Genomic DNA, 236976 nt, shown 5'->3' with positions numbered 1-236976 from the left:
GGGACTGAGATCCCTGAAATGGTGTTAAATGCACACGCTGAGGGCTGGCTCCTGCCTCTGTCACTGCTCCTAACTCCTTTCTGAATGAAGACAACCTTGACCTGAGCAAGGAGAGCAGCTGTGGGCCCTAAACCCTGTTGCAGCAGAAGCACAGAGGATGAGGTACAGTCAGCTGAAAGCCCTGTGTGTTTTCTCCCATTCTTCAAGCCATAATTCCCACTGACAGTCCTTAAACCCACTCCCAGCCCGGGCAGTGCATGTTATCCATCACGACTCCACACGCCGGAGCCCCGGGGCTGGTTACCAGCACACAGGCTGCTCTCTCAGCCTTTCCAACTAACAGAATTTTTTCCCCATCTCCAAGAAACAAAGCAGAGGCAAAAAAAAAAACCAAAAAACCAACCAACAAAAAAAATTAATCTTCCACGGATTATAAAACCCTGAGGGTGAGGAGCATGGTGTGAGCTTGGTGCTGCTGGCAGCTTTTCCCCTGGCTCCAACAGGCTCTGGAGCAGCTGGGACTGTCCCATTCCCCTCGTCCTCCCCCAACCCAGGAGCCCAGCAGTGCAAAGCCATGGCTTTGGGGAGAATTAGTCCCAATTTCCTTTGGTAGAAACAAGATCAGAATCAAAACCAGCTGTCAACTTCCACGCCTGGAACTGCACTCGGGCAGCACAAGCCAGGCCCTGCGCTCCCTCCCGTGTTGCAGCCGTGCCTAAAAAAACCTCCTGAGAAGCTTGGGAGGTGTTAAACCTGCTCCTTTCTTCTTTTTATGACCCTCTTAAGCTTGTCTGCCTCCAAAACTTATTAGAGTGGGGGAAGCCAAGATAAATAAGGAGGTTTGCCTTTGGTTTCAGGGCTGACATGCTGCAGCCCAGGGGGCTGCCATGGATGGGGACCTGCTGCCCCCAGCCCAGCTCATTCCAGTGGCCTCTGGCCCTTGGCTTGCAATATTGAGGGTGTTCTCACTCCAGACCATTTTCCCTCACTGGTCGTTGTTGGACTGATTGATGTAAGTCTCCCAGTCACTAATAATTTTAATGGATTGCTTAATTATAAGTGGGGTGGGTGGTGCTGCTTGTTACTGGGGCTGCCGTGTGTTCCCTTTGAAACTCTGGTCTCGGTTGCTCCCAACTTTGTCAGACTTAACTTATGGAGCTGGGACATTGTCCTCACATTCTCTTCCAGTACAGGGGTTGGCATCATCTGATGAAAACAGCAGGAGCAGGAACAAGAGGAGTGGGTCTTGATGCAGTGCTGAGCAGTCTGGGCAGGGAAGTGGCATGTCCCCAAGGGGGGCTGAGAGGGGGGCTTGGAGGAGAGATCCCTGGCAGGGCTGTGCCTCCTGCAGGGGACAGCCTGTGGCACCCCCTGGGGGGGCAGAGCACCCCTCTGCCTCCCAAGCCATCAGCTGCACCGAACCAGGCAAAAAAAAATAGGTTTAACAAATGAAAAACAAGTGAACCTGCATTTTCTTCAGGACCTCCACTCCAGTGGGAGCTGCAAAACACCTTCTATAAATGAACCTACACAGAAGTAGATGAGCAAGAGCTCCTGCCTGAGATGTCTGCTGCCACTTCCTTGCCCTTGCCACCATCTCCAGGCTCTGCTTTGGGTGTGTTTCTGTGTTTCTCTCACCCCCTGGCTGCCACCAGCCACCTGCTGCTTCCAACAGTGGGTGCAGTGGGAAAACTGGAAGTACCTGGCAAGTCCCGTTCACACGGGGACAACCACTGGGAGTGGGTTATAGCTGGGTCACAGAGAACTGCTCCAGCAAAGGGCCTGGTGAGGAGCACCTGCAGGTGGAGGTGGTTACCCTGAGCTGGGTTGTACCCGTGGAGTTTTGGGGCAAGCAGGTCTGGGTGACTCCTGTTGCTGGTCTCTGCTGCATGAGGGACCTGCTAGAAACAGTAACTTCAGTAGCCTGTTCTGAGTAAGTATTGCAAAAGAGTGATGTAAACCTTGTGTTGTGTAAGGGGGGCAGGAAGGGGATGGGGACCTGGGCAGTGGTGTCGGGGTCAGCCCTGATGTGCTGGAGTGCTCCAAAAACATCTGGAATGAGCCCGTTGGCTGGAATGGGAAGGCCTGATGCCTTGGGAAGGGGAGCCTGGAGCAGTGTGCAGCGGGATGGCTGGGACACACACAGCCAGGGTGATGTTCAGGAGGAGGTTTCCCCTTAGGTGGGAGGATTTCCCTGGCTGCCAGCATCACTCCTGGAAAGTTTGGAAAGAATTACTAGACTCAGAACGGCTTGTGTTGGAGGGGACCTTAAATGTCACCCCCTGCATGGGCAGGGACACCTCCCACCAGCCCAGGCTGCTCCAAGCCCCATCCAACCTGCCCTTCAACACTGCCAGGGATGGGGCAGCCACAGCTTCCCTGGGCAGCCTGGGCCAGGGTCTCACCTCCCTCACACTGAAGAATTTCCTCTTAATGTTTATCCTACATCTCCCCTCTTCCAGTTTAATCCATTCCCCCTCATCCCATCCCTCCCTGCCCTTGTCCCAAGTCCCTCCCCAGCTTTCCTGGAGCCCCTTCAGGCACTGGAAGCTGCTCTAAGGTCTCCCTGGAGCCTTCTCTTCTCCAGGCTGAACATCCCAACTCTCCCAGCCTGTCCTTAAAGCAGAGCTGCTCCAGCCCAAGGATCATCTTTGTGGTCTCCTCTGGACTCTCTCCAGGAGCTCCATGTCCTTCTTGTGCTGGGGACCCCAGAAGTGGCCCCAGCCCTGCAGGGGGGTCTCACCAGAGTGGAGCAGAGGAGGAGAATTCCCCCCTGGCCCTGCTGGTCAGGCTGCTGGGGATGCAGCCCAGGACAGGGTTGGTTTCTGGGCTCCAGGGCACATGGACAGCTCATGCTGAGCTCCTCAGCCCCCAACACCCCCAGGTCCTTCTCCTTAGGGCTCTTCTCCAGCCAGCCTGTGTTTGCGCTCGGGATGACATGATAATAATAACAATAATAACACTAATAATATAATTAACAATGCTAAAGGCGGGGGGGGAACGAGATCCTTTGGGAGGGCTGGACCCGGCAGCTCCGGGGGCTGCGGGAAATCGGGAAGTCGGGGGGATGGAGGGGCGATCCCACCGGGGGGGGCGGGGGGCGGCCCCGCTGAATGGGGGGGGGGGGAGGAATCCCGGGAGGGGGGTGATCCCCGTGGTCCCGGGGGAGGTGCCGGTGGGGGGGGGCTGTCCCGGGGGGGGGGGGGGGCGGTCCCGGTGGAGGGGGGGGGGCGGTCCCGTTGGGGGGGGGGCCGGTCCCGGTGGAGGGGGGGCGGTCCCGGGGGGGGGGGGGGGGGGGGTCCCGGTGTGTGTGGGGGGGGGGCGGTCCCGGTGGACGGGGGGGGCGGTCCCGGTGGGAGGGTCTGGCCAGTCCCCGGCGGCGGGTCGAGAGGTCCGGCGGGTGCGCGGTGTGAGCTGTGCCCGGTGCCTTCCGTGCAGCCCCCCCCCCCCGCCCCCCGACCCGCTCGCCTCCCTTCCCCCGGTTCGGTTCGGTCCGGTCCGGTCCGAGCCGCCGGCGGGGCATGGAGGCAGCCCACAGCCTCCCGGTGCTCGACGTTCTCCGCCGGTTCGGTGTCAGCGAGAGCTGCGGGCTCAGCCCCGAGCAGGTCCGCCGGAACCGGGAGAAGTACGGACCCAATGGTGAGCGCGGCGGGACGGGAGGGAACGGGCGGGGGGTGCTGGGGGGGGGGGGGGGTTAGGAGGGGTTGGGGAACCCCGGGGGACTTGGGGGTGTCGGGATGGGGCACAGGGTCCCGGTGGGGGTGGTTGGGACCCTTCGGACAGGAACCCTCCCGACCGGGACCGGGGCAGGGTGGGGTGATGTCCTGCCCCCCCCGAACACCCCCCAGCACCCCCGGGGGTCGTGGAGGAGCCGCGGGGCTTTGCTACGGGACCCTGGTTGATTAGGGGAATATGTGCTGGCTGCGGGGAAGGGGTAATTAAGGGGGGCACTGGCAACTAGTGGGGGTGTTAATTCCTCTGGAGGAGCGTCTGGAAGCTGGGAGGGCTGTGCTGTGCCATTAGAGAGCCACAGAATGACAGGCTGGTTCGGGTTGGAAGGGACCTTAAAGACCACCTAAGTTCCAACCCCCCTGCATGGGCAGGGACACCTCCCACCAGCCCAGGCTGCTCCAGGCCCCATCCAACCTGCCCTTCAACACTGCCAGGGATGGGGCAGCCACAGCTTCTCTGGGCAACCTGTTCCACTGTCTCACCACCCTCACAGCAACAATTTCTTCCTAATATCTGATAAAAACCCTCCAGTCTTTCAGTTTGAACATGTTCCACTTTGTCACCTCGCCACAAGCCCTTGTCCCAAGTCCCTCCCCAGCTTTCCTGGAGCCCCTTCAGGCACTGGAAGGTGCTCTCAGGTCTCCCTGGAGCCTTTTCTTCTCCAGGCTGAACAACCCCAACTCAGCCTGTCTCCAGAGCAGAGGAGCTCCAGCCCTCTGAGCATCTTCATGGCCTCCTCTGTACTTGCTTCAACAGCTCCTTCTCGTGTTGGGGACCCCAGAACTGGACCCAGCACTGCAGGGGGGTGTCGCATGAGAACAGAGTAGAGAATCACTTCCCTTGGAAGAGGGGGAGAAGTGTTCCCATGGCCTGTGAGTGAAGGAAGGAAGACCCAAAACTAGGGTGTTGTGGTGGGGGCACCCCACTCCCAGCTAGCTGCAGCCCTGGATGGGCCCTGGGTGCTGCTGCAGCAGAGGAAGGGGTGGCCCAGGGAGACAGGGTGAGGTGATGTGCCCCAGCTTCACCAACCCCAGCATCCCTCTCTGAGCTGCTGGGGATCTCCTTGGGGCTGAGCAGGGGATTTTTTTAAACTCATATTTTTTGAAGTGCTCAGGGTGTGTGGGAGGGACCTGCAGGGGTGCCTGAACCTCCCCGGGTAAATAATAGGGATTCTGATTGTTGCAGCTGTGATGGTTGTTAACTCTGTGTAAGGGAAGGAGGAGGGCTTTAGGGGGAGTTTGCTCCAGTGCTTCGGGGTAGCAATTCCTTTCTTGAATCTGTGCAAGGAGATAAGCATGGAAACTCTCTCCTGGGTTGGAGCTTGTTGCATCTGCTTTTTGCTTCATCTTCACAGGTGAAGCTAAGGAAAGCTGGCGGAGATGCTGGCAGGATTGTTGTCTGCATCCCTTGGGAGGGCTGTGTGAGGTGGGGTCAGAGGGCTGTGCCTCCTCCAGACAGGCCCTGCGTGCTGGGCTGTGCTCATGGTCTCCATTCCCACCAGCATTCCCCATGCTGGGCAGCTTCTGCTCCGTTCCCTGACTCAGCATAGGCAGGGCTGGACTTGGGAGCTCGTACCAGCATGAGGCAAAAGTGCTGGAGCATCACACCTGGTTTGTGTTTGCAGGAGAGAACCCACCTAGTGAGCTGGGAGGGGAGTACTCCCTCTGCTTTTTTTTTTTGGGGGGGGGGCAAATGCAAACCCCATCCTTACAAAGCAGTGTGCCTGACTTCCAGGTGTAACAGCTCCTGAGGTTCTCTGCCATCCCTGGGCTCCTCGGGGGTGGCTGTGCCCTGCAGCAACGTGTCACCTGCAGCCATCAGGGGCTCACGGTGGCTTTGTCCTCCTGTTTGCCCAAGTGAATCACTGGTGCTGAGTCAGGCACGTTGGCTGCTCAGTGCCACTGGCCTCTGCCTCCAGAAAGGGAGCTCGTGACGTAGGTGCCAAGCTCAGGGCTAGTGGTGGCAGTTAGCTGTCTCTTTTTTTTTTTTTTCACTCTTCTTCTTCCTTCCCCTCTTGCAAGCAATAGCTCTGTGCTCACCTCCCTCTACAGTTTTGCTTCCCATGCAGTCTAGTGTTCCTTGCAGGCTGTTGTTTCTCAAGGTCTTTGGGATGTCCCATGGCTTTCACCTCCAAAGCAGAGCTCTGCATCTCCAGGACAGCCCAGCTCGCTGCCAGGTCCCTTCCAACCCCTGCCATTCTGTGCCTCTGTCTGATGTGCACAGACATCAAGAGCAGTAACGTGGGCAGTGCAACCAGCAGTGAAAACATGGTCAAGGACCTTCAAGGCTTCTGGTTTTGTTTCAATTTTTGTGAAGCATTTATATTTTTCTCATGGCAGGTGAGGCACAGGTTAGCAGAGCTCAAAATCGTGCAGAATGGGACCCTTCATGCTTTCTTGGGAGGGGGTTGTTTTGTTTAAAACTTTGATATTTAGCAAACAGCCTTTTTTCAGCATGGCAAGAACTTGCAGGTTGTGTCACAGCAGCAGGAGCTGATGTCCCTGGCTGCTCTGGGGTATCTTTAGATGCCCCGTTTGGGAGAGCTGCTGCAGGGAGCAGCGTGGGACAGGCTTGCACCAGGGCACAGGTCCTGAAGATGGTCTGTATTAAACTGCATTTTAATTTGGGCTTAAATTAAGCTCTGGCAGCTGAAGCACGGGGCAGTTTGTTGACTTGCTTGAGCTAATGCAGAAGGGGGAAGAAAATTCAAATCTTGTGTGGCTTAAAGTTCCAAGCAGACCTTCAGCTAGTTTCATTTTCGCACCCTCCTGTCTCACATTCATTCATTTCCTTCTCAACCTGAAATCAAACTGCCAGTGTGCTCGTGAATCACAATCTAAAATACATCATCCTTCTTAAAACCTGCCTCCCAACGTAGTTGAGGGAGCTGCTTTTTTTAAAAAAAACCAATATATTGTGTTGAAGCATTTAAAAAAGATGAGCTGCAACGAGCTCCAGTGTTAAGTGAGAAGCAGTGGCTGTTGGCATGTTTTATATGAACAAAATACATATTTTCTTTTTTGGAGGGGATTTTCTTTTGGAGGGGGTTTTCTTTTGGAGCCTAAAATTGCTTTTTCAGTTCCAGTACTCACAGTTATATTTGCAGGAGGAAGCAGAGAGCAATGCTGATTATTTAATATCTCTCGTTGGTGGCTTGGCAGTGAGATACAGATTACTGGACTGGAAGAAGATATTTCTCCATTTAGGAAGAGCTCTCCTTCTAGTTTCAGATCTGTCATCGGCGCCGTCAGCGTGGCTGTTTCATTTGCCAAGGAAACTGGAGAAGCCACAGAACGTTGAGATCTCACCGTGGTGATTCTCAAAAGGCTCCTGGATCTCCCAAGTCAATTTTGAACTCACAAACGCTTGGGAGGCTCCGCGGGTGCTGGGTGAGCACTTCCCAACTGAGCTCCACAGGTTGCTTTTTAGACCCCAGCACTTCAAATCAAAATACAAAAGCAAAAAAAAAAAAAAAAGGTGCATCTCATTTTATCACAGGCTGAGCAGGAGGACGTGGGTGCAAACATTTTTCTCAGTGTAAAACCAGGGGCACAACTTACCCCGACCTGATCTCAGTTTTGCCAAGGGATGGCAGGTATAAATGGGAGTTGCCCAGTGGAGAGTCAAGTGATTTTTTTTCTGCTTTAAATCTAGCTGTGATTTCTCTCTCCTAAATGCATTTCCATGTGTAAATGAGCAGCCATCTCAGGCAGGAGATTGCCAGCATTAATGCATATGCAGAATTGTATTTGCTTCATCGCTAACCTAAATGGACTGTGAATGTCAGTGGAGTCAAGCGGGGCTGTTGGCAGCATAGGGGTGTTTATCTCTCCTTGCCTTTCCTCTCTTCTCCTCTCTCTTCTTCTTTTCTGCCCCCTCAGCCCTGCCCAGGATCTCACCTGTCCTGTCCTGTCCCCTGGCTGCTCCTGGGGTTGATCCCCAATGTGGCACCTGCTGCTCTTTGAAACCTCCTGCTGCTCTTTGAAACCTCCTGCTGCAGGGTGTGATGGGACCAGACCTGATGTGGTGGCAGCTCGAAGGGTTATTCAAACCAGCTGCAGCTCTGGGTGAACTCACAGCCATCACTAAATTGGTTTTTCTTTTCTAACGCACCTCTCTACATCTCCACGAGCTTTCTAGCAGGAGAGGGGCTTTATACACAGGCAGGGAGGGAGAGGACAAGGGGAATGGATTAAAACTGGAAGAGGGGAGATTTAGGTGAGACATGAGGAGCAAACTCTTTAGTGTGAGGGTGGTGAGAGCCTGGCCCAGGTTGCCCAGGGAAGCTGTGGCTGCCCCATCCCTGGCAGTGTTGAAGGGCAGGTTGGATGGGGCTTGGAGCAACCTGAGCTGGTGGGAGGTGTCCCTGCCCATGCAGGGGGCTGGAACTGGGTGATCTTTAAGGTCCCCTCCAACCCAAACCAGTCTGTCATCTCAGAACCCCAGTGTGTATTTTTTCATGTCTGTGCCTGAGCTTCTCTGGGCAGGAGAAGGAAACATACCAGAGCCCAAATCCAGCCTGGGATGTGTTGCTGCTTTCCCAAAACCCACCAAGGCTCATTCACAAAGGACTTCTTGCTCTTCAGCCTGAGCACCCCTCCCAGCCCCTGCTTTATTTCCACCCTGTTCCCAGCCTATCCCCAGGGCCACATGTGTCCATACATCTGTTGCATGCACCCCCCCCCACCGTGTGTACCCTTAATTGCAGGGCATTAGTTAACGTCTGATTAGCTGCTGGCGGTTGCTAACCAGCCAAGGTTACCCTCCAACTCTCCCTTGACAATTCAAAAAAAAAAAAAGGAAAAGAAAAAAAAAAAAAAGGTCTATTTCATGCTGAAATCTTTGAGATGCTGGCGAGGGAAAGCAGCATTTTCTGACTCATCTCACTCTGCTCTCTGTTCCTCTGCACATCGCCCACCTTTCCCACCCCCGAAACACACGCTTCACAGCCTGATTCATAAACATGCTCTGGGGTTTGGTGGTTGGTTGGTTGTTTTGGTTTGTGTTTTTTTTCCCCCCCCTCTGCTCCAAATCCCTGAGGAGAAATGCTGAGGCATGAAAACCTCGCGAGCGCCTTCGGATCAGGGGAGAGACTCCACCAAATACTCCTAATTGGACAAGAGGAAACTCAGGATTTACATCCCTGAGGTTGCCTGCTTGTCATCCCTACCTTTACAAAACCCTGTGCAGAAAGAGTTTGGAAAAACTGGTGTCTCCTCTTAAAAGGCTTCAGGAACCAGGGAGGGAAAACATCTCCAGGGTGAGGAGGGGCTGAGCTGGTGGGGAAGGGATTTTTTGGTGCAGGTCTTGTGTGCACCCCTGGGGTTGCCCCAGGTGTGATTTCATTCATATTTGTGATTCCACCACTGGTTTTAAAGCTGGGGGTGGTGGAGCTGGTGCTACAAACTCCTGATTTCAGAGGAGCTGGATGCGTTGTGGGTGTCTGGATGCTGGTTTGGAATGTGATCTTTCCAAAATGCACCTGCAGCAGGTTCTCCGAAACCCCCATTAGCAGCAACTCACCCCTTCCCCTGGGACAATCCCCTTCCCCTGGGACAATCCCCTTCCCCAGGATTCCAGGTGCCTTTTTTGACCTCCCTCTGGCAGCCAAGCGTTTCTGCCCCACCTGATGTGCTCCTCCCCATTCCCACATGGCCCCTCACTCTTGGCTTTATTAACAACTTTGGTCTTTCTGTGTGTTTTAAGCCTTCTCCAACCACAAGATCCAATTTTAAGCTACCGAGTCAGATTTCTGTGGTCATCTCCCTTCAGGGTAAATCTCTGAAAAATACGATTGATATTGATGTTCCCACTCTGTTGTTGTTTGGGTTTTTTTAATTATTATTTTTAAAGCTTCCCCTCAAAACTGTTTTTTGGGAGTGAAAAGCATCACCCAACACCCGCTGTTGCTTTTTTGCTTCCTCCCTCCCAAGAGGAATTTTCAGTTTTGAGAAGCATCCAAGTCGCTGCCTTGTTGCTCAGCCTTTGATCTCCCCCTGCAAGAAGGGATGGTGTGAAAGCAGGAGGCTCCTGGGGAATCTCAGCCCTGTCCCACAGCTCAGATCTGGCACGTCCACAGCCCAAGTGATGCTCCTGGCACTGAGCCCCACGGGACATCCCTGCTTGGGTGCCCAAAATTGCAGGTGCTGGGGTGAGACAGGGCTGAGCGTGTCCAACTGAAAGTTGATGGTGGTTATTTTCTGGTGGTGATTAAAAAAAAAAGCAACAACCAAACAAAAAGCAATGAGAAAACCCCTTTCCTTTCCTCACCTGATAACCACAGCTTGCCTGCATCACAGCCTTTGCTGCCTGGGACAGCTCTCCAGAGCTGTGGCCAGGAGGGTTGTCCAAAACCTCCCCCAAGAGTGACTTTCCTGTTGTGATCAGCAGCTGTGATCAAGCTGGTCACTGAAAGGTGTGAGAAACCTCCTGAGGGTGGCAGGGCCACACGAAGCCCTCAGATTTCTCTTTCCTGGTCCTGAAAAGTGAGGTCATTTGACATTTTTTCATATTCTCAAACCTCTGGAGGAGCCAGCTTTGCTTTTTCTCCCGCGTGCAGCATTTGCAGTCGGGTGGGATGCTGATGTCCCTCCAAAATGTGTTGTTTCTTTAAAATATGGTTCTTCTTTGTAAGCCATGAGCCAGATGCTGAGTGTCTGCACCCTGTGCTTCTGGCCCAGCTGGTCTAGCCCTACTCCTGGGGAAGGGGTTTGTCCTTGTGAGGCATCAGGGGTCTGGACCAGCCACAAAATCCTTCTTGTGACACGTGGAGCTGGCTTGGGGGATCTCTGGATGTCCCATCTCCATTGATGGTCTGGGGGCTGTGCAAAGGAGTATTAGGAAGTTATGAGCAACCCCAAAGCCTTACTCCATGATTAAGGCAGTGAAAGCAGAACAACAAAGCTCTCCTGGCAGGTGACTCCAGGTGGTCTCAGTTGCAGGACGGAAATATCAAGGCAGGTTATGATTATCAGGAGAGGGGTGGGGTTTCCTCCTTGCTTTTTTTCCCATTTTCTTTTTTCCTTTTTTCCTTTCTTTCTGTTTTTTTTCCTTCCCCCCCTCCTTTCTCTTTCCCCTCCCCTTCCCCTGGTCCTCACATAGCTTCCATGGATGTCCTCCCATTGCATCTCAGGTGGGGTTAGGGCAGCAAAGGCAGCACTTCCTGGCTAGTGGGAGCACCTTGGGCAGGAGGAACAGCTGGTGGTGGGGAGACTGGGAGAACTGGGAACATGGGAGGGATGGAGGAGAGGGATCCATGGCCACTGGGGGTGAGCAGGCAGCAGCAGGACAGGACTGTCTGGTGCTCAGTCCAACCCAGGGCAGTATTAACACCCAACAAAACCCAGAAAGCACCAGCTCCTCATCCCGCCCCCATTTATTATTGTGCATCTGGTTATTTTTTTAACTTCTTTTCTTTTTTTTTTGTTTGTTTTGTTGGTACGATGACTCATGATCTTTGTTTACCTCTCAGTGCTGGTAGCAAAAGTATAACAGTAACCTATATTAAAGAAAGTAATAAAGAAATGAGGGGCTGCTGAGTTGAGCTGCTGTCTGTACCAATGACCGCACCGGAAAAGCAGGTAGCAGAGATCTGGGCTGGTCGTGTAGAAATGTTGAAGAACTGGAGCCAAAAAGCAATAGAGAAATTTGTGGTTACTTGAGTATTTCCATGACGTGAGCATGAACCAGAGGCTCCTCTGTGGGTGGTTAACCCCTCACGGGCAGGGCTGCAGGCAGCTGTCTGCTTTGCCAGCACTCCGAACGTAGACCGTGCTGGTGGTGAGGGGCAGTGTGGGCACAGGAGGCTTGTTATTCCCTCAGGGATTCGTGCATTTAATGCTCAGGGGTCTTTCCCAACTTGCCAGAGTCGAGCCAGGTGTCTCATGGAAGGAGGGTGGGATTTGGGTCCAACGTGTTGCTCTTTTGAAGAGACATTGGATTAATCCTTGCTGGCGATTAACCTCGTGCCTAGAAGTAGCATCTGTTGGGTTGTTTTCTTGTGGGAACCTCCCAGTTTTTGAGGTTTGGCTGCTCGTTATCACCCTATAAAAGCTTCTTCTCTTTCTCACCCACAGAGGTGGGAAGTCCAAGGTCATGATGCTGTGGTTTGGGAGCAGTCCTGTCTGTCTCCTGGGACGGGGTCCATGCTTGTGCCCTACCTGGTCCAACGTGTCCCTGGGCACACAGTGGAACCTCTTAGTGACTCGTGGGGGCTGGAAGTTGAAATTTTGTACCTATTTTTGAAGCCCAGACCCATAGCACCCCTGAATGCAGGTGTGTCTGCTCTGAACATCCAAGTCCTCCTCAAACTGAAGTGTTTAGCACCGAACACGTTTGAGAGATGTGTGTGTATATATGTATGTACATTGAAAAGATTTGGTTTGCTATACAATATGGAATATTATAATATAGGATTGCAATATATTAATATGATATATCAGTGTGTTATTATAATATAGGGATATATTATATACTTTGTATTTCTCATCCCCTACCCCCACACTGACATTTGTGGGTCACCACGGGGCACCTCGGGAGAAAAGATCCCTTTAAGAAGGGGAAACAAAAAGCAGACAGTGAAAAGGTGTGTTTTCTCTAGCAAGAGCAGGCAGGTCCCAGCCCATCTCGGGCTCAGCAGGGTGAAGGCACTCGAGGACGTGTGACAGGCCTGGCCCAGTGTCCCTGTCACCGTCGGGGGTGCGATGCTTCGGGGAGGAAATCCGCTCCGTGCTCTGGCGTGTCCCCTGTGCCCCTGGGTTCCTGGCCCGTGGTATTTTTGCTCTGGGTGTTTCCTGCTATTTAAACCACTCTGTGTATTTTAAACCAGCGCGGGGGGGGGGGGAAGACGGGGAAGGGATGTGAGTTAATTCAGACCCAAGGGCAGGGCTGTGGCGGGTGGCCTCGTCCGGGCGGGGGACGCGGGGCCAGGGCAGCCCCAGCGCCCGTGGGTTTTGCTCCATCCTGGTGGAACCACCTCCAGAGCATCCCTGTGGTCCCCCAAGCCACTGGATGTGGGTGGGCAAGCTGTTCCTTGTGTCCCTGTGTCCTTCTGTGGGGATGAATGGCCAAAGGGCTTTTTTTTTCCCCTCTTTTTATTTTTTTGCACGTCTTGCGGAACATCCCTGGAGTCCTCACAGAGCCACCCTCTGAGCAAAAGCAATGTTTGGTGTGTGATATATTTGCCTTTATTATCTGGTTTGAGTCTTTTTTTTCTTTTGTTCTTTGTCTGGTTTGAAAACACTTTTTCTTGCATTTGTCGAGGATAAAAGTTGGTTTTTTTGGGGGGGAGGGGTGTGTGGGAGGGGGAGATTCTCTCTTCTGCTTCCTTTGCTGTGAGGAGTGAAAGCTCAAGAAGATCCTTGAGGAGGAGCTCAATGAGCTGAGCAGTGACTGTTCCCAGCTCTGAAAGCTAAATCCCCAGGGATTTGCCCTGTAAAACTGGAGGCTCAGCTGGATTGTGCCGAGCAGGCAGCGCCCGTGTCCCCGGGAGCCGGGCAGCCAGGGTCAGGATAACCCTCCCTTTACCTGCCTGTTTGCACTTTTCTTTTTCCATTCTGCAACCTCCGAGTCAACAGAAGGTCTAAAATAAGGAAAAGGTGGGAAGCAAGTGGAAAAATAAAAATCCAAAAGGCCAGCTCAGCAGTGTGGGGGGGGGGGAGAGGGGAAGCGATGAAGCTGTGTCCCTGGTCCTCCTGCTCTGGCCATCCCAGAGGGTTCCCCTGGGAGCACGGCATCCTTTGGGTTTTTTCGCAGGTTTTCTGGGATTTTGCACACTTCGGAGGTCAGGGACCTTGTGCTGGTGGCAGGTAAATGGAAACCCCATCACAGAAGGGGAGGTGTTTTGATCTCCCCTCTGGAGGGGAGTCCTGTGGTGACCTGGGAGGTGAGAGGGCTGCTCTGTAGTGCTGGCTCAGACCTGCCTGGGACTCCTTTTTTGTCTATAAAAGCCTAATTCAAATTGTTCTTCCTTTTTCTTCCCCTTTTTGTCATAAATGTATATAGGAATCTATGTATATAGACATATGTATAAAAGTTTTTAGCCTTATACACAAATGTATTTAGGTATAATATATATATGCATCTAGATACAATATTTCATCCTCATACACAAATGTATTCAGGTATCTTTGTATATATCCATATATATATATAATATTTAATTCTTATGGACACCCACACAGCTATTATAGACAGTTGGAAGGAGATTATGGAAAAAGCTGTGATGAGACTCATGTTTCCAGGGATCTCTCTGTAGTTGAAGCAGTTCCGTTCCTGGAGTGAGATACTCGGAGCTGTTGGATCCCCAGAGAGTTCATCCATGAAAATCTGAATTGTCCAACTCGCCCCCTTTTTCCCATCCAGATGAGCAGATCTTTTCTCTCTTACAGAAATGTTTTTCTTCTGATCCAATCTAAATTAAGGGCAGCATAGACTTCATTTTCCATGAAAACCCATCCAAGAGGCCAGCTGAAAATAGACAGTGTTCTGAGAACAGATACCAGAAAAAGCAAATGGGGGTGGGTGGGGGGGGAGCCAGGTCAGCCAGGGCAAGGAGTTCTGCAAAAATGGATATTAATAATAATAATCTCAGTTGGAGTTAATTGAGTTGAAAAGCAGCTCATTAGCACCCGCAGGGGTCGGGGGCAGAGGATGCACCGCCCTGTGGATACACTGGCTGCAGTTTTATCAGCCTGATTTTATTTGCCAGCAGATGGGAGATGGGTTGAGATGCAATATTCAGGCTTGCAAACTTCACCGAGGTTTGCTGTGGTGGAGGCATTTCCTCCAGAAAACAAACAAATGAAAAACCCAACAAAGCCCAAACCCACTCCCTCCAGACCTCTGTGCTTTAGGCTGGAGTTGCCTCCCTGTGGCCCCGAGCTTGGGGCAAGGTTTCCTTCCCACCCAGTGTGAGAAGTTCAGGTTTGCCTGATCTGTAAAATGCACAGCCCAGCTCGAAGGTGGGTGGCAGCAAGATCCACTGAAATATCAATCAAAATAGCAGTTGAAATATCAATCAAAATAGTGATTGAAATATCAATTGAAGAACCAACTTTTGTAGCAGGGAGAGAGAGAGAGAGAGAGAACAGCTTCCTTGTCTTGTTTGGGAAGGGGAGAAAATACTGTTTGGATTTAAAAGTGATATCTTGTAATTTATTTTTTTCTTCTTTTTCTTTTAATAGAGGTTACTGGTTTGGGGATTTGCTTTATGGGGGGGTTTCATCTGGTGAACCCCCGTGGGTTGGCTCTTACAGGTGTGGGTTAGTGGTGGACCTGGGATGGATCCACACCAGTTGCAATTGGATCCAAAACCTGGCACCTGCAAGAAGTTGAGGAAAAAAATACAACAAAAGGAAAAGCAAAAGATTTGCCACGCTGTGCCAGGAGTGCTGCAGAGTGAGCCTGTGTTTGGGGGGAAGGAGGAAGTTTTGTGTTGTTTTGTGCTAGCAGGTTAACGTTGGAGATGGGCTGGGATGTCAAAGGGCTTCCCCTCCCCTTGGGGTGTGAGGGTTTGGTATTGCACCCCAAGTGGGGGAGAAGGGGAAGGTAACCCCTTCCCTGCCTGCCTTCTGCTGGACAGGTGGGTACTGAGTGTTTTAATGCTGAGAGCCCCTGGCCTGGCTGGTCCCACTGCCCCACAGTGGGAGGCAAGGTCCTCTGGGCAGGGATGCTGCCAGCAGGATGTTCTGGAGCAGCTCAGCTGCTGCTGGAAGCAGTGACCAGGAGCCACCCACACTTTCCACAGCCCTTGGCTAGTGCAAATACTTTAGTTCCATTTATATTTTTATTTTAATTTCTCTTTTTTATTGTATTTTTAAAATTAGTATTATATTATTTTTCATGCCAAGCAAGTGTCGTGTCAACAGTGGTGGCTCAGAGCCTCATCAAAGATGCTCAGCTCAGTGTAAAATGAGATCCTCAGGGTGGCAGTTTGGGGGGAGGTGGGGGTGGCTGTTCCTGCCCCAACCCTCACCCCCCCAAGCCACAGCAGCCCTTTGCTGGGTGCTGGGCAGCCTCTCTCTGTCAGCAGCAAACGCAGCATACTCTGCAAATGCATCCTGCTCTCACTTTCTTACCTGCCTTTTCAGCCCCAGCATCCCCTTGTTTTTCTTTCCCCCCTATTATTTTAAGGAAAAAAAAAAAACACCCAACAACCCAGACTCAGTCTTGCTCTTCCCCAACACCTTGCAGAGCTCAGCAAGGAGGGGCAGCCAGAGTTTTGGTGCTGAAGTTCTTCCCTGGGGATCTTTGATGCTTCCCGGGGCCGTGCGTGTTTTCCCGGTGCCAGGCAGCCGAGCTGACCCAGCAGGACAGGGCATCTCTGGGGCTCCTGGCACTGCCACCACCGTGGCTTGGGTTTCCTAAACCATTCCCCAGCTTTGCCAGGAAAATGTTATTCCATTTTCTGTCGCCGGGTGTTGGACTCGCTGTTTGTGGGGGCGTGTGATGGTCTGTTGTGCCCAGAGGGCTTTTGGAACCACTCTCGTGTTTTTATTCCCTGGTCTGACTGGTGATTTTTCTGTCACCGTGCCAGGCTGGTGTGTGTGGGGGGGAGGAATTTTGGGTCAAGGTGTCATCTGGGCATCTCACTTGTGATGCAGGGAGCAACCACGGGCTGAGCAGCTGAGGGCAGGAGGCTGCAGCGGAGCCCAAAAAAGGGTGGAAAAACATCACTGGGCTAAAAATCCCGGTTTACTTAACCCTTACCGCCGTGTTAGCAACGGGAAAACAGCTGGAAAAAGTCATTTTAGGGCAGTAAAGGAGGAAATCAAAAGAAATGTGTAGGGAGGAAGAAGGGGATGTACTGCAATTGAGGCCTGCCCCTTGGTTGGGGTGGTGGCAGCTTCTGGCAGGAGGATCCCCAAACGCAGCGGAGTCGCTCCCTCGCTGTTCCACATGGGTTTGGGAAGGATCTGCTTGGAGCAGAGATTTGGAGAAGCTTAAACAAGCCCCAACACGACCCCAAACCTAAAAAAACCCCACGACAAATCCACCGCAGCTGAAGTTTTATTTTACTCACGCTCCTGTAGGGATGGAGGGTTGTGTTGGTTTTTTTTCCTGTTTTCTCCCTTTTTTTTCTTCTCCCCCCCTCACCCTTTTTTTTTTTTTTTTTTTTTTCCAAAACCTGTTACTATTTAAACGTGGATTTTTTTTTTTTTTTGCTTTTCCACTCGGGAGCTGGAGCTGAAAATTCTTTCCACTGCGTTGGTGCAGGAGGGAACAAACCACTGCTTTTAGTTTGCTCAAATCATCCATCCCAGGCTGGAGCCGTGGGTTTCCTCCTCCCCACTCCCTCCTCCTCCCAACAGGAGCCTGGGGATCTGCTGCTGGTGACAAGAGGGACAGGAATGGAGGGACAGAAATGGGGGGACCTCTTCCAGCACTATTTCCCCAGGGTTTTTCCTCCAAATCCCCCCAAGACTTTGCTCTTGCAAACGCCACGTGGGTGCTGGAGCTGCCAGCCGGGCTGGTGGCTCATTTTTTGAGGACAAAATGAGTGAAATCTTCTCCCCTTATTTTCATAGCATGAAGAAGAGGAAGTGGGTTATTGGGGGAGCAGTTTGTTTTTTCTCTGGCACAGGTGGGGGATGCCTGGGACTGGCTGGGCTTTGTGGCCCTGCCCTGGGACACCCTACACTCTGGTGGAGGGATGCTCGTGCTATCCAACATTTTGGGGAGGAGCCATTTCCATGAATAAAGGGAGGGATGATGGGATGGGGAGGTTTTCCCTTATTTATTTCACACAGCTCCATGGACTGTTGATCCAACCAATGCCACACTCCCACCTCTCTCCCAGTTTCCCTCTACCTGGACAATGGGACGTGGTGGTGGTGATTTTCCCTGATTTCCCCCTGATTTTCCAGGGGGAAAATTACACTTCAGGAGCAGATTTGCACGGTGCTTTGCTGCTGTTGGGGAGCCCCAGCCAGGAGAGGCACTGAGCAGAGCTGAGTGCTGGGGACTTACAGAGACACCAAACCTCTGGTGTTTGCCTTGGGAGGGGGGGTTGTTTCTTGTTCCTTTGTCTTCCTGCTGCCTTCTGAAGCAGCCCCGAGTGAATGGCTGTCAGGGGCAGCCAGCAGTGACCCAAACTTGCCCAGCATGCAGGAAAAAGCAGCTTGCCAGGTGGTAAGCAAATAAGGTGCAGGGGCCAGAGGTGCTTCCCTTGCCTGTGACACACCCAGGGCTGCCGCTGCCTTTGGTGGGAGGGAAGGACACCAGAGGAATAGCACCTGTGGTTTTGGGATTGGTTCCTAAGGGATGATGGAGGACACGGGTAAGAGCTGGAGCATAGAATTACACACTAGTTTGGATTGGAAGGACCTTAAAGATCACCTAGTTCCAACCTTGAACACTTCCAGGGATGGGGCAGCCACAGCTTCTCTGGGCAACCTGGGCCAGGCTCTCACCACCCTCTTAGTGAAGAAATCCTTCCTAGTATCTAAACTAAATCTCCCCTCTTCCAGTTTAAAGCCATTTCCCCTCATCCATGCCTCCCCAGTTTTCTTGTAGGACCTCTTCAGGCACTGTAACCCTGTGGGAGCAGGTTGTGGTGCCCCTCTGGCTGTGGTCAGGGGGTGCCCCGGGGCCCCCCCACCCCGCTGTGGTTGGGACATGTGTTTGCCAGGGGTTTCATGTGTGGGGCTTTTTTGGTAAATGGCCAACTCAGCTCTGCAGCAGCCTTATCTGCCCATCTCAGTGCAGTTGTGCGTGGTGGCCGTGGGCTTGGCTTCCCTCCAGCCGGGGCAGGTAGAGGGTGAGACCTCAGCTTGTTCTGAGGAAACTGAAACGGCCTTAGAAGGTCCCTTTAGAAGCTCTCTGAAGGTCCTGCTCTTCCTGAGTGGAGCCGTGTTGTGGTCAGAGCCCAGGTGAGGCACAAGGTGTGGGACAGTGTCCAGGGATGCCACGGCCTTCAGGGAAGCTGAGCGTGAAGCTGCAGGTAAAAGCAAAGCCGTGGGGGTTGCTCTGAGTATCACACAGCTGAGGCACGTAGGTAATCCCCAGCACAAGGAGGACATGGAGCTCCTGGAGAGAGTCCAGAGGAGGCCACAAAGATGATCAGAGGGCTGGAGCAGCTCTGCTCTGGAGCCAGGCTGGGAGAGTTGGGGTGTTCAGCCTGGAGAAGAGAAGGCTCCAGGGAGACCTGAGAGCACCTTCCAGTGCCTGAAGGGGCTGCAGGAAAGCTGGGGAGGGGCTTGGGACAAGGGCAGGGAGGGATGGGATGAGAGGGAATGGATTAAACTGGAAGAGGGGAGATGTAGGATAGACATTAAGAGGAAATTCTTCAGTGTGAGGGTGGTGAGACCCTTGCCCAGGTTGCCCAGGGAAGCTGTGGCTGCCCCATCCCTGGCAGTGTTGAAGGGCAGGTTGGATGGGGCTTGGAGCAACCTGGGCTGGTGGGATTCATGCCTCCCTCCCTGGGCAGAATTTACCCCAAGCAGGTGACAGGCTGAGCTTTCCTTAGAACACCCTGGCAAAGCCTTTCCTGGCCGTGCCATCCAGCCGTGCTGTGGAGCACAGGGCTGTGTGATGGTGCCTCCTGTCAGGGGGCCTGAGGCAGAGCAGACATCCCCCCGGGACGGCGTCCTGCCAGGGCAGCCCTCCCTGGGAAAGGCAGCCAGTTAAAATAACAATTTATCCTGCCCCGTGTCGTGCGGGACAGTGGAAGGATCCCAGAGCAGCCCTGCCTGGGTTCCTGCTCTATGTCATGGGAGGGGGGCTGCTCTCCCAGCTGAAGATATTTTAGGGCTTTTCCTTGCTCTTTTCACTGCTGTTTGGGCTCTTTTTCCTGCCTGTTGTGTGGGGATCAGATGTGTCCCTTGGTTTGTCCATCCATTCCCTTCCCTGCGTACGAAAAAAGAAATTAAAGGGGGTGGGGGAATGAAAATGAGTTTAGAACATAAAAATATGGCTTGAAGGAAGTTATTTGGAGCAGAGAGCTGGGCTCATATGTGATGCCCATTGCTATTACCCACGTTGGGCACCGTGCCATTACCCTTCCCACATCCCTGGGCAGCAGAAGGGTTCCCTAAGGGCAAGTGTGAATTTTACCCCAGGGAAGCTCCTGAAACGCTGAGGAAAATGAAACTTCAGTGTTCACCTCGGGGTACGTGTGCTGTTGTGGGTTGCACACCAGGTCTGAGCACCCACCAACGTTCGCTTTGCTGTGGGGACGCGTTGCCTCCTGCCTCAGTTTCCCTCAAGGCAGAGCACGATGGAGCAACCCTGGGCCCTGTAGGGGCTGTGCTGCCCTGGGGATTTTTGATCCTGGGACAGCAGGAGAAACTCAAAACATTTCCTTGAAGCAACCCCAGTGCCACCCTGGCACATTTTATTTGTTTGCTTTGGCCCAGAAAGCAGGGCAGGGTCTCCCCGGGGACACGGAGGCTGTGGCAGAGCCCGGGGTGGCAGCTCGTGCTGCCTCTTTTGTGGGTGGCACCCGTGTTTGTTTACCTTTTCATCCCCTGATTGCCATGCCCTGCCACGGTGCAGGCGCCAGCCCACGGGCTGCCAGCCTTGTTTGAGTTGGCAGGAGCTGGAGATGAACCTTCAGCTAAAATAACCCGACGCCAGCCCCACGTCGTGCCCGGGCTCCTTGCGTGCCCTTCAGGCAGCTCAACTCAAGCTTTTTGCAGCCCAGCTTGGGCCACGCTCAGCGTGGGGGGGAGGGTGAGGATGGCACAGCGAGGAGAGGAGTCGTGATGTGACGAGCTCAGAGCAAGTTGCAAACGCTCAGCAAATCCCCTGGAGCTTGGCTGTGGTTTGTGCTCTGCCAGGCAGAGCTCTGCGGGTGGCTGCGCCTGCACCTCTCTGCTGGATGAGCCCTTGGAGAGGATGCTCATCTGCTGGTAGGAATGGTCCTGAGGCCTCCAGGCACCCACGGCCCTGTCTTGGTCTCTTTGTTTTCTTGGCTCTGCTCTCCAAAGCTGTCACACAGATGAGCAGCAGCAGAAAGTAGCAGATATAGATCTCTAAGCTGAGGTCCCGTGCTGGGACTGCTTGGCTTGGGAAGATGCAAGGTTGTGGAGCAAGTGGCTGGCCCTGTTTTGGACCACTTTGAGCAACTGTTACCGCTTTCTACCCTTGGTGGAGTTACTCCATTTGTCTGCTGGCTGTGTCAGGAGCTTGTGCTCCAAGCTGGTGACTAAAGAGGCTGCTCGGGTGTTTCTGGGAGCTCCCGTTTCAGCTTGTCTGCACGCACTGTCTTGTCCCACAGGAACTGCAGATTTGGGATTTTGCTGGTTCCCTGCCTGTGGTGGCTTTCCTGGCCAGGTGGGACATGGCACTGGTGCAGCTCAGGACTGGCTCTGCTGCCCTCCCTGCTGCCATGGCTCATGTAAAACTTCCTCAAGGAGCAAACCTCCTTATTTCTAGCAAGACTTTGAGAGGGAGAGGCTTCAGCCCTGAACATTGCTGATTTCTGGTGGGTTTTGATCAATTCAGACCCAAAAATGTGAGTTTATTGTGACTTTCTGCTCTTTTTCTTTGGGTCTTTGGTGTAAGTAGGTGCTGAGCTGCCACCTTAAGGAGACACTGATGGCAGGGGAGGTGCCTGGTTCTCAGTATGCCCAAAATTGGGGTCTTTTTGGAGGGACCCGCAGCAGCATGGCTAATGTTTGAGGTTTGGGTACGGGTTTTGGTGTCACTGTGCCACTGGTGATATCTCAGCTGGCTGCCCCAGTGCACGTGTTTCCTCTTGAGCTCACAGAAACCTGTTTTCATACTTTAATCCAGAGCTCATGCAACGTCCCTTCACGCAAACACCACGCAGGAGAAGCACGAAGATGACCACGGCTGCCTGGGGCTGGGAGGCCACCCCTGGGCACCCCAGCAGAGCAAACACCTGTGGGAACCCCAGCCACCTCCCTCAGGGCACCCTCACCTGCCCCCAGCCCTCTCACCTCACACATTCACACCCTTTGAACGGAGCCTGGTTGGAAATAGCAGCAGCAGATCTCTTCTACTTTTAATTTTGGTGGCTGAATGAAAATAGACGGTGGAAAACAGCCGAGCTGGTTTCACTTCCTGCTGGGGCTCAGGGCCCCGTGCTGGGGGTGCTCAGAGACACCCTGTGCTTGGCCCAGCCATGGGGCACAGAGCATGTCTGCTTTGGTCCAGTTCCTCTTGAGCTTTCTCCAGTCCCTCGTTTTGTCCCAGCTGGAGGAACATTTTGTTTCGTTATCACCACGCGGGGCACGGACGTCGGTGGCGGGTGGTGGAGGATTTGGGACAGCTCTTTGGGAGGTTTCTGGCTGAGTTTTTTTTTCCCAGTGAGAGGACTGGGGTGGGGGCTTTTCTGTCTGGTCCCCTCCTGCCCCAGAGCACCGAAGGATGGAGGCAGCAGGTACCTGGCTCTGGTACCGTGTCACCTGTTCTGGTACCTGCTGTTCCTTGCAGCGCTGGGCTGTGCCTTTGGGCCACCAAAACAGCCCCCTGAGGGCTTCCTGGTGCATCCCTACAGCTTTGGTTTCCCCCTCTCAGTGAATCCTGGATTTCCTTCTCCCTTAGACAGCAGCAATGTCCGTGTTTCCCCACCTTGGGACAGCTGGTGGAGGTTTTGGTCCAGCTGCCAGCTCCCCTGGGAGCCACTCTGTGGGCAACCAAAGGATCCACCCGGGATGTGAGAACAGTGGGTGCAAGTGGAGACACCCAGCCATGCCAGTACCCATCAGCAGCCAGAACCCTGGTGGGGGTCACTTTTGAGCCCTCCTGGGGTGCAGGACCTGGCAGTCCTTGGCCAGCACATCCACTATTGCATGCGAGGAGGCAGGAGCAACGCCCTTGGTGGGTGCTGGGGTTTGTGCCTTGCCCAGCAGCCGTGGGACCCTTCTGCACAGGCCACTTGTGAAGGTGACAGCCATCCTACAGGGACATGGGAATCTCAAGGAGACCATGACAGGTGTTTGGGAGCCCTTGGGGTTTTCCCAGGTTGTGCAGGTGACTGGGCTTGGGTTTGGTAGGAAGTGGTGTGGATGGAGGCTCCGTACCCACCTGGGTGGATTCAGGTTGGACCAGCTGAGCAGCAGCTTTGGATTTCTAGAGCACTGCAGGCTGTGGAGTTGCAACTGAGTAGTAGGAAAGGTGCTCTGAAAGTTACAGTCACCAGCAGGTTGGTATTTGGGTTCTGGCAGGGTGTTTTATGGGATGGTTGGACCTCTGTGTCCTGGATTTGGAGAGGTGAGCTCCTGAGGAGTGTTTTTTAGGCGTGCTGAGTGTGGGAATAAATGCTGCTGGAGCTGCTTGCAGCAGGGAAAATATGTTTCCTTGGGGTGGGGAGTGTCCAGAGCTGCTTATTTGGTGTCAGACTGAGAAGTTTGAGGACAAGCTGTCTTGAATATGTGCAGAACAAGCTGCATTTTGTGGTACTGAATGGACTGCTGGGACGTGAGGGAAGGGCTTGTCAGTCTGGGCCCAAATCAGTAATTAATCTTGTTATTTTTATCATTTTTTTCACTTTGTTACACTTGCTGGGCTGTTGATGAAAACCCACAGAGCTCCCTGCAGAAGAAGGTAAGTCGTGGACTGGTGGTGAGGGTGGGTATGTGCCTTGGGTCTGGGTGGAGGCTGCTGGGGACATGGAGGGAGGATTCTTTGGGGTCTTTTAATCTTGGTTTTAATTCCAGGGAAAGCTGGGCTGACAGCAGAGCTTTCCCCTGATGCCAAGACCAGCCATGAATAGAAACGCAGAGGATTTAGGTTTTTTGTACTTAAACCCAGGTGTAGTTAAACCAGGGCAGTGCCAGAACAGGAGGTGTTCAATATTGGAGAAAGAAACCCCCCATTGCAGTGCTGGATGCTCTTGCTGGTGCCCGTGGCTGGTGGGCCCTGGAGAGGCTCTGCTGCAAGGGGAGACAGGGTCCTGTTGGCCTTGGTGGCCCCAGTGGCCCAAATTCCATGTCTTCTGGGGCACTGAGCACTGACTGTGCTTGGCTTCATCTCCTCCTACCAGGAAAGTCCCTCTGGGAGTTGGTGCTGGAGCAGTTTGAAGATCTCCTCGTCCGCATCCTTTTGATGGCAGCTTTTTTGTCATTCGTAAGTACCCCAGGCTGGGGGGTGGCACCATCTGGGGCACGGATAGACCTGGGGGCAGCCAGAGAGCACAAGAGCTGGAAGAAGACACACGCTGGATGTCGGAGATGTGGCAGCAGTGCAGTGGTTTCCTAGGGTGTGGTGACAATATCATTGCACCTGCTTCAAAGATGAGACCGTAGCATTTTTCAGTAGTGCTGCTCCATCCACAAGTGATATCAAACAACTCCCTGGGCTGCTCTCTGTTTCCCCAAGGCTACACCAGACAAAGCCAGAAGAGGGCCGTGGAAATGGTTGGTCCTGGGCAGGTTTTGGTGGGATGGGTGTTGGCTCTGGGCACCGTGTAGGGTTTGGGTTTGGAGAGAGCAAGCACAGAGCTCCAGCAAGAGCGGGGCTGCCAGAGGCAGGGGAGGGATGCCCAGAGCTTCCACTCCTGTGCTTTTTCCTGTGGTCCACAGTTTTTGGTCGTTGTTTGCAGACCCTACCTGACATAGCACAGGTCCTTTGGACATGTCTCTATCTCACTGCAAGATTTTTATCCAGAAAGATTCCTTTGTTTTTCGTTTAGAAGGTTACCTTTGTTACTATGTCTTTTAGCTTCCCTCTTAAATCCCTTCTGTTTTCCCTCCATCATTTTTGATGCTGTCAGTTTAGAGTTAGGACCCAAACTTGCAAATGGAAGTCTCTTCTCTGATTATAATTGCTTTTCAATCCTGTCTTGTAAAACATGTCTTGTGCTCAACTTGTGTAGGTGGCAAAACAGACAGGGAAATTACCCCATTCTTCAGTTTTTCTTTGGTTGTTTTTTGAATGTATGAAGTGTCAACATGACTAGATCCATGTCAGGGTGTGCCAGAACATAGGACCACATCTCTGACTTGTGGAGATGTGTGTGTGTGTGTCCAGGGTGCAGATTCATTCCTGGTGCAATGGTCAAGCCTTGTGTGAGGTGCTGGGAGCTGGAGGGTCCCAGCACCACCTCCCTGTGTGCCTGGACATGGCACAGTTTGCTTTTTCCTGGCCAGAGTGCTGGTGATGGGGGAGGAGAGGTGAGGAGAGCACTTTGGGTGCCTGAATCCAGCTCAGAAGCTCCCTGGACCACCTTTCTCTCTATTGGGGTGCAAGCAGCAGAGCAGGCACCTGCCTAAAGTGTGAACATCTATGTAGGAAGGCAAAAGTGTGGCCAGGAGCATTTCCAAACCCCATGTGGCTGCCCTCCTCAGAGTGGTCTCCCTCCCAGAGCCCTTCTGCTTGTTTTTAAAGTAAAAATGGAAATCCAATCTGTTTCTTTTTTTTTTTTTTTTAAATGTATTTTTTTCCCCTCCCTCTGGTTGAGCTGGACTGGCAGTGTTGCAGCTGCCTGTGTGGGAAGAGCCTCCTGCCTGCTGTTCCCTGCCTTCCTGTCCAGCCCACGTGCCCGGGAGGGCTCTGAGATCCCAGGCTGGTGGTGCCCAAGGGGGTGATGCTGAGGACAGGCTCTGGGCAGAGCTGGGTGCAGTGCAGGGCACACAGCTTTCCTGGGCACCTTTGCAGGGTTAATGTGCCTCCCAGCAGGGAAACGTGACGTCAGGTCTGGGTCATGCCAGGGAGCTGCTTGGTTAGGTTCTCCTTGTGGTTAGCAGGGTGTGAAGCCCAGCCCAGGCTGCTCCTGTCCCCTGAGCTGCCCGTGTGCTGCCTTCAGGGTGGTACCATCCAGCTTCTCCTTCCCCAGAGGGTGTTACTGCTCATCTTCAAACATCTCCTTCCTCTGTGGTGTATCTCCAGTGGGGCTTTTCTCCCCCCTTTGCTGGGGGAGAGGCTGTGTCCCTAGGTGCCTTTCTCAGGAGGAGCTGTGCTTCACCCCCAGCACCTCCTGCAAGCACAGAGCAGCTTCTCCTCCCCGGGGTGCTCAGGAAAAGGCAGGAAGAGCATCACCAGCCTCAGTGAGCTGCTGCCCACCAGTGCTGCTGACCTCCTCCATGATTAATAGGGCTGAGAGGTGATGGGTGATCAGCCAAACTCAAGGTCCACGTGTTTAGCAAAGCTCCCTGATGGGCAGCACTGAGTAGTTTAGTTTAGAGTCTAGTTTAGAATGGTTTGGGTTGGAAGGGACCTCAAAGACCCCTCAGTTCCAACCCCTCTGCATGGGCAGGGACACCTTCCACTAGAGCAGGTCACTCAAGGACCCATCCAACCTGGTCTTGAAGACCTCCAAGGATGGGGCATCCAATGGCAGTATGAACCCTTTGCACTTGTCCTCCATGGTGCCTTGGAAGCACCTGTCATGAGTGGCTCCTCAGGTTCTGATCTGAGCCTTATTTGCTGTGCCATCAGCTCAGGTCTGCCCACAATCTCAGCCAGGAGCAACTCCACAGGAGGAGATGTTTCCCACCAGGCAGATGGAGAATTGATCATTTTTTGAGTATACTCCAGGCAGCGGGATGGCCAAGTGGAGTCTCCTGTCCCCTCCTTTTGGAGATAACTCCTGGGCAGATAAGGAAGGAGGCTGGTCCCTTGCAAAGTTTGATGCATCCCCAAAACAACACGCAGCAACGTGGTTGCTGGTGAGCTTGCAGAGCTGGTGCAAGCTGCTCGATGGCCAGGTCTGCTGCTGTGGCTCTGCTGGTCAGCAAGGCAGGCAGGGAGCCCCATGTCCCAGGTCCCTCGTGCTGGTGCCTCTGCCACACAGCAGCAAGGTGTTGCTGTGTTGACACAGCACAGGTGGTCAAGCAGTTAAATGGAGTGAAAAGATCTGTGTGTGTGCTGCATTTGTACGATGGGATGAGGTCTGTGTGGGATGGAGAGAGGGCTCAGGGTGGTCAGAAGGCACCAGGTCAGTCCTTGCTTGGCAGAGCTGCTCTTATGCATCAATTACTTGTGTTGCATCACTTAGCTTCTGCCCAGGAGGAGCTCCTCAGAGGCTGCCCATGCTGCAGATGGTGACCACAGTGGTTGTGCAGCTGTTGGTGGCTTTGTCTGAGAAGCAGGCAGTGCTGCCCAGTCTCCCCACTCATCTACACATGGCCTTGGTCTTTCCATGAGTGTCCTAAACAAAAATAGACAGTTTCCTGTTGCAAATACTCATCCAGGCTTTGCATGACCCTTTGCTGCAGCCCTGCCTATTGGACCCACTAGCATGTTCCAGCAGAAGATGGAGGCACCCAGGTGAAGCACTGGCAGTGGGTTATGGCAAGTCCCCACTTGAACCAAGCTGTGTGGGGCTAACCACCACTCTGGGTTGTCTTGTCTCCAGCAAACACCATATTTTGGTTGGCTCTTTTTTCTGTCTTTCTTAAAATGTTGGTGCTTGTCATGACAACCACATTGTGGTGATAGGATCATAGAATTGTTTGGGTTGGAAGGGACCTTAAAGATCATCTAGTTCCCACCCCTCTCCATGGGCACACTTCCCACTAGACCAGGTTGCTCCAAGCCTCATCCAGCTTGGTTCTTCTCTTGCCTTCCAGATCCTGGCCTGGTTTGAAGAAGGAGAGGAGACCACGACAGCATTCGTGGAGCCCATTGTCATTATCATGATCCTGATTGCCAACGCCGTGGTGGGCGTGTGGCAGGTGAGTCACAACCACCCCTTCCTGCCCTGCAGCTCTCTGCTCCACATGGCTGAGATGCTTCATTTGAAGGTCTGGTTGTTTCTTGTTGTTAGAAACTCAACTCTCAAAGGTTCAGTTTTCGTGTTGGCCATGCTGCCCTGTGCCCCAGTGCAAATGCTCAGCTGTTGGCTGCCTCTTGGCTTGTTCCTTCAATCTTTCTTTGGCAACTTTTCCAGTTTGGAGTTTAGGACCCTCTGCTTACTTGCCATCCAGGCAAACACTGCTTGTCTCCTGGCTGTGGCCAAATGCATTTTCTAAGGGAAGATTATTGTCCTGTCCACCAGCAAGCTGTGGTGCCTGCTGCCCCTCACCTTGCTGAATCCCTCCTGGGGGGAGGAGCAAGCGCCTCAGCCAGTGATGCTCCTCTTCCTGTATAGGTTTGCTTTAAAGCCATTTATTTATCTGAGGTGGAGTTGCTGGGTGGGGAAAAACATATCTGGGTGGGATGTGCTACTTCCAAAAATCAAGCCCAAAGGTCCACGAAGTGGCCTCCAGGACCTGCTGTCATTTAAGGCAGACGGGACCATTTCAGAGCAGCTGAAAAAGACGTGGCACTTGCCCCATCCGTGGTGCAAACGTGGCCAAAGCCAGGGCTGGGGTTTGGATGCTCTTTGCAGCGGATGGGGAAGGAACCTGCCAGCATGAGCAGCCCCCCTGCCAGCAGCTCTGCTCCTCCTCTGCTTGCAGGAGAGGAACGCCGAGAGCGCCATCGAAGCCCTGAAGGAGTATGAGCCTGAGATGGGGAAGGTGATCCGTGCTGACCGCAGCGGGGTGCAGCGGATCCGCGCCCGCGACATCGTCCCCGGGGACATCGTGGAGGTGGCAGGTAGGGTGCCACCCCCCCGGGGCGTGGGGGTGGGATGGGGAGGTGGTGCTGGCCCCTGGGCCTTTGGTGATGAGTACCCTGTGGCGGGAGGGCTCTGCAGTGGCAGGCAGGTGCATCTCCTCCAGAGGCACCGCCACCGAGTCACCGGGTTGTTGTACGCTTGAGGTCTTAGTTTGTCTTTTCAAAATCCAGAGAGCTGAAATTGTTTGGGCCAAAGCTGGGGCTCATCATCCTGCTGAGGCTTCACCCAGAGCATAAGGTGGTAGAGAACAGCAGAGAAGAAATATATATATTAGGACCAGGTTTTGTGTCTCAGGAGGGTTTCCTCATTTCCTAGAAGAACTGGAAGAACTTTCAGTTTTCCACCAAGATTCCCTCTCCCTGGAAGCAGCTCTCCCACACACATCCCCTAGACAAGGCAAGGGTGAAGGGCTGCTGTTGGGAGCCAGGCAAACGCTGCTGGGAGATCCCAACAGTGCAGATGTTGTCCCTAAAATAAGGATTCTTTGCCCAATGATCTTGCATCTGGCTCCAGCTCCTGCTTTAGACAATAGCTGAGCACCAAACAGAGTCCACTCTCATTGCAAAGGCTTCAAAGCAGAGATTGTCACAGTGACCCAATTTGTAGATCTTCAGCAGTGGGCACGGGTCTTGCCTGTGTGGGCAGGTGCCCTTGGGACCTGGGGTCTGCTGCCTGGGGAGGGTGAGGGGCAGAGGGGACCTGCTGTAGGTTGCTTTTGTCTCTCCCATTGGGTTGTCCCCCCCAGCCCTTCTGTGGGGCGGGCAGGGAAGGGTGCCTGGGGGGTGTATCCTCCCTGCCCTGCCAGATGCATTTCAATGATCCCATTTTGTTTGTTCCTTGAACGATCTCTTAAACCTCAAGAGCCACAAAACTAATCCTCTCCTTTCCTCCTCGTGGCCCTGCTGGTGGAAACACTCTGCAATCCCTCCCCGCCCAGCCGGCTCGCCGTTATTTATGTCTTCCAGTTGGGCTTCAGCCGGAGGATGAACAGAAAACTAATGCTGGGAGGATCAAGCAGAGGAATTCTGGCCAGATCCTCAGCTGGCCGAGCTGGCAGGGCTCCCAAACCAGCTCCAGCAGTGCACTCCAGCTGCTGACCTGGCCTTTCATTACATTAACTAATTATTAAATCATTAAATTCTGCCGCCTTTCGCCAGATCAACTCCTTGCTGCCTGCCCCTCGGTGGCCAAATGTGACGTTTGAATGGAACAATCAGCATCATGAATGGGAGGGAAAGAGTGGAGCTCCCCCCCCGCCCCCCGAGGGGTTTGCAAATTATTAGCAAATTAATTAGAAATTTGTGTGTTTAGGAGGTTACAGCAAGTGGTGAGGATGCTGTCAGGCTGCCCAATGGGAAAGTGCATCAGGAGCAATAGCTTGTGCAGTGGACAGGGAGGTGACATGCTGGGGACAGCTCGGGCAGGAGGGTCTGGCTTCCCTTTGCATGTGCAGATGCAATAAATTTGACAGCAGGGAGCAGAAAATCCCCTGCACTAAGACAAGAGGGGAACGACGGTTGGAAGTTGGCAAACCATGCAACCCAGCTGGGTTCTGCCCTTTGGTCACCAGGAGCTGGAGGTGAGACCTCGTGCAGGGCTGAGCTCCAGCTGCGGTGCCATCCTCTGCCTGCCAAAACCCACACAGGTTTTTGGACGAGGAGACTTCTGGTGCTGGGGTGATCAGCGCACGTTCAGTAGCAGCTGCCAGGTCCATCTGTCTGTCTGGTGCTGTGTGAGTTCCTGGGCTTGTCCTGGCTCTGTCTGCCCCCGAGTGGATGCTCCCCCCATGGCTCTGGGGCTAGGCAAGCTCAGCAGCCAGTTTGCAAACCCTCCCTGGCTTCCCTAGGGGAGAGAGGAGCTCCTCACTCCCTCTCCTGTGCTCCAACCTACTTGGGCAGCTCCCAAGGTCTGAGGGAAACATTCTGGGGGGGGCGATCTGTGAGTCTCTGTGCTTAGTACCCCCCAGCTCAGCACCCCCAAAAAGAACAGGTGCGACAGGGAGCGGGGCAGGTCTGGCCAGAGGGCAGATGTTGCACGCCCCATCCCGGAGCCCTGGGATCTGCAGCTGGAAGACATGGCTGGGTGGTGGAGCAGTGCCAGCCCCCCCTCCTGCTGCACTGGGGAGGGGGGGGTTTTACAAGCCCCAGGAGGAAGTGCTCGTTAAAATCTGGGACCAGAGCCGTTCGTTAGCGGCCAAGCCGGCGCGTGGTGTGAGGTGATGTAAGGCCCAGCGGGCCGAGGGCTCTTGCTGCCTCAGTGTTTCCAAAGTGAAGTTGTGTCCAGTCGATAAGGGAGCAGGAGGAATAAACCCAGTGGGAAAAACAGCTTTCAACGGGATTTTGAAGGAAGCACGTGTGCCTCGGTGGGAAGCCATCAGTGGTCAGTTGGTGGAGCTGCTTTCACTCGTAACCACAGACAGGCACAGAAGGTCTTCCAGTGTCAACAACTTTCAGAGGCCCATGGAGCTCTGGAAAAGGGTGAAGAGCAACGCTGGGAAGCTCAGGCTGCTCCAAAATGAGGATGTTTTGGGGTTTTTTGCAGGGAAGAGGCAATAGAGAAGGGTACCTGTCCTCCTGCCAGTCAGGGGACAGGAGGGCTGTGGGTGCTCGTTGCCCCTCTGCTCTGGAGACAGGCTGAGAGAGTTGGGGTTGATCAGCCTGAAGAAGAGAAGACTCTGGGCAGACCTTAGAGAACCTTCCAGTACCTGAAGGACCTCCAGGAAAATTGGAGAGGGACTTCTGACGAAGATGTGGAGTGACAGAGTGACGGGGAATGTTTTCAAACTGAAAGATGGAAGATTTAGTTGAGATCTTAGGAAGAAGTTATTTGCTGAGAGGGTGGTGAGACATTGGCTCAGGCTGCCCAGAGAAGCTGTGGCTGCTCCATCCCTGGAAGTGTTCAAGGGCAGGTTGGAGGGTGCTTGGAGCAACCTGGCCTAGTGGAAGCCACACAAGGGGCTGGTACTAGATGATCTTTAAGGTCCTTTCAACCCAACCCATTCTCATTCTATGAAAATTAAATTCCTTAAGGTCCCCTCCCTGTGCTGTGCTGCCCAGTGTCTGATTGCTACTGGTGCTGCCTCTTTCCAGCTTTCTTTTTTTGACTCGTAACATTATAGATATACAAAATCAAGCTTTAAATGCAGAAAGGAGTTGTCCTGGGGTGGGACCCTGGTTTACCATGGTCTGGACCCCTGGTTGCTGCAGGCTGGGTGCTGCCATCTGCCTACACCTCACAGGGACATAGTGACTCTCAGCAAAACCCAATCCCTGCCTGGAGACCAGGCTGCTCCAATAGAAAACGAGGGGAGGCAGCAGGCACTGAGATGCAAACTGGTGACCCCAAACCTTGGGGCAGATCCTGGCTTTGCTGGCACATTTGGGGTTTGCTGTCCCTTTCCCCGGGGGCGGTGGACACTGCTGGGCCCCCCTGATGGATCTGCTCTGCTTTTGCCCCTGTAGTTGGTGACAAGGTGCCAGCAGACATCCGGATCATCGAAATCCAGTCCACGACGCTGCGGGTCGACCAGTCCATCCTCACAGGTGTGTGTGGGCGTGACGGGGCTGAGGTGGCTGCTGGAGGCAGAGCTTTCCCTCTGCCATCTTCCCAGAGCCAAATTTTGGGGCCAAGTGCTTTGCTGGGACGAGAAATGGGTGGGAGAATGAGATTGAGGGGCCTGGGAAGGTCCCAGCGTCACGACACAGGTTATCTTTCTGCAGCCCTCATCCTCAGAGCACCTCTGCCCAGCTCTGGCATCCATGTGATGGGTGTTTGGATGCTTTGGTGGCAACGTGCTGCTTTCTAAAGCTGTGGGGGTTGCCCTGCAGGCCCATAACAGAGTTGAGTGGAGGCTGGAGAGGAAAGGCAGGTGGTTCATCTCCCCCTCTTGTCTCGGCAGGGGAGTCTGTCTCGGTGATCAAACATGCTGACCCCATCCCTGACCCCCGGGCTGTCAACCAGGACAAGAAGAACATGCTTTTCTCCGTAAGTCCCTTATGCCTGTCCTCACCTCTCCTACGTTCTTGCAAAGAGCCATCAAGTGAAGAAGCTGATGGACATGGGAGGTCTCCAAGCAGTGACAGGGAGTGCATGCATTTGAGAGACCAGAATCCATAAAAACAGCCCCAAACCCATAAAAGTGAGGACTTGCTTCCAGGAGATTTCATTTGGGCAGTGGCACATGAGGTCCTTAAATGCCTTGGGCAATCTCAGATGGTTTTCTATCAAGTACAATGTGTTACAGACAGGGAGAAGGTTTGTGGTTGAGCCTGGAGGTATTTCAGGTTTGGGTTTCCTCCTTGCTCATGCTCCTCTCAGACAGAAGTCAAGTCCTCGAGGGGCAAGAGAGCTCTCAGGAGGGATCTCCTGCTGCTTTAGGTTGGGTTTATATAAAATCCCAGGTGGTCTCATTTTCCCTTTAACCAAGATCTCATGTTCTCCTTCCACAACAAGCAACCCATATCCCCTCACAGTCTGAGAGCTTTCATGCCCGCAGACCCACTCTGGCCCCTTTCTTCCCTCCCAGGGCACCAACATCGCCGCCGGGAAGGCCGTAGGGGTGGTGATCGCGACAGGGTTGTACACCGAGATCGGGAAGATCCGCAACCAGATGGTGGAGACAGAGCCTGAGAAAACCCCCTTGCAGCAGAAGCTGGACGAGTTCAGCCAGCAGCTCTCCAAAGTCATCTTCCTGGTGTGCATCGCCGTCTGGGTCATCAACGTCAGCCACTTCAGCGACCCCGTCCACGGGGGCTCCTGGTTTCGAGGGGCCATCTACTACTTCAAGATTTCGGTGGCGCTGGCGGTGGCTGCCATTCCTGAGGGCCTCCCTGCTGTCATCACCACCTGCCTGGCCCTGGGCACGCGCCGCATGGCCAAGAAGAACGCCATCGTCCGGAGCCTGCCCTCGGTGGAGACCCTGGGCTGCACCTCCGTCATCTGCTCCGACAAGACCGGCACGCTCACCACCAACCAGATGTCTGTCTGCCGGGTGAGTGCCGGGAGTGTTTTGGGTTTTTTTGGGGTGCAGGGGGGATGCTTGGGAAGCCCCCAGCACCCTGCACTGCCCCATCCCCACCCTGGGGTGATGGGCTTTGCTGTCCTCACCAGACTTGTTTCGTATTGGCAGTTTGAAGGTGGGCATGGGAGGTGGTTTGTAGGAAGCCCTGAGCTTCCTCGCTGCCTGACCCGGGGTGAGGAGGTTTATGGCTTCTCTTGGCCTGGCTGTGATCACAAAACTCACTTCTATGAGCACAGGAGTTGGGAGGTGCCATGTTGCAGACTTACTTCAGGGCTCCCTCTCCAGAGAACGTTTGTTCCTGCTGGTACATGGCATTGAGTTCCTGGAGGTGCCAGTGCCATCAGCCTCCTCTGCTCTCTTACCCGTTGTTCCCTTGTTTTTAACCAAACCACTGAGAAATCCTGCACTATGCAAAATTACAAAGTCTGGACCTGTCAGGCCAGCACTTGAAGGTTCAGTGCAACGTGTGGGTCCAGCTGTCCTGGATGAGATCATGCAGAAATCCGGGGCTTAAGAGAAGATGTCTGTGACCTGGTGAACTTTGGTTACCCACCCTCACCCTGCTGCAAGGTCTGGCACCACAGTTGGGTGCAGCTGGGCTTGGACTGAAAAATGCTTCTGCTGGAGGGAGCCCTGGGGTGGTTTGGTGAAGAGAGGGAAAGTCTTGGTCTACCAGAGAGCTTTGCTCCTGCATGTGTGGCCGTATGGAGAGGTGACTTGTTAGGAAATCCTGGACCATCCCAGCACTTCTCAGTTTTCCCATTTATCCAAAAGTCTCAGGAAAGCTTTTTTTTTTTTCATCACTTTGGCGTGTTGGTTTTATAGGAGAACCTTGGAAAATGTGTTGCTGTAGGGGAAAAAAGGACCTGGCCACCATCCCTCCTCTCTGACACTTGGGTAGAGTGGTGGGAAGCCATGACTGTGCTGCAAGCTCGCCACGGGCTTTGGCCACTGGTTTGTTCAGCACAACCTGCAGATGACTGGAAATGTCTGACATTTCTGCCCTGTAAATGATTGAAGATGAGACACGGCTGGAGCGAGGAGGCAGCGACCAAGCTGTTCACGTCTCACATGAGGAGGAGGTTCCCACCACCCCATTTTCTGCCCTGGTGATGCAGGGTGGTGAGTGCAGGGTGACCCGAGTATCTGGGTCTCTGGAGCTCTGCAGAGTGCAGACGGAGAGGCAGGACATGAGCGTGCCTTTCCCAGATGACATTTACTGGAGGATCTGCTCCTTGAGCTTGGGCAGAAGTGCCATCACCTCCTGCAGTGGGGCGTGGTCAGAGGGGCACGATTAGTGATGCTGGGACAGGAGGAGGGCAGGAAGGGGACAGAGTGTGACAGTGGCACACGAGAGGGTTTCCCATTGACCATCACTTGCAGGCTGGACTCAACAACTTTGCGAACAAATGAAAAAAAATTCACCTCCAAATTCCACGTACCCTCCACCCCGCTTCCCAACAACCCCTTTCCTATATCCCTCTGGTTCACTTGGCTGGTTCCTGATTCCCAGGGTGTGATGCAGAGAGCCAGGCTGGCCTGGGGACATCCAGCCCTGCTGTTGGTGTGGAATGGGCAGGGATTCCCGGCGTGTCACGGATGGTGCCGGCGGCACCGGGAGCGGCACCGGGTCAATATTTGCACTGGGCGGCCGGCGGCGTGTCCAGGATCTTCCTCCTGCACCCAGCAGCCAGCTCAGCTGCTGGGGGGAAGGAAAGCCAGGAAAGCCACAAAAGCCTATTGATAACTGGGAAAAAATGTATTAATCGAGTGTGATTTAATTAGCTGGCATTTAATTTGGGGGAGCGCAGCTGCTCGGCTGCTGGTGTGGCCACGGAGGGACACCCTGCAGGGCAAGGCTTGTCCTTCCATCTGGCTGCAGGTCTCTGGAGCTGTGAAGTGGCTCTGGAGAGGCTTCCACTGGGTTTAAAACCCTCTGCTGGTTCTGAAGGGCTGCACCATCAGCTCTGGGTCCTGCTTAGTGGCCAGGAGTTGTGGCCAGGCTGCCAGCTGAGCCAGCTCAGAGGGATGTGTATGGACACTGTGGTCAGCATGGGTGAAGTGATGTCCCTCAGATGCTGGTGGCCATTAAGTGCCCACCAAAGGGTTTGGGTGGGTGTTAAGTGCCCACAGCAGGGCTCTGTGTGGGGGAGCCTTGTCCATCTGGGGCAGCCAAGGCTTTGGTGCTTTTGCTCTGGCCTCAAGTCCACCAGAGGTTACAGCTGCACAGTAAACCCACTTAGTGAATCAGATTAAAACTGGGGTTGATGTCGCTCACCATATGGTCAATTGGGGGTCTCCAAGACCACCACCTCACCCAGCCCATGGTGTGGAGTCACCAGGGACAACCTTCTCCCAACCATTAAATAACCATGCAGCCAGGAGCAATGGGGTGCTGGCAGGGGGAGAAGGGGCAGAGAGGCTTTGCAGCTCTGCTCTTGCACATTTAAATCACTCTCCTGAAACTTGCAGCAACCTTCTGTGCACCGTAACTTCATTTCCCAGGAGCAGGAGAGTGTGTTTGGAAGTCAGGCCCTGCAGTGGAGATGTGATTGTGGCCACGTGGGCTTGAAGGGGGAGCTGGAAGGGGGAGATGGTCATGCCCCGTGGCCATCGAGGTTTGGCTGTCCCTGAGATGGCTGGTTTTTTGGGAAACAAGAGCAGGAAGGGGTTTATTTTCTATAAGCCCTGTGGCAGAGCCTGGATGTGCAAACACCCATCCCTGGTGCAGCTGTTTGCTTTCCAGTCCCCGGGGTGCTGTGCCTTGCTGTGCCAGTTTGGTCTGTCTAAAGCAGTCCCTGAGCAAGGGCAGACCTTGCTGGGGCTTCCCCAGGGGCTGGGGCTGAGCTGTGCCAGCTGCCAGTGGGTGCCCCTCAGCTGGGGCTGTTTCCAGCACAGGAGGAAAATGCTGCTGATCCGTGGGCTGATGGATGGGGAAATGACTGGTGGTTACAGCCTCTTACTGTTCCAGACAGCGATTCTCTCTCGCCTGCCTTTTGATGGGTAGTTTTTTTAAAGATATGAAAAATTCAGAAATGTGGAGATGTAGCCTTCCTGTCTCTCCCCCCTGCCAGCCTGCAGCCAGGGATTGTGCGTCCATGAGTACCCTTTTGCTTTCTAAAACTACACACTGGGGTACAGTGCCAGGGTCAGGGGAGAGCCACGGGGCAGGAGGAGTGATGGTTGAAACCCTTTTGGAGCAGGGTGCACTGGTCAGAAGCACATAGTAACCTTGGCTGTTGCATTAAACCCCCCAACCACCAGCATGGTTTTAGGAGCGTTAAGGGGCAGGGGGTGAGGAGGGGGCATCTGGGGGGTGCTGGCTGGGGTCCCTCTGCTAGATTCAGGAGCTGGTGTTCCCCGTGGCCATGCAGGGGGTCAGGCAGCCCCTCTGCAACCCTCTCCCTTCAGCAGCCTCCCCACACCACCCAGCCCAGCGCTCAGCTTTGCCACCTCCTCCTGTCGCTCCTGCCATGATTTTTTCATCTTTTTTTTGAGACGGAAACCTGACTTTACCCTCTTTACAGATTAAGGCACTGCTATTTCCTCCAGACTGTTTCCACTGCCTGCAAACCTACCCCCTTTCCCAGCCTGGCAACCCGCCGAGACACCACACCAAGAAGAAACCTGCCAACACCTTTGCAATGCCCCGGCCGCCCCCTCGCAAGCTGGGAGCAGGCAGGAAATCTGATATAACCTCTGGTTGCTGTGGGTTACCCAGCACCTTTTTTTAAATAGGCATGGAAAAATAAAGAGCCTAGGGTGATTTTTTTTGCTATTTATTTTTTTTTTTCCTTGTTGTTTTTTGTTTAATAAGAAAGTTGCTGTCGTGGAAGCGGTGATTGTTTTGTAGCTGTGAGAGTGGAAAACAAACAGGCCCCTTTCAGATTTTTTAATAAGTAGGAGTTGGGTTGGCATTTCTGAGCACAGGAGCCCATTTTCTGAAGAGACTGGGAGGTTATGGCTCCCTGGAAGGAGATGAGGGATGCTCACCCTTTGATGGTCCCTTCTGGTGGCACAGGAGCCTCTGCTTTGTGACCTTTCAGCCACACTTCACCTCCATTCCTGGAGTCCATCTTCTTGGGACAATTCAGTGACTGAAGGAGACACGGTGTATTTTGGCTTTCCTAATTGAAGTCCTACATGTGTCAGTGTTTGCAGCTCCTGCCAGAGGAGTTCAGTGCCTCAAAGAGAGGCTGGGTTATCCTGAGTCTTTTCTGCAAACCTTTGGCTCGTGATTTTCTCTGAAACCCTTCAGAAATGGGCTCTGGGAAAGGAGCTGAGGGCAAATGGAATATCTGCAGTTAACTGTGAAGCTACAGGGAGGTTGCTTTGGGCTCAGAAGTATTTACACAGGAGACATACCCTTTGAACCTCCTGCTTTGATTTGCCCAAACCTGTAAAATACAGAGTTGAGAAAGCCTGCTGAGGTGTCCTGGTGCTAAACCTGCCATAAAAATGCTTACCCAAACTTGACCTTTTTTCCTTGGCATGTCCTTAAGCTTGCACACAGGGATACTGGGCTGCATGGGAAGGTCTCACACCTACCAGCCAACATGGCTGCACTGGTATCGTTAGCAATAATTAATAATAATAGTGAATTAACCTCTTGTACCAACCTCTGGATGGTACCCTGAGGTGCATCTCTGGTGTTGAGTGATGCCTCCTGATTTCTCCTGGGGAACATTTCAAACGAACAGAGGAAAATAAAGAGGGTAAACAAATCATTTGAGACAGGGTAGAGAAGGATGGTTGCTCCTGCACCCGCTTTTTGGAGCCGTCAAGCAGGTCTGTAGAGCTGAGGGCTTCTCTTCCCTGCAGCCATCCTCCCTCCTGGCTGCTCCTCGCAGGCGCCTGCAGCCAGGGAAGCTCATTCGTCAAGCCAATTGTATTTATTTATTTATTATGTTCCTTTTTGGCTTCAAGTGAGGGTCATAAATAATGATTAAGCAGAAACGAACGTCGCCAAACTGTCGCCCTGGCCCGGGCTGGGCACTGCTCTTCCTACCATGGGAGGTGCAACAAGGGGTGGGCTGTGCAAGGTTGGGGGGGAGAGCTTGGGGAAAAAAGGGGATATTTACTGTGTTTTCTTTTTTGGTTTTGTTGTTTTCACTATAGCAGCAAGAGAGAAACTGGAAGGAGTTTGAAAAGCAAAAAAATCGCTAAAAATAGAGTGTGTGGGACTTTTAAGGCTCCCCAGGGCTTTATTACTGAGCTGTCAGTGCCCAGAGCTGAGCTGTGATCCCAGTAACAGCCAAGGGGAGCTAGGGGCTGAGAGCTGGCTGGAAAAGGGTGGCCGGGGCAGCTGGGCAGATCCCACCCCATGGAGGTTTGCCAGGGCAGCCAGGGCAGGAGGGGAAACAGGGACCAGTCTCTTTCTCTGCTCCAAGAAAAACGCAGGCAGCTCCTTAGGAACTGGCTCAGCATCGCTTGTCTCCGATGGAAAAAAAGAGCTGGAGGAGGCAAACATGAAAAAGGCAGAGAGGAGCTGGAAGGATTCAGGGGCAGCCAGGAGTGATGGGCTGAGCCTGGTGCCAGCAGGGCTGTGGCTGGGATGGTCCCTGCTGGAGGGTCTCCAGCCTGGGCACGTGGGTTGTACCCAAAAGTCGCTTCCTAATGACTCTGTCTCCATCTTTTCCCCTCACAGATGTTCATTATGGAGAAGGTGGAGGGCACCCAGTGCAGCCTGCACGAGTTCAGCATCACTGGCTCCACCTATGCCCCCGAGGGACAGATGTGAGTGTGGGTCCCCTCTGCTCCCCGGGTGACACTGCAAGTGCAGGCAGGGGGAGGTGGGAGGGTTGAGCTCATGGCCACAGCTGGGGGACCCCAGGCTCACCCTGCTGGGTTTCCCACACCAGTTGGCAGCCCCTCTGTACCCAACAGAGACACCCACCAGGCACTGGTTTTTGGCCACGTTGGGCTGGTGAGCGTCGTGTGGCTGCCCTTGGCTTTCAGTGGGAGCCAGGGCAGAACGTTTCACTGTCCCTCATTGCTGGCTCCTGCCTGACACAACGTAGGGGACATGTCCCCAGCTCTGCCTGCTGCCCTCCCTCTGCTCAGCAAAGGGCTCTGACACACTTAGCTCTCCCTTCCTTTGCAATCCCAGTAAAATGAGCCCACTTTTCAACTGGAGAGGATGGCAAGTGTGGGAATGGTGATGAGCAAGACCTTCCACGCTGTGTGCTTGTTGTCTACGTCTCTGAAGCCTGCACAGTTTCACTGTTGGCCAACAACTATTGCCCCCACCAAAAGCAGGACCTGGGGGTGTGCAGAGGGACTTCCCCACGGCTGCAAACCCTGGCAGGATGTGCTCTCTGAGCCTCACGTGCTCAGCAGGGATGGCTGAGGTGGTTTCTGTGCCCAGGCCATGATGCTGACATCATGTCAGGACACATTTTGGGGGAGACATGGACTTTGCTGGGCTCAGCCCAAGGGTAGGGTGTAGGAGCCAGGGGCTTTTCCCTGCTACATTAGTATGTAGGTGGGGTTTTCTGCCTTTGTGTTTATTTACTTCCCCATCCTTCAAAGGGAGGTCATGCTCCCCAGAGTGGGGGAGGTCTGGGAAGGGGGAGGATGAGAAGCTCAGCCTCTGCTCCCCTTCTATTTGTGTGATCCTGGGCATGTTCTTCACTGTGGTCCCTTCTGCTCATCTGGGGAGTGACTATAATTAATCCCAGCCTCAGACTTAATTTCATGAATATTTATAGAGCCAATTTGATCCTTGGCTAGGAATCTCCATTAAAAAGTGAGCCAGGTCATAAACTGCTATCAATCAGTGCATTTCAATTAAATGAGCAAGACTGAGGGGCTGAACTTGTGTCTGCTAACTTTGGAAGCTGCAATGTCCCCTCTTCCCTGGGGACTGCCTGCAGAGAGGCTCCATGTTGGTCTTGCAGAAGTTCATGTTGCTCTGGAGTTTTGCTTCATCCTCATGCTCACCTTTGCCCATTGAGGGGGGTGCAAGGGCTTGCTTAGGTGTCATGGAGAGAAATCCCCCACTGCCCTGGGGATGGTGGGACTGAAGTGCTTAACCTGGCCTTGGCATGGGTGATGTTATCTGCTTGACCTTGGGTTTGCTGATGTCCCCACGCAGCACCCAGCCAGCAGAACCTTTGCTGATGGGCCTTCAAGTCTCACTTGGCTCCATGCAGGGACAGCTGACAGTGGGGATGTACCCCCATCCCTTCCCAGCTCTCTCCAGGGGCTCACATACTGCAAAAGCCACCCTTGCTGTTTCCACCATCCCAAACATCAGGCCCAGGGTGCCTGCAGCTCCATCATGTCCCCAGGGCTGGGCAGCATCCTCCAGGCAGGAGGCTGTGGCTCTCCCTCCCCAGCACAGCTTCTTGTTCCCCAGCAAACAGATTTTTCAGATTTTCTTGGCCGCTCCCTGTTTTCCGCTCCCGAGCTGTAACAAGGGCTCCAAAATGTTCTTTCCATTGGGAACCAGCAGTGGAATAAACTGATCCTAATAAATGCCTGACAAATTATTTTTCCAGCAAGCAGATGACCAGCTGGGTTTATACAGCTCTAACCTGCAGTTACCTCTCCTGGAACTGGGGTAATTTTTTATTTCCCCTGCAAACCACCTCTGCCATTTCTGCCACTGGGTGAGAAGCAGCATCCAGCTTGCCTGGAGTGTTGAGGGCTGCTCCTTGCCAGTGATGTTTGTGCTCCTTTACATAGCAAAGAGCTGCTATTTAGGAAGCAAAAGGCCCAGTTTGCTGCTTGCTTGGAAACAGCCACAGCAATGCAGTTGTTAAACTTGTCTGCTGCTCTTAAACACTCCCTTGGGTACCCTCTGGAGCACAAAGCAGCATGGCAGGGAGGAGAACTTGCTGCCAGTCCTACAGCTCCTCTGGGTCCCCAGCAGCTGGAAATTCCTGGGGGAGCTTGGATTTTTTTTTGCCTTTTGGCAGCCTCTGCTTTCAGGTCTAACACACTTTCCAGCTCCTCTGCAGCCCCTTTATTCTGGGCCATTTCCAGAGTTGATTTGCCTCCTGTGATGTTTATTTGCAGCTAGTCCTGCTCCTTTTGGTACAGCACAGAAGGCAAACCCAAGTGTGGGGTTTTTTTGCCAGTCCCGGGGCATTAACTGGGCTCTTGCTCCCTCTTTTCAGAACGCTTTGCAAGGGCTATGTAGGAGAAGCTGAGTATTATTTGAACACATAAGCTGGTGAAGTGCAAGGCTTTGTTTTCTCCTGCAGCCTGAAGGACGGGCAGCCGGTGCAGTGCGGGCAGTACGACGGGCTGGTGGAGCTGGCCACCATCTGTGCCCTCTGCAACGACTCCTCACTGGACTACAACGAGGTGCTGGGGCACCAGGGAGGGTGGGGGGACACTGGTGATGCTCTTCCCTGCACTGTGGGCCCCTTTGCAGCAGCAGTTTGACCCTTGGGATCCCCCGCCCTGGTTTCAGCCTATCCCTGGGAGCCCTGGGATGGTGGAGTGGGTGGCAGCATCTTTGATTGAAGCAGCAAGTAGGGAACATGTTTTAAAGCTTAAGCTCCTTTTTTTTTCTGGTCTGTCTTGTAGTCCAAGAAAGTCTATGAGAAAGTGGGAGAAGCCACTGAAACAGCCCTGACATGCCTCGTGGAGAAGATGAATGTCTTCAACACAGATACCAGCAAACTCTCCAAGGTGGAACGAGCCAACGCCTGCAATTCGGTGAGTGAGGGGAGCTCCTGTGAGCTCTGGGAGGAAGAGGAGGGCTTTGGAACAACTGTTATTTGAGCAAGAACCATTTGCAAAGATCTCAGGGACTGATCTGCCACCAGGATGCAATTTGCTGCCTTGCAGGGGCCGAGCTGTTTTTGAACCAGATAGTGCAATGGTCCTGGGGGACTGATGGTGAGGCCAGGGACTAACCTGCCTCCATGTGCAGCTTCAGAGCAGGTGATTCCCAAAGCTCAAACTCAGCCTGGTCCCTGCTCTGCCAGGAGAGACCCTCCTGGTGATGGCCAGAAGCTCCAGCTGCAGATAATGAGGTTTGCAGTTTTACAGCTCCCCAGCAAATCTATAGGTGCTTGGTTTGCACTGAGCTGGATCCTCTGTAGTGTGGACCAAACTCTGTTCCCTGAGCTGTACCTGCCTGAGCAATGCTCGACTTTCAGAAACATCTATTTCTGATGTGAAAACATCCTATGCTAGCTTTTCACTTCCTACTCTGGCTCTCCAGTGTCTCCTGGTAAAAACACACCTTATTCCAGGTCTAGATTTACTCAGCTTTGGTATCGTGCTGTTAGAGCTTTTAATGTTTCTGCTTGCTCGAAGGAAGGGCCCTCTGCTCTGGCATTTCTTCCCCAGATAGGTCCAGGCAGGTTGTAATAAATCCCCTGACTCCTTACTGATAAGGGAGATGGAATTTTCCAGCAGCAGCTTCCTTCTGCATGCCCGTCACTGCCCTTCCCCTCACCTGCCAGGCTGGGTTTGGTCACCAGAGCTGCTCCCCTTACTCCTGTGTTTGGGCAGGGATTAAAAAAAAAACAACCCCTTCCTTGGAGTTTCCTGGCAGTGTTGCTTTGCTGCTTCTTAATTTCCCTTCCAGTTGTTCTGTGTTTTGCAGTCTCTGGTGGGATTTGGGGGGTTCTGCAGAGCGTGGCTGCTCCCTGGTGTCTTTGCTGCTGCTCCAAGCAGTGCCCAGCAGGATGGCTCTGCTTTGTGGGCACAAAGCTGCACTCACTGCACGTGTGCCCTGTGCTGGCTTTGGGCTCTGAGAGCCCCTTGCTCTTTGCCTGGTGTATCCACAGGCAGTGCCCATGGTTTGCACAGACAGATCCCCTTTGCCTGTCTCTCCACCTCCCCAGCTCTGGCTGTTTCGCTGCAGTAGGAGCATCCTTGTGACTTGGGATGTGCAGTTTCACTCCAAAAGTTTTCTTTTCCTTTGCCCCTTTCATTGATCTTTAAGGTCCTTTTCAATCCTTCATCATTGAATTTAGATTGAAGTTGCTCTAAAAGCCCTGTGCAAAAAGCTGTTTGTGTCCCCATCACAAGTGACACCCTCTCGGTGACAAAAAAATAGTCATTTAAGTAGTTGAGCCCATCAAGTTGGCATCAATATTCCTGTTGGGAAATTCTTTGGATCGACCTTGGATGCCCTGCTCATTAAATGGGGTTTTGGGCACAAGATGTGTCCTGCCAGGAGCTGGGCTGAGCTGCCGTGCTGCCCGTGTGGCTGTGAGAGGTGGAGCAGTGTGAGGAGGACTGGCTGCTGTCCTGCTGGGTGCTTGGCTCCTTCAGTTATTAAGTAGTAGCAACAGTAGAGCCTGGTTTGTGGAGCTTGGGGTTTTTGGGGTGCAGGAGCCCACCTGTGGGCACCTCTGTGGCAGCCCCTGCTCTGTCCTCACCCTGCAAACCTGCAGGTACCATGTGGGGGAGGGACAGTTACTGCCTCGCTGGCACTCCACAGGGTAATTAGCACACCCTGAAATGAGCCTAATTAAATTCTAAGCTGCTGGTTAATTTGTTGGGAACCAGTCCAGCCTCAGGTGATGGTGCTCTGACTCCTGGTGGCCTCTGTGGGTGCAGGACCAGGGCAGACTCCTGCACTGTAATGAGTGGGATGCAATTCCCCTTCTTCCAGCATAGGTGGAGCCCAAAGAGGGGAATTTCTCCCCTCCCTTCCCTGCCAAATGGGGCTTTATCTCAGGCTACAGCAGCTGTTTGTCATCCTGGGTGGGGTCAAGAATATAAAGGTCTGGCTCAGCACATGGTGTGTGCCAGGAGCTTGGGCAGCAGTGCTGTAGCTGGGCGGGGGGACGTTGTTGAAATTCTCCCCCAAAAATACATGGGAAAAGCTCTTTTTGTGCTGTCCCATCCTCCTGGCTCCTGTGTTGGTCTTTCTCCTCTCATCAGTGGTGCTGTGCAGGCTCAGCAGGGCTGTTAGCCAAGGAGGAGAGCACTGACTGCTGTGGCCCCAGCACCTCTGTCCCCAGCACATCCCAGCTCAGCCCCAGGGCTGTCCCAGCTCAGCCCCACACTGTCCCCAGCACATCCCAGCTCAGCCCCACACTGTCCCCAGCACATCCCAGCTCAGCCCCAGGGCTGTCCCAGCTCAGCCCCACGCTGTCCCCAGCACATCCCAGCTCAGCCCCACGCTGTCCCAGCACATCCCCTCACTGTCCCCAGCACGTCCCAGCTCAGCCCCACGCTGTCCCCAGCACATCCCAGCTCAGCCCCAGGGCTGTCCCAGCTCAGCCCCACGCTGTCCCCAGCACATCCCAGCTCAGCCCCACGCTGTCCCAGCACATCCCCTCACTGTCCCCAGCACGTCCCAGCTCAGCCCCACGCTGTCCCCAGCACATCCCAGCTCAGCCCCAGGGCTGTCCCAGCTCAGCCCCACGCTGTCCCAGCACATCCCCTCACTGTCCCCAGCACGTCCCAGCTCAGCCCCACGCTGTCCCCAGCACATCCCAGCTCAGCCCCACGCTGTCCCCAGCACATCCCAGCTCAGCCCCACGCTGTCCCCACAGGTGATCAAGCAGCTGATGCAGAAGGAGTGTACCCTGGAGTTCTCCCGGGACCGCAAGTCCATGTCCGTGTACTGCACACCCACTGGCCCTGGCCACAACTCCACTGGCAGCAAGATGTTTGTCAAGGTAGGGGAGAAGGTCCTCAGGTGGGAGGTGGGTCGTTGGAGTATTGATAGGAAAAAAAACAACAACAAGGAGGTAAAATGATTTAGAGGGAGAAAAAGGCCCTGAATGTGCTGAGGCCCAAAACTTGAGCTCTTGCCTTACCCTGATTAAAGGCTTGGACCCTCCAGACACCAGTAACACCCGAAGGGCCATGTCCAGCTTTCCACTGTAGCTAGAAATGAAGCAGTTTTTAAAGGGCATTTTCTTCCCAAGAGAAGAGGTTCAGCAAGAATGTCACCCCGCTGGCTCTGAGGAGGTTCGGGTGTTGTTGCTCTCACTGGGAGATCTTCTGAGGGAGGGAGCTCTGTCCTCCAGGTCAGGTTAGGACCCTCTGGAGCCATAATGTCTGTGACCCTGTTAGTCGGGGGTGAGCTTAAGAGGAGCAATACAGGGTTTGCAAATTTGGCATTAAAGGGCAATGTTCTTCGTAAGGTCGGGATGGAGGGGTGAGATGCTGCGGTGCTGAAGGACACGTCCTCCTCAGTCACCAAGGCACCTCAAGCAGCTGCTGAGCATCCAGCAGGCAGCGCGGTTTTCCTGCAGAGCTTTACAGCCCTGATCCCCTCCGGGCCTGAGGGAGGATCCGTGGGGTGGGAGCATCTCAGGCAGACGTGTAGGTTTTGGCAGGAGTCGGAGGGATTTCCCCCCCAGGGCAGATCCTGAGGCGGGGTTGGTCCTTCCCGGCCAAGCTCTCTGTGTGCTCTGCCGGATGCTGCCATCTAGTGCGCGCCGCGACGGGACGTGCCTGCTGGAGCTTTGGGAGATGCCTTCTCCTTTGCCCAAACTCGGTGCCTTCCCTCCCTCTGGCGCTCCCCCGGGCTCTGGCAGGAGCCGCTCATCCCCCCAGGGTCACTCCAGCCCCCCTCAGCCCTCCCCGCTTCCCCCTCCCACCAGGGCGCCCCGGAAAGCGTGATCGATCGCTGCACCCACGTCCGCGTGGGCACCAGCAAGGTCCCTCTGACCTCCCCGGTGCGGGAGAAGATCCTGAGCAGGATCCGGGACTGGGGGATGGGCATGGACACGCTGCGCTGCCTGGCCCTGGCCACGCAGGACGCGCCCGCCCGCAGGGAGACCATGCAGCTGCACGACTCCACTGCCTTCGTGCACTACGAGGTAAGGGCCCCCTGCACCTTTCTCCAGCAGCTTTTTGGGTGTTTTTTTTTTTCCCCTTATTCCTGAAGTTTTCCCACCCACTTGCCAGCTGCCTCAGCAGTGTTTTCTCTCTGGTTTCCCCGCGGCCGCCAGGCACGGCAGCAGCTCAGCTCCTCTCTTGCAAGCTCTGGTGCAGAGCTGCACACAGCAGAGCCCAACAGCCCCATCCCAGCAGCCGTAGGTCCCCGTGGGGTGACCAGCAAGAAGGGAGTCCAGGGAACCACCAGGAGGGAGGGAAGCGAAGTGGAAAGGTGTGAGGAGCAGCAGAGAGTATCCCATTGCCTATAGGGTTCATCCACAGGGCTGGAAACCTCCTGAAAGCTTCTTTCCCGGGGGAAATCCCTGTGCCCAGGGCGGTGTGACAGTGGGGAGGGAAGCATCCCTGCAGTTAACACGGGTCTGGGGGTGCCTGTCCCACCCCTCCTCCCCACCACAGACCAACCTGACCTTCGTGGGCTGCGTGGGGATGTTGGACCCTCCCCGCAAGGAGGTCAGCTCCTCCATCGAGATGTGCCGCAAGGCCGGCATCCGCGTCATCATGATCACGGGGGACAACAAGGGCACGGCGGTGGCCATCTGCCGCAGGATCGGCATCTTCTCGGAGAGCGAGGACGTGACCGGCAGGGCTTACACGGGCCGGGAATTCGACGAGCTGCCCCCCGAGGCTCAGCGCCAGGCCTGCCGCCGCGCCCGCTGCTTCGCCCGCGTCGAGCCGGCGCACAAGTCCCGCATCGTCGAGTACCTCCAGTCCTTCCACGAGATCACCGCCATGGTCAGTCGGCCCGGGAGGCCCCCGACAACTCCCCCCCCCTGCCTCCCAGGTCCCTCTTCTCCAACCCCGGGCTCCCCGTTAACCCTGGCTCGATGCAGACAGGTGACGGTGTCAACGACGCCCCGGCCCTGAAGAAGGCGGAGATCGGCATCGCCATGGGGTCGGGCACGGCCGTCGCCAAGTCGGCTGCTGAGATGGTGCTCTCTGATGACAACTTCTCCACCATCGTCTCGGCTGTCGAGGAGGGCAGGGCCATTTACAACAACATGAAGCAGTTCATCCGCTATCTCATCTCCTCCAACGTTGGGGAGGTCGTTTGGTGAGTCCTCCCACGCTGCGGGGAGCAGCGGTGGGGACCTGGTGGTGTCTTCTGCCCCTGGCAGCATGTGATGTCCAAAATGGCCATCCTGGGTACCCAACCGAGCAGCTTGTTGTTCCCCAGGGATAGAAGGATGTTTCCTTTTCTGGTTTTATAAACCCCAGGACCTGTTTTTGGGCATTACCTGTTTAGGTCCGTGCCAGTGTCTAAGAGGGTCCAGGTGTTTGTGCACAGGGTGTTGTCACCAGGTCACACTGATGCACTTTGCAATAGGTCCTGGGCAACTCTCCCTGTCTTTGTCCCCTGCCCGTCCTGGACAGTAAATCAGTGCTGTCCTCAGCAACGTGGTCACAGCCTTGGGATGGTGTGGGCACCCTTTGCCCTTGCGTTTCAGCAGGGGTGTTTGTGCTGGCCATGGGAACCCACGTGGCCATGGGGACGGCAGTGGTTGGGTTTCAACCGCAAAGCAAATTGTTTAATAGCAACAGGAACAAACTGTAGCTGCAAAATTCGGCCTTGGACTTCAGGTTCCTGACTGAGGGGTTCATCTGCAGGACTTTGGGTGAATCCAGGTTGGGTGCCTGGACCTAGGGTGCATGCTTGCTCTTCCCATGCATGTCACAGACACTTCCTCTGGCTATCCCAGAGCTCATTTCAATCAGCGTCTCTGGAATGTTCCCCACAGCATCTTCCTGACAGCCATCCTGGGCTTGCCTGAGGCCCTCATTCCCGTGCAACTGCTGTGGGTGAACCTGGTGACAGATGGTCTGCCAGCCACTGCCCTGGGCTTCAACCCTCCTGACCTGGACATCATGGACAAGCTGCCCCGCAACCCCAAGAAACCCCTCATCAGTGGCTGGCTCTTCTTCCGCTACCTGGCCATCGGAGGTGAGCAGCAGTGGGTGGAGGATGAAGAGAAGCATGGGGTGCTGTGGGGCAGGGGGTCTCTTGCTGGGTGCTGGAGGTAAGGGTGTCTCTCTTGGCCGCAGTGTACGTGGGCTTGGCCACCGTGGGTGCAGCAACCTGGTGGTTCCTGTACGACGCCGATGGACCACAGGTCTCCTTCCATCAGCTGGTGAGTCAGGAGGGGAATGAGCTGATGTGTTGAGCAGGTGGGTGAGGGCATGAATGCAGGCCTTGGGGTCTCCCCTTTCTTCTGTGGTTATGGTGGTGTTCCCAAATCACTGGTGGAGAAGACGTGAATTTAAGAAAGTAAATTCTCTCCCTCAAAGCTCATGTTTCCAGCCTTGCTTCTGCCTGCAACCACCTTGGTCCAAAGAAGCTGAAAGCAGCTCCTGTACCTCACCCCACAGTGAAAGGGTTGATTTTTACATTACTGTAGGTCTGAACAAGGTGATGGGGAAGCAGGTGCCCCAAAGTGTCACCTGAGATGGAAGGTGTAGTCTTGATGGAGCCGTGTGTGCTCAAGCACCTTAGTAACTGCCCGTGCAAATCTCTAAGCCACAATCCAGCCACGACTTCCCCATCTCCAACCACGGCAGGAGCTGTTGTGTCAGTTGTGTCGATGGCTCTGACCCACGGGATGTTCAACAGCACCCCTGATAATCCAGGTTCACCACGTGTCCCCAACCACTCGACCTCTTCCTCCTCTTCCCTGCCTTTCCTGCTTTGCCGGGTACTTACCAGCGGTTTGCTGTGCTGGCAGAGGAACTTCATGAGGTGCACCAAGGACAACCCCATCTTTGAAGGGATTGACTGTGAGATCTTTGAGTCCCGATACCCAACCACGATGGCTCTGTCCGTGCTGGTGACCATCGAGATGTGCAACGCTCTGAACAGGTAGGGTGGCTGCAGGGTGGCTCTGTGTGCTCTCCATGTGACTGATTTCCTGCAGCAGCTCTTTGAGCATCCTTTGGTGGGCTGAGGGCTTTGCTTTGACTCAGCAGAGCCATTTGGAGTGTCCTCTCAGCAAATAAGCTCTTCCAAGCCAGCGTGCTCTGTCGACAGTGGTGGAGGAAGGGCTGGATCTGCATCCTTAAACAGTCTGGCCTGCTAACAACCAGCCCTAATCCACGCGTGGCTGATGGTGTTGAGATGGGTGCCTAGATCCAAATCACAGCAAAGCCAGGAGCTCAGCTGTCTGGAAGAGAAGGGCTGCAGCACCCATGGCCCTGTGCCTTGGAGAGCAGTGGGAAGGCCCAGGTCAGAGCAGGAGGTCCCTGGGGCTAAGGTTGTCCTCTTGCTTTTGCAGTCTCTCTGAGAACCAGTCGCTGCTGCGGATGCCACCATGGCTCAACATCTGGCTGCTAGGGGCCATTATCATGTCCATGGCTCTGCACTTCCTCATCCTCTACGTCAAGCCCATGCCTGTGAGTGCCTTCTGCCACCTCCAGAGACAGTCCAGGGCATTCCTCCTGTGGCTGAGGACACCCCCTGGAGCATTCTTTGGGTCTGGAACCTTCTGGGTTGGTTGTACCCAGCATGTGCCTTCAGGACCAGGTCCTGTGACTTGAGCTAACGTGGGGACTGGGAGTCACCCTGCCCCATTGAATCTTTACTTAAGTCAGAAGCTCTCATTTTAGGTGATGCAAAGGGGTGTAGATGTCTCCAGGAGGTGACTGAGTCCAATTTGGAAGCATCATCTCCCTTTGCAGTCTGAGGCTGGCATTGCCTCTGTTGATGCCAAAGGATGCTTAAGGTTGGAGGGGGCTTTGAGCAACCTGGTCTAGTGGAGGGTGTCTCTACCCATGGCAAAGGGTTGGAACTAAATGATCTTCAAGGTCCCTTCCAGCCCAGACCATCCTGTGACTCTAGGAAGTGGATCACTGTGCCCAGGAGGTTACTTGTCCCCTGCTAAGTGCCTGTCAGCATGTGAACCTACAGTCCTAGCTTGGGCCTCACTTCTCCCATCTGCAGGAGATGTGAAGGACATGATTTTTGACTCCTTTGGGCCAAGAGCCAGCTAGGCATGATGACAGACCTTGAAGAAATCCTGTTCTTTGGGCTGTCTGGATCCTCCTTCTTTGTACCTGGGCTGTCCCTTTCCCAACCTGTGCCATACAACAACTTGACCTTTGAAACAAGTGAAAAAAAAAATCCCACCTATTGACATGTCCAATCCTTTCCACCTTGCAGCTTATCTTCCAGGTCACCCCTCTGAGCTGGCCACAGTGGGTGGTTGTGATGAAAATCTCCCTGCCCGTGATCCTGCTGGATGAAGGACTCAAGTACATTTCCCGCAACCACCTGGAAGGTGAGTGTGCTCTGCACCCACTGGGTTGTGGTTGCTCTGCCACACTCTGCTTGGGGTTGCTGGTGGCTTCGTGGACGCCTCGCTCACCTCCTTGGCTCAGGGGGTTGGCAGCACCTGCATGTTCATCCACCTTCCCTGCAAAAATGGGACTTGCTCTCCTCCCCCCATCCTTCCTGGGTGCCACGACAGGCAGAGCAGCTGGTACTCACCTCTGCTTGAAATGCTCCTGTAGGAGCTGGAGCACAAGATGAACCTGCCACCTGTGTTCATCCAGCTCCTCTCAGACCTCTGGGAACTGCATCCCTTCTCTTACACAGCAAAACAAATCAAACACAGGATTCTAACAGGAATCCTGCCTTATTCCCCCTCAACCTTCCACCCCTCTACAGGCCATCCTTATCTTGTGTTCACTACCTCTATTTTAAGATCAAATGTGTTAGAAACTGTTTTTAATGGGCTTGACCTTGGCCAGCACCATTCAAGATGTGTCCCATGGCTCATGTGGAGGAGAACCAGCTCCTCTGACCCCAGGGCTGGGGTTCCTGGGTGCTCTGGGGCTGCAGGCTGTGAAGCACCACACGTGTCCAGGCAGGGCTCCAAAGAGCTGATTGCATCTTTTGTTTCTTGCAAAGATGTTGCTGTGGGTGACATCTGGGTGCTGAGTTCAACCTGCAGGTTTTTCTGGCTCGCTGGGCTGCAGCTGCCAAGTGGTGCTGGGGTTTGGCCCCTCTCCAGGAAAACAGATGGGATTCATTTTTTTCAGGGTGTCTTTGCCCCAACAGTGAGAGCAGGGGGAAGAAGGGCAGGAGGGACACTGTCCTTGCCCAGGGAAGATGTGGTGGCCCTCGGGAGGGGGTGCAGATGAGCAATTTGAGTGTGTTCTGGATGTCCTTCCACAGCATCACCCTGCTTCAACTTTTTTCCCCCCCTTAGGCAACCAACATCTTCTCAAACCCCTCCTCTTGCCTTCAGCCTTTAATTGTGACCCAGGAAAACTGCAAAGCCACACTTGCCTCTCAGGGCAGAAGGCAGGTCCCTCCAGCTCTGGCAGGGAGGGAGGTGGGGCTTCATAACACCCCTGTTTGCTTTCTCATGGAGCAGAACCATGCAAAAAGCTGGAAATACGGGATGGGAAATGATTACAAGCAGGAAACCAAGCAGCTGCACTCACCATCATGCTGGGGGTGCTCATGTCAGCTTTGCTTTCTGTGGTGAGCTGCTGCAGAACCACAGCAGCTGCTCAGTGAAGCCTCTGCTGAGAAACAGAGGTGCAAGGGCTCCTGGTTTTACAGACCAGACAGAAATAGTTTCTGCCTTATTTCATTGAATTGCAGCATCTCTCAACAGACTGGAAGGTGCTTTGCATCACCCAGGCCTGCTTTATCACATGGTGACAAGCCTGTAGCAACAGTTCTGTGGTGTGGCACTGGGCTGGGGTGTAGGAGAGCTGGTTTAATTCCTGGCTGTTGCATCCCATGCATGCCCTCAGTCTTCTCTTCAGAATGAGCTGGGAATGAGTCTTTCTTTCTCCCACACTTTGCATCTCTCTCTAAAAACTCAGTGCTGCTGGAGGAAGAGTTTTTCTTCAGCTCTGCCAGTGCAGCTCCCAGCACAGCAGGGTTTCTGGCAGGGGTACAATGCTTTCCAGTCCCATCACACCAGCTCAGAGGTTTCTCCTCCCATGGTGTGCTCCCAGCATGATGGGACCTCTGAGCCACCCTCATCCTCATGGTCACCATGGTGCTGAGGCTCATGAGTCACTTTGTGTCTCACCCAGCAAGGGTTTCCCACGCAGCTGTGGGGCAAAATCCCACTTAAATCCTCACCCTTGAAATCCTGCATCTGCCTGAATCCTCTGGGCTTTGAAAAGCAAACAAAAAACCCCCTCAAAAAGCCACTTTTCAATGTGGTATTGTGATTTTGTTGTGGTTTGTTTTTTTTTTTCACCAGGCATTCTCAGGACAGTAAACCACACGTGGAGTGGGGAGCACCAGTTGAAAACCTGCAGGACTCCAGACCAAGGGTTGGTTTTCTTATGTATCTCATCCCCAGACCTTATATTCCCATGTTTCTGCCAAAGTCTTGGCTACGTGCAGTGGGGACCTGCTTGGGCCCCCTTTGGGTGCATGTGACTTGGAAAACCAGCTGATAATTGAACCCAGGGACCTCAGAATCCCAGAATTATTGAGGCTGGAAAAGACCTCGGAAATCATCAAGTCCTGCTTCGTACCTAGACAGGTTCTCCTTTCCCACACTGGCCTCTGTGTTTTGCTTCAAAACAAGGTCTGAAAAGCCCATGGAACAGCTGTTTGTGTGGCAGCTTTGGCCAGGGGCCAGGCTACTGCTTGGCCTCTGGGAGGCAGTGCTTGGGGATGGTCTCCAGCTTGGGACCTTCTGAAGGATGGTCAAGGATGTTCGGTTGAGGGATGGAAATGTCTGGCTCCAAGTTCTGCTGATTCAGGTTTTGCATGGAAAAAATGTCTCCTTTGATCAGATTTAGATAAGTTGTGTTTCCATTACGCTGGATTTTCCTTGTCCTTGAAGCAGCAGAAAGCTGGGACACTGGTGTTTTCCCAGTGCTTTGCATTCCTCTCCCCATCACCCTCGTGGCTCCTGGCCTCTCCTCTTGCATGCCTTGCCTGTGTCACTGCCTGCCTCCATCTCAAGCCCCTCCAAGGTTTCCACTCTCTCAGTTCTGGGATGTGATGCAAGTGCTCAGCTAGTTTGGCTTGGTTGGACCTGCAGATGTTCTGCCCAGGAACATGGAGATGTTATTCAAGACCCTCTCAGATGTCCATCACACACATACACACTGGCAGACTCCAAAGGGCTGCCCACCCTTCAGGACCTCTAATAATATTTGTAATATTTACCATCCTCAATACATGGGTGTTGCTTTCTGAGCCCTGTGACCTGCAGGCAGAAGGTTTCCAGGCATCTGCACCAAGACCTTGCAGAAATCTCCTTTCTGAGGGGTTCCCAGAAGGTACAAAATCCAGACAGGACACTGAGATAACTCCAGTGCTCGTGCCCTCGTGTGCTGTCAGCCCTCTGCCATCACCTCCCTGCTCCCATCCAGCCTTCCTGCACCATGCCTGGGACTCCTGATCTTCACCACCCGGCAGGGAATCCGTAGCAAGAATTGTCTCCTCATGTTTTGTGGCAGATGAGCATTTGTGCAGCTATTGCTCCTTACTCCCAGTGAGGACAGCAGCCCCTGGGTGCATTTGCAGGAGCTGAAGGTGGTGGCCACACCTCCAGGTAGGTACCTGTCCCCAGCAGGTGCCTGTCCCCTCCCTGGCACTGTGCCTGGTGCCACCGCAGCTGCTGTGCAGGTGGGCTTGCACCCTTGGGCCACCACCTGCACCCCCAAGGGAGAGTTGGAAATTTGGCCTCTTCGCTGCAAAGTGAGCTCCAGCTTTCTGCTTGAGTCCCCTCCCAGAGGACAGAGGTGGCTGTGCAGTGACAAGTGTGTCACACCCCCTGCCAGCACCGACCCAGGCTCCACCAACCCACCCCCCGAGACAGCCCGGAATCTGCGGGGACTAAAAGCTCCGTGTCCCATCCCAAAAAAAACCCCTCCAGCACGTAGCAAAGAGAAACCACTTGCCCTCACCCTCCTGGGGTGGCAGGAGGAGGAGGAGGAGGCAGCCCCAGAGCCCCCAGAGCAGAGGGGCTGCTGCAGGCACCACGTTCCCTGCGGAGGAGCAGCTGGAGAGCTGGGAGCCAGCACCCAGGGCTGCCCTTGTAGGGAAATCTCTGCAGAGCTACCTTGGCTGGGCTGGGGAGGAATGTGTCCCCACGGGCCAAGTTGTTTGCTTGAGCTCTGGGATGCTTGGGAGGAGAGCAGCACTGCACCTTTCCTTGCTGGAATCCCTCCAGATGGGATTTTCCAGCTCTGCTGACTTGTGGGGGTTTAAAAAAAAAAATTATTTCTTTTGATTTCCTCCTCTCTTCTGGTTTGTATTTTTTTTTTTTTGCCTGCCTTTGCCCCGGGTCAGGAGTGGAAGAGGAGAAGGCAGCTGTGGGTGCTGCTGCCCTGGTATTGTGGAGGGATGGGAGGAGGGTTTCCCTTTTTTGTTTTTCTCCTGGGTTTGGGGTCTCAGCTGAAGCTGCTGCACGGGGGGAGCTGTGCAACTTTCAGAACAATGAAGGCTGCAGCATTTCCCTCAGTGGAGGGAGAGAGATCCACGCTGGCAGCTGGAGCCTCCACCCCTGCAGCATCACCTTTTAGGGGAACCCCTTAGGAGGAAAGTCAAAAGCAACGAGGATGAACCTCCCCAAAAGCATCTGCTGTCCCAGGGAGGAGCAGATCCTGCAGGAGGTGAGCTCGTGGTGTTGGGCTGCAGGTTTGCAAGAGCTGAGGGGCTGTGACAGCCCTGAGAAACGTGGGGGGAAGCAGGCCCTGTGTGGATGGTGGCTGCCCCGTCATTCGTGGAATCATGGAGCCATTCAGGTTGGAAAAGCCCCTTGGGATCACCGAGTCCAACCATCATCCCTACTCTACAAAGTTCTCCCAGGCCCCTCAGTCCCCCCTGCTCCTGTCACCCCTGTGCAGGGGGCAGAGCTGGACACCGGCGCGTCGGGACCTGCAGCCTGGTAGAGCCAAGGGGGGTTGGACCCTCTGCTGACCATGGATCTGATGGAAACACCAACCCACCCTGTGCCAGGGCGTTACTTGAGGCCTGAGAGCAACGTTTTGAAGAGCACCCACCATGGTCAAAGGCTGGTGCTGCAGCTGTGTCCCCATCCTGCCCCTGCGCAGCAGCCACCCCCGTTTGCACAATCCCTGGGTGAAGCCCTGGGGGGGAAGCTGCCAATGTCACCTGCCCAGGGCTGTTCCACTGCTGGAGAGACACCCCTGCAACTTGGAGAAGAGGACTTTTCATCCATCGTGATCACAAGAGTCCCTGCTTCTCTCCAAAGCCTGGGGTGCTGAGGTCATCCATGGCTGCCATTGCAGCAGTCACTTTTATCTCAGGACACGAGGGCTGGGCTCTCCAGCCAGCACTGGAGGGACGTGTTGGCAGAAGCTTCAAAAAAGGGTTGTTATTTTTTCCCCTCTCTCTCTCCCATCTTATTTATGAATTCCCTGGAAGCTGTCGGCACCAGGGCTGGCAGCAGGGCCTGGCTGGTCACCCCAGGCAGGACCCTTGTTTGTCAAGAGCATGAGATGTGTTTGGTGACGAAGGGTAGAGAAATATGGTCGAAAGATCCATGATAAGTGGCTTCTCTAACTCTTCTCAGGAAATGCTGCCTTCTGGGTGTTTGTTTTCTTAAGGAAAAAAAACCCAACAAAAAAAACAACTCCAAACATTTTCTGTGCAGACAGAGCTGCCAGCAGGGTCTGTCCCAGCCCTGGGGACACTGCTGGTGACTGCTTGAAAACTGAGGATCTAGTTGGTGAGAGACAAGCCCTGGCAGGGATTTCAAGTAGAAGACCACATCTGGAATGTTGTGTCCAGTTCTGGGCCCCTCGGTTGCAGAAGGACAGGGAAGTGCTTGAGAGAGTCCAGGGCAGAGCCACAAAGATGATGGAGGGAGTGGAACATCTCCCTGCTGAGGCAAGGCTGAGGGAGCTGGGTCTCTTGAGCTTGGAGGAGACTGAGGGGCAGCCTCATCAATGTTTACAAATACGGTAAGGGCAGTGTCAGGAGGACAGACCAGGCTTTGTTCAGTGATGTCCAGTGATAGGACAAGGGGCAGTGGGTGCAAACTGGAGCACAGGAGGTTCCACGTAAACATCAGGAAGAACTTCTTTCCTGTGAGAGTGACAGAGCCCTGGGACAGGCTGCCTAGAGAGGTTGTGGAGTCTCCTTGGCTGGAGACATTCAAACTCCCCTGGACACGTTCCTGTGTGATGTGCTCTGGGTGACCCTGCTCTGGCAGGGGGGTTGGACTGGGTGATCTTTCCAGGTCCCTCCCAACCCCTAAGATTCTGTGATTCTTCTTTTGGGCCATGTGATGCCTGTTACCTTCCATGTCCATGTAGAAGAAGGGAGGAGGGCAGCCCTGGGGCTGGGGTAGCAAGAGCAGTGGATGGATTGGTCCTTGCTATTTGTTCTTAGGACAAGAGGTAATGGCCTCACATTGCACCAGGAGAGGTTTAGATTGGATGTTAGGAAGAATTTCTTCACCAAAAAGGTTATCAGGCAGTGAAACAGGCTGCCCAGGGCAGTGCTGGAGTCACCATCCCTGGAGGGATTTAAGAGTTATATAAACAGAGAACTTGGGTATATGGTTTAGTTTAAGGACTGGTCAGTGCTGGGTTAAAGGTTGGACTTGACGGTTTGGAAGGTCTTCTCCAACCAAGCTCTTTGTGTGGAGAGATACCTCTTTGTCTGGAGGTATCTATGGATAAAAATATAACTACAGTGTGTGTAAGTGGTGTCAGCCCAAGGAGCAGTAGCCATCTGGCTGGCTGCAGCAGGGATGGGCCTTTGGGGTGGGCACAGGGATGTGGTGACCTTCCTCCTCTCTGTGCTGCTGCTTCCTTGCCCAGTGCCCTTCTTGGGAGCAAGGAAAAGGGATCCCTGCCTTCTTGCCTTCCCGCTGCTGCTGCCTGCTCATCCCTCCCCCCCTGCTGCACTGCTGAGCCCTTCCTCCAGCATCCTCCTCCTCAGGCAGCCTGAGCAGCTCAGTGCAAGCAGGATCCCAGGGCTCAACCCCTCTTGCTAACAAAACCAGGGAGCTGCTTTGCTTCCAGACCCTCACGGAGACTTTTTCTTCTCCTCTTTTGTTTTGCTTTGGTCGGTTTTTTCCCCCCTTCCCCGTTTTGTTTCAGAACAGAGCAAGCAATGAATGACACGAAGGAAAGGCTCCTGACCCAAGGATCCCTCACTTGTAACTCGGACTGAAGCCTTGCATGTGTGACCATCACCAGAAGCCAGCAGGACATGCATGTGTCCCACCATCAGACCAATGCGGGTGAATCGTCGAAGAGAAAAAAAAAATACTGATTTTTTTTTGTTTTGGTTTGGTTTTGTTTTGTTTTGTTTCGTAGCTTTCTTTTTTCCTGTACATAAGAGTGCAATTACTGGACAAGCTGGCAGAGGGTTTGGGGACAGAGCTGTGCGTGGCCCCCCGGGGTGGTAACGCAGTTCCCTGGGGATTTGTTCCTGCCAAATTTGAGACCCTCTTTCTGATCTTCCCCCCCACCCCCCGAGCGGGTGAGCTCGGGCAAGGTGACCTTCATGGGAGGTCGAGGAGGGGAGCTGGGTGTTTTTGGCAAGGCACGGGCAGGAGGTTGCATCCCTGAGCCGGGGGGGGGGGGGGGGGGTGTGAGGGCAGCTCGTGGGGCTGGGAAGGGCTTGGGGATGGGTGAGGGCTGGGCAAGGAGGCAAGGAGGCCGTGGGCTGGGGTTGCCAACCCTCCACCACGTCCCTGCTGGCGGTGGGTGAAGGGTTGTGGCTGCTGTGCTGAAAACAGCTCCAGAGTGTGCTCGTGGGGCTCGTGGCCCTGTGTTTGTGCACCCAAGTCGGGTGTTGGTGGCAGAAGGTGAAGTTCTCCCTATTTCTCAGGGTGTCCTGGTTGATCCCTGTGATCCCCTGCGCCTCCTCAGGCTCATCCTACACCAAAGTGAGATGTAGTCTGGTCTGTTCTCCTCCCTCTGATGTCTTGTTAGATCCCATCTGCTCTATTTAAGCCATAGCCACCTCCCTCCTGGGGGCAGCCCTTGAAAGCAAAGCATGGGGATGACCAGGTTCCACATTCCTCACAGCTCCTGGTCACGCTCTCTGTACTCGGCTGATTTTTAACCCTTTCCCTCAGAAGAGCAGAGCTGAGTCCTTAGGAGCATGTTCATGAGTTCCTGTCCTTTGCCTTGGAGGACATGGCTGTCTTGCACAGGGTGCCCTTGTCACCAGTGATCCGCCTTCCAGGTGGAATGAATGTATGCTTGTACATAACCTAGTCCTTCTGCAGGAGCAGTGTCTGGCCTGGCATTCCTTCTTGGAAGGCACCAACTTTTGTTTTATCCTCTTGGGATGTTTCTGCAGCAGGAGTGATGCAGGCTGCAGGGAGGTTGTGGATCAGGAGAGGATTTGGGGATCCAGTAAATTGATCTTTCTGCCTTGAGCTGCATCAGCTGAGGAGCTGATAGTGGGTGATTTCTTCTCCAGCTCTCCAAGTCCTCCCTCCTGTTCTCCTTATGTTCCCCTCTGATCTGTTTGGATAATACTCAGTTAGCCAGTCCCTTCATCTTTCCTTTCTCTGACATGCCAGCAGCAGCCCTGGGAGCCAGGCTTTGGGCTAGCAATTTTGCTCCTTTGCTGTTGGATTCTTTTTTGACTTTTTGCCCTTGAAAGCTCCCAGTGCTTTCCTGTTTCTCTTTCACCTGGGCAAGAGCTTCTCTTCCTCTGTACCACAGGTGCCAAGCATCATCCTTCCTTTCTTTTCTCCATCACCAGCATTGAAGAAGAGCAGAGCCCCCAGGCCAATGGGAATGTACAGAATTGTTATACTACTGAGCTGATTTAATTGTACAGAAAACCTTGCATGAAATGTTGTTACTGTATTTAATATATAATGTATTCAAGGAATTTTAATATGGAGCTCTTTAAAAAGATCTTTATAGATACTCTGTGGTTAGAAGATTGTTGCTGATTATTATTATTATTATTATTATTATTATTATTTTTTAATATTATTATCCTTTGTCTTGAAGAACTTTTGTTTTTCAAATGTGTTATGTCAATTTGCTTTCATTGCTGATCCCATAGGGCAACCAATTAATTCCTCTTTCAATATTTTCACCATGGATGAGAGTCACCCTGGCACAGAGAACCAGGGCATGTCCCAGGTACTGCTTAAGCCTTCAAAAAAAAGGCTTCAGTAAGACTGAGGCCTCAAGAGTGTGATTTGCCTTTCCCTAAAAGGCTGGAGATCACCTTCTCTTAGTACAGATCATCTCCAGCTCTCTGTGCAGAGAAAGAACCAGCAGGAGTTTAATCCAGTACCAGCTCAGTGACTTCAGAGGAAATTGCTTTTGTGTTTCCCTGAGGCTGAGAACCAGGTTGGGAGAGGCTGGATTCAGAGCATCCCAGCACCACTTGTAGGCATCTCCCTGGGACATGGTGGCCTTGGTTCCTCGTGCCTGTGGGGACCTGTTTGGTCCATCTGCTCTGTGTTGCACCACCCGAGTTAAACTGGTTTCCATGGGCTTCAGGTCTGCTGTTGGATGATTAATTTTACCCTTAAGGGCTGGTGTAGGGTTATTAATTTTACCCAAATCTGTATGTATGTGTGGGAGAGTGTCTTGGGTAAAGGTCTCTCTGCTGAGCACTGAATAATGGATGGGGGTCTCTAATGTAAGGAGACCCAAAAGGGAAAGAAAATAAATGAGAGCTCTGAGTTGGAGCAGAGGTGAAATAATGACACTTTCACTGGATGTTAAATTCCTGCTGGTAATTTTTTGCTTAGTCTCCCCTGGCAGCAGAGAGCTGGGTGTGATTGTACCAGGCATCCTTCTAGACCTGCTAACAGAAAGGCTGTTTGGAGAGGTGTCAAGTTTCTTGTTTGTTGTTGATGGAGATGCTGAGCTTGTTATTTTGGCATTGATGGAGGTGTCAGGTCTGTTGTTCTGTCCCTGCTGGAGCTGCCACCCAAGCCTGGGGCAACGTCCACCTGGTTGTGCAGTCCTTGGGTTCTTCCAGTTGTAAGTTACCAAAACTCCAGCCAGGAAGAAACCAGAGCTCTGGCCCAACCAAAGGCTTGTTCTTTCCAGCACCAGCAAATTGCATCTGCTTTTGAACTGTAAACCTCTACATCTACCTAGAAAACAGTGCAGGAAACCAGCACTGAGGAGCCTTGAGCAGGTGTCCCCCCTTGGCACATCCCCCTGTCCCCTTCTGAGCAGTTGACCACATCTCTCTCTTTCCCCCCATCCTTGAATTCCTTAGAGTGCAGGGTTTTTTTGATCACAGAGGCTTTATCGATCAAATATTTCAACAAAGTAGAAAAATCTTGGTAGATCTAATAATTTTTCCTCTGTGCTTTGGGGAAGGGTCCAGGAGAAATCCTGGCGTCGTTTTTGGTCGCGGGGATGTCACCAGCTGGGAGCTTCCAGAGGCTGGAGCATGTTCTTCTGCAGCCTTGGAGATCCCAGAGCCAAGCCCATCCCTTTGGGATCAGGTCTTGTGTCTTCTTCCTGAGGCACCCAAGGTGGGAGATGCACACTGGGTGGGCTAGATTGCCCAAGAGCTTGTTAAAAAAAGGCAGCTCAGGGGCAAAACCTTGGGGATCCTTTTTCGACAACGGAGTTTAGGGCTTCTTTCCTTTTGAGTTTTATTTGCACGGTGCCACCTGGCCTGTCTGGAGTTTTTAAATCAAATGTAGGTCTTTTCCAGCAAAACCTTTAGCAGCCATGGGCTGCTGTGGTGGATCCTCCCTGCACAGGGAAGGAGCAATGTGGGATACCTGGAGGAGGACAGGTCGGATGGCAGTGTGGGGTGTGTCCCAGCGCTTCACACTCCTTTCTCCAGGGCCAGGTGACAGCCCTGGAGGGTCCCACCTCCCTGGGGCAAGAACCTGGGGGCTCAGCTTTGGGCAGCAGCTGTGACAAGTGCCTTGTGCTGTTTTGGGATGTTGTGTTGTTGTGGCCAGTTGCTGGATTAGCTCTTTCCCCTGCGGTGCGTGATCCTATCAGGAGGCGCGTTGGAAGAGGAGGAAGAAGGATGCTCTCCAAAGCCAAGAAGTGCTGTGGCCCATGGTTTTCTCCTGTCCCGTGGCCACTGTACAGCTCAGAGTCTGGGGGAGGTTTTTTGGTTTGTGTGTTTGAGACTTTGGCACTGTGAAGATGTGGTGTGGGTGTTTCTGATGCTCTGCTCAACCAATGCTGGATGGTACCACCAGGCACTGGAGAAGCCAGGAGGAGAAGGGACAGGCTTTGCTATACGGGCTTCATTCCTCTAACAGCCTCAAATCTGGGGTTGAACCAGAGTCCCTGCTCATGGTGTGGGTGGCAGGAGTAGCCAGAGGGGCACTGGGACAAGTCAGCAGCAATTTTTGGTCCCTCTTTGTACGTCCTACCCCACAAACAGTCACCAAGTAACTGCTGGGCAGAGGCTCAGGCTGACGCTGGCCCGGTTGGTGGGAGATGCTGGTGAGGTTCAGTGACCTTGGGATCCTCTCACTCCTGAAACTTAAACACAGGAGTTCCCAACACCAGCTGTTCAGGCTGTGGGTTTTGGCCCATACCTGGCACAGCCATCACCTTGTATAAAGGCTGATGAGGTTCAGTCACCCCTGTTCAGTCCCACCTGGGCTGTTTTCCCCACCTCTGCAGTGGCACTTTCTGGCAGGGCTTGTCCCCAGTGCGGAGATGGCCCCAGGGGTCAGATTTTTAGGGTGAAGGAGAAGAGCTTCACCCCGTGCAGAGGTTGCAGGGCACGTTTTGGGTTAGGGTTTGCAGGGCTGCAGCAAGGAGGGGGGCACATAGGGTGACTTGTACTCCCTGGTCCTGTCCCTTTGGTGCTGTTCAGCTCATGGTGTGAGCAGGGCATGAAAGGAGCCTCAACCTGCCTGTGCCTGGAGTGCTGGGGAGGTGGGGGCTGTGCCCATCCAGACCCTTGGGAGCAAGAGGAGGGTGACCCCTGAGGGTGCCCTCCATGGCTTCAGTCTGGGAATACACTGATTTGATTTCTTTTTAAACATGAGGTGCCTGAACAGCCAAATCTCAGAAGAGTTTGTGCTTCATAGCGAAAGGCGAATCATTGTATCTTGGGGGAGGGTGGGAGGGTGTTCTCCGAGGGGTAGACTTGAAAGAAAGGTTTCCTATTTTATTATATGAGAGATATTTTTCCATGACCACTTCCTAAATCTGTCTTTTGTCAGGCTGTAAATAGCCAGGTGTGCTGTGAAGGTGTGGGAAGGCTCCTCGTGGTCACATCCATACGATCCACTCTGCTCACACCGTATCGGGCTGATTTGTTTTATACTTATGAAACAACAGAAATAAAAGCAATTTTACTGGACGACTCTGGAGGTTTGGGCTGGTTTGGTGGTGGTGGCTTCTCTAGGTGTATCTTTTTTTGGTTTTCTCGCCCCATTTGGGGGGACATTTGGGAGCCCCTGGAGCTGTATGGGAGAGCCTGAGGGCATTCTTCAGCCCTAAAAGGAGCTGTGCTCACCAGATCAGGATTTCTTGTGGGTTTTCAGAGCAGCCAAACTAGAAATGGAGCTGAGTTGGTCTCTGGCATGGGACGACAAAGGCAAAAATGAAAGGAGTGGCATGATGTGACTGTTGGGAATTTTTTTAACTACCAGTTAATTGGCTCTCGGGGCACAAGAATACAAATAACAGGGCTAATTTTGACTGTATCCAGAATAGTCCTCACCTTATCTCCCCCAGCTGAGAGAGGAGGTTTAAATAAGCCCTGCAATGACCTCCAAAGGAAATAATTATTAATTAAGTAGTAGTTAAATAACTTGGCCTCCTCTAGGGGATGGCACAGGGCCTTGGGGCTGTGTTTCCATCTCCACATTGCCCAGAGCTCTGCCCGTGGTCATGTCTTGAGCAGAAAAATCCTGCTGCAGCTGTGGATTGTGTTATGGAGCCAGTAGGGGTTTCTGGTAAGATCCACCCATGGTGCAGTTTTGGGGTGTGGCCCTTCTGGGTGCTACCAGCAGGAGAAAGGTGCTGGTAAAAGGGTGCTGGAAAGGGTGGCTCAAAAACCCTGGTAACCCAAGGGATGTTCCAGAGAGGGAGGTCCCAGGGAAACACTGATTTTTGGAAAGGGACATTGGTCAACTGGTCTCCGGCGTTGCCCCATGAAGGCCACCACCACCATGCTGGAGGTGACCCTCAAGCCAGTCCCTGTCCCAGCCACTCCTGAGGGTGCAGCACTGTGTCAGCACATAGTGGTGAAGGCAAACCCCACGCCAGCTTCGTGGAGTTCAACAAGGCCAAGTGCAAGGTCCTGCCCATGGGTCAGGACAATCCCAGGCACAATTACAGACTGGGTAGAAAATGAATTGAGAAGAGCCCTAAAGAGAAGGACCTGGGGGTGTTGGGGGATGAGAAGCTCGGCATGAGCTGTCAATGTGCCCTGGAGCCCAGAAACCAACCCTGTCCTGGGCTGCATCCCCAGCAGCCTGACCAGCAGGGCCAGGGGGGAATTCTCCTCCTCTGCTCCACTCTGGTGAGACCCCCCTGCAGGGCTGGGGCCACTTCTGGGGTCCCCAGCAGAAGAAGGACGTGGAGCAGTTGGAGCAAGTCCAGAGGAGGCCACAGAGATGATCCTTGGGCTGGAGCAGCTCTGCTCTGGAGACAGGCTGGGAGAGGTGGGGTGTTCAGCCTGGAGAAGAGAAGGCTCCAGGGAGACCTTAGAGCACCTTCCAGTGCCTGAAGGGGCTCCAGGAAAGCTGGGGAGGGGCTTGGGACAAGGGCAGGGAGGGAGAGGACAAAGAGGAATGGATTAAAACTGGAAGAGGGGAGATTTATGTTGGACATGAAGAGGAAATTCCTCAGTGTGAGAGTGATGAGACACTGGCACAGGTTTCCCAGAGAAGCTGTGGCTGCCCCATCCCTGGCAGTGTTGAAGGGCAGGTTGGATGGGGCTTGGAGCAACCTGAGCTGGTGGGAGGTGTCCCTGCCCATGCAGGGGTTGGAACAGCATGACTTTTAATGTCCTCCCAACCCAAGCCACTCCATCATTCTATGATGCTATGATTCAGAAAGCAGATGTTACCCCCCACAAAAAAAAAACCCAACCAACAATCCAAGGGTCCCTGTGCCCCATGACAAGTGTCCAGGGGTCTATGGGATGTGCCTGCCATGTTCCCAGCAGCCGTGATGGTCAGGGGGACAAGGGGACCCTTCAATGCCCTCAGCATCTTGGGCTCGTGTGTTTCCTTTGGTGTCGGCTGAACCACCGCCGAGGAATCCCCAGGGAGATGAGGTATTCCCAGGAAGATGAGGTATTCCCAGGGACACACGTTATTCCCAAGGAGACGTGTTGCCAAAGCAACCAGGGATGGAGACACCACTTCCATGCAGTGAGTCCCACCAACCCAACCCATCTGCCTGGGCCGGGCACGGAGCGGAGCCAGCCCTGCTGGGAGGGAGCGAAGAGAGGTCAAGGACAAGTTAAAATTGGAAAGAAAACTGAACATGCTGTTTCCTAGGACCTTGCTCTGCCAATTTTTTTCCACACACGCCCCCCACCCCCCCCTTCCTATGGCCAGCAGGGCAGTGTGAGCATCTCCTCTAGCTGGTGAGGGCAGAGAGGGTTGTGGTGGCCAACATTTCTGGGAAGAGGCACAGACTTCCAGGGGCTCTTCCTGGGAACCACAGCCACTGGAAGTCCCCTTTGCACCCACCATCGTATTTCAAATCTCCTGGTCACTGTGTTATTCCTCCCCAGCCCCAGATTTGCAGCGTGCTGCACATTTTTGTGCTGAAATTCAGAGCTGCACTCTGGGAGCTGCCAAGCGAGAGTCTGGATTGTGTAATGAGCCTCATCTATAATTTTTATTTTTATTTTTTCCTCCCTCAAGAAGCTTTTGGAAGAGCAACGTCTGAGAGCCTGGAAAGACCTGGTAGCTCTTCTACCCACCATGCCTTTGCTTTCCTGGGTGTGGGTGGCCTTGAGCCTTGTGCAGAGACCTTCAGATCCTCCTCTTTGTGCCCCAGCAGCTCCTCCATCCTCTGAGTCCCTGTCCCAGCTCAACACAAGGATGAGCTCATGGTTCCAAATGTCTCCCTTAAAATTACCATGTGTTGTTTTTTTTTTCTGTTTGGTTTGGGGATTTTTTGCATTTTTCTCTCCACAGCTCCCAGCAGAGGGTGGGTTTGTTGAGTGGGTAGGAACAAGGAGCTGCTTTTGCAGCTGAGTCCCATGCTAAGTGCTGCTGGGGCTGCCCTCGGAAGGTTCCTCAACCCTCTGTGCCCTGGGTGTCTGACCTGGCTGGTGCTGAAGGAGATGCTGGATGAGTCCAAGAGTCCAAGAGCCAATGCTGGCTGGCCCAGGAGAGCACTTGGACAAACTGGTCCTGGTGTTTGCAACCCCGGACACCAAACCAGGGGCTTTAGTGCCTCATTGGCTGTTGCTGCTTCATTTTCCCCTCCTGTGGGCAGTGGAGCTAGATGGGCTCATTCTCCTTAGCACTATCCAGTTTTGTCCTTTGTGTCCCCCATGTTGTTCCATCCAACCCCATGTGGTCCCACATTCAGATGGTGCTGGGGGGTCAAGCCCCTTCTGTGCCCAGGGCAAACCCAGCCTTGGTGCCCAGGACCTGCTGCAGCCCAGCTCATGATGCCACTGCTCCTCAGGCTTTGCACCTCAGCAGCCCCAGGGCTTCCCACCTGCTGGGAAGATACAAAGGTTGTTCAGAGGAAATGCCTGTGAGGGTATCAGTCCAAGTTTCTGCCTGCAGGAAACCAAGGTAAGAACATCCCTGAGGTCCCAGCTGCTCTGCCCTCTGGGCTGCACCGAACACAGGACACTTGGAAAACCCTCTTCCCAGTAATTTTGTTATTATGGTGATTTTTATGTTAGGTATTAGAGTGATGTGTTTCCTGTCACAGCAGGTTGTTGGCAGGGGAAAGCAAGCTGGGAGCAACCACCAGGACAGCCCAACAATGGAGCTGCAGGAGAAAGCAGCACAGCCCCAGGAACTCAGCATCTCCTGGCAAGCAGCCACCCTGTCTGAGCAGGTAATTTAACAAGTGAGCAGCCCAGGCAGAGCACTTCCCCATGACAACCCCCTGGCAGAGGCAGGGAGGGGGATAAGGGGTCTGCAGGCCACAGCCCCAGGCACACCAGCTAGCCAGCGTGGCTCCACACCCATGGGCTGCTGTGGGACCAGGTGGCTGAGCAGTGTCAGCCCCAAGCCATGAATTGCCCTGTTATAAAGTCATTTAAGGAGTGGCAAACCCAACCTTGGCTGGTGAGCCCGAGAGGGCTGTGATAGTTCTCAAACCCGTGGCCAGGTGGGTGCCCAGCAGCCCTGGAGAAGACCCAGGCCCATGGTGCTCCTATGCAGGGATCCCCTGCTCCCCACATCTCCCAACCACGTCCACGGGGTCCAGCCCCACTCACCAGCTACAAGATGGCTCCAAGAGATACTAAAATGGGAGATGCATAGTGTCTCCCAATGGAAAATATTTCAGCTAAATCCACGCTACAACCATTTTATTGACTCCAACTACCAGAGAGAAGGTTAGAAGTGACTCTTTTACAAGTCATTTTGCTGTTAAATTTAGCTGTCCTATTTTCATTATCCCCATGGCTTTGGCAAGGGTGAGCCGCCTTCCCTAAAAGGCCTCGTTTCATACAGTAAGTTATTTGCTTCTCTCCTGACAGATAGCTAAGCTTATAAGGTTTGTCTGCTCTGCTCAATAGCAGTATCAGCCCTCAATCTTAGATGATTAGCATCAGCATTTCGTTTTTGCTCGTGGGTCCCCATCTAGGAGCTTCCCTTGTGGCTGGGGATTGGGGCAGTGGGACGGTGTCACGTCGCTTGTGATGTGGGATCATCTCATTTGGATGCCCAAGCTTGATGGCATGCCCAAGAGTTTTGGATAAATGGTTGGTCTGCTTCCCCCCCCCCCACCCCCCTGACCCTGTTTTCCCTGTTGCCCAGCAAAGAGAATGGATTCGTTCCATTCGTTTCATGGTTGTCAGGTCTGCAAAATGTTGATAGGTCAACGTGATGCAAAAGCGATGGGCAACTGAAGATGAAAGGTGATGATATGAAAAGAAGTGTCCAGGAAAGGAAAGGATTTATCCCAGCAGGTTTAACTTTTCCATCTTTCCAAAACTATTTCCCCCTGTAGAGAAGGACCTTGTCCCAGCTTCAATGGCCACAGAGGGTCACCACCTCCTCCCAGGCGTGGGAGGCAGCGGATGCACCAGGAATGCTCCTGGGATGGATCCTGTCCTTGTGGGGAGGGCTGACCCTGCTTGGGCTTTAGGCTTTTTGGGGGAAACATCCTCTGTTTTCCTCAAAAACAGCCTCAGGGCTCCCCAGCCAAGAGCTCACCCCGTGGGGCTGTGGCCTCCAGGCTCCCTGGTGGGACACACAGGGTCCCCATCCGCACCCTTGGCCAAAAAAAAACCCAAACAACCCCCCTCCCAAAGCCTCCCGTGGCACTGCTGCTGGCCCCCAACTTCCATGCACAGACTCAGAGATGTTCCCTATGCTCACAGCACCCCTTGCCATGACCCAGCCTTTCAGGAAATGCTGGAAATGCTGGAAATGCTTCCACACGTGCCCAGCCCAGCCCATGTGAGCACTGGGAACCAGCCAAGCCCCGGCTGGCTGGCCTGGCTGCTGGAGGGGGACAAGCCAGAGCCCCCCTCCCTGGGCTGGCTCCAAATTGCTGGGATGGGGTTTCTGAGCCCCCACCTTCCCCTTTCCTGACCCTTTTTCCCTGGGGCAGCTTTTTGAGGGACAGGGCAGGAAAGTGAGGGAAAGGACAAGGCTTGGGACAGGGTGACGCAGCCATCCCCCCGCAGCCTGAAGTAGCAGCAGGAGAGATGATACCCCAGCCCCACTGCCTCAAATCTTCTCCTGGGACCCCCACCACCTCCTCCCACCCCCCCCCCCCCCGTTGCCTTCAGGGATGCTGGCTGGTCCCTGCCCACGGGCTCTTCTGTCCCCACAGCAACAGTGTCCTCGGTGCTCCGTCCTGCCCTGCTGGCATGTGGGCTTGGCAGTGGGGTGGCCCTGCAGCCTCCACACCCCGTCCCACCCCCGGGCCATGTAGGGCACCAGCTGCTCCCAGCCCAGAGCTTATAGGAAGAGGAAACCCCGTCTTTGCCCAGAAGAGGAAACCAGACAGCCCAGATGTGCACGAAGCAACGCCGATAGCGTTTCTAGCTTCTTCTATCTTCTTTTGGGTTTGGTTTTTTTTTTTTCATTAGTATTTGTCTGTGTGTTGGGTTTTTTTTTCCCCCCCCTCCTCCTCTCTGCAAACAGAGGAGTTGCTGGAGCAGGAGGCACGGCCCAGCCCAGGGGACAGTGAGCAGTGGGGGCTGTGGCACAGCTCCAGAGCAGCCATGGGGCAGAAGTTCATGGATAAGGTGTCTGCCTTCCTCTTCGAGTATGACACCCCCAGGATGGTGCTGGTGAGGAACAAGAAGGTGGGACTGACCTTCCGGCTGATCCAGCTCATCGTCCTGGCGTACATCATCGGGTAAGGCTCCCCAGGCCCTGCTCTCTCCCCCAGCTTCATGCTTTGCCACCAGCTTAAAAAGCCACAGAGTTGGAGGGGCTCATGTATCCCCTACATCCTGATCCAGGGGGAGGTTTCTTGCTGATAGCATCTCATCCCTCTGGCTGTGGCCATTCCTGGGCAGCCTGGTGTCCTACCGTGGGTCTTCCAGCATTCCTGGGCAGCCTGGTGTCCTACCGTGGGTCTTCCAGCATTCCTGGGCAGCCTGGTGTCCTACCGTGGGTCTTCCAACATTCCTGGGCAGCCTGGTGTCCTACTGTGGGTCTTCCAGCATTCCTGGGCAGCCTGGTGTCCTACCGTGGGTCTTCCAACATTCCTGGGCAGCCTGGTGTCCTACTGTGGGTCTTCCAGCATTCCTGGGCAGCCTGGTGTCCTACCGTGGGTCTTCCAGAGGGTCTCCCAGTCCCCACAGGGTGTCCAGGAGTGGTTCCTGTGCGGGCTGGAAGCTGCTCCCTGCCCAGCCCTGCCGCGTGTGCCGGGGCCCCGGCTCCTCGCTGAGCCACGTCCAAATACCTCTCGAGCTGCTGGACGGTGGCCTGAGAATCTGTTGTTATTTTTATTTTCATTTATATTAAAGAAGAGGCAGCTGGGGCCAGCGCGATGATTTGTGAGCCCCGAGCGGCCGGAGGCAGGACCATAAATCCTCCCCCAGCCCGTCCCTGGGGCTGGGATGGAGCTGCTCTCCAAAGCCCCGGGCTGTGTGGCCCGTGGGAGGCAGCACCAGGAGGAGCTGCTTGGAGAAGGCAGCAGGAGGGTGCATGTCCTTGGGTGCCCCAGGGCTGGGGCCGCTCCTGCCTCACAAATTCGGTCACAGAATGACAGAATTTTTGGAGTTGGAAGGGACCTTCAAGATCATCCAGTTCCAACCCCCCTGCACAGGCAGGGACACCTCCCACCAGCCCAGGCTGCTCCAAGCCCCATCCAACCTGCCCTTCAACACTGCCAGGGATGGGGCAGCCACAGCTTCTCTGGGCAACCTGTTCCAGGGTCTTACCACCCTCACATTGAAGAATCCCCTTGTGCCTCAGGGTGTGATGGGTGGGATCAGTGCAAACATCTTTGCTGTGCCCCCCTGGCTGCTGGGAGCTCAGCCCTGGAGAGAAGGACCAGCTCCCTCCCAGTGGGAAGAGTCCCATGGCACGAGGTTTGCAGGGAGAAGGGGGGTGGGTCTGGCCATGAACTGGAGAAAATGGGTGTTTTGGGGGTGCCAGGGGACAAGTGCAGCCCAAAGGAGAGGCTCCCAGGGGTCAGTGCAAGTGAGGAGCTGTGCCCATCTGGCTTTTAGCCCAGATCCCCTGGAAAGGGGGAAAAGCTCCCCAGGGGGGTCATCACGGGACCCCATCAGTGATCCCACCCTGCTCACCAGCAGGTTGGGTGATCCTCATCCCTTGAGCTGGGGCCTCAAGGATGTTCAATTGCAAAGGGTTCTGCACTGGCTCCAGACTGGTGTTACTGGGAGCAATGCTGGCTCTCCCAAGGGCTGATCCCTGGAAAACCCCACTTCCAGCACACCCAGCCAGGGGCAGCAGCTCCTGCCAGGAGGAACCAGCAGAGACGGTTGGTGTGAGGGGGACTTCCTAAGGAAACCAGGCTTAAGCAACCCAGCTAAATGGAGACAGGAGGGAGCAAAAAGAGAACCAGCTCAGGGGGGTGACAGCCAGGGCTGAGGGGAGGAGGTTGCTGTGCTGCAATTCCCACATTTTTGCTGTCTCAGTGGGCTCAGGCTTCATTAGCAAGGGGCTGCCCACAGCCCCACAGGCCATGGGCATTCCTGGCTGCCCCTGCACTGCCTCCAGCTCCCGGCCCACACCCAGCCACCACTCTGGGTGTTTTCCCTTCTTTGAGAGCAAATTCAGCAGGGAAATGTTTATTTCTTTGCAATTAGCCCAGAGGAACATCTTGTGTTCCCCCCTGGCAGGACCTTCAGGGCAGAGACCTGGGGCTGGCCCCTCCTGGTGCTGGAGTTATCCTTGAGGAGCAGCTCTGTCCTCCACCTGCTCTTCTTTCTGCAGACATCAGGGGCTCCCCACCCCACATTCTGGCTTGAATTTCCTGAGAACCTGGCGTGCCAGGAGGCCGAGGGCTGAGCCACAGGATGGGGCCTCCAGGGAGGAGGGTTTGGTGACTCCGCCACGTGGGGCTGTGGCACCAAGTGATTTTTTTTCTGCCTGGGCAGGGCTTGATGTGGCTTTTGTCACACGATGGGGTGTGCCCTGTGTGCCTGCAGACACCTCTGCCAGGAAGGGAAGAGGTGGCAGCGGCAGAGGCTGCACCAGAGGCAGATTTAGGGAAGCACTCCCCCATGGGGACACCAGCTCCCAGCCTCCAGCAGCCCCGAGGGCCTGGGGGACAATGCCCAGTGCAACCCAGTGTGTGCCCCTGCCTTGGAGAAGGAGGTTGGATCTGGGTGTCCCAGCTGGGGTGGCAGCAGTGCTGGATTCCTGCTCCCACCCCCAGCTGCTGGGGCAGATGCCATTCCTGGAGGGTCCCCTCAGCACCTGTCCCGGGATGCCCATGGGGTCTGGGAGCACCAAACCCCGGGAGGTCCCCGCAGCCTCCAGCTCCAGATCTCCTGGCAGCACCTGGAGTTCCCCCCTTTTTTTCCCCTCCCTGTGGGTCGGGTGCTGGGGGGACAGGCTGACACCTCAGGCTTCCATCACGGGCAGCTCCCAGCCTCTTGTCCCAGCCAGCGGGACCGCTGCCCGCGGCAGTTGGGGACAAAACCCAGATCTCTCCTTTTTTAGCACCAGGAACGTTCCGCGCCGCCGGCAGCGCTACCCGGGATGGTTCTTTGCCCATGTTTATAGTCTCCCTGAGTCGGAGTTAATCCAGCAGCAGCTTGTTTATGCCATAGGTTAAACAGGGTCGGGAGCGGGCCCTAATGACCCTGCGATGGGCTGGGAAAAGAGGGGAGGGCCACAGCAGGGTCCCCAGCCCTGCTCCTGCTGCCTTCCTGCAGCCAGGCCCACAGCTCCCTGGTTCCCTTTGCTGGATGGGGAATGACTTCTGCTGGATGGGGAATGAATGCTAGGATGACCATGAGCCAGCAATGTGCCCTTGTGGCCAAGAAGGCCAACGGCATCCTGGGGTGCATTAGAAAGAGTGTGGTTAGTAGGTCAAGAGAAGTTCTCCTACCTCTTTATTCTGCATTGGTGAGGCCGCATCTGGAGTATTGTGTCCAGTTCTGGGCCCCTCAGTTCAAGAAGGACAGGGATCTGCTTGAGAGAGTCCAGCGCAGAGCTACAAAGATGATTAAGGGAGTGGAACATCTCCCTGATGAGGAGAGGCTGAGGGAGCTGGGTCTCTTTAGCTTGGAGAAAAGGAGACTGAGGGGTGACCTCATTAATGTTTACAAATACGTAAGGGGTGAGTGTCAGGGAGATGGAGTTAGGCTTTTCTCAGTGATGACCAGTGATAGGACAAGGGGTAATGGGTGGAAATTGGAGCATAGGAGGTTCAAGGTGAATATACGAAAAAAATTTTTTTACTGTGAGAGTGACAGAGCCCTGGGACAGGCTGCCCAGGGAGGCTGTGGAGTCTCCTTCACTGGAGACATTCAAAACCCACCTGGATGCGTTCTTGTGTGATGTGCTCTGGGTGACCCTGCTCTGGCAGGGGGGGTTGGACTAGATGATCTTTCGAGGTCCCTTCCAACCCCTAAGATTCTATGATTCTATGATTCTATGATGATGAACAGTGAGCCCGGACAGGAGTTGTGAGCAGGCTTCTTCTTGTCTTGGCCCTGGAGGCACTGACTTCTGGAGAGTTGCCTGAGAGGTGGGTCAGGAAGAAGCAGGGGAGGGTGGCAGAGCCCAGCGAGCTGCAAACCTGCCACGGGCTTGAAGACCAAGTGGCTGGTGGCCACCCTGCTCCACCTGCCTCCACCATAAAACGTGTCCCAGGCCCTAAAACGTACCACCCCACCATGGAAGCCAGGTCCCACAGCTGCTGCATGCCTCAGGCAGAGGGTGGGAGAGCTCAGCAACAGATCCCTCATCCAGCTGGAGGGAATTGGGCAAATCAACCCCCAGGTGAGACTTGTAACAGAAACCCCAGCCCTCAGTGATGTGCTGGGACTTGGGGCTCCTGCAGACGAGTGCTGGTGGCCACGCTCACCCCCCTGCCTTTCCCTGTCCAGGTGGGTTTTCCTCTATGAGAAGGGTTACCAGTCTCAGGACAGTGTTGTCAGCTCGGTCTCGGTGAAGATGAAAGGCCTGACGGTGACCAACGAGAGCGTCATGGGCCCCCACATCTGGGATGTGGTGGATTATGTTTTCCCACCCCAGGTAAGGAGGCCAGGGTGGGTTGGGGTGGGGGGGGGGGGTTGCTTTTGCCCCAGCAGCCACTTTTCCCCAAGTGCCAGGGCGCTGTGCACGCTTTCCAGGGCACAAACCATGACGTGGTGTCCCTGTGGTGGAAAGCAGGTTGCTCCTGCCACAAACCTCTGCCCACGTATCACCCCTGGGGAGCTTTCGGTGCTTGGGACTCACCGTGGATGATGGGGCATGTTTGAGACCTTCCCCCAAAAGATCAAGGCTCCTCTGTTGCCTCCAGATGAGTGTCTCAGGCAGCCATGGGTGTCCTCCACTGACCTGCAGCTCCCCAGGGCCACAACCGGCTTCCCCAGCTGTGGTGGAGGAGGGTGGAGGACCCAAAGCTGGGGAGAAAGGTGCCATCTGCCTGGATATGACCCTGTGGTTTGGGTTCCCCACCCCTTGCCCCAGGGAGAGGCTCCTTGCACAAACTCCACCAGAAGATGCAGTGCTGGCTGTGTCTCCACAGGGGGACAGCTCGTTCGTGGTGATGACCAACTTCATTATCACCCCTGGACAGAAGCAAGGAACCTGCCCAGAGGTAAACACACTGGCTTCCTGCAGCAGCTTCAGCTTCTCTCATTCCAGGGGTGGTGGTGGTGGCTCTGGGGGAAGTTTTCCTGACATTGAGAGGTTTTATAAAAGCCTGAGCCTGGTCCAGTGTTGTTGTTCCTGACCTGCAAGTGCTGCATGAAGGCTTTTGCTCTGCTAAAATAGCCAGTATCCATCCGAGTTTCCTTCTTTTTGAGATGATCAAGCAGATCAGACTCGAGGCTTAAATAAAAGCATCTGCCTGAAGTTAAAAAAAAAAACATAAATCCCTCTTTTTTCCTGCTTATTCTGGACATCCATGGCTGGGAAGTGGTGTATGGATCAGACACTGGAATGGACTTCCCAGGGAAGTGGTGGAGGCACCATCCGTGGAGGTGTTCAAGGAAAGGCTGGATGTGGCACTTTGTGCCATGGTCTGGAGATGTGGTGGTGTCAGGTCATGGGTTGGACTTGATGATCTGAAAGGTCTTTTCCAGCCTTGGCAATCCTGTGATTTTGTGATGGATGAGGCTCTGGCTGCAGCTGAGCAGTGTTTCCCCCGTGGAAAACACCTCCTGGTGAGGCAGGAGGGACAGAGGGATGGAAGGACAGGGTGTGATGCTGAGAGGTGGCTGCTTTCTCCCAACAGCTGCCAGATGCTGGGCCCTGCAAGCAGGACAGTGACTGCACCAAAGGGAAATACAGTCGCCAGGGACAAGGTAGGGGACACAGAGCCCAGGTTCCAGCGCTGAGCTCAGAGGGCTCTGGTGAAGCTGCAGGGCTGGGGTGTTTGGGAGGGGTACCTACTTTAGACCACCACTGCTGGGGCTTGGGAAAAGCCCTTGATGTGCTGGGTCCCACCTGGGCTGGCCCTGCTTTCCTCTTCTGAAAGAGCTGCAAGAAGCTCTGCCAACAAAAAGGTGATCAAGGCCAAGCCGTGTCCCCCAGGCTGCTCTTCTTCCAGCAAACTGGCACTCTCTGAGGTGTATTTTAGCAAGAAATACCCAGTTGTTCCCAGTTTAGCAAGAATGCCCAGCTGTTCCCTTGTGCAAGATAAAGCCCAGCCCCGAGCTGGGAGGCCACAATTAATTACCCTTTTTATAAAAGGGCACCAAAGCCCTGAGTTTTTGGTGCCTTGGATGTCTGTGGCAGGGCTGAAGCTCCAGTCAGATCCCATCTATCCCAGTGTGAGGCTGAGATTTCCCAGTATCCAGGGGTGTGAGCAGCTGTCTTTCTTTCCCACAGGGCTGATGACAGGCAAGTGTGTGCATTTCAACAGCTCCGTGAAGACCTGTGAGATCTTTGGCTGGTGCCCTGTTGAAGATGATGGCTATGTTCCTAAGTAAGGAATCATCTCATTGTCCCCTTTTCCACCCTGGTGCCACTCCAGCTGCACCAGCAGCACCTGATGTTGGGCAGAACTTCTTGCTAAATGCAGCCCAGCCTGCCCATTGTCCCCATGGAATTTGTGTCTCTCCTGGTGTGGTTTGCTCCTCACCTTGCTGGCAGCTAACCCTGTCTCTGCTGGGTGCTCTGGGCATGGACCAGCAGCCCCCATCTATCCTCTTTACCTTCAGAGTAAAGTTGTGCTCTGCCCATGAGATCTCCTCCACCTCCAGCCTCCACGGGCCACTGTGAAGCATCTAACCCCTGGTAGATGCAAGGTCCTGTTCCTCCTTGCCTCCCTTCTCACGGGGGGAGGGGGGGACACAGGGACAACGACAAGTCCACCAAGGAGCCCAGAGAAGCATACAGGCCCTTGAGCTCCCTTCCAGGCACCTGACTGTGCTTTTTTTGGGGTTTCTTAACTGAAATCCCAGCACCTAACTCCCTCGTTTTCCCTAGCAAGGACTTCCATCCTTCCTTGGGGCTTTTCTGAACCTTAGTGGGGTCTTTCACTTAGGAAGGAAAGGGGTGAGATCACCAGTTTTTCTAGGTCCTGTTCATCCCCGTTTGGATGGATGTTCACCAAATGGGGCTTTCTCTGGAGGCCAGAGAGCTGAGTGATGGCCACATGTCAGCACTTGTGTTTTTCAGACCTGCCCTGTTGTCAGAAGCAGAGAACTTCACCTTGTTCATCAAGAACAGCATCACCTTCCCCCGGTTCAAGGTGTTCAGGTAAGGGAAGGTACAGGGGGATGGCTCCTGCCATCAAACCATGGGTGTAGCTGGGTGCTTGATCTCAACCACTCCCCATCAGTGAGCCCAGGACTACTCTAACTGCTGCACTGATCACCAGATTAGCTGATCAGAACCAAGACGTTTCCCTCCCAAGTCTGTCCCACCTCAGCTGGTAAGCTGTGGTTACAGGAAAGAAGATTTCCGGAGTTCATGTCCTCTGAGTTACCTTCACATGATGAACATGAGAACACAGCTTCTCCAATTCTTCATTTTTCTTCTCCCTTCTCCTCCCTGAAGATAACAGTAAGATACTGCCTGGCAGGGTGGGGTGTGAGCAGCCAGGGCAAGCTGGGTGCCCAAAAGGGAGCAGGAGGTCCCTCTCAACACCATAGTTCCCACCTGTTTCTGCAAGGGTTTGTAGGGCCAGCCCTGAGACAGTGCCACCAGCTGAAGGTGTGCATGAAGGAGGCTTTGTGGTGACACTGGTTATATGTCTGGTTTGGAACAAATGGACAGAAGCTGCTTGTGCTGAAGATGGCAGATTCTTGCTGATTATATCCCTGGGGTGTAGAGGTTACATGCCTGGCAGTCTTGAGCCAACCTTGCTCTGCACACAGAAAGGTGGCAGGGAGAGGAGATTTCCCCACCAGTGGCCAAGAGAGGTGGCAACCTGAGCAAGGGCAGGCAGGAGAGGGGACACTGTGGGGACAGAAGGTCTGGGGAGGTGCAGGCAGCCAGGCTGGCTGCTGCTGCAGGGGCTGAGCTGGCTGGAGTCATGGAGAAACTTCCTGCCTTTGATCACTGCTGCTCATTAACCCTCGAGCATAAATGATGGGACAGGGTTGAGCAAGACACAAGACTTCCAAGCATCTGGGTCAGGGAGGCTTCACAGAAGGATTATTTTTAGAAGAACAGAGCAGGGTGGAAGGCAAGAGGTTGTCCTTTCCTTTTCACCCTTCTAGTGGAGATGGCAAAATCCAGCTAAATGTAAAAGCTGTGGGATCCGTGAGCTGTCCCAGATAAAAACTGTTGGTGCCAGGAGCATTGTCCATGCTGGCATGTGAATGGGAGAGGCAGCTGGGAGGGATGGTGGAGGTCACAGGAGGGTTTGGAAAGCTGAGGAATGAGACAGAGGGGTGCTAGAAAAGGTGAGCACAGGCAGGTGTGTGCTGGGCTTGGGCAGCAGGGGGCTAAAGCAGGGGGGGAGAACATTTCCAGGAAAGGAAACAGCAGAGAGGCTTCCTCTGCAGGAGCAGGTCTGGGGGAAAGGAGTTGCTGATGGGGTGGGAGAAACCAGGTAGGGCTGGAGGAAAGGGCCCACTCTCCATGTGTGAGGTTTGATGGGCCTGTGGGGATGGAAGGTGAGGCACTGGGCTTTGAGCAACAGGTTGGACCAGGCACCTCCAGAGGTCCTTTCCCACCCAATTTATTGGGTTGTTCAGACTCTTTCCCTTTTCGTTCCCAGGCGCAACTTGGTTGAGACCGTTACCAAGCAGTACCTGAAGAAATGCACCTACCACAAAGTCACTGACCCCCTGTGCCCCGTGTTTGAGCTGGGCTACATAGTGAAGGAATCGGGTCAGAATTTTACCTTCCTGGCTGTGAAGGTACTTCCACTTCAAACCATGTTTCTTCCTGTCCTGGGGAGGGAGACACGGCCAGAGCAGCCATCCCCAGGCTGCTGAGACACGAGGGATCTGTTTCCTCAAGCACTTGTGAGGCAGTGTCAGAATTAGCTCTTAAAGATTATGAATCTCCTTGGACATGGCCTAATATTTAAGCCTTTCTTGGAAACTCCTCTGTGAGATGGACACTGTTTGACCCGCTGGCAGTAAATCCAGGGTTCGGTTTAGTTTGGTTTGCACAGTGAACAACAAGAGCTGTGTGGCCAAATCCCACCCAGATACTGGTTGTTGCAAACTGCAGCCTCTCCCCGGGCTCAGAAATGCAGCTTCTCAGGGTGGTCTCTGCTCTTTCTGCACTGCAGAGCCATGAGCTCTCTTTGCCAGGCAGTCAATCAAACCAGACTTGCATGGGGGCAAAAAGACAAACCTCTTGGAGACAGCAAGTTGGAACCTGGAGTGGGCTCAGGAGGGACTGCTTCATTTCCTAGCAGGTGGTCACCTCTCATGGAGAGGTTTTGCTTCTGGTTTGCATGGGTTCATTTCACTCTCCTCTGTGGCTGTGGTAAATTGGCTTTGTTTTCATAGAAATGTAGAATGGTTTGGGTTGGGAGGCACCTGAAAGATCATCCAGATCCAACCCCCTTGCACGGACAGGGACACCTCCCACCAGCCCAGGTTGCTCCAATCCCCACCCAACCTGCCCTTCAACACTGCCAGGGATGGGGCAGCCACAGCTTCCCTGGGCAACCTGGGCCAGGGTCTCACCACCTTCACAGCAAAGAATTTCCTCCTAATGTCCAACCTAAATCTCCCCTCTTCCAGTTTTAATCCATCCCCCTTGTCCTCTCGCTACAAGCCCTTGTCAAAAGTCCCTCCCCAGTGATGCTAATGGTTTGTTGACAGGGTTAAGCCACAGGAAAGGTGAATCTCATGGGACTGTGGAGGATTTGCAGTCAGCACTGGCTCTCGGGACCATGCCTTGGGCTTGAGGTGCTGACCAGGAGCAAGAGGGCATGAGTTTGTGTGTCCAGCATTTAGGGCAGAAACAAGTGCTGCCCCATAGGGTGATGTGTAGGGCACAAAGCTGAGGCTGCCCAGGAGGACTGAGGGGCATGTCCTGGGGAGCCAGGACATCCCATAGCATCGAGAAAGGCCATGTGTGAGGAGGGAAAGCACTTCCCCTTGTGGGCCAGGTCGAAGGAGGGGGAACCTCATGCCTCTCCTCTTGGCTGCAGGGTGGAGTGGTGGGCATCACCATCGACTGGAACTGCGACCTGGACTGGCCCATCCGGTACTGCAAACCCATCTACCAGTTCCATGGCCTCTACAATGATGACACTAACGTTTCACCAGGCTTCAACTTCAGGTAAGGAGACCCTGCTAACTCCCCGGGAAGAATTCCAAGGTGCCATCTTGCAGGATGCCACAGCACTCGAGGGGTGGTGGAAGATCAGGGACTGTTCTCCATTGCAGTGCCAGACAGCAGAGCTCTCTTCAGAAGGGCACAAGAAATGGGATCATAGGATCATAGAATCATTTTGGTTGGGAAAATCCTTTAAGATCATCAGGTTCAACCATTAAAGCAGCACTGCCAAGGCCACCACTAAATCATGTCCCTCAGCACCACATAGCCCATCCCTTGGCATCAAAATTACTTTTCCCAGTACAGCTCCTCCCCCTGCAGAGACTCCTGCTCAGCTCAGCTCTCAGGAAGCCCCCTGAAAGTGTGGAGATGGTGCAGGGTCATCTCACGTGTTCCCACACTTCAAAGCATTCAGCCAGTGTGACATTTGGGCATGAGCTGCTGTTCTGTGTGAAGGTCCCACTGGTGCTGCACTGTCATCTGCTGTCACGTAGGGCTTGGGGTTATCAGGTATCAACACAAGCAGGAGCTTTAGCTCCAACGTGCAGGCAGGGAAACTGAGGCACAGAAGGGAAAGGTGCCAACAGCCCAGCTCCTTTAGAGGTGTTATGGAGCAGGTCCATGACAACTCATCCCCAGATCTTTGTCCTGCTCTGCTGCCCGCCAAGATCTCGATGCCACTGGGTTGCAGGGGGTGTTGGACACCCCAGCAGGCCATTAACACTCACCATCCAATCACACAGATATGCCAAATACTACAAGGAAGCTGGGATGGAGAAGAGGACACTCTACAAGGTGTTTGGGATCCGGTTTGACATCCTGGTGAATGGCAAGGTAAGGGTGGCCAGGTGCTGGGCTGGGTCCTCAGGATGGCAGTGCCATGTCCTCAGGAAGGTCCCAGCTCTGTAACACAGCCCCAGGGTCTCTCAGGCCAGGAAAACCAGTGTGAGTGGTTTCCTTTGGTGCTGGGAAGTGCCAGGGAAGGGAACAGAGGTGTGACCTGTAAAATGGGTTTCCCCTCTGTCTGCTATTCTTCAGTCAGTGGTTTTGTCCCAAAACCCGTCATGATGGCTTGGGGAGGACTGTGGAAAGTCAAAACCTTTTGCTGGTGTTTCCAAAAGCTGAACATTTGCATTTTTCTATTTTGCCTTTTTCTTTCCACTGGGAGAGAAGTCTTTCCTTGTTGTGTTCCCACTGGGAATATTTAAATGTGTGTGTGTGTATATATATATATATTCATTAAAAATAAAATAAGCAAAGTGGTTTCAATTTGTCACAGTCTAAAACTAACCTACCATATGTTTCTGTTTGAGCAACGAGTTTAAAACCAGTTCCCACCCAGCTCCTGTTTCTCTCTGTGCTGTGGTTGTGCTTTGGGCTGCTGGGAGGCACTTGAGCTGAGTCCCCTTGCTCCTTCCCTGGGCTGCCTGTAACCTATCACCTATTTTCTCTGATTTTTTTTTTTTATTCAGGCAGGCAAATTTGACATCATCCCGACCATGACCACAATTGGCTCTGGAATTGGTATTTTTGGAGTGGTAAGTTCAGATGTTTCCAACCTCTGTATGGAGGCTCTCAAATTCTTCTCCCTGCCTGTGACACCCGTGGGGAAGTGTCTCCCTGAGCTACAGTGAAATACTGGTGCCTGCTCAGGCAACAGGGGATGGGCAGAATAGGGAAGGGAGGTGCTCTCCTGCTTCCATAGCTCAGGAGAAGATTCCCACAGGCTGGTGTGACCTCTGCCAGTGGGAGCCCCTGTCCTGTTGAGGGGGGGAAGGCAGGCTGGGGTAGCAGGGCCATGTCTTGGTATCTTGACAGTTTTGGGCTAGAGCTGGTATTGAGGGGGTCTGGAGGTGATGGGCAGTATTTAATGCACAACAGAAACCCAGCATCCTATTTGGGTAAGGTCATGAAAGGCTTGGCATGACCCAAAGGGTGTTTGCACGTTCCCAAAGTGGAAACAATTTCTGTGGACTTAAGCTGCCCAGTTTTGAACCCTGCACACTTTACTTTGTCCTAAATGGACGTTCAGGGGCTTTTATGCTCCTTCGCAGCTGCCACGTTGTGGGTTGAAGCAAAAGTGACCCTAATTTGTAGGACATCTGAAATGAGCTGGAAGAAGAAGGTGGCAGAGGTGAGCTGGGAGTGCAGCCCCAGCCCTAACTGCCCTTTGCTTTAAGGCCTCTGTGCTCTGTGACCTGCTCCTGCTGCATTTTCTCCAAGGACGGGACTATTACAAGCAGAAGAAATTCAAATATGCAGAACAGGAGCCTGTAAGTACCAGGGAGTCCCACCTCTGTGGAGGCTCTGGTGGGTGTGAGCGTGGATGTGTGTGTGTGAGGAATGATGCTGGAGCACAAACAACACTTTTATATTGAGGAGCAACCAGGCACCTTCCTGACCTAGTGGGAATCCTGAGCCCTCGGGGCTGTTGAAGACTGGGATCCATTAATCTCCTCTCCAAAATTAGAGATTTTCTGTGGGACTCACTGTTCATAACTTTGTTCCCTCCCTTTATCCCCAGATATTCCAATATCTGGTAACACTTGCATTGCTTTAAGGGAAGCAGGGACAGACCAGGGTCTCAGCAAGCTGGAAAATGTCACCTTTTCTGCTTTCTGAGAACGTCTTCATGACTGTGGGAGATTTATGGCCTTTCCTAGGATGCAAAAACAGCTCTCCTCATTAATCTGAAAATATTCTTATACATTAGGAGTTAGAAAGTGTCCAACCACATTTTAACTTGGCATTAGAAAGGGGGAGGACTGTAAAAGAATCATTGATTTCTCTCATTTAACCCCCAGTCGAAGTCTCATAAGAAGGAAAAGGAGCTGGACAACAAGCAGTGAGAGGTGAGTGGTGCTGGCAGGGCTCAGGGTGGTGGGTCTCGGGGCCATCCCAAGGCCCCCAGGAGGCAGCAGGACTCCAGGGAGGCACACAGGAGATGTGGGCTGTGATGTCTAACCTTGGCTGAGTGTTTCTCAGGGCAGGCAGGTGCTGAGCTGGGTGCAGGATGTGGGATCAACATCACATCTTGGACGGCAGCATTGCCTGCAGAGGGGAGGTTGGGGACAGAGCACCAGCCATCACTGTGCACCTCACTCTCTTGGCAGAAGCCAGACTGACGGATGGACCTGCACCCTATTCCTCCTCCTCCTCTCCTAAAACATGGTTGTCATCCCATCACCAGCCTGCACCAACCCCAAGGCCAGCAGGAGCAATGTCCAAACACCAGCTCATGGGAACGTGGTGCCAGGGTCTGGCTGACCCGCTGCCCTGCTGCTGGTGGGACATGCTGTGGTACTGCTGGGGGGTAAAACCACGGGATCTTCAGGGCCCTCCACTGGGGTCTTGCCACCTTTGCAGGCACTTCCAAAGGGCTCCTGCTGTGCTGGGGCCATGCCAGGGCATCCCACACCCTGGGAGAGCATCGCTGCCTCTCCTTCCCCAGCAGCACTCTGGTCCAGCTCCAAACTGAGGAAGAGGAGGAGGGAAGGAGAGCTGGCAAGGACCATGCCCAGTCCCTCAGCGTAAGAGCAAAAATGGTTATTTTGTAAGGATGTATTTTGTTAAAAAATGAAATAAACCTTTAGTTTTTCTACAACATCCCTTTGTGGTGGCCGTGCTGGCCCTGGGTGAAGGGGCGTGCTGTGCTTTTTGACATGGGTGGGCTGTGCATGCAAAAGCAATCCTAGAAATCAGGCTGGAGCAGGGAGCCTGGGCTCTGAGCAGGGCTCTGCCTTCCCCTGCAGGGCCCCTGGCCACAGGGTCCTGTTATCAGGGTTGTCACTTGGGTTTCCTCCTCAGCAGGGCTGGCACGCTGCCATGGGGAGCTGTGCCAGCTCTGCCTCCTGCTGCCCACCCGGGGCAGAGCTGACCTTCTTGGCAGTGGCCTGACAGACCAGCTCTTTGCACCCAGGATCAAAACTTCCCCTCTCTGCTAGAAGATTTTCACCAGTTGGGCATCCTGAGCTACCCCAGTCCCACCTCTCTCCGTGCTGCTGGCTCTGTTCAGTTCTCCAGGAGGCACCAGCACAGCCTTTCTGCACAAGGTCTCTCCGTGGTTTTGCAACCCCCAGAGGAAATTTTGCCTTGGTCACTTCACAACTGGATCACAGCTGCTGTGGGAAAGTCAGCAAAGAAGCTGTAGGGATTGCTTGGCCTGGGGTGAGGAGCATGGGCCAGCAGCCCTCAGGATGGACATGCTGTGCTGGGCTTGGAGAGACACACAAGCAAAGGCCACAAACAGTTGCAGGTGATATTTTGTCATAAGCTCAACACACATTTCATAGTATCACAGAATGGTTTGGGTTGGAAGGGACCTTTCAGGGTTATCTAGTCCAACCCCCCTACAGTAAGCAGGGACGTCTTTAACTAGACCAGGTTGCTCAGAGCCCTGGCCAACCTAATCTAGAATGTTTCCAGGGATGGGGTTTCTACCACCTTCCTGGGCAACCTGTGCCAGTGCCTCACCACCCTCATTTTAAAAAATGTCTTCCTGAAATCTAACCTAAATCTCACTTCTTTCAGTTTAAAACCACCACCCCTTGTCTGAGCACCACAGGCCCTGCTGAAAAGTTTGTCCCTGTTGTTCTTCTAAGTTCCCTGTAAGTATAAAAGGCCACAAATTCCCTGTGGGGAGATGATTTGCTCTCAGGATGCCTTTGGCTAACTTTTTTACCCTTCCTCTGGATGTGTAAAAGAGGTGCCAGGTGCTTGAATTGGAAATGCAGAGGGGAGGGGAAAAGGAAAAGCTGGGCTCCCTGGAGGAGTTCGTGCCACCTTGGCAGGTGCTGAGCATGGGGCTGGTGACACCCCTGTGCAGTGTCCCCTCTCTGGCAGGGCCGAGCACAGCAGAGGTGCAGCTCTCCAGCAAGCTGCAACCAGCAGAGGGGACTGGAAGACCATTTCACACGGATCAGGGGAAAATTCAGGGTAAAGCTTCACCCCTGTGAAGCGAGGGTGCTCGGGGAACCCTTCGCACCCAGGACAGTCTCCAACCACAGGTAGAACAGGGACTTGTTTCTACCTGCTTGGCCTTTCAAGCTGCTTGTAATGCAAGACTCTATTTTTCCTAAGAAGTATTAAAAGACAGAAGAGGAAATTAGGAACATTGCTACTTGTAAGTGATCCCCTGTGGTTACTATTTAAAAACTCCGAGCTGGGCTCCTTAAAATTCCCAAGACTACTTTAGAAATCCTAGGAGGGTTTATTTTTGTCTCCTTGCTTGTTTTGTTTGGGTTGTTTTTTTTTTTTAAATGCACAATCTTAGGGAATCCTAATTGCTTTTCCTCCACCAGCCCTTTCTGCAACCAGCAGAATCAGCTATTGTAATTTGAATTCTTTCACCAAAACAAGCTCCTTCTCTAAGCCAGGGTCTCCAGAAGCCTCAGCACCCAGGTGGTTGCTGTGCAGAGCAACAGTTGTCTGGAGGACAGTAAGTGCCTGATTTCTGCCATATAAAAAGTCTGGGAAAGCCCCTGGCAACTGTTTTGGTCCTTCCTTTATCCAGAGTGACTGTATTTGAGGCTGTAAAAATGTGACCAGTGTGTCCTGCTGCTCTCTGACCTCTGAGAAGGTCAAGAGAAGCCCAAAGGGACTAGTTCATTGTGTGAAGACCCTTTCAGTGACAGCTGGCTGAGTTGCTTCCTATTTATGCTGTGGCACTCGAGGGCTGGGTGGTTGTTTTAATAAATAACTTGTTTAGCTGTGGTTTGGTTTTTCTATGATTAAATGTAAAATGGAAACTTCCTTTTTACAAGGAGTCGCATGGAAAAAACAAGGGCTAATGGGCACAGGTTACTCCTGGGGAGATTCCAGTAGGACTCCAGAAGAAAGTTTGTCCCCATGAGAATAGTCAGACATTGGAATAATCTCTCAAGGGAAGTGGTGGATTCCCCTACACTGGACAGTTTTAAGACAGCTTTGCAGGGTGCTAGGCCATCTCATTTAATACCTAGAAAGGTCGGACAAGATGATCCTTGAGGTCCCTCCCAGCCTGGAATTCTATGATTAAGCTAACAGAAAAATACTAATAGAAAAGGAACCTTCAGAAAATCCAACACTGCCTCCTGTCCTTTCAGCCAGAAACCACACAAGAAAATACATATACTCCAGCTTGTCCCTAGTCACTACAAGCAGCACCAACAAGCCCTTGTGTGTGGTGTTGTAAATTAGTGCTCTAAGGGTCTCACTGAGGGCTCTTGCACCCATCATGGGTGTTAGATGAGAAGACCAAGCCATGAGTGCAGTGTCACTATTCTCATTTTACAGAAAGAGAACCCAAAATACCAGTAAATAATGTCTGAACCTCTGTGGAAATATAGTGAACTGAGTCTGCCTCCGACCAGTTCCTACTACCTGTGAGTGTTACTAGGTTGGACCTTGTACAAATATATCTTTTCATCCCCTCAGGTGTGGTTACCCAGAAATAAATCAAGTGCCACAGATAATTCCAGAAAGAGCAATTGCAGAATAACTTATTTGGCAATAATTATGCTGGTTAGTGATGCTGCAGAGATGAGGAAATATGTTTCAACCTCTGCGGAGCTGGCAACATTCAATCATTATGTTGGTGCACAATGAGGCCCTGATTTCCACCTGGTGCTTCCAGACACTATAACAATGCAAATTAAAAATGAATAACACCAAAGAAAGAGAGAGGAGAGACTGCAGAGAGAAGGAGCTATCTCTAAGTCCACTTATTCTTCCTCTGGCACAGCAAACTCCCTTTTATTTTTTTTTTTGTTTAACCCAGTCCTCCACTGAAGACATTCTTAGATGTTTCCCTAAAAAAAAACAACACCACCTGCCTTTCTGGTTACACTAATTCCCTTTCTCTTTTTATGTGGGAGCATGTTTTCAGTTGGATAAACCCTCTGGCTGACACACAGGGAAAGGGCTGAGAGGAACACTTATTTCCTCCCAGCTCTAAAGGATGCTTCCATTTCCTTCTGTCCCAAAGTTGTCCCAGAAGTGCTGGGTACTGTGAAATTCTGGACAACTCCTGTGCAGGCTTTGGTGTTGAAATCAAATCCTGGCATTATCTTGCCTCCTTATTTCTGTCAGAAAGGCTTTCTGCATAGAAATGAGACAGGCTGAGAGAGTTGGGGTGTCCAGCCTGGAGAAGAGAAGGCTCCAGGGAGACCTTAGAGCACCTTCCAGTGCCTGAAGGGGCTCCAGGAAAGCTGGGGAGGGGCTTGGGACAAGGGCAGGGAAGGATGGAATGAGGGGGGATGGATGAAAACTGGGAGAGGCAGATTGAGGTTGGACACCAGGAGGAAATTCTGGAGTGTGAGGGTGGTGGGACGGTGGGACAGGCTGCCCGGGGAGGCTGTGGCTGCCCCATCCCTGGCGGGGCTGGATGGGGATGGGGCTGGATGGGGCTGGGGCTGGATGGGGATGGGGATGGGGATGGGGATGGGGATGGGGATGGGACTGGACCACCCGTCCCCCTCCCCCGGGCCCCGCCGCCAGCCAAAGGCAGCGCGCGGGGCGGGGTATTTATAACCGAGTGGGCGGGGCTCCCAGCCCCTGCCGACCAATGGGAGGTCTGTTTTGGTCCCCCCCCTCCAATCTCCTCCCTCCCCCCCCTCCCCCAGCCCCTCCTCTCAAGCCGCGGCGCGTTGGGGCGCGCGCAGGTGAGCGGGGGGGGGGGGGGCGGGGGGTGGCGCGCGCGCAGGGCGGGCTCCGCTCCTCCCGGCTGCTCCGCGCCCTGAGGGACCCGCGCCCCGAACCCCTCTCCCCGGTTTCAGCCCCCTTTCCCCAGGGCTGCGGTGTCAGGAGGACACGCTGGTGTCCCCGGCGGGCAGCCTTCCCAGCCGCTGTGGATGGGGGGGAGCCGCGGGCGGGACGCGGTGGGATCCGGTGCTGCCGGGAGGTGAGCAGCGGGCCCAGGGGCGGGTGGGTGGGTTTGCCCAGGTGGGTGTGCTCGGGCAGCTGCCTCGTCCCCTCAGCTGCCGGGCTGTGCTGGGCTCCGGAGCTGTTGCTTTTACTAAGCCCAAAAATACATTGAGAAGGAGAAAAGGGGGGTGGTGGGGGGGAAGGGAATCAATCCCTCTAAAAACTGGGCTTTTGAGCAGTTTACCTGTCACGCCAGTCACCTGTTTTGAGAGAGGGAGGGAGAGGGAGCAGCAGGTGAGGGCGCTGGGCTCCCCGCAGGTCTGTCACTGCTTCCTCGTCCTCCTGGCCGCCCTTGTGGGTCAGGCTGAGCTCCTCGGAGTTTGGGTTCTCTCGCGGCTCAGGGCTTTATTCTGACCTGCCCTGGCAGTGGCTCAGAGCACACACACCTTGCAGCCGGGCTGGTGGGAAGAGGGGCTTGTCTTCTCCCTGCTTACCTGAGGGGAAATAAACCGCGGCTCTCGCAGGCCTGCGTGCTGTGAGCAGGGAAAACTGCTGGTCCTGCCGGGATGTCACTTTCTTCAGCTGCTCTGATGAAGCTACAAGTACCGTTCTGTTGTAACTTCATGGGAAAGGTTTCGTTTAATAGGAAGCTGTTGCTTTTCTGTTTACAACAGCCCGTGATTCCAAGTCCAGCCTGCAGTGCCGCTGCCCTTCGAGTGTTAATTTCCTCCCTGCCAAGCATCGCTGGCAGCTTCAATTTGTCCTGGCGTTTGACATGAGGTGGCTTTGAAGTGTTGCTTCTGAAACTGGATAAGGCAAGGGGACGGCCGTTATCTCTGTGGCTTGAAGAGAAGGACCAAAGCCAGCGTGCCGGGGCCGTGCTCCGACATGTCCCCGTGCGTGGTGCAGCTGGCTGTGCTGCACCCCGTGCTCGGGCTGGGGTGAGAACAGGATTAGCCTCCTGGCGTAGCAATGAATTGCTTTCCTGAGCTTGCTTTCCTTGGCTTTTGCCTGGAGAAGGGCAGATCTTAGCAACCAGGAGCATAAGCACCGGCTTCTTGTCATTCCAGCGAGGAGTTCAGGCGTGGTATTGATTGATACGGTATGAAGGCTGGGCTTGAAGTCACCGTAGGTGCTGGGCCACTGAGTCCTTATAGTTTGTTTGCTGGCATGAAGTGCTTTCAGTCTATAACTGTCTCCAGCTATTCCTTCTCCTTGCTTGTAGGATATGCCCTGTGGATTGGAGCTAGCATGCTTGGAGTGGGCTATGTGTGAGGGCAAACGTTCCTGGGACAGCTCCTGGTTCAGAGAGGCTGAGTAGAGCTCCTCATCCAGCCTTTTCTGGAGCTGAGCTGCAAGGGGACCTCAGCTGTCCCAGCATTGCCCCACAGAGGGGTCAGGTTGCCCCCCATTGCTTTGCACAGCCTGCTGGTGCTTTGCTTCTGCCGTGGCTTTCAGAGCCTGTGCTGTGGCTCTGGGATGTTTATTAAGCTCTGAATGTATTTGCCTGATAAAATTAATTTTCTTTGCACTAAACAGACTCATAAGGCCTATTTTTCTTTTGCTGGTAAGGAGATGTAGGATTTCTCTTCCCTTATGGGCTCTTGAGGGGAATCTCATCAGCCTGCAGCAGAGGAGGTATCTGGAAGGACAGTGCAGCAGTGTTCTGTTTGCCAGAGGAAGAAGCACTGTTTAGTTAGTGTTCCCCACAAGAGCTTGTGTGGTTTAGATCTTGGCTGGGTTTGAAGAGGTGGCACTATGCTGAGCATGTCACTCTGTACTTCAGCCAAGGGTCTGCTTGCCAGAGTACAGCATCTCTTCTTCCTGGTGTGTTTGTTCCTTGAAGGTACTGAAGAGTGTATTAACCTAGTCATTTGTGCCAGCCTCTCTTGCACTGTGGAAAGAACAGTCCTTTCTAAAAGCCAGGTCGGCTGTGAAATTTCAGTGCTGACCTTAGATGAGCCTTTATAGGGTCATTGCTACCCAGGAGCTGCAAAGGGAGAAAGTTCTTTTCTAAGAGGCTGCAGGAAAAGGCTGAGGCTCCTGGATGGGCATCTAGAGGATCTATCTGCCTGGCTGAGGGGCGGAGAGGATACATTTGATGCAAATTTGGGCATGCAAAGGTAGTGGAGGGGAAGGGATGGGATGGGTGTTGGTGGGGAGCTCAGTGTGAGGGTGGTGTCAGTGCTGGAGTTGTGGAAGGCAATTTTGTTGATAACATCTGAAATCCACATGTGCAATTACTCTGCCCCGGGAAGATGCCTGGAGAGAGCACACCCATTATTGCTCTTAGGTGCAGGTGGCTGGATGCCAGCAGCTTAGGGCACTGACAAACACTGGGTGTAGGGGGAGGCAAGCTCAGCTTCTGGGGGAGGTTTCACTTGGTTTCAGGGCCCTGTGTGGATGCTGAGCCCACAATGCAAGTAAGCACAAGGTGGGGGGAAGGTGGTTTGTGAGAGGTCAGCAGCAGAGCCCAGCTTTGGGCAGCATCCGGCTGCAGCAGGAGCTCTGCTGAATCTGAGCGTGGAGGAGGGTGGGCAAACAAGGCTTCTGCCTGGGTTTTACCCCTCTTGAACTTGGGGTGGGGGGAGATTTCTTCCTGCACAGCCTCTGGCAGATGCTTGCTGCTACTCAGCCCTGCCATGGCTGCTGAAGTTTGGCAGTAGAAGAGGATGGGAAGCTGAGCCTGTCCCTTTGCTGAGGGTCAGTGATCCCTCTGGCTTTTGGGCAAAAGCAAGGCCTGAGGTGTCAGTGTAAAAGCTAAGTGTAAAGTTGGTATGAGATAAAATGTTATTGGCTTGTGCCTTAAAGGGAGGAAAGCAGACCCATCTGGGAAAAACTAGCTACATAGTAATCCTTATCAAAATTCTTCCTCTTATGTCTTCATGTTTTCTTTTCCTTTGATCTCCAGTCCTTTATTTTTTTGGCACTGGGTGTCACTGCTTAGAGAAGCAAGCATCCAACAGGCAGGCGGGTGACCCAGTCATCAGAAAAATATGTGGTTGAAGAAATGAATGTGGGTAGCTGGCTGTAGAAGCAGTGGGAAGGATTGAAGTGTACAGAAGCAATTGTTGACATAAAGCAGTCATTGTGGCAGACCTGAAGGTTAGTTAGTGATGTTTGTGATAGATAAAGCATCAAAGCATTGGAAACAACAGATAAATGAATATTAAATAATGTCATATAGTCAAGCCTGTTGTTTTGTTTAAGACAGTCGTTAAGCTTAGTGGGGTTGGAGAAAAATGTCAATCTTCTAAAGAGAAGAAATCCCAATAGTTGTTAAATTGGGGTAGGATACTTATCTGGAAGATCATGGTGGGAAGAAACTGCAGTGACTTCATGGATGTGTAGGAGGGTGGCTGCTGATCATGGTGGTGGGTGAGGTGTAAGTATACATGCATGTTTCCAGCTCCTCAGAATTTCTCAGGCTTGTGCAGTTAGCCACAGGTGGTGTCTTTAAGAATTGTGTCCTTCTTCACAGGAAAACGTGCTCAGTTAGGGACATCTCCACCAGACCAGAATGTTGCAGATTCCTTTTGGAGTATGTTGCAGAACTGTGAAGTAATGGAGCTGCTGAGGCCCTGGGCAGCAGAGGCAGCCCTGCACCAGCACATGTAGTGTGCCTCAGGCCCAGAGCTGCCTGTCCTATAGGTGAGAGCCCTTGGAACAGCTGAGAAGTGGCACCTGGTGACAGGCACAGGGGAGAGGGATGAAACCAGAGATGTGGTGAAGCAGGGAGGTCTCCCGTGTGTTCCTAGGGAAGGCCTGTGCTTTACTGCAGGGGTTGCTATGAATCAAACATCAGGGCTATCAAAAAAATCCATCTGGAAATCTGACTCAGCCTTTCCTATTTTCCCGGTTTCCAGCTACTGTGTTGCAGTCTATTTTCACTTGTACCCTATACAAATACAGTCATTTTATAGACTTCATCGTTAGTGAGGCGGTGCAGTCAAGCACTGCATAACTTGCAGTTGTAGCTCACTTAGGAATTTGCAGTGTTGATTTGCTGATCTTTTTTCCTATTGGGTTAAGTCTTTAGAAACATTTTCCTGTTCCATTGCAGTCTTCAGTTTTATTTTTGGAATAAGTGATATGGAGAGAAACAGAGAAGCATAAATATTTGTCATAAGTACATGACATTGGATGATTTTTTATTTTTTTTTATTGCTTTATTTGCTGGTGTCCCTGGAAGAGGAAGTTCTCCTGAAAGGTCAAAACCTTTTGAGGATGCAGCTTCTCAGTGGGCTGAGGCTTGCAGCTGAAGGGAAAGGCTGTTCCATGGCAGGTGGGAGCTTCTCATCCCAGAAACCTGCTGGTTTAGGAAGTGAGCCTTCTAGATGACTCCCAGCACATGAGCTGAGTCATGCCTTGTGGACAAAGGTATGGTTTGTTGGGGACTTCTTTCTGCTGTGTTGCAGCCCTGGGCAGGTATTATTTTGGGGCAAGTACCTCTGAGACAGTTGTTCTTTTTGGCAGAAGCCATGTGGGATTAATTTAGCCTGTTGGTCTCTAGGTGGTTTCAGTGTTTCTGCAGATCAGTGGCTGTGTTCAGGGAATGCTCTGAAATGTTGTCATTAATTCTGCAGTATTGTTCAAAGATTAGAGTGAAGTTGTTAGCTAGTTAACAGTGACTGCTCTAATTATTCTGGTGTGAGTGTAAACAGTGAGGCTGTCATGTGCCACTGTCTGCTGGAGCAGCACTTGAATATGTGTCTTTCTGGGATACAGGCATCCTTCCCTTTTTCCTCTCCCCATGCTGTGTTCTCTGCAGAACACCCACGTGTGTCTTGGACAAGCAGTGAGGCAGTGGAAGCCCAGCCTGCCTTTCTGCTGATACCAGTGCTGAGTGACCACTGCTTCCCTGAACATTGCCTCACTTCTTTTTTTTTTTTTTTCCTACCTTCTGCAATCCCTCTCTCCAGTAATTTCCACCAGTATAAGTTAGGAGGACTGTGTCCCTTTTCAGCTGGCAGCAGAGCAGAGATGGGGCAGAGATGGCTGTAGCAAGCCGTCAGGAGCACAGAGCTGTGTGCCAAGGTGGAGGGGGGAGAGAGGCTCCCTGAAATCAGCATTTCCTGTGCAATATTCCATGAATATTTCTGGGGTGTGCTGATTGTTTTTCCCAGCCAAGTGGCTCCATAATTGTGTGACCTTGTGAGGACAAAGCATTAATGACATATTTTGGATGGCCGTTAGGTCCTTATTCCCTTGGGGAAAACTGTGCAGGGCCAGACTCCTGACTTTGCACAGCTGTGCAGATAACATTTTTTTTTTCAATTTTAGAAGAAAAAAAATCCTGCCTCTAGTGTTCTCACTTTATATGGGTTTCTGCTATGGCTGTTGTACTCTAAGCAAGTGAAGTAGAAGCAATTCCTACAGACCCACAAGTCTGTCAACCGGAGAAGGACAATCTGCTGTGCAGGATGTTAAATTAACACAAAGAGGACTCGTATGGTTTCCTCTGGCTGCACATTTCCTTGGTAATCTGAAACTCCACAGATAGACCCAAACATTGAGTGCTTAGCATGATGTTAAACTGGAAGCAGGCATGAGGGGCTCAGCTGGGGTGGGAAAGGGAGGAATGAAGAAGTGCTGTGGAAGTCCAGGCTGAATAACACTTTCTGAGGATGTGTTAGTGTTTGCAGCTGCTGGTGACTGTGGTGAAGGTGTGAATTAGTCGTACTAAGGGGTGCGAGATCATTTGACAGTTGGGTACTGTACTGGAGCAGTGCTCTGTAGTCAGATACTTGCTGTCCTCTTTCTCGTGGTTAGTGTTTCTGAGCTGTCCCTGTGTTGCAGAGTTTATTCACAAGTTCATCTTGCAGTCTTGTGAGTGCAGCAAAGCTTGGACCAGTCACCCTGTAGTCGGTCTTGGTTTTACCTGCATTTGCACTCTGTGCTTATGAACTTACACTCGTTTGCTGTTGATCACTTGTCGTCATGATAAAGACCCTCCCATGAGTGTCTGTCTCTCCCACCCCCTGCCCACTCTAGGCAGTAGTTCAGATTTCTATTCTGTCCTAAAACCACAGAAGAGCTGGTGCGGACAGGAATTTTTGCAGACAAGTAGAATGGGCACAGCCTCATGAAGCCCACAGTTGCAGGGTGTCACATCTACAGTAGATAAAGCTGAAGGAATTGGGCAGCAGCAGGAAAACAAATGTGCTAGCAGAGCTTTGCAGAGCACCATGTGCATGTGTTCCCACCTGAGCCTGGCTCCCGTTACCAGCTCCCATGCTGTTCTGCTGCTGCATCCAGCTCTGCCAAGCTACTCTCAACTAGCTCCTGCCTTTGTGCTTCCTCACCATGGCACTGGCAACATGCAGGCATCACTGGAGCCTTTCTCCTCCCTCTGGACCTCCTCGTGTGCTAAATGCAGGTGGTGGTCTTAGTCTGCTCCTCTGATGCAGGTGCTCAGAGAGAAACTGGGCTGCTCAAGGGGACTCCTGCTAGAAGATCTGTAGCTGTAGGTGTCTGCTACCAGTTCTTCCCTTCCCCTCATACAACCCCAGCACATGGGGCCTTACCTGTTTGTGAGGAAGGTGGAAGATGTGTGAGCTGCCTCCTTATTAGGAGTCTGGGATGGATGTGATGTGAGTTTGGATCAGAGCTCCATTGGGGAAGGAGGCTTCCTTGCTGCAGCATGTGGAAAGTGATTGATGGTAACATGGAAGAGGAGATGGATTTGCCCCTGAAGAGAGTTGAGTGCTGCCTTGGAAAAGCATATTCAGCTTCTTCAGAGCTTCTCTCATTATCTTTTATGAATGGTTACAGATCAGTGTGGAAAAACTATGATGGAAGGAGAGAAAACTGGGTTTGGATACTGGTGATATAGAAAGTGGTAGCCTCATGCCAAAGAAATAAAGGTACTTGAAAGGCAGCAGAACCTGGTGCAGTGATCCCGTGACAAACGTTACAATACACATGCGTAAGCTACCCACTTAAACCAGTTGAGTCTTAATTTTGGTGTTTCCTAAGACCTGTTTCTGGTGCTGCTGTCTGGTAGTGCTGTTCTGTCATGTTATTCGTGCTGGAACCAAGGGTTTGGGTGTTTGGGTCCTCTTGTTCTTATGGTATGCCTGCCTCAAGTGGCAGTATGAAAATAGAAGATTCATCCAGTGACCTCTTACTGATGATGTGCTTTGATGCTGAAGTTCACCTTGACCCTTCTACAGCTGTCAGGTACCTTGACTGACAAAAGTCTGTATATCTGAGGCTCCCAGCTCTGTGATGTGGAGTGTAAAATAGACCTGAGAGGAGGTTTTTAGCCTTGCAGTGTCAGTATCTCATCCCCAAGCTGACAGATGGGGCTGAAGAAGTGGAATACATCTGAGTGCAGCTTGTCAGGGCAGCCCTTGCTGAGTGCAGAGGGAACAGAAATGTGTCGCTCTGCCTCAGGGCTGGGGTATGGGGTAATACTGTGTGTGTGGGGAGGGGGTGATTTGTTGGAATGGTTTAGATCGAGGTCCTCTGGTCCAGCTTACCTAATCTGCACAGCACTGCCTGAGGAAAGGCTGGGCAAGAGCGAACATATGCAGAAAGAGGCAAAAGGAAGACTTTCATGCCAACTTGAGAGGGCTTGTAGCTTCCTCTGGAGTGCTGTCAGGTCAGCCCAGTCCAAGGGTGTGCTGTGGGTTTTGCCTACTGTAACAGTGGTCGTGAACCTCTGTTCTCTCAGCTGGCCCCGTTACTATTGTGCACTTTCATGTTAGAGATCAGGCCTCTCTTCCAGCATGTTGCCATACTCTAATGGGATTCTGCTTTTTCCTTTCTCATACAGTATTGATGTGAGCAGCGCTCGTAATTTCCCTTGAAGGAGTAGTAAAAAGGCATGGTTTATTCATAGCAATTTCTGGGAGTCCATTCCTTAATGCTGGATAGATTGATTTAAGTCAGACTGCAGAATGGAACCGGCATTTTTTCTTAATTTTCAGAGTTTGCTGTTTCCAAGGAGCCAAAAAGTAGCAATGCTTCACCTGAATGCCACTGTATCTGTCTGCCATGCAGCATGATTATCATAGATGCAAAAGGACAATATGAGATTATCCCCACCTGTAGGAATCAGTTTTGTTGTGGCATGTCTTCCCAAGTGAATGAATGAGCAAAAGCAGTACTTCTCCATGCTCTTGCAAACACCTCTGTTGCCTTGTGGTTTCTTGTGTTAAGAGCATAAACTCCACAGCAGGGACCAGTGTTTTCTCATTTCAGCTTCAGGCACAGGCAATAACAGAGTCTGAAATGCCACAGAAATGGAAAATAAGCCTCCAGTTCTGAGTGAAGGAGCTGCAGATGCTCTGAGGATGCTCTGAGGTTCAGTGCCTGCCCAGCTTCCCCCTCCCTGCACCCCCAGAGAGGTCCCTGGCCATTGTTGCTTCCAGGTTTGAGGCTGCTCACCCTTGCCTGCTGCTCACAGCGAGTGCCTCTCCTCCTGCTAATGGCATGGCTGCAATGCCAAGGTATTTTTGAGGTTTTGCTGTGAGCTGGATAAAAACACCTGGATTCTCTGAGGGTGTGTTGTGGTTACTGCGAAGTGCTGAGAGTCTCATTCCACTAAGATCTTGTAGAGGAAAGGAAACCTTGCAGAGTATTGGAATATTCCATGTTCTTTAGGTATGAACGAATATTTCCTTGGCCTCAAACATCCTCCTGCTGTGAAATCCATTCCAGTCTTTGTCTAAGACAATCAGCTTCCCTCTTTCCCTCTTTCTTCCTATGCCCTAGAAATGTGCTGACACTTCACCATCAAACTGGTTTCTAGCGTGTTAGGGAGCTCTGCAGAGTGTCTTTGCAAGTTGTCAGTGTAGCTGCATGCAAGAGAAGAATAAAATGGCTCAGAATTGTTCATTTCCAGGGGAATTTGCTCTTCCTAGCTGACGGCTTTCTCCAAAAGTGTCTGACAACTCTGGTCATGTTCCTTGCTAAAGGAAGGGTGTGAGATTGGGGAGTGAATGAAGAAAGGTATTTTTTCATTGTGTTTCAGTACATTTATTTTGGTAGTGCTCCCTCCTGCAGATAATCCGTGTCCCACCAGGCATGTGTACTGATTTGAGCCTCTCTGAAGCTGTCTGTTCCACTGTCCTGATCTGTGGATCACTCTGTGCCTTGGCAGGTCTTGTTTTACTTTCTTGGCAAGAAGGCTGTGACTCGTACTAAGCCCCTTCCTGTTCCACTCCTCAGGAGGCTGAGCTGTCTTAACACTCTCTCTCATAAGAGTTTTTTGGGTCACCTGTGGGATTTCTGCAGTCCCCTGATTTGGTGGCAGTTCTGGCTCCTGAGGGGCAGGAGGCCTGGGTGAAGCCCCAGTGTTTTTTCAGGACCAGGTACAGGTGACTGGCAGAAAGCCAAGAGCTGGAACACAGGCTGCAGAGCTGGAGGGGCTGTGGAGAAGCCTTCACAACAGGGACTCTGAAGATGGCTCTTAAGTCTGATCAGTCACAGCAACCTGACCTGCAAAACCTGGAGCCTTAAAGACATCACAGGGAAAGGAGTGAAGCACCCTTTCTGTCATGGTGAAGACCTGGGCTATTTGGCCTTGGAAATCCACATTCTCTTTGCCTTGTTGCAGGTGAAGCTGGGACTGTTGGAAACACAGTGGCTATCACCACGGAGAAGCTGAAACTGACCAAGGAGTAAGTGTGACACCAGCAAAATCCCAGAAGCACACCAGACCTCTAATTGCTGAGTTGCTTACTCAGAAGCAGAACTGAGTGCTCTCTGGACTTGTTTGCAGGAGATTGCTGTCACTGTCCAAGTGTAAAGCACAGACTTGCTGTTCTTTGTCCCTGTTCCATTCCCTATACAGAAACTGCCCCAGGTTGTGATCCTAGTAGAAGGATCACCAAAGTGTCTGTGGGCTTTGGATCCCTTCACTTTAGACTCCTCTGAAAATTGCAGTGATACGCCTCCCAAGCATTGGTGAGTGATGTTGGTGAAAGGAGGTTCTTCACATTAAAAACAGCTGGACTGCAGCTGCTCCTGCAGTTATGAAGCTGGAAGCTGTTGGACTTGCCCACACCTCTCTCAGATGCTGGGGAACTGCTGCCAGGCAGGTCCTGCATCCAGCTCTGCAGTGTGTTAAACCAAACATGCTCTGATTAGAGTGGGCAGAGTCTCTTTCCTGTCAGAAAGAGACTGTTCTGGCTACAATTTTGCCTGCTTGGAAGCTTGTCACTTTTGTACCTTTTCAAGCCGACCTCCCTGACAGCGTGGGAATTTAAAGTATTTAGACATATAATAAGAATGATGTAATTAAAATCCGTAATTTTATTTTTCTTGTTTGAAGTTTTTTTTAATTCCTTTGATTTAAAGGGTGGTAGTAGCTAATTGGATTCTGGGCCGGACTTGTCCAGGCAGTGAGGGGGAAGGGACTGCAAACGAGCCTAGCCAGGAAATTGCATATTTAAATATAGTTCTCATAGGGTCAGCAAAACACCCAAGGGGCAAATTAAGAATGAAATTTCTGCTGTAATGTGTTCATTTAGCTGCAGACATCATCTTGAGGGAAACAAAAAGGAAGCTTGTGAGTGAGAGGAGCACACTGAAAGGCAGGTGTCCCTTCTGCAGTGCATTTGTGAACTGCTGCAGGTCTCTCTCAGGCAGTAGCATCCACCTGTCCTCTGGGTTGGCTGGTGCATTGGCTTATTCCAAGAAGAAACTACTGAAGAGATTTGTGAATTTGGAGGGGTTGGTGGCTTCACTGGAGGATGTAAATCCATAGTTCATATAATGCTGTGGGGCTGCTATTGCTGTTACCAGCTTTGGCACAGATCACCTGTGTTGCAGGTGGCAGGGAGATGGGACCAGCCACCACCTTGTTTGCACTGTTCAACTTGATGGGGGACAGCCTTTCTTCCAAATGTGTGAGTGGGATGGAGCTTCCTGCCCCCATGGGCACTGACCAGTTTCCCTGGTGTGCTGGGAATGTGATTGGACTCAGTGGCACGAGGTGAATTCAGACTTGAATTTCGGAAAGTGGATTTGTCCCTTTGGAAATGTGCAGCCTTTTTGTTGTTCTTATTGGGAACTGTGGGCTGCTCAGCAGAAGGACAAGATCATTGTCTTGGCCATGGACATGAGCAAGTAAAGCAGCATGTGAAGCAGCCAAAGCCTTAGATGCAAGAGGTAGAGCACATCTGGAGTAACCCCTGGATGAAAGCCAGCACTGCTCTCAAGTTTGGCTAGTGTGGGCATTGGTTTTCCAGACCTGTTTGTCTCTCGATTCCTGTGGGGCCAGTGGCATGTGCAGCAGAGCTCACTTATTCCTTGGTGACACTTTAAGAACAGCCTGACTTGGACTTTGGCAATTTTAATTCCTCCTTAAGGCTAAGATCAAGAAGTACGGCCGGTGATGGAGGAGGGGAGATGAGGAAGAGCAGCTTGTTTTGTGTTTCCCAGGACCTCAGATCCAGCCCTCGGTGCTCTTCCTTTCTTTTTGACTGTCTCCCCAGGGGAAGGCCACGTGCTCAGGGGGGCTGAGCTTGTCAGGAAGGCCTGAACCTACATCCCTCCTGCACTGGAGGGCTGCAGAGCTCTTAGCTGTTCTGTCTAACTGGAATAAAGTTTCACAAAAGCTGTGGATCCCCGAAGAGGCAGTGGAGAGCTCATCATCCCACCCTGCCTGCAGCTTTCTCGGAGCTCTCTGTATCGTGCTGCCTAGCCAAGTTTCATGGAGCAAAATTGTGAGCTTTGTGTGCAGCCAGAGCAAAGTATTTGGGTGCCTTCAAGACCTGCTGGAGGCCTGTAACTGGGTGGCTTTCCCCTTGACCTTTATAAATGGCATGTGGTAAATACCTTGGGATTACAGAGACACAGGTGAAACCTTCAACTTGGAAGGCTCCAAACCTGAGAATTGAAAGGAGTCATTAAGGAAGGAACAAAATGTCTCTTTTTCTTAATTTGGGAGTATGATTCATCTACTGATTGGTCAGTTTGTCATAGATGAACCCTTTGAAAAATGACACTATGAAATGATAGCTCTATGTAACTTGGTGGGCTTTTCCTTGCTGCTGCTCCCTGAACAGAGTAGGCTTGTTTGTGCAGGTGCCAGTTGGGACTAGACTTCCAACAAAGTTTAGCACCCATTTAAATGCACTGTCTGTTTGGGGATAATTTCTTAAGCTCTCTTTTTAATGCCTGCTTTGATTATCAACTCTGTGAGCCAAAGCATGCCCTATAGCATTAAGCACGGTGGGGCAGCCAGCTCTCTATTAATTGGTGCTGTTGTCACATTATTGAAAAGCTGTAATTGGCCAAATTCTCAAGTGCTGGTCTAGGGGCTCTGCTGGATGTCAAAAAGGGAAAGTTAATTACAATGTGAACCAAGGAGAACAGGCCGGCCTGAAGGAAATGTCATTAAGGTTCTCCTCAGGCCCCAGGTCAGCCCATGTCAAATCACAGCTGCATCAACCTCTAAATTTCTTCCTTCTTCAGTGAAATTACCACCAAGTGATTTCTTGCAAGTGCAACCACCTTTTATACAAAGAGAATGAATGCTGGCTGTTTTCTCTAAGTCCAAGTAATAGAGGTTGAGCTGAGGTTGCAGAAGCAAACATAAAAGGGCAGTTTCTTGCCCTGCCCTTCCTTCTTTGTCTAGAACATTGTACCAATCACTTGTGTTGGCTGCCTGCTCACCCTGTGTCAGGGTCTGCCATGGGGGAATGAATGTGTCTGAGTGGTCTCTGATACCAGTGAGGTGGGTGTTGGGGGTGTCCAAACTTCCCTGTGTGGCAGGCAGGTATGGCACGATTAGTGCTTTCTGTGCAGTGCTTGTCACGTTGCAGAGATCAATTCCCTACAGTGCTGTGGAGGCTGAAACAAAAAATGGCTTTAAAATGGTAGCAGACAAATTCAGAGATGCTCTCCCAGGGCTCCCTGAGTTACTGATTGAAGCTGGAAGATGCTGTTGGGAGGACACACTCAACTTTTCCTGATTATCACTACTGCTTTTAAGATCTTAATTTCTGCACCAGCACCTCTTCAAGCATCTACTGCTGGCCCTTGTTAGAGACAGAAATCAGGGCAAGGATATGTTGCCCAACCCCAGATGGCTTTTCCTATAAATGTTGTGCTGCCTTGTTTTCTAGAAGCTCTTGACCTACATCTCAAACTTAGTGCTGGTTCAGGAAGGAAGAGCAGTCACGAGTTCATAATGCATGTGAGTGCAGTTTCACTGTTATCTCTTACAGCCCTTTCTCAAGATGGGAGGTCTTGGTGTTTGTTGGGTCCAGGAGGAGGGACTAGAACTATGTAAAGCAGAGCTTGCTGTAAAAAAAAAAAAAAAAAAAGTGTATTCCACTTTTTTTAACCTGTTTTCCTTCTGAAACAAGACCCTGTGTAAAAGACAGGCCATACATCTGCTGTGTATCTGTCAGTCCTGTCTCCCACCCTGCCACCCATCAGCTTCTGAAGCCTTTGTCCTCCTGGACTCAAGTGTCTCACAGCAGTTAAGGCTTCAAAGATGTATTGTTACATGTTTTCATGGAAATGGATGGCTGGGAGGAGAGGGAAGATGTTACAGTGAGGGAAAGGTGAGGGGCTCCATTAGTTCTGCTCTTCCCAGGACAGACTGACTTGGTGCTGCTTCTCTCATCTTCAGTCTCTCTCTTGCCATCCATCTAGTGCCATTCTTTCCCTTTGCCTACCTATGCTGCTCAGTCCTGAAGAATCCTTGTCCTGTGACCATTTCTGAGGCTAAGCAGAAACCCCCCTCTGGTCTGGGGCTGGGTGAGCAGTGCTGGTCAAAGTTTGGGTCATTTGGGAGGACTGTTGGGGCAGCGATACTGGGATATGTGGAGACAGCCTCAGAGCTGCTGGATGCTCTCTACTCTCTATGCTGTAGCAGAGACCCTGATATGACTGGCATGTTGGAGGTCCAGGATGCAGGTAGCTTGTCTGGCCACAACTTAGTAGAGAAAGCTGAAGCCTAAGAAGATGCCTTAGAAGCCTTCACAGGACTGCCAGCAAGGCTAACTTGCAGGATGCTCCAGGGCTATGCCATTGCTACACCAGTTCAGTTGGTGTTAGTTTTTATCCTGAGGCTTGATGCATCTTGGACTGTGGTCCCAAGCCTTTCTGAGGCCATTTTTGCCTTTAAAAGTTCCTATGGGGAGTAAAAATGGAACAAAGAAATCCCTGAATGATAAATAATCCTACTGTCTTCAGCTGGACACAACTCCTCAGAACACAGAATTTGTGATGCTCTTTTTAACACTTCATTATCCTCCAGCAGTCCCTGGGCAGACAGTGCTAAATCCCTGTTGTACAGAGGAAAGAAGATGCTGTGTTCTAAGGTCAGGGTGAACTGAACAGAGTCAGATCTAGGCAAGAATTTACCTGTGTGCCTTGGATCATGAATCATCAGAAGGAGTCAGTGGGATTTTTGTGTGTGGGTAAAGAGTGGGCAAATGCAGTTTGACTTGGGTGCTGGCTAATAAAGAGTGTAGCACAGAAAGTAAAATCCCCAGAGGAGGTTTAATAGCTGGGGAGAATAATTGGGAAGTACTTCAGAATATTAACCAATGGCTGAATGCGTCTAATTAGCTTAATGAAGCTGGGTGGTTGGGTTCTTTTTTAATCAAACAGATGGGCAAAACATTGTGCACAAAAATGAGATCTGAATACAATGAATGCATTTAATTAGCAAATAAAAGACAGAGAAAGGGTTTGTTTTTCAACTTGAGAAGTGAGACATTCTTCTTCAGTGAATGCTCAAAAAGAGCCTTAAATATCGTGGTTTCTCAGAAGTCTCAGATTGTTACAGTTATTATTTGCAATGGGTTGGGTGTTCAAGGTGGGATTTGGCCTGGGCCTGGCTGCACCTGTGGGGAAGTGGGTGCCAGCCCAGTGCCTTTCCAGCCCCAGCACTTCGTGGCTTCTTGTTGTGGGTTGGTTTCCCCAAGGGCAGACTCAGTAGCAGTAATACTGCTTAACCCATTGCTCTAAAGCCTTTTACCTAAGCTTTTGTATGTGATCACCTCTGATTTGCAGAAGGGGAAAGCAAGGAAGCAGTGGCCCAAGGTTAAGCAGGGTGGAAGTTCAGTGCTGAACATACGGTGCTGGTCAAGGTGCCCTCAGTATTCAGGGTACTTGTGAAGTGTTTCCCTTGTGGCCTGTGCTTGTGTTGTCAATGCCTGGAGTTCCTGCAGCCACTCATCTGTAACACTGCTGGTGTTGGTCAGTGAGATCAATTCCTGCCACTCATTTCCCTGGCCTTGCTGCAGGGCTGCCTCCTGTCCCTGTTGCTGCCCATTACAACACGCCCTCTCTTCTGCTAATCTGTCTAACCAGTTCTGCTGTGCCATGGAAACCTGGTGCAAATCACTGCCTTACCTCTCCAGACAGGAGGCTCCTCTCCATGTGAACCTCAAGTGCTTATGTAGGTGTGTAACACAGATCTGTAGTATCGCTGAGTCTTGCCAAGGCTGGGAGCATTTGTTCCAGTCTAATATTATAAGCTGAACAAGCCATTTTGATATTAAGCCTATAATAATAACACCTTGTAGCTAGAGAGTATGTTTTTCTCCATTGGTGGATTACTCAGCTCTGTTCTTTTGAAGCAGTGTTGAACAAAAGCAGAGACTTTCCCAGACTATATTTAATTAAACAGAGCTCAGAGACCCTTTCCGCTTCATTTCAGTGCTGTGACTAAGTTGCTCTACAGTCTCATCCCTGAGGCAGTTAGAAATGGAGATGGTGCTTTGCCTGCACACAGGCCAGATGGGTCACTGTCCCCTGCCCAGATGTGCCTGTCCAGATGTGACCAAAGGTGTGCTAATCCTAGAGTGGCTTACGTATTTAGGGATCCACAGGCTCCAGCTGCTCTTTATGATGGGGAATGTAGCACTTGGGGCAGCCTCTGAAGCTGGATGTGGCCTGTTCAAGTGGCAGCTCAACTAAGATGCTTTACCTTACAACTAAGATTTGGGGTCCTAATTTCTACCTGCTTCCTTTTCTATTGCTCATGTATCTATAGGAGGCTCAGCTATCAGCAATTAGATACAAAGCAAAGATTTTATTTTGAAGGGTCAGAGATACTACAGAATAATGTCTTAGGAGGAAATATTACAGAAATAATGTCTTAGGAGGTATCTGTGAACAAATGGTGATATGCTCTGGTTTTGCTTATTGTTGCAGATTATTTGCCAGATAATATTTCTGACTAATCCTTTGGCCTGCAGACTGTTTAAAATGAAAGAGTCAGGTTTCTGGTAAAAACACTCATGTTTGCAAATTTTCAAATCTGTTCCTGTGCTTGCTTGCTGAAGTCAGTGTGAGCAGGAGGCTCTTCTTTGGGTGGCAGCTCCTTAAGCAGAACTTCCATTCCAATAGCAAGATGGGAAGTAGCACCTTCATGCCTGGTTTTGAGTTTATTTTAAAGCATGGTATGGCTGAAGGCCTAACCTCAGCATCAGTACTATCATCCTGACCCCCCTAGAGGTAGCTTTGCTGTTTCATGGGGCATGGTAAAGAGGCATTCCTGCCAACACAGAGTTTGTTTTGTGCGAGTGATGCTCTGTAACTTCACCTGTGCAGAGCAGCAATGGGGTTACTTGCCTGTATGTTGCTGGGCAGGATGGTGGTAGCAGCACTGATGGGGGTACTGCAGCCACCAGCAGAGCTCTCCATCTGCTGAAAGGCTGCTGTGGTTTTGGGGGTTCTTTAAATATTTTTTCCCCCTCATCTCTTGCCACCTTTCCCTTTTTTTAAAAAAAAGATGATGTCTCTGGATGTCTCTGGAGAGCTGGCTATGGTAACTGCTTGACTGATTTATTCTAGTATTTTAACATTTACTGGATTTACATAACAGCCAAACAATCTGTTTCAGGAGTTTAATATAAACCCAACTCTAGTGAGTCACATCCATGTTAGCAATAATGCGAAGAGAGGCAGCTGGGGGAGTGAGGAGATGACTTTTTCTGGGTTTCTGCAGGGAATATCTGGCTGCCTGAAATATCTCTGACACCTCATAGCTGAGTGAAGCTGTCACTTCTCTGCAATCAGGGATTTGTTCTGAAACTTTGAAAGAGCAACAGGTGTGTCACATCCGTGCTCCCATCTCTGCTCCCAGCTGAGCTTGGTGGCCTTTCCAGAGCCACGCAGGCAGTGCTCCGTGTCCCTGGCACTCCACAGCCTCGTGGTGTGTCAGATACCCTTACCTGTTGTGTGCATGTTTGAAAGAGAGGGAGTGTAACTATGAGAGTTGCAAGATAAAGCCTGCAGTGATTTGCTGCTTGCTTTTTCAATTAAAAAACACGCAGCCTTTGCTTGGGCCAGAACTTTGTGGGGCAGGTCCTCAAAGTGTGCAGATCAGCACAGGAGCAGGTGGGATGCTGATGTGTGTGGGCACATCTTCCTGAGATCTGTGGGGTTTTGGGGCTGGAGGAGTTTTAAGCCCCCCCTGAGAGAGAGATGGCCCTGTGCTCCTATGCAGTAAAATCGTGGGGCTCTGGGGATCTCCTTGCCCAGGCATGAGCCAGGTGAGATGGGCTTGTTCCTTGGGGTCAGCAGGAGTGAGATCCATCAGGGGTTTCCCAAAGTGTGGTTGTAATCTGCTGCTTCAGGTCCTCTCCAGGCAGAGTAATTTTGGGACACCCTCGCTTGTCTTGTACAGTTGTATGAATGCAGCAAACCTCTGGGCATGCTGCCATGGGCAGCCTGGCCCTCCCTGCTCAGGAGGCTGTGTCACCTCTGACATGTGATTGAGCAAAACTAGTCTCCAAGTTGAGCTGTCATTTATGAAAGTCTCAAGCAAGAGACAGCAGGAACAGAACAGCCAGGGTTGTTTTGCGGTCTGTGTTAGAGGTTGGCTGTTCAGCTAGGCAAGAGCTTCTTTTGCTGCAGCTTGCTTATTTGAATTCTTTTCTTTAGATTGGAAAATAAATGCTGGCTGATGAGATCCATTACAGCACTAATTTTAGAGCATGGCAAACAGTAGGAAATTGTTTTCAATCTTCAGTCTCATTTCTCGTTTATTTTCCCCCTCCATTTGTGAAAGCCACCTTTGCCATTCTTCTAAATGCTTGGTGATGCTGCTCACTGGCATCTTCAGGCATTCTCCTTCCAGCCCTCTTTTCTGATTCTTCTTCATTCAGCCACTTGACACTGCTGTTAAAATTGTCCTCTCCAGAGCTGCAGGCGGTTGTGCTGGCAGGATGCAGGCAGGGAGTGCTCAGCCAGCTGGGGCGAGATGCCAGCAGATCCCCTTGCAAGGCTGGAGGGAGCAGGGGAGGCAGCATCGAGTGGAATTTCTTATCCTTGGGCCCCTAGGGCGTTATAAGTCTTTGTAACCCCACCCCAGCCTGCTTTCTCAATGAGCAAGAGGGAAAATATGACTTTCCCTTGGGTCTCCTGAAGAGTTTAGGAAGCAGTCCCAAAGCTTCGGTGTTTGTCTTTGGCATTAATGAAAACCTGAGTTGTTGCTCAAGAGGATGGAGCAGGCAGTGAGTTAGGAATTGAAACGCTTGATCAATGCCGAAGGGAACAGCAGTGCACAAAATCTAGATTTATTTAAAAAAAAAAAAAAACAACATGATTTTTTTTTCCTTGGCTGGAAGCTTGCACTGATTTGAGAAGAGCCTGGTTGCCTAACTGGTTGTCTCCTTTGAAACCTTAAGGGTGGCTGCAGATACCAGTGCTTCCTTTAGCACTGCTTCTGGCTCGCAGTGCTCAGCAGTCTGACTGAGTTCCAGATGAATGCTGGTGGCAAAAGTCCAGTAGTTTCACCCCATGCAATTTTCAGAGGCTCTCTGGAATAAGTGTTTCAGGAGTTGGGCAGCCAGATGTCCCTGACAGCAGCTGCTGTGACCATTAGACAGATTGTGGAAAGCCTTGGTGCCTGCTCTGGGGATGACCTTGAAAATCTTCCTTCTCCAGCCCCAGGCTCCCTCACATTCCTCTCCTCTGGAGAGCCCAGTCCTCTGGCAGCCAGCAGTGACTGTATTCCTCAGGAAGAGCTGTCTCTTGCCTTGGCTGCTTGTGCTGGAGACAGGTGGAAAACTCCCTACTCCCAGCAATTACCATTTCATGCCTTCCTGGGTGTGCTCTGAGCCCTGTGGCTGCTCGAGGTGTTAGCCCCTGGGAATTCAGCTGGTGAATGTCTTCATGGTTGGCCTTTGTGAGCATGGCCGAGATAAACCTGTTACTGAACTAAATGTGGTAACAGCTAATCCCCTGGAAACAGTCACCTGGGCCCTGCAGGATGAAAAGAGGCTTTGCTGCTCTGATTAACAGCACTGGCAAGAACATTAACTCACTTTTATTTGGAAATGAAAAGCACCTCTCCAAGAGAGTTTAAAGGATCAGGTACCTGCTTGGAATATTAAGGTATGTTTTTTCGCACCTTTATTCTAAATATGTAGCTTAAAAGTTCTTTCAGCCCTGGTGGGATGGGTGATTACAGCCGAGTGTCCCTGTGCCATGGTAGAGAAGAAACTCATGGCACAGAGGCCAGTGTCACCCAAGGATCTTCCCTGGAAAGATGCTTCCTTGGCAGCTTTTGGCACTGACTGCCCATGCTGGGGTGTCGTGCAGGGCACCGGGGCTCAGTATTGTACATCAGCCCCTGTCAGACTGGTCAGCCCCCACTTCAAGGGCTGAAGCTCATTTAAGCCTTGCTAAGAGTCAAATGACACTGACCTTTTACAGCCCCTTCTTTAGCAAATGCAGAAGGCTGTGAAGAGCATTCCAGCTGTTTTGAAAACTCCACTTGCCTTTTTTGAGTGAAATTCACTGTTGTTTTGTTTTGTTTTGTTGAGTTTTTTGTTGGTTGGTTGGTTTGGGTTTTTTTCTCTTGATTTCAAAAGCCTGAACTAGAAATTCCATCTATTAAAAGTAAAGCTGTCATACTTCAGTGAAGGCTACTTTGGACTGTATTTTTGAGGCCAGGCTTTCATCTTGATGCTGGTTTCCATGAGGCTTGACGTCCAATCTCTTCCCTGGCAGGAGTGCAGCCTGACCAGCTAGGGATTGAAAGAGGTATATAGAATTTGCCTATAAAATAATGCAAGATGGTGAAAAGATTAAACACTGGTATGAAGTATTTGTTGTTCAGAGCAGGTTTGAGTGTTCAAATCTATTTCAAAATCCTGTTACCTTTCAACCTGTCTTTCTCCTATTGAATTTTCTATTTTAAGTAAATAGCACAGTGTTAGCTCAGAAGGGAAAAGATACAAGTGTCACTGTTCAAAGCGTGTTTTGCTGGTTAGATATTTATGGGACATACTCAGGAAATGAGCAAACACTTGAAAGATTATGCATTATTTATTCTTGTAGCTGATTAATTACCACTTTAAACTTTTGGGTCGGTGTAACGGCTCTGTATACTCTTCACCAAGCAATGCTGCAGCAATGTATATGATGGCATTTGTCCCAGTGAAACACTGCAGGAGATGAAAGTGCTGCAGTTGATTTGTAGAAACTGAGAGTTGCAGCAGTGGAAGATGACAGTGTGCAAGCACTGCTGGAAGTGAGTGAGATCTGCAAGTGAGAGGGGCCAGTGAGACACTTGGTGCTGGGAGGGCTGAGCCACCACCAAGGTAATCTGCACATCTGGAAGAATAAGATGATAAAATCACAGTGGAAGGGGTGGGACTCTCTCTTCCTTCAGCAAAGTAGTTGCACTGCTCACATGCAATGGAAAGAATCCCCTTCCACTGCTGTCACTGCTGTAACAAACCATGGGCCCTTTCCTCTGGTGTGAGCCACCCTACAGGGATACCCTGTTCAACCCTGCTGCAGAAAGAGTCTGCAGAATGCTGCCATCAGAAAAGTTCCTTAATCAAATTACTCCTGTGGGAGAGGAGTGAGGGGGCTTGGAGAGGAATGGAAGAGTCATAAGAGAAATGTAGGAAAACGCTTTTTATGGAATGAATATTTTTTGGTGCAGAGGCGGCAGCGTCGTATTTAATTCTAATCTGGGGATTTTTTGGGAACGCATGATTGATGCCCAACGAGGGGTGCAGGATGTTGTTTCTCAGCAGGCTGTCATTCCCACGCTCCATTTACCTGTCAGCACTCCTGCAGAGACTCCTCTCTTTGGATGCCATTAACCCATTTCCCAATGACCTCCCTGAAGCCTCTCCCAGGAGCCAGCAGCACATGAGGGACTCTGTCCAGTCCCTGTAGCTGTAGCATCATGCCCAGACCCTGCGGGAGATGCTGACACCAGGGCTCTTTTCCCATATTGGCCTTGCTCAGGAGAAGAGGGACTAATAGCCCTAACCTTATAAAAAGGACCATTTAAGGGTTTTGTTTTGCTGCTATTAAAAATTTCAGCCAAATTATTCCTTGTGGCCCTGCCCCCCTCATTAAGGAGTGTGCATGTTAAATGTTGTGAGCCCCAGCAGAGTCTCATTGCAAAGTAAACTGAGAGCTAGGACTTGGGTGAGTCTTTTGTTACTGCTGTACAGGGCGTATGTTAATAACAACAGCAGAGATTGAACCCAATCCCTGATGAGCTTTCCAAGAGTCTGATTAATCCTGTTTAACACTGGATCTGGGGTTTTGTTTTTATATTTTCATGAGTTAAATTTTTGCCTCTTTCGTAGTAGCTGTGGATCACATAAGCCCAGCAGCCTTGCTTTCCTAATGGGATTCAGGTTTATCTGTATCTATTATGTTCAGGGTTTGCAAGAGCACTCGTCACCATGGCATCAGAATGCTTCCTATGCCAAAAATGCTTGGTATAAACATACATATACGTGTGCATGCACTTTTTTTGGTTTGTTGGAAAGTGTGAAGACATTCTTCTGGAAGATCATGTTGCTGCATGATTGTATTTCCCAAGTAGTTAGCTTTGCAAATAGCTCTTTTCTGCTCATTCTGGTTTTATGGCTCTGGTCGATGTGCCACTGAAGAGAGAGACATCTTTCCAGTGAGCTTTGGATCAGACTCTGTAGAAGCAGAATTCTGGACATCTATTGTTTATGGTTAGTGCTGTGGGGGTGGCAGGGCAGTGTCCCATCATGCTGGTGCTGTACAAAGAGCTGGCAACAGACTCTGAGTCAAAAAATGTTTGTCTAAAGGTGAAGATACAGCAAGGGGAGGGAGAGAAGGATGGGGAAGCAAAGTGAAAGAGTACACTTTTTTAGCCAATCAGGCTCGTGTCCCCCCTGGGCAGGCAACAAATGTTTTGCCTGGCCTTGACTTTCTTAAGTCTTCCCCTTATGCTGCTGCTCCAGCAGCATAAGGGGAAGCAAGATATTTAAAGCAAAGATGCAGATGTTTCCAGTAACAGGATTTAAAGCCTGTGTGGCACAAAATACAATGTGAAGTAGAGCTGGAGGAACCAGGCTATGCAACATGCACTCAGAGAAATGTCCCACTATTTATAGAAAAAGTTTCTTCCTCTCTTGATTTCACCTCTTCTTCAATGCACTCAGTGATTGCTTTTCATCTATGAATGCTTGTAAAAATGGAGCTCCCTAACAGCCATGAGATGTTTATATGTGTTAATGACTTCAGAGAGCTCCGGCTGTTTAAAAACAGAGTGGAAATGAAGTTGCCTTGGCCGCAGTCAGCAGTCCTCCACGGAGAAGATCCAGTGCCAGCAAGGGGACAGAGTGGAGGCAGCTGCACACACCTCCATCCTCGGGGAGCTTTGTTTTTACTGACTTTACTAGCATGCATATGGCAGGGTGGAAAGGAGTCTTTCCAGGGGGTGAGAAATCCACGTGGAATATGTGACCTCTCTGGGACTTGTGCTGTCACAGAGGGTGAATAAAAACTCACCAGTGATTTCCAGTTAGAGCTGGATAAAACTCTTAGCCTGGGAACCAGGAGCTTGCAGGGGGTGAACCTTCTATAGAGTGGTTTTTTGAGTGTTTTCCCACTGTTTCTTTGCTCCCCACAGTCCCTTTTGAATTCAGCTACCAGGAAAGAGAGCTGCATCAGTGTGTTTCCAGTTACCTCAGGGCAGACCTGCCTGGGCTGCAGGTCAGATGCAAACAACTGAGGGAGTATTTCCAGGGGTGAGACTGTCCTTACATCTCTGCATCAGACTCCCAGAGAAAGGGATTAAGGATAAGCATAAGCTCTTTTCTGCCTGCCTCTCTCCTTACCCAAGGTACAGCCATTTGTCTGCTGAGAGGATCTGTCTGTGTTTAGGTTTGCTTTTCACCAGTGCCAGAGATGTAAGTTCCAAGTGTCACGGCAGCATGCTGGTCTGTAATCCTCCAGCAGCCAGCGAGTGCCTTGTGTGATGGTCAGCAGAGCTGGAGGTGGCCAGGGAAGTCTTGCTGCTTCATCAGTGCTTGGGAGAGTTGCTTGGACAGAGACAGACACATGGAGCAGTTATCCCAGCAGACAGATTTCATGATGTTGTCACTGTAGCAGAAGGGCTGGTAATTAACCTTAATTTTGAAGGATGCCTCGAGTGTGGGAGAGGGGACATGTTTGCAGCAGTGTGAAGTGGATTCGTGGTGGGGCTGCTGTGCACTCTCCTCAAAGGCTGTTGGGTTTTTCTCCCTTCTGGAGACTTCATTTCTGCATCTGACACAATCACCATGGAGAACAATAGGTGATAATGTGCTGGTGGGATTGGAGCTGTTTGCTTAAATTTGTGTGCACCCATGTCTGAGGTGTCTGTGCGTGGGCCATCAGTGGGCTGTGGGCGCAGCTGAGCTGTCAGTCTCCAGGACATCCATCCAAACCCTTTGGAGGGGTGTGCTGACCCACCTGCAGCTTTAGTGGTGTTTGCTCTAATGATGATGAGAAATGGCTTATCTTTTGCTGATCTTGTACCTGCACCTGCAGGCAGCAGTTGTGAATCTTGGGCGATTTTTCAGCCTTTTCATCCTGCCTATCAATGCTGGCAGCTGCTGCTTCTGTTTCATGGTAATTTTGACTGAGTGATAACATCCAGGTTTTTCTGGGCTATTTCTTTGGGTATAAGCCTCTGTATACTCAGGCCAGCCTTCCCTTCTGCTAGCCAAGATGGATAATTTCCATGCTAGTAGATTATTTTAGGGGTGAGGCTGAAGTTCTTGGAGGGAAGATGGGCATAGAAAGTTGGCCAGGAGGCATGGGCAGACATAGTCTAATGCTAGAGCTGAGGAAGATCAGTGCCACACTCCAGCACAGCAGCTGTACAGCCAAGGCTGACTGTCCTTATGTGATTAAGCCCTGTTATCTGACGACAGTTTGTGAGAGGTTGAGTTGTGGTCACTTGATTTAGCATAAAGGGGTGTGATCTCCCTCTGTACCAAAGGGAATAATGAAGGCAAAGCAGCCTCAGCTCTGTGGAGGAAAGCAGGTGGGTGTTGGTGACTGTTGACACCTTTGGTTGGAGGCACCTCCAAAGTTTAATTTCAGGTCACTTAAAATGCAAACTTTCAAGATGGTTTACCTCCACTGTTTCAGAACAGGGTTTCCTAGCAGGGCTTTCTCTATCTTGGCATAACAAGATCAGCAGCAATTACATTGGCATTGGGAATGGGAGCCCCTTCCTGACCTTGGAGTGCTGCTGCATTAACATCTAAAATGGACAAGTGATTTAGGTAATGAAATGATTTGGGTTTGGTCATGGATTGAATGAAGACTTCTAGAGCCAATGTGCTTACTCATCAGATGACTCATGTCTTAGTCACTTTTAGAATAAGTGTTTCTCTTTTTGGGTGCTTCCAGATTGGCAAGGGTAGCAATGAGCTTAAAATTTCCAGCTCCCTCTTTGATAGTTTTAAAACAAAACAACAAAAAAACCCCAAATCTAAAAAAAGGATTGCAGGAGGGAAGATAATACACTCAAATCAAGGACTTTGGGAAGAATGGGGTGGGATGATTTGTAAAACAGAGAAGGCAACGGCTCTATCTGGCAAGTAAGGTGCATTCCAGGTACTTAGCCTGAATTTTGGTGCACTCTTTTGCTTCCTGGTCAGGCAGTGATCTCATGCTTCAAATCAGACTGCTCAGGCTTTGTTCTCAGAGTACTCAAGTGAGTCTGTGTTGTGGGTAGGTGCAGGTCTGAGCCTATTCTCAAATTCCTGTGCCACCAGCAGTACATAAAAAGCATCCTTAAATGGAAGTGGGCCCCTGAAACACTCTCAAGATGGCTGTGCAAGTAAAACCTGCAGGTTTTAACTTTTCTTTATATGTAGTTATATTTTTCATTACCCAAATTTTGAAGAAGTTTTTATTTCTGACAGGAGTGATGATGTAGTGTTATTATAAAAAATTAAGGTAGAATTATTCTTACAGTTACAGGGAAAGTACAAAGTCCAATGAAGTAGCCAGAGGGAATCAGAAATTTGGGATTTTCTTACTGAGCACTGTGGAACCATGAGGGTGACCCTGATCAGGAGTGTCTCTTCCAAACTCCTCTCTCTAAATGTTCTCTTGGCCCTTGGTGAACAGGCACCATCTGTAAAACAGGGGTAGGTCATAGCAGGTGGCAGATACTGGGTAAATGAGAATTTCCCATTGAAATGTATTGGGCTGCAATTTCAAAAACAGGAAGTTGAAGAATAGGGTTTTATTGTTAAACAGAACTGGTGAAAGGAAAGCCAAAAATAGTTTTCTTCCAAGTGTCCTTTGTCAGATACTAGAGAATAATTCACAGGCTTGTAGGTTCTCAGGTCTCTATAATTGTCTATGATATATCTCCTGGGTCACAAGTGTGGAGAATTTTACCAGCAGTCCCTTTTGGAGAATTAAAGTCAAGAGGAATTTATCACTTCCTCAGGAAGCTTTCCAGTTTGTTTTGCCTCTTTTAATTGCAGATTAAGTCTCTTTGTGTTCTCTGTTTTAAGGTGTAACTAGTTTACAAGATTGTTGCTAAACCTCACAGGCAAAGGAATTAAACTAATATATGATAATAATACATACTAATAAAGGCAAACACTAGCAATTTTTTGGTGTTACTGCATGGAAAACCTTCCAGGTGAGGTTAACTGACATGCAGGGAATGTAGGTAAAGCTGCCTCCAAGTGCATTACCAATTTGGGTTTATTTGTACTTCTGCTCAGTGTTTGGTTGATGCTACTGGGTGTTTCTGGCATCCCTTGTGTGTGGAACAGGCTGCCCGGGGAGGTGGTTCAGTCACCATCCCTGGAAGTGTTTAAAAGACAAAGATGTGGTGCTGAGGAACATGATTTAAGCACTGGACTTGGTAGAGTTGAGTTAATGATCAGTAAGGGTTAAGTTATGGTTGGATTCAATGATCTTAAAGGTCTTTTCCCACCAGAATGGTTCTGTGATTCTGTGTGCCTCCCAGACATCAAAAATTAGGAAAGCACAGGAGGTGACCATGCTCCCCACCTCCATGCACCTCTCATGGGCTTGATCTGAGCACAGATGATGTGTGTGAAGCCTCCCTGCAGCCCTTTGCCACCCTACAGCTGGTTTTTGTCCTCACTCCTCATGTCTTGTTTGCAGACAACCGCAAACTCGTCTGGACCAAGCCCAGCCCTGTCTCTGTGGTGTGTGGGTGGTGCTCAAGGGCACTGGGAGCGCTGGTGATGCTGCTGTGCTCCCTCCGTGCTCCCTGTGCAGAGCTCAGGGCAGCTGTCTGTGTGTTGCAGCTTGTGCTGGTGGATGAAAGCAAGCTGGATAGAGGCAGACTCCACCTAAGAGGATGGAATGCAATGGGATTTATTTCTGGTGCTTCTGTGATGTGAGTTCTGCTAACCTAAAAGCAAGCTGTAAATGGAAATGTGGAAGAAAATGCTTGTCGTCCTTCTCCCCTCCTGGGAAAGGAGCCCTGGGACGGCTCCAGTGTAACTGGGCAGCTCTCCTGTTTAGACACATGTGAAACACATTCACCCACTCACATGAGTATTTGCACATCTTAAGGCTGAGATTTTCAATGTTGTTCACACTTCGACACGTGAAGGTTGCCCCTTCTGATGTCCTGAGGCCGGAGTTGAAGTTCAAGTATGTTCTTAAATGTTTTGTTGGAGTAAAGCTGCCACCACCATCCCAGAGAGAAGCAGTGTGCTGGGAAACTTGGTGGCTGCATACAGACTAATTGTTCTAAAGTGCATCCTGGAAGGTGCTGAGTACCCTGGCTGGAAGCCAGCAAGGCTTTTAAACACACACTTTGCTTGTTTTGCCTTTTTTCTTTTTTTTTTTTTTCTTTCTTTTTCATATTGTTACTAGTTTTGTTCTTTGATTTCTTTTCTCCTGGCAACTAGAGAAGGATATCTGAGTAGCTAGAGCACTGTAATTCATCTGCCAGTGATACCATGACCTGTGTCACAGAGGTGTCTCAGGGGACATGGGACACCTGACAGGAGCAGGTATTACTACTGGTGCCCAAGTCAATTGGCTTCAGATTTTCTCTTCTGTATTATTCTCCTGAGCATGGGGCAGGCCAGGCTGCATGAGTGATGCTCAAACTCATTTGTAAACCACATCCCATCTTTCCATATCTCTTTTCTTGCTCTTAAACTGCGTAGATTGTATTTCCTTCTCCCCTCTCCTCTTAGACTGTATTCACCTTTTCCTTGCCTTGACAGTTTTGGTGACAAAATGGGAAATTCAGGTTTTATTTGAAAGTGGCAACATCTGCAGTGGAGCAGAGAGGAGCCTAAAAATCCTCTGGAGCTTGGTGGCTTCTAGCTGCTCTCAGGTTTTCAAGGTGCTGCTCTTGGCTTTGCCCGCTGCGTGCAGGAGAGAGGTGCTGCAGCCTCAGCTGGAGGCAGAAAAGGAGATTTTGATTCTGCAAAGAGGTGGCCCCATGTGTCCTGCTGCTGCTACTTCAGCTGGGGCAGCTTCTGTAGCTCAGCGTGCCCCACTGGGGCCTGTGAAGCAAGACTAAATCCTGTGTTGCTGTTGGAAAACTGCACCTCCCTCAGCAGGGAACACCTCCTTGCCAGCAGATTTACCCGTCATTCTCCTGCACCTGCTGACTCGGTGGCCAAAACTCTGCCTTTTTCTCCTGTTCTTGTTGCAGCTCTGCAGACGCCACAGAGCTGAGGGATGGTTTGGCATCGTTTCTAATGCTTCAGAAAGGGTTTGGCTGGTTGAGTACAACATGCAGAATTTGTCCTGAGCAGGGGAACAGCTTTGGTGTCCCAAGGGCATTGTGGCACCCCAACAGTGGCTGCTGCTCAGCCCCGGGCTTGCTGTGCACAGCCAAAATCCCTGGGGTGCAACTAGGGTGCCCAGGGTGGCATTTTCACTCTTGTATTTCCAAATAAAGCTGCACCTGGAAACTTCTATTGATCCTTCAGTGCTGCAAACCTTTTTTTGGGCTCTGACAAATGCGGAGATTATCATCAGCCTAAATTTCTGGAATAGCATTGCAGTGACTCAAAAGAACAGCTTTCTCCCCAGCAGCCTTTGCCTAGTGACTTCCTGGATAATCTCCAGTCATTGACCTTGGGGCTTTGAAAGTGCATTTTGGCTTAAAGAGCTAAAGCTTAAGGCTTCAAAGGAATTGGGAAGCCTACTCTTTACAGTTCAGGCAGAGTGGGTTATGTGTGCATGGACAAGGGTAATGGTAGGGGTGGGTTACCTGGTTCTCATCCCCTGGAGCCTGTTCCCTCTCTACAGAGAGCTTCTCTGCTGCTGCCTTTGATTTTGAGCAGGTTAACTGAGGCCGTGTTTTCAAGTCCTGAGGTTTCTAAAAGATGTGAGAATTATCAGGAGATGGGAGTTATCCATGTGGAAATGCAGCAAATACTTTGAACTCTGAATTTGAAGTCGATTTGTCTTCTCTTACAAGGTTCACTGCTTTTTGTCTTGCCCTGTGTAGTTCTTCTATGCTGTGCCTTTTGCCTTGGAGTATGCAAATTAGCAGAGTTGACAAAGACCTTCAAGCCCATGGGCACTTAAGAGATGGGTGCTGAGGTAATTTCCGTTTAAAACCCTACAGAGATCACCTTGAATAGAAATCTCCACCCATATTTGAACTGCCAGGAAGAAGAAAGCCTGCTGTGTTGTAAGCTGTACACTTTTATTGTAGGTTTCCAGCTGTTCCTGGATTGTCAAATAATGTTTTTTTAAATGCCAGAAAGATTTTTCACTGCAGCTGCCTTACAGAACTAAGCAACTGAATATATCCCCTGAAATACCTTCAGATCTCTCAAAGGCAGCTGGAAGCTTTTTCCTTATCTGGGAGGGAGATAAACCTCTAAGACCAACATGTATAAATGTGAACTTGTTCTGTCTGGTAGCTTGTTCTTTTTTTTGTGGATGCTTTTAAGACAAACCTTACTTCAATGCTGGTCTGTGCTGTGAGATCTGAGGCTGGCAAAGGTATCTGATAATGAATTACTTTGTGGTGTTGCTGATCTACATGTGTGCTTTCCCAAGTCCCACTTCTCTGCCCCTAAACTGTCCCAGCGTTGTTCTGCAGTGAGTTGTTTTTCTGTCATTCAATTATTGCTTATTGTGCAATGATAGTGAATCTGAGCATGTGTGAGCACCTAAAAAGCACAGATAATGGCAGTTGGTATGGAAGGTGCTGACGGGTGCAGAGGAGGAGAGAGACAGGACTGAGAAATACACTGGTGAAATAAATAAGTTTGATAGGAGGAAAGAAATGGCCTGGAAATGTGCAGGCTGGGTGCTGACGTGCAGCTGTGTGCTGAGACATCTCTGCTGAAGAACCAGCCTGCCTGCACAATTTCAGGTTGCTTCTTCCCTCCTCCTTAATTTTTGTATTTACTAGTGTGTATTGTGGGCTCTGCTGAAGAAGCAGGACACTGCTCAGGCTCCCAGGGCCTTGCTGCAGAATAGATCCCAGAAAGCTTTTTTTCTTTTACCTGCCATTTATCTCCCCATGGTACAAACATTTGAAAAGTCATTATTGATATGAAGACCCTAAATATTAAAGATGCCCTAATTCTGGGGTAGTTACTTTGCTCATGAATCAATAGAGTCTGGCTACTGCCATGCTTGTTAATATTTTACAAATAATCTAAGCCTTTCAAACTTCTGGAGTCTGACACTCAGATATTTTTTGAAGCACCCCCTCACCAGCTCTTTAAATGCCACCTCCAGCAAGCTGTGCTCCCTGCCACTGCTGCCCCCTCTCCTGAGAATCATACTGCCTCTCAGCACAGCCAGTTACAGGAACCACAACACTTCTTCCTCCTCATCCTTCCTGCTCAGGTTCAGCCCCTGGAGTCTCCACTCTCTGCTGCACAAATTCTGCACTGACCCTACAAAGAACCTATTTCTTGGGAGTGTTGATGTTGCTCATGGCCATCTGTGCAACCTCAAGCTGTACTAGTGGGTACTCTTCCTATTGGTGGTCAGAAGGTTGCTTTTCCACTGGATTATGGGGTTCATCTTTCCCTGAGCAATTGCACTTGGGGTATTTCCTGCACTCTTAATGGGTTTTGGAAGATGTTGGGGTGTGCAGGCTCCAAGATCTGGGTCAGCATCAGGCAAGTGTCAGATGGGAGCATGCACAGGAGCAGCTTTGGAAATGGGTCTCCTGAGTTTTTGCTCTGCTCTGATATCAAACAGTGGTTCAGATATTGTTCAGCCTATGTTTGCTTATTAACAAGCCTAATTCCTTGATATTGCTGTCCCTAGGATTACTTGGAGGAAGGGGAAACCATCCAGTATGACTGGGGCCATGCTGGGACATCCTCTGTGTGGTCACACAGCACAACTGTGCACAGTGCTCTCTGCCTTCCTTCCTCCTGTCCTTCCTTGCCACCCTGCCAGGGCCTGACATCAGCTCCACACTGGCTGGGGTCCTTCCCCCACAAGGCTTTTGTGTCACTTGTCACAAGGGCAAATGGGATTTGTTATAATCTGAGCTCAGATTGTCTGCAGGGAATGTATGGACATGTGGAGCTGCGTGTTGGGATGTGCTGGGTTTTTGGTTGGGATGTAGCTGAGATGGTGAGTGGAAGTGCTTAACATCACTGCAAGCAAAACCTCTGGGCTATGTGGGCTGAGTGCCTCTCACTGACCATTCCCCATGCTTTCCCAGATGTAATTTGCAAAATAAAAGCACTTCCAATATTCATACACTGATAAACAACTTTAAAAGACTAAAGCAGAAGCTAAGGCTGTCTAGCATCATGTCTGATGTCCACAAGTCTCACTGAACCTCTCTCTGCTACAAAACACAGCAGCCAAACCTTCTGTGTGAGAGTAGTTTGTGGCCAGGGTTTGAGTAAAAAAGGAGCACAACTCCTCTTCAGTTCATTGGTGTTGTCCCACCAAAGCCATAGTTGAAGTGTGCTGACACAGCTGCACCCCATTGAATAACCTTCTGCCAGGGCTTCTGTTCCACCAGTGTTATCTGGAGTATTTAATGTTAAATCACTCTCATAGATTTGGCTCTCCTCAATGTTTTCATCTTACAGGAATTTCCTTAAGTAGAAACTTTTTCTTCAGAGTAATTTTTGGTTGATTATTGCTTATATATGCAATTAGTGTAATTGCATCTGATTATGCAAATGTATTTAACCATATAATTAGAACATGAAATATAATGCAGTTGGGGAAATCTTTTGTAAAACTTCCTTAGCTCAGTACTCAGTGCACAAGGTGGTTGTTGGCTCTCATGCTGTAGGCTGGATGGATATTTTAGTTCAGCATCCTGGCTAGTTTGAAACGTATTTAAAGCATGCTGTTAATTGCTGTTAAGAATGGTTAGATGACCTTCATGATGTGAAGGTGTGTATCTTTTATTTTTTTACATTCTAATATCAGGAGCTCACTGTTGAGCTCAGCCCTGCTGTCTTACATCTGCATCCACACCTTACACCAGCTTCAGTCCTGCATTGGAGCCAAACCCTGGATCCTGTCAGCAGCTGGGTTCTCTCACGGGGAAGAGAAGAGCAGGATGAGCATGGAGTGATGCATCCTTCTGGGGCTCATTGTCTGTAGCTCAGGCCCCCCCCAAATCCCTTTGGAAAACACCCTGCCTTGGTAAGGAGTGAGGAAGAGGAGGGAGAAATTGTGCATTTTCCAGATTGTGGTCTTGGAGATGTTTGTTGTCACTCAAGATCTCTGGCAGAAGCAGAGCCTTGAACCTGCTTTTCAAATTCCTCACGCAGCGCTTGAATTGCAAAAACACTGCTCTTTGTCGTTCAGTGGTTGCTTTTAAAGCTGTGCTAGGAGCTTCACAGAAGTAATCAAAGTGCCTCGCTTTTATGATCTAATTTTCAGCTGTGGCAAAACAGCCAGGCTCACTGCCAAGAACTGCCGAGAGGAGAGAGAAAAAGACCAGGGTGATTATAGCAGGATCGAGTGATTTCTCAGCAAGACACGGTTGTGCTCTGAAACAAGAGCCTTGTAAGTCGCAGGAGAAAGCAACTCTATGGTGTGTATGCAAAAGCACCAACAGTATATTCTTATTTGTTGTTTGGGTTGTGGTGATGTCTCCTGCTTTTTGTCAGAATTGGTACCAAAAGTGATGACACTCTTCCCAGCGAGAACACAGTCCAAATGGCTGGTCTGGTGAACATCTGTCTTGATTATCTCTGCAAGTGCTGCAGGGATTTGCTTTCTTTTTGCTTCTGAGGGCTGCAGCTTCTCAAGGTTCTTTGCTGCTCAGTCTGGGCTGCCGTTTAGCCCGTGGATGTCTGAAAGTGGTTTTCACAGACAGCAAGAAGCTCGTGTGCCTCTGAGGTCTGACTCCTTGCAGCAGCAGTGTGAGTGGAGTTGGGCAGGAGGCAACTTCATTTTCAGTGCCCTGCTTGGTGGGCCAGGGGCAAGCAGAGCTGAAATGAAGGCAAACATGCCCTGAGCTGAATTGCTGCAGAGAAAAAGAACCCTCTGGCTGCTCTGCCACCACAACAATGAGACTTGTAAGTGGCTGGAGCCTAAGACCAGAAGGGCCACGTGTTTCAAACCACTTTGTGCTTGCAGGGTTCATGGCAGCTCACACGTTGCTTTGGTGCGTGGCTGTGGGACATAAGCCCCCCTTAAGCTTCTCCAGACTGAAGGAGCTGGAGTGAGCTGACTGGATTTGGGCAAGTGCCTCCCCTTTGTATAAAAAGTTGCTTGGATCAGGATGGGGTGTGGAAATACCTCCCTCATGTCAGGGTAGTGGACTAATGCTGAGTGCTTGGGAAGGTCCTACATACCAGGCTGCAGAAAAAGGAGCACAGGAGAGAATCCAGGATGGAAATAGTCATAGGCTGTAATTTTTGGTGTGGGCAGATAGCTTGGGCTCTGGAAGGGACTTGCTGACCTAATATTTCAAACATGTCATTTGAGGAGCTGTTTGGGACTTGGCAGCCCGGCTCAGGACTTGCTGCTTCTCTCCTTAAAGGGAGTTTCTGGTGCCCGTTGACAGCAGTCAGAGCAGATTCTTCATCCTGGCTGTGCTGCTGGGGGGAACATCGGAAGCAAACACAAGCACAGGGTGATACCAGATGGGACTGGATGTGCAGCCCAGCTCTGCCCCAAGTCAAGATTGAGTTCCTGGTGGGAGGTCTGAGCTGAGCTGAAAGATGCTGGTGATGGAGATGACACCCCCTCTGCAGGCAGCCTGTCCTGGTATGTGGCTGCCCACATCATTTAGAAAACTTGGCCTCATTCCTGACCTTGCTAGTGTATATTAAAGCATCAGAGGAAAGCCTTCTGTAACCTTTGGGACCTGTCTTTGTGAGAGTGCTCATGGGTCTCTTGTGGTCAAGAGGCACCTAATGGATGTGGCCTTCAAACAGGGTTCCAGTGTGACATCCCTGCTGGTCCCTGTGCTGGCACAGAGGATGCCATCCACGGGCATCTGAAGAAGTCATCAGCTCTGAGCAGCAGCAAAATAGCTGCCTGAACACTTTCCATGCAGACGCTTGTTGTAATTCTTATTCCTTACTGAACTGCAAAGGCCCCTGGTGGCTCAGCACATGTTCTCAGATGTTCTCAGCAAGTTTTCTCAGAGTCAGAAAGGGGAAGGGGGACGAGGTGGGCTGGGGGCAGCATTGTTCCTCTTAGCCTGGGAACTGTGACAAATGGAGCTGTGAAGTCTCTTTTTTGGGTAGCCTGTAGCAAACTCAAGAAATTAAGCTGGAGTTGCAGAGGCCCAGGGCCTTTTAACCTCCCTGTCATTCCTCATAGGGATGTTTCTAGTTTGCTAAATGGGAGGACCAAGAAGTAAACTAGATCTACAATTTTTTACTTTTCAAAGGATGCTTTGAAATACTTCATTGAGCAACAAATTTAATTGCATTTGTTCATCTCCTGTGTACAACACTGAGAGATTTTCTCCAGAATCATATTCATTTCAAAAGGATATTTTGTCCTGTGCTCTGCTCAGTGCCTGTCTAGGAAGCATGTGCAGCCACTTGATAAATATGTCAGGGAACCCATGGTTGAAGTGGCAGTCTGCCTGCAGCAGAGGAATAATGGTAAATAGAAATACAGGGGGGAAAGTAAACAAGATGTGTACGTAAATTAACTTTGCTCATATAAGCTTGTTTGCAGCTGTACTTTGTTTGCAGCATAATCCTCTGATCTACAGCAGGTGTTTGGGGAGGGGGGGATCAGGCTGGTGACAGAGTGAAGACCACTGGGCCCAAAGCTGTGCAGGAACTTGTAAAAGGTAGTGGTGGTGTCTCTCTTCTTCTGGGGTTTCCTATCACACAAGGTGTGGTTGTTACAGCCTGACAAGCAGCAAATCCACCTTTGATTTTGCCTTGCAGAAGCAAAGTAAGACACTGGACAGGGTTGCTCAGGGGAGCTTTGGCTACCCCATCCCTGGAATGTTCAGTGCCAGGTTGCATGGGGCTTGGAGCAACCTGGTCTAGTGGGAAGTGTCACTGCCCATGCAGGGGGGTTGGAACTAGATGGTTCTTAAGGTCCCTTCCAACCCAAACCATTCTGTGAAATAAAAAATGGTGTTTTGTACTTTATGCACAGTAAGGCTGGTCTCTGTAACTGATTTCCTTATTCAGAAACCATTGTTTTGCAATATACTCCTGGAGGATTTATCAGTGAAAAGGAATCCTTTGAAATGGCAGAGCCTGACACAAAGCCCAGCTGTACAGATGAACAATTGCTTTCTTTGAGTCCTGCTGGATTTATTTTTTTTTAGCATACTTGCAGCAGCAACATATCATTTGTTGTGATGCTGGGTGGCTCTATTTGTTTTGATCGGATGAACTGATTTATGGGATTTATCTTATCTATTTAGGTTGTTGATTAGCTGAAGATTTATTTTGCAGCCTGAGCTGGGGGTTGGAGCTGTGCAAGCTGCTGCTTTTGAGGGGGTGACAGCCTGGAGTGCCCAGTCTGGGTGGTGAAGAGCTGTGCAGGTGGCTGACACGAGCAGAGCTGTTTGCTGGCACCTGACTACTGCTGCTGGCTTGTTTTCCTGTTGGCTGAGCAGTGCAGACATGTGAGAGACACCCAAGTGTTCAATCCAGGTGAGTGATTTGTGGGCTTTCACAGCCAGCTGTGCAACACAGGCAGATGCTTCCCTCCCCTTGCTCCTGCACATGGGGAAACCCTCGAGGGTAGGGGAGCTGCAGACTTCAGTTGCAGGTTGATTTTTCCTTTTGATGATCCCTGGGAGTGAGGTGGGCTGTGACTGTCCAGAAGCTAAAGCTGCTGCAAGGAAAGCCCTTGGGTTTGTTTCTCTGTGGGCAAAAGAGCAAAGCCAGGCTTTCAGCCCAGGGTGGAGTCTTGCACAAGTCCCCTTGTGCAAGCTGGATTAAATGGTGAAAGCATTTTTACTCCCTCCCTTTGTTTAAAATAGTTTCCCTAATTGAAGGGAACATGCAGACTGGAATGTGGACTGCAGGAGAGCTGCAACCCAGCCCTGGATGACTGCTGACAGTGGAGATGTGGGCTGGGTCTTTCCTGGCCATGCAGAGCAGCCCTGGGAAGCTGGGGCCCCACAGGCAGAGCTGAAGGTCAGTCTGTGTTTCCCAGGGGTCGAGGTGCTGACCTACAACCTAAGCCGAGTGTGCAGGCAGCCCATGGGGAGTCCTTGCTAGTGTTCTGTCCAGAAATGTGCTGCTCTATGGCTCTGGAGAGCAAGGAAAGCCTTTTCAGAGACAGGCAGGGTAGACACAGGCTTGTGGTTGCCCTGACCTGATGCTCCTAGGTCAGCCCAGAAGCTTTCCAAGTGCAATCCTCAGATGAGCATTTTGCAGCCAGCCAGCCCTCTGTGGGCTTCCTGCAAATCTGTTTTGAGGGACAGGCAGGGCTGCAGCTGGCTTTCCAGCTTGAAGCTTGGTTTGAGAGGTTTGGAAGAGTGAGGAGGTCTAGCAGAGGAGAATCTTGTGTCTCTTTGCCTGTGGATTTGTGGGACCATGTGTGGTCTGCTTTGACCCAGACCTTCCACCCCTTCTCTTGCTGCTGCCAGCCACCAAGACCCCCCTGCCCCATGGCTCTGAAAGGGATTTGTTCTTTGGGATGGAAGGATTTAAATATAGTTTTAATAAAAGCTTTTAAAGCTGATCTCACCATTTCATTACTGTTTGGAGTGAGTGACACATCTGTCAATTTCTTTCAAACCAGCCTGCAGAAAAGGTAAGAGAATGGGTGGAAGATTGTGCATGGGTGGAAGATTGTGCCTGGGTGGAGGACGAAGGGAAGGAGATGAACAGCAACCTGTGGGGAGGAATGTGGTGGATTTGGATGTTTCCTTTCTGTGACACTGAGGGCCTAGTGTGTGTCCCTCGTGATTGGCACTTGACCTAGGGTGAAGCCTCCCATCCAGATCTTTTCCTGCTTTCCTTATTGATATAAAAGATGGATTGGGCTTTGCTGCTGTGCTCCTGTGGGGGACTCAGTGAGGTTGTCCTATGTGTTCCCAGGTTGATGCTGGGTGGGGCTTTTCAAACTTGCTCACCTCCACCCTTCCTCATGTAGATTATCAGAGAATCATAGTATGGTTTGGGTTGGAAGGGACCTTATTGATCCTTAAAGGTTTAAAAACTAAATGTAGCCAGGGCAATGCAAGTGTCACCTGGCTTGCAGGGATTTTTATTCACAACCTGCTTTGCATGTAGAGAACCAAAGATTGCAATATTGCAGAGTTAAGCCTACACTGAAATTCACTGGATGCAGTCCAGGATGCTGTGACTAAAACTAAGTTCTGCTCCCAGAAACTGGACAGAGGGATGAGGTGATACATCCTGCAGCACTGCATCTTCAGAGGTGATTAAGGCATGACAGCCATGTTCTGCAGAGGATCATTTCCTCCTCTGGACCACACTGAGAAGAGTGAAATCTGTTTTTAAATTGAGGCTGAAATTGGCATCCAGGAAACAGCAATTTCATTCAGTGTTTTTGGCTTTGTATTGCATTTTTGTGTTCTGTAGGCCTTTTCCAAGGGAAAAGCTGATTCCCACATGCTGGTAATCGTTAAGAATTGTTGATTGGCAACTTGATTCAGCTTTTATACTTTGTGGGTAGCAAAGTTAAGGTGTGTTTGCACACAGGCTGCAATTGTAGGGAGCCAGTGGTGACCCTGGAGCCAGACTTGCTTTTAAATTCTACCCTTGTTGTTGGTTACATTGCAAATAACTGAGAGTGTGTAAGTCACCAGCCATGGCTTGGCTTCCAGGCCCTCTGTGACACTCTCTAGGGCCCTACAGGGCAACAGGGCCTGTAGGCCCTTCTACTGTGAGGACAAAATTGGCTATGGATTTGTCATTGGGCACATTGGGTTTGGATACACACCAGCAGCTCTTGTGCCCTATAAATAAGAATTCAAGAGGTTACAAGTTTGACCCTTTCCCCTTGGCTTGTTAAGGATCTGTACTTCTCCCTTTACTGTAAGCTGTAGTTGACTGTTAGTCTCCTGCAGAAGTTGTCTTTAGCTGTGTCACTTGTTGCACATCAGATAAAGTCTCATCTTTATTGCTTTCATGTTTACCTCTGTGCTTGAGTTTGCCTTCTCTTCTGAGTGTTTGTGACTTGTTTACAGCCTGCCAGTGTTTTGCCTTTGCTTGCTTTTATGTTGGAAGAAACAGCGATGGGTGTCTGGGTTATGTTTGTGTTCAGAGAACATTATGATTCAGTTTACCTCTGTGTTTCCTTTTAGGCATTTTATGGAGACACTCCTTCATGCCACATGCTGTCTGTGAGCACTAGCATCACAGCTCTCTGCAGTGCCATCTGAGACCAGACCAGCTGGACACAGCCATGGGGGACTCTCCAGCAAATGCCATGGATGGAGCCATAGATGTGTGCTGCAAAGACACACAGACTGAACTGGCAGAGAGGGTGGCAGCCATAGATGTGGCTGTTGGCACAAACAGGAGAGACCAAAATGGTGAAGGCAGCACTGAAGCAAGTGACACAGTCTTTTCTGATAATGTAAAAGACATCCAAAGAAATGGAGTGAAGAGTGATGTGGGAATGAATGAATTTCTGTCTTCCCAACAGTCAGAAGATGCTCACAGGAGGCATGTTCCCAAGAGACCTCTCACTAGACCTGTCCTGTCAAGTAGGAAGTTGTCTCTTCAGGAAAGATCGTCAGGAGCTTATTTGGCTTCTAGCAACACTCCAGGGTATGGTCATTATGCCACAGGACCATCACCACGAATCATGAGGAGACCAACGATAGAGTCCAACCGTGTCTCCATATCAGATTCTGAGGTAGGCCTGTTCTCCCTTGTAACTGTGGTGTTGACTCAGCTAAGTCTTTCTTAACTGGTAATAGGAGTCAGCAGTCTTTTGGAGCAGTAGTTCTGTAAGTACTGTTTTTCCTAAGAGGGCAAAAATCCTTGAATCCACGGATTGTGTTAGTTTGGGATGGCTGAACACCTCTGCATCTGTTCCCCAGTCCTCTGCTGGGTGTATCCCTGATCCTGACACTGGCTCCCTCAGCCCTTGCCTGGATGAAATAGTCCTGCTGTGGGGCCAGGACCCCTGTTGTGTAGTGGTAGCACTCAGGAGGTCTATCAGGTTGTTCAGAGAAAAGGCTGTGGCCAAAAATGCTTTGCTTCTCTGTCCCTGCTGTATGTGCCCTTCAGGAGCTTATCAGTCACAGCAGCTTTGCTGCTGGTATGTTATGGATTTAAGCTTCTGGAGATTATATATCTCCTTTTGTGTTTTGCCATTATTGTTATAAAGAGCTTAAATGCACTGCTGTTTCCTACTCCTGTCAGGGTTTTCCTTTGACTTTAAAGCATTTGTAACAGCAGAGGTAACTGATGGAGGTGTTTCCTAGACATATTTGTCTTGTGTTTCTGCTCTTGGGGAATGGGGCAGAGCAAGAGCTGGGGGATGGCTATGAGTGCCACAACTCCACAGTCTCACTTGGAGGTGCTATAAGCTGGAGAGAGGAGCAGTGGTGGTATGTACCTTCTGGCCTTACCCTGTAGGAGATAAGCCCAGGAGAAGCCTCTGGTTCGTCTTGTCACCATGATCCTTGTTCTTGTGAGGGACAGACCCTTTCCATGGGCATTTTCAGTCTCTTTTTTTTTTTCCTCTTTAACTGATAGTACAGCAGTGAATTCTCCTCTGTTGCTGTGCCTGGGCAGTGAAGCAGGACAGACACAGCAGCAAGGGGCAGTTAAGTGTCCAACTCTTCCTCACCCCGTTGATGGAGAACGTGTTGCTGACCATGGCTTTACTGGTGCCACAGCGTCAATGCACTTGCACACTGTTGTGCTCCCAGCCATGGTGTCTAAATTCTGCCCTGTGTCATAAGGGACCCTAATCACTGGAGTCTAGACTTACCAGTGTGGGTCCAACTGGCCTGGAGCTTAATATCTGGGCAGCTTAGTGCTTCCCTCCCAAAAAGTGGGTGCTTTTCCCCTTGCATGTCTGAGAGGATGGGCGCTGTGCACCAGCAAAGCGGCTGCTGTCCTCTGGGAAGTTTTGCAAGTCACATTAGTTGTGAGATGGGTTGTGGCATCCCCAGCAGAAGATACCGCAGAAGGTGCACTGCAGAGCTTGCAGCTCCTCTGACAGCAGCCGTGTGCTTTAACAAGGGAGACAGGAGGGAAAGGAGCCAGTTCTTGGGAGCAGACGTGACTTGTGTGCCAGCTCTCCCATCCTGCGGTAGTTTGACTGTGCCAGGAGCGAGGCTTGCCTGAAATCTGTTTCAAAGTAACTGCAGCGGAGTGTGACTAGCACGTTCCCATCTGCAAGTAAATTCAAAATGCTCCCTCCTCTCCCACAGCATCTGCCTCCTGGGGAGCAGGAGTTGCTGCCGTGGGGTAGGAGGTGCTTAGTTTGAAGTGCAGGTGGAGCCCTTCGTTTCCCTGCTCCTGCAGCAGTTCTTGCCGCAGTCCTGCGATTTTAATGGTCACTTTGATATCACTATTTCTAGTTCTGCTCCAGTGCAGCCCAGAGGTTAACAAAGCTGTGCTCATTGGAAACCATCATTCATATTAATGGAGAATCACTGCAGTAGGAGGGGGAAGGGAAGCCTGGGTGAGAGCTGTGGGTGTTCAGAGCTGTAAGCTTCATCCTTCCAGCCTATAGGGACAGTATCTGTATCCTGTAAGGAACAGCAAAAGGGCTAGGAAGGTGCATGTTTGTTTATAGGATAAAGTTTGAGGCTGGCCACTGAATATTGAGAAGGAAGTGTTAAGTGTGAGACAGCAAGGTGAGCATGCACCCTGTGCACAGCCCAACTCAGCCTCCTGCATAGGACCTACCAGTGGCTGCTGAGTGGTGGCTGTTCATGGCTGTGGGAGTCCAAATCTGAGCTGTACAGATCACTGAGGTACAGCAGGGAACTCAGAGGAGAAATGGAGAGCAGAACTGTTGTTAACATGCATTTGCTCTTAGCAATTGGCAGAGCCTTGCATGTGGGCAGGAAGGGCTGAGCCCAGCCAGGAGGTAGGGGCAGGGCTTCTGAGAACTCCAGGGCACTCTGTGTTGAGGCTTTTGGTCCTCTGGGGGATAAAATAACCCTGTGATAAGAAATAGAATCATAGTCTACTTAGCAGTAGCAGCTGCTGTTGTGCTTTCTGTTGATCATTTTGATGTGCAGTAAGCAGGGAAGCTGGTAGGTCACTCTGACAAGATCCAGCTCACTGACCACAGCGTTGCCCCTGGTCTCCCTGCGTGTGACTCTTTGACACATCTTGTTCTAGGCCAACTGCACATTTGTATTGGGTCCAGGTCTCTCACCTGCTTAAAGCCATTTTGAAGTTGGTCTTTTCTCCTTGCATTGAGTATCCGGCAGCATTAGTCAGTGCCTTTCAGGTGACCTGCAGGACACCCATCACTCCTGCTCGTGGCTGCTGCCTGAGTGAGTTACAGCCTGTGCAAGAATGAAGACAAAGTTCCTGAGTACTCGGGCTTTGTCAGTGGCACACGTGCAGGCACCATCCATCAGGAGCAGAGATGGATGGTACAGCTACATGCCAAAATTTCCTGTGTTGTTCCAATGGCCATCTAGGATTGGATCTGCTTTCCTTTTCCATTGGTAGCAGGAGTGGCAGCTTTGCTGTCAGTGGTTCTGTATCCTTGACTGATCTGGAGAAGTACTGCAGAGATGTGCTATGGGAGATGGAATGTGGGAATATGGCAGAGGGGAATTTTCTGGGTTTTTTCTGCTGGATTATGAAAAAAAACGTGTTCAGTTAAAGAGAGGCTGCTTAGGTTTTTAATACTGGTTTAATACTTGTTCACAGGCTGAGAGGAAAATTTATATTCAGCCAAGAGCTGAAGCTGAGCCTCTGACACTGCAGGAGGACTCACCCAGCACTGCAAGTGGGCAGTGAATCAGGCTGTCCCCTCCCTAGGACCAATACTGCAAATGCCTGCCTTCTGAGCAGAGTTACTGGGTTAGTTATTGAGGGAGTGCCCACTGGGCTGGTGGGATTTCTGCTGCCCAACAGTACTTCTCTCTAACAAGGGAATGGCTTTGCCTGTAGTTGTGGCACAGAGTGATGAAGCTATTAAGGGTACATAACTCAGCAGAGCTGAGGCACAGGCCCACATTGCCTCTGGTGATGTGACATTCTCAACTCTTAGTGCTGGCAGCATGGCCGGAGGAGAGGGTTTCCTGTGGCTGCTGAAAGCAGCTTCTGCTTTGCTGCATGGGTGATGCTCTGGTGTTTGTATGTACCAGGGAAAGACTCTGTGAACATGTCTGTGTAGACTGGTGGGCATCTTGTCACTGTGTCTGGTAGAGCTGGTACCACCTAAAATGGCAGGGCTTGTATCTGTGAAAGGGTAGGGGTGCTGCTTGTTGGAAAGTGGCTTTTGAAAATGCAGTGCTTAAGGGTTTTTTTTATTCTGCCATCCCAAACCAACTTTTTATGTAGCCAAGAGAAGTCTCACTTGGAGAGTGGCTAGAAGAAGAATAAAATGTCTTTTTCCAGGCTTTGCCCTTAGACCTGACAGCACCATTAATTGCTTTGTACTTGTCCTTCTCCAGTCTCTTCTGATTGAATTGTCCTTTCTCTTTCACATGTTTCCTTTCTCTCCCTGTATCCACCCACTCCCTGGCATCCCAGTTCTTCCAGACCCAGGTCTGCGTGGTCTCTCCACCCTCTGGGATCAGCAGGAGGCTGTTGCAGCTCTCTGCTGCTTGGGCGGCCCCGTGGGCTGGGACTGGATGTGCTTCACCAAGAGTGGAGGGGGTGAGTCAGGCCACTGTGTTCCCCCTCCTTGGTGCTGCTGCTGGCCCCAGCCTGCAGGGAGGAGGACAAGCAGACCAAGGGAATTTTTCCTATGCTTGGTGTCCATGGCTTACCCCAGAGGCATGGAAAATTAATCACTTCTTTGTCCTTTCTTTCCTTGGCTTTCCACATCTTTATCATAGATCTCCTGCTTGTTTGGCCAGCAGGCTTGGAGCAGCTGGTGTCAAGAGCTGCAAGAGGCAATGCTTTGGTGCTGGGCTGATCCAGGTCTTACACTCCTCTAGTCTCTGGGAGCTGCCTGGTTTTCTTCATAAGGCTGTGATTTCCTTGCTGTGCACAAAGGCAAAGCCAGGTGGGACCAGGGCAGTGGCAGGGACGAAGCTCCTCTGCAGCATGGCCTGGAGAACTTCCCCTTCCACCCCATGACTGCCCCTAACAAATTTCTCCTAGAGATCTTACTGTCCTGCTCAAACTAGAGCTCTCTTGGAAAGATTGAAGATACTTGGAAAACATTTATTCAAAGAAGAATCCCCCACAGGCATGGCTAATTTCCTAGGATTAATTAACCTTTCTTTCAAGTTACATTTTCAACTTGTCTAAGGGCAAGGTTTGAGAGGAAGTGAACCTTCCTTCTTTTAGGGGGCAAAATTCTACATGATGTAAGTATGTCTGTAGACAGTCTGCAGGTTCTCAGAAGTGCCTTACTTTGGAAACAAACTCTGGCTCTTCCTTTGCATCCCTGTGTCCCTCCCAGACAGCAGAGGCTCCATTCTCAATTTCTTGGGATTTCTGTCACCCAGCAGTGCATTTATGGAACTGCTTCTGGACTTCTCTGTGCTTTATGATTTTTTGATCAATTTTTGTGTTCTCTAGCATTGATTTCCCCCCTCTCCCTCTCTTGAGTAAAACCTTGGACATATTAACAAATGGGGCATCTTGTTTTTTAAGGCAGAGCAAATCTTGCACACTTGGACAGACACAGCAGTTTAATTTGCTGGCAGGTTTTCATTAAGGGATCTCATTAAGGTTCTTGCTCTGTTCATATTTATCAACAGTTGCAAATACATTGGTGTGATGAAATCAAGAGAATTGTACAATGTTATCTTTAAGAAACACTTGGCCCAAAGATAGGTGGTTTTCTCTGATAAAGGAGCAGTACAATTATCCCACTGCCTGCAGGAGAACCAAATAATAGCCCTGCCAGTCTGCAGCCACACGTGGCAGGAGTTGCTTGAGCTGTGAATTATGGTCTTTCTGCAAGGGGGGGAAAAAAAAAAAAGGTAGAAAGCACCTATAATTTGGGTTAATTTTGCTGCACTCAGCTCAGGTGCTCAAAGCACAGCAGAAGCTAAGATGGTGATGCTTCTCACTGGTAATTATCTGAGTGGAGAGCGATGGAGGTGTGGATCAGGCAGGAATGTGGCCATAGCAAGTGTCAAGTCTCAGAGACTGTGCTGCTGACCCTGTCATTGCCTTTCCCTCAGGCCCTCTCTAGGTGTTCCCACCCCAGTATTTATCCATCCCTTTCAAAAAACCATCCCTCAAAGGCAGGTGTCCTGGCATTGCTCCACTTAGCAGCAGTGAAAGGCTAGAGAGATGCTTCAGGGGGTCGGTCTGATGCGGGATAAGGGTGGTAAATTCTAATGAGAGGTAAGAGGGATGGTGAGAAGGTGATGGACAGAGCCAAAGGAATTGGTTCCTTGGACACAGTGACAAGATGTAGTTCCTTCTCGGTTGCACTAAATGCTTTGTAAGGAGGTTTGCCCAGCTGGATAGACCAGGTCTCACACAAAGGGCTCTGCTGCTTCAGGATGGAATAAGAAATGTGGCTGTGGCTCCCTCAGCACCATGTTGGCAAGAAGCAGCAGCAAGCTTGGTGCTTTAGAGATGCCACCTCGGCTTGAAACAAGGTACTGAGTGCAGACCAAAGAGTCTATGGCTATATATAAAAGGCTTTATTTACTCATGCAAGTAATCCCTGCTCAGGAGGAGGCTTGATAGCAGGACGTGTTCATTTCAAGCTTGCTGGAATGAAGAGCAGGAAGTAGTGAGGTGGTTGGAGGCTTTCTCAGAGGGGTGGTGGCTTTTCCTACATGTCTCAGCCACTCTGGGAAGTGTTTTCCCACCTCTGCAGCACTGCAGTTGTGCACAGGACAAGGTGGGGGGTGTGAAGCTGTGCAGAGGGAAACCTGGGGCAGGAGACAAACAGAAAATTGTTCTTGCTTCATTTGTGGAAACCACCACGATGCAAAGCACAGCCTGGTGCAGGGAAGTGAATCTGCTGATACTGGGTTTTCAGGGGAATTTGTTCTCCACGTGCCTGTACCCTGGGTTCCAGAGTGCTACCCCTTCTTTGGGCAGGCGAGTCCTTTTTGTACAAAATTCAACAGTATTTTTCTTTTCCATATATTTCAGTGGCTTTGTGCTTTACATCTTGGCTTTTGCTGGGTCATGCTCTTTCCTCTCTTGTTGCTCCTAGTTCTGATGGATTGTTTTTTGCCTTTGGAAAGACATGTGCTTTTCTAGCAGCAGAATTAATACACTTCTATGGCCCCATTACTCACAGGGTGATGGAAAAAACTTCTTTCACTGGAAACAAGATAAAGATTTAAATAATCCCCTGTATTCCTGACAAGCCACTTCTTGCCAGCTTAAAAAGTCATCAGTTCCCATTCCTTTATTCTCCTGTACTGTGATGATCCCTGGCATTAGCAGTGCTTTCTGGTTGATGATGGAGAAAATTCAGTTATCACCCATAACATCCATGCTCTAAGGCACTCCAAGAGGCAGAGAAATGTTGCAGTCTGTGGGGATGCTGCACAGGCTGTAACACCCCCTGGACTCTGAAGGCATCTGGCACTGCTTTGCTGTCCTGGCACTGCTTCTGTAGATTGCAGGGGTAGTTGAGATTTATGGAAAGGCTAATCTGTCTGCTTGTATGTGTTATATCAGCTTTGTTCCCAAAGAGGTGTCCAGTATAGAGGTTGGAAGTGAATTTCCAGTGTGTTTTAGTGCTTGGCAGTCTCTGGGAGAAACACTGCGTTTTAAAATGCTGCCTGGGGAAGTGTGTCCTATCCAAGGCTCAGGCCACACTGTGTGTGGTGGTTGGAAACTCTCCCCTTCCCTCACCCCACTGAGTTTGGGGCTGCCTCCTCCCCTGCCACGCAGTTACATGCTGTGTGTCAGGTCAGGACCAAGGCACAAGCCACTGCAGCCCACTCTCCCCAGAGCTGGTGCTGCAGAGACCCTGCAGAGCCCTCTGATTCCCTGCTGGGAGCTTTGCATTGCAACAAGGTGTGTGCTGTCCTCCCATGGACCCCGTGCTGGTGGCTGGTTAATGGAGAGAGGCCAGGGGCTGCTGTCAGGCTCATTGGGCTGAACTAGGAATTGGGGTGGAAAGGGCTCTGGTGTTACACCAGTACAGCCAGAGTCAGAATTCAGCCCATTATTTCTTTGTCTTGGACAGGCAAAAAAATGCAGAGCTGATACTCTGAGGTATACTGGTTTAAATAAGATTTTGTCTTTCATTATTCAGCACTCTGCCTCTAATTGATGCTGATTCAAACTTAGTTGTTTCCTTTTACCAGTGCTCTAATTATGTTCTCCTTTTGATCTGCAGGACTGTGTGCAATTAAACCAGTACAAGCTGCAGAGTGAAATAGGCAAGGTATGTTCCTGGAGCTCACGTTTGTCATAAGTGACTTGCATGCACAAGCACGAGTGTGAGTGGAAAGACTGTGCCATCCTGCAACTTGTGTTTGTATTGGGGTGGTTTTCTTTTTGGTTTCTGCCTTATTAGTTTGAGTAAGTTTTGTTGAAGGTCAAAGTGGAGCTACTTCCTCTGAAATCTGAATGTATTTTCCTTCCCTCTGAAGGTGGTTAACCTGGCTCTCTTCAAGGGTGTTGGCTTGCCAAATCTAGTGCTAAAAGCCTTTGATGCATTAATGCAGTCCAACAAGGAAAGAAAACTGAAAAAAAAGATCAGTGCTTGGTCCCCATCAGGTTTTTATGTCCTTGAATGAAGTGTTAGTTTAGCTCTAGCCCATCTTTAAAAGCTGCAGAAAGATTTAGAAGAGATTCCTCCAAAGTTATTTCAAGTCTGGGCTGGCAAGCAGTTCAGACACCTGCACCTTTGGATGTCTGCCACCATTGCAGATGGGTCCATGAGCAGCAGTGCTGCTGGAAGCTGTACCTGCCATTGCAGTTGGAGCACTGCAGTAAGAAGGGACTGCACCCTGAGCTGCAGAGACATTCACCAAGAGTTTCATCAGCCCAAACTCCTCCCCAAAGCAAGAAGCCCTGGGCCATGGGGGGAGGCACAATTTGGATAGAGCTTGGCTTCAGGCTGTCTCTGGAACTGTGGATAGAGCAGCAATCCAGGTCTGCATCTGCCTGGGCAACATGCAGTTGGTGGAAAGCAGGCAGCTGGTCCTCGCTGAAGTCCATTTGCTCTCAAGAGATGGAGAAGTTTTGTGCAGAAAATGGTCTTGTGGAGAAGCAGAGGAAAAGGTGTTCATGCAGAATTTCCAAACTTGCACATAAAAAATCTACTTGAAAATTATTTTTTCTGCTCCCCACCCATGTTTGAGTTAAGACAGACACAGTGGCTTTGGCTCAGAGCAGGAGGTGGTGGGCTCACATGCACTGTTAATCCTCAGGTGCCCGTGGCTCCAACAGGGCTGCCAAAACCTATGACCTTGCTGCAGGGTCACATCACCTGCAGACTTTGCTCAGGGCTAGGAATGGCCTGGGGCCTTGAAGGTTTATTTTTTTTCCCCTGTCTAAGGCCACAGTCTACCAGACTTGAGCAACAAGGAGATGAGGTGAAGCTGCTGAACTGACTGTGAAATTTGTGTTTGTTTTTAGGGTTCCTATGGTGTTGTGAAACTGGCCTACAATGAGAACGATGACCAGTACTATGTAAGTATCTCTCTCCTCCACTCCTCACTGCCACCACTGCTCTTCATTCCCCTTGTCCCTTCTGAGAGCTAGGTCCCCTCTGCCTTGCTTCATTTCTGAGTTGAGTATCTCGTGAGGAGCTGAACCTCCCCTCTTGCATGCAGTGCTGAGCAGGAGGGAGATGGGTGGGCTGCCTTATGAAACAGGCAGGGATCTTGGAGGCAGGCTGCAGAAGCTGATTTGTCTTGACATTTTCTAGCTATGAAGCAGGTCACCTGAAATTAGAGGCATGTGGGTGGTGGTGTTCAGCACCTGCTGTGCGTTGGAAGCTCAGCCTTGGAAGGAGCAGGAGTGTTTTGTAAGGAAATGGGGGTGTTTGTCAGAAAGGTGCTGAACAGCCTGGCCCAGCTGGGCAGTGCCTGGCTCCCCCCTGCATCTTACCCCTTTGCAGGATGCCTCCCCATACACCAGACAGGACCTTGCTGCCAGGTTGTGAGGTGTAGGGGGCAGAATAGAAGTCAAACCTTGGCTTTTTAATCTTTTGCAGAGCTGCAGCTAGAGTTGTTAGGGTTTTGGATTAAAAAAGGCTGCTTGTGCTGAAGGCTCCTTCTCTGTCCCTCCCCTTTGAAAGGCAGGTGAATCCTAACCAACCCAGCTGGGATACCTGCAAAATCTGTTTGCAGATGTGCCCATGTCCCTGGGCTTGCTCTGTGGCACGTTTTGCTCAGGCTGAGAGCAGGAGCTGGATGGCTGGCAAAAGGAAAACTGCCTTGCTGTGTGTGGCTGGGCCTGAAGGCTTGTGGAAGCAGCTTTGAGCAGAGTTTGGGGTGGGTCCCAGGGCAGGTGTCTGCTGGGCGTTGTTGCAGTGTTGTTGAACCTGCCGGTCTGGCCCTGTGCTCCAGCTGCTGCTCCATATTGTGTGTGGTGAGAGGGCTCCTGCTTTGGCTGCCACCATTGAGTGGCCTCATGTGGGTGCAAATGGGCCCATCAGAGCACTCAGACAGACCCATGTGCTGTTCCCCATCCCAGTGGACAGAGCTGTTGGTCTTGGTGCTAAGGGGAATAAGAATATGAGATGTCAAGTGTGCTCATTCCCTGCTATTCCCCAGCTAGCTTTTCCTCCCTGACTCTTGGGTTTACAAGTGACATACCAAGCTGGAGGAGTTGGGTGGGAATTGTTAGCATTTGTTAGCCCCTCTGAGCTTCCAGCATAAAGTGCAGGAGAAACGTCTTGAAATGAAGGATGGAAGAGATGAGACAAAAATCTGGACAAGGTGCCCTGGAGCTGGCCAAGCAAAGGAACCACAATTCTTTCCATCCCCTGTGCTTTCCAAGCTGACTCACCCACCACACCAGAGCAGTTTCCAATGGTTTCCTTTCTCTCTTTTCCCTTTTGCCCTCTGAGTCCTCCCTCCCGTGGCCTGCAGCAGGATGGATTTGTTCTGCAGAGAGCCATGGTGCCAAACCATGGCTTCTCTGAGCCATCTGTCCCACCAGCATAGGCAGTGCCAGGACCAGCAACACTGAGCAGGAATGCATCACATGGCATTGCTCTTCAGCTGAAAAGATTTGTATTTGAAAATTGCAATTGCTGTTGTGTTGCTGCCCTTTTGTTTTGGGAAAAGTGATGCTGTGCTGCAGGCTGCCCAGGGTGGACAGGTTGGTGACACAGCTCAGCAGGGAGACATGTGTTTAGGTTCCCATTGCCTGCTGCATCTTGGGTGGAGGTTAATGCTGTGGACACAGATTTAGCTGGTCAAATGAAAGCCAGAAGTGAAAGGCTGTGTCCAGGTTAGCCTAGTGTGTGTTAGCTAATCCCCACTTAATCTCTGTTTCTTTTTGCAATCTAAGCAAACACTTTGAAGCTACTGCAGCCTGGGTGCTGCCATGCTTGGACACTTCTGCTTCAGCCTCAGTACCTGAAGAGGGACAGAGTGTGCAGGCCCCCTTGCTGCCAGCATCGCAGGGACGTGCTCTTTGGTTCACCCTGATCCTCCCACTGTGGAGGCTGAGGGCAGGGACAGCCAGATCTCAGTAGCGACCCTGGGGCTCTGAAGCTGATTCTGGGAGATGTGTAAAGTGCTCCAGTGGGTGAAAGGATGGGAACAGAGCAAGAGCATCAGCAGTGTCTGCCTGCCTTTTATTGCAGTGAGTGACAGCATAAGGGAGAGGAGAGAGCAGATGGCTGCTCTGCTGCTGAGAGGCTGGGATGCTCCGGGCTGGGTTTCATGTCCTTGCTGCCCTTTTGGCTTCCCCCTTCTCCTGCTGCAGCCACATGCAGACAGGCTGTGACCCCTTTTAGTTACCCACATTTGTGTTTTCCAGGGGAGGACGAGCCATGATGGAGACACCTCCAGTTTCCCCAAATGTTAAAACAGCCCAGGAGCTGGCAGACCTTTTAAAGCTTCAGAGAAATAGCAGCAAACTGCAAAACTGGCTAATGGCTGCTCAGCTTCCCACACTTCCTGGTGTGTCTGCCCCACACATGCTCCCCCAGTGCTGAGAGAACTTCCATGCTGCTCTGCTTATCCCTCCCATCCAAGGCCAAGTTGCAGCAATGCCCCCCAGCCCCCCGGGGGAGAGCTAATGCAACTACCCCCTTACCAGCAGTTAGTAGAAGCAATTGCAATTCAGATGGTTGAGTGTGGTTTTTTCTGTGTTTTTTTCCCCCACAAATTTAGCTCTGGAGGGCTGTTTTTGTCTCAGTAGTAAAAAGCAGTAAGAGATAATTGTAGGAAATCAGCCCTTGGTGAGCAGCCCCTAATAACCCATTTATGTGTGCAATGTTTAGCATGAGGCCAGGGTGTTGCTGCCTGCTTTATTTTATTTAAGGTAGTGTGCTGCAATAAAAAGGAACAAAACTTAAAAGAAAGCAGAAGATTTTTATTTTGGAATATAATTCTGAGTGTGACTCCTGATTCTTGCTAAAGCATGAGGCCCTTTGCTAGCTCTCTTCATAAAGGCAGAGTTTATTGGTGCCAGGAAGTATACCTAGCTCCTGTCATAGCAAAAGGAAAGATTTCCTTTAATGACTTTTGAATCTGGACTAGAATTAGGAAAAATTCTCAAGGGAAAAAGATGATCACCACAGCTGGGAAAAATCTGGATGGGTTGTATTTACTTTGTGGGGGTTTTTTACCTTCTATTAAAGATGAGTGAGCACTTCCAAGAGCTGGATCCCTCATTGCTCAGAGCAAGGGCAGTGCCATGAAGGTGTGCTGACTGACATCAGTGGATGCAGGGAATGTGTTAGACTGAGGAAACTGAACTTTCAGCACCAAGTATGTGACCTAGTGCTCCTTCCAAGGAGAAGACCCCATGGGGATGCAGAGCTGGCTCCCAGAGCTGAGGTCCTGGCCACTGCTCTCAGTCCCTGCTGCTGCTGAGGCTCATGGAGCTGTTGCAGCAGCATTTGTGGGGCTTTGCTGAGGAACCCTTTCCTGCTGGAAAGGTTTCAGTGTCTCAGCTTGCAGGAGATGCTTTGACAGTGATTAGAAGGAAAAAAAAAAGAAAAAAGAAAAAGCAGCAAATAAAAAGCAAAGGCAGATGTGTCCAGGAAGAGCTCCAGTTTGGAGTCATTGTGCTGATGGAATTTGATTCTGTGATGCCTGGGGTCATGTCTCCTTCTGATTTCCAATCTCTAAATCAGCTTGCAAAGCAAAGTGGTTATGATGGACATTTGTTATGCTTCTTCTGGACAAAAGCAATAGCATTGTAGGTTGTCAGTGGGATTCTCTCTTTTTTTTTTTTTTTTTTTTTTCCTTTTTTAATCTGGTTTCCTAAGAAACAGATTTGTGTGATTGTGCTCTCTGCCTCTGTAGCTAACAACCTGTGTGTGGAGGGCTGCTTTCTACCAGTTCTCAGTGATGGGGAGAAATTCCTTCCAAGTTTTTGAAAAGACATGGCTGGACAAAGTGCTGCTGCTGAGGTAAAGGTGGCCAGCAGCAAGCCTTGAACTTTCTAGCCCCTGGAGAATCCACCTTTGCTTGCCACCCAGGCAGGAAGGAAAGGAGCATCTCCCATGTTTCTCATCCTCTCGCTCATGTAACAGCTACTGAGCTGCTGCCAGCTGCAGTCCGGTGTGTTGAGGATGAGGGAAGTGTTCTCTGGTTTAGTGTAGCACCCCGTGAGGCTGCGAGGAACTGGGTCACCCGGGGTAAGAGCAGGAGCCTCCAGGAGGTGGCTGGAGGGAGGCGAGTCCTGCTGCTCCGGGAAGGCATCGCGGCTGCAGCACTGCCAGCCCGGGGCGGCACTGCAGGGATGGGGTCCAGCCTGCAGTTCTGCTGCTGTTGTGACAAATGGTGTGTGGAACAAAAGGTGACAAATGCAGAGCAGGATTTTAGGGGCAGGGCAGCTAAGCCTGTCTTGGTTTGGGCTTTTCTCTCAGCGTGCAGCACTCTCTCCTGGCACAGCTTCCTCTTAGCCACTTTGAGGGATGTCATTGTTGAGACAGGACAGGTGAGGAAGGGTTGGAAATGCTCTCTGGTCTGCTCAGCACTGCCCCAGGGTGTCATCATGCACTAGCAGAGGATTTCTGTGGATAGTAGTGACCTTTGAGCACCATCCCACTCCCCTGCACGCTGCAGATAGGGACTGTGCAGAGGTTTTCTGCCCTTGCAATGCAAGTCTCCCTGTTAGAGAACGAAATTAAATCCTTAGTGCTGTGAGAGCATCGCAAGGCACAGGTGATAAGTTCTCTTGGCTAAATCTATTTTATCACTGTGGGAAACTGTTCTTTTCTTCCCCACGTAAGTCTAAACAATCACCTTTTCCTTCCCCAAGTAATGGCCATTTTGCTGTTGTCATTACCCTCAGCAGGATGAGGGCTCCAGGTCTGACTGTTGTGAAAGCTGCTGTGTCCCAGGCATCCCCTCATTGCTGTAAACCTGGGATCTCCTTTCCATCAGGCACCCTTACGGAGGAGCTTCCCTGTGGTTTCCAGATGCAAGGGTTTTAAGAGGAGTGCATGAAACTCAGATAGGAAGCATACATCAAAGGAAAGCACACAATTTCTGCTGCCTCTCAAAGCAAAATGTCCTCTTGTGAATCGCCGGAAGGACGGTGGGTGCAAGGGCATGTGGAGGAAATCTCCTCTGGGCTCCCTCTTTTCCTGAGGAAGCTGAAGCAGCTTGCCAGTGCAAAGGGGAACTCCCTCGACTTGGCTCTGAGCTGGTGCCTTATCAGAAAGGCATTATCTGGGTAATTAGCTCTGCCTGTGAGTACAAATGTCTTTAGCTCTTTCATGCCTGTGAGGCTGGAAGGAGAGGCTGCTGAAGCATCCCCGTGTGGCTTCCATTCTGTGCAGCTCCAATCCGGCCAGGAAGCCTCCTTGTCCTTCCAGCTCACACAGTAATTAAAGTCTGGCTTCATGACCACGTGTCCTCTTCTCTGCTCTTGTGATAATTAAGTGGCTCTGGCCAATTGCAGTTTTCTCTTCATCCCCCTGATTGCTTTTGAAAGTGCAGTGGGACAGGTACTCTCCTCATCCAACCTTCCTTGCTTAGTAGCAGAAACTGGTGCTTTGAAGCTGGTGTAGACATATCCTGCTGCTTCTTCCTCAGCAGTAGAGGTGTGGTTTACAGTCAGCTCACCTATAATACAATAACCCCTACTCATCAGCCCTTGCAGCATCTTTCAAGGAGTAAGGGTGACAGCAGTAGCTCTAGTTGCCTCGTTTTCTGTCTCTGAGAGCAATTCTTGTCTTTGCTATTGCTCCTGTCTGTACCTTCCTGCTCCCTCCAGCCTCTCCCCAGAGCCTTCCCTGGGGAGGACTCACCTGATGCGGGCATGGCTGGTGGCAATGGTTTGGTTCCTCAGGCTGGGTTCCTCAAGCACTGATGCAACTTGGGAGCTTTCAACAGCAAATTGCATCTTTTGTTTCTTCTTTTTCTGAAGCTCCTTGCCAGAAGGCAGAGAGAATTCATGGTGGGATTGGAGAAAGGAGACCCTTCTTCTCCTGGGTTGGCAGAGGTTGAAAGGGAAATAGGTGTACTGATTCCTTTTATATTATTGTTTTTTCCCATAAGTTTTATTATGGGGAGCATAATCCTCCAGGCTTGATCCTGGCTGTCTTGGAAGTGGTTGTGCACATCTCAGATCCTCTTTCAGCAAGCCATAAATCACTTGGCTGCATCGGACACAGCACTGTGCAAAGTGAAAGATAAGGACTTCTGAGTCTGTCTCTTAGCACCATCATTTCCAACAGTTGGCTCAAGAGCTGTCAGGCAGGGTTGAGAACTACACAGTGTCTCTTCTCAATTACATGAGTGCAAATCCAGAGGATTTCACTGGATCAGTACCAAAAATAACAATCCTTCCAGCAAGCCATGAACCTGGTTGCAGCAGGAACACTGACGGGAGATGGAGATCCTGGGGTGCGTGGTGGCATCTCTGCCCAGAAAAACAGCTCAGGAAGGAGCTTGTTGAAATGGTTTGGGTGACTGGTTCCTGCTGTACATGTTAAAAAGAGATAGTGTGCAGAGCCTGCCTCTGTGGTAATCATGCAAAATTCCTTGGCATTTGGCTGTGTCCTGTGGAAGTCCTTGGTAAATTGTATTTCACAGGGGTCACTCCAGTGTGAATTACAGATATAGATGCTTAATTAGTAGGAGTAACTGCCCATTCTAGGGGAAGGAGCCCATTCTAGCAAGGGGAGTGACTGTCCCAGTTCCTGGAGGCAGACTGTTTTCCTAAGTAAATTGTACCATGAGCTGTTTTGTCATGAAATATTTATCTGCTGGGCCACTTGGGGCTGTTTGAGTGGCCCTCAAAAAGGTTATTAGTGCAGAGAGCAGATGGAGGCACAGAGACTGTTTATTAAACTCAGATTGCCTTTTCCCTACTATTCTAATGCCAACTGGATGGCAGAAAAAATTACCCTGCCCTCCTCCCACACCTCAGCTGCCTGAGTTTGCAGTGGTGCCAGCATATGATTGGGTACAAGGAGGGAGGGAAGCTGCTGGCAAAAACCCACTTCCCTCCCTGTGCCCTCGCTGTGCTCCTGCACAGAGCTGGCTTTGCAGTTTCTGATGGATGCCCATGAGGTGTCTTCTTCGTGGTCTTGGGCATGGTGCTGGAGCACACTACAGGTGCAGCCTGGAAGAGGTCTATGGGGCAAAAATAATCTCTGGGAATACAAAAGGCCTCCCCAAGCAGTGCAGAGCTGGGAGAAGGGTGATGTCCTTGCTCTGTTCCAGGTCTGTGATGGAGGTTGCAAGGGTGTTAGTGGTATGGCTGGATTCCTATATCCTCTGGCAAAGTAAAGGTGGAGCAGCTTGGAAGTGGCTCTGACCTGCAGCATGGCCATAGCATCATGCAAACCAGCAGGTAGGTAAAGGTCAGCTAGAGGAACCCACCTCTTCTCTCAAGGTCCTGCTCCAAATGTAGAAATTTGGCTCCTTTTTTGTTTGGCCAATATATAATCCAAAATCAAACCCATTTATTTTTTCATATGGAAAAGAAAAATGAATGAGGCAAATGGTTAACAGTGCCTTTATGAAAGCCTGGGTCAGTGTGTGTGTGTGTGTTGGTTGTGGCCACCACTAACCAGGAGACTTCTCTAGGCTGAGGAACAGACCTGAGCCATCCTGGGTTGCAGCAATAAACACTTGGTCTCTTGTTCGGTTTTAACACTGCTTTTCCTTCGTCCTTCAGGCTATGAAAGTCCTCTCCAAAAAGAAGCTCTTGAAACAGTATGGATTTCCACGTGAGTACCTCAAGTGGAGGTCTGCACACTGTCCTCAGCCAGGCAAATCTCTAGAAACCTTGTCTGCAAGGACTGCAGAACTGGGCCTCATTTGAGAGCTGCCCAAGTAGCTGAAATGCAATGGGTAGTGAAAGGGCAGACATGACCAGAGGGAAATTCAATGCACATAGTAATGAGGTTCCTGGCTTTGATTTTCTGAGTCTCTTTGAAGTTCTGATCCTCCTGTGTTCACCATCTATAAAACCTAATTAGGCAGGATAGACCCCCATGTTCCAGGGACTCTTCTAGCCCCTCAGACAGCACCTGGCTCCAGGGGCTGGACCATGGGACCTGGCAGACAGACCAGGCTGGGAAAGCCAGCAGGAACTGGTCTGCAAGGGGCTTGGAAATCTGCATTTTTGGGTGGAGACTGTAACACTTTGGAATGATAACAAGGTGATGAGATCTTCCAGAATAGCTGGAGTTGTCAGCAGAGGGGCCAGTGGCTGTTCACTCCTGTGTGCCAAGCAGTGCTGAAAAATGAGTTTCCCTCACCATCTTGTCACACTCGCAGGTCGGCCACCTCCCAGAGGGTCAAAAGCCTCCTCCTCTGGAGACCAGCCAAAACCCATGGCACCACTGGAAAGAGTCTATCAGGAAATAGCCATCTTAAAGAAACTGGACCATGTCAACATTGTTAAGCTGATAGAGGTGAGCTGCTTCTCCAATCTGAGCTATACTGAAACAAGTCTGGTTCATATTGCAACAAAAACGTCTTTCTTCAACTGCTCCTACTTCAGCCAAAATTGGTTTTAAATAGTGTTCACAAATTTAGGCTGGTGATTCCAAGCAAGATCATACCAATGTATCTGTGACAAACTGACATGCTTACCCTGGGCTTTGGGCTGGTGCCCAAGACAAGGCATCTGGCTGTGCTGGTAGAAATTATCTTTGAGGTCCTTTCCAACCATTCTGTTATTCTGTGAAATAGCAGTAAGCTTGACCAGTGAAACTTGTGTGTAGACAAGGCTGGGAAGGTACATGGCTACAGTGCCATTTTCAATATTGGCTGAGGTCAGCTGAGGACAAGCTCTGCCTTTATTGGTAGGCAGTTTCTCCAGATACAGGCAGATGCCCAGATTTTTCTAGAGACAGGAAAGTCTGTGTCCTTCAAAGCCCCTCTCTCTGCAGGAATCTCTAAATATTAGCCTAAGTTGTTCTCAATGCTCTGCAGCTCAGTGCAGTTTTCAGGAAGCAGTAAAATGTTACTTGTTTAAAAATCTCTCTTTCTGTTTTTTTTCCCCTGCTTGTTTTTTTCCCATTTCCCCTTATTTCTCTGTTCTCAATTACAGGTCCTTGATGATCCTGCAGAGGACAACTTGTACATGGGTATGTGAGTCATATATCTTAACAGAACCATCTGGGCTTAGACCTAGTGATGCAAGAAACATGTCAGGGCTTGGGGTCAACATCAGGAGGAAACTTGTACCAGCTTCAGAAGACTTCATTTTTTTTTTTAATGCAAGGTTCAAACCCTATAAAGGCAGCTGGGATGGAAGGGCCCCTTGCAGTAGGGTAAGGCAGCCTTGTGTCTTAGTACAGCTGTTCACATCTCCTAGCCATGGGGAGAAGAAGACATGACCTTGGCTCTGCTCTGTATGTGTTGGTTCCAGTCCTAGAGCCAGGAGAGAAGGGAAGGGTGCAGGCTGGTCTCTCGTCCTCCTGGCCTGAGGTTGGTCTGTCCAGACTCCTCCTGTGGGCTGTAGACAGTGGTAGTGACTCTGGAGAACAGTCTTGTCTCAGGGTGCAGAGACACACACCACTCTGCTGAGCCTCAGGACCTCCTAAGCCAGCAGGGCTCCTGCTGTGGGGTGCCCAGATGGGAGGACAGAGCTGACCACGCTTTTATACAGAGAGTGAGGAATTTCTACCCCTTCTTTTCTTCCTCTCCCCCAAAACTTGGAAGTGCCAGTCACAGCTTTACCCCCAGTAGGGCAAAACCTGGAGGGAGAGGCCTGGGAGGGACTGAGGTGCCCTCTGAGGAGGATGTCTGACCCTGTTACATCTCTGCTGCCCTGTAATGTTTCCTGATGAAACAGGCTGAAGGGCTGCTTCTCATGAGATAATTATAGGATGCTTTTGAAGCTGCCTGTGAAAGGGGGCTCTGCCCAGCAGATTAAATTGTTGCCTCTGAAAGTCAGTGCCCCAGTGGCACTAGCAGGATCGCAAAGCAGCAGCCAAGGCAGGTGCAGGTGTGGTGGGGAGGGTGGCTGAGGCTGGTTTTTAAAGGCCTGAACTCCTGGGGAGGGAGAGAAGGGGAGAAATGAGATAGCAGGCTTTTTTGTTGAATGAAGAGAAATGCATGAGGAAGTTGAAAAAGCTGCAGAAAAGAAAAAAATAAAACAACAACAAAACAACCCAACCAAACATCCGAAAAACCAAACCCAAGCTCCCTCTGTGGAGCATGGTAGCAATTCTGGGTAAAAATCCCTCTAAAAACCTCCCCCAGTGCAAAGCAAAACTAGAGAAAGTGGCTTTTGCTCTCTAATAACTGCTGGTGTTAAGTACTGCTGTGATCACTTTTTGCTGTGTGCTCCTTGGGAAGAGAGCAGGGGATGGAGGGAGCTGATAGAAACTGAGCAACCTGCAATGGCACGAGGTGGTTGAATATTTAAATGCTGCCATAAGCTGCAGCTTCTTCAGCCTGGATTGCAAGATGCAGGTTGGCTTGTTGTGTTTGTACCTGGAGTCTTAAATGAAAAGTAAAATTAGTAGAATGAAAATTGGTTCTTTCCTGGCTCAAGCCAGGATGGTACCTTCAGCTGGTCTAACATGGCAGCTTGTGAGCAGGTGCTTTGGGCAGGTCGATCTGCTTGAATTTCTTGGGAGGTGCCAGAAAACCCTTAGGAATTCATGAGGAAAGAGCTCTCCTACTAGATAAAGACAGATCCTTCTTTTTGCAGGGCAGGATCAGAAAAACACATTGCCACTAACCCCCTGATCAGACACAGAAACTCATGTAGCCTACAAACCTCCATTCACACCAACAAATCCTCTCCAGTTGCACCTGCCAGGGAGCATTTAGCTCTGACAGCTGGGTAGCTGTGCTGCTGATTGACCCAGCAGAAATGGAGCAACATGTTCTTGCAGCATCTTGTTCAATATCAGCAACTGAGGAGAAATATCACAGCAAACACCCTCCCTGAAGGTACTGAATACGGTGGGGCTCAAACCAGCAGGGATTGACACCAGGAGTGGCAGAAATGTGGTTGATAAATTAGCACCTGCTGTCTCCCTGTGTGGAGCTGGCAGGATATTTGTCTTTGTTGAAGAAATGGATATTTTTGTTTTGCATCCTCTGGTGTCCTTGTCATGGGTGAGGGAAGATAAGTGAGTGGAGATAAATTGACTTTTCAGGTATGGGGATGGATGTGGTTTTGTAGGTGCTAAAAAGCAAATAAGACTCTTCTGATACACTCACAGTTTGATTGATTTCTCTTGCAGTGTTTGACCTCCTGAGGAAAGGGTAAGTAGCCCTCCTGGGATCCCTTGTGTTGACATTTCTGGTGTTCATCACCAGCTTCCTAGGTGAAATGGAGGTTTGATGGGTACAGTGGGACAAACTGCTGCCTGCAGGCAAGTGCAGAGGAGGCAAAATGCAACTGCAGTTGCCTTTGCACTGTTACAGCCTGGACTGGTGGATAGTAATGGGCTTGGAGGACATGGCCTGGTGTCAGGCCTGGATTCAGAAAGCAAATTTAATGCCAGTTCCCCATGAAACCTGGAAGAAAAAGTGAATAGGAATACTCTTCTGGGATAGCAGCCACATCATGACTTCCCCTTGGCACAAGAAGTGTGTGGTTGTATCAACATGTACTTGCCACTCACTGCCTTGTTTTGCCCCTAGCACTAACATGATACAGGAGGCTGTTTTCTTGCTGCCTTTTTTCATGGAAGTGATAAGATGATGGGAGTCTTCTCCCTGCTTTTTGCTAAACTTGTGCTGGTTCTGCAGCTCTGGAGGGTCTCAGAACAGTCGGCAGAGCTGTGCCCAGGCTGGGGGAGATTCCCAAAGGGCCTATTTTTCTCCCTAAGCCCCACGAACAAGCCTCTTGCAGGCTGCCAGCTCCAGCAGGTTGGTGGTGAGAGGCTTCCCAGTCTCCCTGGTGACCAGGCTGTTGACTATCCTGTAGGAGAGGGGGATGAAAAAAGCTCCTGCAATAATCTGTGGCCAGGGAACGTGCAGCTCTGCTGGGTGCAGCCTGTCTGCCTCTAGCAGAAAGCAATTAGCCTCCATTAGTGGCTCTGCCAGTCCTGCCACTCACACTATTTCTCCCTGGTTTCAGCAGCAGAAAAATGTGCATGAAGAGGGAGGGAAGGCAGTGGCAGAAAAATGCGAATGGGAGATGAAGGTCATCGATCAAAGGAGCAGCAAGGGAGAAGAGAGAAATGCCACAGGAAGGATTTGCTGCTGGGGGCAGAGGGGAAGAGCTGCAGAGCCAGGTTTTGGCGATGGGCTGTTCTCAGCCAGGGTTTGGCTTGCAAGGATGGTGTCTCAGGAGCTCTCACTCAAACCCAGCTCCACTCTGGTTCTATGTCACCATGCAAGGCCAAGCTGCTGAACACAAGCAGGATTAACCCCCAGGGCAGTGAAGTCCTTAGCTCCTGCTGTTCACCCACTGGGGAACAGAAGATGCTGACTAGCTCTGACAGCCTATTTGCCCTCAGCTTGCAGCAGGCAGAGGCAGAAGAGGGGCTTTTAGAGGATACTGAGCATCTCTCAGCAGAGGCGGCATACAAAGGACAGGAGAGGAGAAGCTGACCAGGTAACCTTGGCTGTTTAAGGGCTGAGTGGCTGAGTTCTGGTGGTGGCTGAACCCTGAACAGCTAAATAGAAGTTTCAGAGCAGTTTAGCACAATGCACTGGAAATATTCCCACTTAACTTTGGAGCCACTGGTTCATCTCTAGATTCTGCCTTGGTTTAGACTAGCTCTGCACTGATGTAGCTTCAGGACTGAGCCCCAGCAGGCATGACACCCAGAGCACAGCAACGGGCACTCTGTCCCCACTGCTGCCTGGTACCTCCTGCTGATGCTGGTGCTCACAGTCATGTGCAGCTTTAGCAAGAAACCAGAGGCCAGATCCAGTTCTTCTTTTCCTACACTTTTCCCATTAGGCTTCTCAGTGTCTGCCTACTTTTGTGCAGACAGCTAATCCTGGTGTTGATGAGAGCTCTGTGGCTCATGCTGGCTCAGGGACTGTGCAAAGCCACCTGTCACCACAACCCGAGCTCACAGGTGGAGGTGTCACCACATCCCTGAAGGATGGCAATGCCTCCACCCTGGGTCACAGCACCCAGAACCTGCTGGGAGCCTCACCGCTAAGGACATGGTGATGGAGAACATGAGACTTCTCCTGCTGTTCTGCAAAGCACTGAGTTCCTCTCCTTCTTCCTCACAGGCCTGTCATGGAGGTACCCAGTGACCAGCCCTTCAGCGAGGAGCAGGCTCGGCTCTACTTCCGAGACATCGTCTTGGGCATTGAGTACTGTGAGTACCAGCAGCACTGATGGCAGCTTTGCAGGGTGTGTGTCAGCCTCCTGCTCAGCTGGGGAGAAGCCTCTTGGCTCTGGTGGGCTGGCAGCTGAGTGAGGTCCCTTGTAATTGCTTGTCATTGCTTGCCTTTGGTGGCCCCACTCAGCTCAGATTTACCCAGGCAGTATCATGGAAGCCTGGAGCACATGTTCTTCAGAAAGGACCATCTATCTTTTTTTCCATCTGTCCATCTATTCCATCTATCTTTTTTTGGAGAGTACCTTTGAAGACAATAGCAGAGCCAGAAAATGGGTGTTTGCAGTGACACGGACTGAGCCAGGCAGCTTCAGCTGGGACAAATTCCTGGTTCTAGCCTAGCAGGGCAAACACCAGCCATGGGAAGAGCTGGGGAGCAGCACAGGGAGGGGGCCTGTCCTTGTCTGCTACCTCCACAGCATTGGTCTGAGTGACTGCCACTCACAGCTGTGGGGTGGCAAAAGCCCAGGGCTGCTCTGCCCCCCCAGGGAGGTGGTAGTTCAAGTGTGTTCCCAGTTTAGAGACTCCAGCAAGAGGGTTCTTCTTTGTAGCCTGATTGACTGTCATCACTTTTTTTTAATGTTTTCTCCCAGTGTGGCTGGGGCTGTATTCTTTGCTGAGAGCCTGTCTTGAAAAGTACAAGGAGGCCACAATAGGTCTGTAAACAACAGCAGGGATTTTTCTGGTCTGATTGTCATTGACACAGCCCCTGCTGGCATGAACCTGTCAGGGATGGGAGATGAGGATTCCCTGCATTGAAGACACAAGAAAGGGCAGTCTGTGCTGGCATCTTGTGAGCCTGGGCTCTGAGGAGCAGCAAGGGCTGGCTGGTGTTTCCCCTAGGGTGTTTCCCCTCATGGACTCCCCTCATGGACATGCAGAGGTGGCATGTCCATGTAACCTTCTGCTCTCCACAGCAGGGGATGTGAGGCTGTCAGGTGGTGCATTTAGCTCACTGCTGGTCTGCAGACCTTGTGCTGCAGGCTTCATGGTTGGATTTCTCTTCTAAGGTGGGCAATTATGAATGTAGGACACATCTATGCCATGCAGGGGATGTAGGTCTGGTGCTGTGGTGTGGCACTGGTTCTGTTACTACATTGTTTTTCAATTGCCAAACAGCTTTTGATAAGATTCATTAATAGTAGCTGATAAAGAGGCTCATCAGTCTTTTTGGTTGGATGGCCTCTTGTGAATTAATAACAATACAATGAGGAAGGTAGGAATACAGTTTTCACAATGAAGAAGAGTCACTAGAGCAATTAAACAGGAATCTATAATGTGGCCTGGATTGTTTAATATATTCCTAAATGACCAGAAAGAGAAATTGATGATGACATCTAGTTATTCAGGATAGCCATTGTTAGAACTGACGGTGAGGACTGTCAGGAGAATGGCATGATAGCAAGTTATGGGTATGATAAAAGCTATCATAAAATGGCTGATAAAAATCCATGTTGCTGATTGCAGGGTAAGGCATGAGGGGGAGAAACAACACTAAAAATGTGTGCATCGTGACAGGCTCTGCATTAGCTGTTCTCACTCAGGCTGCACTCTGGATAGCTCTGTTGAAAATGCCAGCCTATTACTTAGTGACATTCAACAAAGCAACACAAGATTTGGGGAATTCTATGGAATGAAACAGAGAAGAAAACAAAAAATGCCATTATATTGTTATTTGGATCTGTAAGAGCTCTGAGGTACAGGTGAGGAGTATCTTGAATATTTTGTGCAACTTGACTCAGCCTGTCTTAGAAACAGCTCTTTAGAACTGAAAAAGGCCTGAGAAAGTGATCAGGATGGTCCTGGAATATCTTAAGTACAGAGTTAAGACCAAAGTCCTTAAGATTTGAAAATTATCATGGAAAGGGGTGATATGAGAGAGGCTTATAAAATCCAGAGTGTCAGGGAAGTGATGAACAGGGAATGAATCTTCCCTGTCTCTAAAAACAGACAGGTTTTTGCTAAGGGGCTGCAAACAAGATAATTAGGTAGACAGTTTAAACCAGAAGAAATTACTCTTTCATGTACTGTGTAACTAAACTGTGAAATTCAGTGCTGAGGGAGATAGACAAGTGCCAGAGCTAAATGGGCTCCAGGTGATTAGATCTATAGAAGAAAAGAGCATCAAGGACAATGAAATACGAGTCTACAGGCAGAGTTTGCATTGGGAGTGTAGGTACTGGAGGTGTTACCTCTCTCTGCCTGATGTTTTTCCCCAAGGTATTGACTTGGGACAGGACCTGGGGTGCTGGGGTAGGTGGGCCTTTGGTTTGGCTCCTCTTCCATCCTGGTCTCTCCTCCAGCTGTTTGTCCACATGTTCCTTGGAGGTTGCCCCTGTGCTGACCTGGTGGCAGTGGAAGCAGTGCTGTGCCAGCTTCCCAGAGACTGACCTGGGTGGGCTTGGCATCTCTCAGGCACAGCAGCCACTACAAACCTGGCTTGCTTTGGTTGTGCAAACACACGGGTTTGGTGGCAAATCTGAAGGCAGGGCAGACAGCAGGGGGAGGGACAAGGGTGCTCGAGCAAGTGATCATCATCCCCAGTCAATGAGCAGTGGAAAGCATGAAAGGTCAGACAAGTGCAAGACAGAGCTGTGTCACCCTCCCTCTTTAGGCCAAGGTGAGATTTTTCCAGCTCTTTCAACCTTAGGAAATCAATACCTGCAACTGTGCTTTCAAAAAGCCAATGTGTAGCTGCATCAAGCTCAAAAGCAACAATTTATGCTGCTGTAGAGCTTTGAGCCCTATCTGCTTTCATTTCACTGATCTCTGGTGGTCCCTGCAAGCTCAGCAGCTCCTCAGAGGCAGAGTGAGCCCCTTACTTTTGTTAAAGACTCCCTTGCTTTCAAAAACCTGCAGAGAACAAGTATCTGAGTGTAATGGACCTTGCTGAGGCAGAGGGAGGTGGTTTGCAGTGCCTGAGTCCAGCTCCACATTGCAATGCAACACCTCATTTTTTGTCTAAAACCAGTGGGTGGGAATGAAACCCTCATTTGCCAGTCTGTGACAGTCCAGAAGTTTTCAGGTGCTACCAAAATCAGTGGAGTCACCTCAGAAAGTTGGTGGAAATGTGTTTATGAATGGGAAGCTCAAGCCTGTTTTTCAGTAGGGTTTGAAGGGCAAAGACTGCAGCTTTTTCCATTCTCATTAGCATTCCCATTATAGCAGAATCTTTATGCCTCAGCTGGGAGATCCAGGCTCTGCTGTGCTGGATGCTGATGGCATAACAGTTGCTGTTCAGAGGGAACTTTTGAGTGTAGAAGACAGTAAAATTAAAAAAAAATGTAGTAGTGTGTGGCCCTAGGTGGAGGGAGTGAAGCAAAGCAATGAATTACAGGGTGCCCAAACACTCCCAGCAACAGGAACAATGGGATGCTTTATTTTGGGCTATTGAGTAACCACTTATTTTATTAGTGAATGAAAGTTAAAAATGGTGTTCTCTGAGAGCTGCTGGTGAAATGTGTGGCAGTCATTGTGTAATTACAGAGGAAAAGTGCACCGTGTGTGCACGGTGAAGGGAAAGTGTTGCCAGGCAATCTAGAAATTGCAAGGTAATGTTAATGTAAGCATACATAATTGTGGTGTGATTTGAGAGACTCAATAACCATGCAAGCTCACAGCCCTCACAGCAGCAAATGCATCGTTGGGGGTTGAGTTTTATTCAATTAGAAGTTACCAACTGGATACCAGTTGGAGCCTGCAAGGGGTTCATCCAGGCCAGTGCACTGCCCTGGGTGCAAACTGTGGTGAGTGGGAAGGGGCTGCAGGAACCAAGCTGGAGGGAGATGTGGGCTGACCTTGGGAATTAGCAGTGGTGGCACATGGTCCATGGCTGCTGTGTGTCTCTGGGGACTGGACTCCACTGGTTATTCATGATGCTGGCTCTGGGGTGAAGTGTTTAAAGGGAGACTGGTCTGTGTAATGGGATCAGAAACATCCTGTGCTGGGTGGGAAGCCTGGCTGAGGCAGGGAGAGATGTCCTGGAGAGAGCTGAGGGTTCTCCCTTCCAGATGTTGGCATGGTGCTGCCTTGCTTTGGAGACTGCTTTTGGCTGTGATTCTGTGTTTAGTACATTTAATAATGTATCTAATATTTATTTATTTAAAATGTAATACCTGCACAGTCCCAGCCTCATTCACTGAACAATGAAGAAACAGAGGCAGGTTGAAGATCTGAGAGCTGGGGAGATCTGCCCACAGTAGAGTATCCCTCCCTCTGCCCCCTGAGCTTTGCTGGGAAAATATTTTGAGCTTTGCTGGGAAAATATTTTGAGCTTAAGTGTGGTGATATTACTGGTTCACATGTTCTGTTTTCGTATGCCTGTCTTGGACCTGAGTTATTGTCAGGAGTTATTCCCATCCTGGTGAAATGGGCCCTATGAATGAAAGTGCTTTTGCTCCCACTTTCAAGAGTTCCCCAGTACTGGTGGCATTACACCCCCTCATGAACTGGGAAGAGAAGTTGCTTGCATGTTGTAGGTACCACTGGAGTAGTAATTTTCAGAATGTGCTTAAGTGCCTTGGCTGGAAAAGTTTTACTGGATTATTTGTGTCATTAACTAAAGCATGTGCTTAAGTGCCTCTGTGAACTGGGGATCCATGCAATTATCTCCCTTGTCACCTGTAACTTCTATCCAATAGTGCATGTCTGGAATTATTTAAGCTTCAGTCTCCCTTCTAGTAAGACAAACATTATTTTCCCATTGATACTCAGCAGAAACAGACATGCTGGATCACAAGTAGTTGCTGAAGGAGTTAGCAGCTGTGGCAGGAGTCAGTCCTGGAAGCCTGGAGATGAATGGGTGCTCCCCTGCAGAGCTGGGAAGCTGTTGGGCAGCCCAGGGTGCTCCTTGACCAGGACCCACCAGCAGTGCCAGCACCCTGAGGTTGGCAGCCCAGGCATCTCCCTGGCCAAGGGTTGTGTTTCTGTTTAATGGCTTCTGATACTGTTCCCTTCATTTGCCCAATTCCTTGTTAAACTTGTGTACATTTTCAATGTCTGCTACCTCCTGTTTACACAGTGTGGGGAGCAGTTCCCATTCAGGGTGGAGTCTGATCCTGCAGGTTTCAGCTGATGCTGAAAGTGACTTGGGAACACCTCAAGTGTCTGTGCCACCCTCTCCATCACATCCTCACAGGTGGCTTTTTAAGGCTGCAGAGCTCTTGTCTGTGCCAAGTGTCCTTCCCCTCTTTGACCACCTGCTAGAAAAACCTCTTGGTCCCAGAGCCCCCCACCTGTTGTTAATTTGGGCCACAACAGTATTTCAGAGTGGTCTTCTACAAGAAATGTGGCTGGAAATATTTACTGCAGGAGCTGACATATCCCTTCCCCCAACAACAACTGCAGGTTTGCTGGACAAAGACAGGTATCCTATTGCTTTATTTCAGATATCCTGGCTATGGTGATACCTGAATACAGGTTTGACTTCTTCAGGGCAGTAAAATACCATCTGGATTGACTCAGTGGTGACTTACATTTAATAACTGCACAGTAAAGGGGTTTGAGTGAAGGTGAATTTGGTGTCATGCCAGTTTGCTTTGACAGATGAACAGTGGAATCAGTACCAGGTGAAGCATGTATCAGGCAGATTTTCTTCCAGTGTCAGGCTCTGTCTGCTGGCCAGGAATGTTTTCCTTGTTGTGAGCAGATGTTTGGTCCAAGACAGGGAGTTAAATACCTGAAACTCTTCTCCAGGGGCAGGAGATGTATGTGGGAACTGCAGGAGAGGTGGTGAAAGAGACACATAATCCATCAAAAGACATGAGGGATATCCAGGCAGGTATCCCAGTTTGGGTTTAGAATTGGGACACAAGTTTAAGAGCATGTGTGAGGCATAAGAATAAGGCAAGGCAAGGTCTGTGTGAGCAGGTGGCCTGGCTGTGACACCTGCCAGGAGCAGGCACTTAGCACAGAACACACACACGGGCCTGACCCGGGGGAAAATCTTTCTGACTTGCACAGCCAAGATGAAGCACAGTGACTGTCCCTGCTGCTGTTTAGCTGCAGGCTCAGTATGCAGCTCACAAGAAGCTGAAATAGTTACTGTCAGTGTGGCTGGAAGGATGAAAAACTGTTATTTCCTGTATCCTGAGTAGAAAATGCACAATTTCCCTCCCGTGACTGTGTGTGCAACTAAGGGTGGCAATTCTCATCCCCTCTGCAGTGGAATCCTTGTCTCATCTGAACTGCTGGGTTGAAGGGGGGGTCATGACATGCAGCTCAAGCTGTTGGGAAGTCACCTTTCCAGCAGCTGTTCTCTGCAGGACACCTGCATCAGTGTGTGCCAGGCTCTGGAGCCCTGCTCACTAAGCCTGGAGCAATAATGAAGTGCCTGACGTGCAGATCAGAGCTGGCTTTGCTCAGATAAGACCTAATCTACTTGATCATCAATATGTGAGTATAATTTCCATTATCTTAAAAGGAAATTTAAACAAATAACAGCTGAGTCAACACGGGCTTGTTTCTTCAGCATAATATCTACTGCAATGTAAGCCTGGGGTAGGAAGCCTCAGTGGTGTAGATGGATTTGTTCTGGTTTGGCTCTTGGCAGAGCTGGGACATGAGTCTGTGCTGGAGCCACTGCATGCTCTGTTGTGATTCCCAGCAAGCTACTGGATCCATCCGTGCCCCGTTCTTGTGTGGGAAATGGGCACCTGCTCCTTCTCTGCTCCTGCCTCTTGTCTGTGCAAGTTCAGAGCCCCTCAAAATGGAGCGTGTTGAGGTGAGGGCTCTCAACTGCAGCTGCAGGGTGCTGGGTGTTATGAGTGACACCAGCCAGGAGGAGAGGGACTGCCTTCTGTTTTATCATGTGCAGACAAGCTCTGTTTAGATGATTAAAAAAACCAACCACCAAACAAAAAACCTCTCATGTAGCTGCAAGTGTTGCTGATACTGATCGATGAGGATTTTCTAGAAGAGTGAGAGTAATGAGCTGGTGGAGCAGATCCAGAGAGGTGTGCTAGAGCCTCTTCAGAAAGATCAGACACTTTGGTGGTGTTTGAAGCAGTTACACAGTGGTGGTGCGTGGGGTTAGAAGCAGCCTATGGCACAGCCTGTCAGGTGGTTTTGACAGTACATGCTGCCTGTACCCTGCTCCCCACTTCCACAGTGGTCCCTTGGACATTGACACGTGTGTAGCCATGGCAGGAAGCTCTGTGTCCTCTGCCTGGTGACACATGGTGTGCTCCTGTGGGCTGGAGAACAGGTGTGGAAGGGCAGCCCTTGGCAAAGCCACCTCTCCTTCCTCTTCCCCACTGCTTCCTCCTGGCACTATCCCATACCTTTCCCTCCTGCCAGGAGCACAGTGGTCAGCCCAGCGCCGAAGATGGGGAGCAGATGGAAGCTCAGCTCTTCCAAAGAGCTGGGCAGGGCTGGCTGTTGGGATCCCCCTTTGTAAATCCTGAGCTTAAGCAGTATATTCAAGTGATGGAGGTTGATGGATGTAGCAAGACTGGCAAAATAGTCAACAGAGCTGAGAAAACCAGAGCTGGGATCCTTGCCCCAGCAGCTACATGAAACCCCTGTGATGAGGTGAGGGTGGGAGGAGGGTGTTCCCCTTGCACAGCCCTTCCTCGGTGGAGCCCTGCAGGCAAGAACAGGGACTTGCTTCAGAGAGCAGCCCTCTGTTTTAAGCTCTGGATGGTGGTGCAGCAGTTTCCTTGGCAGGGTGTTAAATCATTTTGTGAGGAGTGATGTGAGAGTAATACTAAGCAGACTCTGCAGTAGCACCAGATGGATTGCTTCTGCCCTTGAATGGGAATGGGATTCTGTTTCTAATCAAGCGTAATTCAGCGCCGGCCTCAGTAAATAGCAGGATGTGTCAGGGCATTGCAAAGTTTTACATGCATAATTTTTAAATGAGCTTTTAGCAAGTTGGTAATCACCTGCTGGACCTCTGAGGTTTCCAGAAAGGAATGCAGTGAAAGGCACCTTTTTTAAAAGGACCGAGGAATAATTCCTCTTTTTCTAGCACTTCTGTCTCGGTTCCTTCTTGGTCTTCACTGGCTGTTAATCTAGGCAGGTGTTCCCAGGCACTTGCTTCTGGATGCAAAGGGAATCCTATTTAGTGGGACAGCCTGGGGTATGGAAATGAGGAGCACTTGTGAAATTAGTTGTGTGTTGCCACAGGAGCTGCCTTGTCCCACAGGAGGCAGCCGAGGGACTGAGCAGAAAGAAGTGATGTGCTCAGTGGGGCTTTGCTAAGGATCAGTGGTGGAGCAGGGAGACCTCTGGAGACCCCAGGTCCAACAGTAGAGAGAGATCCTTCCCAAAACCTGCCCCCCCTCACTCCAGCCCCAGTTGTGGTACCACAGGCAGGGAGGACTCAGCCCTGCCTGGGCACTGCTTTGTGACACGAGTGCTGCAGAAGCCCTAAGCCCAGTTTACAGCCATGATGCTCCAGGATCTTGACCCTGCCGTGAGCCTCCCTGAGCAGCTGGGATACAGCTGAGCTGTGAGACCTCCTGGGGGCAATGTGCTTGCTAACAGCAGTGATGACACTTGGATGAAATGCTGCAAGAGTTTCATTTTGTAGTTATTGAAGTAATTTGGCTCTGACTCGTGCAAGCTGGGTTCTGCAGGGACACTGACCCCAGCTCAGCCTGTGCTTTCCTCTAATACCATTCCCACATCACTGGCTTTTCACAGAGATGATGCCTACAAGAAAGGTGGGAAAGGACTTTTACAAGGGCATAGAGTGAGAGGACAAGGGTCAATGGCTTTAAACTGGAAGAGGGGAGATTTAGGTTGGACATCAGGAGGAAACTTTTCACTATAAGGATGGTGAGACCCTGGCCCAGGTTGCCCAGAGAAGCTGTGGCTGCCCCATCCCTGGCAGTGTTGAAGGGCAGGTTGGATGGGGCTTGGAGCAACCTGGGCTGGTGGGAGGTGTCCCTGCCCATGCAGGGGGTTGGAACTGAGTCCAACTTTTTATGTGCTTGGTCAGGCTTTCTAACACGAGTTGTGATGGCAATGCAGTAAGTGGACCCTCAGCTGTCCTGCCTGCTTCATTCCTGGGGTGGCTGTGAGCCTGAAACAGGTATTTCTAATGTGCTTCGAGACCTTTGCTGAGATGATGCTCTAGAAATCCATGAGGTTGTTATGCAGATGCAAACAGGCCTGAAATACTGCTGCCTTCCCACTGAAGTGAAGGATGGGTCTAATAAAACCAAATTCAACAGAGCACTGCAGAATCAGACCTTCTCCTGAGAGCTCAGTCATATCTTACATTGTTTCATTTTTGTTATGAAGAGGTATTGATCTATTCTTTGAATCAGGTCTGTCAGCACAGAGAGTACAGAGCATCTTGGAGCCTAAGGAGGTTGTTCTAGTGAGCTGCAGACATCTGCTTTAGGAGCAAAATCCTTTCCAGGCAAAAGCAACAAGTGGAACTATGTTGTCAGTTTGTCGAAGCAGCTTCAGCCAAGTGCTCTGCTTTGGCCAGCTCAGCGTGGATTTGAGCCTTGGGAGGGATGCAGACAGATGCATTTGCATGGAAACGAGGAGTTTGGGCTGTTGGTGTCCATCTTGTGTGTGGCACGTGGGGCCTGGGAGGGGAGAACCCATGGGATGGTCCTTCCCAAGGCTGTGTGCATCCAGCAGCCACGTCCCCACAGCAGGATGGCGTGGGGCTGAGGGCAGTCTCACTGGGGCAAACTTTGTGACTGTTTCTGTAATGTCACAAGGGAAAAACTCAGTGCCCTGTTGTGGCTTTGAGCAGGACACAGAGTAGCTGGACATTCCCTGAAGGCACAGACACAGCTTAAGGGTCCCACTTCCCCTTGGAGAGAACAAAGTCTGTGTGTGTGTGTGTCATTGTTTGGTCTAAAAGAAAATCCCCAAAACCTCATGGAGCAAGTTGAGGTGTGGTGATACAGAGATTTTGTTTATGTTCCTTTAATGCACATTTGGGGTTTTATTTATGTGGAAAGTGCTTTTCCTTCTCACTGTGCCCTACTCCTCTTTGCTAGCAGCTGTGTCACAATGGCTCTTTAGACCCAAGGACAGGACTAGTGTTTTGGTTTTAGGACCTCTGGTCCTGGCTTCCAGTGACACTGAATAGCAACCCTAAAGATCTGCCTTTCCTACCTGCTACTCTTACATCTGCAGAAGGAAGGAGCTTGCTCCCAGGTGCTTCAGGTGGGTTAAATTAGAGGGTTGATTTGTGCTGGTGATTGTGTTTAACTGACTGTGGCTCTCACCAGCTCCCCTCGGGTGGCTCTGTGGGTTGTGTGCTCCTTGTGTCATTGTCCCTTCTGTGCAGTCATTAGCAGTCTGGAGGGCTGTCATTAGTGGTAGGCTTTTCTTTCTGAGGTGCTCAGCTCTCCCTCTGGAGTTCTGCAGGGCTAACACCATCTTTTCCTCTGCATGTTGTGCTGGGATTGCAGATCACACTGGTTTAATGAGTACCTTTCCTGCAAGACAGCTCTGTCCCTGGGCTCCTTTGGTAGTGTGTGGCAGTGACACATGTGTCACCACAGGCATGTCCCACTGCTTGGCCAGTCAGCCTCTGGCCAGCCCTGCAAATTAATTGTCCCCTTCTCACTGGAATGCATTATCCATAAGAGATCTGGACTTGCAGCAGAATTTAGCTAGGAAGTTTTTCTGCACTTGGTGTTGTCCTACAGATGAAAAATCCTGCTTCCTTTCTGCAGCTCTCAAACAAGCTGGTTGTTTGGTTTGGGTTGTTGTTTTTATCTTCTACAAGTGGACTTGGGAATGATTGGGGGGGAATCTTTACTGTTCTTCCTGCAGTTCTATGTTGTACTGGACTGTACCAGTGACGGGGGCACAGGAGAGGATGAGCCTGAGCAGGGTGAAGCCTGTTTTGGGTAGCTGTGTAGGGGAGGACACCCACAGCAACCAGTAGTAGACTGGGACTTCAAGATTTGGGCCTCCTCTGAGCAGGGAAGGGATTTCAGGTTGGCTGCAGCAGGTTAGCAGCTCCACACCTTATAATTTCTCAGCAGATGTGAGCTCCTGCTCTTACCATTTTTGTAGCTGTGGTGGTGCCTCATTCATTTACACCAGCTGGTGCTCAGTGCACAGTTCCTGTTACCCATCTTCCTCCCTTCATGGCTATTGCTTCTGCACAAGGCAGCTGGACAGGGGAGAGGATTTGCAGGTAACAAATCTTCCAAGCCAGCTGGCACAAGACTGGCATAACTGTCACCTGGGCAGCATGGCCAAGCAGCATGGTGCAGGGCTTGGACACTGCTCCCAGCACTGCCACTCCTGACCTGGCCAGCCACTTCCCCCTCTACCCATCTCCTTCCCATCCCAGTTTGTTGTTATTTAAACCACGTGCCAGGTTTGCAGGAGCTCGTGGCTGCCACGGTGCAGAGCCCTGGGATGTGTCAGGCTCACTTCTGACAGCACAGCCTGTGCTCCTCTGCCCTGCAGGCACCTGTGCTGGTTCACCCCTCTGAGGTCAGAGACTGTCATTGTCCCTGGTGCTCATGTCAACCACCTGGACGTTCTGGCCTGGGAGATGCAAATATTTGCTGGCCCTTCTGTTCTTGCTGGCTTGGAGTTTTGCAAAGGCTGTGTTTCTTTTTCCTTTGTTCAACATTCATGTCACTCCCGTGCCCAACAGCACCCAGACCTGCTGGGTACCAGGCTGAGATGGGCACTGCACAAACACAGAGCACCTGGCAAACACCACACATTTTTCCTCTACTTTTATGAGATTGCACAAAGGCAGGGAATGTGTTTTACAAGATAAATAGTTATTTGAGGTGGGAATTGGTTTGTGGTTTTGGTTTTGTTTGGGTTTTTTTTTTTTAACTTTCCTATATGAAAGAAATAATAAAAAGCCTAGAGTACCTGTTTGCTTAGTGTAGCTCCTTCAGTTTTTATAGAATTATAGAATCATAGACTGGTTTGGGTTGGAAGGGACCTTAAAGATCATCTAGATCCATCCCCCCTGCATGGGAAGGGACACCTCTCAGCAGACCAGGTTGCCTAGAGCCCCATCCAACCTGCCCTTTTCACAGACTTTTAGAATATTTGTGGGATATTATTATTATTATTATTATTATTATTATTATTATTATTATTATTATTATTATTATTATTATTATTATTGTTGTTGTTGTTGTTGTTGTTATTGTTATTATTTTGAGACATTGGTAATCTTAGCCCTGTGGTATCAGGCAGGATACCAGACACTTCTGTGAAAGGCAGCTCATCATTCCCTGAAGAGAAATTTCACTCCTCTCTCTTATTATTTTTGCTCTCCCCATATTACCATAATGAAATGTCAGCCTACCACCAGCTTTGCTGTGGAGCAGATGTCTCCTGTAATTACTGTTGTTGCAGGGTTTTCAATGTTTATCCTGGCTGGCTGGGCTGTTGCAGCATTAACTGGCTCACATCACAGCATGGCCACACTGTTGCTGCACATCTGAAAGGAGATGGAAGGGCTGGTGCTCTCCAGCAAGTTTTTATCTGCTGGCTCTCCAGATCTGCTCTGTAATGTGCCAAGGGCAGTGCTTCAAACTATGGAGAGGTCCTTGCAGGAAAAGTATCTCCAAAATGTGACTCCAAAAAGATGTGTTCTGCTGGAAAGCTGGCTTGAAAAAGAGCAGAACAATTATGTGAAGTTTGTTCTTTCTTAGTCCTAGAACATAAGCTGGGATGCTCTGCAGGGCAGGTTGCTTTTGTGGCAACGTGTTGACCAGGTTTGTAAAGCAGTAAAGGGTTAGACCAGCATTTTCCCCCACCCAATTGTGCATTTCCTAGGAGATATGAAAAGTGCTCATGGGGAAGTATGAAAATAAACATGTTCCTTCTGCAAGGAAATGTGAAAATGGTGGTTGGGGCTGGAGAATGAGGGAGGCTGAAGGGTCTTGTTCCCCTGGGAAGGGCAGTAAAAGCTTTGAGGATTTCCTCTGATGTTCTGTGAAGTCTCTTGGGTGTTCTGCTTTGGGGGTGACTTTGTGTTCTGAATTTTGGTGGTTTGTTCAAGTTCCTGAGAACCTACACCTTCCTGCTGCTGCTTCCTTCAGGGGCCCAGACCCTGCTTTCTTGCAGCTGCAACATGGTTTCCCAGATCGCTGGTAACGAGAGGGATTTTTTTTGTTGTTGCTTTCAGTGCATCTCAGCCTCCAAGCTCTTTGCAAGGGTTTCTTTCCATCTGGGATGTACAAGCAGTTCAGCTGGTGCCCATGGTTGTTCTCATGGAGCTGGGGCAGAGCTGGAGGCTTTGCTGCAGCCTGGTGGGGCAAGGGGCTGTGCACAGGGACAAGCTTTGCTCTGAGGGCTGCATGGCAGAGGCTTGGCCACAGCTCTGGGTGCAAGCGTGGTCAGAGTAGCTGACAGCTTTGTGCAACCCTGGGGATTTGGGGTGATGCAAAACAAATTGAGGTTTATTTTCCTCTATTTGTGGGCTCTACTGCAAAGCCTGGAGAGGGAGAGAGAGAGCACCTTATGGTGAGCACTGGCATCAACCAGCTGGTGATGCTCCCTGGTCAGAGGCATCTTTTGAGTTGGAAATACCCACTGATTTCTGAGCTGCTGGCTGCCCTTAGGCCTGTTTCATTCTGCCTGTGGTTCTGCCCCTTTTGATTAACTTCTTGGCACTGCATGTTCAAAATAACCTGAAATTGAACTTCTTTATGTGGATCACATAAACGTTTAATACAGTAAGTTGCCCAGTCAGCTGGTCTCATGAGGCCAAGAAAATCTGCACCATTTGACTGGTTTCCTTCTGTCATAGCTCTGCTCAGTCCTGCTGGTTGTGCATTCCTGGGTTCATGGGTGTTCTTTGCATAATTCCTGGTGACAGATGTATTTGAGTGTTGTACTCCCATGTACTCACCTTTTTGGTGAGGCACCAAAAAGTAATGGCTTTAGGAAATGGCACTTCTACTACATTATACTGCATATCCAGCAGCAGCTTCTAGTGTGGGGTGTCTGAGCTTGTATCTTTCTTTTTATCCTCCTGGAAAAGTTCCCCCTGGGTGTGTTGGCTGCCATGACAGACCATGTTCCTCTTGTTGGGTTTTTTTAGTGCACTACCAGAAGATCATTCACCGGGACATCAAGCCTTCCAACTTACTCTTAGGAGATGATGGGCATGTCAAAATTGCTGATTTTGGAGTCAGCAATCAGTTTGAAGGGAATGATGCCCAGCTTTCCAGCACAGCAGGGACACCAGCCTTCATGGCACCAGAGGCCATTTCAGACACTGGCAAAAGTTTCAGTGGAAAGGTAGGTCTTTGCTCACAGTCTTCTGAGACCCTGAGGGATGGTACAGAGAGCAGCAACCACACTTTTGTGTGTTGGATACCACAAACCCAGGGACTGTGGTGCAGATTGGGGTGGTTATTAAGTAGAACTGAAGCTTCTGTATTCAATCCAGGCCAAAAAACTCACAGTGGTTGTTCTTAGCTGTGAATCCCTGTCCAGGCAGGAGCCATGTTAGAGCCCTTTCTGTGCCCATTGGGAAAGGAGGAATCTCTTGCTTCCCTTCTGAAATAACCAAAAGGCACTGGGGGCTGCTGGGCATCAAGGTCATTTCTTGATCCCCTGAGAGGCAGTGCTGGAAGAAGACTTGTGAAGTTCAGCCCTGAGTGGTATTATTTCCTGTAAGAAGAAGCAGCTGCTTGCTGGTCACTGTGCTCCACAACAAAGACAAGGAGGCAGCACCTGGCCCAGCTCAGTCCTTGTTCCCCAGCCAGGCTGCAGGTGCCTTCAGGAGCCCAACTTCAGAGAGACTCTGCAGAGTAAAGTAGAAAATGGTACATGCATGCAAATAATGTTCTGTCAATTGGTGAGAAACTCCAGCTGGTTCAGATGCCGTGTTGTGTCTCACTGCCTGCACATGCTTTCTTGCAGGCACTTGATGTGTGGGCCATGGGAATCACCCTGTACTGCTTTGTTCATGGGAAGGTAAGCTGCCTTTGGGGTGCTGGGGCCCAGTGTGGACCTCTCTGCCCACCTGGCTTTTGACTCATTCCTTTCCAAATAAAGGCAAATACCAGAAATCAAGACCTACCTTCTGCAAGCTCCTGTTTTCCCACATCACTCGGCAGCGGGGAAGGAGCTGATGCTGTGATCCATGCAAAGGATGGTTTCTAGAGGGGGCCCCTGTGCTCAGACCAGTTGTCAGTGCTAAGAACCCAGAGCAGCATCAGTAGCACCAGCAGTGGTTTGTTGAGAGGGTTGTCCATGTGGCCTTCTTTAGAAACAGAGCATGGGGAGAGGCCTGGGTTTGATCCCAAACCCCTGCAGCAAACCAGAAAGCTCTTTTTGCCCGAGCTGAGTTGGGCCAGATGGAGACAGCTTTGGCACAGCCAGCTCTTCAGAGCTGCCTTCTGCAAACACCATGTCCTGTCGTGGCTTTTCCCTCTCCAGTGGCCAGAAGCCCCCTCATCCCACCCACACTGTCCCAGGGTGAGCAGTACAGCAGGTAGACGTGGTCTGTGTGTGCAGGTGTGTTACCTCAGCCTCCTTTCCAAGCACAGACCACTGCACATCCCACCACACAGACATGAGGCATCCAGCTCAGGGGTAAGAAGTGGCTGGAGGAGATGGCAGAGGCAGAAGTGTCTTCATTGCTGATGTGATATTGCTGAGCTAAGTCAGGATGGAAAATATTCTGACCTGTGTCTATACTGGTGTCTCATTTGGACCAAATCCTAAAGGGTATTACCTTGGGTTTATATTCTGGTATAACCTCATGGTTATCCCTTTCCTCTGTTGCAAGCACTGAAGGAAAGAAAGAGGAAGCATAAAGCCAAGCCCAAGGGTGTTTGTTGGTTCCATGTGACCCTGTACAGTGAATGTTGTAAATTTTGTACCTATTTTATAGATCATTAGTTAATCTGACCAGACAGGCTGAGACAGGGCCACCCACAGCCCACTAAAACAAGTGTACCTTGCTCCTTCTGTTTTGATGCAGATGTTCATAGGGCCCATGAATCTGCTGCTCCTGCATCCCTTGCAGTATTCCCCACTGCTCAGTTTAACATCCTGCCTGCCCTGCCAGGTCAGAAGAGCCAGAATCCAGGTCTAAAAGAAGCCAGTGTAAAAAGTTTTGCCAGAGAAAAATAGGCTTTGAATCCAGATACCTGAATTTACAGTGGAAACCCAGGGGGGTTAGTAGTAATGCCTAGTTCCAAATGATGCTTGTCACAGAGAGACCTCAAAGCAGTGATACAAGCCAGGTTGTATCAGTATATCCATTTTTCAGGTAGAAAAAGTGGAGCAGAGGAAAGGAATATTAATCATTCCAGCTAGGATGGATGGAGGGGGAGTATCCCAATCCAGTTATGTATTCCCTAGGTCCCTCTGCTGTTCTTCTGCCTTTAGTTTTTAATAAGGAACAAATCAATTTGTGGCGTGTGGGAGATTTTATTTATTTCCATCTGTGTGTGAAATAGAGAGAGTGCAACCAGAGTGTGCTCCTGTTCTGTGAATGACAAATGCCTGAGTGGTGCCAGGATCTCTGACAAGTGGAAAAATCATCTGCTTGTTTTACAGTGCCCTTTTATAGATGAATATATTCTGGGTCTTCATAACAGGATCAAGAACAAGCCTGTGGAGTTTCCAGAAGAGTAAGTAAAGTTTACTCAGCTACTGTAAAATAAGGTTCAGTTTTTAGCATTATTCAGTGTGCAGCATAAAGGCCTGTGGGTCACCACGGAGGGTCAGATGGGGCAGGTGAGGTGCTTTGTCTTCTCCTGGGTTCTTCACGTGGGTTTTGTGCAGATGATGATGTTGAAGCTCTGCAGCTGCTTCTGCTGCTCCTGTGTCCGTGTTGTGCAGACAGGGACTAAAGGAAACGGCTCTTGAAGTCTTTGGCAGCAGAAGGGTTTCAGTTTGGGTCCAGGGAGTTCTAACCTAGCTACTCGACCCTGGAGATGCTGGAGGCACAGCTTGGTTGGGGTTTTGTGTTTCTGCCACCTGCCACTCGAGCAGGGAGAAGACACTGAGCAGTGAGTGTTTATGGTCTTGTCAGATGAGCCTGGCAGAAGATGGTCACACTTAATATGTGCTTGGTCTCTGCCACCAACCCACCATGCCTTTCCCTTGTGTTCTGGCATTTTCTCCATCCTCAGGCCTCTGATTACTTTATTTTGATGATTAATTTGTTTCTCCTGGTTGCTATCAGATGAAGTAGCCAAAGCTGGACTATTTTCTTTCCCAAGTCAGCACAGTAGTCGGGCAAAGAATTGTTGACCTTTTTGACCCAATTACTCATCTATTAAAAACACAGAGATAAAATTACTTGATTTAAAACAAGCATAAAGAAATTAACACTCTCATGAAAGGCACATCTGTTATTAGGGAAGAAGGGAGGGATGTTGTCAGGCAGCCTGTGATAACCTGCATGTATCCACCATCTATTACATGAAGTTTTTGTGAGACCCTCACTGAATTTTTAGACACCAACAGCAAAGGGCTGGCAGTTCCCAGGCTTCCTTCTGAGCTTGCAGAAAGCACTGGGTTCTCAGACTGTCCTGTTTTAGACAGATGAGATGATTCATGCCCAGGCCCCATAGACTGTATTACTTACCTCTCCACCACCCATGACTTGGATGGGTCCACCTCCAGCCAGGCTGGTGGAGCCCACTCTGAGGGCTGTGTGGAGCACACCTCCCAGGGACCTGTGGCCACAAGTTCAGGCCCCACTCCTGGGTATGTAGCAATTCTTCAAACCAACCCTGTGCTCTTGGGGAGGTTTTACAACTAACCAGGCTTCAGGCATTAAGAGCCCCAAGGCCACCTTGCCATGTTCCCACTGTTTGCTCTGAGGTTGGGGCAGGACTTTGTCTTGACAGTACTGCAGCAAAAGAAATAAATAATAAAAAATAATAAAAATATTGCTTGTGTTTCCCTGGCAGCCTTCTCTCTGCTTGCTTGGCTCCTGGCAAAGTGCCCATCCTCTCTCAGCCATCATATATTTGGGTTAGCAGTCAAGTCACGAGTGACTGTTCCCATCTGTCTCTGCAATAAGTTATGAAGGTTTAATGGGCTGACTGGGTTGTGCTAAGAACTTTTCCTTCATTCAGACATTTCCTTTGGTGATAATTGGGCTCTATGATTTGTTTGGATTTCTCAGTGACCTGTTCTCCCAGTCTAAAAAAAAAAAAAGCTGCACCCCTTGTTAGGGTGCTGGAGGAGCAGAGTTACTGGGTGTTGGTGGCTGCCTAAGCTCCGTTTCTTTGTTAGATGAAGGCAGTAACAAAATGCACATAAAGCTGGAATTCACCAGGCTGGATCCACCCTGACCCCCCACAGAACTGGCACCTCACTACAGTCAGGAATATTTTGGTTTCAATTTATTTCGCCATGGCTACAAAAGACACATTCCTGTTTGCAGACAGTCCATGGAAACTCACTGCCTGTTTCCTGACAACCTCTGGGACAGAGATGGAGCTGCCTGTACCAGCCTCATTGTCCCTTCCCTTAGAGACGCTGGGGTAAATATTTATTCCTCTGGAGTTCTCCATCTCAGTGAGTCCTTGGCATGGCACAAGGTAAATGGGGTGAGCTCACACCCTCAATAATCCTGGCAAAACTAAAAAGCAAGCTGGAGGAGTTTCTGTCCAGATTTGTATAAAGAGAAACAGAAGCTCTGCTTAGTCCCTCCTGGTGAAGAGATGAAGTCCAGGACAATGTTCTCTGACCTGAGGTAAAATGATCTGTGGTGCTGGCTGCCCTCCCCAGTGGGTGCTGAGCTCTGATGCTTGGCAGTGTCTTGAGGGCTGTTAGAGGACTATGACTGTGAGAAATTCCAGAGAGCACAGGCTTTTCTGATGAAAAATGCCACCAGGTAGAGCATGCACCATGGCAGAGGGAAGGCAAACCAGACAGGGTGATGGGATCTGGTATCTGGCCATAACTCACCCAACACTTTGTGATCCTGTTTACAAGGCTTTTCCTTCTGACATTAATTCTGTGTTGTGTCAAAATCAGTCTGGTGCCCAGAAATGTTAGCTGTTTATAGATTCTGTTTCTTGTATTTTAAATACAGCCATTGCCAGTTTGGCACAGATCTGATGTTAAGTGTTTTAAAAACACCATCTCACCTGCACCTCAGCGTGGTCCTCCTGCAGGAGTCTTTATTCTGACCTGCTAAAGGCACTGTCACTGCCCATAGCTGTTCCTCTGCCTGGAGCTCATCTCAAGAGCAGCACTGTTCTTCCCATTCCCACCTAAACTGTCACCCACAGCACAGCCTGGGAAGTGGGGAGTCTCTGAGGACTCATCCTGCCCTTCCCATATTGCCTGTGCACTTGCAGACCCTTGACACAACTCTGGAAGTGTTCAGACATTCAACTGAACCCACTTTCTGCCCCTTCCCACTGAAGGAGCAGTGTTTCCTTGTGACTGATTATTAAAGATCCCCCAACCAGTGTCCACATAAAGTGTTCACAAATTACTAAACAGCATCTCTGTTTTCATCAGGCTATAATATCCCTCACAATGATGTGGTCTTCATGAAGGTTTATGGTGGTTTATTCCCTCCTCTTTATTCTGTACCTCCTTGTGGGGGTGCAGAGGAGGTGGGCACAGCAGCTGGTCCTCAGTTTTCAGTCCTGTGTTTTCAGTCTGAAACTGGTCCAGTGTTTGCAGTCTGAAATCCAGCCCTGCTGGGGAGTGACATTTTCTGCTGCCAAATCCCAGCTCTGTGCAGAAACCCAGCTCCTCAGCAGTCACTGGTGATGGGAGCTCTCAGCTCCTGATACGTTTCTGTCACAGACTGGCCTTTTATGTCAGCAGCACTTGGATCATACACATCAAGTGTGTTTTAAAAACGTTTTCTGCATGATTAGCAACAGAAATCAGTGGAGCCTTTGGACTAGAGGGACAAACTGCAGGACCAAGGGCTCTGTGTGAACGGGGTGGCTTCTGGGTTCAGGCAGATGAATTTCTCTTACAGTCCTTTTGTTACCCCAAGGCTGAACTGCACAGGTAAGAAATGCCCAGTTACCAAACTGGCTGCCATCAGTGTTCATGGAAGCAATTTAATTACTGCCACCTCTAAGCTTAGCTGGGAACCTGAATGCCAAAGGGGGATGTTTCTTCCAGCATGTGATTGCCCACGATGCAGGTTTTGCATAGCAAGTTGTGCCCTCCTTGTATCATAGAGCCCAGCTCCAGTTCTGCCCTCAATAACGTGTTGCTGTGCCAAAATCTGTCCTCTGAAGTTCCCCTGCTGGCTTTAAAAATGTCCTGAGATCCATTCACCTAATCCTTGTGCTGCCTTTGGAGAGTGTGGAGCTGTGGTAATTGGCAGAACAGGGTCACCAAACCTTCACAGTGACCATGATGCTTGAGAAGGAACCAACCCAACCAGATCTTCCTTTCCCGTGCTGGGTTTGCAGGGAAAAGATCTTCTCAGAGGAGAAGATGCTTTACCAAATAACTGCAGTAAGGACTGGGCCTGCCTTGAGCACTTGGAATTCTCCTGTTAACTGGAAACTGCTCTTTTCTCTCCTCAGAGGACAGATAAGTGAAGAGCTCAAGGACCTGATCCTACGCATGCTTGATAAAAATCCAGAAACAAGGATAACAGTCCCTGAAATTAAGGTAAATTTGACATTGATATCATAGTCTTTTGTTTCAGCTGATTTTGTGGTTCCTTTGGTACCTTCTAATGAGGCAGAGCTGTTCCAGTGTTTGTTTTGGGAGCTTTCTCTGGCAAGCTGCCTTGGAAAGGGAGAGTGCTCATTTTGCAGTGTCTAACAGCTCTGTCACTGCTTGGGGAATATTGACAAAAGCTTTCTTGTTTGCTTATTTAAATTGAAATTACTCAAAAGCTGGCTGATTTTTAGTGAATCCCTGGGAGAACTGATATTGTCATGGGGGCTGCTAGCTGCAGAGCCTGTGCTGACAGGGTTGGACCTGTAGGGCCTGGAGGTGTGGTGTGTTCCTCCTCTGGTGCTTGCATGGTCAAAAGCCTTAAGGCAGCACATTTATTTCTGTCAGCTTTACTTGGGAGGTGCTTATTAACACAGAGAACAACTAGGACTGGTAGAGCACAATGCTTCATAGGGTTTGGCTTTATTTGGGTTTTGCATGGGCTTCTGTCCTCCTGTCACCCCTCACCGAGGCCTTGGACCTGCTGGAGGCTCTCAGGATTCCCACAGAGATTCCTCAGCATCCTCTCTGGGGCACACAACTCTTCTCTGGTTTGTCTCAACACCAGCACATTTGCCACCACATCAGGACAGCAGGAAGGTTGAGCTTGGAGAAGAAATGTGATGTTGTTTCCCTCCATGCCCAGGAAGTCACAGCCTTTGAGGCTGGAAAGTGCTTTGGAGCTGTATGAAGTGATTTCACTTGGCAGTTCTTGCAGGCACTTCGTGTGGAAATCTGAGCCCTGTAGGAATCCTGTGGAGAAGAGCAAAGCAAGGTGCTGGATCTTCTCCCTGGCCACGCTCTGAAGATGGTTGGTGTGCTTGAGAACTTGTGTTTGAAGCTGAAGGAGCCTGTCTCTCTTCTGCCAGGCTGGGCTCTGGGCTCACTCCAAGGCCTTGAGTGCTGCTTTTCCTGTGTTCTTAACCAAGGAAACCAACCCATGAGAGGCAAGAGAAAAGGGCAACTTTCTTCTGTTTTTCCCCTAAGTGAGATGATGGCTGAGCAGCTTCCTGGGAGAGGTGTCTGTGGAGTGACTGCCTCCCTCCCTGAAGGCCCTGGCCAGAGAAATCCAACCCAGAGCCTGACACATGCAGCTGATGCAATCCAGACATGACACACTTCCTCCGTATTTGTATTCCCAGACTAATCCCAAGAAACTTCTTTGAAGGTAGCACAGAGCTGGCTGCATGACACCAGAGCTCCAGCCTTGGCTTTTTGCATAGTCAGAGGTTTGGGGTAGCTGTTCCAGGCCTCCTTCTCCTCCTCCCTGGGGTCCTTCTCTTTTTATTTTATCCTCTTTTCATGCTCCCTTTCTCTTCCTCTTTCACCTCCCTTACCTACAAGATAAAATACTGACGTGCAGATGTTCTTCTGCTGGTGAGCATCAGCTCTGTGCTGCTTCTCCTGTTTGACCATTCATACCTGATAATTCTTTGGTGTCAGCATTGAAGATTAACGTGACAAAAGCTGGGAGGAGGCAGTAAAATTCTAGAAGGGGGTTAAAGCTGGACAAATATCTTAACTGCTCTGCCCAGCTGGGTTTGGGGCTGCTGTTCACCATCACAATAAAGCAAGGAGCTTGTTGAACATTGAGGTATGGCTGGGCAGTCCTCTCCAGGGCTGACACGTTGGCAGGTCCCAGGTGTGCTGCAGAGTTTAGTGCCCTGGTTCACTTGAGGCTGGATGTGGTGATGTGCCTTTGAGTAGAGTTTTTAGAAGCACAATTAGTGATCTTTGGAAAACACAGCTTAATTCAGTGTCATCAAGCAGCTCATTTCTGAGCCCTTGAAGAACACTCTGGACACGGAAGAGCTGAAACTGTTTACCCTGGAGAAGGGAAGACTGAGAGGAGACCTTATCAATGTCTATAAATACCTAAAGAGTAGGTGCAAGGAGGATGGAACCAGGATCTTGTCAGGAGTGCCCAGTGACAGGACAAGGGGCAATGGGCACAAGCTGGAACATGGGAAGTTCCACCTGAACATGAGAAAAACTTCACAGTGAGGGTGACAGAGCCCTGGAGCAGGCTGCCCAGGGAGGTTGTGGAATCTCCTTCTCTGGAGATATTCGAGACCCCCCTGGATGCAGCCCTGTGGAATGTGCTCCAGGCCATCCTGATTTAGCAAGGGATGGGACTGGATGATCTCTAGAGGTCCCTTCCATCTCTGGTGATTCTGTGATCCAGCTCATCTGAATGGCAGGAGGTGGTGAGGATCCATCCTGATGAAACTCCACCTGGAGGCTGAGGCAGCAGAGGATGCTCTCCCTGGCAGCCCTGGTGTGGGGAGCAGAGGGCATCACCCCATCCTGCCAGCAGCTCCCTACAGCAGTGACAGGGTGGTGGGAAACTGCCTCCTCTCTCCTTTGTTGTGGGGGTGTGGAGGTTTGTGTGGTGTCCAGGTGGCAAAGGAGGCTGTTCAAGTAGCACGAGGCCTCAACATTCAGATCCAAGGGCTCTCAGCCCGTTTGAAGCCCCTAAAGCCTTCTCTGCACAGGTGTAGAAATGATCTTCATTCTCCCAGGTAGCAAGTGTGCCCAACCCCAGGTGAAATGTGTGCATGGGAGAGAAAAAAATATATTAAAAGGCTCTGGAAAAGTGGTTTTCAAAGTATTTCAGGCTTGATTCAGGGGGTGCTGAGTTCCTCCAAGATGCCAGTTGGTGCCATCTGGCCAGGCACCAGACTGCAGTGAGTTCCAAGCCTTGAAATGCATCACTGGAAGTGGGAAATGGAGCAGTTCTGGCAGGTTACCCCCATCATCAGCCCAGTGCCCCCTTTTCTCTCTCACCAGCACCATCACAGCTCTGCTGTGGAGGGAGAGCTCCAGCTGTGTCTGTTCCTCCCCCTGCAGGTGCATCCCTGGCTGACCAAGGCTGGGGAGGAGCCGCTGCCGCTGGAGGAGGAGCACTGCACTGTGGTGGAGGTGACAGAGGAGGAGGTGAAGAACTCAGTGAAGACCATTCCCAGCTTGCCAGCTGTGGTATGTAACAACCACAACCACATCCTCTGCCTGGGTCAAGAGCATGGTACTTTGCTGAAGCTTTCAGCTGGTGAGGGAGGTTTGGAGAGGGCACCAGTGTGCTCCTGGTGTGAGAAGCTTGGCTTTTCAGCCCAGTCTGAACTTCTTCTGGCTCTGGGTACTGCAGCAGCACGACTGCAGGGGCTGACCATGGGAGCAGTCCTGTGGACATCTGGCTGGCTGCTCTCACAAGAGCTGTAGGGTCACACCCCAAAGTGTCTGGCATCAGACACCCCAAACACCAGAAGCATCTCAAGGGTGTTTTGTTTCATTAATCTAGAGGTTGCTGCAAGACACCTCATTTGGATCCTTAAAATGAAGGCTCCAAACCTGGAGGTGACCTGGCCACAGAAGGAGGGAGAGAACATGTAGCACAGGGTAGACAGCTGGCACCTGCCAGCCTTGGGGGACCACAAGTGGGTGTTGAGGGCTCTCTCAGCAGCTTGTCTATAGCCAGCTGAAGGTCTGCTATGGGCAGTTACTGTGAGGCAGGTGCCTTTGGGGGGTTCCTCGTGGGGAGCGAGGTGCTGAGCACAGTGAGGACCCATTTTCACAGCTCTCGTGGCTTGATGTTAGCAGACACTTGCCCCAACATCCAGCTGGGGGAGTGAAAACCACCCTTTCTCCCTGATAGCAGCACTTTGCCTTTGAACCCCCAGGAACCAGCAGTAGTGTCTGCCCAGGAGAGCTCTGGTGCCTTCTCCTCACAGGCTTGGACCACCACGAGCAGCAGGAAGTGGTCAGCAGCATCTGCTTTACCTCTTGCCAGCAACGGTGTGTGTCCAGGGGTCTCTGGGGGAGTGACATTGTCACCAAAAAGCTGTGCTGTGGTTCCCTTAGTGGGAGCTCCAGCTGTAATGCTGTTACATCATAGAACCACCCAGGTCGGAAAAGACCCTTGGGATCACCTTAACCTGTCTGCTGAACGATCAAAGAAGCTGTTGTGAGACTCCTGGGCTTCAAGGAGTCAGTCAGTCCTGCTGTTCTCACCCACCTCTTCCTCCCCTCAAAGATCCTGGTGAAGGCCATGCTGAGGAAACGCTCCTTCGGGAACCCCTTCGAGGTCCAGGCGAGGCGGGAGGAGAGATCCATGTCTGCTCCTGGGAACCTGCTCATGTACGTGTGCACAGTTTGCCAGTCTTTTCTGTAGCAAAACTCCCTTCTCATTCAAACACTGAAGGTGAAACTACCTCGTGTCCTCTAGGATTAAAACATCAAAGCAGCCTAAAAACCTGTTCTGGGTGCACTTCTCTCTGGGAGATACATTTGGCCTCAACACGTGTCAGGTGCTGAACTTGATAACCTGTTATCCAAGGTGATAAAAGAGCCATTAGAGGTTGGTGAACTGAAGTAGGTTTGATTAGAGTCTAGTCTAGACATGTTTTTGTCCTGGATCGAGCCAGGATGAAGCCAATTTTCCTTTTACCACGACAGTTTGGGAGGGTTTAAGTCTCTCATTTTTGTTGACAACAGAAAAGGTGCCAGATGAGCAGTTTGCATGTATTATGAACTCAAAATGAGATGATGTGATTTGTCTATGGGCTGGGGCTCAAGTCTGGGCAGAGACACCCTGGAGGCAAATGGGCAGACAGTGGAGAACACTTTGAGATTGCTTTTTCATTTAAGAAAAAAAAACCAGAAAGGCTTTTTACACACTGCCAGTTATGAAATTGCAACAGGATATTTTGGAGACTGAATATAAATGGCTACACTGGGATCAAAAAGGAAATAGACCATGACTTTTGGATTCATCAACAGTTTTTGAAAACAATAATCTAGATGTACAGAGGAAGATTCCTCTGTCCTTCAGTTGGTTCATACTGTTTCTCTCTAGTTTTTGTTACTGGTCCCTTTCAGAGCCAGGATTCCAGGCCATCCATCAGTCCAGTAAGTACCATCTGGACCATTAGCTTGACCTGGGACAATAATTTTCATGTTCTCAGCCCACAGGATCTGCAAGGCTGCAGTTCACAACAAAGCTGGGTTGTCCCAGAATGATCCTTTTCCACCCAAAATCCCAGTGTCATGCCTCACAGACTCTGTGAGGGTGTGCTAAGAGTCTCACTGCACCTTTGCAGATGCAAATAGAGGAATGTCTCTGTCTCTTGATTGAGGGCTCAGCTCAGTTAAGGATGATTATGCATTAGGGCCCAACTGTGTATTGGAGACTTCAGTAAAGGCTTTGTCTTTGAGTCCAGGACCAATTAGTTTAACACTAGTTTGATTAGTTTAGCACTAGTTTAACACTTAAACACCTTCCACACAAGTGCTGCTGTGGGGACACATCTGAAGAGCATGGCAGCACAGCTCCTTTGCCAGCTTAGCACAAGGTGTTTGTCCTCATTTGTTTCCCTTGGCTCATTGCCTTCCAGATTAGTTATTGCTAATTTGATGCATGTCCCTGCCTGTATCTTCACTGTCACTTCTGGTCACTGCATTGCTGGGACATGGGGGAAGTTTTGAAGAGAAATTTATAGAATGCTCCCCTCTTGCCAGGACAGCTAGTTCAGAGCAAGGCAGGTTTGCTTCTTTCCAAACCCTGCCTGAATTGATATTTCAAGGTGGTCTCTTCTTCTAGTACCCCGAGCCTGTTTCCAGAAGGGACCTGTACCCTTCCACCTTCATTTGAAATGCTGGAAAGCCCATGTCACTAACTCATCAGCTGGTGGGAAAACTTCCTGACCCTTGATGCTGTGGCTGGTTCCTGCCTGGAGCTGGGAGATTTATTATCTCTTCAGAATAAGTACAGTTCATTTGATCTAAAGTGGCTGTGAAGTTTCTGATTAGCCACACTGTCAATGTCTAATCCCTTTTGAAATCTCTTTAGGCCTTCAAGATGAGCTGTGAGCCTCCACTTTGATTTGTCACCTTTCTAAAGCAGCTAATCAATTTCTTCTCAGCTTCTAGAAAACCAGCATCTCTCTCTGCCTCTACCCGTGTCAGCCCCATGTTTCCATTCAGGCTCCTTGTACAGGACTATACAAAAATATCTATTTTTTTAAAAAGCTGTGTCTGATTTCCTCTGTTGTGCTGCTCTGTCCAGTGCTCTTGGTTTACAAAGAGATGTCAGGTCAGGGAGGGAGCTGTGGCCATGAGGGCTGCCCTCTGCCCACTGAAATAAGTGCTTAGAGATGTCCAAAAAGAATGTGAGTGGCCTTTGCTTGTGCCAGTTCTCCACTGCACAAACCCCTCTGCTTAATTTCTCAGTCTCACGCCATCATTGCCAATTTTTAGCTGTAATAATTGACTTAATCCTAAATTAATTCCTGCACAATTGGAGCTTGGAGAACACTCATCTCAAACCCCTTCTGATTAAAAGACAGACACTGGTTAAATCTCTTCAGCAAATAGTGTCATATATTAAACACTACAGCAGCTTTGCTTAAGGAATGCAGATTATTATTTCCAACTTGGAAAAATGCTACATTGGTTGAATCTCAGTAAAATTGCCTTAAATTTAAATAGATTTGTTGAATCTAAGGACACTGATTTTAAGTGAACGGAGTATAAAGGAGAATGTTCCTTGTTCAGTGAGTTATCTCTTGATGACAGTGTTATTTCCCCAGGAGCAAACAGAGCTAGACACTGAGCCCATCCAGCTCTTAATTCATAGTGAGTTGTTCTCTAGTAAAACCAGCTTTAATATACTTATAAAATAAAACATCAGTGCAAATGTTATGAGTAGCTCTGTGTTAAAATGAGTTTTTGAGTGAGTCTGGATGACTATAAATTTCTAGGACCTTGCAGGAACAGATCATCTTGTTGTGGCATAAAAGCTCTGCAGAGTTCCTGCATGTCAGGCACAAGTTTCCACCCCCCCCCTGCCCCGTGCCTGGGGCAGAGGACCCCAAAAGTGGGACTTGTTAGAGGGGCAGCACCTGCAGCCATTGCTGCTGTGTGGTTACCCACAAGGAGCTGAGGGCAAAAGGAGCCATCAGCTCCACAGAGCTTCTCCTCCCCAGCTGCTGTGAGAGAGAGAAAGCAGCTTTTGTAATGGTGCATCTCCTACTTAGAAACAGAAAATAACTTGTTGTGTTTCTATGGAAGAAAAAAGGAAAAGCAATTAGAAAACTCCAGGTTTTTATTCAGTTTATTTAATTAGGCTGCATGTGAAAATGCCAGAGCCCCACTCCCTGCTTCTTCAAGCATCTTACATCTGTGCCTGTACTGAGAATGGATTTTGCAGGAAATCCTCTGGCAGCTGAGTCTGCTTTCTGGTATTTGATGCCTAATTGATGGTTCTTAAAATGGATCTGGCCTTTAAGCTCACTCTTTGGGATCTGGAGAGGGGGAAACTGAATCATGCCGTTGAATTTTTGTGATGTCTCCCTGCATTGCACAGTGTGCTGGGCTCTGCTCCTGGAAGAGCCTCCTGCAGAAGCTGCATGTGCAAAAGTCAGGAATAGCAGGAGGTCTTTTGTGTTTGCTGCAGCCTTTGTTCCTTTAGAGGAGACCATGAAGACACCAGGGATTTGAAATAGTTCTTCAATTAGTACTGGGAGGAGTGGGGGCTTTTTTAGTACTCCTTAGACCTGGAAGAAGCAAATCTTCTCCTGGGTGTTATTTATTGCTTCGTTTCATAGCACTGAAAAGAGAAAGAGGCAGCTCTTGCAATGGAGGCACGTGCACCAGGGAGAAAGGAACTAAAATGAAGATGTCCCTGTTTGGGAGCTCTTGTTTTCCAGCAGTTGCCTGTCCCAGGGGAGCCCCTCAGCACAGCCTGAGCTGTCACTGCACCCTGAGCTGCACCGTGTCCCTGGGTGCCACCAAATCCTGCCTTCCCTGCAGGGTGTCCCAGAAGCTGCAGTGATCCATCGAGCCCTGCAGATCCTGCAGCTTCCAGCCTGTCTTTTGATGGTGGCCACAGACCAATTGTTCATTTCTAACTTTTCCAGTTGCAGAGGATTATTTTAAAACCCAACTGCTTAAGGTTCACGGCCAAGTTCTGGGTTTCTGTTTGCTGCATTTCTTCTGCCTGCTCCAGATTTCTTCTAATTGAGTCAGCACTGGCTTCACATTTTATTACTCTCATTTATTGCAACTACTACCTATCAAATTAATTGCTGTGTTTTGACAGACCCAATTTACTTTCCCTTTATGGCTGCTATTCCTATTGATGAAATGTGGTTGTCAGCTCCTGTATGGGGGACCAGCCTGTGTTTAGGAAGCTTACCCTGCTCCCAGCCTTCCCAAAAAGAGACTGAAAGAGCCAGCACTGCCCTCAGGGCCACACTGTCCATGTAGACTAGGCATGAGGAGGCCAGGGGGAAAGTGAGGTGGAAAAGTGTCTGACCCAGGTCTCCAAGCTGAAACAGCTTCTCCCAAAGCAGCCCAGAGGTCCCTGCCTCGTGGGGACTTTGTGCTGAGCAAGGCCCAGGGCTCAGCACCACAGGGCTGCTCAGGAACAGGCTGCAGAGATGCCCCTGGGGCAGCCAGGTTTGCAGCAGCATCTTTGGCAAGGCAGTGGCTGCAGGCTGGGTTTGAATTTGCCAGGAGATTCCACTGAAGATGCTCCCTTGGTCTCAGCTAGTGGTTGGTGTCTGGCTCTCCAGTCCCAGGCAGATCTTGGAGAGGTACCACAGAGGTGCTGTCAGGACAGTCAAACCCAACCCAAAGCCTGTCAGTTCTCACTGCTGTGTGTCTGGTGGGAAGAGCCTTGCCCCAGGGAGCATTGTAGGCATCCCCAGAGCCTGCCTCAGGACTGAGGCACTGACTGTGGCTCAGGATTGTCCTCTGGCAGTGACCCACCATCAGCAGGACCCTGCAGGACCCACTCTGAGCTTGGCCACTGCACATAGTGGGGGCACCATGACTCTGATGAGGACACACAACCCCCAGAGGGGCCAAATTAAATGGCCCAGAAAGGCACAGCTGGACATCAGCAGTGTGGTGGAAGCCATCTGGAGCTTTCAGCAGCTGTAGGGACTGGAGTTGGTTGGACCAGTGCTACCAGTGCCCATCTTCATCCTTCCTTCAGGCTGCAAGTAACTATGACTCATGCTCCATCCTCCATTTCACTCTGCTCCCTAGGCTTGCTAGGTGCAGAAATACAAGCTCCTTAGCCTGCTGCCATCATCTCCATGATCACTTTCTTCCTTTGTTTCACTGTTTTGCTCTCAGGGACAGACTCCTCTTAAACACATCTGTGTATTTGCATCCATCCTTAAGGTAATTCAGTGTTTGTGTTTCCCTTGGGTGCTGTAGAAACATGTGTCCTCTCCTCAGCCTGTGTGAATTGTGTGGTAGTGAGAGCACTTGGCTCCATCCTTCCTTCCTGTAGGAGCAATTTTCCTGCAGTAATTAGCTGTGTGACACTAATGTTTATGTGTGTATATATATATAATTTTTTAATTATCATTTGTTGTGGTTCTTTGGCATTTCAGCCTTCTCTGAGGAGGGAGGGGTGAAAAAAGCTAATTGGGTTTTAGCAGGAACTGCTGCTCAGCCTGACCCTATTTGCAGAGGAAGGACCACAGAATCTGGGAAAGGCTGAAACTGAACTTTGGAATTGTAATCCACCCTGGGCTGGGGGGGATCTGCCCTGGGGTGAGAGACTGGGAAATAACCACATGCCTCTGAACACCTTTGGGAGCAGCTCCACTGCTCTGGAGACTCTGGCTGGCCTGGTTCACCACTCCAAGACGAAGGGATGAGCCAGAGCCAGGATGAGACTGCTCCAAGGTGAAGGACTTGCAGAGATTCTCCAAAAATAGTCAGGAGAAGGGAGGATGGGGACTGACGTGGTGCTGCTGTGACAGCTGCTGCTGCTGCCTGCTCCTGCATTCTTCATGGAGAGCTTCCTGGTGAGGAACAGCCTGTTTTCTTTCACGACGTGTGTCAGGAGTGACTCCACAGCCTGGCCACAGTCACTTGGGCCCCAAAGTTTGCCCAGGTCCTCAACAAAGAGGGGAGGGGACATCACCAGTCTAGACAAGGGCAGATCATTGGTAGTAAACGGGGACTCAGTGGAGGAATTAAGCAGTTGTCAGGAGTGTGTGGATGTGATTCAGCTCTCTGTAGGTTGTCCCCCTCCATCCCTGTCCCGTGCTGCCCATGTTTTGGAGGGGAGTGCTGTGAGGCTCCTTCCTTGCTGGGCACAAAACACTCTGTTAATCCTCAGGGGCTGGGGTCTTCTTGCAGCTGCTGGAGGGACAGTGATGTGGTCTCATGGATAATTACGCAGGTCAGGTTTTATTTGCCTTTATTTAAAAAATGTAGCAGAAACACTGTCTTACTTTTTAAAATGAAGGATTTAAAGGAGCTTCATGTTCAGCCTCAGGCCCTGCAGCACCAGCCCTGGCTCCTGTGCAGCCTGCAGGGCACTGGGGCCTGGAGCTCAGCTGCCCTAGGTGCAGCCTGAATTTATCATAGAATCATAGACTGGTTTGGGTTGGAAGGGACCTTAAAGATCATCAGGTTCCAACCCCCCTGCACGGGCAGGGACACCTCCCACCAGCCCAGGCTGCTCCAAGCCCCATCCAACCTGCCCTTCAACACTGCCAGGGATGGGGCAGCCACAGCTTCCCTGGGCAACCTGGGCCAGGGTCTCACCACCCTCACAGGGAAGAATTTCCTCCTCATGTCTCACCTCTTTCAATTTCAGTCTCCTCTCTTTCAATTTTAATCCACCCCACCTTGTCCTCTCCCTCCCTGCCCTTGTCCCACGTCCCTCCCCAACTTTCTGGAGCCCCTTCAGGCACTGGAAGGTGCTCTAAGGTCTCCCTGGAGCCTTCCCTTCTCCAGGCTGAACAGCCTCAGTTCTCTCCATGTAGCAGGTATCCATCACCCTGCACAGCTGTCAGGTCAGCCTGGTGTTGTTGCACCCCCACACTGGTGGGAGGTGCTGGGAGAGGCAGGGGGAGCACTGAGCACAGCTGGGCAGGGAGCTGGGCTGTGCTGGGGAGAAGAGCCTCTGCTCTTCCACAGGGGGGAAGTCATTTAATGAGGGATGACAGGCAGTGAAGATGGGGCTGTTCCTCAGCTTCCCCCCCAGGGAAATGGCCCAGGCTCCAGGTCAGGTTTATCAGAGGGCTTTGCTGGAGCAGAGGGACAAGAGAACATGATTTTTTTTTATAATTTCTGGTTTCTTCAGAAATTGGTGGAGACCTGTGTGTACTTCTGGTGTCGTTCCCAGCCAGACAATAACCCCAGAGCCCAAATCCCACACTTCCCAAATCCTGTGTGCTCCAGACACGTGGAGCAGCACTGACCCTTCCCTGCTGAGTTGGCTTGTCCATGCAGACCAGTTCTCCTGAGTTGGTGGGAGTGAGGCCAGACATCCTGGGAGATGCAGATGCTTGGAGTGGCATCACCTCCTTTACACTGCAGGTATCTTCCCATCTTCATGATGGAGAAAGGAATTTTGGTGCAAGTTCTGCCTTCTGTAGCTCTGTGCTGTGGATGGCACCTGAAGGTGTCACATTTTCTCCATTCAGTCTAGACCAGTGACAGCTTCCTCTGGTCACAAATCTGAGTCAGACTTAGTTACAAATTAAGTTACCTTGGCTGTGTTTTAAGAACTGCTGCTCTCAGGTGCTGAGCTGTTTTGGAGACCAAGCTCACAGAAACTGAAATTAAACAGCTGTTGTGTGGGGAAATCTGGGTCCTGGTGGAACCACTCAGTTTTTATTGCCTTTTACAGAGGGACTTTGGAGAGAGAGTTTCAATATCAAGCCATCACTCTGAGCTTTAAAAAAAAAAAATAAATCATATTATAGAAAAGCAAACCAGAAGTCCCCAAATGCAAAGCAGATCATTTTGAAACATTGCTGCTGGTCTGCAAGACTTTCTCCAGGAACCTGATACCTCCTTCTGATGCTGCAGCCAGGAGAAAGGCCCTCAGGGAAGTGCAATGGAGGCAGGGGACAAGCTGCACAGCTGGGGTGGCACTGAGCTGTTGATGGACACCAGCACAACAGGCTGGTCCTCTGCTCTTCCCTCTCAATATTGATGATGTTGACCTGGGTTGCCTGCTTGGGAAGAACACCCCTGGCTTTGTTTTGTGCATTGCTGCCTTCCCATAATATCCTTGTTTCCTTGCTGTTCATGTAGAAAACAAGGGAGCAGAGAAGGAGGCAGGGACCCAGAGCTTCCCGACGTGTGTGAAGATGAAGCCACATCCTGAAGCCCAGGCGGCTGTCGCAGGCTGGTCTCTCACGTGCTGCTGCTGGTGTACCCATCATGGTGTTGTCTACCACACATCTGCCCTCATCTCCAAGCCCGGGGCCTGCAAAGAGAAAAACCCAAACCCAAACAAAACTCACAGGTGGACCGATCCAGACAAGCAGAAAGGAGGGACAGAGCAGCAACGAGGAGAAGAGCAAGTTCTGGGGCAGCGTGGTTGGCTCCTTCCTGCTGCCGGCGGCTCCTCTGGGTGTGCCTTGTGCTTCACGTGGGGGCTTTGTCCTTGGGTGTCTTGGCTGATGAATGTGGTTTGATTTGTCACAGCAAACCAAACCTGATCTCCCGGGTCATTCACTCCAGAGACTGTTTCCTTGCCTTTCCTGCATTCTCTATTTCAAGCATCAGGGAAAAAAAAAACATGACACCAGATCCTGTTGTTACAGGAGGGCAACTGTTGTGTTTAGTGCACGGGTAAAACACTTCTGCATGCCAGGACACAGTCCTGCTCCTGTGGAGCTGGTGGAAGAATTTCTGTTGATGTCAGTGAAATGAGGATGAGATCTTCCTTTTGGAGTGGACACTGTCAGTCTCTATGCCTTTCTTCCTCTTTCTTTTTTTTTTTTTCCCCCCCCTTCTCTTCTTATCCCTCAGTTTTCCACGGTGTAAATCCTGCCAGCACCCCTGGCTTCAGACAGGGCAGTGTCATCAAACAGGACTTCATGATACTCCCTTTGAAGACCCTAGAGGTTCTGGAATGTTGGGATATTCTGTTACATGGAAAGGTTTAGTGCACCAGGGATGTCTGCTGACCCAGTGTGCTCTTCCCAAGGGTTGGAATCACACTCCATCAGCTGCACCCATTCTTGTGTGCATGGACATTGTTCTCAAAGCTGAAAAGAAGTGGCAGGTTTTGGGTTTATATTATTTTGGGGTCATTTCCTTTCCCTCCCTCATCTCTTAGCTCCTTGAAAGTTAGGTACCTGATGCATTTGAACTTTAATTTCCTGATAAATGACCTGAACTGGGAGAGCTCCCTGGGATGGACAATGCTGGTGGAGGGTTTTTAGACTAAGGAAAGCTACAGAATACAAATGAGATCAAAACTTGATCTTTTGGGGTTTTTTAAGGCTTTAATTTTAACGTTTATTTTAAGACTGTAATTTTTATGCACGTGCTGATGCTGCTATTTTATCCATAGGTTGCTTCTAAACTTGGGATTAGAAGCTTAATCTCTACAGTTTGACAACAGGTGAGAGATTTCACTAGAAAGGGCAAATGCAGCTGTTTCCGTGGCTGCTGATCATAGGGACCATGTGTGTCACCAGGAACTTCACTCTTGCACTCCGAGAGTGAAAAAGTGACTTCAATCTATCAAAACATATGTCAGTATTCTCCCTTGAGCTGGATGGGGTCTGAGCTTGCCCCCTGGGAAGCCAATGGGGTTGGATTCTTATTCTATAGTACCTAAATAAAGGACACAATTAGATTTGGTTCCTACATAATCATCTTACTGTCTTTTTTTAGGTCAACCCTGAGGGCTTGGGACTTTGTCCCCTAATGTTTTGTGTGAGGGGGGATGTATAGGAGGACTGTTGGCAGTGCCTGGTGTGCTGGTGTTCCCACTGTTTCCTGTAGTCCAGTCTGGTGGTTCCCAATGTTTTCCTAATGGCTTTGCTGCTGGTGCCTTCTGCTCCCCATCCTCAGCCAGTCCCTTCCCCTCACTCCTCCAGCTGCCTTGCTGGGATGCCCAGAAGCAGTTGCCAGCCTGGGCTCTGCCCTGCACCTCACCTGTAAATACTGGGAAACTGGGACACAGTCTTGCAGCTACTTTATTTTATCAAGAGACCTTTAGTCTTTAAGGCAGGCAAAGGAATTCTGTCCTGTAAAGGTCACTGCTGTGGGCCTGTGTTTTGTGTTGCTCCATCCAGCTGGTAAATCCTGCCTGTGTCAGTGTGTTTGCTTGCACCAGTGGTGGGCTCAGCCTCTGAGGGGCATCCCATGGGCTGGTGGGCTTGGACCCTGCCTTGGGATGGAGGTGAAAGCACCTGGTGAAAGGGAGTGAATATGGAGATGGGACTTGGCGAGGCTGAGAGTGCTGGGGGTGTCTGCAAGTGCAGGAGGAGGGACTGGCCAGGGGGATGGATGCAAACTGGTGTGTGCTGGGGACCTGGGTTCCACCGTGTCCTGCTGTGCACAAGGGGCTGAGTGGAACAGCCCTGGGAATGTGGTAGGAGCAAACTGTCCTCCAGTTTGTGGAAAAATGGGCTCTCTCCTGGGTGGCCCAGGCCTGGCCATGGCAGAGCTCTGCTGCACAGGGCCTCTCTCAGCTCACAGCCTTGGTACAGGCCCCTCTGCCAGCTGTGCCTGTGCAGGGGCTCTGCTCTGGGCAGTGGTTCCCAGTGAGGTATCCATGAGGAATTCCCAGTGAGGTATCCATGAGTAATCACAGCATGGGCAGCCTTGTTGTAGCCAACACCAGGAGCTCCAACTTGTAAGAGAAGCTAAATCACCTGCAGCAGGAGTGCCTGGCTGGGACTGTTGGGTGGTTTTCCAGTGCCTTGAGCAGGCTGCACAGCAGGACACTGGCTGTTCTGGGAGATCCAGTGCCACACCAGCTGCTGTGTTTTCTTTTTATCATCTTTTCAAGGGTGGATAAGTCAGGCCTGTCCTTTGCTGATCTTCAGTGTGAGGGTGGTGAGACCCTGGCCCAGGTTGCCCAGAGAAGCTGTGGCTGCCCCATCCCTGGCAGTGTTGAAGGGCAGGTTGGATGGGGCTTGGAGCAACCTGGGCTGGTGGGAGGTGTCCCTGCCCATGCAGGGGGGTTGGAACCTGATGATCTTTAAGGTCCCTTCCAACCCAAACCAGTCTATGATTCTATGATTCATGGTGGCATTAGTTACATATCTTGTTTGTGTCCTCTCTAGGGCCAACATCTGCTTGTGCGTGTGAACATTCTTCACGTTTTGCATTTTGCAGGTTGCAGGGTAGAGAAATCTTTGAGTTTTAAAGCTGAAAGTTCACCTGGAAACTTGTGCCAGGGAGCAGTGCAGGTTGGTTACTGGTGTGCAGGTTGGTTACTGGTTTGCAGGTGCAGCCACACCATGAGGTGGCTGTGGGTCGAGCAGGTGGAACATGTGGCAGGTTTATGTATCTTCTCCTTGTATGTCCTCTGAGATACACCACGGGGGGACACCTGTGAAATCTCTGGCAAGCCCAGCACACTTCTGTCCCCTCCAGCAGGTCTTCCTCTCCCCTGCTGTGTGCCAGAATTTGGGCTCCCTCCAGCTGTGGCCCTAGACAAAAAACAGCTTCCCCATGGCCAACCCCACCAGTGGGGGAGGGCAGTGTAGCTGCTCCACACAGGACTAGTTGCAGGACGGTGAAACGACTCCCAGGATGGGCTTTAATTCCTTATTTATTGCCAGACTTGCTGGGAGGAGCTGGTGGGAGGAATTTTATGTTCCTTCAGCACAGCTCCATACCCTGAAGCTGTGGCAGGGGCTGAAGGAGGTTTTTCCCCTCTGTTCCTGTGGTGTGTGGAATGAGGAGCTCGTTCACTCTCTGTCTTGGTGCTTTAGTATTGGTGTATTTTTTTGTTCTGCTACAAAGAAGACTGTCCTTTGGGAAGGGGGATCTCCCTTTGTGTAGGATGGTGATGGCAGGAAGGGCAGGCTCCTTCCTGCCCAGAAGGGATCTCAGTAAATACTAAAACATTTTCAAAGGAGGGATTGTGCTGCAGGGCAGGGCTCCTGCTGAGAGCATGAGCAGGTCTGGTGTCCAGCAGGAAGGGTGTTTTTTTGTGGGGATATAGGACTTTGGGTACCAAACTTTTCCACTTCTCCAGGGCATATTTACAGTGGTGTTTGCTGAGCAGAGCAGCAAAGGGGATTTCTTTTCTGGCCCAGAGCCTCCTACAGAAGCCCATGCTCTGATCAGGTCCTTTCCAACCTGAATTAACCTGGATTATCCCTGTTATTCTGAACGCAGCTCCCCCAGGAGCAGGGAAGGAAAGGAGCTCAAAGGCTCGTTGCTGCCTTTCACCTTCTCTTCCTGAAGAAAAGCCATTTTTGCTCAGAGTTGCTGCTAGGAGGACCCTCAGGCCCTCAGTCAGTAACCACAAGCCATCAGTCAAAGCGTTCCCAAAAAATGGTGTAAATTCAAGAAAAAAAATACATTGTGACTTTTGAGGATATCGTTCGGATCCTCTGCTGTAATTTTGCTGCTGTTTCTGGTTTATAGGCCTGTTCTGTTCTTATTGAAGTATCTTGGTATACTTGATGTTAACTCTAAGACTCTGTATGTACTCTGCTATGACTCAAGCATGATGTATATGCACTCAGTACTGTGATGGCCCGTGGCCGTTACCTGTAAATATGTACCATGAATAGAGAGGCTATTTTTTGCATGCTTTTGTACTCTAGAACCCAAGAGAAAACGGCAATAAAGTCCACAGACGTGACACTGGGCTGAGTGCGGTTCCTGAGGAGGCGCTCGCTGCTGGCTCTCGTGTGCTCTCTGCTGTTCAAGCCCTCTCTGTGCTCCGGCTCCCAGGGCTCCCAGCCCTCCTGCCATCCCCGCCCTTTCCCTGTCGGGCTTGTCTCTGGATGAGGAGGCTGAGGGACCTGTCGTGCTGGGGTACCACGGCACCGGCTGTCACAGCGTTTTGCTGTAACGTGACCCGTGAAGCTGTTTTGGCCTGAATTGCATCGGCTTCCAAAGAGGCAAATTTGCTTTGAAAAAGAGGCTTTGGCCTGGGCTGGGTGGAACTCTGCACGGTTGTAGAAACCACAGCAAGGGAAAAAAAAAAAAAAAGGTGAAGGCATCTACCTCATCACCTGCCATTAAGATTAACCCCAGCAGACACAGCCTGAGCCCAATAACTGCTGATGCTGAACAACACACCCAGTAATTCCCAGGTGTGTAGTTGCTGTATGCCAAAGGACCTGAGGTACAAAGTGCTTGCAGCAAACTGGCTGGAGGCTCTTTCTTCACTGCCATGTCCTGGGCTGGCTTTGTTCTCCTGACCCTGTTTCCCCCTGTTCTGGGCACTGAGCTGCCCGGGAGGAGCTAAGTCCTGCAGGCAGGGGACAGCCAGGCCAGGTGTCCCTGGAGCAGCTCAGCACAGGGGGACACAGTACTGAGTCCCCAGCGTTCAGCAAACCAGGGCTGCCTTCCCCTTCCCATGAGCTGATTGTTTTGGTTTGGCTTCACAGTCAGGGAACAGAAATGGGGAGATCAAAACCATTCCAGCCAGGGGTGGTCTCACACACAGCTCCAGGTCTTCAGCAGTGCCCAGACAGCAAAAGTAAATGGAAAAAGAAGAAACTTGGATGCAGTGTCCTGAAGGGTGTGGTTTTTTTTCCAGAAGAGCTGAGCTGGCTGCTGTTGTGTTGTGGGGAGGGGATGTGTTGTGGGTTGGGGGCTCAGCTTCACCGGATGACCGACCTTGTTTCAAGGTGGGCTTTGCCATTTGATCTACTTCAGTGAAGCTTCCAACTGTGGGCAGAGCTCAGGACATCCCTAACCTCCATCTCTGCAGAAAGCAGGAGCTGTTTTGCACCCTGAGCCACTTGCTGAGTGCTGGGAAACTCATCCCGTGGCAGGAGTATCCCTGTCTGTGCTGGTCCTGGCCTCTCTCCTGGCAGAGGATAACGAGGTGTGTCCGTGTTCCCACTGGGATGGTACAGCTTCACCTTCCCTCTGCTGGCAGCAGCAGGCTGCACGCCCAGCTGATGCCTGGTGTTTCCCAGCAAACCACACTGGGACAAAGACCTGTTATTTATTTTTGCAAACGCTGAGCAAACTGCCCTTTGGGGCCCCTTAATGAAGGATACAGCAATTACCATCTCTTAGGTGCAGCTCCAGTTGAAACAGAAGGGGGGTTTGCTTGGATTTTATAAGCCGTGCAGCTTTATTTTTCACCTGGGGATGTTTATTCCTAGCAAGTCCAGGCTTTGCTTTTTTGTTAAGGAAAGGACCCTCTCCAGGGTGGTGCTGAGGATGGATGGCTGCAGCTTTCCCAAAATCACAGCAGAAAGGGCTGGATCTTGGCACTGGGAAGGGGCAACGGGTCCCTCCCCAGCTCCTGCAGCTCAAGGAAGTCACTGAACATCATGTTAAACTTCCATTCTCCTATTTTATTTCCCCCACCCCACCCCAGCAGGGGTTTCTAGTGCATTTCTGGCACATGGCTGCCAAATCAGTGATGGAAGAGCTGAAACCCCTCTGGGGCTGGTCACTCAGGGCTGCAGGATTCCGACTGGGAGTACTGGCAGGTGAGGCCAGCACCACTTCAAGCCCTTTGTGTGATCACAGCTCAGAAAAACCTGCCCCGATGTGCCCAGTGCCACAGCAATGGGGTTAAACCCCCAGCAACCAGCACCAGGAGAGGAAGGAAAACTGCTCAGTGTGAGGGGCTGGCAGGGCTGAGGTGTGCAGAGACCTTGAGGGCTCGTTAATCTTGCAAACACTTCTTCTTGATTAATGTTAAACCCACTCCCACGCCAAGTGGATCAATACCCCAGCATTTTGTTTGGAGTAACATATCAAAGCCACAGAATTCTTCTTACCCCGGGATGTGGCATCCTGGTCCCACCTCAGTGGGTCACATCACTGCCACAGTCACACATCCAGCCCCGAGACAGGGTTTGGTGACATGTCCCAGGCCAGCAAATGTCCCCAGGGCTTGTGGTCATTTTAGGATCTTGCTGGGGACTCCATCTGGGGGTTGATCCAGTCAGGTAAAGGGCTTTCAAGACACACCCCCTAATTTTCTTTTAAATGGGTTGCATTTCAAAATGGATTTCTTGAGCAGTAAATTATAATTTAGTGCTTGTTATTATATTCATTAAGAGCTGACTTGTGCTGTAGCATGACACCAAATACTAATTATTAGCAATTAAGGTGGAAAAGGGGAGGAATATTCTGAATTGCAGAAGTAGGAATAGTAACAGCCTGGGAGGAGTAAGTGAGGCAAAACAGCTGGGAATTTTCTTTCTGCAGGGGAATGAGGTGATAAAATCCCCAGAAATGGGTGGATGGGAGCCAGGGCTGCTTGGGTAGAGGGGACAAAAATAATCCCAGTGCACCAAGCAGAGGGGTCACAGGGGCTGGAACCATTGGGTCCAAAGTGCCCAGTTTTGGGGCATCACTACCTGGCAGGATCCATAGAAGGAAATCTGCTCCAAAGGCTCCATCTTCCATCGATGTTATTCCTCTAGTTCATTTGCTGCCTTTTTTTTTTTCCTTCAGGCTGGAATCAAGTCTCCTGCCATGGCTTCTACCAGAGGAGGGGAAGATGTTTCTGCTGGGTCTGATGTTAGGTGCCAGTCTGTGTCCTTCCTAGCTGCAGGGCTGGATGCTGGTGAGCAGTTCCTGCCTAGACTTCGGGCACAGTCCAGCTACAAAAGGGTGGTGGGTTTAAAGCAAAAGTCTGAGTCTTTAATTCCAGCCAAGCTGGAGCTGAACCAACCTCTGAATCACATCTTTTGGTAGCAGGTTTGGCCCTGGGAGCCACGACTGCCACTTAAAGCTGGGATGGATGAGGGGCAGGATGGGTGGCCAGGGAAGCACCCAGAGCCAGGACAAGGGATGTGGTTTTTCCTGTGCCCGGGGAAGGGGGAGTCATTAGCCCTCAGAAGACACAGCCCCCAAGTGGAAGCAGCTCCTGTTACAAACTACACCCTTCCTGGTTATCCCTGCTGCCCTGCACCAGGCTGTGCAGCTGCCTCCAAGGCTTCCCTCCAGCAGAGGCTGGTTAATCACTCTCACTCTTTCCTATTGTTTAATTAAGGGGAAAAAAAAAATAATCTTACATATCAAAGTGATCCCTTTGTTGCCAAACATGCCCAGATTTTTTCTTTTCTTCTCCTTGAATAGGAAAAAGCCATTTACAGTGTTCTCTTCTAAAGCAATTCCGGGGAGGCCCAGCAAACATGGCCAGGAGCCATCAGCAACCAAGCCCTGATTGAGTTTCTTTGCTCGAGTAAATCAAAGTTTCCCCACTAATTGAGCTGAATGCCCTTTTTCTCTGCCCTGTTTATTTTAAATCCAGGGCTGGGGTGCAGGGGGAGCAGCTCCAGGGCAGCTCTCTGGGAGTCCCACCAAGGTGCTTGGTGCTTTCACTCCCATCTGATTTTAGGGTGTGTGAGGTTACTCTAGCTGGGGTAACTCCAGCACCCATCTGCTCCCTCCCTCCTTGCCCATCCATCTCTTGGTGTTTTGGCAGAGGAGGTTTCTCAGGGCTGTGTGGGGAATGGGGATGCTCTTGCTTATTCTGGGCCAACCAAAATACCTGTGAAAGAAAATGTTTTTGGCATAACAGGGTGGGGCCTTTTTGTCATTGTAATGGGATGGTGTTGAATAAGCATCTCCTCCTGGCCCTGTTGGTCCCTTCAGCCTTGCTGCAGGGTGGGGATGGGGACAAGGATGGGGACAGCAGCCCTTAGCCACCCTGGGATTGCCACTGAGGGCAGTGCTGGGTCAACAGTTACACTTTGAGGATCTTAAAAGTCTTTTCCAACCAAAGCAATTCCCTAATTCTATGATTCTGTGAGGGAGGGAGCTGACCTGCTGCCAGCCTGAGGTGAAGCAATTAAAGTGTGTGGCTGCCACAAGCATTTCCTGCCTGTAATTAAAGCTTTTAATGAGGAGGCATATGGTAACCTCCCTCCAGCCCAAGGCTGGCACTGTGCCATGTTTGGGTTTATTAATGATTGCTAATTACACCTTCATTCAGCATGTATGTCAAGGAGGGCTGCATGGCCTGGCCTGAGCACTCCAACTGGCTCTGACTGCTGCCAAAACAATGCTCTATTTGTCTTTTTTTTCCCCTTGCATTGGGAACTGGATCCCCAGGCATTTGCAGGGCATTCTGAGGACACCCCCACCCTGGGGCACAGTGCTGGCTCCTTCCCCACTGCCTGGAGGCTGCAGATCCAGATCCAGCTGCACGTCCTCCCCACAGCCAGACAGGACTTCTTACTCCCTGGGGTGAGTTTTCCTGACCAGCTGATGCTCCTGGTAGCCACACTGGGGCTCCAAGCCTTTCCTCATCCCAATGGCATATCTGGCTGCTGGGATGTGCCCTGCCCTGAGGAGCCTCAGGGCACCTCTCTGGCCCAAGACTGTTTTTTATCCTGGTGAGAAATCCAGTGGTTTTGTTGCCCTCAGACCTCAGCTCTGCTGCTGGGGTGTTTGTTGGGCCAAGCACTGACACCAGGGCTGTTCTCCCCCTGCAAAAAGCTCTTGGGGATCTTTTACAGCAGCAGGGGGAAGTTTTTATTAAGTACCTGGTTCTCAGCCTTTGGATCTTCCAGCTCTGTGCAACCATTTAGAGAAAATGAGTGTTAAGATCAACCCAAGAGGGTCTCCTCTTCCTTGACAAGGCAGGCCCAGGTCCTGCTCGGTGCTGTCCCGCCCTGTGCCTGTGCTCCTGTCACCAATGGGACATGGGATGAGGGCTAGGGTGGCTGGAGAAGCCAGCAAGGATGGAGCCAGGCCATGTCCAGGTGCTCACCAGCCTCTGAACCTCCAGGGGACACACAAACATGTGAGCAGGATTCAGGGCTGGGAATGTCCCATCAGAACCTGTGGCTGAAGGGTGAGCTGGTGAGGCTGGAGGAAAATCCTGGAGGACATCATGCTGTGTGAGTGACTGAGATCGAATGGGAGGATTGCACAAGCTCCTGGAACTCCCCTAGCAGTTGGGGATTCAGCTTGGAGCACAGTGGGGCAATCTGAAGGTTGGACTCTTGATCTTCAAGGTCTTTTCCAAGCAGAACGATGCTGTGGTGGCAGCAGCTGCTCAAGGAGTGTTTGCAAAGTATTGGTGTCTCCTGCATCGTTCTCCAGAGCATCAGGAAATGGTTTATTTCAAAATATTTCATTATGGTGACTTGAATGACAGGAGCACATGTGACAGGATGTCATTCTGGGGAGCAGGGAGGCAGGGGTGTTCACAGAAGGGGTGACAGGATGTCATTCTGGGGAGCAAGGAGCCAGGGGTGTTCACAGAAGGGTGCAGGACGGAGCCCAGCAACCCCAACAATGTCTTTTGGGTGTCCTGCACCAGGAGGGGTGAATTACCAGTTTTTTCACCATTTTATTGAAAATGTTGCATTTCATCTTAAAAACCCAGCATTATTCCCTCTCATAAAACAATTGATCCTCGTTATGCTGCTACCACAGATGTTACTGAAAGGTGCTGCATCTCCTGGCAAGGCTCTTTATGACTCTTTGGGCAGGATTATATGTGGCAAAACCTTCCCTGTGTATCCCACTGCCTCTGCAGTTAAAGGCTTTTGTTCTTAAAATTGATTTTATGAACAAAAATGGAGAGTAGAAATTAGGTTCCAGGATGTAAATAGCAGTGGAATTTAGGTAGCCACTATCTCCAGAGGGGGTCACAGCAAAGTTCCTGTTTTTCTTCACAGACAGAGGCTTGTGCAGCCTGGGCTGGTGGGAGGTGTCCCTGCCCATGCAGGGAAGTTGGAACCTGATGATCTTTTGAGGTCCCTCCCAACCTTCACCATTCTATGATCTGCTCTTTTCCATAAGTCATTTATTGCAACTAAATGCTTTTGTCACCAGCCCACCAGGATTTCATGTCCCGTTGCAGAGGAGCCTGAACAGAGAGTTCAGTGTAAGGGATCTCCTCCTGAGAACCTCAATGCCTGGTTCATGTGTTCATATCAATGGTTGATCCATCCACTAAAAAGCCCAACCCTTTTTTTCAGAAATAAACACCAGAAAAGCTCTCAGTCTACAGGAGAAGTCAGGTCACCCTGTCACCCACCAGTGCCCACACCCCATCCCACAGTGCTGCGACCCTGAACCAGCTGGGTGCTGAAATGCTTCTTTCTCACACAAAGTACCAAAGGTTTTGGGGACTTCAGGGACTAAATCATGACCTTATGAGCTGTTAGACAGGGCTGTGCCCAGAGGGATGGGCTGCAGCCCAGTGTTTCATCCCCCTTTGTCCAGTTCCTGCTCGCAGCTCTTCTCCCATGAAACCCCTCACAGGCTCTCAGGGTTCACCTTCTCACCTTTGTTCCTTGGCAGGTTTTTCAAATGCTTTTCTTTACAATTTAGCATGAAATGAGACACTATCTACATATCTGCCTTCAGCTGACAGACTAGAAGATGCCTGGTTTCTGCAACAAGACTGACATTAATGGTATAACTGAAGACACTTCTTCAGCAAGATGACCCACAGCAGACACTGTCTTAATCGTGACATTTTCCTCTTCAGACTCCAAGAAGATGTGATGACCTTTAAGTCACCCAGTTGTTTTCCAAACAAGCAACTGCCTTTTTACCCAATTCCCTATTTTTCCCTCCCCTGAACTCCAGCCTCCACATGCACTCATGTCCACCACAGAAGCTGAGAGCTCAACATCACAAATCAAAGGATTTCAGGAGTGGCCACCAAACCTCACAACTCTCCAGCCACACCAAGGCCACGTGTGTTTAAAGACAGAGGTTTTACCAAGCTGGTTCTGCAGGAAAGCTTCAAAACTCAGAGCTGCAAGGTTTATTTTCTACTTTTAATACTTCTTTTTTTTTTTTTTTTAATTGCAGTAACTTCTGAATTATTCACGAGTCTAATGTCTTCCCAACATCTGTGCCAGGAAAGGAGGAATTAGGATCCACAGCTCCTGATACATCTGGGCAGGAGATTCAAAACCTGCCAAAGGAAAACTTGCACAGACTGCAGCAAATTTTGAAGCAAGTACAGAGAGAACAAGCTTAATTAAGTGACTTCAAAGAGCTCCAGCAGATCAGTCAGTCTTAACAACATTTGTACAGGAAAATCTCACGAAACATGAACAAAACAAACTTCTCTATTTAGTAGGAAAAAAAGACTGGGCAACAAAAATAAACCCAAACAATATAAGCTAGAAAGCAACATAATGTTCAAAGTCCAAGGTCAGGAAGGTACATTCCAACCCAAAATCATTTCTCCGTCAGCAGTTCCACAGTTCCATTTCCCAAGCTCTCTCCCCTTCCTCCCTCGGGAGGTGCTAAGCGGCTGCAAACTGACACAGTTCCACAGTTTCTAGTCTAGATCCTGGCAGGGTTAGTGAAGGAAGGGACGTGGGGAGGCACTTCTGGAAAGATAAGCCCTTATCACGTTAAGCAAGGCGTCTAAATTGTTTTTCTTACCTTTTCAGCTTTTCTGTTGCAACGACTGATCGTGCCTCTTTATTTTTTCGCTTTTCTTTTCAACATCTTTCAGCACAGCTTGCAGCTTCTTCGAGTTCTGCGTCAGGAATGCAAAGCTCTCTTTGAAGTTGCCAGTCCCGTGCTCCCTACAGATACTCTCCAGCCCATCAAACCATTGCAGCATCTTCTCCAGCTCAGCCCGAACCACCTTCTGTTCCTCCAGCTCCGCTCGCAGCGCCTGCCCAGCGGAGGCCTCCGCCCTGTACTGCTGCTGCAGCTGCTGGATCTCATCCTGAAGCGCCTGGAACTGCTCCTTGCTGTAGGGATACTGCTCGTGGGCCTTGTCCTCGGGGAGGAGCACGTTCTTCGGGATGTTCAACACCAGCTGCAAAAGCACTTCTTCCATTTTACTGAAGAGCTTGTCGAAGTGCTCTTTCATGAAGAGAAGAAACTTCTCTGTGCTTTTCCGGACTTGGAAAGGGCTGATCTTCGAGCCGGGAAACCCGTCCAGCTTCTTCAGGATCACCCTCTCCACCACCAGCATCGTTTCGAAGAGGTAGTCCTGGAAGGCGATGTAGACGCGCAGCATGCAGGTCTGGGGGGTGAAGCCGAAGAATTGCGCCTCGTAGGCCATGGGATCGACTGCCATGGCGGCGGGGAGCGGCGGGAGAGGCCCAGGCCCGGCGGGCAGGCCCGGGGGGCAGGCCCGGTGAGGCAGGCCCGGGGGGCAGGCCCAGCCGAGGGCGGGTCGGTGAGCCCGGAGCTGAGGGGAGGCAGCTCCCAGCGCTTCCCCGGCCTCCCTGGCGCTTCCCCGGCCTCCCTGGCGCTTCCCCGGCCTCCCTGGCGCCTCCCCGAGGCACCGCGGCCGCCTCTCCCGCCCCAGGCCCCGCTCCCGCCGCCGCCGCCGCTTCCCGCCTCCTTCGAACTCCCCTCAGGACGGGGCCGCGCCGGCGGCAGCCAATCAGCGCCCGCCAGCTGCCGGCGCCGCCCAATCACCGAGCGCCGCGGCCTTCAGGGGGCGGGCAAAGCGGAGGCGGCCAAGGCGCTCAGCCAATGAGGGAGCGGGGCGGGGCGGGGCGGAAGGGGGGGGTGCGGCGGAAGCGGAAGCGGCGCGCGGGGCGGTAAGATGGCGTACCAGACGTTCCGGCAGGAGTACCTGCAGGTGCCGCCGGTGACGCGGGCCTACACCACGGCCTGCGTCCTCACCACCGCCGCCGTGGTGAGTCCGGCCGCCGCGGGGCCCGGCCCCGGGGGTGGGAGCGGCTCCGCGGGGCCCCCGGCCGGTTGCGGGAGGATGCGGGGAGGGTGCCCGGGATGGGTTGTTGGAGCCGTGTCGGTGGGTGAGGAGAGGAGTGCGCCTTGGGAGCCGCGAAACGGGTGGCTTGGGGCACCCCCTCGCCGCTGGGCTGGGCCCGGGGCCGTCAGGGGAATGTCCCGTCCCTGGCAGTGTTGAAGGGCAGGTTGGATGGGGCTTGGAGCAGCCTGGGCTGGTGGGAGGTGTCCCTGCCCATGCAGGGGGGTTGGAACTGAATGATCTTTAAGGTCCCTTCCAACCCAAACGGTTCTGTGATCCCCCTGAGAGCAGCACTTCCACTGTCAGCCTGGTTTGAGGCCTGGAAAGGAGCAAAGCACCAGTAACAGTAACAACGTGAGGGGGCTGGAGAAGCTGCTGGGTCTCACTTTTCTTAGAAAGCTCCATCTGGCAGCTGAGAGCTCACTGGGCTCCTTGGTGCAGAGAAAGGGAGCGACGTGTCTGGGTGCCTGTAGCTTTATCTGGGTGTACTGACCCCACCAACTGTTCTTTTCTTTTTCAGCAATTAGAACTCATCACACCCTTCCAGCTGTATTTCAACCCTGAATTAATATTTAAGCACTTTCAAGTAAGTGTCTTCTGACCTGTGGGAGGTTGGAGAAGGCCCCTGTTGAGGTGCTCGTCTTCTCAGAGTGGAGCGTTGCAAAGTGGCTGTGACTCTGAGGATTGAGGTTCTGTTTTAAAAAAAGCCAGGAAGCTGGAGTGCTGGTCACTGCCTCTCAGCAAAGTTCTCAGAGTTGTTGACTGAGGGAGTTGTCAGTTGTGTTGTTTCTTTTCTGCTTAGACAACAACCATAACCTGTCACGTTTCAAGTCCTTCTCTTTGTCTCCTTTCCAGGTCTGGCGGTTAATCACAAACTACTTATTCTTTGGACCAGTTGGCTTCAATTTTTTATTTAACATGATCTTTTTGTATCCTTTGTCAAGTTTGTTTCCTTCCCCTGAGCTCCAGAGTTCAGGCACGTGGCTGGATGTGGTTCATGGGCAAAGGTTTCAGTTCTGCTCCACCATGAAGTTCCCAGGAGCTGAGCAAGGCCACCCTCACTGGCGCCATGAGTGGACATCAACAGGATTTCCTTCATGAGTTGTCAGGAATGTTACCCCTTTTTTCTTCTTGTTTTTCTTTTTTTTTGGGGGGGTGTTAAGACTCTGTTGAACAAGCCTTGACCCTTCAGGTTTGGTTTTGACCCACAGGAGAAAATTCCAATTCGCTTTTTCCTCCTGGGCCACCTTCTCTGCTGAGGAACCTAGAAAGAGCCAACCCAGGAAGCAAACTGATACAAACCTTACCTCTCAGCTGATGTAGAATCCAAGTACTTTCTGCTGGGATCTCTCTTTAAACTCATTTCCAGCCCCATTTTCCTGACCTGTGGCTCCAGGTACCGGTACTGCCGGATGCTCGAGGAGGGCTCCTTCCGGGGCAGGACGGCAGATTTTGTGTTTATGTTCCTTTTTGGAGGACTTCTCATGACTGTATCCTTTTTGCTTTAGTCCAAACTGCTTTAGAGAAGCTTCAAGATCCATCAGGTGACTGCTGAAATCGTGATCATAGGATGGGTTGGAAGGGACCTTGAAAGGGCAGGAATTGGTTGGGAGCTGCTGCTGAGTTCCTTGCAGTTTGGATGTGACATGGCAGCCACTCCTGTCCACCTGCAAATGCTCCTTGGCCTGAAACTCACTCCTGGAAGGAGAATCTCAATCTGTTTTGCAGCTCAGATTTTGTTTGCTCTTAGGATTAGCCTAATATCCACCCAAGCTGAATTCATAGAATCCCAGACTGGTTTGGGTTGGAAGGACCTTAAAGATCATCTAGTTCCAACCCCCCTGCATGGGCAGGGACACCTCCCACCAGCCCAGGCTGCTCCAAGCCCCATCCAACCTGCCCTTCAACACTGCCAGGGATGGGGCAGCCACAGCTTCCCTGGGCAACCTGTTCCAGGGTCTCACCCCCCTCACAGTGAAGAATTTCCTCCTAATGTCCAACCTCAGTCTCCCCTCTTCCATCTTTAAACCATCACCCCTGGTCCTGTCACCCCACACCCTTGTACAAAGTTACCTTTTCCTTAATGTTACCTTTCTCTTAACTTTTAGATGATAATACAATTAGTTTGTAGCATGAGGAGTAACAGTGTGTGTTGAAGGAGTTCTGAATACCTCAGTTCCTGATACTCTGCTGATCTTTCAGGCTTTTCAGTGCTTGAGAGGATCATGGAAATGAGATTAACAGATAAGAAGGGACTTCCCAAGTGTGTAATCATGCTCAGGCTGTCTAAGAGAAATGCTGCTCTTTGAGTGTTTTCATGCTAAATTGTGCTTTCAAGGGACCCTGGATCTTGCAGTAGGTGTTGAATGTGATCAGCAGAAGCATCATGGAATCATAGAATGGTTTAGGTTGGAAGGGATTTTAAAGATCCAATAGCAGGGACACCTCCCACCAGACCAGGCTGCACAAGCACATTTGATTTACTTGAACCTGGGAAAGCAGAGATAGGAATTGGATGGACAACGGGAGGATTGCAGGTCAGCCTGTCACCTTCATGCTTGACCTCCCCTCAAATACCTAGTGAGCTGTCTTCTTTAACTGCCTCCCCCAGCTCTTTGGCCTGTTTGTCAACCTGGTGTTCCTGGGCCAGGCCTTCACCATCATGCTGGTTTATGTCTGGAGCCGCAGGAATCCCTACGTCAGGATGAACTTCTTTGGGCTCCTCATCTTCCAAGCCCCATTCCTACCCTGGGTATTGATGGGCTTTTCACTGCTTTTGGGGAACTCCATCATCGTGGATCTCCTGGGTGAGCCATTGCAAGAGTCAACGTGTGCAGGAATCACCAAATGGGGGAGAAACCCAAGGGCTAAAAATGCCTTTTATTTGATATTAGTTTGTCTATGACATTGACACCAGGCTTTTCAGACTGCTCAACGTTGTAGCTTGGTTTGTGCTGGAACAAGGGTGGAAAGAGCTTCTGATGCTTTGGCTTTTTATTGCTTGTGATCAGCCCAGGTACATAATCAGATTGTGTGCATCAGACTGTTGAAGTAAAATAGCTTATATAAGTGTTTTTATCCACCCTAATAAGGCCACAACATCAGTATTTTTAGCAATGTCAGGCACTTTTCCTTCTATCAGTGTCTTGTAGAGTAAGTTCAGCCTTTCTCCTGATGTCTTTGTGCTTCATTTGGTTTGATGTTTCAGTATCTCATCTTGTATTTTGTGTGAATGAATCAATGTGTGTTGTTTTGGGTTTTGGTTTTTTTTCCTGAAAACTCTAGTGAAGCATTTGCAAGTCATAAAGGAGAAGTCTTGAAAATCACCATTTTACTTTATTTCCTAGGCATTGCTGTTGGGCATATATATTTTTTCTTGGAGGATGTCTTTCCTAACCAGCCTGGTGGTGGAAGGCTCCTGAGAACACCCTCTGTCCTGTGAGTATTGGTGTCTGATTTGGAACAAATGTAGAAAAAGTGCTCGTGGGGAAAAACTGTTGATAGTTCAGTCACCTCTGGTAAAATGGGCAGCTGGAGATGAATGTGGTGTGTCTGTACTTGCTCTTCTCTTTCATTCATTGCCAAACCAGGGAGGAGTTTGACACAGATGTCTAAGTGGGACCTGGCTGCTTCAGGAAGAGAGCTGAAGGGCTGTGGTGACCTTTCCTTGCTTTGGTGACACTTGTTAGTCTTTGCAAAGTGAGTTGGTGGCACCAAAGATTCAGGTCTGAGTCCTGCTGTGTATGTGCAGAGTGACTGAGGCATTTAATATAATATCTCTAATCTATTTTTCATCTGTAAATCATCCTCCTTGCACAACTTTGGCAGAAGACTTGAGTGTTCATAGCACTGAGCTGGCCTGTCACAGTGAGGAGAAGTAATCCCTTTAGCTCTTCTAACAACTGTCTTGTCAGACACACTTTACTTGTAAGACTCTTTTATTTGCATGCAGCTTGTGGTATTTTTGTTTGTTTCAAAGAATCTACTGCATTTTTGTTTCTGGATAAAGCAATGACAGAGAGAGAACCTCTAAAACTAGTTCTGAGAATGGCAAAATAACCTACAAGGTTAAGCATGGTTTTTGTAATCAGCTGGGAACCCAAGCCTCTGATGTTCCAAATGGAGACTGCAGTGTGGATGCAAAGTCTGCCTGTCAGTTCTTTTATATCCTGTCAGATTGGGGTGTCTTTTTGACTCTTTGTCCCTGTCTCAAAGTCTGAAGAGCTTTTCAATATCGCACTCATGTTTTGCTCTCTTACGCTGTCCTGGGAGAGCACCCCAACTGTGTGAAATCCTGCCTTACCCTGGGGGTGGGATCTTGACTTTCAGCTGAACCTTGTCAGTCTCAGTTGATTTAGGCACATAATTCTAGACTTTCCTCCAGGTGGCTCCTGATTGGAAAGCACGTGGCTTGGAAGGATGGTTTGGGTTGGAAGGGACCTCAAAGATCACCCAGTTCCAACCCCCCTGCATGGGCAGGGACACCTCCCACCAGCCCAGGCTGCTCCAAGCCCCATCCAACCTGCCCTTCAACACTGCCAGGGATGGGGCAGCCACAGCTTCCCTGGGCAACCTGGGCCAGGGTCTCACCACCCTCACACTCAGGAATTTCCTCCTCATGTCCAACCTAAATCGCCCTCTTCCAGTTTTCATCCATCCCCCCTTGTCCTCTCCCTCCCTGCCCTTGTCCCAAGCCCCTCCCCAGCTTTCCTGGAGCCCCTCCAGGCTCTGGAAGGTGCTCTAAGGTCTCCCTGGAGCCTTCTCTTCTCCAGGCTGAACACCCCAACTCCCTCAGCCTGTCTTCCCATTTCTGGGCAGATGCAGGTGCAGGATTTGAGCCTGTCTTGCTCTTCTTGTAACACATGAATTCTGAAGGGGGGGAAAAAAAATTAAAATAATAAAACCTATGATCTGTTTTCCAGGAAAGCAATATTTGACACACCAGATGAGGATCCAAATTACAATCCCTTGCCAGAAGAAAGACCAGGAGGGTTTGCCTGGGGAGAAGGTCAACGCCTTGGAGGCTAATGAGTGTCTGTGCCTAAATCCAGCAACCACTGGGAGAGACTGACCTGAATAAAGTTCCACAACTGGGGACTCTCTCATTCCCCATGGCAGAAAGGACACTTTTTATTTTTGGATGGCTCTATCATTTTGAATACAAGCACTTTATGAAATGGCCATCTAATCCAAGACACTTCCAGGTTACCAGTGTCTTTCCCAAGCTGGGAACTGATTGTGCTGGTGATGAAAAATACTAATCCAGTGGAGCCAAAAACCATAAAACTGGAAACCATTTCCTGTCAACTTGGGTTAACAGGGCCATGAATACTTGTTTAAAAGTGATTTCTAAAGCTTTTTTTTTTTCAAGTTATTTGATACAGGAAACTATATGGGAAACTTTACAGGGCAAAACCCCAACTTTTTGGGTTTTAACTCATTTTTTATTCTTGGATCAAACAGCTACAAGATGGTGGAAAGTCTTAAGTCCCTATTTCAATGGTGAAAGGATTTTTTTAATCTGAGATGTTCCTGTCTCCAGTCTTGTTTGAACTGTAAGAAGTGCAGCATAATGCAGACTGGGTTTCTGGAATGTGCCTCTGTGTGAATGTCTTTGCAGGCTGAGACTACATTTTGATGGGTTTTTTTCCCCCAAAAAAAACCTGTGTGTGCAGATGAGCAGGTTTGGATCTGACTGGTGTGTTCAAATAGGTACTTGTACAAAACCCACCCCCACACGTGCCCACTTCCAGCAGCCATTTAATGAGCACTAGGGAGGAAAACCCACCTGGAGTCAGAACAGCTCAAAGATCTCAGCTGAGGAGTTGAATAAAATGTCTTGTGGATCCTTTTATTGTTAATCCTTTGTATAACTTTGTAGTCTCGAGGCAGCTGGTGAAAAAGCAGTTGGAAAAAAAAAACAAGCCTTGGAAAAGATGGTGTTAACACACAAGCTTTTCCCACCAGGACTGCTAAAGAAACAGGGTTGGCTCTTCAAGATTTTAAATTCCTGGTCTGTGTGTTAAGTTGGTTATGGGAATGTTATGTATGAAGTTTGTTATGACCTGTCCAGCACAGGTCAGTGACATTCAGCTTGTCAGTTGTGTTAATTATGTTGATTAATCAGTATCTAGACAAGGAGCCACACCAGAGCATGGTTCAGATTGTTGTCTTCAATCTCTGAAGATGCTGTGGGCTGTCCTGGTGGCTCTTGATTGATTATATCCTAATAGATAAAAGCAGATGTTGTTGAAACTGCATCTTCCTCATCAGTCTGGGCAGGCAGACTCATCCTTGAGGGACACGAGATCATCCCAGATTTTGCTGTTCCTGAACTGACTGGATTTTTAACTTGTTTGTGGTCTCGGAGATGAATGTGTTGGGCTCTCATGGGGTAGTTAGTGCTTTGTCCACAAGCAGCATATGAGATTCTGATAAACAAAATTGGTGAGTCCATTTGTATCTGCAATTTATCTGTTAAAGCTTATGAAGCTTAAGAGGGAATTATTTTTTTTCCCCAAGCAGATTTTAACTCTTAGGTAGGAGTGCTAAAAATGTTCTGGGAAATGTTACTTCTGGGTGGCTTTGGAGACAGGCAGTTGGTCAAAGCCCTCTTTTATTTCGGTGTTTTAGAGCCTCTTGGCAGTTTGCTGATGGGATGTCAGGGAGCAGGGATGGAGCTGCCTGTAAACCCCAAGCCCAGGGGTGAGGGGGGTGACCCTTCCTTGTCACTAGGCCACGCAGGGAGGAGGCAGCTCATCCCTCCCGAGCTGCTTTCCTGGCGCTCTGAGGGACTGTGCACGATTGCACTCCTTGCTTTCAGCAGGTGATGCCCTCGGCTCCGCGTCCTGAGGGGCCGGCTGGTGTTCCTTGTAGCCCAGGACAGGCCGGCCGGCAGCCTCACGGCCTCACCCGGCCCTCCTGCCCCGGCACCCACCGTGGGGCAGCCGGTCCCACGGCCGCCCGGGGGGCGAGGCAGCGTCCCCTGGGACTCCTCGTGCTGACGCGGGTCTCGGAACTTGCCTCCCTGAGGCACCTTCTGCCCTTCCGTGCCGAGCTCCGCACTCGCTGGGTTTCCCTGCAGGCGGGGAGGCTTTTGCCGCCGTCCCGGTGTCCCCAGCGGCGCACGGAGGCCTCTGGCCGTGGGGCTAGCGATGCTGCGGGCCTGCAAGTCCCGGCGCTGCGGGGCCTGCATCTCCCGGGCCTGCAAGTCCCGGGGCTGCCGGGCCTGCATCTCCCGGGGCTGCATCTCCCGGGCCTGCATGTCCCGGGGCTGCGGGGCCTGCATCTCCCGGGCCTGCATGTCCCGGGCCTGCATCTCCCGGGCCTGCATCTCCCGGGGCTGCCGGGCCTGTAACTCCCGGGCCTCCATCTCCCATGACTCTCAGGCCTTCCCGTGACTCCCGGGCCCGTGATTCCCGGGGCTGCCCCTCCCGTGACTCTCAGGCCTCCATCTCCCTTGACTCCCGGGCCCGTGACTCCCAGGCCTACATCTCCCGTGACTCCCAGGCCTACATCTCCCGTGATTCCCGGGCCTACATCTCCCGTGACTCTCAGGCCTGTGACTCCCGGGCCTACATTTCCCGTGATTCTCAGATCTTCCCGTGACTCCCAGGCCTACATCTCCCGTGATTACCGGGCCTGTGACTCCTGGGCCTGCCCCTCCCGTGATTCCCAGGCCCTCCCGTGACTCCCGGGCCTGTGACTCCCGGGCCTACATCTCCCGTGATCCGCAGGCCTTCCCGTGACTCCCAGGCCTCCATCTTCCGTGACCCTCAGGCCCTCCCGTGACTCCCGGGCCCGCCCGTCCCTCGAGCCGCAGCCCCGGGGCGATGCCGGCGGGTTCCCCGGCGCAGCGGCAGCAGGCGGGGCTGGCAGCCCCCGGCCCGGCCCCGCTGCCCGGCCCCCCGCCCCGCCGCCCGCCGCCGCCCGCCGCCCCGCAGCGCCGGGCCCTGCCCATCTTCCCGGCGCGGGGGCCGCTGCTCAGCCAGCTCCGCGGCCTGGACAGCGCCGTGCTCATCGGTGGGTGCGGGGGGCTCCGGGGGGAGGCAGCGGGTTCTTCCTCAGCGCTGAGGGGAGAGGGGCTCCCCGGGGAAGGTGGGGGGGGGGGGTCGGTGGGCGGCGGGAGGAGCGGGGGGTTCGGGCTTGTCCTGCCGGGAGCGGCCCGGGAGGAGCTGCAGGGAGGCGGTTTGGGTCTAAACGCGGGATCCCGGGGGTTGGGAGGGAGCTGGAAAGATCATCCAGTCCAACCCCCCTGCCAGAGCAGGGGCACCCAGAGCACAGCACACAGGAACGTGTCCAGGTGGGTTTGAATGTCTCCAGAGAAGGAGACTCCACAGCCTCTCTAGGCAGCCTGTCCCAGGGCTCTGTCACCCTCACAGGAAAGAAGTTCTTCCTCATATTCACATGGAACCTCCTGTGCTCCAGTTTGCACCCACTGCCCCTTGTCCTATCACTGGACATCACTGAACAAAGCCTGGTCTGCCCTCCTGACACTCACCCTGAACATATTTATAAACACTGATGAGGTCAAATGTGGTGAATTAGGGATATTTTTGTTCTTGAGTTTTGACTGGGCAAGGAACCTGTGCTTCTCCAGGCTGAACGACCCCAGCCCTCCCAGCCTGTCCTCACAGAACAGCTGCTCCAGCCCTCAGAGGATCTTTGTGGCCTCTCATGCTCAGATGTCCAACTTTGTCCTATCTGCTGCCTCCCCGTCCTGAAATATGGTTAAAAGTTTAATGGTTAACCATTAAATGGTTAAAAGTGAATATAAAAAAAAATGTTAATTGGTGCCTTTCATTTAAAGGTGTTCTAAGAGAGGAAAAATAACTCTGTCTCCTTGATGTTCCTCAGGAGAAACGGGCTCAGGGAAGACCACTCAGATCCCTCAGTACCTCTATGAAGCAGGAATTGGCAGACAAGGCATCATTGCTGTGACCCAGCCTCGCAGAGTAGCAGCCATATCCTTGGCTACCAGGGTCTCAGATGAGAAGAGGACAGAGCTGGGCAAACTGGTAGGTTGCTTGACAAAGCTGGTTTAGTACTGGTGGGACTGTGGCAGGACAAAAAGAGCCTCGGGGTAACAGGTAATCCTCATTTAGTAAGATGCTTGAAGTGTTGTGCACTCTTCTGTTGCTCCCTGAATCAAAAGTCAGTGTCCAGGAGGGCAAAGTGCTGCATCTGTGCAGAGCTGTGAGAGAGGGGTGGGGGAGAAAGACTTCCCTGGCATGAAGTCTTGGGGGAGTGTGCTCTCCCAGCAGGGGAGGGAGGAGGGGAAGCCTGGAGCCTTTGTGATGAGCTTCTAGTTGGGGAAAAAATCCAGCTGGAACACAAGAGCTGAGAGCATCCTTTGGGTGCCTTATTAGATTGGCAAGACTAAAGGCTCACAGACCTTTTGTTCTCTCTGGAGTTCTCGTTGTCTGATGCCTTGGCCAGAGGGCTTTGTAGCCCTTCCTCCATGGCAGTGAGAGGTGTAGGTGACTTTGTGCTGGGACATTCTGTGCTGGTCGCTTCCCTAGGTTGGCTACAGCGTGCGTTTTGATGATCTCACCTCCGAGGAGACCAGGATCAAGTTTTCCACAGATGGGATGTTGCTTAGGGAGGCCCTGGGGGACCCTCTGCTGCGCAAGTACAGCGTTGTCATCCTGGACGAGGCCCACGAGAGGACAATCCACACTGATGTGCTCTTTGGGGTGGTGAAAGCTGCACAAAAGAAACGAAAGGAGCTGGGCAAACTGCCACTGAAAGTACGTGCAGCTGGGATGGTAGGGGTGGGGGCTTGGACCCTGAGTGCTGTGAGGATCTCCTGGGGTTTTCCCGGGTGTTTGAAATTTCAGCCTGGACTGTTTTCCTGTTCCTAAAAGGTCCCTTTCAATCTGCATAAAAGTTGTGATGTGTGAGCCTAGTGTGACACATCTGAGCAAGGGATTTGGTCACCTCCCCGTTGCCTGTTTTCATCAGAGCCCCCTGGGTGTGTTAGCTAGAGACCAGGTGCCATGTTGGGGGAGGTTTTGGTGCTGTTGCTGAGAGCACCCTGGGTGCAGGAGCTCTGATGTGACAGCTGTGGGATGTGCTCACCCTGGGGAAGGAGCCTGCACACCTGTCAGGTGCAGAAGAACTGACGTGAGCACGAGGTGTCTGAGACCAGGCTGGTTTGGATGGGGGAGGCATGCAGTGGGCTGGCAGGGGGCTGGCACTGTGTCACCCAGCAGATCGTGGTGCAGCCTGACTTTGTGGGCACTGAGATCTGTGCTGTTACATTTTGGAAGAGAATTCTAAAGCTGATGGCTTTAGCCAGGAAAGATCACCCTGTTCTGTCCCAAACTCTTGTGCTTTTTTGCTGTTCTGAGCGTATCTCTCAGTCTTGGGAAGCTGACTGTTGGCAAGTTCTGGCAGGGAAGAGTCTAAACTGCAGTGCTAACCCATCTTTTGCTCACCTTGAAGGTGATCATCATGTCAGCTACCATGGATGTTGACCAGTTCTCCCAGTACTTCAATGGAGCTCCTGTTCTCTACTTGGAAGGCCGACAACATCCCATCCAGATCTTTTACACCAAGCAGCCTCAGAGTGATTACCTCCAAGCAGCACTGGTGTCAGTCTTCCAAATCCACCAGGTATGGTGATCTCCTCAGGTTGCTCATAGGTTGCTGTGGCACAAGACATGGCTTGAGCTTGCTGCTGCAAATTCAGAGATGTCCCTGAGGTGCTCCACTGCATCCTCCAGGAACAGTGGATACCTGGGGAGCCTGGTGCTGGGTTGTGACAGGGATTGGCTCAAAGGAGGGGCTGACAAATGCTGGTCTTATTCCAAAAGTGGACAAGAGGACTGGAAGTGGTCAACCCTTGGCTTGTGGTGGGATATCCAGGCAGAAGCTGACAGTAGCATGAAGATTATTCCCATTACTGTCACAGTGTAACCACAGAGCAAGTAGACATCTACTAAAATAACAGCTCATGGGCATTTTGTGATTAAATGTTTGAATGCAAAAATGCCAGGTGGCTAAATGATTTCATTAAGTTGTTTACTGCCCTGAATTTAATGCTTTTAAGATGCTGCTGCTGTTGGGATTTTGGGACTTGTACATCAGGTTGAAGTGAGCCTGCCAAGCAAAGCTCTCTGGTGTCAACTCATTCCTAGCACCCAAGTGTTCTGCTCACCTGAGTTTTCTGTGGCTTGTACCTGGGTGTTGCTGGCTCTCTCATTTGCTGGACAGTTAATTATGCAATAGACATGGGAATTTAAATGATTCCTCCATCCTGTTAAGGCTCAGTCCTGCAAAATGCACTTTACCCTTCACTTCTGGTGAATCCATTGGGAATTTCAGGCTGTTGCAAACCTTCCACCCCATGTGTGTCTTTTCTTTCTTCCTTACCTGCTTTGCTGACTAGCTGCCAGGACAAACCTCATTACAATCTGATTCTCCCTCCCTGTCCAATCCATCTTAAACTCCTCACTTGCTTTTTCCCCTGGCTCCAGGAAGCACCCTCTTCTCAGGACATCCTGGTGTTTCTGACTGGCCAGGAAGAAATTGAAGCAATGACCAAAACCTGTCGAGACATTGCCAAGCACCTCCCTGATGGTTGCCCACAGATGACAGTGATGCCTCTTTATGCTTCTCTGCCCTATTGCCAACAGCTCCGTGTCTTTCAGGCTGCCCCCAAGGTGAGGCAGTGTGGGGGGCAAACAGAATGAGTTTGCTTCCATGAGTGTTTGGAAGAAATGTGGAGTTTAAGGGGTTAAAATGGTCTGTACTGATGGTAGGAGTCTCCTCTGACTTTGAGCTGAATGGTTCCAGTGTGATGTAAGATGGGATGGGATTAACAGATGCACACAATAAGTCATCTGGGTGTGAAAAGGAGGAAGGATTAGGAGGGCAGAAGGAATTCAAATTTACCCCATTTCATAGGAATATTATGTCATTATCACAAAAAAAGCTACAGCAGTTAATGAGCCAAATACTGAGAAAGCTACAAACTTCTAGAGTTCAGCATCTTGTGCCAGAAAAGAAACCAAAATGATTTAAAGACACATTGATTACAGCTGTCCTGGCTGGTGTGTTTTGTTGCAAGAAGTGTAAGCACAGCTTTTAGAAACTGATGAGGAACTAGAGAATATCATAGAATCATGGAATGGTTTGGGTTGGAAGGGATCTTAAAGATTATTTAGATCCAACCCCCCTGCATGGGCAGAGACACCTCCCACCAGCCCAGGTTGCTCAGGGCCCCATCCAACCTGGCCTTGAAGACATCCAGGGATGGAGCAACCACAACTCAATTTACAAGACCTGGCCTAGTGAGTGTGATGTGTGGCCACAACATGCTGCAATGATATGTAGGCTTGGCCCGTGCTGGCCAAGAGCAGCAGCATTTCCTCACTGCAGCTCATCTGGGGTGGCTTGTGACTTCCTTTAGTTTGTTCTTCCTTCCAGGGCTGTCGCAAAGTGATCCTCTCCACCAACATTGCAGAGACCTCCATCACCATTGCAGGGATCAAATACGTGGTGGACACGGGCATGGTCAAAGCAAAGAAGTACAGCCCTGGTGAGGAGTCCTGAGGAGTGATGCAGAGATGGGTTTTGGTTGGGCAGCAGTTAGCTGAAGCAAATGGGCCCCACTGAGAGCTCCTTTGAAACACCCTCTCAATTCATGTCCTAGGTTTTAGGTGTGGGGTTTGGGGTTGGGTTTTTTTTTTTAGTACCAGCAAATAAAAATCTTATCAAGTGGATCTTCTCTTTGTGGACACAGGGCACAAGAAAGACCTTGGCTGGAGAGGACTGAACACAGTCTGAGCAGCGTTTGGGTGGGATACCTTGGGATTTTTTTGATTGTTAATCTTCCTCAGTTTTTGTTTTTCAGAGCTGTTTGTTAGGCAGATGTTGACTCAAGTGGTGTTTTCTCTGTGCACAGAAATGGGCCTGGAAGTGTTGGCAGTGCAGAGGGTGTCCAAGGCCCAGGCCTGGCAAAGGACAGGGAGAGCAGGGAGAGAGGACAGTGGGATCTGCTACCGGCTCTACACCGAGGAGGAGTTTGAGAAGTTTGACAAAATGACCATACCTGAGATACAGAGGTGAGAAAAGCACCCCTGATACACTCACACTGCTCACCACACCTCTGCTCCAGGTGGAGCTGACCAGCAAAACTGGATCTAGGGTCTGACCAGCCGACTTCAAATTAAAATGAACTCTGGAGACTAAACAGAAGATCTAGGAAGCATTAGCTCAGGATGGACATTTGGGCTCCAAACACTCATGGGCAATAGTTCTCTTGACTCTCCTCCAAATCTTAGACTCACCTCTTAACCCTTCATGGTTAAGTAAGGCTTCACCAGCCAGCATTGGACTAGTCTCTGTCAAATTACACCACAGATCCAGGGATTCTACCTCAGCTTATAGGCAAATAAAAGAAAAAAAGAGGGAAAAAAACCCACCACCACCACCACAAAAAAGTCTTAGTTGTTTTTTCTGCCTATGCAGGTGTAACCTGGCCAGTGTGATGCTTCAGCTCCTGGCCCTGAGAATTCCCAATGTGCTCACCTTTGACTTCATGTCCAAACCATCTCCTGGTAAGTGCTTACAAAAAATGGGGGAAAAAATGACAAATGAGTCACTGAGGAATTGCTGAAAAATTATGTCTTCAGGCTAGCCAGAGAAGATGGAGTATGGAAAGTCAGGGCTCTGAAAGGGGAGCTGTCTCTCTCTACTGCGTCTTCTCCTGGTGGCCAGAAGTCTCAGGTTCATTCACTACTCATTGCTTGTGCTCAGCCTCATGGAAGCAGCTGGGGAGTCCAGCTTCCAAACACAGCAGGGAGCAGTTTTGAGTCAGAAAGAACATGAAGGTGGGCCTTAACTGCCAAGGAAAGCCACAGAGAATCTCACATGGCTTCTGCTCAAAGCTATAGGGATGGCAGCTTTAGTTTTGCCTCTGGTTTTGCTACTTATATTGGAAAAAGTGATTGTTCTACTGGATAGAGGGGGATAAACCACAGCTTGGGGCATTAATTTCTCTAAACTGAATGTACTTGTCCCTCTGGCCATAAGAAAGAGGTGGTGGGGATCCCACATCCCTCCAGTGCCAGCCAGGAGGCCTCACAGCCTGAACCTTCTTGTTTTGACAGATGCTATTCAAGCAGCAATTGAGCAGCTGGACCTGCTGGGAGCTGTGGAACACAAGGAAGATCAGCTTGTCCTGACTCCCCTGGGCAGGAAGATGGCAGCCTTTCCACTGGAACCAAAGTTCTCTAAAGTAAAAACTACAGAACAATTAGCTCATTTTAATCTTACCTGCTCTTCCCAGTCCCACTGGGATTTCTCTTTCAAACTCCTTAAACACAAAGTCAGGAATTTGGGGTGACTGCAGCTGTGCTGGTGTATCTGCAGTGCACTAATGAAGCACAGCTTGGTTCCCAGCAGCTGTGCTGGTTTGCTTGGCATTTGTTGTGTAAGTCAGGGAGTTGTTTTAAAAGGTATATTTCTTTCCTCTGGCACCTCTGAAGCTGAAACAAGGCTCATTTCCTTGCAGTTTCTGGCCCATAAGAGGATTTGCAGTTGTCTCTAGGCCCAAATGTTTATGGAATTGTCCTGCACAATGCTTGGTAAAGTTCCTGGGCTTCCAGTGACCAGAAAAATCTGCCCGTCTGGTCGAACAAAACTCAGTTTTGTTCTGTGATTTACAGACCATCCTGGTGTCCCCCAAGTTCCACTGCACAGAAGAGGTCCTGACCATCGTGTCGCTGCTGTCGGTGGACAGTGTCCTCTACAACCCTCCTGCCCGGAGGGAGGAAGTGCAATCTGTCAGGAAGAAATTCATCTCCAGTGAGGGGGATCATCTAACCCTGCTGAATATTTACAGGGCCTTCAGAAACGTCAATGGCAACAAGGTAGGACACCAGCACTGTCTGGGCTGGTGATGGTGAGGAGGTTTTTTTGGCACACAGCAGAGTGACCTCTGCATCCCTGGCGGTGGGTGCAACATGCATCCTTCCAGAGCAATGAGAAGAGAGACTCATCCTGTACAACTGGGTACTTGGAAAAAGCTGAAGGATCCCCCAGAAAACTGTAGGGAAAGTTTCATGAGGCCAGTTCTGGAATTGGAGCCATGTCTCTTCCTTCCGTGGTTCCAGCTGGAAACAGGAGGGAGGGGGAGAGTGTTGAGATTTGCTGATAAACACCCTAGAATGTGCATTTTGGCAAGAAACATTGCAAAAACACTGAGCATATTTACAGACAGGTTTTGATTTACCCCACCCTGTAAACTCCTCAGTTTGATTTGTAGCTCTGTGGGCTCATGTACCCCATTCCTTGCAGCATCTGTCATTCTTGTGATTTGTTTTCACCACCTGTGGGAGAGCAACTGCTTTTGTGCAGCCCTGGGTGACCTTGTAAAGTGATTCCAGGTGGGAAGAAAACAACAACATGCCTTTTCTGGGCACTGTGGGAGGGAATGAAGACAGACATTCCTACTCAGGGGTAGAAGTAGGGCAAGGAAGTGGGTTAGCACCTTTTCTCTGAGAAAGATTGTGTGTTTGGAAGATTCTGCTTTTCATGGTATCCAAAGACTGTCTGGCTTTTGGGGTGAGGAAAGGATCCCTTCTAACTCCTGGTGTCCCTGCTGCAGGAATGGTGCAGAGAGAACTTTGTGAACAGCAGGAACATGTTGCTTGTGTCAGATGTCAGAGCTCAGCTCAGGGACATTTGTGTGAAGGTAACTTGTTGTCATACTGTATTTCTCTTATGCCTGTTTGTGTTTTTCTGTTTGTCCCCAAACTGATTTTGCTGTGCAGCAATTCCCAGGAGGGAGAAAATGTGGTTTTGTTTTCAGTCCCCATGAAAAATGGCTGGGTTCTGCAGGCAGGCAGTGAATTTCCCAGCAGCTTTCACAGCAGCACTGCTTCTGCCAGTCACAGGACAAGAATTGGTTGGGAGCTGCTGCTGAGTTCCTTGCAGTTTGGATGTGACATGGCAGCCACTCCTGTCCACCTGCAAATGTTCCTTAGCCTGAAACTCACTCCTGGAAGGAGAATCTCAATCCGTTCTGCAGCTCAGATTTTGTTTGCTCTTAGGATTAGCCTAATATCCACCCAAGCTGAATTCATAGAATCACAGGATGGTTTGGGTTGGAAGGGACCTTAAAGATCATCTATATCCAACCCCCCTGCATGGGCAGGGACACCTCCCACCAGCCCAGGCTGCTCCAAGCCCCATCCAACCTGCCCTTCAACACTGCCAGGGATGGGGCAGCCACAGCTTCCCTGGGCAACCTGGGCCAGGCTCTCACCACCCTCACACTGAGGAATTTCCTCCTCATGTCTCACCTCAATCTCCCCTCTGCCAGTTTTAATCCATCCCCCTTGTCCTCTCCCTCCCTGCCCTTGTCCCAGGCCCCTCCCCAGCTTTCCCGTAGCCCCTTCAGTCACTGGAAAGCTGCTATAAGTTCTAGCCACACTATTTATATTTCCCACACCCACAGGATTTCTGACACAATATCCCTGGTGCTAGAAGCCCACTGAGACAGGGCAGTGTCCCCCCAGGAGGCTGCACATACTCTTGCTGACTTATGTGTCTCTCCTTGCTGAGCAGCTATCGATGCCCATCGAGTCCTCCCGCTCCGACACGGGGAACCTGCGCCGCTGCCTGGCTCACAGCCTCTTCATGAACGCCGCCGAGCTGCAGCCAGATGGCACCTACAGCACGGTGGATTCCCACCAACCAGTGGCCATCCATCCTTCCTCTGTGCTCTTCCACTGCAAGCCAGCCTGCCTGGTGTACAACGGGCTGCTGCACACCAACAAGTGCTACATGAGGGACCTGTGCGTGGTGGATGCCGACTGGCTGTACGAGGCAGCACCCGACTATTTCCGCAGGAAGCTCCGGACAGCCAAGAACTGACCCAAGGGTCTGGGACCAACAAGGTTTTTTAGGCTCACCCTAAAAGACTTTTAGGTTTTTTTTTTTGTCTTGTGATGAGTCTACGGGAGCAGTAGAACTTGCAAGTCAGGTAAAAACCTTAGAGGAAAAAACAGCTTCTCTGTGAGAGGCAGAACTCGCGCGTCTCCGTGGCTTGGAACAATCACCCCTTTTTAACAGTTAACATGTAAAAGGGGAATGTTGTATGTGCTCTGTGTGTTTGGTAAATCTGTACTGGAAGGGAAGGGGAGCTGGTTTCAGATTCCAGTTTTTAACACTTAGTGAAGTTTACTGGTCTTGTATATGAGGAAATGAAATCCTAAGAGCTCTTCTGAGCAGACTCGATAATTTTGATGATTGTGCTTGTATCCTCAACAGGTTTCGTTGGGAAAAAGGGAGGGGAAAAAAAAGGTTTCAATGTCTACATACAAAGGAAAAAATGCCTTTTTTTACTATTTCTAGAAGGAGGTGCTACTGTCTCTTACCTCACCAAACACCTTTCTGTCTGCATGTTGTATTCACCATCTTATTTGAGACCATCTGAAGGCCAGGAATGAGGATGCCTGCTGGGACAAGGTCTTCACTGCCTGTGTCCAAGCCCCAGTGGCTGGCAGTGTTTTCCTGCAGAGTCTGTCCAGCTGTATGTGTGTTTGGTGTTTTCTTCATTCACCCATTTGCTGGTGGGACAGGTTCCTCAGCAGATACTTCTGGCTTTTCAGACTCTTGTCCGTGCACTTCTAGCTTTGGAGTTGGGACATCATCTACCATGCTTGAAGAAGACTCAGCACAATGAGAATGTGGTTTAGGGACTGAACTTCATTCAGAGGTCCTTGATTCATCAAATGTTTGCAGTGCTTCTTCCCCCTTCTGCCTCCCCCAGCCCTCTCTCAGTTGTGCTCTGGTTTTCCATTAGGAATTTGGAGCTTGACCTTGCCAAGAGCCACGGATCTACCATAATTATCTCTTTTCCTTCCATATTCCTTGGCATCTACCTATCTCTTCCTGTTGGAGAAAAGTGGCAATACCAAACCTAATCATCTCAAATACTGGAATTAAGAAACTAGTGCTTTCCAAAGGGAAAACTTATTCTGTGATGTGAAGGAAAGTGGATTTATTACATTATCACTGTGAGGTGGTGATGGGAAGAATGTAGGTTGGTTTAAAATGATAGTTTAAGTACTTCTAAAATAACCTCTCTGGGAGAGGTAACCCCAGTTTCAACAGAGTCTGTTGATGTAGTGCAGTCATTTATACAGATTTTTGGATGATTTGAATAAAAAGCAGGTGAAGTGTCTGAAAGTGTGAGAGGGGAAGTTGCCCTGCACCTGCAGGGCCATGGTTCATGTAGTGGGGTTAGTTTACCTGGACTGGTGGGACTGTGGTGTTTAGTCCTTGCATCTTTCAAATAGCAGCTTCTAAAAAAAAAGCTCTTTTGTCCTTTTTTTTTTAAATTCATTTATTCATTTTTTTAACTGGAATTTCAATGCAAATTGCTGGCTTCCGAAGAGTGTGAGTAGGTACCTGGTGTACCTGGAATGGTCTGGTTTCTCAGCCTCTTCTGGGAAGGGTGATATGGATTCTCTGCAGGGGGGCAATGGAAACAGACACACATCCCTTTGTTGTGCCTCTTTGCAATACTGGGTTTTGGTGGCTTGAGAATAAGAAAGAAAGGTCAGTGGGGCACAGGCAAAACTTGCCACTGTATGTATAAGCAAGTGAATTTTGGGTTGGTATTTCAAAAGTGTGCAGCTCCTTCAGCTGATCTCATTCACATGAATTGCAGGGAATTATCAAAGCACTGTGTAGGTCTCTTTGTTTTAAAGAATGCACATCTGTAGGGGGGAAAATTGAGTATAAACACAACTTGTTTGGGCAGTCTGATTTAACAGTCTGTTTAAGGGAGGGGACGGGCCTTTATTTAGAACTAATTTGTATTATTTTTTTTTCCCTAAAATAAAGAAGCAATGGCAAAAATCCAAATCCTGGGCATGGTTTTGTGAGACATGAAAGCTGTGAGGACAGAAGAAATGATCACAGGACATTCAGGTACAGGTCACATCTGGGAGTGAATTAATTTGAAGCAGCCTGGAGTGTCTTATGTTTGTCAGTCTTCTCCCTAAAGTAGCAAGGAGGAAAAAAATAGATTTTTTTTTTCCTTTTCTGGGTAAACTGAGGTCCTGCCAGAAACCTGACTGCTCCATTCAAGAGTGGGACAGTTCCCAGGAGCAAACCTCCCCACCTGCTCTGCTGTCCCTTGTTGCAGTCAGGAGGGGAAGCACCAACTTTTTCCCACACCCCTATAGCCTCCTCCACGCCCTCTCCGGTGCCCCAGCCTCCCCTGAGCGGCCGTACCGGTGTCCCTGCCCCGTCCTTGCTTTTTAACTCCCACTTAGAGCGGCCGCTGTGGGTGCTGCTGCCGCTTTCCCTTCTGCCGGGGCCGGGACTCGAACCCGCGATCCCTTCGACCTGCCGGGGCCGGGACTCGAACCCGCGATCCCTTCGTTCTGTATTTTCATCAGGGACCTGGAATGAGGGAAGAGTTTTGCATCTGGGGAAGAACAACCCCAGGTACCAGTACAGGTTGGGGGCTGAGCTGCTGGAGAGCAGGGTAGGAGAAAGGGACCTGGGGTCCTGGTGGACAGGAGGATGACCATGAGCCAGCAATGTGCCCTTGTGGCCAAGAAGGCCAATGGATCCTGGGGTGCATTAGAAAGGGGGTGGTTAGTAGGTCAAGGGAGGTTCTCCTCCCCCTTTCCCTTCTGCCCTAGTGAGGCCGCATCTGGAGTATTGTGTCTAGTTCTGGGCCCCTCGGTTCCAGAAGGACAGGGAACTGCTTGAAAGAGTTTAGGGCAGAGCCACAAAGATGATGAAGGGAGTGGAACATCTCCCTGATGAGGAAAGGCTGAGGGAGCTGGGTCTCTTGAGCTTGGAGGAGACTGAGGGGCGACCTCGTCAGTGTTTTACAAATATGTTCAGGGTGAGTGTCAGGAGGGCAGACCAGGCTTTGTTCAGTGATGTCCAGTGACAGGACAAGGGGCAGTGGGTGCAAACTGGAGCACAGGAGGTTCCATGTGAGTATCAGGAAGAACTTCTTTCCTGTGAGAGTGACAGAGCCCTGGGACAGGCTGCCTAGAGAGGCTGTGGAGTCTCCTTCTCTGGAGACATTCCAACCCCCCTGGATGTGTTCCTGTGTGCTGTGCTCTGGGTGCCCCTGCTCTGGCAGGGGGGCTGGACTGGATGGTCTCCCCAGGTCCCCCCCAACCCCTGGGATTCTGGAATTCTGCCATTCTGCCGGGGCCGGGACTCGAACCCTTGTCCCTCTCCCCGCGCGGGGGCCGCCGGGGCCGCAGCCGGCGGAAGCGGGGCGGCGGGTTCCGGCGCGCGGTGTCCTCTCTCCCCTCAGCACCATGCTGCTCGCCCGGGCCCTGCGCGCCGCCGCCCTGCGCCCGCCGCTCCGCCCGCCGCCCCGCCGCCCCCTCCTCCTCCTCTCCTCATCCTCCTTCTCCTCCTCCTCCTCTCCCCGCAGCCTCCTGCCGCCGCCCCTGGCGCGCTCGCTCTGGCAGCGGGGCGGCGGGGGCCGGAGCGGGCTGCTCCGCCCGCGGCGGGGCTCGGCCGGCGGCGTCTCCTGCGGCTGCGGGGGCCTCCACACCGAGGGTGAGGGGAGCGGGGAGCCCTGCCCTGCCCTGAGGGGACCCCCCTTCTGAGGGGGGGGCACGGAGCGGGCCTCCCGTGGGGGGAGACCTCGGTTTGGGGGTGGGGGGGGGTGGTGAGGGGCACGGGGCGCTCCCGCCCTTTTTTGTGGGGTGCGGGGCGATTTAACCGGACCCTCGTTTGGGGCGGTGTGAGGGGGTCACGTTTTGGGGAAGGGGCGGTGTGAATGGGGTCTTGTTTTGGGGAGGGGGCGGTGTGAGGGGGTCACGTTTTGGGGAGGGGGTGATGTGAGGGGGTCACGTTTTGGGGAGGGGGTCTTGTTTTGGGGAGGGGGTCTTGTTTTGGGGAGGGGGTCACGTTTTGGGGAGGGGGCGATGTAAGGGGGTCTTGTTTTGGGGATGGGGCCACGTTTTGGGGAGGGGGTCTCGTTTTGGGGAGGGGGCGGTGTGAGGGGGTCTTGTTTTGGGGAGGGGGCCACGTTTTGGGGAGGGGGCGGTGTGAGGGGGTCTTGTTTTGGGGAGGGGGTCTCGTTTTGGGGAGGGGGCAGTGTGAGGGGGTCACGTTTTGGGGAGGGGGCGGTGTGAGGGGGTCTTGTTTTGGGGATGGGGTCACGTTTTGGGGAGGGGGCGGTGTGAGGGGGACGCCGCGTTCCCGCTCTTTTTTTCTGCCCCCCCACCCCGGGGCCGCACGTGGCAGCCGATCTGGGGACGGGGACATTCCCTAAGAACACGCCCTTTCCCCCCCCCCCCCGCCAGGTGACAAAGCCTTCGCGCAATTCCTGACGGATGAAATCAAGGAGGAGAGGAAGATCCAGAAGCACAAATCTCTGCCCAAGATCTCGGGCGGGTGGGAGCTGGAGGTGCAGGGCACGGAGGCCAAGCTGGTGCGGAAAATCGCCGGGGAGAAGTGAGTCTGGCCCTGGCGCCTCCCCCTGATGGCTCCTCCTGCTCCTTTGTTGTCCCTGCAGACCTTGCACAGGCTCTTGGTTTTCCCTCCCTGGGTCAAAGGCGGATTTATTTTTTTTTAATGCAAGTTTGTGGCTGTTTGGTGCGTTACAATGTTTCCTGCAGTCTTCTCTGCCTGGGAAATAACTGTTTGGGCTGGTAGAACTTGGGAAATGCTTGTTTGTAAGAAAGAGCAAGTGGAGAAAGGCAGCTTCATGCCAGCCTGTGTGTGAATTTGTAGAATCACAGGATGGTTTGGGTTGGAAGGGACCTTAAAGATCATCTAGATCCAACCCCCCTGCATGGGCAGGGACACCTCCCACCAGCCCAGGTTGCTCCAAGCCCCATCCAACCTGCCCTTCAACACTGCCAGGGATGGGGCAGCCACAGCTTCCCTGGGCAACCTGGGCCAGGGTCTCACCACCCTCACAGGGAAGAATTTCCTCCTCATGTCTCACCTCAATCTCCCCTCTGCCAGTTTTAATCCATTCCCTCTTGTCCTCTCCCTCCCTGCCCTTGTCCAAAGTCCCTGCCCAGCTTTCCACACCAGGAACACTGTCTCCACACCAAAAGCATCAAAGAGGCATTTTGATGGGTGGGGTTTTTTTTAGTATGTTGAAAGTATCTGCTTCTGTTTCTTCTGCAGGATAACGGTTACATTCAACATCAACAACAGCATTCCACCCTCGGCTGAGGAAGAAACACAAGAAGAGCAGAAACCTGATGAGCAGGAGGTAAATTTAGTCTTGATTTGCACTTCAGTGACTGGTCCACAGAGGGAAGTTTGAGCTTTGCCCATAAGGATCAAGGGTTGCTTTTTTTTTCTCTCATTTGACATTTTGGAAGCATTAAGTCACAAAATGCAGATTTTTCTGGGTTGGTTGGGACCCCGCTCTCTGCAGCAGAAAGGCAGAGCAGGGTGGGAGGGCCCTGTGAGGAGGGGAGGAATTTGTGTACCTCTTGCCTTTGCATCCCATGCAATAAATACAAAATAAGTTAAATCAGTGAAATGCAAAGATATTTACATGACTCTATTGGTGTGGCTTTGCTGCTCAGAAGAGTCTCACTCCTGTGTAATGAGACTGCTGGGGAAAATACTGGTAGAAACTGAATGAGCAATATTGTTTGAGTCACCAGCAGCTCCTGCTGTCAGAACAGTCTTGAGTCTGTTCCCAATTCCTGCTGCTTTGAGGGACCCTGAGCTGTGGGATCTCAGGTTTGGCAGATGCTCCCAGCTGCCATTTTACCCAGAGCAGAGGAGGGGCTGAGGGGCAGCTGGTGAGGCTTTGGGGGGGCTTGGGTGACCATGGCCAGATCAGAGACTCCAGAGGGTGACAGGGATGGGCTGGGCTTGCTGGGCTGCACTATCAGCACTTTGGCTTCCATTCAGATTCCAGTGCTGATGCAACTGTTCTCTTATTTAGCCTGATCTTACATCAACTCCAAACTTTGTTGTGGAAGTCATAAAAGATGATACAAAACAGACCCTGGTTCTTGACTGCCATTACCCCGAGGATGAGGTGGGTATCACACTGGCTGTGACTGCACCTTTCCTGCTCAGCTGCAGTGTAACTCTGCTCCCCACAGCCTGTTGCTTTTTTGAATCTGCAGAAAACACAGTCTCCTGTCTTTTTTAACACAAAAAAAAAAGGCTTTGGTTTGGCAAAGAACACGGTGTGGGGAGATGTTCCACTGCATTCCTCACAAACCTGGCATTTCTGATTGGCCACTTACTGGCCAGTTTTGTTGATTTACATTGGGAATGGCAGCCTGAGGGGGGGGAAACAGGAATGGCCACAATAAGATGAGTTTGATACAGTGTGTCAGTAACTTGCAGATCTCATTATAGAGGAGTCACAAATTCGGGATTAACAGAAAAAAAAGGGGAGGAGGGGGGAATAAAATGAAGAACTTTGCTTCAGACTGATCTTTGTGTTTTATTTTGTACACCTTAACAGATGATTTTTGCAGGCAGTCCTAGCTGACAAGGATTAGACAGACTTGAGAAGACAGATTCAGAACAAGGCAGAAGAAGTTTTTACATCTTGTAGAAATCAGGCTGCTGACTTACATCAGGTCACTGCTGGTAGTCTGAGGTCTTGGGGTTGTTTCCTGTGTTCTTGTGTGTGCCTGTGCTTGTCTCCAAGGCAGGCATTGCCAAGGGAGAGGCACAGCTCTAATACCAGCCTTGGGGGTTTGCCTGCAGTGTAGTATTCCTGGTTTTGGGATGGGATGGCTGAAGGGGCCCTGTAGCTAGAGCTTATTGTATGTTTAATGTCTCCTGATTCAGATTGGACATGAGGGAGAGGAAGAAAGTGATATTTTCACCATTCGGGAGGTCAGTTTTCAGCCCACTGGAGAATCTGACTGGAAGGAAACCAACTACACCCTCAACACGGATTCCCTGGACTGGGTGAGTGCTGCTGACACAGCCACAGGCTGCAGAGGGCGCTTGGCCTGGCTGCAGGTTTGCTCCCGGGTTGCCAGGGAATCCTTCTGGGATTCCAGAGACAGGGACAGCCCCAGGAAGCCAGGCAGTGTCACCTGCTCCCAGGGCTGTGCAGGGCTGGTGGTGTTACTGGCACAGACAGACATGTTGGGACTTGTTCTGTTCCAGGCTTTACAGGTTGATTTCCCAGCAGCTGTTAGACCTCAGAGATGCTTTGACACTTATCCTTAGATCTGTGTTTAACAACGTAGCTCACAGATACCATCTGTAGCTGCCTTTGTTTTCTGGGTTTTCCGGGTATGTTTTTATATTGTGACATTAAAAATTAGTGTGACTAAGAATCTGGCACCTGCTTTTATGTTCTCAGTGCCAGGCTTTCAAAGCATGAAACCTGAGTTTGGAGGCTGAGTATCATGATTAAAACTTGACTCCTAGAGTGCACCTCTCTGGGAAGCATTCATGTTAGAATTGGTTAGTGTGCTCTAGAACATCCCACTGTTTATTTGTTCCTGACTTGAGACAGGAGAGTAATTTAAAACTGGGAATGATTTGTGATCTATTCAGATTACAGAAGTTCAAAATGGATCATTTGCTCAGTAATATTGGTCTGTTTCAAAAAGAAAAAACAACTAAAACCAGAAATACATGACAGGTATTAACATTTCTGCACTAAGCAGTAACAAGGAATTTGTTCTCCTGAGTAGGGAGGGGGGAACTCACAAGGGTGGAGTTGCAACAGTTGAGTAGGATTAAAAAAAGAATAAATAAATAATTTTAAAAAGACTCGATGATTGTAAAAGATTTGGTCTTTTAAACAAATATTGCATCATATACCACCCTTTCCAGACACTGTTCAGACAGTTCACACCCCAGGCTGGAGCTCGGCAGGTACAATCTGGCAGGTGTAACCTGCTGACTCCTGCACTCTGTTGATCACCCCCAGTGCAGCTCCATAGTCATGTTTGGTTTGGGTTCATCTGACCTGTTCCAGGGCCCCTTCCCTCCAACAGCTACACCCAAGGCCAGGCCTCCTGTGAAGGGAACAGGGAGCTGCCTGGTGTCCTGCAGGAGGCAGGCCTGGTCTTCCTGGGGGAGAGAAGTGTCAGCTGCTGTGGGGCATTTTAAAAACCACCCCTAGCCAGGTGTGCTCTGCTAAGGAAGGTTCTTGGTCTTTGCTTCCAGGCTCTGTATGATCACTTGATGGATTTCCTGGCTGATCGAGGAGTCGACAACACATTTGCTGATGAGTTGATAGAGCTCAGCACTGCACTGGAGCACCAGGAGTACATTAAATTCCTTGAAGACCTTAAAAGCTTTGTCAAATGTCAGTAGGTTAGGCCAGGAAACTGATCTGCAAGAGTGGGTATTCCACAGCACTGCTCCAGCCAGCAGTACCCAAATACATCTTCACAACAGATATGGAGAGTAAGTACCTTTGGAATATGGAGAATGAGGATTCTCACTTGTACTGGGGGTTTTGTATTTATGTTGCAGCCCACACCAGGTTCTCCAACCATAACAGCCTGGTATTGCCTCACCCTACCTGGTTGATTTTGTACAATTAAGAATGAATGTGAAGAATAAATTCTGTTCAACATATCACTGAAAACTGGTGGTTTCTCTTCTTCCTGTTGTGCCATTGCTGACTAAAGAGCTGCCACAAAATTGAGGCTACTGTTTGTGCCTGAGCTGGTGTTGGCAGAGCTGTTGCTGCAGCCATGGTGTGTGCTGGCCCTGTTTCCTCCAGGGAATGCAATTCCAGCTATACCATGTGCCCTCTGTCAGAGCTCTGGCTGCAGGAGGAAGTTTGCTGGCCAAGCAGTGCTAATTATGAATGTGAGTCCCACTTGGGAAGGCTTGACTGTCTGTCTTTGTGTTGGGGAATTCAAGGTATAAACATTGTATCATGGTATAAGGTATAAACAGGAGCTGCTTTGAAAAGGGATGTGCTGCCATAACATTAGTATTGATGTTGCTGGTTTAGAAAAGCCCTGCAGGGAGGCCTGAGCACTTCAGTTCCAGCAGCAGCTGTCAGAGCCACTGCTGCAGGGCAGCAGCCACGCTCTCCCACTCAAACCTGTCTCTCCAGTTGCTCCCTGAAGGTCACTGTGGGTTCAGACAGACACCAGAGCTGCAGTCCCGTGTGAGACCCCCGATACATTGTTAAAGACAACATGAAGGCTAAAGTCAACTAAGTATATTTATTTCAAAAGATAGTGTGTGTTATTAAAAGTGCAGGGTAAGGCAATACTCCTGTGCCTAAGTATCTTTTGGCACAAAAGTTACAATTATATACATTAAAAAAAAACCAAACAAACAACTTAGCAGCTCGGGGTGGAGTTTTGAAGTCCTTCCAGTAAAAAGCAGCAGAATCAGCTTACAGGAGAATCGTCCAGGAGTCACAGACCTTTACAAAAGGTGAGCAGAGAAGCTATAACAATGTATACAATTAATTATGAATATTCCAAAGTGTTTCACATGCTCTGCTCCTCATGCTGCCCTGGCAGTGATTTTACAGAAGCAGCAAAGCTAAGAACCCTCCCTTGGGCTGCTGGGATGGTCTGTGTTTTCTAAAAGGCTTAAACTGAATTAATTTGTAAAACTGCTCTTCATGAACCACTTGTCTGACCAGCAGCTCCACACCAGACTTGGAAGTTGTTGGCAAAGGTGGGGAGAAAGGTAAGTTACTACATTTGATAGGTCCTTGAAAGATTCCCTAATCCAGCAGCTAAGGGAAAGCTGTGTCATGTGGCTCTTCCTTTGACAGCTGACCATGGCCAAAAGTTACAACTATTTCCAAGGAAGTTTGTGGAAAAAAAGCCACGACACAAAGCCCTGGGATGGAGGAACTCGTGGTGTCTGCCCGTGTCATGGAGAAGTGGATCCAAGCAGAGACCCTTTCATAGAATTGTAGGATTCCAGGTTTTCCAGGAGCTGGGCATTTAGACTCACCGAGCAGCTCATGAGCAGACTGGGCTCCTCCTCCATTCCACTGGTCACTGTGAACTGGGGGCTGTGGAAGCACTGGTGACTGTGCTCAGTGACAGCGTTTTCCAGAAGCGACCGCAGCTTCTCTTCTGTCATTCCCTGAGGAAAACCCAGGTCAAAGAAGCCTGACATTTCCTGTTGTTTCCTGCAGCTTGGAACTGCCTCCTCACAGCAGAGGGAGGCAGGCACAGCTACCACCTGGCTCAGTGCTCAGCTCACCTGGGTGCTGATGTGTAACCCACACTGGCAAAACACAAAGTCATTCCTCACAGTCAGGTTATTCCTGGAAAGAGGAAACAATGAGCATCACCACAGCAGCTAGAACAAAGATCCATTTTAGCAAAAAGCCTCTTAGGTAATTGCTCAGGTGTTGTTGTTTTTTTTTCACTTTGGTGAAATTCACAGTAACAACAGCCTTTGTTTACCCACAGCTTCTGCCTGTTGAAGCCCAAACTGCTCCTGGAGAGTGGAGAACCCCATTCCCATGCCAAGGGCTGTCTTACTTTCTACACACTGGGCAGATGATCCCATCACTGGCATCCAGACCATCAAGCATGGCATTGAGACACTCCTCATCAAACTGCAGGCTGTACTGATACTCCTCCATAGCCAGCTGCCCTGCAAGGACAGGCAAACTGCCCTCAGGCATCTGTCAGGAATTCCAGACAAAGAAGCTGAGGCAGCCACTGGCTTCTGAACTTCACTTTTTCTGGATCAGATTTCTATACCTGAGGAGATAATTCATGTTAATCCAGGTTTTTCCTATGGCTCAGTCTTTCCCTGGTCTCAAGTGGGCGACTTTCCACTCTCCAATGATTTAGAAATCATTTATCCAGCTTCCTAGACCTCCCAAACATCTCAGTGCTTTTCCCCTGTTCTTTTATTAGCTTGTCACAGACCTTAAAATGCCACTTCAACTCTCAAAACTGTCAAAAAGGGCCTTGATGCAGAGATTTCTCAGGAAGCTCTTCTGTACCTCATGGTCCACAGGAACTGAGGAGCACAGCCTCAGCTAGTGTGGATTACTAGAAAGTCAGGAATATTACAAATCAATCAGGAGTCAGAAAATCTGCAGAGACATTACCTTGCAAGATCAGTTCCTGTTCAATCTCTTCCAGCACTGCTAGCTCATCTGGGTCCTCTGGCATCTGAAAGGTGCAGCAATCAGTGACCCTTCCATTCTGGCTACTTTCTCACTTAACTTCCAGCACCTGACTGAGCTGCCACTGCAACATAAATTCACTCTGTTCTCAGGAGTGGTCAGTGAGGAACCAGCTCTGAAAATCCCATGTGAGAAACCTGCCCCCTGCCATGATGCACAGGCAGTTTGTGAAGGAAAGAAGGAAGTTCCCCTCTGTGGACCCGAAGCCAAACACAACAGCACAAGGCCCTGCACTAGCTCTGGAAGCAGGAAACACAGAAGCTCCGAGTTCTGCCAACTCCCACCAGGGAGAGGCTGAGGTTACAGCTGCATTTGATGCACCTGCTTTGGACACGCAGCAAGGAACAAGTGGCAGGACCAGAGGAAATGGCCTCAAGTTGTGCCAAAGGAGGTTTGGATTGGGTATTAGGAAGAAAATGATTTACTGAAAGGGCTGTCAGGCCCTGGCCCAGGCTGCCCAGGGTGGAATCCCCATCCCTGGAGGGGTTTGCAAGCCCTGGAGATGTGGTGCTGAGGGACATGGGGCAGTGCTGGGAGAAAGGTTGGCCTGGGTGACCTTAAAGGTCCCTTCCAGCCAAACCATTCCGCGGTTCCGCGGCTGCTGGAGGCTGCCGCGGGCTCTGCACTGACCTGTGCCAGGGCCTCCCCTCCCCAGGGCAGCCCTTCCTGCAGCGTCTGCCACTCCTGCTCCATCACCTCCTGCGCCAGCAGCGCGGCCGGGCCGTTCACCCTCTCCCCGGCCTGCCGGTACCGCTCCAGCAGCTTGGCCCGGCTCTTCCTCAGCCTCTCCATGCAGCGCTGGGAGGGAGCAGAGCAGAGAGGAGCATTGAGACATGGCATCAACCCCGCGCTGGGACGCGAGAGGCGCTGCCCTGCGGGGCAGCGGGGCGGCACCTCCCCCTCCTCCCCCAACCCCCGGAGACCCCAAGCGGGGCTGGGGCCGGGCCGGGCCCGCACTCACCCGGCGATAGGCCTCCTTCCATGGCGGGGCCGCGCCGCGGGGCCGGCCGCGGGCTCGAACCGCCGTCTCCATGGCCATGGGGGGGCGCGGGGCGCGCCGGGAAATGTAGTCCCGGCCCGGCGGAGGGAGCGGGAGGTTGGGTTGCCGATTGGTGAGGCGGCGCGGTGACCCCCCCACCCCCTACCCCGGGTGGGCGGCGGGAAGGGGGAAACGGGAACAACAACAACAACACCGGGAGCGACACCGGGAACAAGAACAACGGCAGCGATGGCGGCGCCGCCCGCCGAGAGCGGCGCGGGGGAGCAGTGGCGCGCGGCCCTGCCGCAGCACGCGGTGCTCTGCCGCCTCCGCGAGCGCGCCCCCGCCGCCCCCGCCGCCGCGCGCCCCCCGCTCCTCCGCGACCTCCTGCTGGGGCAGGACGGGGACCTGCTGCTGTGGGACGGGGAGCGCGCGGCCCTGCGCGCCATCGGCCTCCGCCGCCTCGGGGGGGCCGACCCCGCCGGGCTCAGCCGCTCGCAGGTAGGGCCGGGCCCTGGGGGGCTCCCTGAGGGGGGGTCTGAGGGAAACCCGGGTCTTGGGGGGCTCCCTGAGGGGGGGTCTGAGGGAAACCCGGGTCTTGGGGGGTTCCCTGAGGGGGGGTCTGAGGGAAACCCGGGTCTTAGGGGGTTATGAGGGGGGGTCTGAGGGAAACCCGGGTCTTGGGGGGCTCCCTGAGGGGGGTCTGAGGGAAACCCGGGCCTAGGGGGGTTATGAGGGGGGGGGTCTGAGGGAAACCCGGGCCTTGGGGGGCTCCCTGAGGGGGGTCTGAGGGAAACCCGGGTCTTGGGGGGCTCCCTGAGGGGGGTCTGAGGGAAACCCGGGCCTAGGGGGGTTATGAGGGGGGGGTCTGAGGGAAACCCGGGCCTTGGGGGGCTCCCTGAGGGGGGTCTGAGGGAAACCCGGGTCTTGGGGGGCTCCCTGAGGGGGGTCTGAGGGAAACCCGGGTCTTAGGGGGTTATGAGGGGGGGTCTGAGGGAAACCCGGGTCTTGGGGGGCTCCCTGAGGGGGTCTGAGGGAAACCCGGGCCCTGGGGGTTATGAGGGGGGTCTGAGGGAAACCCGGGTCTTAGGGGGTTATGAGGGGGGGTCTGAGGGAAACCCGGGTCTTGGGGGGCTCCCTGAGGGGGGGTCTGAGGGAAACCCGGGCCTTGGGGGGTTATGAGGGGGTCGGGGGTCAGGCAGTCGTGACAGAGATCGTGGCTGGGGCTGAGGGAAATCCAGGCCCTAAGGGGCCCTGGCGGGTGGTCACACTCACAGACATACAGGCTGGTTTGGGTTGGAAGGGACCTCAAAGATCACCCTGTTCCAACCCCCTGCACGGGCAGGGACACCTCCCACCAGCCCAGGCTGCTCCAAGCCCCATCCAACCTGCCCTTCAACACTGCCAGGGATGGGGCAGCCACAGCTTCCCTGGGCAACCTGGGCCAGGCTCTCACCACCCTCACAGCAAAGAATTTCCTCCTCATGTCCAACCTACATCTCCCCTCCACCACCCAAAGTAAAGGTGTCCCATACTTCTGAGAGCTTAACTGTAACATTTGTGTTTTCAGACCCTCCTCTGCATAAACCCACCCCTTTTTGAGGTCTACCAGACCCTGCTGAGCCCCACCCAGCATCATGTGGCCCTCATTGGCACCAAGGGGCTCATGGTGCTGGAGCTGCCCAAACGCTGGGGGAAGAATGCTGAGTTTGAAGGTGGGAAATCCACGGTGAACTGCAGGTAGGTGAGACCTCAGGTGGTTAATGCCATCCTTGTCTTGCTGTCCTTCCTCCTCCACAGCTTCTCCTCTCCTGGGGTCAAACAGATAGGGAAGGTACTGGCTGTGTGGAGCTTGAGTGGATAATCCCAATGGAAGGTGTTTTGGCTGAGGGACTTGCTGATTGCCAAGTGACCCAAATAAATGACCTAAACTTGTTGCAGATGCTGAGGAGCAAGGTGGTGTTCTCTACCTTTCCTGGGGTCTTTTAGCTGTGGTAGCTAAAAGCCCATCTCCAGGTGGGACTAACAAAGGGCTTCAAGCTAAAGATATCCCTCCAGTTTTAAGAATACGGCTTTGAAACCTCTGAATTTGGTTTCTAGTTCCTCTTGCCCTCACTTCCCTTTAGCATTAACTTCTGTGTGTTTCTGCTCTGTCTTTCAGCACTATTCCTGTTGCAGAAAGGTTCTTCACCAGCTCAACATCTCTGACTCTGAAGCATGCTGCCTGGTACCCCTGCGAGACAGTAGAGCCCCACATTGTGCTCTTGACTTCAGATAATACTATAAGGTAAAACCTGTTTGTAGTTGATTCTCTCTTAAGTGTTTTTGTTGTCATAGCCAGTCTGATTTTTCTCCAGATATTTCTGTCCTGCTATTCCTACCTGAATTACCAATAAAAAGTAGAATGGGAGAACTTTCAGACTGATATCAGCTGGTGTTCCTGCATCAGCAGGGACATGTGCCACATTTCCAGCTGGATTAACACTGCTGCTGTCTCTTTTCCTCCAGGTTTTACAGCCTGAAGGTGCCTCAGACTCCCACCAAAGTGATTGCTCTTTCAGACACAGAGGAGGAGACTCTGACAATCAAGAAAGGGTTTGTGTGGCTTCTTGTATTTTGAAATGCTTTTGACAGAATCAGCTCTGCATTCTTAGTTGTGTTTTTAACGAATAATGATAAATGGGCCCAAAGATCTGAAGGAACTTGATGCTCTTAAAGGTCTTTTCCGACACAAACAATTCTGTGATTCTAAATCTACCTGAAAATCTGATGTGATTTTTGTTTCATGAGCTTCTTTAGTGTCAGGACATTTTTCCTATCACGGTAGCTGCACTTTTTTATTATTTTTTTTTCCCATCTGTCTGGAAAAAAGTGGTAATGAACTGTATAGTCAAGTGTTTGTCAGGGAGGTTCTCCTGCCCCTGTTCTCTGCCCTGGGAAGGCCTCACCTGGAGTCCTGTGTGCAGTTCTGGGCTCCCCAGCTCAAGAAGGACAAGGAGCTACTGGAGAGAGTCTATAACACAGGGCACTGAGATGATGAGGGGCTGGAGCATCTGCCTGTGAGGAAAGGCTGGGAGAGCTGGGGCTGTTCAGCTGGAGACAAGGAGGCTGAGGGGGGATCTGATCAGTGCTGATCAATATCTCCAGGGGGTGTCAGGAGGATGGGGCCAGACTCTGCTCAGGGGTCTCCAGTGACAGGACAGGGGGCAATGGGCACAAACTGGAGCGCAGGAGGTTTCACCTGAATATGAGAAAATACTTCTTTACTCTGAGGTAACAGAGCCCTGGTACAGGCTGCCCAGGGAGGTTGTGAAGTCTCCATCCCTGGAGATGTTCCAAACAGGACGTGTTCCTGTGGGACCTGCTTTAGGGATCCTGCTCTAGCAGGGGGGCTGGACTGGATGATTCCCAGAGGTCCCTTCCAACCCCACCATGCTGTGATTCTGTGAGAGCAGCATCTGCCAAAGGACTGGTGGGCAGGTGCTCAGCAGGAATTTCTCAGCACATGCTGATGGACCGAGTTGAACGCTTGTGCTCTCCCAGTCATTGCTGACTTCAGGCCTTGTTCCCCGTGTTCCCAGGAGAGCCTACACAGCATCCCTGGGAGAAACCGCCGTGGCCTTTGACTTCGGCCCCCTGGTGTCCGTCCCCAGGAGCGCGGCGGGACAGCGAGGGAGTGAGGAGGTGCTGGCCTACCCGCTGTACATCCTGTATGAAAACGGAGAGACATTCCTCACCTACACCAGCCTGCTGCACAGGTGGGGTCACACCATCCTCAGGTTTCATGGGGTGCTTGTGCTTGGACAAGGTGAGGGCTGGAGAGACAGCTCTGGGGCTCTGCCAGGGTGACAGGGCTGAGTTTTATTGTATTGCAGCCTGTTTTATCTCTTTGTGGCAGTGCTGATAGGCTTACATCCAAGAATAGGGTGTCAGGACAAGAGGAAATGGTCTCAAGTTGTGCCAGGGGAGGTTTAGATGAGATATTGGAAGAAACATCTTCACTGAAAGGGTTACTAAACACTGGGACAGGTTGCCCAGGGAGACGGTTGAATCAACATCCCTGAAGTGTTTAAAAGACGTGTAGATGTGGTGCTGAGGGACATGGGTTAAGCTCTGGACTTGGTAGAGTTTGGTTAATGGTTGGACTCGATTTTCAAGCTCTTTTCCAACCAGGACAATTCTGTGATCCTTTTTTATCCAGATGTTAAGGGTGCAGTTTGTACTGCTGAGAATCCAGACTGTTGTTTACAGTCAGAAATTGGATATGAAGACACTAGGCTGTTAAAAGATTGGGATCTGAAGGTGTCAGGAGTGTTTTGGGGCCTTCAGGTCACAGTGCAGCTTTGGGTAAGGCTGAAAGAGCTAGTGGCATCTTGGGAAAGTAAGTGTTTTAAGGTCATAGAGGATTTCCAGGCATGTTCCATAAGCAAAGGTCAAGAATATTAATTAAAAATATCAACAAAAATCACCTGAGAAAACTGAAAAGATAGTGGAAAACTTAGGAGTTAGATGTAGGTATTTTGGTTAGAAAAAGCACTGTTTGCCTCTGTGTGGGAAACGATGCAGCACTGAGCAGGTCCTGTCTGTGGGCAATGAAATGGGCTCAGGCCTTGAGAAGTTCTACCTAGAGAAACACCAGGCCACAAAATGCTGCTCCTAAAGTGCTTTATTAAGCAGAAAAACAGGGGATAAAGTTAGTTAACTTGAGCTTCCTGTGAGTACTTTGTGTTCTTGTATGAAAGTGTTTCCTCCTGAATTTGCTGGAATGTTGCTCAGTTGCTTTCAGAGCACAAAATGTTATTCCCGAGCTCCAGTTTCTTCTCTGAGACCTCCAGCAAGGAGGTGCAGTGCAGACTCCTCATCTGCACAAGTCTGGGTTGCTGCTCTTTGAGGGGAATTAAACACAGCTCCAAACCTCTGGGGTTTGGGTGGTTTATTCTAATGATCCTTTTTATTTTTTTGGAGTTAGTGTCTACCAGGCAACCACGGGGATCTCTCCTTCCACACCTCAGGTTGTGAACACGTCATCTTCTTTATTCCAGCACTGGAAATCTTGACAAGCTGCTTGGCCCCCTGCCCATGCATCCTGCTGCAGAAGACAACTATGGCTATGATGCCTGTGCTGTCCTGTGCCTGCCTTGTGTTCCAAACATCCTGGTGATTGCCACCGAGTCGGGAATGCTTTATCACTGCGTGGTGCTGGATGGAGAAGAGGATGATGAGCAGGTACCTTTTCTTGGGATTTGTTTTTGTTTGTTTCTTTCTTTCTATGTGTATTTTTGTGTCTTCAGTCAGAGATCCTGGCTGCAAGGGTGGCAGGATGCCTGGAAGTGAAAACCAGGTGCCAAAGCTACAGTGTTTTATAATGAGGGAGTGAATCTTCCACCTGTTCCAGCCAGCCCCTGTGATTGCCTGGTGATTCTGTGTGTCCATTCTCTGGATCCTGACAGTAGATCTGGTGCTGATCCAACTTCCTGTGAACTATTTTAAAGAGGATCTTCTAGGAAGACACCTTGTTTCTGAGATGACTTTTTGAAGTAAAAAAAATAAGAATATAATGAAGGGACCTGAACTAATTTCCTTGACAATGAATACTCCTGCCTACATCATGTAACTATTGATGTTGTTCATGTTGGCATTGCTGTTTGAATCACACCTGACAGAAGAATTCAATGTTCTTTTCAGTCAGAAAAGTCGTGGGACCCCAGATCTGATCTGATTCCCTCCCTGTATGTGTTTGAATGTGTTGAGCTGGAACTCGCACTGAAACTGGCATCAGGAGAGGAAGAAGAGCCCTGGGAGTCTGATTTCTCTTGCCCAATCAGGCTCCATCGAGGTAGGGCTTCCTTCAGGTTGTTGTCTTTTCCTTTCTATAGTTCCTTCATTTGGGACTGAGCTATTTCCAAATCACCACTGGGGTCAGGGTGGGATTAGAGTAAGGATTGGCCTGATGTCTTCATGAAAGCTATGGAAATGGGAAGCCTGGGAGGTGCCCCTCTGTTTACTCAAGGGCTAGATACATGTGGTCAGATAATATTAAATTCTTTCAGCTGTGGATTATGAAGTTGTTGCATTTGTGATGTCCTGGGTATGTCAGCAGGTCTGTGGGTATGGTCTTGAGGGAAGAACTGACATCTGCTGCTGAGACCATCCAGTGAAATTAGGGGGCAGGAGGTAGGGGTGGGACAAAGTGTCTGGGGTCTTCTGGCATGAACTGTTCTCCCCTTTAAAATCTAGTGGATTGATGCAGATGTAGTGTGAAAGGAACAGGTGAAAACAATTCATCAGGTATTTCAAGAGTAATTTGTTTCTGTGTAGAACTCGAATAATGCATCCAGCTGAAATTTTAGGTAGGGACTGGTTAGAACTTGAAAAGGATTTTAATGCTGACTGGAGAACAGTTTGACACCCCAGCACTGCAGGTTTGGAGGATGAGTTTTTCTCTCTTAGTGCCTTCTCCTACATCTGCTGTTTGAATTTCAGATCCAAAATGTCCCTCTCGTTACCACTGCACACATGAAGCTGGTGTCCACAGTGTGGGGCTGCCCTGGATCAACAAACTGCACAAGTTCCTGGGTTCAGGTGAGGGAAGAGATCACTGGTACCAGGTTGGTGGGTGGGGGTAGTGGTGAGAATCCCATACCCTGCAAAGTGGATCTGATGCCTTGTGACCAATCTCTTGGTAGATGAAGAAGACAAAGACAGTTTACAAGAGCTGGGAGCAGAGCAGAAGTGCTTTGTTGAACATATTCTTTGTACAAAACCATTGCCATGCAGGTAAAAACCAAACCCTTCCTTTTGCTTCCAAATCAGTGAGTTGCTATGGAAAAGATGTATGATTTGTCTTCTGCTGCTGCATTGTCAGCATTAAAAATGATGATGTCAGCTTAACAGAATTCAAACAATATAAATAAACAATCTGTGCACCAGGATTCTTAATGCACAGGTAGGGAAGTTAGCTAAATTCCCATGGTACTGCCTGAAAATCATCTACCAAACCAGCAGGTTTTCAGTTCCCTTTACCTGACCCTGGACACCTCTGAGGCTTGATGTGGTGAAGACTCTGGAATGCTGACCTGTTCCTTTTATCCACTTGTTAAGGATCAAGCAAAGCTTTCAAAGAACATTGGATTTTTTTGGGGGGGTGGGCTCCTGAGATACCCTAGTGAGGCTCAGGAGGCATCAGTTGCTGGGCTGTGTAATGTTTGTCTGCTTAATTGTCCTAACTTTGATGAGGCCTAATACTTTATGTATTCAGCATAATAAACAATACCCCCCAAAAGAGTTAAGGAATAGGTGTTGGTCATCAACAGGTGGGGGGCAGCAGTCACCCAGGGAGAGGACATTTGGCCCAGCTGGTGGCACACAGAGCACCCAAGCTCTCTCCTGAGGTCTGTGCCTCAGCTGAGCACTGGGTCACATTTCCTGGGGCACAGCAGCTTTTGTTTGAATGTTTTTGACTGGACAATTCTTGTGTTTTCTTCGCCCTTCAGGCAACCTGCTCCCATCAGAGGATTTTGGATTGTTTCTGACATCCTGGGGCCCACCATGATCTGCATCACAAACACCTACGAGTGCATTACAAGGCCTCTCTTGTATGTGGCTCTGAACTGGTTTGAAATCTGTGACTGTTGCAGGAAAAGCATCTTTGGATATATTTTTTGATAATTGTTTTTTTGATCCTTTCCCCTTAGACTTCTGTGCCTCTGATGACACGCAATGAAGTTTGCCTCCTAGCTGAGCACTTCAGTGTTATTTACAGTAGTTATTTACTACTTAGAAGGTGTTTGTAGGAGATATAATTAATGTATATCACTTTTAATGAGTATTAGGGCAAGAGTTGCATCAGGAGCTGCTTGACCTTATTGGTGAGGTTTTTAATTAATTGTTATGAGGAGTCTGCAAATCAAATTAGTTTACAGACAGTAGTGTAGATAGATATTCTTAACGGGCACCAAAGTTATGCTGGCATGAAAGGGAAAAAGGGGGGTCTTAAATTCCTTTGAAGTAGTGGGGTGTTGGGATGCATTTTTAAGGAGCTCTGGGGTGGTGGGGAAGATGGAGACTGGTTGGGTAGATCTGCATTTGCACGGTTAAGTGAACACCTTGAGGGGAGAGCACTAGTTTCTTTATTTGTTGCCAAGAACACTAATGCATGACAGATACCTCCAGCAGAGGTTGTAATAGTGGCAGTGTTATTTTTTATAATAACAATAATAGGCTTAACAGTATTAATAATAATTAAGGCTGCTTTGAAAAAGCAGGTCATGCTGCTGGTCGGGCACTTGCCTTCTGCTCCTTTGGTAAAAGGCAATTCATGATTCTGGTTAGTTTCAGCCACAACCAAACAGAAAGATGAGGGGATCTGAGCTCCACCAACCTTGTCTAGAGCTGGATTTACCACAGAAGTGAAGTATTTTCTCTGGGGACACGTGTGGCTTTACTGCTGGAACACCCCAGTTCCACAGCAGAGGAGTTCCTCCTTGGAACTGCCATTTAAACCGACGGAGTTTTAATGTTTCTGGTTCAAATGTGTTCTCTGGTTTGATGTTCTCTGGTAGGAGCACAGTCCATCCTGCATCCCCTCCCCTGCTGTGCACCAGAGAAGACCCAGAGGTGGGTGTGTCCCCGCTGCGGATCCTGGCCGAGTCCCAGCACTCCTTCGAGAAGCACATCCGCAGCGTCCTGCAGCGCGGCTCTGCCAACCCCTGCCTGCTGAAGTAAGTGCAGGTGTTCTCCACAGGCACTGAGGAGGGAGCCTCGGGAATACTGTGTGTCAGAGGGTCTTAGGGGTTGGGAGGGACCTGGAAAGATCATCCAGTCCAACCGCCCGGCCAGAGCAGGGTCACCCAGAGCACATCACACAGGAACGTGTCCAGGTGGGTTTGAATGTCTCCAGAGAAGGAGACTCCACAGCCTCTCTGGGCAGCCTGTCCCAGGGCTCTGTCACTCTCACAGGAAAGAAGTTCCTCCTGATACTCACATGGAACCTCCTGTGTTCCAGTTTGCACCCACTGCCCCTTGTCCTGTCACTGGACATCACTGAACAAAGCCTGGTCTGTCCTCCTGACACTGCCCTTAACATATTTGTAAATGTTAATCATTGAATCAGCTCCTGGTTGAACAGCATGTCAGCTTGGACACAGTGAGCTCTGGGCACCACTCTTGTCCATGCAGGGATGGCATGGATTCAACTAAGGATGTGGGATGGGAGGGTGATCACCCTGGTCCAGGCCCCTCCTCACAGCAGTGCCAGCCTCAGCTGATGAGGTTGCTCATTGCTTGTCCCATTGCTTTTGGAATATCTTAGGATACCTTGGGATTTCCTCATGTAAGAGAAACAATCTATAGCAAAGGGATTTATGTGCAGTCCTTTGCTTCTGTGAGTGAGTCCCAGAGCCCTTGCCATAAACACTGTGAGGGGTTCAGCCTTTTGAAAGAAAAACCTTAGAGCAGGATTGCAAAAACCTGTCTCTGGTATTCTGAAGGTCTGCTGATAAGGATGCTGCTCCTCCCCCTGAAGAATGCCTTCAGCTTCTTAGCAGAGCCACCCAGGTGTTCAGAGAGGAGTACATTCTGAAACAGGACCTGGCAAAAGAGGAAATCCAGCAAAGGTAACACAAACCCCTCCTAAATAACTGCTGTACAATGTCTCTGTGGAACAACAGCTCTGAGTGCTGGCTACTTCTCAGCTGGACTAACCCTTGTAAATGAGTAAAATGTACCCACCTAAGACTAATGGAACAGCAGAACTGAAAGCTGAGTTACCAGGAGAAGTAGGGGAGAGTGTGATACTCATTCTTTATAGTGACTCACAGGGGAAAGGAAAAAAAGCAAACACACAAAATAGTTGTTTGCTGTTGTCACTCTGCCTGTGCCAGGGGATGGCAGGATATTCTTTGTCCTCAGCAAGAGTCCTGACAAAGCTGCTAAAAGGAAAATTGCATTAAGTCTCTGCTGCTTCAAATCATGGATATTTATTTGATCATAAAAAGTCAGGACAAAATGGAAGAGTTTTGTTCTCATCTCTGCCCATTTTTTGGTGTCTCCAGCTCTTTGTACTCCTAGGAACATTAATCACTTGTGTCTTGTTTGATGTGTGGCCCAACTCCTGATGCAGCTGGGTTGCTGCTGTGGGTGGTTTGATGCTATGTGTGTTTATTTTAAGAGTGAAGCTGCTGAGGGAACAGAAAAAGAAGCAACTGGAAGACCTTAACTACTGCCGAGAGGAAAGGTGAGTGTGGCCTGTCTGCTCTTGCCAAGTCAGACATCAGAACAACGCACCTCTGAGCAAGAAGTGCTTTAGGCAGGGTCCTTTGTGAAGCCAGTGAGAAGTGAATAATGCATTCCCAGCTCTGGTTAGGCCTGTGGGTTCACTGCTTGGTCAGGCTCCTGCTCTGGGTCCACATCCAGCTAAAGTAAAGTTTCTCACTCCACAAAGGAAAAGCTTGCGGGAGATGGCGGAGCGCCTGGCTGACAAGTATGAGGAAGCCAAAGAGAAGCAAGAAGATATCATGAACAGGTGAGGGCAAACTACTCTCTCTGCCATCACAGACACCTGTGTACAGAAGGTTGCAGGTGTGGTGGAACAGCTGGGTGGGCAGTGCTAAACTGGTTGGTTAGAAGCCTGGGCTTCCAGATGCTCTGTGCTGGGGCTCAGTGGTGATTTTTCAGGTCTAGACTGAGTGAATTTGCTGTTTAGAAATAGTGGAGGAAAGAGAAAAGTCAAGTCTTAAGCCCCTAAGGCTTAGGAAGAGAGCCAGGAGTGCGAGGCTGTCAGTGTCTTAGTGTAACTGGTCTAATAGGTAAGATAATTGGATTAATTGAACATTCTTGGTTTGTCCATGAAGGATGAAGAAAGTACTGCGGAGTTTCCACTCTCGCCTTCCTGTTCTATCAGACAGTGAAAGGTACATGAGGAAAGAATTGCAGACCATACATGACCAGCTGCAGCACCTCAGCAATGCCATCAGACAGGTGAGAGAATAAGTATCTGGCTGGTAGGTTACTCAACACCTCACTCACACCTAATGCTAGTGCTGAGAGCAACTCTATACTGCTCTTTAACCAGCAAGAGTAGACTAAAATAACTTCTGATCCTTGTTAATAATATAGACAGAACTGCTCCAACCCAGTATGAACCCTAACAAAGACAATCTCCACACCTTCCTCAGGCCCAGCACTCACCTTCGCTTCTCTCTGTGGGAGGAAAGTGCAAAAGGAAACAGATTTTTAATCCAAAGAGCATCAGTTCATTGCAGTATGACACACCAGCCTGTAACTGGAACCAGCTTTCACGTTGGCAGGCAGTGCCAGCACTGACTGGAATCTTCTTTTCCTGCATGACTTCCAGGTGAAAATGAAAAAGGAATACCAGCAGAAGAAGATGGAGAAGGGCACCAGCCCCCGAAAACCCAGCATCACCCTCAGTGCCTACCAGAGCAAGTGCATCCAAACCGTCCTGAAAGAAGAGTAAGTTAAAACTCGGCTCCTTCTGTGGAATTCAAGCTCTGGCATTTAATCAATTCTATTCCAGTTTCCAGGGTATAATTTAACCTCTGTGCTGCATGAGGGGCTGCCTGATGCACCAGCTGGAGGTTGTTGAGATGGTCTGAAGCATAAAATGTGCCAAGCCCTGACACAGCACTGGCAACATTACCCTACTTAAAGCAGATTTAGTTTAAGGCTATTTTTTGCCCAAGGATATTTTAGCAGTCTGTATCCAGCCTATAATGAACAAAATTCCTTGCAACAGTGCTCCTGTTCTCTGCTCCTACTATATGAAATATTTTCTTTCCTGACTTGCAGCCTTTTGACTTGGGTTTCTTTTTTCTTGAAGGGGGGAACTCATAAGGGACATGGTAAAACAGATCAACGACATCAGAACCCGTCTGAACTTCTGACACATCCACACTGAGGACCCTACAGCAAAAGGCTGGACAAGCTTTAAGTTTCCCTGTTGGGTTTTTTTTTTTTTCTTCCCTTGGATATTTAACATTTGTATGTTGAACAAGATACCTTTTACTTAGTATTTTGTAAAGTTGGCTTGTTAAAACACTTTTGAGAAGACTCCTTGCCTACTGCAGTTTTGTTTTTCTCCTGGGAGAAGGTATTTTAAACCTTAACTATGCAGAGTGGGATACTTCCTGCTAGCTCAGTAGGAGGGAAAGGTTTTGCTCCTTCCTGGGGTTACTCTGGGAGACTTCTACCCTTGGTCCATGGCAGGTGGCTGTGTGGGGGGGAAAAGCCTGTGGCAGAAGGCAGAGTAGAAAGACCAGAGAAGAGCACACACTTCAGCAGCTTTTTGTTTTGGTTTGGTTTTAATTTGGAACACTTTCTTCATAAAGGACACACCTTCAATACAGTTAACAAATGGTTACAGTTGAATCCTGGAGACAGCAGAATTCTACACCCACAATTGCACAGGACACCAATGGCTTGGTTCACTGGAATGCAGTATTAACTTCCCAACACTCAGTTTGCCTTTATCAAAAGATGGCTCTGCAGTCTGTCTTGACAAGAAAAGGCTGATTATTTATCTGCTGTAGACAAACCTTACATGGACAATAAATAATTGTTGTCCCCACCCCTTAGAAAAGGTGACATGGTCAAGCTCAGTTTTGAAAAGTAGTACTGCACTGCTACAAAAGTGGCACAGTAAGAGGTGCCAAAGTAAAGCTGTGGGGAAAGGAGGGCTGTTAGTACCTGTTAGGTAACAAGGTTACCAGACATGCTGCAAGAACATTTTTTTTTGTACAGATTAAGACTATACAAGGATAGGAATGCATACAAAACTTGATCTTGTCCCTTTTACAGCCTGCATGGACAGACCCCCATGTTTAATCCACTCACTCTGTGTCTCATAGCTGACCTGCCAGGTTAGAAGTTGTGCCTGTTAACAATCCCTTACTAAGCAAGGAGAACCTACCACCCTACTTAAATCAAGCTCCAGAACACCAAGAACACGAGGAAAGAGACGTTTTCTGATGCTTTTATGAGCAATAACCCCATAATCCATCCAGTGAGTATCTACACCCAGAGCTTTTGCTATGCTTAACTCACAGGCTTTTAAATTTGCTCTGCAAATTTGGCACACACTGTTACATTATTTTTTTTTAAAGGCCCCTTTAAGTTGCTGAAGTTCAGCAGAAGCTTGACTTACTGCTTCTGAAGCTGTGCCTTCCTTCCCTGGGTGGGACAGCCCCTCTGGCTTATCAGGACAGCTGCTTGGAGTCAGCACATCTCCCACCACTTCTGTGAACAGTCAGGCTTCCAATTTAAAAAGAAGATGTTGTTAAAAAGGTATGATCTTCAGTGGCATCAGTTGGTGAAAAATGTCACTCATGTTCCAGCTCTAAAATAGTCACAGCTGAAGAACCAGCAGTAAAGGTGTTCGGGTGCCTGATGGAGTAAGGTGGTAGAGAGGACAGCAACCCCACAGTGACTGCAACCCTTCCTCTCCAAACCCACAAGGTCCTTCACTGCCTCCAGGTGCCTGGTTTAACAGCAAGAAAGCCAAGGTCAGCACCAGCCAATTGTGGTGAGTGCTCATCTCAGTCCTTCTTGCCCAGTCCCCTCTAACTACACCGAGCTGCCAGCACTGGCCAGCAAGTGAAATACCCCAGCACAGGGGGTCACACCCCTCTCCCTTCAGCACCTGTTGTGTTTGGCCCTGTGCAAGGTCACAAACTCACTGCCCACCCACCTCTCTTCCCTACACACCACAGCAGGAACCCATGGCAACCATATGTTAAAACCGCACAAAGGCAGAGCCACACCAGCCCTGGCCTGTGTGAAACCCCCTCAGGAGCTCAGCTACATCCCTGGTTATTTAAAGCAGAGAGGAGGGCCAGGCTGCTGAGAAGGGCACTACAACAGAGCAGCCAGGGATGCTGCAAGGCCACCAACAGCCCTCCCCTCCCTCTCTTGCACTGGGGCAGTCCAGAAACTCAACCCACATGTCTTTTTCTGCACTAAGTCTTCACGTGCAGTTCCTTAAGTGTTCAGCTTGCTGAAGAGATGTGTGGGATTTGTTGTAGCTTTGCCACACAGCAACAGGCTTCCTTAAACACTGCTGCACAGGTTAAGTATCAGTAACCAGTTAGGAGTTAGTTTTTGGGAAGGAAGGGAACATAGGAAAAAGCTTTTCACTCTGCAGCTCCTAATGAAGGCCTATTTTTTCCTCCAATGTTTATTCAACAGACTAAGACCCTAACCATTGGAAAACCAAATGCAAACCATCTGGGATTTTTGCATCAGGAGGCAGCTGCTGTCACCTCACAGGTCAGCAAATAATGAGAAAGGTTAACAAAAAAAATATGCAAAATTTGGTACTAGCCAATTAATAAAGAACCAAAGCCACATTTCAGTTTCACCTTTTAAGTGAAATGAAGTGTCATCTTAGGAAGATGACAATTCTGCCATCTCTTAGTCTAGTCATTCCTAAGGTAGGAAAAAAAGGCTCTTGGGCATCAGGATTATGAAAGGAGTTAATTGCTAGGGTGAATAAAATGAGTGACAAGGAATTGAGCTTGTATGCTTCTTTTTTGGCTGTTTTTAAGGCATTCCTCTTCAAAACCACCAGCTCTAACTGCATGTTAGTAGCAGGATATAGATACACTGCTAAAAATGGGACTGAAGCACTTCAACTGTAGTCATGTGCATTAAGAGTTTGGAGCATTTTCTTCATCACCTTCAGATCTATGGCCAAGTGGGTAAAGAAAAACCAATAAGCAGTGGAGGAAAGTCCAAGTGGCACATTTTGGAGAGTAATGACCTGCTCCTTCAGCCTCCTTTCAGCTGAGTCCTAAGTAGGGGCCAGTTCAAGAGCTCATTTTGCACCACCAGTATTA

General features: G+C 50.7%; 9 protein-coding genes across 22 annotated transcripts; 7 read left to right on the top strand and 2 right to left on the bottom strand.

The window, feature by feature from the left end:
• The first annotated feature begins 3491 nt into the window (after window positions 1–3491).
• Window positions 3492–123441, top strand: ATP2A3 (ATPase sarcoplasmic/endoplasmic reticulum Ca2+ transporting 3). Of its 3 annotated transcripts, XR_007891200.1 has the most exons (23): window positions 3492–3639; window positions 23227–23244; window positions 23684–23766; window positions 27210–27314; window positions 28041–28179; window positions 31663–31743; window positions 32100–32185; window positions 32727–33191; window positions 38869–38957; window positions 41432–41534; window positions 41760–41891; window positions 44696–44821; window positions 45755–45973; window positions 46449–46784; window positions 46883–47103; window positions 47789–47991; window positions 48093–48178; window positions 48770–48903; window positions 49316–49433; window positions 50200–50317; window positions 52268–52340; window positions 57102–57537; window positions 123432–123441. XR_007891200.1 is itself a non-coding variant. In XM_051635740.1 (22 exons), exons 1-22 carry the CDS (start codon window positions 3522–3524, stop codon window positions 57120–57122), a joined length of 3069 nt encoding a protein of 1022 aa, XP_051491700.1. In that variant the 5' UTR covers window positions 3492–3521; the 3' UTR covers window positions 57123–57570. The 3 variants fall into 3 exon arrangements, 2 of the variants coding, with proteins under 2 accessions (XP_051491700.1, XP_051491699.1); XM_051635740.1 differs by lacking the exon at window positions 123432–123441 and having other exon boundaries at window positions 57107–57570; XM_051635739.1 differs by lacking the exon at window positions 123432–123441 and having other exon boundaries at window positions 57102–57570.
• Window positions 68065–81786, top strand: P2RX1 (purinergic receptor P2X 1). Its single transcript, XM_051635774.1, has 13 exons — window positions 68065–68456; window positions 72634–72781; window positions 73278–73349; window positions 73989–74058; window positions 74585–74681; window positions 75377–75457; window positions 76926–77067; window positions 78321–78451; window positions 79192–79282; window positions 79921–79986; window positions 80629–80721; window positions 81253–81300; window positions 81562–81786. The coding sequence occupies exons 1-12, from the start codon at window positions 68320–68322 to the stop codon at window positions 81295–81297; spliced, it is 1173 nt and encodes a 390-aa protein (XP_051491734.1). The 5' UTR covers window positions 68065–68319; the 3' UTR covers window positions 81298–81300; window positions 81562–81786.
• Window positions 86053–186950, top strand: CAMKK1 (calcium/calmodulin dependent protein kinase kinase 1). Of its 10 annotated transcripts, none has more exons than XM_051635769.1 (17): window positions 86186–86327; window positions 124194–124441; window positions 124538–124750; window positions 132320–132367; window positions 133567–133620; window positions 141253–141304; window positions 141858–141994; window positions 142636–142672; window positions 144788–144809; window positions 146745–146833; window positions 160866–161065; window positions 161693–161746; window positions 163340–163413; window positions 167308–167395; window positions 170297–170425; window positions 171477–171580; window positions 186839–186950. In XM_051635769.1, exons 2-17 carry the CDS (start codon window positions 124295–124297, stop codon window positions 186930–186932), a joined length of 1542 nt encoding a protein of 513 aa, XP_051491729.1. In that variant the 5' UTR covers window positions 86186–86327; window positions 124194–124294; the 3' UTR covers window positions 186933–186950. The 10 variants fall into 10 exon arrangements, with proteins under 10 accessions (XP_051491719.1, XP_051491729.1, XP_051491718.1 ...); XM_051635764.1 differs by adding an exon at window positions 86965–87231 and having other exon boundaries at window positions 86310–86327; window positions 124194–124750; XM_051635759.1 differs by lacking the exon at window positions 86186–86327 and adding an exon at window positions 86053–86088 and having other exon boundaries at window positions 124194–124750.
• Window positions 186951–189669: 2719 nt separating this feature from the next.
• On the bottom strand, window positions 189670–192672 carry MIS12 (MIS12 kinetochore complex component). Of its 2 annotated transcripts, none has more exons than XM_051635789.1 (2): window positions 191753–192672; window positions 189670–191273 (listed from the first exon to the last, which is right to left on the bottom strand). In XM_051635789.1, the coding sequence occupies exon 1, from the start codon at window positions 192399–192401 to the stop codon at window positions 191757–191759; it is 645 nt and encodes a 214-aa protein (XP_051491749.1). In that variant the 5' UTR covers window positions 192402–192672; the 3' UTR covers window positions 189670–191273; window positions 191753–191756. The 2 variants fall into 2 exon arrangements, with proteins under 2 accessions (XP_051491749.1, XP_051491750.1); XM_051635790.1 differs by having other exon boundaries at window positions 191084–192548; window positions 192589–192672.
• Window positions 192673–192865: 193 nt separating this feature from the next.
• Window positions 192866–198907, top strand: DERL2 (derlin 2). Its single transcript, XM_051635785.1, has 7 exons — window positions 192866–192971; window positions 193567–193632; window positions 193902–193975; window positions 194443–194536; window positions 195658–195853; window positions 196394–196484; window positions 197969–198907. Exons 1-7 carry the CDS (start codon window positions 192879–192881, stop codon window positions 198072–198074), a joined length of 720 nt encoding a protein of 239 aa, XP_051491745.1. The 5' UTR covers window positions 192866–192878; the 3' UTR covers window positions 198075–198907.
• Window positions 198908–200802: 1895 nt separating this feature from the next.
• On the top strand, window positions 200803–211931 carry DHX33 (DEAH-box helicase 33). The gene is made up of 12 exons (XM_051635757.1): window positions 200803–201068; window positions 201903–202063; window positions 202568–202795; window positions 203493–203663; window positions 204527–204712; window positions 205479–205590; window positions 205957–206116; window positions 206523–206611; window positions 207164–207291; window positions 207722–207925; window positions 208663–208749; window positions 209625–211931. Exons 1-12 carry the CDS (start codon window positions 200879–200881, stop codon window positions 209931–209933), a joined length of 2025 nt encoding a protein of 674 aa, XP_051491717.1. The 5' UTR covers window positions 200803–200878; the 3' UTR covers window positions 209934–211931.
• Window positions 211932–213312: 1381 nt separating this feature from the next.
• Window positions 213313–218604, top strand: C1QBP (complement C1q binding protein). Its single transcript, XM_051635781.1, has 6 exons — window positions 213313–213605; window positions 214358–214508; window positions 215193–215280; window positions 215971–216066; window positions 216837–216959; window positions 218178–218604. The coding sequence occupies exons 1-6, from the start codon at window positions 213359–213361 to the stop codon at window positions 218325–218327; spliced, it is 855 nt and encodes a 284-aa protein (XP_051491741.1). The 5' UTR covers window positions 213313–213358; the 3' UTR covers window positions 218328–218604.
• Window positions 218605–219177: 573 nt separating this feature from the next.
• RPAIN (RPA interacting protein) lies at window positions 219178–222216 on the bottom strand. Of its 2 annotated transcripts, none has more exons than XM_051635787.1 (7): window positions 222107–222216; window positions 221776–221943; window positions 221068–221131; window positions 220487–220601; window positions 220203–220266; window positions 219948–220082; window positions 219178–219402 (listed from the first exon to the last, which is right to left on the bottom strand). In XM_051635787.1, exons 1-7 carry the CDS (start codon window positions 222182–222184, stop codon window positions 219373–219375), a joined length of 654 nt encoding a protein of 217 aa, XP_051491747.1. In that variant the 5' UTR covers window positions 222185–222216; the 3' UTR covers window positions 219178–219372. The 2 variants fall into 2 exon arrangements, with proteins under 2 accessions (XP_051491747.1, XP_051491748.1); XM_051635788.1 differs by having other exon boundaries at window positions 221842–221943.
• A 13-nt stretch (window positions 222217–222229) lies between these two features.
• On the top strand, window positions 222230–234193 carry NUP88 (nucleoporin 88). The gene is made up of 17 exons (XM_051635756.1): window positions 222230–222625; window positions 223695–223864; window positions 224286–224411; window positions 224633–224719; window positions 225706–225882; window positions 227167–227350; window positions 227810–227960; window positions 228608–228706; window positions 228811–228901; window positions 229618–229719; window positions 230686–230844; window positions 231613–231738; window positions 232293–232358; window positions 232566–232646; window positions 232975–233101; window positions 233478–233596; window positions 233964–234193. Exons 1-17 carry the CDS (start codon window positions 222374–222376, stop codon window positions 234025–234027), a joined length of 2181 nt encoding a protein of 726 aa, XP_051491716.1. The 5' UTR covers window positions 222230–222373; the 3' UTR covers window positions 234028–234193.
• Window positions 234194–236976: the final 2783 nt, after the last annotated feature.

This window comes from Apus apus, chromosome 18 (assembly GCF_020740795.1).
Source record: "Apus apus isolate bApuApu2 chromosome 18, bApuApu2.pri.cur, whole genome shotgun sequence".
Taxonomy (NCBI): Eukaryota; Metazoa; Chordata; class Aves; order Apodiformes; family Apodidae; genus Apus; species Apus apus.
The sequence above is the reverse complement of the archived record's forward strand: the minus strand, read 5'-3'. Positions and strand labels throughout refer to the sequence as shown.

Excerpts from the sequence above, each read along its gene's own strand:
- ATP2A3 (XM_051635739.1), top strand. The coding sequence starts at position 3,522 with ATGGAGGCAGCCCACAGCCTCCCGGTGCTCGACGTTCTCCGCCGGTTC. Across the intron at positions 44,822-45,754 it reads GCAGCAAGATGTTTGTCAAG|GGCGCCCCGGAAAGCGTGAT; the intron begins GTAGGGGAGAAG and ends CCCTCCCACCAG. Across the intron at positions 50,318-52,267 it reads TTCCCGCAACCACCTGGAAG|GCATTCTCAGGACAGTAAAC; the intron begins GTGAGTGTGCTC and ends TTTTTTCACCAG.
- P2RX1 (XM_051635774.1), top strand. The coding sequence starts at position 68,320 with ATGGGGCAGAAGTTCATGGATAAGGTGTCTGCCTTCCTCTTCGAGTAT. Across the intron at positions 68,457-72,633 it reads GTCCTGGCGTACATCATCGG|GTGGGTTTTCCTCTATGAGA; the intron begins GTAAGGCTCCCC and ends TTCCCTGTCCAG. Across the intron at positions 75,458-76,925 it reads CCCCGGTTCAAGGTGTTCAG|GCGCAACTTGGTTGAGACCG; the intron begins GTAAGGGAAGGT and ends TTTCGTTCCCAG.
- CAMKK1 (XM_051635759.1), top strand. The coding sequence starts at position 124,295 with ATGGGGGACTCTCCAGCAAATGCCATGGATGGAGCCATAGATGTGTGC. Across the intron at positions 133,621-141,252 it reads AGAACGATGACCAGTACTAT|GCTATGAAAGTCCTCTCCAA; the intron begins GTAAGTATCTCT and ends TTCGTCCTTCAG. Across the intron at positions 161,066-161,692 it reads GCAAAAGTTTCAGTGGAAAG|GCACTTGATGTGTGGGCCAT; the intron begins GTAGGTCTTTGC and ends GCTTTCTTGCAG.
- MIS12 (XM_051635789.1), bottom strand. The coding sequence starts at position 192,401 with ATGGCAGTCGATCCCATGGCCTACGAGGCGCAATTCTTCGGCTTCACC.
- DERL2 (XM_051635785.1), top strand. The coding sequence starts at position 192,879 with ATGGCGTACCAGACGTTCCGGCAGGAGTACCTGCAGGTGCCGCCGGTG. Across the intron at positions 193,633-193,901 it reads TAATATTTAAGCACTTTCAA|GTCTGGCGGTTAATCACAAA; the intron begins GTAAGTGTCTTC and ends TCTCCTTTCCAG. Across the intron at positions 195,854-196,393 it reads CATCATCGTGGATCTCCTGG|GCATTGCTGTTGGGCATATA; the intron begins GTGAGCCATTGC and ends TTTATTTCCTAG.
- DHX33 (XM_051635757.1), top strand. The coding sequence starts at position 200,879 with ATGCCGGCGGGTTCCCCGGCGCAGCGGCAGCAGGCGGGGCTGGCAGCC. Across the intron at positions 202,064-202,567 it reads GGACAGAGCTGGGCAAACTG|GTTGGCTACAGCGTGCGTTT; the intron begins GTAGGTTGCTTG and ends TCGCTTCCCTAG. Across the intron at positions 207,926-208,662 it reads GAAACGTCAATGGCAACAAG|GAATGGTGCAGAGAGAACTT; the intron begins GTAGGACACCAG and ends TCCCTGCTGCAG.
- C1QBP (XM_051635781.1), top strand. The coding sequence starts at position 213,359 with ATGCTGCTCGCCCGGGCCCTGCGCGCCGCCGCCCTGCGCCCGCCGCTC. Across the intron at positions 213,606-214,357 it reads CGGGGGCCTCCACACCGAGG|GTGACAAAGCCTTCGCGCAA; the intron begins GTGAGGGGAGCG and ends CCCCCCCGCCAG. Across the intron at positions 216,067-216,836 it reads GCCATTACCCCGAGGATGAG|ATTGGACATGAGGGAGAGGA; the intron begins GTGGGTATCACA and ends CTCCTGATTCAG.
- RPAIN (XM_051635787.1), bottom strand. The coding sequence starts at position 222,184 with ATGGCCATGGAGACGGCGGTTCGAGCCCGCGGCCGGCCCCGCGGCGCG. Across the intron at positions 221,944-222,106 it reads GGAAGGAGGCCTATCGCCGG|CGCTGCATGGAGAGGCTGAG; the intron begins GTGAGTGCGGGC and ends GCTCCCTCCCAG. Across the intron at positions 220,083-220,202 it reads GGTTACACATCAGCACCCAG|GGAATGACAGAAGAGAAGCT; the intron begins GTGAGCTGAGCA and ends GGTTTTCCTCAG.
- NUP88 (XM_051635756.1), top strand. The coding sequence starts at position 222,374 with ATGGCGGCGCCGCCCGCCGAGAGCGGCGCGGGGGAGCAGTGGCGCGCG. Across the intron at positions 227,351-227,809 it reads GAGAAGAGGATGATGAGCAG|TCAGAAAAGTCGTGGGACCC; the intron begins GTACCTTTTCTT and ends TGTTCTTTTCAG. Across the intron at positions 230,845-231,612 it reads GCCAACCCCTGCCTGCTGAA|GTCTGCTGATAAGGATGCTG; the intron begins GTAAGTGCAGGT and ends GGTATTCTGAAG.